This window comes from Lepidochelys kempii, chromosome 19 (genome assembly GCF_965140265.1).
Source record: "Lepidochelys kempii isolate rLepKem1 chromosome 19, rLepKem1.hap2, whole genome shotgun sequence".
Lineage (NCBI taxonomy): Eukaryota > Metazoa > Chordata > Testudines > Cheloniidae > Lepidochelys > Lepidochelys kempii.
The window spans coordinates 15,216,774-15,486,904 of record NC_133274.1 but is presented as its reverse complement, the minus strand read 5'-3'; the positions used below and the strand labels follow the sequence as shown (position 1 = coordinate 15,486,904).

General features: G+C 45.5%; 1 protein-coding gene and 4 non-coding genes across 12 annotated transcripts; all 5 read left to right on the top strand.

The window, feature by feature from the left end:
* Positions 1 to 97,449: 97,449 nt before the first annotated feature.
* PUM1 (pumilio RNA binding family member 1) lies at positions 97,450 to 228,870 on the top strand. 8 transcript variants are annotated; one of them, XM_073317829.1, is made up of 23 exons: positions 97,530 to 97,657; positions 102,125 to 102,191; positions 102,884 to 103,257; positions 131,960 to 132,028; positions 153,897 to 154,005; positions 155,961 to 156,139; positions 161,466 to 161,632; positions 164,630 to 164,900; positions 175,657 to 175,750; positions 177,040 to 177,156; positions 191,734 to 191,885; positions 200,059 to 200,197; positions 201,842 to 201,985; positions 203,185 to 203,481; positions 204,277 to 204,513; positions 214,854 to 215,121; positions 215,637 to 215,766; positions 216,476 to 216,610; positions 218,267 to 218,404; positions 220,535 to 220,660; positions 222,114 to 222,235; positions 223,274 to 223,466; positions 227,116 to 228,870. In XM_073317829.1, the coding sequence occupies exons 3-23, from the start codon at positions 102,895 to 102,897 to the stop codon at positions 227,245 to 227,247; spliced, it is 3,582 nt and encodes a 1,193-aa protein (XP_073173930.1). In that variant the 5' UTR covers positions 97,530 to 97,657; positions 102,125 to 102,191; positions 102,884 to 102,894; the 3' UTR covers positions 227,248 to 228,870. The 8 variants fall into 8 exon arrangements, with proteins under 8 accessions (XP_073173936.1, XP_073173931.1, XP_073173932.1 ...); XM_073317830.1 differs by lacking the exon at positions 102,125 to 102,191 and having other exon boundaries at positions 97,460 to 97,657; positions 153,900 to 154,005; XM_073317831.1 differs by lacking the exon at positions 102,125 to 102,191 and having other exon boundaries at positions 97,464 to 97,657; positions 216,476 to 216,604.
* LOC140900600 (small nucleolar RNA SNORD103/SNORD85) lies at positions 187,186 to 187,272 on the top strand. The gene has a single exon (XR_012155669.1). It is a non-coding gene; the product is annotated as a small nucleolar RNA SNORD103/SNORD85 (small nucleolar RNA).
* On the top strand, positions 198,285 to 198,358 carry LOC140900601 (small nucleolar RNA SNORD103/SNORD85). Its single transcript, XR_012155670.1, has one exon. It is a non-coding gene; the product is annotated as a small nucleolar RNA SNORD103/SNORD85 (small nucleolar RNA).
* Positions 202,086 to 202,175, top strand: LOC140900602 (small nucleolar RNA SNORD103/SNORD85). The gene has a single exon (XR_012155671.1). It is a non-coding gene; the product is annotated as a small nucleolar RNA SNORD103/SNORD85 (small nucleolar RNA).
* On the top strand, positions 224,054 to 224,139 carry LOC140900598 (small nucleolar RNA SNORD103/SNORD85). The gene has a single exon (XR_012155668.1). It is a non-coding gene; the product is annotated as a small nucleolar RNA SNORD103/SNORD85 (small nucleolar RNA).
* Positions 228,871 to 270,131: the final 41,261 nt, after the last annotated feature.

The window sequence follows — 270,131 nt, the reverse complement described above, 5'->3', positions numbered from 1 at the left end:
CACCGGTTCCAAAAGTAATGGGTTAAGGAGTTTGGAGGATATCAGTCAGCTTGAGGGTCCCCAATGTTTCTGGATAGTAATCAGGGAGAATTTGAGCTTATGCTCAAATAAATTGGTTAGTCTCTAAGGTGCCACAAGTCCTCCTTTTCTTTTTGCAAATACAGACTAACACGGCTGCTGCTCTGAAGCAGGGAGAATTCAGTTGCAAGTCACCCTAATTCCCCACTTATCTCTATTGCCTCGTGGAGGTTGTGTCCCACACTGAGGGTTGACTGTGGAACTTTTCGATCATGTCTGCACTGAGTGGGGATCCACCCAGCCCTGACCATACTCCCAAAGTCCTGCCCAGGATGTACTGGGCTCAGCACAAAACCAAAGATGGAATCACTGGAGGCAGCCTCTCCTTTGGTTGTTCCACAGCTGTGGTCCAGAAGGGCTGCCCCCAAAATCTTACACCAGGGGTCCCAAACTGCCCTCTTCATCAGGCAGCCACCTGCCCTTTCCCCCAGGTTCTGCTAGCCCCTCGTCTCTGAGCTACCTGCTTTGGCTGCTGTCTCTCCCATCCCAAATGGAGGCCCAAAGAGGAGGACGAGCAGCCAGCTGATCAGGAGAGGGGTTTGGGGCAGTGTCACAGGGTAGCTGGTCTCTGTGGTCAGACAGCGCAGTGCCCTGCACTGCAGCAGGGGAGCCCAACCCAACTAATGAAAGGGACCGAGCTACCGCTGGGCCTGTGAAGGGCTGCTAGGAGGCAGCTGAGGAGGAAGGGCTGGAATAGGCTGAGCCCTGGGGTGGAGATGCCACACTGGAGTGGAGTCCCTGGAGTGGAGTCCCTGGAGCAAGGGGGGTCAGGGGCTCAGGGAAGCAGCCCGGGGCTGTTGCTCCATGGGGGGAACAGAGCTGTCTGAGGCTAGGAAGCAGCCAGGAGCTGAAGAGCCAGAGACCCCTAGAAGGGGTCCCTGAAGTCTGGGGCCAGGTGTTGACTGAAGACAGGTCTTTGTGTTAACCTTTGTTATACAAGAATAACCCTCCCTGGGTTGGACTGGCATGGCAGCGTGTTCTCGGAGGTGGGGTGCAGCGGCACCCCCCACCCCCCAGTGACAGGGAGGCTGCAGGCCCTCAAGCGACAGGATCCAACCGCACGGTGGGGTGGGAGGCAGGTGAAGGGGGTGGGGCTGTGACCAGCCCTCCAGGTTCCACACTCTCACCGCCTGGCTGTCTGGGCACCCCACCCCCAAATCTCATGCCATTCGCCCTCCTTGTTCTGCTCCGCCTCTCATTGCCCAGGAGACCTGGTCCCCCACAAGGCAGAGAGCGAACCCACAGGCCCCTGTGTGGGAAGCCCTGAGCTAGGGCCTAGCAGGAGCCCTAGGGGAAGCTGCCAGAGTCCCTGGGGCAAGGAGGCGGTGGAGGAAGCCTGCTAAGACAGGCAGTAAGAGAGGGGGAACTTTACATCAGCAGGTTAGGCCCCTGTGGGTGACGCCCTGAAGTAGGGCCAATTAAGAGCACTTCCGCAGAGCCCGAGAGGGGCAGAAGAATTCTTCTGTGGCTGTTTAGTTCGGATTCATAGTTGGACCTTTTTGTTACCCCAGGAGGGGGAGGGATTATACGTGACTTGGCTGGAGGTGAGCCACGGAAGACCCGGTGAGAGGCAGGTGGCCAGCAGGAGGTGCCGGGGACGAGGACCCCTTGCAGCATCACACCCTGACCCAAGGGGGTGCCATGGTTGGTGAGTACACTACAGTACGGTAGCTTTACATCACCTTCGCACCTCCAGGAATCTGAGCTGAACCCGATGTCAAGCGTGGCCCTTTGCGTAAAACAGATCCGCTCCAGGGCTGCTCCCACAGGGCCCACGGACCGTCTGTTCAGTTTGTACAGTGACAATGGGGCCCTACCCCATGACTGGGGCTCTCGGCACTAGGGAAATATAAGGCGTAAATAATAGTAGCCAGACTGCAAAGCCATCCAGCCACTCGCCCTCCCTTAGAAATGTCCCCATTTCCCCCCATCACAACCCCTCCCAGGTATGCTCGCGGGGTGGGGCAGTGGGGTGCTGCCTATCACCCCTGTACTGGGGACATTCCCCGGCAGGGGAGCATTTCACCCCTAGTAGTGAAAAGAGGCCAGAGCCGGGACCCCACCCAGCCTTCTCTCACTGGTGTCCCCATCGCTGCGGTGTGTGAGTCTGGCACGTATCAAAGGGGTCATTTAATTCCCGCAGTGAGCCCTCCCCTGGTAGCGATAAAGAACCTAGCTCTTGTCTCCAGGATTTCTCCCCACCCCCATTTCTGAAAACAAACTCGAGTGGGGTTCTGGGAAGGCACGTCCCACGCTGCCTTTCTGCTCGGCATTGGACTTAGACAAATGGATGGCCGTGCGCCAGGCTGTCGCAGTGCTTCATCACCATTATTTCAGCACCGTTTCGGATTCCGGCACCCCAGGCTTTAAATTAAACGTCAAATGCAATTTATCAGGAATCGAGCGTGTGGAGTTGGGCTGGGCAGGGAGGGAAGAAACACAACAACCGCCCCGCTCCCCCCCAGCTCAGCTACCACAGAAGGAAGCAGCAATCAGAACTTGGGGGAGATTAATCAATCCGCTCTCTAAGACGTGTAGCATTAAGAACTCCGCTGCTGTGGCAAGTCAGGCTGTGGATTTCACCGCGTGCCCTGCCTGAGCGGTTCAGAAGAGAACAAATTAACAGGTGGCTGCCCATCCCACCCCATGTGAATCTCCCAGCCTGCCTCTTTATTCAGCCCATCATGCTTTGGGCCTGATTTTCTGCTTCCCTGCACCTGGCGCTGTCATTTCCACAATCAGATCGGTTGTGGTTTGCACACCCACCTTGCACTGGGGTAAATGGCCACACACTGTGCAGAGCAGCAGCCTCTTGTGTATCACCAGCACTCTACATCCAAGGATCTTAAAGCAAGAAAGCCTCCCGACAGCCTGTCCGGGCAGATATAGTGTGATCCTCCCTTTGTCATTTGAGCCCTTCATGGTGTGTAGTATGGTAACGTGGGAATTATCATTCAGGAAACTGAGGCACAGAGTGGGGAAGGTCACAGTCACACAGGGCCTGTAGCAGAGCTGGAAACAGTCCCCATATCTCTTGGCACCCAGTCCTCTACCTCAACCACTGGGCCTTCCAGGGCTGCCAGGCTCCCCAGCACAGACTGGGGAGAAGCCCTGAGAGTTCTGGCTCAAGCCAGGGTCTCAGCGCTTCCAGGCTCCACCCTGCAGAGCCAGGAGCCAAGCCCTGGCTAAAAAGGGGGTGCCTAGAGCTTCCTGGCTCCCTGCTCTGCAGCAGGAAGCCTGGAAGCCATGAATGCCCTGGCCCTAGCTACATTATATCCTTCTCTCCCCAAGGGGCCACTAAGTTCGAATGAATAGTCTGGCGGCTCCGAGAACGACACACTCTCTTCCCTTCTAGACTGCCAGGGTTCTGCTGTGAAATATGCATCTTCCCCAGTGTTCTGGTGTGCTGAGACAGGTGCCTCTCCGCTGGAGCTAACCATGGGCCAGATCCCACGTGGGGTGTGAGGAAGGGAAAGCAGGAGAATCTCTGTGGGGAGGGGCTGGGGATGCGGAGAGCCCCGGGAAAGGAGCTAGCTCTGCTTGGGAGCCGCAGCAGCACAAGGAATGCAAGGCTGGGGAAGCAGCAGGGAAAAGCCGGAAGGGACCAAATAGCAAAGCAGGTGATGGACTAGCGGGAATCTCTTGTGGAAAGGTACCGGCATGTGCCGAGTCTGACTTGCTGCAATTGCAGAGAACAACCATCCTAGAGCTAAGTGATAATTCCAACGAAGCTTCTGCTTCAGGGCCCCTCTTTGGAGCACCCCCTCACTTAGTCTCCCCCCCCGGCCTGCCCTAATGCACCCCTCTCCACACAGCACATCTGATCATCCCTGGCTCCAAATCCTACAGCTGCCCTCACAGCTCACTGGCTCCAGCCACTCCCCCAAGAGCCGCTCCACATTCTTTGCCCAAAGAGATTTTTAAGAAACAAACATCACTTGTCACCATGGTCGTTGCCTTGTTGACATTTCCCTCCACCCGCCCCTGACATTTCTGATTTACTAAAAATCACATTTTCTCACCAAACCCCAGGCTTTCAATGAATGAAAAACATATAAAAAATCATTTTGATCAAAATGCCAGTGAAGAAATATCATGGACAATTTTGCAAACTCCGGAATATTTCAAAGCGTGCAAAATGGAAAGAACTTTGAAATGCTGCTAGTTTTTGTGACTGTTTCTGCTCCTGGCTCTGGTCCTTTCCCTGGGGCTGCTGGGCTACTGGTAGATACAGCTGGTGAGGAAATGGGAGGCGGGGGGGTTTCTCCATGGAAAATACTGCATCTTCATTGAAAAACTTAAACCCCCAAATGCTTCGTTTTTCAGCAACCAAAAACAAAGGATTTGATTTTTTGCTTTTTTTCCCCCCATTTTTCTGACAAAAGAACAGACTTTTTCGAGGAAAACGCACACATTCTGTGAACATTTCCATTTAGCTGAAAACCCGATTTTCCCATCAAAAAATGGTTTATGCAAATTCCCCCACCCCCCTGCGCTCGTGAGGCGTGTTCCCCCGCCCGCATGGTTCCCCTCCTGGCTCCTCAGCTGAGAGTTGGATCGTGTGTGGGAACCTCTGGGCAGGGCTTAGAGAGATTCCTCAGCAAAGAAGAGGTTGTGTTGGAATTGCTCCCCACCATCCCACTGCTGGGACATGACCCTTCCCCCACCCCTATGGGCCAAGTGTGAATGAGCCTAAGGGAAAGGCCTCAAGATCCTGGGGCATGGCACACGATCCTGGCCCCGGAAGGGAAATCAGTTGAACTTTATTTTCAAAAATCCTGTCAGTGCACCCCCACATCATGGGGGAGCTTGGGTTCATATAATTAACTCTGATTTTAACCCCTTCCTCGTCCCACTGGGCACAGGGTAGGTGCGTCCCTCGCGTCGTGCAGGCAGGCCAGGGAGGCTAACTGCGGGCACGATTCCAGCAGCTGCCATGCGCAAAGGGGTCACGTCCTCCCACAGCATGCCCCATGGCAGAGCCACTCACCCGCTTTCCGTGAACAAGGTGGGGTTGCAAAGCAACCAGGAAGTTGATTTCAGAGCCATGTCACCACCCCTTTGTGAGCAGAGAGGCTTTGGGGGTGTTCCAGCTGTGGGCAGAAATTGGGGCTGGATCTGGGGTTTTCTTTGGTGCTGTTGGGTCTATTTACAAGGGATGCACAGAGTCCCTGCTCCTGCAGGAGGAACAAAACCCAAAAGGAGCAGTTTCTTGCTCCAAACCCCTTTAGCCGGCACCCCCGACATAACTGTCTCTTGCTGCTAGGCTCTCTGTCTCTCTCCCAGTCTCTTATCTGCCCCCTCAACAGACCTTTCCCCACACACAGAGACCCCCACCCCCTCAGTCAGAACAATACCCAGTCAAACCTCCACCCACAGGGTGCTAGTTTCTGGACAGACTCTAGGCCCAAGTCTGTGCTGCAGGATGAAATAATAATACCCAGCTCTGGGCCTTGTTTTAGGGGTGGCTGTTTAAAACAGGGGTAAGAGACAGTTAAGTGAAGGGAGTGTTCACACATCAGTTTCAACCAGGTTTCATCTCAATCCACAACAAGGTTTAATCCAGCTCATAACAAGATTTATTGTTCACGATGGGCCCCATCAGCCACAAATTTTGACCTAAAAGGCCCAAATTTCCCCATAGCAAAGGGGTCTTCAGGGCCATGATTTTGATTCATCTCCATCTCTGTTTATTTTTTTTTAAACCCTCTTTTGTTCAACTTGATGTGGACAAGCCCGCAGTTCTGCTGTGGCGATATAAAGGCCAAGACGCTCCTCCCTCAAAGAATCAATCCTGAAGCACTTGCATGAGAGGGAAGTGATCAGGAACAGCCAGCATGGATTCACCAAGGGAAGGTCATGCCTGACTAATCTAATCGCCTTTTATGATGAGATTACTGGTTCTGTGGATGAAGGGAAAGCAGTGGATGTATTGTTTCTTGACTTTAGCAAAGCTTTTGACACGGTCTCCCACAGTATTCTTGTCAGCAAGTTAAGGAAGTATGGGCTGGATGAATGCACTATAAGGTGGGTAGAAAGCTGGCTAAATTGTCAGGCTCAACGGGGAGTGATCAATGGCTCCATGTCTAGTTGGCAGCCAGTGTCAAGTGGAGTGCCCCAAGGGTCGGTCCTGGGGCCGGTTTTATTCAATATCTTCATAAATGATCTGGAGGATGGTGTGGATTGCACTCTCAGCAAATTTGCGGATGATACTAAACTGGGAGGAGTGGTAGATACGCTGGAGGGGAGGGATAGGATACAGAAGGACCTAGACCAATTGGAAGATTGGGCCAAAAGGAATCTGATGAGGTTCAATAAGGATAAGTGCAGGGTCCTGCACTTAGGACGGAAGAACCCAATGCACAGCTACAGACTAGGGACCGAATGGCTAGGCAGCAGTTCTGCGGAAAAGGACCTAGGGGTGACAGTGGACGAGAAGCTGGATATGAGTCAGCAGTGTGCCCTTGTTGCCAAGAAGGCCAATGGCATTTTGGGATGTATAAGTAGGGGCATAGCGAGCAGATCGAGGGACGTGATCGTTCCCCTCTAGTCGACATTGGTGAGGCCTCATCTGGAGTACTGTGTCCAGTTTTGGGCCCCACACTTCAAGAAGGATGTGGATAAATTGGAGAGAGTCCAGCGAAGGGCAACAAAAATGATTAGGGGACTGGAACACATGAGTTATGAGGAGAGGCTGAGGGAGCTGGGATTGTTTAGCCTGCAGAAGAGAAGAATGAGGGGGGATTTGATAGCTGCTTTCAACTACCTGAAAGGGGGTTCCAAAGAGGATGGCTCTAGACTGTTCTCAATGGTAGCAGATGACAGAACGAGGAGTAATGGTCTCAAGTTGCAGTGGGGGAGGTTTAGACTGGATATTAGGAAAAACTTTTTCACTAAGAGGGTGGTGAAACACTGGAATGCGTTACCTAGGGAGGTGGTAGAATCTCCTTCCTTAGAGGTTTTTAAGGTCAGGCTTGACAAAGCCCTGGCTGGGATGATTTAACTGGGAATTGGTCCTGCTTTGAGCAGGGGGTTGGACTAGATGACCTTCTGGGGTCCCTTCTAACCCTGATATTCTATGATTCTATGATTCCAGAGCTGGCACGGGCTGGGCATTTCGTGAACTGCACCGTTCGGCCTGGGCCCTTTGGACTGAGACAAGGTGCAAGGCGTGACAGCCAGGGAAGCCACTCTCTGCGAGTCTGTTCACATGCAGCCCTGTGTTCCTCCCAGGAATCTGCCGCTGCGTCTGGGCCTGTGCAATTAAGAACATCAAGGGGCAAGTCATGGTGTGCCACTGTCAAGTGATGCCAGATTGTGAGTGAAACAGGCTCTTGTTAGGTATTTGGACTTAGGTATCAGCAGTCCAGGGGAAACTAGGCTCTAAGTGATTCCCTGCAATTGTCTGCTCTTGAAGTGCGTGCTGCAGGATGAAATAATAACACTCAGCTCTCACACAGGGCTTTACACCAGGAAATATCAGCGTGCTGCACAAAGGAGGTGAATAGCAATATCCATATTTTACAGATGGGGGAAACCAAGGCACAGAGCAGTGACCTGCCTGAGGTCATCCAGTGGGCCAGTGGCAGAGATCTCAGGTCTCCTGAGTCGCAGTTCAGTGCTCTGTCCATTAGGCAGCACTAGTCTGCGAGCGAGGATGCAGGAGCAGCTTTGAAGCGTGTGCCCAGCCCTTCTCTTTTTTTTAGAATCCTAGAATCTCAGGGTTGGAAGGGACCTCAGGAGGTCATCTAGTCCAACCCACTGCTCAAAGCAGGACCGATCCCCAACTACATCATCCCAGCCAGGGCTTTGTCAAGCCTGACCTTAAAAACTTCTAAGGAAGGAGATTCTACCACCTCCCTAGGTAACGCATTCCAGTGTTTCACCACCCTCCCCGGGGAAAAAGTTTTTCCTAATATCCAACCTAGACCTCCCCCACTGCAACTTGAGACCATTACTCCTTGTCCTGTCATCTGCTACCACTGAGAACAGTCTAGATCCATCCTCTTTGGAACCACCTCTCAGGTAGTTGAAAGCAGCTATCAAATCCCACATCATTCTTCTCTTCCACAGACTAAACAATCCCAGTTCCCTCAGCCTCTCCTCATAACTCATGTGTTCCAGTCCCCTAATCATTTTTGTTGCCCTCCGCTGGACTCTTTCCAATTTTTCCACATCTTTCTTGTAGTGTGGGGCCCAAAACTGGACACAGTACTGCAGATGAGGCCTCACCAATGTCGAATAGAAGGGAACGATCATGTCCCTCGATCTGCTGGCTATGCCCCTACATATATATCCCAAAATGCCATTGGCCTTCTTGGCAACAAGGGCACACTGTTGACTCATATCCAGCTTCTCGTCCACTGTCACCCCTAGGTCCTTTTCTGCAGAACTGCTGCCTAGCCATTCGGTCCCTAGTCTGTAGCGGTGCATGGGATTCTTCAGTCCTAAGTGCAGGACTCTGCACTTGTCCTTGTTGAACCTCATCAGATTTCTTTTGGCCCAGTCCTCTAATTTGTCTAGGTCCCTCTCTATCCTATCCCTACCCTCCAGCGTATCTACCTCTCCTCCCAGTTTAGTGTCGTCTGCAAACTTGCTGAGGGTGCAAACCACACCATCCTCCAGATCATTTATGAAGATATTGAACAAAACCAGCCAGAGGACCAACCCTTGGGGCACTCCACTTGATACCGACTGCCAGCTAGACATGCAGCCATTGATCACTACCCGTTGAGCCTGACAATCTAGCCAACTTTTTATCCACCTTATAGTCCGTTCATCCAGCCCATACTTCTTTAACTTGCTGGCAAGAATACCGTGGGAGATGGTGTCAAAAGCTTTGCTAAAGTCAAGGAACAACATGTCCACCGCTTTCCCCTCATCCACAGAGCCAGTAATCTCATCATAGAAGGCAATTAGATTAGTCTGGCATGACTTGCCTTTGGTGAAACCATGCTGACTGTTCCTGATCACTTTCCTCTCCTCTAAGTGCTTCAGAATTGATTCCTTGAGGACCTGCTCCATGATTTTTCCAGGGACTGAGGTGAGGCTGACTGGCCTGTAGTTCCCAGGATCCTCCTTCTTCCCTTTTTTAAAGATGGGCACTACATTAGCCTTTTTCCAGTCGTCCGGGACTTCCCCGATCACCATGAGTTTTCAAAGATAATGGCCAATGGCTCTGCAATCACATCCGCCAACTCCTTTAGCACTCTCGGATGCAGCGCATCCGGCCCCATGGACTTGTGCTCGTCCAGCTTTTCTAAATAGTCCCGAACCACTTCTTTCTCCACAGAGGGCTGGTCACCTCCTCCCCATGCTGTGCTGCCCAGTGCAGCAGTCTGGGAGCTGACCTTCTTCGTGAAGACAGAGGCAAAAAAAGCATTGAGTACATTAGCTTTTTCCACATCCTCTGTCACTAGGTTGCCTCCCTCATTCAGTAAGGGGCCCACACTTCCCTTGACTTTCTTCTTGTTGCTAACATACCTGAAGAAACCCTTCTTGTTACACTTAACATCTCTTGCTAGCTGCAACTCCAGGTGTGATTTGGCCTTCCTGATGTCATTCCTGCATGCCCAAGCAATATTTTTATACTCTTCCCTGGTCATTTGTTCAATCTTCCACTTCTTGTAAGCTTCTTTTTTGTGTTTAAGATCAGCAAGGATTTCACTGTGAAGCCAAGCTGGTCGCCTGCCATATTTACTATTCTTTCTACACATTGGGATGGTTTGTCCCTGTAACCTCAATAAGGATTCTTTACAATACAGCCAGTTCTCCTGGACTCCTCTCCCCGTCATGTTATTCTCCCAGGGAATCCTGCCCATCAGTTCCCTGAGGGAGTCAAAGTCTGCTTTTCTGAAGTCCAGGGTCCGTATTCTGCTGCTCTCCTTTCTTCCCTGTGTCAGGATCCTGACTTCGACCATCTCATGGTCACTGCCTCCCAGGTTCCCATCCACTTTTGCTTCCCCTACTAATTCTTCCCGCTTTGTGAGCAGCAGGTCAAGAAGAGCTCGGCCCCTAGTTGGTTCCTCCAGCACTTGCACCAGGAAATTGTCCCCTACACTTTCCAAAAACTTCCTGGATTGTCTGTGCACCGCTGTATTGCTCTCCCAGCAGATATCCGAGTGATTGAAGTCTCCCATAAGAACCAGGGCCTGCGATCTAGTAATTTCCGTTAGTTGCCGGAAGAAAGCCTCGTCCACCTCATCCCCCTGGTCCAGTGGTCTATAGCAGACTCCCACCATGACATCACCCTTGTTGCTCACACTTCTAAACTTAATTCAGAGACTCTCAGGTTTTTCTGCAGTTTCATACCGGAGCTCTGAGCAGTCATACTGCTCTCTTACATACAATGCAACTCCCCCACCTTTTCTGCCCCGCCTGTCCTTCCTGAACAGTTTATATCCATCCATGACAGTACTCCAGTCATGTGAGTTATCCCACCAAGTCTCTGTTATTCCAATCACATCATAATTCCTTGACTGTGCCAGGACTTCCAGTTCTCCCTGCTTGTTTCCCAGGCTTCGTGCATTTGTGTATAGGCACTTGAGATAACTTGCTAATAGTCCCTTTCTCAGTATGAGGAAGGAGCCCTCCCCTCTTGCGCTCTCCTGCTCATGCTTCCTCCCGGTATCCCACTTCCCCACTTACCTCAGGGCTTTGGTCTTCTTCCCCCAGTGAACCTAATTTAAAGCCCTCCTCACTAGGTTAGCCAGCCTGCTTTCGAAGATGCTCTTCCCTTTCTTCGTTAGGTGGAGCCCGTCTCTGCTTAGTACTCCTCCTTCTTGGAACACCATCCCATGGTCAAAGAATCCAAAGCCTTCTCTCCGACACCACCTGCGTAGCCATTCGTTGACTTCCACGATTCAATGGTCTCTACCCAGGACTTTTCCTTCCACGGGGAGGGTGGACGAGAACACCACTTGCGCCTCAAACTCCTTTATCCTCCTTCCCAGAGCCACGTACTCTGCAGTGATCCGCTCAAGGTCATTCTTGGCAGTATCATTGGTGCCCACGTTGAGAAGCAAAAAGGGGTAGTGATCCGAGGATTTGATGAGTCTCAGCAGTCTCTCCGTCACATCGTGAATCCTAGCTCCTGGCAAGCAGCAGATTTCTCGGTTTTCCTGGTCGGGGCGGCAGATAGATGCCTCCCTAAATGGCCCCCTTAAAGATTGAACTCATAACCCTGGGTTTAGCAGGTCAATGCTCAAACCACTAAGCTATCCCTTGCCTAGGTTTGGAGGATGGAGGGGGCAGCATGGTGCCGCCCGTGAATCCCACTGGCTGGGATCACACAGGAAATAGGCTTGAGAGAGAGATAGAGCCAGGCAGAGCTTCGGGTCTTCTCTGAGCCAGATATTGAAACCAGTTTCATCTCCCTTCTTCCACGGCAACACATTAGGGGGTGTGTGAAGAATTCCTCCGTGGAGCAGGAACTGTCTGGAAGCGTTCAGAGAGCACCCTGCATACCATGGGTAACACTGCCAATGAACAGTCACTGCCCAGCAGAGGTGCTGGCTGACAAGGAGATGACCCTGACACCTGCGAAGATAAAGGAAGCATGAGGCCATGTTTAAAGAAAGGAAACGCATTCCCTGGCATACACGTGTGAGCACAGCGCAGAGCCTGTAATGCAGGATACAATGGAGACTGCTTAGAAAAGGAGCTTTGCTGTGATATCTGCAGCAAAGGGGCTGAATTCTCAGTTGAAACGCATTAGCTTTGCTGCAGATACAACCCTAGTGGTGTGTGTGCGTCTGCCGCACTCACCCCAGTGCACATGCGGGTCCTGCCTCCTCCCACCACATCTGTTTGGCTTGGGGGAGGGTTTCCAGTGGTCAGGGGCCCCCATCTCCTCCACACAGGTTAAGCTGGGCCTGGGGTCTCTCCCATCCCAGGTGAGTGCCCCAGTCACTGGGCTAACAGTTAGGAGGTACCACCTTCTCTTCCTGGCTGTTTCGTGTGAACTTGCCTGAGGGGCCTGATCTGGTAGATGGCCTCCGAGCTAGGGTTGCCAACGCTCCGAATGCAGAAAACTGAACACCTGCCCCTGCCCTGCCCCTTCTCCGAGGCCCCGTCCCCGCTCACTCCATCCCCCCTCCTTCCATTGCTCACTCTCCCCCACCCTCACTCACTCGCTCATTTTCACCGGGCTGGGCAGGGGGTTGGGGTGCGGGAGGGGGTGAGGGCTCCGGTTGGGGGTGTGGGCTCTGTGGTGGGGCTGGTGATGAAGGGTGTGGGGTGTGGGCTCAGGGCTGGGGAAGAGGGTTGGGGTGCGGACTACAGGTGGGAGTTTGGGTGTGGGAGAGGGCTCAGGGCTGGAGCAGGGGGTTGGGATGGGGGTTCAGGGTGCGGGCTCTAGGAGGCACTTACCTCAGGCAGCTCCCGGAAGCAGCCGGCATTTCCCTCAGCTCCTAGGCTCTGCGCACTGCCCTCATCCGCAGGTGCCACTGTTAGGATATAGATATTCAGGCCTGTCTGTAAAGGCCTGTACTTTAAGAATTTAGGTGTATTCTTATCACTTGGCTAGTTATAGAGGTATAAAAGAAAGAATCAAAATCACTGTCGGCCGGTGTAAGGGCCTCCTCTTACTGTGACAGTCTGAGGCCCTGTTCTTAGGCTAAGGCCTTTGGCTAAGCAGCAGAGGCAGCCATAAGCTGGGAAGCGACCGGTCACATCCTCACATTCCAAACTAGTCACATTGAAATAAGGTGCTATTGGGCTGTTAGGAATACAATCCTCTCCTGATAATGCCCATCGCCTCCAGAGAAAGGGAAGTGCCTAGAAAATGTAAAAGGAAACTTAGTTTGATAGCATCCTGTCTGGCAAGAACTCACTTATCAATAGCTGGGATGTGAAATCCTCACTTCTGTATTGTTTTGTCATTATAATTCCCACTTTGCTATTGTTTGTCTGTATAATCTCTGTCTGGTTCTGTGATTGTTCCTGTCTGCTGTATAATTAATTTTGCTGGGTGTAAACTAATTAAGGTGGTGGGATATAGTTGGTTACATAATCATGTTAGGATTGGTTAGTTAAATTTCAGTAAAATGATTGGTTAAGGTATAGCCAAGCAGAACTTAAGTTTTACTATATAGTCTGCAGTCAATCAGGAAGTGAGTGGGTAGGTGTGTGGGTGTGTGTAGGGAAAAGTGTGGGGAAAATGGGAACAGGGAATGTGGGTAAGGAAATTGGAATCATGTTTTGCTAAAGGGGGAGATGGGAACAGGGAATGGGGGTAAGGAAATTGGAATCATGTTTTGCTAAAGGGGGAAATGGGAACAGGGAATGGGGGTAAGGAAGTTGGAATCATGTTTGGCTAAGGGCAGGAATGGGAACAAGGACACAGGTGTAAGGCTCTGTGGTGTCAGAGCTGGGAAGGAGGACACTAAGGAAGGAAACATGCTTGCTGGAAGTTCACCCCAATAAACATCAAATTGTTTGCACCTTTGGACTTCGGGTATTGTTGCTCTCTGTTCATGCGAGAAGGACCAGGGAAGGAAGCGGGTGAAAGAATAAGCCCCCTAACAGCCACCCTCGTCTGCAGGTACCACCCTCATCCACAGGTGCCGCCCCTGCAGCTGCCACTGGCTGAGAGCTGCAGAGCTGGTTCTCATGGTGGAGGCAGTGCGCGGAGCCCCTGTGGCTGTCCCTCCGCCTAGGAGTCGGTGGGATGTGCTGATGCTTCCAGGAGCCAAGTGGAGCCAGGGCAGGCAGGAAGCCTGCCTTAGTCCTGCTGCATCACTGACCAGACTTTTAATGGCCCCGTCAGCGGCGCTGCCCAGGCGTTCCTGTCGAAAACCAGATGCATGGCAACCCAACTATGAGCTCCTTCCTGGATTAGCCCCACCCGGATCAGCTCCCATATGTGACTTCGATGGCCAAATTCCATCTGCGCCTGGTTCGTTAGTCACTAGAAGAGCGAGGCACCTCCCTGGAGCCTGGACTTAGGCACCCAATGCGGGGTTTAGCACGCCCCCCTGTCATCAGCATCCCCCATTGGCTAGCTCAGGCGGCTCCCCAGCTAATGTTTGTGGATCGCAGTGTAGGCTCCTGTCTCTCCTCATTCACTGTACAGGAGCCTGGGCACCTAACTTGGGGTTGGGGATCACAGTGATGTTCCTGTGATTTATTGGGCTGACACTTACACCTTGTGTCTGGAAGGTTGTAGGGCTGCTACTGTCAGGTCAGCACAGGTGAAAGTAACTTAAAGGACTTACCAGTATGCTGGAGTGCTGAGCAGGGGGGCGGGGCCTCAACTGGAAGGGGCGTGGCCTCAACCAGAAGAGGTAGGCCTTTAAATCTCCAGGCCCTTTAAATCACTGATGGAGCCCCAGGGGCTCCCAGCTGCCGCCGCTACCCTGGGACTCAGGGCTCTGCGGTAGCGGTGCCTGGAGCCCCTGGCCCTTTAAATCACCACCGAAGCCCCACTGTTGCTACCCCAGGGCTCCAGCCGCCGCTACCGCCTCAGGCCCTTTAAATTGCCTGGAGCCCGCGGCTGCCACAGCTACCCTGGGGCTCCGGCCATGGGGCTCCAGGAGCAATTTAAAAGGCCTGGGACTCCCCACAGCAGCCGGAGCCCCGGGCCCTTTAAATCGCCACCCAAGCCCTGCTGCTGGAGCCCCCAGGGTTGCAGCCGCAGCCTGGGTTCTGGCGGTGATTTAAACGGCCTGGGGCTCCCGGCCAGCTCCGCTACACGGGGGCTCCGGCAGAGGGGCTCTGGCAGCAATTTAAAGGGCCTGGGGCTCTGGCCGCTGCCGGGAGCCCCAGGCCCTTTAAATCGCCAGCCTGGGGAAGCTGGTCTGGTACCGGACTGTACTGGCTTACTTTCACCTCTGCAGGTCAGGGTTCTGTATCAGATGTGGACTGACCACAAAGCAACCTCTGAGAGAGAGCGAGAGCTGTGTCCACTGTGAGATCCTTTAATGGTGTGCCCAGTAGAGCTTAGCTTAGCTTAAATAAGGTACAGTAGAATCTCAAGTTACGAACACCGGAGTTATGAAGTGACCAGTCACCACACACCTTATTTGGAACCAGAAGTGCACAATCAGGCAGCAGCAGAGATAAAAGAAAAAGCAAATACAGTACAGTGCTGCGTTAAACGTAAACTACTAAAAAATAAAGGAAAAGTCTTTAAAAAAAGATTTGACAAGGGAAGGAAACTGTTTCTGTGCTTGTTTCATTTAAATTAAGATGGTTAAAAGCAGCATGTTTCTTCTGCCCAGTAAAGTTTCAAAGCCGTATTTATTCAAAGCCATTCCGGAGGTGTTCATAACTCTGAGGTTCTACTATATGGGACACACAGCACCACCTAGTGACTGAACAGTGTAAGACAGGCTTCGGAGTAGTAGCTGTGTGTAGTCTGTATCAGCAAAAGCAACGAGGAGTCCTTGTGGCACCTTAGAGACTTGTGCCCAAATAAATCTGTTCTCCTCTAAGGTGCCACAAGGACGCCTCATTGCTGTTTTTCCGTACAAGACAGTTTAGCATTCCATTCCGTGGGCACCTAAAAGTTAGGCGCTGTGAGACTCAGTGTTGCAATGCCTGTGTCCCATTGTGGATCTGGACCTTAGCCCCTCTGGGCCTCAGTTCCCTGGTCTGTACCTGGGGGATAATAGCTCTGCCCTGCCCCCTAGGGGAGAGGAGAACTACATTGAAAAGTGTGAGATGCTCCGGTGATGGAGCTAGATAAGCACCAGAGATAGCCATTTAATAAAGGGAAATGTCTGTGGGGAAATGTCTGATCACGACAAAAGATCTGGGGAGATTCAACGGAATTTTTTTTTTTTTGCCTTTTCAGTAGCAGAAAATTGAAAAATTTCACCCCCACAGCAAAAGCTCTTCACCTGTATAAGGCTGACACCTTGCCAGCTCTTCGCAGAAACATAAACAACTTCTAGCGGTGGCTAGGTTGGGTCAGCTGTGAAGGAGGAACGATGGAGATCCCATGCCTCTGGCCAACCCCTCTGCACCTCCTTGCTCTTCTGTATGTACACTTCAACCTGTCACATTTTTGTGACCTATGCCCTTTGCCTATAGCTTCAGAGCACAGTGTATTCTCTCTCTCACACACACACTCTCTTTAATGAAAGACTAAAGTCTCATCATGGGTTCCAGGAGCTCAATCTGCTTAACCAAGGGTATGTCTACACTACGAAATTAGGTCGAATTTATAGAAGTCGGTTTTTTTGAAATCGGTTTTATATATTCGAGTGTGTGTGTCCCCACAGAAAATGCTCTAAGTGCATTAAGTGCATTAACTCGGCGGAGCGCTTCCACAGTACCGAGGCAAGCATCGACTTCCGGAGCGTTGCACTGTGGGTAGCTATCCCACAGTTTCCGCAGTCTCCGCTGCCCATTGGAATTCTGGGTTGATATCCCAATGCCTGATGGGGCTAAAACATTGTCGCGGGTGGTTCTGGGTACATATCGTCAGGACCCCGTTCCCACCCTCCCTCCCCCCGTGAAAGCAAGGGCAGACAATCATTTCGCCCCTTTTTTGTCTGCTGCCAGCCAAAGATGTAAAGGATAGATGGAGTGGGTCAGAACAAGAAATAGACCAGATTTGTTTTGTACTCATTTTCCTCCTCCCCTGTCTAGATCACACTGCAGTCAGTCACAGAGAAGGCGCAGCGAGGTTAATCTAGCCATGTATCAATCAGAGGCCAGGCTAACCTCCTTGTTCCAATAACAACGATAACTTTGGTGCACCATTTCTTATTGGAACCCTCCGTGCAGTCCTGCCTGAAATACTCCTTGATGTACAGGCACACCCTTTGTTGATTTTAGCTCCCTGAAGCCAACCCTGTAAGCCGTGTCGTCAGTCGCCCCTCCCTCTGTCAGAGCAACGGCAGACAATCGTTCCGCGCCTTTTTTCTGTGCGGACGCCATACCAAGGCAAGCATGGAGGCCGCTGAGCTCATTTTGGCAATTAGGAGCACATCAACCACCACACGCATTATCCAGCAGTATATGCAGCACCAGAACATGGCAACGCGATACCGGGCGAGGAGGCGACGTCAGCGCGGTCCCGTGAGTGATCAGGACATGGACACAGATTTCTCTGAAAGCATGGGCCCTGCCAATGCATGCATCATGGTGCTAATGGGGCAGGTTCATGCTGTGGAACGCCGATTCTGGGCTCGGGAAACAAGCACAGACTGGTGGGACCGCATAGTGTTGCAGGTCTGGGACGATTCCCAGTGGCTGCGAAACTTTCGCATGCGTAAGGGCACTTTCATGGAACTTTGTGACTTGCTTTCCCCTGCCCTGAAGCGCATGAATACCAGGATGAGAGCAGCCTTCACAGTTGAGAAGCGAGTGGCGATAGCCCTGTGGAAGCTTGCAACGCCAGACAGCTACCGGTCAGTTGGGAATCAATTTGGAGTGGGCAAATCTACTGTGGGGGCTGCTGTGATGCAAGTAGCCCACGCAATCAAAGATCTGCTGATATCAAGGGTAGTGACCCTGGGAAATGTGCAGGTCATAGTGGATGGTTTTGCTGCAATGGGATTCCCTAACTGTGGTGGGGCTATAGACGGAACCCATATCCCTATCTTGGCACCGGAGCACCAAGCCGGCGAGTACATAAACCGCAAGGGGTACTTTTCGATAGTGCTGCAAGCTCTGGTGGATCACAAGGGACGTTTCACCAACATCAACGTGGGATGGCCGGGAAAGGTGCATGATGCTTGCATCTTCAGGAACTCTGGTCTGTTTCAAAAGCTGCAGGAAGGGACTTTCTTCCCAGACCAGAAAATAACTGTTGGGGATGTTGAAATGCCTATATGTATCCTTGGGGACCCAGCCTACCCCTTAATGCCATGGCTCATGAAGCCGTACACAGGCAGCCTGGACAGTGGTCAGGAGCTGTTCAACTACAGGCTGAGCAAGTGCAGAATGGTGGTAGAATGTGCATTTGGACGTTTAAAGGCGCGCTGGCGCAGTTTACTGACTCGCTTAGACCTCAGCGAAACCAATATTCCCACTGTTATTACTGCTTGCTGTGTGCTCCACAATATCTGTGAGAGTAAGGGGGAGACGTTTATGGCGGGGTGGGAGGCTGAGGCAAATCGCCTGGCTGCTGGTTATGCGCAGCCAGACACCAGGGCGGTTAGAAGAGCTCAGGAGGGCGCGGTACGCATCAGAGAAGCTTTGAAAACCAGTTTCATGACTGGCCAGGCTACAGTGTGAAAGTTCTGTTTGTTTCTCCTTGATGAAACCCCCCGCCCCTTGGTTCACTCTACTTCCCTGTAAGCTAACCACCCTCCCCTCCTCCCTTTAATCACCGCTTGCAGAGGCAATAAAGTCATTGCTGCTTCACAGTCATGCATTCGTTATTCATTCATCACACAAATAGGGAGATGACTACCAAGGTATCCCAGGAGGGGTGGTGGAGGAGGGAAGGAAAATGCCACACAGCACTTTAAGCACAGCACTTTAAAAGTTTACAACTTTAAAATTTATTGAATGACAGCCTTCTTTTTTTTGGGCAATCCTCTGTGGTGGAGTGGCTGGTTGGCCGGAGGCCCCCCCACCGCGTTCTTGGGCGTCTGGGTGTGGAGGCTATGGAACTTGGGGAGGAGGGTGGTTGGTTACAGAGGGGCAGCAGTGGCAGTCTGTGCTCCAGCTGCCTTTGCTGCAGCTCAACCATACACTGGAGCATTCTGGTTTGGTCCTGCAGCAGCCTCAGCATTGAATCCTGCCTCCTCTCATCACGCTGCCGCCACATTTGAGCTTCAGCCCTGTCTTCAGCCCGCCACTTACTCTCTTCAGCCCGCCACTTACTCTCTTCAGCCCTCCACCTCTCCTCCCGGTCATTTTGTGCTTTCCTGCACTCTGACATTATTTGCCTCCACGCATTCGTCTGTGCTCTGTCAGTGTGGGAGGACAGCATGAGCTCAGAGAACATTTCATCGCGAGTGCGTTTTTTTTTCTTTCTAAGCTTCACTAGCCTCTGGGAAGGAGAAGATCCTGTGATCATTGAAACACATGCAGCTGGTGGAGAAAAAAAAAGGGACAGCGGTATTTAAAAAGACACATTTTATAAAACAGTCGCTACACTCTTTCAGGGTAAACCTTGCTGTTAACATTACATACATAGCACATGTGCTTTCGTTACAAGGTCGCATTTTGCCTCCTCCCACCGCGTGACTACCCCCTCAACCTTCCCCCCTCCCTGTGGCTAACAGCGGCGAACATTTCTGTTCAGCCACAGGCAAACAGCCCAGCAGGAATGGGCTATACTGAGTGTCCCTGAAGAAAAGCACCCTATTTCAACCAGGTGACCATGAATTATATCTCACTCTCCTGAGGATAACACAGAGAGAGAAAGAACGGATTTTGGTTGAATGCCAGCAAACATACACTGCAATGCTTTGTTCTACAGTGATTCCCGAGTATGTGTTACTGGCCTGGAGTGATAAAGTGTCCTACCATGAAGGACGAAATAAGGCTGCCCTCCCCAGAAACCTTTTGCAAAGGCTTTAGGACTACATCTAGGAGAACCGCAAATGCCAGGGCAAAGTAATCCTTTCACATGCTTGCTTTTAAACCATGTATAGCATTTTAAAAGGTACACTCACCAGAGGTCCCTTCTCCGCCTGCTGGGTCCAGGAGGCAGCCTTGGGTGGGTTCGGGGGGTACTGGCTCCAGGTCTAGGGTGAGAAACAGTTCCTGGCTGTCGGGAAAACCGGTTTCTCCGCTTGCTTGCTGTGAGCTATCTACAACCTCCTCCTCATCATCATCTTCTTCGTCCCCAAAACCTGCTTCCGTATTGCCTCCATCTCCATTGAAGGAGTCAAACAACACGGCTGGGGTAGTGGTGGCTGAACCCCCTAAAATGGCATGCAGCTCATCATAGAAGCGGCATGTTTGGGGCTCTGACCCAGAGCGGCTGTTCGCCTCTCTGGTTTTCTGGTAGGCTTGCCTCAGCTCCTTCAGTTTCACGCGGCACTGCTTCAGGTCCCTGTTATGGCCTCTGTCCTTCATGCCCTGGGAGATTTTCACAAAGGTTTTGGCATTTCGAAAACTGGAACGGAGTTCTGATAGCACGGATTCCTCTCCCCAAACAGCGATCAGATCCCGTACCTCCCGTTCGGTCCATGCTGGAGCTCTTTTGCGATTCTGGGACTCCATCATGGTCACCTGTGCTGATGAGCTCTGCATGGTCACCTGCAGCTTGCCACGCTGGCCAAACAGGAAATGAGATTCAAAAGTTCGCGGTTCTTTTCCTGTCTACCTGGCCAGTGCATCTGAGTTGAGAGTGCTGTCCAGAGCGGTCAGAATGGAGCACTCTGGGATAGCTCCCGGAGGCCAATACCATCGAATTGTGTCCACAGTACCCCAAATTCGAGCTGGGAACGTCGATTTAAGCGCTAATCCACTTGTCAGGGGTGGAGTAAGGAAATCGATTTTAAGAGCCCTTTAAGTCGAAATAAAGGGCTTCACTGTGTGGACGGGTGCAGGTTTAAATCGATTTAACGTTGCTAAATTCGACCTAAAGTCCTAGTGTAGACCAGGGCCAAGAGAAGGTGAAGTGGTGACTTGTTCACCATCTGTAAGTACCTACATGGGGGGCAAAACTTGGCTAACAGGCTCTTCAATCGAGCCAACAACGATCCAGCCAGGGCCAATGGCTGGAAGTTGAAGACTAGACTCAGATACAGACTAAACTGGAAATAAGGTGTAAATATTTAACAGTGAGGATAATTAACCATTGGAACCACTTACCAAAGGTCACTGTAGATTCTCCATCACTTGCCTTTTAAAAGCAAGATTGGTTGTTTTTCTAACAGATCATCTCTAGTTCAAACAAGAATGAATTCAGGGAAGTCCTATGGCCTGTGTTATTCAGGGGTCAGACCAAATGATCACAATGGACCCTTCTGGAATGATAATCTGTGAATCAACTTAATAGGAAAGGGGTTCTTGCAACAACCCTCCCTCTAGGCCATAGCTGTTACTGGCCTTAATGGAACTGTTTGCAGCTTTTATTCCAATGAGGCTGTTCAAGCTAAAGAACATCTCAAAGCCTAAACATGCACATTTTGAAAGGCCTTTCCCAGCAGGAAGATTAAGTGTGCGTTTTGCTGTGGCGTATTAGCTCCAGTAAACAGCTGTGTGTTTCCCAATGTGTTGTGTGCATTTAAGTTACTGAGTGTGTTTATACAGACTTTTTGGGAGAAATGATTCATACAAGGGCTGGGTTCTGGTTGTTGGTTCTGCAACACAGAAAAGCAGTAAGGCAAGGAATGGAGAAGAGAGCGCTACTCTGTGGATAGTAACCATTCTCCATGTGCTTGCAGGGCTTGGGAAACCAAGCTGCCACACTACTGAGCAAGGGAGAAAGACACAGCCCCCACTGCTTGCCTTGTTCCTACACTTACAACTTTCCATTTGACAGTGTTTGACGGGCCCAGGTTACTAAGCGATCCAGATCACCCTGTCTGATGCCCTGTCCTCGCCATTGCTTCCCACTCAGCCAATCTCTGAAATTTGAAATGTCCTTCCAGACCATTGATGAAAACGTCGACTAGCGTCAGACCTAGCACTGACCCCTGCCAAGCCCCACGGCAGGAGTGCAACCAGCATTTTCCTAAGGAAGGGGGCCAGAGCTCTCCCTCCCCTGCCCTGCAGCCAGCCCTGCCCTCACACCCAGAGCCAAGCTTTCCCCCTGGCCCTGCAGCACCCCCATACCCAGTCCACGCTCTTCCCCCTGTGCCCAGCTCCACACATGCTCCCCTCCTGCTGCCCCCCAACTCCTTCCCTTCCCCCCACATTGCCCCACACACAGCTCAGCTGTCTCCCTGCCCGACACCCAGCCCCTGATCTTCCCCCCACACTGCCCGGCACCCAGCTAAGAGCTCTATCCACCTCACACCCAGCCCCCATGCTCATCCTCCCCACATTACCCCATACCCTGCTCCAAGGTCTCCCTGCCCCACACCCGATCTCATACTTCCCCCCTCCGCCCCCACCATTACCCTGCCTTCAGCTCCAAGCTCTCCTCCCCCCTGCACCTAGTTCTGAGTTCTCCCCAGCTCTGAGCTCTCTCTGCCCCAGATCCTGCCCCACAACCTCCCATCCCCACACCCATCCCCTGATTCTTCCCCAGAAAGGGGGGCTAGGCTGAAAAGCAAAACCAGGCACCAGGGCCAGGAAGTTCTGGGAGCCTCAGACCCCATCCTCCTCCTGTGTCTCCACTTCCCCAGAAAGCCTCAAAAGCCAACCCTCCCACACCCCTAGACACTGGGTGTTCCTGGTGCCCTCTGCTCATTTCTCCCTGGGGCTGGGGGTGCACAGTGCATATGAGCACTGAAAACACTGCAAAGGTGCAGGGGAAGCAGGCACATGGGATCATAACTCCACTCAGATTTGGTCTGGCCATGACAGAGGGGCAGTCAGGACAAATTTCCAGGTCTGGTTGGGGCCAAAGGGGTGGGAGGGCCAGCGTCTCCTGTACCCCTGGTCTTGCACCTCTCTGCCCACTCGAAACACCCCCATTCGGTGGTCATTCCTTATTGTTGACGACTGTTTGAGATCTGTCCATCAGCCAGTTCTTAATCCATGTAACAGATGCTCTGTTGAAATTGTATTGTGCTAATTTTGTAATCAGAATGTCAAAGGCATTACAGAAGGCTAAGTCTAGCACATCTGGGCATTACCCATATCAGCCAAACCTGTGATCTCATCAAAGAAATGAAATCAGGTTTGTTTGACAAGACAATTTTCCATGAAACTGTGTGGACTGGCATTCCTTCCATGTGGACTGGCGATCCTTATATTCCTCTCCTTTCATTCTTGGCTAATTACATCCCATATACACTTTTCCATTATTTTGCCTGGGATTGATGCCAGGCTAACCAGCCTGTAGTTCCCTGGGTCATCCTGCTTGCCCTCTTTGCACACCGACACAACATTAGCACTCTTCCACTCGTCTGGAATTTGGGCAGGTTTCCAGGTTTTTTTATTGAAAATTTGAACTAAACAACTTTCATTCTGTTTCTGGCCACACTTTTCAGGGGGAAAAGTCCCCACTTTCCACCCTGCTGTAGTTCCTCCAGCACCGGTGCTGTAATATCGAGCATTTCACCAGCATTGTGAGCGGGGCTGGGAACTGCCCACAGGGGACTGCGCTCAATTTAATAGAGAGCTTCTCTCTCTGAGAGCACTGCCAGGCTTTGTTCAGCTCTGCTTCTTTGGGGCAGTGGTAAAGAGGGAAGTCTCCTTCTGATGATGGGGCAGTACCTGACTTCCTTTAGGAATGTGTTAAAGGGCATGAGCCCGGTTGTCGAGAAGGGTCTGCCTCCGGCTCCCTTGTGTGTGTATCCACGTACACCTCTGCTACGCTCAGGGGGCCAGAGGATCACGCTGCTGTGATGCACACATGACCTCTGCAATGACCTGGGCCTCTCCCATGAAGGGCTGTGCGAATCAAGCCCAAAGCCTGGAGCTGGAGCAGCAGCGGGTGTTCTCTTCAGCTTGTCCCTGTTCCTAGATGGGCTATCATGTTATGAGCAAACTGTGGCTTCCTTCTGAGCTCCTTAGCTAGCCCTAGGTACCAGAAGCCACAGAACAAATTACAGTAAATGAGTAATATGGAAGTCTGTCATGGTTTGAAGATGCAAGAACAATTTTTAGGGATTTACTTTCTTTGAGAGCTTCTTTAATTAGCTAATCCCTGCAGCATTCTTCTGTCCCTAGTTATCTCCTCACATCTGAGGAATTATCCATGCACTCAGTAAGAGAAATATAGTGAGAGTGGCAGGGTGAGGATTGGAGTTCATTTTGGGTTTTGTCTCTGTGAAGCCCTCTGAATGGGGAGCACTGAACTTCTTAATCAATACTTTACATTTAACTGGGCGTAGAATCCAGTTCTCCTGACTCCTCACTTCTCTCCAAATCCACTATTTAAACCGTGCAGCCTCCCTACTATGTTTCACTACCACATGGATCTAGACTGTTCTCAATGGTAGCTGATGCCAGAACAAGGAGTAATGGTTTCAAGTTGCAGTGGGGGAGGTTTAGGTTGGATATTGGGAAAAACTTTTTCACTAGGAGGGTGGTGAAACACTGGAATGCGTTACCTAGGGAGGAGGTGGAATCTCCTTCCTTAGATATTTTTAAGGTGAGGCTTGACAAAGCCCTGGCTGGGATGATTTAGTTGGGGATTGGTCCTGCTTTGAGCAGGGGGTTGGACTAGATGACCTCCTGAGGTCCCTTCCAACCCTGATATTCTATGATTCTATGAACATCCCTGGAGTGGAGGCCTGGCTCTCACCCCATAAGGATGGATGGAGTCGTCTGGCAGCCAGAGATGAGTCTGGCTAGCCTTGCATGAGTCTGGCTAGCCTTGGATGACTGCAGGGGAGCACTGGAGGCAAAAAGCCGAACCGGTTTTAAGACTGAGCTTGACAAGTTTATGGAGGGGATGGTGTGATGAGACTCCCTACAATGGCATGTGACCCATCTGTGACTGCTAGTAGCAAAATATCTCCAACGGCCGGTGGTGGGACACTAGATGGGGAGGGCTCTGAGTTACTACAGAGAATTTCTTCCCAGGTGTCTGGCTGGTGGATCTTGCCCCCATGCTCAGGATCTAACTGATCACCAGATTTGGGGAAGGGAAGGAATTTTCCCCAGGTCAGATTGGCAAAGACCCTGGGGTTTTTTTCACCTTCCTCTGCAGCATGGAGCATTGGTCACTTGCTGGAGGGGCCGGACAAAATTCTGTGACCTGTGATGTGCAGGAGATCAGACTAGATAATCATGATGGTCCCTTCTGGCCTGAAAATCTATGAGCTATTTGATTGTGTGCAAACCCTATGATGAGTCCAAACTGCAGGAGGAGGACGACAGCTGGTTCTGGAGCTGGTTTGAGCCAATACCCCAAAAATACAAACCAGCACTCACCCCCAGAATCGGGCTTAGATTTTGGAGGCCAGTTTGCATCCATTTGCCTCCTGATCCCTCTGTTGAAATGAAGGAAGCCGCTGGAAGAGGCATGGAGCCAGTAACCAGCCTTGCTCTATTGCTGGCTGATCTTCTGAAGAATAACCTTATGGTTTAAAGATCAAACACTTTTGTTTAAATATTAAAAAGTGCCATTCTTGTTCTCACTGATCTGCCTCTCTGGCTCGGGAAGCCGCACTGGAGCCTGGTGCAGTACAAGCATGTTAAACAGCGGGAGCTCTGGTTCCAAGACGAGGGGCACGGAGGAGGCACTGACAAAGCCTTGGATTTCTGCACAGGATCCGGACTTCGAACTCTGCTTCTGCAAAGGCCTCAGGACCCTGCTGGAGAACTGCTGAGCAGTTGTAGAAAGTGGAGCTTTAACTCACCCAGGTGTAGGGCTGGTGGTATTATTACCATGGTCTTTGGGAGCTCGGTGTGGGTGCGTATAAGGGCCGAACAGAAGGCTTGGCATTAGGAACAGTCAGGGGCTGGGAAAAGAAACATGAAGTCAAAAGGATGTGGGAACGCGCTGTGTTTCCAGACAGATGTGGAAATGTGCAGCAAAAGTTTCCCAGGATGCAGTGCAGATCATGTATTCTAACCCTTTGTCTTCCTTTGGCATTGTCAGCCTAAGTGTCTCAAAGCACCATTGTAACAACGATGCAATTAATCACACTTTGCACTTCTCTAGCACCCTTGTTTTGAGGATCTTACCTTGCTGTACAAACAACAAATTTGGACTCATCCTTCACTGGGAGCAGGTAAGTGTTGTTTATTCCATTTTACAGATGGGCAAGTCACTTCCCTGTCCAGTGACTCAGTTTCCCCAAGGTCAAAAACGGAATCAGTGACAGAATCCAGCTCTCCTGATGGCCAGATGTGTGCTCAGTCCATACTCTACAAAAATCCCCTTAGACTTTCCATCCAGGTTAACTGTTTAGAGTTACACTTGGAAGAGACTCAGAATACTACTGTTATTATTAGGGCTCTCAAGCAATTAATCACACTGTTAAACAATAAGAGAATACCATTTATTTAACTATTTTTGGATGTTTTCTACATTCTCAAATATATTGATTTCAGTTACAACACAGAATACAAAGTGCATAGTGCTCACTTTATATTTATTTTTATTACAAATATTTGCACTGTAAAAAACAAAAGAAATAGTATTTTTCAATTCAACTCATACAAGTGCTGTAGTGAAATCTCTTTATCATGAAAGTTGAACTTACAAATGTAGAATTATGTACAAAAAATAACTGCACTCAAAAAGAAAACAATGTAAAACTTCAGAGCCTACAATACATTCAGTCCTATTTCTTGTTCAGCCAATCGCTCAGACAAACAAGTATTTTTACATTTGCAGGAGATAATGCTGCCCGCTTCTTGTTTACAATTCACCTGAAAGTGAGAATAGGTGTTCGCATGGCACTGTTGCAGCCGGTGTTGCAAGATATTTACGCACCAGATGCGCTAAAGATTCATATGATGCTTCATCCAATGTTCCAGAGGACGTGCGTCCATGCTGATGACAGGTTCTGCTCGATAACAATCCAAAGCAGTGCAGACCGACGCATGTTTATTTTCATCATCTGAGTCAGATGCCACCAACAGAAGGCTGATTTTCTTTTTTGGTAGTTTGGGTTCTGTAGTTTCTGCATCGGAGTGTTGCTCTTTTAAGACTTCTGAAAGCATGCTCCACACGTCATCCCTCTCAGATTTTGGAAGGCACTTCAGATTCTTAAACCTTGGATCGAGACCTGTCGCTATCTTTAGAAATCTCACATTGGTACCTTCTTTGCGTTTTGTCAAATCTGCAGCAAAAGTGTTCTTAAAATGAACAACATGTGCTGAGTCATCATCTGAGACTGCTCAAACATGAAATATAGGGCAGCATGGCGGTAAAACAGAGCAGGGGATATACAATTCTCCCCCAAGGAGTTCAGTCACAAATTTAATTAATGCATTATTTTTTTAACAAGCATCATCAGCATGGAAGCATGTCCTCTGGAATGGTGGCTGAAGCATGAATGGGCATATGAACATTTAGTATATCTGGCACATAAATATCTTGCAATGCCGGCTACAAAAGTCCCATGCGAATGCCTGTTCTCACTTTCTGGTGACATTGTAAATAAGAAGTGGGCAGCATTATCAATGCCCCTCAGCTCCCAGTCCATAACAGGAACTGTCTCCCTGTCCCATGTGAGCAGAGCAGGGGAGGATTTGCTGAGCACTCAGTGTCAGGGATAAAGTACACCGAGCAGAAGTAAGTTTCCAACTGTAGCAACACACACAGGAGGCCAGGGACACACCCTGGTGGGGGCAGAGTGCAGGGTAAGTGACGGGAACCCCTGTGCAGAGCCTGTGGCTTGGCCTAGTAAGGAGGGGGTGCAGAAAGCAAATTTAATGGGATCCCTGTGAAGGGCGAGGAAATCTTCCTCCCTCCCGTCATGGTGACTCAATCCGCCCTCAGCTCCATTGGCCGAGCGGGGAGAATCAGGAGCCGGATGTGTGTCTTGGCGAGGGTTGATGAAACAAGAGCTAGCCAATGCCTTCTTGGTGCCATGGATGGAAGGGGGGGGGGGAGATGGAGCTCGGTCTCTATGGCAACAGCAGGACCAATCAGAGCCTAGAAATAGGACAGAAATAAAGGGTCAGTGGACCAATGAAGAACTAGGTCACACATCATGGTGTGCTCTGGATTCACAAATACTTGGCATGCGGCCAACTGCTTATTAAAGTTGTGGGGGTGAGGAAAGCCTGCTAGTGCCAGCCTGGCATTCCCTAGAGAAAGCAGGCCACCCATGTCATGCACACATCTACTGCTTGGGGGCCTTGCAACCAGCTAGACACAGCTCAGCCTCCAGGAAATGTGCAGGGAAACTTTATTCCCCGGAAGACATACAAGTAAGCTGTAGCTCACGAAAACTTATGCTCAAATAAATTGGTTAGTCTCTAAGGTGTCACAAGTCCTCCTTTTCTTTTTGTGGATACAGACTAACACGGCAGCTACTCTGAAAACTGCTCTTATAGGCCAGCTTTCCCAACACTTCCCATTATAAGAGCCTGTTTTCAGTTGCTTATAACTGCGAATTTTTAAGTGTTTGGGCTGAAATTATACATGCTCAGCGTCTGCCTCCGGCTGCATATTTTGTTAAATTTCCATTTGAATTAAATGTCACTGCATCAGTTACACTTAATTCATGTTTTCAAGCTCTTCTTCCCCATCATAACAGCTAGAGTCTTTGTTGCTGTTGTTGGTAATGAAAGCTAAGAGTCTCATGTAATCACATGGCTGCAGAAGCTAGGGCACTTCACACAGGTCTTTAGGGTGGAATGCTCAAAAGGAACTCGGCTATTTAGGTTCCTAACTTCCACTGAAATCAATGAAACTTAGGAGCCTAAACAGAAGTTAGGAGTTTAACTCCTTTGGAGCATTCTCCTTGCAGTACCTAGGCCTTAATCCGGGCCTGCAAATCCTCGGTGCAGACCCTATTTTCTAATTTGAATTAGAAAGCGCTCTTCTTGGAAACATCCACTTCTGAATTTCCTTCTTAGGGTGCAGAGAGAAAATCTGATGATAATGCTCTTACATTTCTGTTGTGACTTTCACCCTGAAGTAATCCAAAGCAGTATGCAACCTGATACCCACATCCTTCGTTAGAGTAATTTATACACCTCCTTCCTTCTCAGTCTGGGAAGATGAGAAAATCAGAAAACTACAGCAAGAACAATTAACCAAACTTGATTAACTTCAAGGGTTCTGCAAACCAATTCACCCCTCTCTGCTCACAACAAAAGTAATTGGATGAATTACAATCGCTCTCCCAGGACACCAGAAATTACAAGCCTTCTTTCACTGAATTCATTTGTGTGGGCTTTTAAAGATGATTAGGGTATATATCTGGAATGTACATATGCCTGTGTAACCCATGTGCCTAATAGGGAGACATCTCTTTAAGAGACCCACTGGGGGGAGATAGGAGTGAGCAGTGTCTGAGTCATTGCTGCTAGGCAGATTTAGCACTCCACATCCAGAAGCTTCTGGAATTGGGTGTGGTAGTTTTGGGTCCACTAGGTTCCCTGTTGCTGGGGTCAGATGCCCTGAGGGCGAGTGATCAGGGCAGGTGCGTTGCAGGGGGCCATGTGCCCTGGGTGAGTTGGGAGAAGCTGAGCCCAGAAGCAGGAAGCAGGTTGTTGTCCCTAAGTCTGAAGCATTTTGCAGCAGGTTAGTGCTGTTGTTAACCCTTGAACGGGGAGGCCTGGGCAATGCTAATTATCACCAGGGGAAACTGGGAGGGGAAAACCACTTCTTTTATTTTAATTGTACACTTTGACCGTTGTTTTGATTTTAGCCAAACTGTTGTAGTTACATTGTCTCAACTAGTACGATCCACCCACTTTTCTTTAACTGTAGCAATGGGGAAAGAGTCATTTCTGGTTTGCTAGTCTCAGATTTGTATTTTCTTGTAACGGGGTTTTCTTTAAATCTAGACACTGAGCAGTGGGTTAATCCGTCAGCGCGCTGGCTGGCAGTGATGTCAGCAGGGGGAGAGTCTGCCTGGATTCCAGCCGAAGAGCCCTGCAAGCAAGTGGAAGGAAGATGTTGTTTAGACTCAGCAGACTGTCTAGATTTGGTGATCAAAGACTCGAACGGAGACTTAGGTGAACTAACCCTGCGCTTCTGGGAACCTTCTGTTTCTTCTCACGGTGTTTCTGTGGGGACTGAACTGTTCAGATTTTAATTTGTTTCCTTTATTTATGTTTATGTATAACTGTGAAAGTAATGTCTGCGGATTATAAAAATAGCCATGTCACGCTGTAAAAATTAGATTATTTGTTTCTTTATCATAAGATTTTATAAAGTTATTTAATTAAATTCATTTCTTTAGTTCCTTTTGGGACTTGAATGTGCAGAGGTTGACCCTGTGCAATCCTTGCTGAAAATCCTGAGAGACTGAACTCTGGGGGGTTTTTAAGGCACTGGAGACGGGAAATGAAGTGAACTCTAGCCCACTCAAAGGTTACACCTGTACTAGAGAGGGGCTTCAGAGTAGCAGCAGTGTTAGTCTGTATCCGCAGAAAGAACAGGAGGACTTGTGGCACCTTAGAGACTAACAAATTTATTTGAGCATGAGCTTCCGTGAGCTACAGCTCACTTCATCGGATGCATAAGCTCACGAAAGCTTATGCTCAAATAAATTTGTTAGTCTCTAAGGTGCCACAAGTCCTCCTGTTCTTTTTTTAGAGAGGAGCTGAAACCAACACCTTGAATCCAAGCACTCCCAAATCTTAGGAGAGTTCACATTCAGCTGACAAATGGAAAGCTGCTCCCAACTGCACTGAGAAAGTGCGAAGATTGCAAAGTTAAAGCACTGAAAAATCGAGAGGTGAAAGAATTACGGTCACTCTTTCCTCTTCCCTCTGGTGTACATGCATTATGACTGGAGCTGATAGCTGAATTTTTGGTTTGGGGCAATTCTGAAAAATCAGAGTGGAGGGAGGAGAATTGTTTTGAGTCAACTCAAAAATGAAACTTTTGCTGAACCAAAAAGTTGAAAAAAATCATTTTGGGTCAAGGAACATGTTTTGTTTGATCCAAAAACAATACATTTCATTCCAATTTCAGGCATTATTTTAACATTTTTGAATTTTTAAAATAAAATTGAAGGACATTTTTGAAATGAAAAAGGAGTTTTGAATCAAACTTGAAACAATTTGACTTTTGGGGGGTCCCCCCCCCAATGTGAACAATATGGTGAAACCAACCTGTATTCATGAAATGTTTCAGTCGCCAAATCTGCATTTTTCACTGAAATAAAGTTTTGGATGAAAAGTTTCACCCCGCTGTAATCATGACACCATCTTTAATTATACGATCATATTCTGCTTCTTCCCCCGGACCCTTGCCTCATTCAGCCATCTATAGAGGGCCAACAGAAAGCCTATGTAGCACCTAGATCCCATTTAAGATCTAATTTGAAGTCTTGAGTGGGACTTAAGTATAAGTCTTGTGCTGGCTGTATGACACCTCAGTGACAAGGTTGGATGGTTTGTAGTGAAGGAAGCAGGGATCCCCTGCTCGGTGTCCCATTCCAGGTCTAATTCTGTTTAGAATGAGAACAATATGAATCTGGAGCAAACCAATGCAGTAAATGGATTTACTCTGAATATAGATGGGTGCAACGGAGAGCAGAATTGGGCCTGCAGGGGGGTATGTCGTGAATGAGAGGGAGGTGTGGAGTGAAAGAATTGTTTTCTCTCAGATTTTCACAAATCAAAATTCACTCCCGGGTACAGCCAGAGCTGGAGAATTTCAGTCCAAAATGTGAAAGTCTCTGGAGGTCGCAAGCAACTGGAAAAGGCCCTTCGCACTGGGGACACTAGAGCAAATGTGACTGTGGCTGTGTTCTCCCGCTGTAATATGTGATGGGTATAGGTATGGAACAATAACTGTACTAAATATATTACACACACCTCTCAAGGCCCTTGGCTACAAAGTATGTGTCTCACTTCAGACCCAATTTTCCTTTATCATAAACTCCCCTTGATTTCAATGGGCTTTGGATCAGGCTCATAATCCACATCATGGAGACCTCCAGGGAGTCCTCCTGCAAACCTGTGATAGACCAACCTCACTGCTCCTCTTGTGTCTTAAGAAAAAATAAACAAATGGGAGGGAAAATACCCTTTTTAAACAAAAATCAGGGTCTCTTTATACATTAGAAAGAAAACACACACAGGAACAAACTAAACTGTACCTTTTATCCTTTCAGCACAAAGTGCCTGTGAATTACACATTAATAAATCACCAGGATACGATGGGATTCACCCAAGAGTTCTGAAGGAACTCAAATTTGAAATTGCAGAACTACTAACTGTGATATGTAACCGATCACTTAAATCAGCTTCTGTACCAGATGACTAGCAGACAGCTAATGTAACACTGATTTTTATAGAAGGCTTCAGAGGTAATCCTGGCAATAACAGGCCATCTAACTTCAGTACCAGGCAAATTGATTGAAACCATAGTAAAGAACAGAATTATCAGACACATAGATTAACATGATATGTTAGAGAAAAGTCAACATGGCTCTTGTGAAGGGAAATCATGTCTCACCAATCTACGAGAATTCTTTGAGGGGGTTAAAAAGCTTGTGGACAAGGGTGATCCAGTGGATATAGTGTACTTAGATTTTCAGAAAGCCTTTGACAAGGTCCCTCACCAAAGGCTCTTAAGCAAAGTCATGGGATTAGCGGGAAGGTCCTCTCATGGATTGGTAACTGGTTAAAAGATAGGAAACAAAGCGTAAGAATAAATGGTCAGTTTTCAGAATGGAGTGTGGTGTCCCTCAGGGGTCTGTGCTGGGATCAGTCCTATTCAACATATTCATAAAAGATCTGGAAAAGGTGGTAAACAGTGAGGTGGCAAAATTTCCAGATGAAAAAAATTACTCATGATAGTTAAGTCCAAAGCAGATTCTGAAGCATTACAAAGGGATCTCACCAAACTGGGTGACTGGGCAACAAAATGGCAGATGAAATTCAATGTTGATAAATGCAAAGTAATGCCCACTGGAAAACATGATCCTAACTATGCATTCAAAATGAGAAGGTCCAAAGTAGCTGTCACCACTCAAGAACGAGATCTGGGAGTCATCATGGATAGTTCTCTGAAAACCATGGCTCAGAGTGCAGCAGCCATCAAAACAGTTAAAGGAAGTTAGGCGCCATTAGGTAAGGGATGAGACCGAAAATATAAATCCATGGTTCGCCTACACCTTGAATATTGCGTGCAGTTCTGGTTGCCCCATCTCAAAAAAGATGCATTAGAACTGGAAAAAGTAGAGAGAAAGAACAACACAAATGATTAGAGGCATGGAACAGCTTCCCTGTGAGGAGACATTAAAAAAAGGAGACCGTTAAGCTTGGAAAAGAGACGACAAGGGGGGATAGGACAGAGGTCTCTAAAATCATGACTGGGGTGGAGAAAGTGACTAGGGAAGTGTTATTTCCCCCTTCACATAACACAAGAACCAGGGGTCACCCAATGAAATTAATAGGCAGCAGGTTTCAAACAAACATAAGGAAGTATTCTTTCAAACAATGCACAGTCAGCCTGTGGAAATCATTGCCAGGGGACATTGTGAAGGCCAAAACTATTACTGGGTTCAAAAAATGAACTAGATGAGGAGGATAGGCCCATTTCATGGAGGATAGGCCCATCGATGGCCATTACGCATACGCCAGGTGTCCCTAAACCTCTGACTGCTTGAAGTTGAGACTGGATGGCAGGGGATGGATCCCTCTGAACCATCTGGCATTGCCCACTGTTTGAAGCCAGGACGCTGGGCTAGATGGACCATTGGTCTGACTCAGTGTGGCCATTCTTATGTTCTCATGTAAATGAAGGAAGGACTACCATGATTCCAACTCATTGAGACATCTCCGTACAGTGAACTAGGGGGCTAGCTGGAGCTGTGAGGGTTCAAGGCTGTTCCTGCAACAGCAGCAGAAGCAAAAGGGTTAATGATGTCTTACACTGGAGAGGCATGGAGCCTTCTGAATTAATACAGAATGATCATCCCAAGGCCTTGAGATCTAATGTGACATTTATGAGTGAGACACTAATACAGTAAAACATTTCAGTTATTACAGTATTTTTCAGTTAAACTCATTGGGATTTGATTTTCAGGAGTATCTTCCAGTTTATTATGCAGCATTTGTTGCCATAAAGATTCATTGTCCTTTATCTGCTATCTATTTGTGGCATTTGGAATGCATTTTATATTGTGAGACGTGATTAAGGGCCTGGGGTGGATTATAATTCTCTAGGGAATTATCCAGTTAAGGGAAATGAAAACATGTTTCAGGCAAGCATTTGTCTGTTCATTATTATGGTGGCAATTAATTTTTAAATGGCTCAGGAATGCTTGCTGAAGGCAGTCAGAAATGTGATCATTTTCATCGGGTGGGAGCCAAGAAAGGAATATAACCAGGCGAGTGCCAGGGCTGAGCAGTGCCTAATCTTGCCACAGTGCGGCTCCTGGTACAATACTGTACACACGTGTGGGACCATTTCAAATGGCACAGAATTGAACCACTTAGCACAATATGAAATGGCAACTCTAGGAAGCAATGATGTCAGGCTGGAGGCCAATTTGCAAGTCAGGGTGTTTTATTTATTTTTAAAAATAAAAGATTCACACACACACTCACACACACACACAGGGAAAAGTGTCACAAAGGGGTTTGTATTGCTTTTGAGAATTTGCGCACAGCCACCATGTTTTGGATGTTTGGCTATGCAGAATGTTTGGACATTTCTAAACGTTGAAATACAAATCTGGAAAATTTGGACCAGCTCCAGAGCAGACTTTTAAAAATGGCTAGTGGGGTGAGGGAAGGGGAGGGGCTGCAATAAAAAAGTGTTGAAATGTTTCTTGACTTTTTCCCTCCTGAAATGTCAATTTATTTGCTCAGCTCTATCCACACAAGGCAGAGCATTGTGTGTGTATGTCTCCTCATATGTTGCATCTTCTCTGTCTCTCAGAATGCCACCTGGTGTCGCAAACCCCTGGAAATGGAAGGGTAGCACACAGGGTACAAGATAGTCTGGAACAACAGCTAAGTGAGATTTGAATTGCCCCATGCATCTCCATGGGGTGATAATTCCAGAATCCACTGTTCTGACGGGTTCCACTAACAAGAGCCCAGCCCAGAGCTCTGGGTATGTGTTCACAGAAGTGTTTACCAGGTTCCAGGCCCCTGGGGGTGGACACTGGTGAGCGAAGCCTACCTGCGAGTATCCACACGGCAAGCCACACACTTCTCATACCCGCACACCTGTGTCCTCGCTGGCTCCACAGTAACCTGGGTTAGGTGCTAGGATTTCGGGGTGCATGCCCCAAAGTTCTTAGCACCTGGATAACATGAGCTGTGCTGGCAAGTGTTTCCTGGTGCATTGTGGGAGCACTTGGCTGTCCTGCCCAGGCCCCTGTGCAGACGTGTCCTTAGCCCGCCAACACATTAAACGGAAGGCTTTTGGCTCTGCACACTCCTCTCCAGTGGTGCCAGGTGTGGATTCAGCACAGGTGGAGGAGCTACCCCTGCTTTGGCTGCACGGTTATTGCGGCAGGATCCAGGGCGGGGGCGGGGGCATGGTGGAGCCCATTGTAGTGGTAGCTTGTGATCCTCAGAGATTGGCGGCCAGCCTTGGCGTGGAGGCCTGCTGGCTGGGTTCAGGGTGCAGATGGCTGAGGCATGCTGGGTTTGTGTGTAGCAGAAAGAGGTGAGTCCAGTGTGCGCACAACCCCAACCCAGCTGGGATGTTAGTAATGTTGCCGCTGATCTCACAAGCCCACCAAGGCTGGCTGGTTAACAGGGGCAAGGCAGGCGGAGAACAGGCCGTGAGACTGGATCAGTGTGTTGGATTAAAGCCGCAGCATCCTATGCAGGGCAGCTGGGGAGCTGCAGACCTGGAGAGCAGCTGAGGCTATGAACAAGCAGCCAGGGAGGAGCAGCAGGAGGGAGAATCTGGGCTTGGGAGCACCCCAGGAAGTGCCTGGGTCAGGGCTGTGGTCAGACGGGAGGTCCTGCTCGGCAGCCCCAGTTTTACCCAGGCTGGGACCCTTCTTTCTTACCTGCATCCATCACTGAGTATCTAGGTACCAGTGAGGGTCCCATAAGGGCATCGACCCCTTGCTCATCGCCACAGCATCCGAGTGCAGATTAGCTCATTTCCAGGGGTTTGGCTGGGGACTCAAGCTGATGTTTGTTAAGTTTCATAGAATCATAGAATATCAGGGTTGGAAGGGACCTCAGGAGGTCATCTAGTCCAACCCCCTGCTTGAAGCAGGACCAATCCCCAATTAAATCATCCCAGCCAGGGCTTTGTCAAGCCTGACCTTAAAAACTTCTAAGGAAGGAGATTCTACCACCTCCCTAGGTAACGCATTCCAGTGTTTCACCACCGACCTAGTGAAAAAGTTTTTCCTAATATCCAACCTAAACCTCCCCCACTGCGACTTGAGACCATTACTCCTTGTCCTGTCCTCTTCTACCACTGAGAATAGTCTAGAACCATCCTCTCTGGAACCACCCCTCAGGTAGTTGAAAGCAGCTATCAAATCCCCCCTCATTCTTCTCTTCTGCAGACTAAACAATCCCAGTTCCCTCAGCCTCTCCTCATAACTAATGTGTTCCAGACCCCTAATCATTTTTGTTGCCCTTCGCTGGACTCTCTCCAATTTATCCACATCCTTCTTGAAGTGTGGGGCCCAAAACTGGACACAGTACTCCAGATGAGGCCTCACCAATGTCGAATAGAGGGGGACGATCACGTCCCTCGATCTGCTCGCTATGCCCCTACTTATACATCCCAAAATGCCATTGGCCTTCTTGGCAACAAGGGCACACTGCTGACTCATATCCAGCTTCTCGTCCACTGTCACCCCTAGGTCCTTTTCCACAGAACTGCTGCCTAGCCATTTGGTCCCTAGTCTGTAGCGGTGCATTGGGTTCTTCCGTCCTAAGTGCAGGACCCTGCACTTATCCTGATTGAACCTCATCAGATTTCTTTTGGCCCAATCCTCCAATTTGTCTAGGTCCCTCTGTATCCTATCCCTGCCCTCCAGCGTATCTACCACTCCTCCCAGTTTAGTATCATCTGCAAATTTGCTGAGAGTGCAATCCACACCATCCTCCAGATCATTTAGGAAGATATTGAACAAAACCGGCCCCAGGACCGACCCCTGGGGCACTCCACTTGACACCGGCTGCCAACTAGACATGGAGCCATTGATCACTACCCGTTGAGCCTGACAATCTAGCCAACTTTCTACCCACTTTATAGTGCATTCATCCAGCCCATACTTCTTTAACTTGCTGACAAGAATACTGTGGGAGACCGTGTCAAAAGCTTTGCTAAAGTCAAGAAACAATACATCCACTGCTTTCCCTTCATCCACAAAGCCAGTAATCTCATCATAGAAGGTGATTAGATTAGTCAGGCATGACCTTCCCTTGGTGAATCCATGCTGACTGTTCCTGATCACTTTCCTCTCATGTAAGTGCTTCAGGATTGATTCTTTGAGGACCTGCTCCATGATTTTTCTAAGGAAACCCCCCGGACAATTGAACTCTGTCCTTTTTGCTGCTGAGAGTGCCTGGCAGAAGGTTACAGAGATAAGGAAAAGCATGCAGCCTCTGAATGTTTTATTGCCAGCAAAGACCTGACGGGGGCTCTGTTGGGTCTAACTGCTATGTTAAAGCTCCTGAATGGGACCTGAGCCTGCAGACCAAAGGCATGTTCATAATTACTAGTCAGGGTGGCCTCAATTCATCGTTGCCTTGCGCCATCACTAACACCAATGGAGAAGACAACCCTCTGCCATTCTGACACGTAGGGCAGCGAAGAATCAGGCTGTAGAACGGAGATGGATGTGCCATTGCAGGGTTCAAATTCATGCCCAAACCTCCCCTTCAGCTCAGGAGGATTTGCATCTGCAAGGACTTGGGGTCACATTTATTTCTAATCAGACTCTACGCACATCCCGGGACTCAGGTTCTTTCTGATGCAATTGGCCGCTTGTGTGCCCACTGCACCCCAAGGGGGGTTCGCTTTGGCCTCTGCCTGGAAATGTCTTTCCTTTGTCTGAGTCGGCTGCGTCGGTCTGGAACACTTTGTCTCTAGCTCCTTTGCAGTCTCTTTCCTTGTAGGTTACTCCCCCTCCTTGAGCTACAAACTACTCAATTTCTCTTTCCCCAGCGTCGTTCGCTCCCTCGCTAGGCCTGGGCAGACATCGATCAATCTCTGTCTCAGCTGCATATTAATCCATCTGCTCTCCCATCTGCTGACCAGCTCAATAACTTTCCTACCCCAGTGAAGACACACGGACTTGTGGAGTCACATGTGTCCGTCATCCAGCTCCAGGGAAGCCCACAGAGTTGGGCCCTGATGGAAACTGAGCTCTGAGCAGTGGGTCCTGTGGGCTTTGACACCCATAGGGCGTCTCACCGACTCCAGTGAGGATTGTGGTGTTGTCCCTCCCTGTTCCCCATTGCCTGAGGCAGGATCCGGATCTGCCCATGTGTTTGTGCAGCCTCATATGCAGTGGGATCACTGCAGTCTACCCCCCGTGCCTCCTCCCGCCCCTCATGCACCCACCTGTGCTCCACCCCCCCGTCTTCCCCTGCCCCTGAGGCTTTGGCAGCAGCCACACAGAGTTCTGTGTCCAGGGGTTTCCCTCAGGCCCGTGAGGCCCCTTCGCAGCACAGTGAGGAACAACGAAAGGGGCAAGAACAAAAGCGACGTCTGTAGGAAGGGAGCACGGCGTGGTCTCCCCTGTGGCAGTCTGCACTGACCTTGGCACGTAAGGGCTGCCTGGAGCCGCCGACGCCTTAGTGCTTTACGGGTACAGTTCACTGAAAATGAAGGCAAAACCGTTCGCAGAGCAAAATAAACCACAGGGCTTACAACCTGTGTCACTGCAGCATAAGGAAGCCCCATATGTGACTTCAAAAAAAAAATCCCTTACTCTTAACGAGCACTTTTCACCAGTGGATCTCAAAGCACTTTACAAAGGAGGTTGGTATCATTATACCAGTGGTCCACATGTTCAGGGTTGCACCCTTGCCCTTACCCCTGTCTGCACCCTCCATACACAGGGCTAGGAGCGGGACTGCGGCTCCTGGGAGTAAGAAACAGGAGTAAGGGGGCCAAGGCTGGGGCCACAGCTGGGTGTAGGGGCAGGGTCAGGAGTGGAGCCTGGGCTGGGGGCCAAGACTGGCAGACGCTAGCAGACAGGACCCCAGGCGCAGGGCTGGCAGCCGGGGCCAAGAGTGGAGCTGGGTGGCGCTCCCTTCCTGCACCAGGCCCCAGCCATGCCCCCCAAACAAGGGGATGCGCCCCACAGTTTGGGGACCTCTGCATTATACCCAGTTTATAGCTGGGGAAACAGATGCATAGAGCAGTGACGTGACTTGCACAAGGTCACACAACAGGCCATCTGGGAACCAACCCCAGGTTTTCTGAGTCCATGGCTCTAACCGCTACACGATACTACCTCGGAAGAGTCAAGCTGTGTCAAAAGGGCTGGGAGAGCCCTCTTGCGGGATGTTCTAAGCAAAGGAAGAGCTGGCAGAAAAGCTCCCACATCTGCCTAGAGCACGTACCCAAGGGTGTGGCCTCCTGTGAAGCCCTCGTGTTAGGGACAAGCTGGAGCAGGAGGCTCCACTCCGAAGCAAGGAGGCCAGGTGCAGGTGGGTGGGAGGGATGGAGGAGGGTTGGCGCTGGCTAGGCAAAACCTTCTCTGATGCAGATGGGTCCGGCAGCTTGGTGCCAGTGCAGAAACCTGCCCAGGCAGGTCCAGGGAGTGCTGTGGTTACTGTGTGCTCTGTTTGGCTGTGGCTCTGCCCAGGTGTGCCAGGAAAGCAGTCAGGAGATCGGCGCCCTGTTCCTGGCTCGCCTTGTGACCACGGGCAAGTGTCTACACCATGTTTTCCCCATGTGCACAATGAGGGTAACAAGAGCCACCCATCTCTGGGGGGGCTTTGAGGTCGCGTGTGAAGAGTGCTATCTAGGTGCCAGGCGTTATCAGTATTTGTTAATAGAAATGCCTTGGAGGGAGGGATGCACTGGCTGTGCTCAGGAATGAATGAATACCAACCGGAGGCTTGATGTTTGCAAAGCGCTGGGCTGCCAGCGAGCGGGGCCAGCACACCCCACCAGATGGCTAGCAGTTCCTGTCTGCAGGTGAGGCAGCTGAGCCCAGACAAGGGACATGGCTTCCTAAGCACAGGAACTAAGGGTGCGGGGGGTGCTGCAGAACCCCCAGGTTTTACACGGGGGCCTGGCTGCTGGTCCCGCATCCGGGGCTCGGGTCCCAGCCACCATCCCCACTCCCCAGCGCTGGCTCCGTGCCTGGGGCTCTACTCCTGGGGCCCTGGTTGCTGGCCCTGCTCCCCAGGCACTGGCCCCAAGCCCAGGGCCCTGCTCCTGGCCCCGTGCCCACCAGGGCCCCGTGCCCAGCCCCCTGCTCCAGGCCTGGGCCCAGGGCTCAGCTCCTGGCATTCCAGTCGCCAGCCCCGTGACCGGGGCTCTGCTCCTGGCCCCATGCCCACCCCCAGCTTCCCAGCCTCGGCCCCCTTACCCTGTCCGGGTCCCCACATCCTGGAGACATGGCCCTGCTCCTGGCGCCACTCTGGGGAATACGGGGGGGGCGTGGAGGTAAAAAGTAAAAACTGCTTTCAGCACCCCCACTATTAAAAGTGTCCCAGCACCACTGCATGGCTTGTCTGGAGCTGTGATGGGGAAAGGCGAGAGAGCAGGATGAGGATGCAGGAGCTCCTAATCACCGCATGGCACTGGGGCCGTGCAGCCTGCTGCCATTGAGGACAGACTCCCCCGGACCCTCTGCTGACAGACTCCCGTGGAACCTCCCAAAACCACCTGCAGCTGTGCCAGGGCATGACACAGACTTAACTGCCCTCCAGACACCAGTCTGCCCCATGGCTGCAGCTCTGCATGGTCAGCACGGTCCTGAGCCTTTCACTTGTGCCTGCTGCCCCTCAGGCTCCACCCCCTGTTGGCCCTCATCCTTGTCTGGCCCCACTCTGCCCCAGCTGCCTCTCCCCTCCCTCCTCTGCCCCTTCACTATCTCTAGAAAAAATTGATGATTTTGAGCCCACATGTATTAAAGCCACAAGGTCCCATTCTGACCTCCCGGTTCCAGCTCAGACCCCTGAAGACACTGAGCCGGGCTGGACCCAGGCTAAGCAAGCGCAAGTCCTGCTGGCTCTGAATTTGGTCCTTTCTGCAGAGCGCATGCTGAGCAGGGGCTGCCCGGTTTCATGCCACTGTTGGGAAGCTGAACGAGTGTTACTGAGATTCCTGGGCCTTAACCAACCACTCCTAAATAGGAATGAATGTTGGGGTCTTCCAAACCTGGAGCAATGTTTTCCATCTCTAGCTCAATGCAAGAGAATTGGTAAGGCAGGCTGGCTTCAGGTTGGCTAGCGGCGTGGGCTAAAGAGTAGGGTGCTGCCCTGGGAGACAAGGGATGGGGATTCCATTCCCATTTCTGCTAGATTAAACTAGGCAAACTGATTTCCCCCTCTGAAAACTGCGGACAATGGCACAGACCTGAGTAGAAAAGCACTTGGAGCTCGATGGCTGAAAGGGGCTACGTAAGAGCTAAGTATTATTAGTAAAACAACACGAGCCAAAGCAAGAAGCTGGCTAAGAAGTTAGTTCCTTTGAGCCTCTAGTCTGCGTATTAGGGCTGGGTCATCTGGTGAGGTTATTTATAGTAACCCCTTCTATATGAAGCCCACGTTAATTCCAGGGAAATGTCGTTATTGCACGAACACAGGAAGAGCTCTTCTGAGTCACTTGGATGTGACTTTGATGGCATTAGGGGAGACTGGGCTTTCAGTTATTCCTGACGCTCTTGGAAGGCTCTGAAATATCCCCCCTGACATGTAACAATAACATGTTCCACTTGGGCAGTGATTTAAAAAGACGAGGCCAGCTGGTATGTGGGCTGTATTGCTGGCCCTGACTCTTATCCTCAGTAAAGTAAAACTGCAAGAGGTCAGAATAAATCCAGCCACTGGAGAATATAATGCCAGCTTGTGCTGTACATTGCTGGAGAGGCAGCACCTGGATCTCATTGATGTTAAAGCCCTTGGGCAGTTCACAAGGGCTTGAAGCACCCAGGGCTCTAAAAGGAAATGGCTGTCCAGAGCAGTGTGTAAGGGCCTTAGTGTAAATGAGAATCAAGACCTCAGATTTTGGTTCTAGGGCCGCATTCAAAGTGTCTGTCCTTCTGTTAACTCCCCTTTGTCCTCCCGCCCCCAGCTCTAGCCTAAGCTATAAGAAAGCTAGTACATGATAAACCTTTGTGGCGCAGCTGCCAAACTTGCATTCAGCTTGTAAACCGTGTGAAATCCTGAGTACATCACAGACATGCTGGAAATTCTAAATTCAACACACATCATTTTCTGGCAGGCCCCATAACTCTTTGAAATTTCAGTGCACTGGGAAGTGGGTTTTTGAGGGGGAGGGGGTTAGCACTGTGGGGGGAAAACAAGCTAATAAAAAGGGAATACTATTAAACTGATACCTATAGACAAGCAACCAAGCTATATTCAGGCTTTCAGCCATAAAAACAAGTCTGGTTTTGACTCATAACACTGAAGACATTTTTTTAAAAAAACCGCCAGCCAAAAACCACGACTAAAATCTTTTCATGTAAATGAACACTCGGTAAAAATGAATTTTGTGCTGTTTGCTCAGTAGTTTGCTGTCAGCAACATCCTTGAAAAGAAAAAGAGATCTGGATGTGGCTTTGGGGGAAATAAATTGCATTTTTTTAGGTGGCTTGTACTTTGGAGAAAATACGATGGATCTTTTTGCTGATATGTGTAGGACAGAGAGCCTGGAGCACTGGGCCTGGTGCAAGATCTGCGACCTGAACCAGAGGCTGTGAACCAAAGTCAGCCCATGTATTAAAGCAGATGTTTACAATATGCAGCAATGCTGCATTCCAGTGCAGCCTTAACTGATACTGAGCTGCGTTAATATGAAGACAAACGTGGAAACGGGTTTTAGTTAATGCTGATGTTTAAGATCTCTCTTACAGATGAAGGCAATAACAAAATCCATAGCTGCCCTTAATATTTCTGCTGTTTAATCCAAGGTAGGTTAGTTTTGTAGAAGTTCAAATACTTTTCTGAGCTTGTGGACTAGTCTCATTTTGAGCTTAATGGAAACACGAAGCCATCCCACAGTACTCTCAACGTTTCAATGAAGATAGATTCACACTTCAGCAATCTGTCTAAGGTTCAGGTTTCAAAACTAAGCTCTTTGAAAATTAATGAATTTCACTGTGTGCGCTCAGAATACAATTTCCAAAAGGTATAAAATAGATCTCAAGCTAAAGGCATATTTTCCTGACTCAGCATTTTCAAATGCTGTAAATATTGACTTGCTGTCATAAATCAGATAACAAGATACTTTAGAAATCCTGACAAACTTGGCTATTATATCAGGAGCAAATGTCTTCCGTATAGGCTGTCAGAGGTAAGAGTCACTGATATTGCAAAGAGATGGGCTGGTACCAAAACCCAGCTCTGCATCCAAGTTTCTGATCCAAGTTCTCAGCTAAAATTTCTCTCTTTAAGCGGCCAAAGCCCCACACCCTGAAATTTGAGGACATTCTGGATTTCAAACTCCAGACTTCAGGCATGCTTCTATCTCAGGTTGTGATTTGGCCCATTAAGTTTAGATCCACATCGGGAGTTTGGATCTGACGGTTTGTTTCTGGCCTATCTGTAGTTGCAAGATGTAAATAAAATGTACATTTCTGGTTTGTTCTCTGCATTTCCCACCTCTGCCAGCTACAGGAATGAGTTTGCCACTCAAGAGCTGAAACCTTCTCCTGCAGTCCAAATCACACCACATCTCTCTCCTCCTGCATACCCTCTCATTAGCCCCCTTCCCAGTGATTTATGAGGCAAACAACTGTGGTGAGGTTTCTAGGAAGAGAAAAGAAAGTAGATTAAAGCATAACTAGTGTTTGAGAACTGAGTAGTATCCCTTTAAATAGTTTGTGGGTCCTCTGTAAGCCTCACTGTCTTCTATGTTCAAGAAGAAAGATGAGCAAAAATTGGAAGATGAGGAAAAATTGTCCTGCAAGAGGTTCCGATATTTCAATATATTTTTTGTTCCGATTTGGGTTGAAAAGTTGAAATACTGACATTTTTTGTGGAATGAAAAGTTCTACAAAATTTCTGTTTGAAGTGGTGAAGCATTACATTTTGGCATTTCTGATCGAAATGAAACATTTCCACATTACCACATTGAAATGTTCCGTTTTGGTTTGTTGAACTGACCCAAAAAGATTCATTTCGAGTCTGTCTGACATTAGTCTGTGTTTCTCTTTGGTAGTGCATTGCCTGATGCCCTCATTCTCCTCTATGGACTCAGAATACGTCTCCTGAACTGCTGCAGTTTCCTCTTTGGGTGAGGACAGGCAATGCATCCTGGGAGTCACATGGCTGCAGTGATTCATGGGAGATGTAGTCGAGCTGGGGAGCCTGGCCCATAGAGAAGAATGGGGATGTGAAGCACCCAAACTATCATGACGCAACATGGGGGCATATCTGAATTGAAATTTTCAGTTTCCAGGCTTTCTTATTTTTTTTCAACAAAAAATTGCAGTTTTCCCACGGAAAGCAGACACTGTTCGTGAAAAATTTTGTTTGGGAAAAATCCAATTTTCTATTTTTAAAAAAAGTTTTAATGAAATTTTTTGACGAGCCTCAGTTCTAGGTCTGTCTCTGCCTGTGACCTGGGGTAAGTCTGTGCCCTTGTCTGTGCCTGCATTTCCCATTTGACTGTCTGTCTAGTTGATTTAGCCTGTAGGCTTGTCATAACCAAAGAGCTAAGGGTAGCCTAGAATTCCTCCTTACCTGTAAGGAGTTAAGAAGCTCAAATAACCTGGTTGGCACCTGACCAAAAACACCAATGGGGAAAGAAGATATTTTCAAATCGGGGTGGGGGAGGCTTTGTTTGTGCTCTTTGTTTGTGTGTTCTCTGGGGAAGCAGAGAAGCATCAGGTCAGAAAACGCCTTCTCCTAAAATCATCCTGAAATGAGTCTCAATATTGCAAAAAGAGTAAATAAATAAGGCAAGGCACATTAGATTATCTTTTGTTTTTAGCTTGTGAATTTTCCCTGTCTTAAGAGGGAGGTTTATTCCTGTTTCTTTTTTTTTTTTGGTCATTTTAAAGTTTTGCCTAGAGGGGAATCCTCTGTGTTTTGAATCTGATTACCCTGTGAAGTTACCTTCGATCGTGATTTTACAGAGGTGCTTCTTTTACTTTTTTTTTCTTTATAATAAAAGTTCTGTTTTTTAAGAATCTGGTTTACCTATTTGGTTGGTATATTATTCTCAAGCCTCCCCAGGAAAGGCGGTGAAGGGACTTGGGGGGATATTTTAGGGAACAGGAACTCCAAGTGGTCCTTTTCCTGAATCTTTTTCTAACTCACTTGGTGGTGGCAGCAGTACCCATCCAAGGACAAGGAAGGATTTGTGCCTTGGGGAAGTTTTTAACCTAAGCTGGTAGAAATAAGCTTAGGGGGTCTTTCATGCGGGTCCCCACATCAGTACCCTAGAGTTCAGAGTGGGGAGGGAACCCTGACAAGGCTGTTTGGGCCAGGAGCTGTCTCTCACTGTGTGTGTAGTGCTCAGTACAATGGGCCCTGATCTCAGCTGGGGAGTCCAGGAGCTCCTGGAATATTAATAATAATCTCGCTGAACATACAAAGATGGACATTTTTAATACACAAAAGGCCAAATACTGAGCTACTTCCTTCATTTTGATTTGGCCCTCACTTCACCAGGACTTTACCTCTCCCTGGAACATCTGCTGAGCTAAGAGAAGTTCTGGGGACATAATCTAGATTTTTTAGACGTATCAGGCAAGGAGTTCTCTGCCTGCCAGATACAATTAAATGGAAGTTTTCCAAGTCCACAGTCCTTGCACTACATGATACAAATGAGGGCAGCAGGTCAGGCAGGACTCTAGCGTAGTAGATCATATACTTTGGGGCTCATGTCCTACAGAGGGGACTTTATGTTTCTCTTTTCATAGTATATTAAACATAGAGGTGGGCCCAACCCCAAGTCCTTCCTCCCCTTTTAATCCAAACCCTGGGAACGTTCAGCTCCAAGCCAGGATGCCGGAGCCCGCTGGTAGTTAAAAGGAAGGATGAGTGCTGTGAGGTTTGGCTGGCATTTTCAGGTTAACACAGAACAAGGGGGCGGTTAGGTCAAAGCCCGGGCTGGGGGCTGGTCCACTGGCTGGGGCAACATGCAGCATGCTACCAATCAGGGACCTGGTGCAGGTGTGAAGGACTCTCATTCCTGAAGCCTATTTTGTCCTCGACAGGTTGGTTCGGAAACCGTGCAGTTGGAGAGCGTCACAGGCCAAGGGCTGGATTCTGAGCTGGGCCCCACCGCTGTCAAGCCAGAGTCTCGCTGCTGAAGTTGGTGAAGTGACTTCAGGTTTACACTGGGGTGATTCAGATTAAGGGAGTGATTAGAGCCAGTGGTTGGGGCACTGGCCTGGACTGCAGGAGAGCCAGGTTCAAGTCCCTGCTCTGGCCTTCCTGTGTGATCTAGGGCAAGTCATTTCCCTTCTCTGTACCTCAGTTCCCCATCTCTAAAATAGGGGTGATAATGCCCCCTACCTCACCAGGGTCCTGGAGAGGAGATGGATACAAGCACCACCCACTGACACATCATGGCATGATGTCCATATGACTGAGCTGGTCACAGGATATGGAGACTCAGACCAGAATCTGGTGCAAGTGGCTCTGGACAATGGAGAGATGGATTATAAGCACCAGCAGCAACTGGTGCAGGGTCCCAGTGCAGGTTTGTGTTCACAGCTTATAATAATGATAATCACATTTTGCTGTCCCTGGGGTGGGGTGGAGTGTGTGTGTGGGGGTGGGTGGGGGGAGTGAATTTCCTGGTGTAGGCACTGGAAGAGACAGCCATGAAGGCTGCCAGCCAAGGACCCCTTCCCAAGCCCCAGTAGAGAGGGTGACAGGCTTTTCAAAGAAATTTTCAGCCAGGTCTACTGAGCCTGTTTGATCTGGGGTTGCGAGTGCTGAGAACTCCAAAGTCCCATGATGCCATTCTCCTAGAGTCACCTGTCAGGGTAGAACAGCCTTCTAAAGAGGCATTTGTTTCTGTCTAGATTTTATCCCAATCAATGCAGCCAAGTTCTTTTAATCAGAACCTGTATAACAGGCCATTGACATATTCCAAGGTAGATCCTGCTCCTGGGAATTTACATTCAGCTCTGGGTACTGCATCCCCAGAAGGATATTGACAAACTGGAAGGAGTTCAGAAAAGAGCAACCAAAAAACAGTGGCTGGTGGGAACTGATTGATGATGAGAGGTTAAAGGAGCTAAATATGTCTAGCTACAAGTAAGGGGAAGAGAAATCTGCAAGCACTGGAAGCATATAAACACCAAGGATGGAGATATCTGCAATTAACATAAAATAAAGCTGAGATAGTCCAGGAAGTGTTTGTGAGTCCCAGCCAGACGCACAAGGAAACAATATGAAAAAGATGGTTGAAGAGATCAGGACGAGTGCAGGGGCAGAGATCTGAGACCGTCCTCCCTGGCTCAACTTGGGGTTGACTCTCCTGTGCCCAGCACCTCATACGATCACAGATGCCAGTGCAAAGGGGGAGTAAAATTGGAACGGTCGTGTACCATACCCACTTTTGCAACAGGGTAAATGATGCAGGGCAAGGAAAGAGCAGCCTGTATGTACCTGTGTCTGAGGATGTGGCTGTCAAGATGAAAAGCAGTGCAGCGTGAAGCGCTAGTTACTGTTATTTTTATTGTGACCATGCAGCGAGTGGGGAGCCGAAACTAGCTGGAATTTGGTGTATTATCCCTTCCCCCTCTTTCTGTGCTACCACTACACATTATTATTTGTGCCTATGGACCAGGACCCCATTGTGCTAGGCGCTGTACAAATACAGAGCAAAAAGATGGTCCTAAATAATGTCACAGCTCTGCTAAATGGTATAGCAGACATGGGGGGTTTGCAGGCTGACTTCCTGCTGGAAAAAATCAGTGATGTGGAGTCTGTATATTCTTAGTGTAACTTAATTGTTTACACTATGTACGCTAATCCTGGAACAGAGATATCACAAACAGCATGCAGGCAATCCCCTCTCTCAGGGGTTTCAGCCCAACCCCCAGTGCCTGGTTCCCAGGGATCAGCTCTGCCTCAAGAATTGTCTCTAGTTAGAAAGAGAGAGAGGGAGCAAAGTCCCTTGTGCTTGCAACAGCTCCATCCAAAGAATTTACATCGCAAAACAGAAAACAATGCAGCATTTCTTCAACCACTAAAAACTTGCTTTCTGGGATGGATCTACAAATCCCATGCTGTGCAACAAGAGGCTAAGGAGCTGCTGTGGGCTCAGCCAGCCCCGCCCTGCCCCGCCACACCTGCAAGAGATGCACAGGCTGGAGGAGGAGTTAAAAGGGAGCAGAGCAGCTTGTTTGTGGGCAGTCCAGGGAGGAGAAAGGACTCTTAACAGGCAGCGTCTATGAAAGGGGCAGGTAGGATCTTGCCTGTCAACAGCTGCCTGCAGCGCCATCCCTGAGGAAAGGGAGGACCTGCTGCTGCTGTTATACCCAGAGAGGGAAGCATTTCCCTCTCTCAGTCTATTGGTGTTAATTTCTGTTGTTCTGTTTATGGTGAGACCAGCTCTAGGCATCAGCCAAGCAGGCATGTGCTTGGTGTGACATGATTCCAGGGGCAGCATTCTGGCCGCCGCCTTCTTTTTTTTTTTTTATTTGGGCAGTTGCACTCTCAGAGCTTGGGGTGGCAAAAACCCTAGAGCTGGCCCTGGTTTGTGGACTACCCTGGAAGGGGAGAGGCTTGGTCCTGACATGGCTGAAGGGGACAAATTGTCCCCCAAGTGGGATTGAGCTGCCAGGCCACATCAGGCTGTGAAGAGGCACCAAGTGGTTAGCTGACCTCCCTTCACACCTTCTTGCTACAGGCTGCAAACCTTGGACAACAGATGGGTGGTCAGAAATGGCTTGGGGAGGGCAGCCTTAAGGTGCTCTTGAGGATCAGACCCCTTTGGTAGCCCTCACAGGGCCCTGGGCTGGAGCCTGGTGGAGTGGGAGCACCCCTACCAACCCCCCACTCTGGATTTTAAAGGGCCTAACCAGTAGGTGATGCTCCCCACAAGTGCTGGCTGTTACTCTCACATTAAGAGAGAACTTGTAAGATTGGTTTCAGAGCAGCAGCCGTGTTAGTCTATATTCGCAAAAAGAGAAGGAGGACTTGTGGCACCTTAGAGACTAACAAATTTGTTTGCGCATAAGCTTTCGTGGGCTACAGCTCACTTGCATCCAATGAAGTGGGCTGTGGCTCACAAAGGCTTATGCTCAAACAAATTTGTTAGTCTGTAAGGTGCCACAAGTCCTCCTTCTCTTTTTGTAACAAGAGCGATCAGGTAAGGTGCGCTATTACCAGCAGGAGAGTGGGGCCGGGGAGCCTTTTGTAGTGATAATTAAGGTGGGCCATTTCCAGCAGTTGACAAGAACATGTGAGGAACAGTGGGTAGAGGGGGAAATAAACATGGGGAAATAGTTTTACTTTGTGTAATGACCCATCCACTCCCAGTCTTTATTCGAGCCTAAGTTAATTGTATCCAGTTTGCAAATTAATTCCAATTCAGCAGTCTCTCATTGGAGTCTGTTTTTGAAGTTTTTTTTGTTGAAGAATTGCCACTTTTAAGTCCTGTAAGATTATTTTCAACACTGCCATCTGGTGACCCAGGCCCTGACAATACTTAATTCTTTACCCTTCTGTAGTTCCTTTCATCCAAGGGCAAAAAGATCCTTTTGCACCAATTTGTCTGAAAATATTATTTAGCACTGCACAGCTGTGTTTCACCCCAGAATTGGCTGCATTTCATTGATGGACTAAGGTGATCTGAATATATGCAATCTGAAAAGTGCTTTTATGTCTCAATTTTCCTCCTGCTCACATGGGTGTAAATCAGAACCAATTCAAGTCAACAGAGTTACAATGAATTGGGAACCACTGGGAGATGCTGGAAAATCAGGCCTGGAGAGTTTAAGGTATGCAAGGCACAAATTTATGAAAAATAAAACCAAGGTCCTATACTAGGGTGATACCAAGAGTATAAAAACTCAGATCACTGAGGGTGTTAAAGATCCCTTGTCATTTCCCCCAAAAAGTGAGTTAAAGCTAGTCAAAACCTGTTCAGTGATTTTTATTTTTGTCAAAAATGCCCTTTATTTCAGTATTGTAACTTTTCACCAAAAATGGATTTTGTTTTTTTCTGAAGCCTTTTCCTTTTCTTTTCTGGTTTTGAAAGAAGAAATACTTAACTTTTCTTTTTTTTTAATCTCTGAATTTTTTTTTAAATCCCATCATGGGTCTAAACTGCCCACAAAACTCATTTTTTTTTTTGAATGTTTCATGTCTCAGAAATGGAAAACAAGAAACAAAAATGTCAGCGGAAACCATGTGAATAAAAATTCCACCAAAACAGGTGGAAAAAATAAATGCAAATAACTTTGAAGTTTTCAAAATATTCCATGATTAGAAAAAATATAATTGGGATATAAACTGATGTTCCAGTCAATTTGTAATTAATATAATTTCCCTATATTCCCTCTGGAAATTCAAATAGAAAGTGCAGGGGTACTGTATCTGTCTTAAACTGTTACTGCTGCTGTTAAGCAGCTGCCACATTCCAACTAAGAGGTGGCTGCATTGCAACACTGGGTCAAGTAATTCCTCTGCGGAATGTAGTTCATAGTGCATTCTGGGGCCCATGCTATTCTCCTTGGGCCAAATTCTCTGTTGGCACAACTCCATTGAAATCAATGAAACCAGCCAATAATCTGGCCTGTAATTCGTATCCTAGCTGCTGGTTGGATGTTTTTATTGTGTCTGAACTCCCATATGAATCATTGAATGTGGTGCCTGGGTAGACTTCATTATAGGGCCTTTGATGTGCCCATCATTAATGCTAGCCCATTATCTGACTGGTGGGTGTATTGTACTTGCAAACAACCTGTTTCTCTTGTTTCAGAGTAACAGCCGTGTTAGTCTGTATTCGCAAAAAGAAAAGGAGTACTTTATTTGAGCATAAGCTTTCGTGAGCTACAGCTCACTTCATCGGATGCATACTGCTGATGAAGTGAGCTGTAGCTCACAAAAGCTTATGCTCAAATAAATTGGTTAGTCAGTAAGGTGCCACAAGTACTCCTTTTTTCTTTTTGTTTCTCTTGTGACATTTATAACGCTGTTTAGAAGTATGCCTGACTTCCTCTGACGAACCCAGTTCCATGCTTCCTTTGGCTGGAGAAGAGGCATGTGAATGAAGCAAACATTGAGCTCCAGGCTTTATGCAGCATTCGATGGTTATTTCTATGTTGTGCATGTGAGCAGCATTTTGAGTGGCAGCTGACGGTGGTGGGGTGGGAAAACATTTAATAATGCCTTGAGAGGCAGCATGGTCCAGTGTGTTGAGCGCTGGAAAGGGATTTAAGAGTCTCTCAGTCTTAATCCTGACGTTGCCACTGTCCTACTGTATCATCACAGGCAAGTTGCTCTCCCGTTTGCCCTCCCATCCTTGGCTGTCTTGTGTATTCAGACTGGAAACTCTTCAGGGCCAGGGCTGCCTCTTGTTACATGTATTTACAGCGTGAGGGGGTCCCAATGCTAGCTGGGCACTCTAAGCTTCAACTATATCAATGTTCATGAAATGGACCCAGGATCTGAATTTTGGAGCTGTTACATTTCCAGTGAATCCTAGTAGCTGAGGGATTTATTTTCCCCTTCTTACTTCCTGCTGGGGCAAAAATTCCTCTTGTTTTAATAATAGGGAGGAAAAGTCTTTGAAATGAGCATGGAGTAAGAGGAGCACCTCCCGCCCTACAGTGCTACACAGTAATATCTGCTCATAACCAGTCTGCCCTGCAGAAACCCTCAATCTGACTCTCCCCACACAGCTCAGAGCCACTAATGTGCTTTCCCCAGATCTGTGGCAATTAAATCTTTGCAGCACCTGACACCATTGCACATTCTCTCTATAAAGAGCCAAACAGGCCACCACTCTTGGCTTCTTTGCACTCCATGGAGTTCACCCCCGTATCTGCTCTCACAAATCCAGCTTCTTCCTCCGACACCTGCTCCTCCTTCACCTGAGCTGTTACACCCTGGGTCTCTGCCATGCCTGCCTCTGGCCTGCCTGTATCTCCTCTCTTGTCTCTGCAGTCCATCCCAAAGCTGCAGGTTGCAGCATCTTCCTTTCCTACCACATCACTCCGCCTCGCCCATCCTCGGCACGCTTTCCACATGTGACAAACCGCCTCTCTCTGGGGATTGAACTGGGGGTCTCCATAGCTAACTACGAGCCACTACAGCTTCAGTTAAAGGACTGAAGTCAATGGGAGCTCCAGCTGATCACCCCTGACATTCAGGCCAGAAAAAAAGGGGGTGGTCATGGTAGCATCTAGGAAACCCAATCAGGGATTGGCCCCAGTGCTAGGTGCTGTACAGAGAAAAAACAAAGACAGACCCTGTCCAGGAGAGCTCCCAGGCTAGGTGTCAGACAGCAGGGGCCAAACAGTCAGAGTGGGATGAGGTGGGGTTGGGAGGGAGAGGTGACAGTAAAGCCAGTCTACACTAGAGACTTCTGCCAGCATAGCTGTGTCAGTCAGGGTGTTGATGAGATGTGAGCTGTGACCGACGGAGCTGTGCCAGCAGAAGCCCTTTGAGTAAATGCAGTTCTACTGGCTAAGCCATGCTTTTTCTGGCATCTCTTATTTTGCCTGAGGGTGCGTGGTGGAATAAGCTATACCAGTAAAAGTGCAGTTTGGCCAGTCTAAGCTGCATCCATCTGAGGCGTGTTTTGCCTGTATAGTGTACTATTAATAATAGTTTGTTTATTTGTCTTACCTAAGAGCTCTAGTTGCAGACCGGGCCCCATTGTGTTAGGTGCCATATAAACACAGAACAAACAGGTGGTCTCTGCCTGAAGGCGCTTACAATCCGAGTCCTCTGGTATTCGTATATTGGTAAAACACTCCTAGGGAAGACATGGTGTGATGAGTTCTCCAGGGTGCCATCTGAACTGTGCAATGGTTGAGTCCTCCGTCCTGGGCTTCCTCTCACACTGTGGTGCTGTTGCTAAGCCACAAACCTCTGTGAGGTATTGTACTTACACAGACATCCATAGGCAGGGACACACTCAGGTGAGTTACATGAATGCTTCTCTCAGCCACTCATGAACTAACAATAGAGAGGCTCCAGCCAGTTCCCCTGAGCTCCCCAGCCTAGGACCCCAGAGTTGCACTGTCCTGCCCTGGTCAGAAGCCTGACCAGTATACGTTTATAACCCACTCCGCCCCTCCCTCACTGTGGAGTGGATGTGCACCAGTTTTTGTTCCTGAGCAGATTTCCCAAGCATATCAAGCAAAACACTGTTCTAAGTAAAACATAAAACAGGTTGGTTAACTACAGAAAGATAAATTTTGAGCAATTATAAAAGGTAGGCATAAAGGATAGAGATGGTTTATTAAATAAAATAAAACAAGTGCACAATTGAAGTTCTGTAAACTAAACAGGATTTGAATCAAGCAGTGTCTCATGCTGATCAACAGAACAAGCAGGTTACAGCTCTTCCATACACAGGCTGGAATTCTCCTCCAGCCTGGGACCACCTTCCCCTCGTCAGTCTTTGCCCTCCAGATGTGTTTCTAGGTCAAAGAATCATAGAAGATTAGGGTTGGAAGAGACCTCAGGAGACATGAGTGAGAACTGAATTAGGCTCTTAATGTGTAGAATGGGTAACTGGTCATCTTCTAGTCCAATCCCCTGCTCAAAGCAGGACCAACACCAACTAAATCATCCCAGCCAGGGCTTTGTCAAGCCGGGCCTTAAAAACCTCTAAGGATGGAGATTCCACCACCTCCCTAGGTAACCCATTCCAGTGCTTCACCACCTTCCTAGTGAAATAGTATTTCCTAATATCCAACCTAGAGGTCCCTCACTGCAACTTGAGACCATTGCTTCTTGTTCGGTCATCTGTTCTCAGTGGAAGCAGCCGAGCTCCATCATCTTTGGAACCCCCCCTTCAGGTAGTTGAAGGCTGCTATCAAATCCCCCCTTTTCTCTTCTGCAGACTAAATAACCCCAGTTCCCTCAGCCTCTCATCCTAAGTCGTGTGCCCCAACCCCCTAATCATTTTTGTTGCCCTCTGCTGGACTCTCTCCAATTTGTCCACATCCCTTCTGTAGTGGGGGGACCAAAACTGGATGGAATACTCCAGGTGTGGCCTCACCAGTGCCGAATAGAGGGGAATAATCACTTCCCTTGATCTGCTGGCAATGCGCCTACTAATGCAGCCCAATATGCCGTTGGCCTTCCTGACAACAAGGGCACACTGCTGGCTCATAACCAGTTTCTGCAGAACTGCTGCTTAGGTGTTGAGTTGTGTGGGGAGTGAGGCCAAGTGATTATGCCACTTTCCCTCTTTTATAGTTTCTTCCAGCTTGCTGAAAAGATCTTTGCTGGTGACAGGGGGGTCCACCTCGTGGGTCAAGCATTCTCCATTGTCTACACGCTCTCTCTGAGAAATCTCCATTGTACACAGTGCAGAGGATAGTGTTAGGAGTGTGGATTCTCTTTAACGGGCCATCGGTGCATCTGGCTGGTCCATTGTTGTAACTGACAGGCTGGTTGTGGCTGTTCTCAACCTATTTCAGTAACACAGCATAACTTCCCATACAATGACAACACACACAATCCAACAGGACATTAATGTTCAACAGATCAAGACTTTTCAAACGATACCTCACTTGGCAGACCTTGTACAAAACATATCCTAGTTACAGGACAGCGGCCAAGGTGAGGGCTCCAGGGTGCTGCTTTGAGGCACAGGGTGCCGCACATGCCTTACGAGTTCATTTCCTTTTTAAAATCTAAATTTTGCAGAGGCCAGGAATGGCTCTGTGCATTCTGAGCACTGAAAATTGGAAGGACGTCTCTTCTCTAGCCCTGGCTCTGTAGCTAGAGCTAGTCTCTTTACAGCCAGCCAGCTCACCTTGCCCCTCGCTCTGCCATTACTGTTTCTTTTGCCTCCAATGGAATTGAAGAGTCCAGCCATCTCATGCAGCTTTAATGTGAAGAAATCTTCTGCTGTCGTAAACAGGAAGCGCGTGATGAAAAGTGAGTTATTTTATTGAACCCAAGCAAAAGAAATGAAATAGAGGAGCAGCAACAAAGGGCTAATTTATTCAGCAAAGAAATGGCATTCCCCTCCTGCAGCCACAGAATTACCGTGCATCACAGATGTCCAGAAGTAAAAAAGCCACTTTTCACAAAATCAAACAAAGGCCTAGAGATTCTTTTCAGGGCCTCCTGTATGTCTAGAGCCTCTCTGCCTACTTCCTCAGCCAAACGCTTAACCTCCAATTCTTTAGGGAGAAAGAAAATCCAGCCTGACTGACTGCTGTGTAAGAACTCATCAATAAACAAGCAGAAGGGAAGAAGGAAACATCTGTTTTGGGGAACATATAGGAACTATGTGATGTGAACAAAGACCTGCGCATTATGACTGTTGTTTCCCTGGGTGGGTTGGTTTTAAATAGATGCAATTAGAGGAAATGAAAGGATGGAATAGAAACATTTCCAATAGGGTGAAATGACTGAATTGCAAGGAAGGTATTTTTATGCCTTGGGGACAGGTTTCATCGGCACTTGTTAGTGTCCAGTTGTAAATTGCTTTACAGAGACATCTCAGTGGCTCGTTTTTTAATTCCACCTTAGCTAGCTAGATATTTTAGGTACTTACACAGCCCCTATTACTGTTGTATCACAGCCCTGCACAATCTTTATTTACATAACTCCCCTGTGAGGCAGGGCAATGCTGTTATCCCCATTGTACAGATGGGGAACTGAGGCACAGAGAGACTAAGGGACTTGCTCAAGGTCACATAGGACATCTGTAGCAGAACAAACAATGAGGAGTCCTTGTGGCACCTTATCGACTAACAGATTTATTTGGGCATAAGCTTTTGTGGGCTGTAACTCACTTCATCAGATGCATGAAGTGGAAAGTACAGTAAGTAGGTATAAATATACAGCACATGAAAAGATGGTAGTTCCTTTACCAAGTGGGGGGTCAGTGCTAATGAGGCCAATTCAGTTAGGGTGGATGTTGACTAGAAGGTGTGTGTATCAACAGAGGGGAAATTATTTTTTGTAGTGATGCAGCCACTCCCAGTCTTTATTCAGGCCTAAATTGATGGTGTCAAGTTTGCAAATTAATTCCAGTTCTGCAGCTTCTTGCTGAAGTCTGTTTTTGAAGTTTTTTTTGGTTGAAGAATGGCCGCCTTTAAGTCTGTTATTGAGTGCCCAGGGAGATTGAGGTGTTCTCCTGCTGGTTTTTGAATGTTACAATTCTTGATGTCTGATTTGTGTCCATTTAGTCTTTTGCATAGAGACTCTCTGGTTTGGCCAATGTACATGGCAGAGGGGCATTGCTGGCACATGATGGCATATATAACATTGGTAGATGTGCAAGTGAATGAGCCCCTGATGGTATGGCTAATGTAGTTACGTCCTATGATGATGTCCCTTGAACAGAGACTTGCACCCACATCTTCTCAGTTATAGGCTAGTGCCCTGACCACTCTACCATCCTTCCTCTCTAAGCATTGTACCTCACCAATGCCCGGTGCTAGGGTCATGGGGTCAGGTGTTTGAGGATGCAGTGCAAGCTTTACATGTGAGTGACCCAAATCTTGCACTAAGCATGTGGAAACAGCTCCTAATGTGAAATCCCACCATGCTGGCAGAGCCAGATGAAGGTCCCTCAGCCCATCAGAACTTCCCTAGTTCCCTCATCCTGGGGGTAGCAGCTGTGGAGGGGGCATGTAAGAGAAGTCCTCCCCTAGGCCCCGATCCCGCAATCGAAAGTGTGCGAGTGGACAGCTGCTGTCACGCAGATCAGTTTCAGAATCGGAGCCGTTTGGTGTGCATAAGAAAAACAGTCTTTGTTCCAGTCCTATGTGTGTATTGCAAGGAGGTTGGAGGAAGGTGCTGGCCCAAGATCCAGCATGTAAGGAATTTCTACAGACTGTAGTAATGACTACACCAGAAGCTGAGGAGCTCCCTGTGGCAGGTTGGACCCCCCTTCCGGGGTGCCACCTGATCTACTAGGGTCCCACTGAGCCTGTCCGTTCCACCAGCCTGGGCTCCCTCACCCTTTCCTGCTGTACACACGCAGATAGGGACACCCCCAGCTGTAGAATCAGAGTCTGCAATCAGCTCTGTGTGGGAAGACTCATCTGGGGAATTGCCTGGCACTCAAGTGCACACGCCCTCTGGAGTATAAACCCAAAATTGTATGTCTTGCACTGTATAGAGATCTACACAGCTTAAGCTCATGAAATTCGCTCCCTCCCTCAATGTGGAGGAAGATATGCACAGCTTTCTCCCTCCACCCCGCTCCAGTTATGAATTGCACAAACTGGGTTTTAGAATAACCAAAAACTAAGTGTATTTGTTATACCAATAAAATAAAATCCAGCAGGATCTTATTAAAGGGGAAGAGGCAAAATGCCACATTTATTGTGAATACAGAAAGAATCATAGTAAGCAGTTAGTTATAGCTATAACATTCTATTCAATTTCCTATTTATTCACACATTCATTCATACACACACAGGTTCTGCAAGGTTGTTGTTATAGTTACCAGCCTTAGAGTTGCTCATGCCAAGCCACTGGCCAGGTGGCCTGGACATGAGGAGGGAGCAGGGCCTTGTCAGATGCTCATCTGATGCTCCTGGAAGTTGGTTTGCAGAATCAGACCCCCAAAGTTCTCACTTTCTAGAGTCCATTTTTATAGGAATTTCTTCCTTTGCCAGTCTATGGGAATTGCTTCATTGTGCTGTTGCTGAATCAATCAGCAGATGGCACATTCCTGAGGGCTCCGTGCTGCCAGATGTTATCTTGTTCTTTGGTTCTCCCATTCTTGAGGCTGTTGGGTGGATTCCAGTCTGCCCTCCAGGGGTCCTCTGGTTATTTCCACTTGACGCCTTCTTCAGCCAACGGACACTGGATTCTTAGGCTGGCACCTCCCTGATCATTCAGTTATCAACCACACCAAGCATCCATCCACATACATCCTCTATCTCTATTTTAATCACAATTGTTAACAAAGCGAGATGAATACAACAAAAGGGTGGGGAGTCTCTGGGTGCTGTTTCTGTTGTTACAGAGTATTGCTTTGAGTCTCTCTCTGTGTGAGTAGTTGTTGTTGTTACAAAGAATTGCTTTGAGAACAGACTCTGTCTTAGAATGTACTAACACAATTAGCAGCTTGCAAGTTTCACTCATAGAGAGGCAGAGAAACAGCACCAAAAACCAAGAGACCCCTTAATTAGTAATACCCTGGAATTTAAACTATGGGGAATCAAACTCATTTGTGATTTTAATACAGAACTTCTTTAATATGATCCAACATATTAACTACAAAAGGTGGATTTTAAGTGATTATAAGGGATTACAAACAGATCAAAGCAGAGCAAATAAAACAAAACATGCAACTTAAGCTTAATACACTAAATTAACTGGTTAAAAGTAGCAAATTCTCACCCTAAATGTTGTTTCAAGCAGGTTGTAGAGTTTCTTGAAGGTAAACTGCACTGCTAGCAGCTCAGATCTCCAGGGGTTCCTTTTACAGGCTAGATCTTTCTCTCCTGGGCTTATCCCCTGCCTCCCCCCCACACACCCTCACAGCATAGTTCCCTTTCTGTAGGTGTTTTCAGCAGTCTTCCTTCTTAAGTGGGGCGCATGGGTGGTGGGTGGAGCCCTCCTTCAGGGAGGCTAGCCCTGGCTCCAACCCCTGCACCCAGAGAAGCCCCAAGACTCCCTTCCCCCCCACGGCTGGAGGCGGAGCCCAAGCCCCAGCCCCAGCCCCAAGGCTGGTGTAGTGTTAGAAACCGCCATCTGTAGGAGTGTGCTACAGCAGTTTTTTACAATCCCTTTCATATGAGTAACTGCTATAGGTAGCAAATTCCTACATGTAGCAGTTTCTTGTACTACATTTGAGACATCCACCCCAAGATTCCCGTCCCCCCCCCACCCAGAGGAGCCCCAGGCTGTCCAAAGCTCTGAGCCACCCCACCTGCCTGGAAGAGCCCTGAGCCGAGCCAGCCAAAGCCCTGAGCCCCCATGCCCAGAGGAGCCCTGAGCCTCCCTCCCCCATACCTGCCTGGAGGAGCCCCAAGCTAGTTGAAGCCCCGAGCCCCAGCCCGCCCATCCAGAGGAGCCCTGAGCTGAGCCAGCCGAAGCCACCTTGAACCTCCCGTCCCCAGACCCCAAGAGAAAAGTGTCTCTCAGACTTTCCTCCGAAAGAAGCTTTTGGTGTGCCCCAGGCAGATTCCAGGGTGGCTGAGGAGGTGGTATTTGCTACTCAGCTTCCTGGGTTCATCAGGAATCTCCCTGGAGCCTATGAAGCTGAATAGCACACACTGCCTCCTCAGCTACCCTGGAACCTGCATGGGGCATAATAAATCAAAACTTCCTCCCCAAAATCCCACAACCAGAAGTCTGGTTGCCACAGCAGCACCAGCTGCGCCTCCCCTGGCCTATTATACCCACCACCCATGGTGGTGGTGCAGTGCAGAAGAACCTAGATTAACTTACTCCCCAGCCTTAAATAGGATTTACATATGGTGGGAATCCTTTGTTTCCTAGTTTGGCCCCCACCCCTTCCATAGGAAAAATATCAGCATTGCAAGACGGTATCCTGCACCAGGTGACATGATCACATGACCCTCCAGTGTCAAAGCAGCATCCCAGGAAACTTCTCAGGAAGGAGAGAGATTAGTATCTTCAGAGTCATATTGTTCTCCCTAACGGCCCATCCAGGCTGATTGCCTATTGTCTGGTGGGCGTTCCCCAGGTGCAAGCACTTTTGTAATTGATACATAGTCTATACTCCTAACCTCTAATACAGAAATGATACATGCCTACAAATAGGATAATAATATCCAGTAAATCATAACATTTCCAATGACACCTCACATGACCCATCTTGCCTAAAACACACCTTAGTTAGGTCATATTCATATCATAATAATATTTCTATGAAGAATATGGGGTGTAATGTCACACTCCCCCTTGAGGTGGGGGGTAACTCTGGCTGTGAGAGTGTGTGTGTCAATTTCACACTCAGGGCCCAATCTCTCGCCTACTGGAGTCAGTGGCAAAATGCCCATTGACATGAGTGAGAACAGAATTAGGCTCTTAATGTGTAGAATGGGTAGCCTGGATGCTAATTTGGACCCACAAACACACACTTTTTTTGAGGGCCCAGCTGAGTCACGTGACTTTATCTCTCTGGGTCTCAGCATTTATACCCTCTGAAATTGGGAGAGTCTAGGGGGATGTTTTCCAAAGGATAACTGTGTTGGATGATGCCCAGTCTGCACCTGCTGTATGGGTCCTGTTTTCAAGCTTTTCCCTGCAATCATGAGGGCTAGAAACATTCTTTTTTCATATGCAAGCTGGGATTCGGCTCTAATCACATGAATCCAGAAGCTGGGACTTTAAGAAAAGCCCCAGACATTGCAAGACGCACAAGATGTGATAACCCTTCTAGAGGAAGATGCACATGCTGAGGGCCCCAGTAGACGGGGTGTGTTACACAAGCTTAGATTTCCTCTACTTAGACTTATGCCCCCTTACAGTGTGTAACTTACAACCCCTTTACACATCACTTCTGGTTTGGGCTCAGTGACTAACTCAGTCAAAGGGGATGTACGCTGGTGTAACTCACACCCCAAGGGGCCAGAAGGGAGCAAGGAATGTTGCAAGAAAAGCAATTAGCAGGAGGGTCTAAGTTGAAGGAGGCTCCCTTTCTTCTGTCTCCTCAGCATGTCAGGCTACATCAGCTCAGATTCTTTCAGTCACCTACACACTGGGAAGTGGGTGTGAGGGAGCATGATTTGCACCCCACCTGTGAATTGGGCTCTTTGACGCCTCTAATTTAGCTGGGGAATCACACCGAGGTTCTTAGAAGACTGAGGGCCAGATCCTCAAAGGTATTTGGGCACCTAATTCCCATAGGTTTGAGGGTCTGGACCTTAGGATGCTCGGAGAATGTGATCTTCATCCCCTTACCCTGACACCAGATGCATGCAAAACGAGAGCTGTCCAGGACCTCAGTTTTGTGCCTCATCTCGAAGATGGCACTTTCAGCAGCTAGAACCCCCTGACACCACCCAGGGGCCCTGGTTCAGTGCTGATGCAGTGGGAAGAGCGCCACCTACTGAATCACCATTGGAAAGACTGGCACGGTGATGGGCTCTGAAAGCATGTAACAGATCCTTCTGGGATTCGAGGGGGAGTGAACACAGACCCACAAAGACCAGGGCCGCCATGACAGATAGGAGTTGAGTTCAGCCATGCAGTCCTGATCACTGGTTGGGTTCTAATTGCTGACTGACAGACATCTGATTTCTAGATGTGCAGTTATGGACTCACTTAAATGTTCCCCGCTTGCGGGTGTGTTCCCAAGTGATGGCTTGAGATGGGCGCATGCCATGGATCCTAGCTCGTGCACAGACAGATCTGTGTGATGATTTCCATAGAGTCTGCTTGCTTGCCAGGAGAATCAGAATTTTCTGAAACACACAGTAGCTAAATATTCCAGTGCTGCTGTCCTGACCTTAACTGCTCCCCCAGTAGTGTCCCCATGATGCCATTGTCTAAACAAACCACTGTCCTACTCTCGGGTTCCTCATGGAGTCTGTCCAAAGACTCCTAATCCACATCAGGGTCCATGTGGATCTTCTCCTTAGCTCCCAAACTCCCACAACATGCTGACTAGCCAGGGGGATCTGCAAATGGAACAGGCATGAAAAGTCAAGTAGGGTGGGAGTGTGGTTGGAGCAGTGGCCTGGCTATCAGGGCTGCTGAGTTACATTCCCAGCTCACTGGGGTAAGTCTTTCTTGGAGGACATGTTTCCCCTCTGTGGCTCAGTTTCCAAATCCATAGAGAGACTAACATTCCCCCCACTCCGCAGGGAGCTGCATCCATTGTTTGTGTGAGATCCCTGCGCCTTCTCTCCCACTTCACTTTGCCTCTGGGCAATGCACATAGTGGTGATCACTGCAACAGCATATGATGTGTGCTCCTTCTCCCCTACCTGATGCCACCCCAGCGCCACTGCCCGGGGGGGAGGGAAGTGGGGCCTGTGCTCACCCCTCTGTTCCACATGGGACTTCGAGTGCTGTTGCTGGCACCCATGTCCTTTGCTCCCTGGGTGCTGAGAGCACAGAGACTGAGATTGAGAGAGCGCAGCACATATGGCACAGGGAGACTTTGCTTTTGTTCTTTCCTGTTTAGTTGTTTCTGCTTCAACCGTCTCTACACCCCCAAGCTGCACAGCTTTCACTCTACCAGCAATACTGTCCCGTATGGGGATGCTGTGATACTCCTCTGGGCTCAACCCTGTCCCCATTGGAGGCAAGGGCAACAGGAACAGACCCTCTGCGAGCGGGGAACAGGCTGAAGACAGACTCACTTCCGGGTCAGTGAGGGTTGGGCCAGTTGCTTGGCAAAGGGCCATGATGCAGTACAACATGGGAGCTGAAGGCTGGTCCTCTGGCTCCTGCGTACCGGGGTGGCAAGGATGTAGGAAAGCTGTTCTAGATGGCCCCTTCAACACCTTGCACAGGGGTACCCTGCATCCATCACCTTGGATGCGACACTTGGGCTCTGCACACTGACGTGAATCAGGTGTAACTCCATGGAAGTCAATGCAGTCAAGCTGCGGTGAGTGCGGAGAGAATTAGCTGGGGCTACAATCCTGGAAGAGACTTTTAACCTCCTTCCTGGTTCCCCCCACCCCTTACCTTTCTGATCCGTTTCTAGCCTCTCCAGGGCTTTTGTTTTCACTGACAGCTGTTTTACGCCTTTGCCTGTGAGCGAATGTTTATTGTAACATTCCCCATGAAGGTGGACTCAGCAGCGCGCTGCCCACTCCAAGCCATGGGAAATCAGCAGATTTTACACCAGCTCTTGTCGCCTGGGTGCAGATTATCCAGCTGATCCCAGATTTGCAGCTTCCTCCTCCTATTAGGATCATTGTGCATCAGATTCTGAGATAGCGGGGTACAATCCAGACCAATGAGTAGCTGGGTCACCCCTGCCCGTAACCTGGGGGCCCCTTTGCAATGCCTTGCTGGGGCAGCCTCCAATGTGGACTGCTCACAAGCAGCCTCTAGCATGTACATCACTCCCGGCTCCATCTGTGTGTGCTGTAGCCAGCCAGCCACACCTGGGCTCCTACCAGCCTTAAAGAGTCCACAGGGTGACTCCAACACACTCCCAGCCCCAGATTTCCCCCAGAAGCGGATGTCCTGTGCTGCCCAGCCCTCAGCTGCTGGACAGTGCAACTACACGGAGTCCGTTATTCCTTTAAGGGAATAATGCGCACACAACTTTTTACTCCAAAAGGCATTACCCAGACACTAAAACATGAACACACTCGATGAGATAAAACAATCAGACAAGTTCATTAACTACAAAGAGAGATTTTTAAGTGAGTCCGGGTATTGGGGCATAAAAGTCAGAAGTGGTTACAAGACAAAGAAAGATAAAACACTGACTGGTGCCTAACGTAACAAACCATGTTAGATGTAAAGCAAAGTTCTCTCACCACATGCTTTCAGCAGTCTTACTGACCAAACTCTTTAGGTCAGGACCCCTCCCCCAGAGTCCAATGGCTGCTTCCTTTGTCTCTTGTGAATGTGTCTCTGGATTAAGTTTAGAAGTGTGAGCAACAAGAGTGATGTAGTGGTGGGAGTCTGCTGTAGACCACCGGACCAGGGGGATGAGGTGGATGAGACTTTCTTCCGGCAGCTCGCAGAAGCTACTAGATCGCACGCCCTGGTTCTCATGGGTGACTTTAATTTTCCTGATATCTGCTGGGAGAGCAATACAGCAGTGCATAGACAATCCAGGAAGCTTTTGGAAAGCGTAGGAGACAATTTCCTGGTGCAAGTGCTAGAGGAGCCAACTAGGGGGGGCGCTTTTCTTGACTTGCTGCTCACAAACCGGGAAGAATTAGTAGGGGAAGCAAAAGTGGATGGGAATCTGGGAGGCAGTGACCATGAGTTGGTTGAGTTCAGGATCCTGACACAGGGAAGAAAGGTAAGCAGCAGGATACGGACCCTGGACTTCAGGAAAGCAGACTTCAAATCCCTCAGGGAATGGATGGCCAGGATCCCCTGGGGGACTAACATGAAGGGGAAAGGAGTCCAGGAGAGCTGGCTGTATTTCAAGGAATCCCTGTTGAGGTTACAGGGACAAACCATCCCGATGTGTCGAAAGAATAGTAAATATGGCAGGCGACCAGCTTGGCTTAATGGTGAAATCCTAGCGGATCTTAAACATAAAAAAGAAGCTTACAAGAAGTGGAAGGTGGGACATATGACCAGGGAAGAGTATAAAAATATTACTCGGGCATGTAGGAATGAAATCAGGAGAGGCAAATCACACCTGGAGTTGCAGCTAGTGAGAGATGTCAAGAGTAACAAGAAGGGTTTCTTCAGGTATGTTGGCAACAAGAAGAAAGCCAAGGAAAGTGTGGGCCCCTTAATGAATGAGGGAGGCAACCTAGTGACAGAGGATGTGGAAAAAGCTAATGTACTCATAGAATCATAGAATATCAGGGTTGGAAGGGACCCCAGAAGGTCATCTAGTCCAACCCCCTGCTCGAAGCAGGACCAATTCCCAGTTAAATCATCCCAGCCAGGGCTTTGTCAAGCCTGACCTTAAAAACCTCTAAGGAAGGAGATTCTACCACCTCCCTAGGTAACGCATTCCAGTGTTTCACCACCCTCCTAGTGAAAAAGTTTTTCCTAATATCCAATCTAAACCTCCCCCACTGCAACTTGAGACCATTACTCCTCGTTCTGTCATCTGCTACCATTGAGAACAGTCTAGAGCCATCCTCTTTGGAACCCCCTTTCAGGTAGTTGAAAGCAGCTATCAAATCCCCCCTCATTCTTCTCTTCTGCAGGCTAAACAATCCCAGCTCCCTCAGCCTCTCCTCATAACTCATGTGTTCCAGTACCCTAATCATTTTTGTTGCCCTTCGCTGGACTCTCTCCAATTTATCCACATCCTTCTTGAAGTGTGGGGCCCAAAACTGGACACAGTACTCCAGATGAGGCCTCACCAATGTTGAATAGAGGGGAACGATCACGTCCCTCGATCTGCTCACTATGCCCCTACTTATACATCCCAAAATGCCATTGGCCTTCTTGGCAACAAGGGCACACTGCTGACTCATATCCAGCTTCTCGTCCACTGTCACCCCTAGGTCCTTTTCCACAGAACTGCTGCCTAGCCATTCGGTCCCTAGTCTGTAGCTGTGCATTGGGTTCTTCCGTCCTAAGTGCAGGACCCTGCACTTATCCTTATTGAACCTCATCAGATTTCTTTTGGCCCAATCCTCCAATTTGTCTAGGTCCTTCTGTATCCTATCCCTCCCCTCCAGCGTATCTACCACTCCTCCCAGTTTAGTATCATCCGCAAATTTGCTGAGAGTGCAATCCACACCATCTTTCAGATCATTTATGAAGATATTGAACAAAACTGGCCCCAGGACCAACCCCTGGGGCACTCCACTTGACACCGGCTGCCAACTAGACATGGAGCCATTGATCACTACCCGTTGAGCCCGACAATCTAGCCAGCTTTCTACCCACCTTATAGTGCATTCATCCAGCCCATACTTCCTTAACTTACTGTCGGAGACCGTGTCAAAAGCTTTGCTAAAGTCAAGAAACAATACATCCACTGCTTTCCCTTCATCCACAGAACCAGTAATCTCATCATAAAAGGCGATTAGATTAGTCAGGCATGACCTTCCCTTGGTGAATCCATGCTGGCTGTTCCTGATCGCTTTCCTCTCATGCAAGTGCTTCAGGATTGATTCTTTGAGGACCTGCTCCATGATTTTTCCAGGGACTGAGGTGAGGCTGAATGGCCTGTAGTTCCCAGGATCCTCCTTCTTCCCTTTTTTAAAGATTGGCACTACATTAGCCTTTTTCCAGTCATCCGGGACTTCCCCCGTTCGCCACGAGTTTTCAAAGAGAATGGCCAATGGCTCTGCAATCACAGCCGCCAATTCCTTCAGCACTCTCGGATGCAACTCGTCCGGCCCCATGGACTTGTGCACGTCCAGCTTTTCTAAATAGTCCCTAACCACCTCTATCTCCACAGAGGGCAGGCCATCTTTTCCCCATTTTGTGATGCCCAGCGCAGCAGTCTGGGAGCTGACCTTGTTAGTGAAAACAGAGGCAAAAAAAGCATTGAGTACATTAGCTTTTTCCGCATCCTCTGTCACTAGGTTGCCTCCCTCATTCAGTAAGGGGCCCACACATTCCTTGGCTTTCTTCTTGTTGCCAACATACCTGAAAAAACCCTTCTTGTTATTCTTGACATCTCTGGCTAGCTGCAGCTCCAGGTGCGATTTGGCCCTCCTGATATCATTCCTACATGCCCGAGCAATATTTTTATACTCTTCCCTGGTCATAAGTCCAACCTTCCACTTCTTGTAAGCTTCTTTTTTATGTTTAAGATCCGCTAGGATTTCACCATTAAGCCAAGCTGGTCGCCTGCCATATTTACTATTCTTTCGACTCATTGGGATGGTTTGTCCCTGTAACCTCAACAGGGATTCCTTGAAATACAGCCAGCTCTCCTGGACTCCTTTCCCCTTCAAGTTAGTCCCCCAGGGGATCCTGGCCATCCGTTCCCTGAGGCAGTCGAAGTCTGCTTTCCTGAAGTCCAGGGTCCGTATCCTGCTGCTTACCTTTCTTCCCTGTGTCAGGATCCTGAACTCAACCAACTCATGGTCACTGCCTCCCAGATTCCCATCCACTTTTGCTTCCCCTACTAATTCTACCTGGTTTGTGAGCAGCAGGTCAAGAAAAGCGCCCCCCCTAGTTGGCTCCTCTAGCACTTGCGCCAGGAAATTTGTCCCCTACGCTTTCCAAAAACTTCCTGGATTGTCTATGCACCGCTGTATTGCTCTCCCAGCAGATATCAGGAAAATTAAAGTCACCCATGAGAATCAGGGCATGCGATCTAGTAGCTTCCGTGAGCTGCCGGAAGAAAGCCTCATCTACCTCATCCCCCTGGTCCGGTGGTCTATAGCAGACTCCTACCACTACATCACTCTTGTTGCACACACTTCTAAACTTAATCCAGAGACACTCAGGTTTTTCTGCAGTTTCGTATCGGAGCTCTGAGCAGTCATACTGCTCCCTTACATACAGTGCTACTCCCCCACCTTTTCTGCCCTGCCTGTCCTTCCTGAACAGTTTATAACCATCCATGACAGTACTCCAGTCATGTGAGTTATCCCACCAAGTCTCTGTTATTCCGATCACGTCATAGTTCCTTGACATCACCAGGACCTCCAGTTCTCCCTGCTTGTTTCCAAGGCTTTGTGCATTTGTATATAAGCACTTGAGATAACCTGTTGATCGCCCCTCATTCCCAGTATGAGGCAGGAGCCCTCCCCTCACAGACATTCCTGCCTGTGCTTCCTCCTGGTATCCCGCTTTCCCACTTACCTCAGGGCTTTGGTCTCCTTCCCCCGGTGAACCTAGTTTAAAGCCCTCCTCACTAGGTTAGCCAGCCTGCTGGCAAAGATGCTCTTCCCTCTCTTCGTAAGATGGAGCCCGTCTCTGCCCAGCACTCCTCCTTCATGGAACACCATCCCATGGTCAAAGAAACCAAAGCCTTCTCTCCGACACCACCAGCGTAGCCATTCGTTGACTTACACGATTCGACGGTCCCTACCTAGGCCTTTTCCTTCCACGGGGAGGATGGACGAGAACACCACTTGCGCCTCCAACTCCTTTATCCTTCTTCCTAGAGCCACATAGTCCACAGTGATCCGCTCAAGGTCATTCTTGGCAGTATCATTGGTGCCCACGTGGAGAAGCAGGAAGGGGTAGCGATCCGAGGGCTTGATGAGTCTCGGCAGTCTCTCCGTCACATCGCAAATCTTAGCCCCTGGCAAGCAGCAGACTTCTCGGTTTTCCCGGTCAGGGCGGCAGATAGATGACTCAGTCCCCCGGAGGAGAGAGTCCCCGACCACCACCACCCGCCTTCTCCTCTTGGGAGTGGTGGTCGTGGAACCCCCAACCTCAGGACATAGCATCTCATGCCTTCCAACCAGCGGAATCTCCTTCTGCTTTCTCCCCCCAGACATATCATCTGGTCCACTCTCCGCAACGATACCTGTGGAGAGAACATGAAAGCGGTTAGTTACCTGTGTCTGTGTTACTGTAACCCGGACATTCCGCTTACCTCTTCTGGAGGTCACATGTTGCCAAGCTTCTTCACTGGCCTCTTGGCTCCTCTGTGCAACCTGCTCTATATCTTTAGAGCTTTGTGCCCGTAGAAGCCTATCCTGAGTTTTGTCCAGAAAATCCTCAGTTTCTCGTATGCAACGCAGGGTTGTTATCTGTTGCTCCAGACCTTCAATCTTCTCTTCCAATATGGAGACCAGCTTGCACTTTGTACAGACAAAGTCGCTTCTGTCCTGTGGAATGCTTTGTGGAATACTCAAAGCTTTTTTTGCCTCTGTCTTCACTAACAAGATCAGCTCCCAGACTGCTGTGCTGGGCATCACAACATGGGGAAAAGATGGCCAGCCCTCTGTGGAGGAAGAGGTGGTTAGGGACTATTTAGAAAAGCTGGACGTGCACAAGTCCATGGGGCCGGACGAGTTGCATCCGAGAGTGCTAAAGGAATTGGCAGCTGTGATTGCAGAGCCATTGGCCATTATCTTTGAAAGCTCGTGGCGAACGGGGGAAGTCCCGGATGACTGGAAAAAGGCTAATGTAGTGCCAATCTTTAAAAAAGGGAAGAAGGAGGATCCTGGGAACTACAGGCCAGTCAGCCTCACCTCAGTCCCCGGAAAAATCATGGAGCAGGTCCTCAAAGAATCAATCCTGAAGCACTTACATGAGAGGAAAGTGATCAGGAACAGTCAGCATGGATTCACCAAGGGAAGGTCATGCCTGACTAATCTAATCACCTTCTATGATGAGATTACTGGTTCTGTGGATGAAGGGAAAGCAGTGGATGTATTGTTTCTTGACTTTAGCAAAGCTTTTGACACGGTCTCCCACAGTATTCTTGTCAGCAAGTTAAAGAAGTACGGGCTAGATGAATGCACTATAAGGTGGGTAGAAAGTTGGCTAGATTGTCGGGCTCAACGGGCAGTGATCAATGGCTCCATGTCTAGTTGGCAGCCGGTGTCAAGTGGAGTGCCCCAGGGGTCGGTCCTGGGGCCGGTTTTGTTCACTATCTTCATAAATGATCTGGAGGATGGTGTGGATTGCACTCTCAGCAAATTTGCGGATGATACTAAACTGGGAGGAGTGGTAGATACGCTGGAGGGGAGGGATAGGATACAGAGGGACCTAGACAAATTGGAGGATTGGGCCAAAAGAAATCTGTTGAGATTCAATAGTAGGGACCGAATGGCTAGGCAGCAGTTCTGCGGAAAAGGACCTAGGGGTGACAGTGGACGAGAAGCTGGATATGAGTCAACAGTGTGCCCTTGTTTCCAAGAAGGCCAATGGCATTTTGGGATGTATAAGTAGGGGCATAGTGAGCAGATCGAGGGACGTGATCGTCCCCCTCTATTCGACATTGGTGAGGTCTCATGTGGAGTACTGTGTCCAGTTTTCGGCCCCACAGTACAAGAAGGATGTGGATAAATTGGAGAGAGTCCAGCGAAGGGCAACAAAAATGATTAGGGTTCTGGAACACATGACTTATGAGGAGAGGCTGAGGGAACTGAGATTGTTTAGTCTGCAGAAGAGAAGAATGAGGGGTGATTTGATAGCTGCTTTCAACTACCTGAGAGGTGGTTCCAGAGAGGATGGTTCTAGACTATTCTCAGTGGTAGAAGAGGACAGGACAAGGAGTAATGGTCTCAAGTTGCAGTGGGGGAGATTTAGTTTGGATATTAGGAAAAACTTTTTCACTAGGAGGGTGGTGAAACACTGGAATGCATTACCTAGGGAGGTGGTAGAATCTCCTTCCTTAGAAGTTTTTAAGGTCAGGCTTGACAAAGCCTTGGCTGGGATGATTTAATTGGGGTTTGGTCCTGCTTTGAGCAGGGGGTTGGACTAGATGACCTCCTGAGGTCCCTTCCAACCCTGATATTCTATGATGGGCTAGGGGAGAAAGGGGTGTCTTGGGGCATCTGCCCCTTCTTTTTATAGTCCTGTCCCCCCTTTGAGAAGCATCTCCAGCTGGGAACGAGGTGACCGGCTGTCTGTGTGGAAGGAAGCTCCACGCTGTTTCTTTGTTAAGATGTTGATTTTTGTCCTTGCCCCATTTCCTGCCAAAGAATGGCCACTTAGCAGGTAATGGCCCATCCGCCTTGTTTACACCTGGCTGAGGCATCAGCTTGCCCTTTGTCTCTGAGGAACTGCTTTGACCACTCCCCAGACTTATGTGGAAAACTTACTATTAGTCATGATCTCAGGTTATGTTTATAAATTCACATATAATGCAGCTACGTGCATTTTGCCATGACATTATTGATCAGCAAATTGAGTTTTTTACATAACGCCTCACAACAATGATGCCTTGTACAAACATTATTACAATTGTGTGTTGGTTGTGAATGCAGGTACATTCTGTCACAACCATACTTTGGAAATACTCCCATTGACTTCAGTGGGACAACTCAAGGGCTATGGCCATGCAACCTGCTGGTGAGTGTGCATGACAGGTCTTCTTCTGGACCCAATCCACCAAGGATGTGACTCTGTTCCAGCCCCAGTTGTTTCTCATGATGAAAAGGCTGTTTACAAACCATATAGACAGAAGTCACATTGTCCATCTCTTAAGCGTGGTCGTCTCTGGGGTGGGGCACAGCATCTAGTAAATAATGGGATTGCAACCAGTTTAGGATGGAAACCCTGGAATTTGAAGTTGTCTGTTTGTCCTAATTAGTAGAAGGGACCCTGAGGATCATTGATCAGAGGTCTCTACTGAGCTGTCTACAACGTGCAGCAAGTCCAATAGCCAGCGACATGTTGGGATGCACAAGGAACAGGACGGAGCATATTCCAATATCCTGTGTACAGGACTGGTCACGCCTGCTCAGAAAGGACTCTGAAGAGTTATAAGGGGTTCAGAGGAAAAAACAAAAATGATCAATGGCCTGGAAAAACTCGCACTGAAGAGAGACTGAAGAGAAAGGGCTTGTTACCTTACAAAGCAGATGAACAAGTGGGGACATGATAAAAGTCTATAAAATTACACTCCCCCCCCCCAAAACAAACAAACAAACAAAACAAAAGAACGTTGTCAAGGTTGCAAAGTCAAGCACTCCAAAGTTAGGAAATTCTGGATGTTAGTTGCCTTTGCAAGCATGATTCAGCCCCCTTCTGCAGATATAGTCTCTGCTGACATGATCATAGGCTATTTTTTCCACAGGGCCCTCCCGCGCTTGGTGCACAGGAAGGATGTGTTCAACCAACGAACAGCTATTCAATATTTTGTTTTCTCCCTGTTGGTCAGTGTGTGGCCCAGGCCTCATTTCCTGCACACTATTCATACCCTGCTCTGGAGACAATATTCTCCATTTCCTTACGGACTTTTCTGTCACGCCCATCACTAGAGCACCAGAGTGCTGCACAGACACTGGCTTTATGTTCCCATCGAGCCAATGAGGGGATGGAATGGTGTAATCCTCATTTTATAGCTGGGGAACTAAGACCCAGAGACCCAGATCTCAAAGGTATTTAGGCGCCTGACTTCCATTGAAATCAGTGGGAGTTAGGAGCCAAAACACCTTTGAGGATCTGGGCCAGAGAAATCAACATCAAAGGGATCCACTAATTTTGGGTGCCCAGTTGGGGACACCTAGGACCTGACTTTTCGCACTATATGGCACTTTGTGAGCTCAGAGCACAGCTTCCGTAGAGTTCAGGTGCTTAGCACATCGCAGATCAGACCCCTGGGTGCCTCAAACGCCGAAAATGAGCCGCACACAATGAGGTCAGGTCTATACTATGAGCGCTTTGCTAGTGCAACCACAACGCTGTACTACACCGGCAAAGTGCCTCTAACATGGCCACAGCTTAGTTATACCAACGAAACAGCCCCTTTACCAGCACATCTAATTCAATACCCCAGAGTGAAACAAGTTTGCCAGTAAACATGTGGTTTTGCCAGTGTAACTGCATCTACACAAGGGGCTTCTGCCAGGGATCATTCCTCAACACCCACCCGACACAGGTATGCCGGCAAATGTCGGTAGTCTAGACGTGACCTTAGTGGCCACTTGTGAAAAGTTTGGTTTAAGTGACAAACCCAGCATCATGTAGGAACCCTGGGGCAGAGGCAGGGGTAGAATCCCATTCTTCAGGGCAGCATTCAACTGCCTTAGCCATACAGCCATCCTTTCTTTTCCTGCAGTCCCCTGCTTCATTCCTTGCACACCTTCCAACTTCTGCCACAAGTGAGGCAGGATCCCACAGATGTCTTCTTCACTGAACAATGCTGAATCATTCCCAAAGCAGGTCCATCCTGTGCACTGACTGCGGCAGGGGTCCTGTGGAAAAAATAGTCTATGATCATGTAATTGAAGACTGGGTCATAATGCATACACATTAGGGGTTGAATTAAGGTTGCAGACACATCTCCTAACTTCTGAACGCTTGACTTCTCAACCTTAACAATGTTCTTTTAGTGAAGTTTTTTTGCTCTATAATTTCCGAGTTTTTCAAAAAAGCCAACTGAAAAAAAACACAGAAATTCCATCCTGTGGCACTGGCCCAGGGCGGCTGGCCCTTCTAAAGGGAGATAGGTCTCAGCAACACCTTTGCAGCAGCTGATTTGCTTCCTCAGGTGGAAAAAATGAATCGAGTCACGTGACAAGCGCTCATGTGATTGAACCTGGTCTTTGTCGGTATGTATACACAGCACGCAGGATCCCATGACAGCGAGTCGCAGCAAGTTTGCAGATGATACTAAACTGGGAGGAGTGGTAGATACGCTGGAGGGTAGGGATAGGATACAGAGGGCCCTAGACAAATTGGAGGATTGGGCCAAAAGAAATCTGATGAGGTTCAATAAGGATAAGTGCAGAGTCCTGCACTTAGGATGGAAGAATCCCACGCACCGCTACAGACTAGGGGCCGAATGGCTCGGCAGCAGTTCTGCAGAAAAGGACCTAGGGATTACTGTGGACGAGAGGCTGGATATGAGTCAACAGTGTGCCCTTGTTACCAAGAAGGCCAATGGCATTTTGGGCTGTTTTAGAAGGGGCATTGCCAGCAGATCGAGGGACGTGATCGTTACTCTCTATTCAACACTGGTGAGGCCTCATCTGGAGTACTGTGTCCAGTTTTGGGCCCCACACTACAAGAAGGATGTGGAAAAGTTGGAAAGTGTCCAGCAGAGGGCAACAAAAATGATTAGGGGACTGGAACACATGACTTATGAGGAGAGGCTGAGGGAACTGGGATTGTTTAGTCTGCGGAAGAGAAGAATGAGGGGGGATTTGATAGCTGCTTTCAACTACCTGAAAGGGGGTTCCAAAGAGGATGGCTCTAGACTGTTCTCAGTGGTAGCAGATGACAGAACGAGGAGTAATGGTCTCAAGTTGCAGTGGGGGAGATTTAGGTTGGATATTAGGAAAAACTTTTTCACTAGGAGGGTGGTGAAGCACTGGAATGCGTTACCTAGGGAGGTGGTAGAATCTCCTTCCTTAGAAGCTTTTAAGGTCAGGCTTGACAAAGCCCTGGCTGGGATGATTTAGTTGGGGATTGGTCCTGCTTTGAGCAGGGGGTTGGATATTTTATGATTCTATGAATGGACTGGGTCAGAGCTGAGGTCCGTCTAGTCCAGTTTTTTGTCTGTGGCCAGCACCAGATGCTTCAAAAGCATGGCAATGGGCAACTGTGGAATAATCTACCCAGAGAGGAAGAGTCTTCCTGATCCCCTCACTTAGTACTTGGATTGTGTCTTGCAGCTGGAGGGTTTAGAAGCCTTCCAAACATTTTTCATCCCATCTCCTGTCACTGGGGATGTCCGATCCTTCTTTGAATCCTATTCAGCTCTTCGGACCCGATCCTCAGAGACATTTAGGCATTTACATTGATTTCAATGGGAGCTAAGTGCCTAAATTCCTTTGCAAATCTGGGCCTTGACCTCAATAATTTTTTGTGGCAGTGAGTTCCACTGGTTACATATATGTTGTATAAAAGGTATTGCCTTTTATCTGGTTCACATCCATTGTCTGTCAGTTTCACTGACTGACACCTTGGTCTTCTATTGTTCTATTATGAGAAAGGGTAAAACGGACCACAGTAACTGCCAGACCGGATCAGAGCCAGGCTCCATCTAGCCCAGCTTCCTGTCTCAAGCAGTGGCCAGCACTGGGTGCTTCAGAGGAAGGTGCTACGAACCCCAGAGCAGCAGTTAGGTGATAACCTGATCCCAGGGAAAGTTTCCTCTGACTCCCAATAGCTCGAGGCTGGCTGGAGCCCTAGTAAACGGCTTATTATTTTATAGATCTCTTCCATGTCCTCTTATCCACGTTCTCCTGAAACTTAACAGACACAAGTCCTTTAATCTCTCCTAATACAGAGGTTTCTCTGTGCATTTTTGTTGTCTGTCTCTGGACGTGGCTATTTCTGCAGTATCCTTGCTGAGATGTAGCAACCAGAACTGAGCCCAGTACCCCAGGCAAGGACATACCAGTGGTATAAATAATGGCATTTGCATGTATTTATTATTACTTCCTATCCCATTCAATATGCATCTTAATTTTGTTTGGTTTTTTGACCAGTTTTGCACAGAGAGAGGAAATTGTCATGTATTTGGTCACAATGACCCTGAGGTCTTTTTCCAAGGTAGCACTCCCTTATTATTATTACAGAATCCAGAGGCTCCGGTCAGGATCAAGGATCCTTTGCGCTAGGTTCTGTACAAACACCAAGCATGACATGGTCCTTGCCCTCAAGAGTTTGCTCTGAGAGATGGTTGAAATTTTTCATTCAAACTGTTCATTCAACAAAATATGGTGGTTTTTGTTTTTGTTTTTGTTTTTTTGTCAAAATGGGTACTTCAGCGGGAAAGGTTGGATTTTGACTTTTTGTTTTGTTTTCTTTTCATCAAAACTATGACACCTGAAAATGTTTCCCCTTGCAGTAACCAAAACCTGAAAAGTTTCCTCTGGACTTTCTCAATCTGCAGGTACTGAATCCAATTTTTGATGGACAGTTTTTCAATGAAAACCTGAAAACTTCTGAAGAAAAAAATTGATGAAAATGAATTTTTTTGTTGCTGCTGTTTTTTGGGGGTTTTTTTGTTTTGTTTTTTTCAGGGACAATAAGATTTCCTGGCCAACTGTGTTTAAAATCTAGGGCCTGATCCTGAAAATACTTATGCCCATGAGCAGTTGTGCATGTAAGGGTTTGTAGAGGGTGTAGTCCAAGAGCAGTACTTCCAGGAATGATGGAGATTGTTTCACAATGCCGTGAGGTTGCAATTTCCCTCCTGGAAGCAGCATGTATGAAAATGCTTTAAATCCAGAGAAGCTCCTCCTAGTACTGAACACTTACCGCTACCTGTGGAAATCAGGTCTTTGCCGCTGACCAACCCTTAGCTTCCTGGCCTTTCTAATAAACTAGCTGATTGAGCCATCATGCTGCATGGGGTATTGAATAAAGTGGGTGACTTCAGGACTGATATTACTCTTTGTCACGTGACAGCTGAGTTTCATAAAGCAATGTCCAAATAATGCAGCAGTGTTTCTGGTTCTTGAGTCTTTTGGTCAAGCCTGCATATTTGAAAGCCATTTCTTATTCATCTGGGGATATCTCACTGAATCAGTTCCCAGCATTGGTGAACCTCAGTCCTTCCTCTTCTCTGCCAGGGGCACACAACAGTTTAGCCTCTGGAGGGCTGTAATAGTTTGGTCTAATTCTGGTTGTTGCATTTGTGTGGATGCTGGATGGTGTTTAGTGGCCTGTGATATACCGGAGGTCAGACTAGAGCAGGGGTGGGAAACTTTTTGGCCTGAGGGCGACATGAGGGAATAGAAATTGTATGGTGGGCTATGAACGCTCACAAAATTGGGGTTGGGGTGCAGGAGGGGGGTGCGGGCTCTGGGGTGGGGCTGGGGATAAGGAGTTTGGGGTGTAGGAGGGTGCTGTGGGCTGGGACCGAGGGGTTCGGAGGACAGGAGGGAGATCAGGGCTGAGGCAGGGGTGCAGGAAGGGGTGCAGGTTCCGTCTGGGAGTGTGGGCTCTGGGGTGGGGCTGGGGATGAGGAGTTTGGGATTCAGAAGGGTGCTCTGGGCTGGGACCGAGGGGTTTGGAGGGCGGGAGGGGGATCAAGGCTGGGGTGGGGTGTGGGAAGGGGTGCAGGTTCCGGCTGGGGGTGTGGGCTCTGGGGTGAGGCTGGGGATGAGGAGTTTGGGATTCAGAAGGGTGCTCTGGGCTGGGACCGAGGGGTTTGGAGGGTGGGAGGGGGAGCAAGGCTGGGGTGGGGGGTTGGTGCAGGGGGTTGGGGTGTGGGGAGAGGCTCAGGGGATGCAGGCTCCAAGTGGCGCTTACCTCAAGCGGCTCCCAGAAGCAGCGGCATGTCCCCCCTCTGGCTCCTATGTGGATGTGCGGCCAGGCGGCTTTGCACCCTGCCGCATCCACAGGCACTACCCCTGGAGCTCCCATTGGAGCATGTAGGAGCCTGAGCGGGGCCATGCTGTGGCTTCCGGGAGCCATGTGGTGCGGCTCGCAGGCCGGCTTAAAATGGCTTGTGGGCCGAATCCAGCCCGCAGGCCGTAGTTTGCCACCCCTGGACTAGAGGGTCTGGGGTCCCGTCTATCACAGACAAGAGTAGAAAACAACATGTTGCTGCCCCACTCACAAAATTTTGGGGTCATCTAATAATGGTCTCCCCTCTTTGGGTATCTTTTACTGTACTGGCTTTGCGTATAGGATATGTATATGTTGTGTACTACTGCCTGACCACAGGTAGGCTATGGACCTACTATTAGTGGTAGCTTTAAAAGATTCTCCTTTTGCTCAAGTGATTGAAGCCTGTGGTTTTGGAGCTAAAGTACTTGGGTTCTAGTCCAGGCTCCTTACGTGCCTTTGTGTGATTTATATAGTCATGATTTCTGCTGTCTAAACTATCTGGATTCTTTACTCTGTGTGTATTTCTGTATATTTGCTTGAGAAGCAACATTGTAGTAGGAGTCTGGATCACAGCAGTAGCTAGAAGCCCCACCTGAAATCAGGGCCCGATTGTGCTAGGCACTGTACAGACACATAAGATAAGAGAGTCCCTGCTCCAAAGGTCACACAGCAGGTCAGTGGCCAAACAAAGAATAGAATAGGGGTTATCCGCATCCATGCCCTAGCCACTAGACAACACTGCCTCTGATAAGAAACTGGTCTTTATTTCCTGGCCCCAGTTACCTGTCCTGGGTGAGAGTTGCAAAAGTTTAATACTCCTGTCACATAGCAGGGTCAGTATCCACTGGCAGGCAGATGAAGTCTATTGTAACCAAGACTTGTAGATAGTGGGAAGCGGTAGATGTGGTATATCTTGACTTTAGAAAAGCTTTTGATACTTCTCACATGAACTTCTCATATACAAACCAGGGAAATACAACCTAGATGGATTTCAGAGTAGCAGCCACATTAGTCTGTATCCGCAAAAAGAAAAGGAGTACTTGTGGCATCTTAGAGACTAACAAATTTATTTGCGCATAAGCTTTCGTGGGCTAAAACCCACTTCATCGGATGCATACAGTGGAAAATACAGTAGGAAGATATATACACACACAGGGTGTTGCCATACCAACTATAATGGGAGTAATCAGTTAAGGTGAGCTATTATCAGCAGGAGAAAAAAAACTTTTGTAGTGATAATCAGGATGGCCCATTTCCAACAGTTGACAAGAAGGTGTGAGTAACAGTAGGGGGAAAAATAAGCATGGGGAAATAGTTTTTAGTTTGTGTAATGACCCATCCACTCTCAGTCTTTATTCAAGCCTAATTTAATGGTGTCCCGTTTGCAAATTAATTCCAATTCAGCAGTTTCTCATTGGAGTCTGTTTTTGAAGTTTTTTTGTTGTAGTATTGTGACTTTTAGGTCTGTAATCAAGTGAACAGGGAGATTGAAGTGTTCTCCGACTGGTTTTTGAATGTTATAATTCTTGATGTCTGATTTGTGTCCATTTATTCTTTTGCATAGAGACTGTCCAGTTTGACCAATGTAAATGGCAGAGGGGCATTGCTGGCACGTGATGGCATATATCACATTGGTAGATGTGCAGGAGAATGAGTCTGATAGTGTGGCTGATGTGATTAGGCCCTGTGATGGTGTCCCCTGAATAGATATGTGGACAGAGCTGGTAACGGGGTCTGTTGCAAGGATAGGTTCCTGGGTTAGTGTTTTTGTTGTGTGGAGTGTGGTTGCTGGTGAGTATTTGCTTCAGGTTGGGGGACTGTCTGTAAGCAAGGACTGGCCTGTCTCCCAAGGTCTGTGAGAGTGAGGGATCGTCCTTCAGGATAGGTTGTAGATCCTTGATGATGCGCTGGAGAGGTTTTAGTTGGGGGCTGGAGGTAACGGCTTGTGGCATTCTGTTACTTTCTTTGTTGGGCCTGTCCTGTAGTAGGTGACTTCTGGGTACTCTTCTGGCTCTGTCAATCTGTTTCTTCACTTCAGCAGGTGGGTATTGTAGTTGTAAGAACACTTCATAGACATCTTGTAGGTGTTGGTGTTGGAGCAAATGTGGTTGTATTGTAGAACTTGGCTGTAGACAATGGACCATGTGGTGTGGTCTGGATGAAAGCTGGAGGCATGTAGGTAAGTATAGTGGTCAGTAGGTTTCCGGTATAGGGTGGTGTTTATGTGACCATCGCTTATTAGCATTGTAGTGTCCAGGAAGTGGCTCTCTTGTGTGGACTGGTCCAGGCTGAGGTTGATGTTGAAATTATGGTGGAATTCCTCAAGGGCTTCTTTTCACGGCTACCACTCTGAAACCTATTCCCAAGGAGTAATTATCAGTGGTTCACAGTCAAACTGGAAGGACATAACGAGTGGGGTCCTGCAGGGATCAGTTCTGGGTCCGGTTCTGTTCAATATCTTCATCAATGATTTAGATAATGGCATAGAGAGTACACTTATAAAGTTTGCAGATGATACAAAGCTGGGAGGGGTTGCAAGTGCTTTGGAGGATACGATTATAATTCAAAAGGATCTGGACAAACTGGAGAAATGGTCTGAAATAAATAGGATGAAATTCATTAGGGACAAATGCGAAGTACTCCACTTAGGAAGGAACAATCAGTTGTACATGTACAAAATGAGAAATGACTGCCTAGGAAGGAGGAGTGCGGAAAGGGATCTGGGGGTCACTATGGATCACAAGCTAAATGTGAGTCAACAAGGTAACCATTGGCACTACTCTGGCCAGACCAGAGTTCCATGGAGTGGATGTAGTTGGCCAGTCTGGAGGCCCAGCATTGTTCTCGTGCTGCCAGCTTGGCAGAGCCCACTTGCTCCAGAGATGGTTGTCCATGTATATGGTGAAGAAGACAGCTGCCAGGTAGCCCTTAAACTTCTTGGTGATGGTTCAGACCAGGGTCAGGAATTCAAATTCCAAGGAGCTGTAGCATTCATCGTTCCATTCTGACTGTTTCAATTCCCAGCTGGCGATCACCCTCTTCTGATTGTCATAGTCCAGGGGGAGCAGAGCTCCCAGGCCCTGATGGCTTGCTTACATATACAGTTTGAATGGGAGGGTGTAATCCAGGTAGGCCAGTTTCAGTGCCTTCACCAGGGCAGACTTCAAGCATTCAAAAGTCCCAGTTCAGAGGGTCTTTCCGGGCAGCCCCACCCGTGGAGAGCCCCGTAGCAGGGCGTGTAGGAGCAGCCAGCTTGGCAAAGTCTTTTATGAAATGTCTATAGTATCCAACAAACCCCAGTATTTCTGGACAACTCATATTGTGGTGGGCATTGGCCACATCTCAACGACCTGCACCGTCTCTGCTTGCGGGATACCCCCTCCCCCCACTGTCACAACATGGCCCAGATATGCCACTTTCTCCTTCAGAAATTGGCCCTTGGAGGGTTTGATTGTCAGTCCATATCAGGTTAGTTGGGTGAACACCACTGCCGGTGTTTCAGGTGCTTCTCATGTCTCTGAGTATACGATGATGTCGCCCAGGTACAGGAAGATTGTCCTGAAGTTCTTCCTGCCCATGCAATCACTGAAATGTCCCTGGAGCATTGCAGAGGCTGAACAGCATGTGCATTAACTTAGAGAGTTCATGGGTGTGGTGAAGGCCATTTTTTCCCTAGTCCTTCAGCACCATCACTATCCGCCAATACCTCCTAGTCAGGTCAATGGGGGAGAACAGGGAGGCAGACTGAAGGGCGGTCAGTGCTGTGTGCCGGGTGTGAGCATGCACCCTTTTGCATAACTCGGGTACCTTTCTGACAGTCTACACGGAAGTGGAGTTTCCCATCTTTTTTCTTGACCAGGACAATGGAGGCTGCCCAGGCACTATAGCCTGAAAACACCTGCCTGCTTCATTTCATTGAGTATCTCTTTCATTGGTTGGTAGAAAGCAGGTGGGACTGGCAGAACCTCTCTCTAATCAGGGCATGGTTGGTGACCGTCTGGTGCTGGATGTGGGTCATGCACCCGAGGCAGCTGGGTGCTTGGAGAAGGCAGAAGAGTGTTTCCGAATCAGCTCGATTAGACATTCCCTCTGTTCCATGATTACTAGTGCAGTGCCCATGCTTATCTCCTGGAGCCAGGCCTCTCCAGGGCCTTCACTGGCACTGCTCAGCAAGGCAATGCAGACACTCCCAGCCTCTGGTCTCTTTCTGGGGATCACCACATCTTCCCAGTCAACTCTGAGGCAACCCCCCTTTCTTCACAGACACTAGGCTGCGAGCCACCAAAATGGGCTTTGCACCAGTGCCAGGGTATGGCTCCAGCTGGCAGATTAATCCTTGCCCCTTATGCCAGTCTTTGTTTTACACTTGAGAATGGTCTCCTCACAGGGGCACGTGTCCCAGATCTTAGCCTTTCCAATCTCACGGTGCATGTTGGCAAAGTGGGGCAGTTCTGTCTTTCTCTGATGGCGTCTGCCACGCCCTCCTCCCCTGACGGAGTAGCCGGGACTCATGAGCCCGCAGCGCCTCCGGCAGTTCGTAATAGCAAAGCTGCAGCAGGCTCATGCCTAAAACAACAGCGGACGGGACATTGTTTCAGTGTCACTTATAACGATCCCCTGTTGACAAAGCATCCTGGAGTCCAGCTGTATGCCGGCAAGCCCGGACCCATATAAGGGATGCTGAGCCTGTTCCCCGCAAGTAGCTGGATCCAGCTGTTGCGGGGTTCGATAAGTCTTATGGCCACCTGTGCCAGAGTAATATCCTTTTCTGGATCATAAGTGTCAGGGAGCCAGCTGCAGCAGGGTCAGTCTCCTAGCAACACACTGGAGACAGCTGATCTCACAGAGCCTGTCTGATTGGTGGGGGGATGGACACTACAGGAGAACCTCAGAGTTACAAACACCAGAGTTAGAAACTGACTGGTCAACCACACACCTCATTTGGAACCGGAAGTGCACAAGGAGGCAGCAGGAGAGACAAAAGAAAAAGAAAAAGCAAATACAGCACAGTACTGTGTTAAACATAAACAGGGTTGCCAAACCTCCAGGACTGGCCTGGAGTTGCCAGGAATTAAAGATTAATCTTTAATTAAAGATTATGTCATGTGATTAAATCTCCAGGAATACGTCCAACCAAAATTGGCAGCCCTAAACATAAACTACTAAAAAAATAAAGGGAAAGCAGCACTTTTCTTCACAGAATTCTAGAATCTCAGGGTTGGAAGGCACCTGAAGAAATTGCCTAGTCGAACCCCCTGCTCAAAACAGGACCAATCCCCAACTCCCCAGATCCCTAAATGGCCCTCTCAAGGACTGAGCTCACAACCCTGGGTTTAGCAGGCCAATGCTCAAACCACTGAGCTATTGCTCCCCCCCGCGCTCCCTTCTGCATAGTAAAGTTTCAAAGCTGCATTAAGTCAATGTTCCATTGCAAACTTTTTAAAGAACAACCATAACCACAAAAGCTAGAGCTCACTGGCTGCCCAATGCATTCTCTGCCTGCAGCTGCTTTGGCCTTGCCTCCTGCCTGGTCTTGTGCCTACTTCAGCCCCTGCCCTTCTCTATCCTTGACACCCCAGCTCTGACTCCTGGTGCCACTTCCTGACCGCATCTCCCGCTCACCCCCTAGCTCTGGTATTTGGCTGCGGATCCCTGGCTCTGACCCTTAGCAGTGTTCTCCACTACGACCCCAGGTGTCCCATGGTCCTGATCCTTGACTCCAGCTGGGCTCTGCTCTAATCTCCAGGCAAGGCTACCCCCATGGCTCTGACCATTAGATCTGATTACCCATGTCCCAATCATGTCCCTGACAATTTGAACAGCCCCAGAGAGCAAGGAGTAGCTAGGAGGTTCACCCCCATTAAAGGTTCTTTCTTCCTGATGGAGGTGATGGACACCTGGCAGAGGCTACAGACCCAGACTGTGGCCCTGTGGGTACAGGTCTCACTCACCTGGGGCCATGGTCCCTTGGGAAATGAAGATTCTGCTGCTAGCCAAGTTTGACAGTGACTGTGGGAAATTTTATGGCTTCCTGAATCAGCGGCTGCTCCTGTTCATGCTACAACCCTTGTCATTTACCATTGGCTAGGTCGAGTGGGGCTTACTGTCAACCTGCTAACTGGGGAGGCCCTGGCCTGGGCGTCCCCCCTCCTGGAGACTCTCAGCCCCTGGCTAGGCCAGCTGGAGGAATTCATTGACGCCATGGCAATTGGTTTGTGATATCCTGACTCATACCCGCTCCACCAAGAGCGCTCTTCAGAACCTATGCCAGGGGAATAGAGCAGTCACCAGGTTTGGTGCAGAATTCCAGCACCTAGCGGATGACACTAGATGGCACTACCATTTCTGGCATGACTTGAATGAAATTAAGGAAAAACTGGCATGGGTGGAGCCAGCATCTGACCTAGATGCCCTGGTCAAGCTGTGAATCGCCTGGCTAAACGCCAACTAGAAAGGGAGTCCATTTTTTACCCCCATAGGCCAACCAGATTTGACGCTGCCTTACTGATGCAGGAAGGAGCCGGTGACGAGCCTGAGACTTATGCCTATCATGCAGGGAGCCTGCGCACTATATCCAGAGATGCCCCAGTAAGACTCATTTCCTGACCCAGTCGGGAAAGCCCATTTTGTCAACTGGAACCCTGGCCATGGTTAGCCAGCGAGCCACCGTCTTCGAACTTCCTCTTCAGTTCTGACATCCTGCCATGTCTGAAGTTGAGCTGAGGTGGACTCAGGGGCATCCGACAACTTCATGGGCCGAGATTTTGCTCAGACTGATAACTTTCCCACTCAGCATAAGAGCCTCTCCGATTTGGTGGAACGCATTGATGGGTCCCCTCTCTCCTTTCGCTCATCTAACAACACTGCTGATTGTGGCTCATCTAACAACGCTGCTGACAATGGCCACACTCCAGGGCCACTGGGAAGTTCTGCAATTTGGACTGATCTCATCCCTCGTTTCTCCTCTATCCTCTGTATTCCTTGGCTGGTCACCCATGACCTGCGCATCCAGTGGGGATCAGGCACAGTGCACTTTGCATCAAGATTCTGCTCCCATTTATGTCTCCCAGGGTCAGGCGTCAGACCCAAACCCCCTCATGATGCATCTGCTGACAGGGGGACTTGAAGGGATGACAGAGAAGGCAGCATCTACCTTTATCTACTTTGGGTATTCTGGAGAAAATTCAAGACTACACTGATGTCTTTGACTAAAGGAGGGAAGATGTTTTACCATCGCATCACAGTTATGATTGCCTCATGGACCAACAGCCTGGGGCTGACGTTCTGTTCAGCTGTATTTATTCCCTCTCAACTGGAACTCCACACTCTTCCGGGAATACCTCAGTGATCATTTAGATAAGGGGTTTATTCATCCTCCTACCTCTCCAGCTGGAATTCGGATCATTTTCGTGGCAAAAAAAGACAGCTCCGTGCATCCGTGTGTTGATTACTGGGCTCTGAATAGAGTGACAGTTTGAAATCACTGCCTTTTGCCACTTACTAATGAACTTTTGAGAGATTTTGCTGGGCTAGGTTTTGCTATGTACCTTCATGGCGCCTACAACTAGATCCGTATCAAGGAAGGCAACGAGTGGATGACAGTGTTCCATGCTTGATTCGGACATTTTGAGTCTTTAGTTATGCCATTTGGGCTATGTCTGCCAATCATCAGGCCAAGTTCTGCTCTAGGCCCTGGACCAGGGAGGGCTCCTCCTGGTGATGGAACAGAGAGTCACTGGAGGCTATTGGTTAAGTCCCTGAGTGTCTCAGTAGGTTTCTGAGCCCGAGCAAAGAACTCTCTCATCTGTTCGGGGGTGGAGGGGAGGAGGGCCCATAAATCTGATCCAGTTGCTTAAAAATATTTTTGACTGTAACATTCTGGTCATCTGCACCTCCCTGCGGGAGGCTCCCCGCACCTGGCCTACCAGGATCCCCACCATCTTGTACTCAGGGAGGCAGTGCATGTTAAATGTGGACTCCAGCGCTGCCCGGGAAGCTGGTCTGGGGATCCCTTGTAAACGGAGGTAAGCATGCAGCCCGCATGGGGTATGCCACAGTGGAAAGGGCAGGCCACCCAGAGGGGGCTGGGTTGGGGGAGGCTGGCCGAGGGGCTGTGTTATTCAAAAATGCCTCAATCCTCCAACTGCCTGTACAGCAGGCACGTTCCCAAGGGTCCCTGCCTAACTCCCCAAAGCCCGTTCGTGACGCCACTTGTCAGGTGGCAGATTCTCAGGGCTGAGGAAGAGGTCCCAGATCCACAACCGAGAGATGCCTCTGCATGAATACCAGCCCATCCTTCGAGGGGAGTCCGAGTTAACCCCGGAGCAAGTACCACGCTTAACAAGAGAGCAACACGTGCACCAAAGCCAGCACTAAATCCAGGGAAGGACCTTTAGCAGGGGTTAGACAGACTTGCTTTCCCTGATACAGCACCCAGCTCCCCACATGTCTAGTTAGACACTCACACAGACTCTCTGCACAACTCCTTGGGTCAGTCCAACAGCCCGTGCACTCTGGCTGTGGGTGGTGGAGAGTGAGTCCTGCTACGCACTCTCAGCTGTCCCACCAGCTCCTGGCGGTGTCCCAGGAGCCCCCTCTGCAGCAGCTGCCTTAGTCAAACCCCTCATCCTGGCGCTTGGGAGTGCCTCCCCCCATGCAGCGCTGTGGCTTCTTTGTTCTCTCTTCATAGAATCATAGAATATCAGGGTTGGAAGGGACCTCAGGAGGTCATCTAGTCCAACCCCCTGCTCAAAGCAGGACCAATCCCCAATTATATCATCCCAGCCAGGGCTTTGTCAAGCCTGACCTTAAAAACTTCTAAGGAAGGAGATTCTACCACCTCCCTAGGTAACGCATTCCAGTGTTTCACCACCCTCCTAGTGAAAAAGTTTTTCCTAATATCCAACCTAAACCTCCCCCACTGCAACTTGAGACCATTACTCCTTGTCCTGTCCTCTTCTACCACTGAGAATAGTCTAGAACCATCCTCTCTGGAACCACCTCTCAGGTAGTTGAAAGCAGCTATCAAATCCCCCCTCATTCTTCTCTTCTGCAGACTAAACAATCCCAGTTCCCTCAGCCTCTCCTCATAACTCATGTGTTCCAAACCCCTAATCATTTTTGTTGCCCTTCGCTGGACTCTTTCCAATTTATCCACATCCTTCTTGTAGCGTGGGGCCCAAAACTGGACACAGTACTCCAGATGAGGTCTCACCAATGTCGAATAGAGGGGGACGATCACGTCCCTCGATCTGCTCGCTATGCCCCTACTTATACATCCCAAAATGCCATTGGCCTTCTTGGCAACAAAGGCACACTGCTAACTCATATCCAGCTTCTCGTCCACTGTCACCCCTAGGTCCTTTTCCACAGAACTGCTGCCTAGCCATTCGGTCCCTAGTCTGTAGCTGTGCATTGGGTTCTTCCGTCCTAAGTGCAGGACCCTGCACTTATCCTTATTGAACCTCATCAGATTTCTTTTGGCCCAATCCTCCAATTTGTCTAGGTCCCTCTGTATCCTATCCCTGCCCTCCAGTGTACCTACCACTCCTCCCAGTTTAGTATCATCCGCAAATTTGCTGAGAGTGCAATCCACACCATCCTCCAGATCATTTATGAAGATATTGAACAAAACCGGCCCCAGGACCGACCCCTGGGGCACTCCACTTGACACCAGCTGCCAACTAGACATGGAGCCATTGATCACTACCCGTTGAGCCCGACAATCTAGCCAGCTTTCTACCCACTTTATAGTGCATTCATCCAGCCCATACTTCTTTAACTTGCTGACAAGAATACTGTGGGAGACCATGTCTAAAGCTTTGCTAAAGTCAAGAAACAATACATCCACTGCTTTCCCTTCATCCACAGAACCAGTAATATCATCATAGAAGGTGATTAGATTAGTCAGGCATGACCTTCTCTTGGTGAATCCATGCTGACTGTTCCTGATAACTTTCCTCTCATGTAAGTGCTTCATGATTGATTCTTTGAGGACCTGCTCCATGATTTTTCCGGGGACTGAGGTGAGGCTGACTGGCCTGTAGTTCCCAGGATCCTCCTCCTTCCCTTTTTTAAAGATTGGCACTACATTAGCCTTTTTCCAGTCATCCGGGACTTCCCCCGTTCGCCACGAGCTTTCAAAGATAATGGCGAATGGCTCTGCAATCACAGCTGCCAATTCCTTTAGCACTCTCGGATGCAACTCGTCTGGCCCCATGGACTTGTGCACGTCCAGCTTTTCTAAATAGTCCCTAACCACCTCTTTCTCCACAGAGGGCTGGCCATCTATTCCCCATGTTGTGATGCCCAGCGCAGCAGTCTGGGAGCTGATCTTGTTAGTGAAGACAGAGGCAAAAAAAGCATTGAGTACATTAGCTTTTTACACATCCTCTGTCACTAGGTTGCCTCCCTCATTCATTAAGGGGCCCACACTTTCCTTGGCTTTCTTCTTGTTGCCAACATACCTGAAGAAACCCTTCTTGTTACTCTTAACATCCCTCGCTAGCTGCAACTCCAGGTGTGATTTGGCTCTCCTGACTTCATTCCTACATGCCCGAGCAATATTTTTATACTCTTCCCTGGTCATATGTCCAACCTTCCACTTCTTGTAAGCTTCTTTTTTATGTTTAAGATCCACTAGGATTTCACCATTAAGCCAAGCTGGTCGCCTGCCATATTTACTATTCTTTCGACACATCGGGATGGTTTGTCCCTGTAACCTCAACAGGGATTCCTTGAAATACAGCCAGCTCTCCTGGACTCCTTTCCCCTTCATGTTAGTCCCCCAGGGGATCCTACCCATCCGTTCCCTGAGGGATTTGAAGTCTGCTTTCCTGAAGTCCAGGGTCCGTATCCTGCTGCTTACCTTTCTTCCCTGTGTCAGGATCCTGAACTCAACCAACTCATGGTCACTGCCTCCCAGATTCCCATCCACTTTTGCTTCCCCTACTAATTCTTCCCGGTTTGTGAGCAGCAGGTCAAGAAAAGCTCCCCCCTAGTTGGCTCCTCTAGCACTTGCACCAGGAAATTGTCCCCTATGCTTTCCAAAAACTTCCTGGATTGTCTATGCACCGCTGTATTGCTCTCCCAGCAGATATCAGGAAAATTAAAGTCACCCATGAGAACCAGGGCGTGCGATCTAGTAGCTTCTGCGAGCTGCCGGAAGAAAGCCTCATTCAAACTTTGTGGGGCTTGTGTCCTGTCCCATCCTGCCCCCAGCCCATCTGCTCGTTGACTCAAACCCACCCAGTCTGTCGTCCAATCTGTGTCCTTGTTTTGGAGTGACAGCCGAATCTGGCTGGCCTGGAGAAGTGCCATTCCAAAACAAGGACACAGATTGGGCTACAGATTTGGTTGGGGGCAGTGGGAGGAAGAGGAGGGAGGAAAGGCAGGGTAAGGGGGAGAGGGTCTCTACCCAATATCATGAAGTGGCATGGGAACCCCAGTATATTGTCTAGCCCCACTGAGGTTGATGAGAAGGATTGTCTGTGACTGCGATCATCTCTTTGTTTTTAAAAGAGCCTAGTGCCCCTGGAGAGCTACCCAGACAAGAAGTTCAGGTTCAGGTCACTGCCTGTTGAGTTAGTGCTGGGACTGCCAGCCCTGGAAATCAACAGCCTCTATTTATACATGCAACAAGTATTGCACAGGACAATTTTCCCATGCCCCGGTCCATTCCAGTGCCCTGGTCTGCTTCCATAGCACGTGTTCTGGAACACCAAAGCCTTCAGCAAAACTACCTCTATGACCTTCACAGAGGAGGGCAGGAGACCCAATAGCCCATCTACATTGGTGGCTGCTTATATGGAGAATGGCTTTCATTCTGTGCATTTATGTAGCACATTTAGTCTGAGGATCTCAAAGTGCTTGGTAAAGGTAGGTCAGTATCATTACCCCCATTTCACAGATGTGGAAACTGAGGCACAGAGCAGGGAAGTGACTTGCTGAAGGTTACAAGGTAAGTGAGTGGCAGAATCGGCGTCCTGATTTTATGCTCACACGCTGCTGTAAATCAGGAGTAACCCAGGTAAAGACAATGAAGTTTTGTTGGGATAGAGAGAAGTACCTAGGAGAGGAGGCTCAGATCCATAGCAATCCAGACTCCCAGCACAGTACACTAGCTACAATTAACTTGAATTGGCTTTGAACTAGTGTCCTTATGCGTCAGGGCTCTGTGGCCTCATTGTTAATTCCCTGAGCCATGCTGTGCTCCCTGACTACAAGAATGAAGGATGGGATCTGGCTGAAAAAAATAAGGTCAAACACAAATGCCTGGCAACCTTAAATCAAAGTCTGCTGGCCCTCCAGCCAATGAGTGTTAAATAGCCCACATGTGAAGCTCAGCCGTTCTCACTCATTCTCTCCAGATAATATCACCATTGCCTCTGCTCATGTCCCAGAATCATTTCAGCACTCAGCAAGCTGGGGTTGGGTGGGAACAGCCCACCTGGAAACACGAAAGGGCTTGTCTACACTGTGATGTTGTCGACAAAACTTTTGTCTTTAATGGGTACTTTAAAAAGCCCCCCCCTCCCCCCCCGCGAAAGACAAAAGTTTTGCCAACACAAGAGGCAGTGTGAATGTGGCTTTGTCAGCAGGAGCGCTCTTCTACCGACAAAGCTAACGCCGCTTGCGGGGCTGGAAGTATTTTTTCAGCAAAAGTGCCAACAAAATACCGACAGAGAGCGTTTACACTCACTGACTTTTAGCGACAAAGCTGTGTCGATACAGCCTTCTCGCTAAAACTGTGTAGTGTAGACAAGCCCTCAGGTATGCATAGCTGCTCTGCTTCGAGAGAGAACTGGCCAGGAAAAAGAGAAATAGGTACAAGCTGGACTGTCCTTCATACTTGCAAGCTAATAGGGTGCCCGTGTGTCTCCCCAAAACAGGAGCCTTTTCCAGGTGTCCCTGTTGTGCTTTGTCACTCCATGCAGGCTCTGGCTATTTAAAGGAACCATTGGGCAGATGAGCTAGTGAAAAAGCTGGCTCCCTGAGGGCATGTGCACTGCGATTTCTGTCCCTCACCGTTCATCTGTCTTTTCAGACTGTATGCTATGTGGACTATGCTCTCCTCTGTGCTTGGAAAGTGCCTGGCATGTGGTGAGTGATAGATAATAATCATAAAGGATGCACTCCCACCAGGATTGTCACATGGTGATACCCTCCTGGTGAGCCCTGACATGCATGAATCCTTAAACCAGCCCTGCATGTACAGTCAAATCCACATCGTGGCAGGAAAGGAGAGGGAGGGGCTCAATAAACTGAGAAGAGGGATGAGTGAGGCGAGGATCCTATTCTTTCCATGCCCATCTCCCTGATGCACATCCAAACCATGTCCTGGATGCCCACTCGATTCCCCGCCTTACGGCAGCTGTCCTATGGTTTCACTTTGAAAATCTGGTCACCTTGTGCAAGCATCTAAACAGCCAGGACCGGCTCTAGGCACCAGCCAAACAGGCATGTGCTTGGGGTGGCACAATTCCAGGGGCGGCTTTCCAGCCATCCTTGGGCACTTGCGCGCTCGGAGCTTGGGGCAAGAATTTTTTTGCAGGGGCGGCAAAAAGCCTAGAGCCGGCCCTGTAAACAGCTGTGAGCCCTTCCATGCCCAGGGAGATTGTGGAAATCTCTTGGCAAGAGTGGTGGCATTTTCCTTATACCTACTTGCATTTGAAGGGACAAGATGGTTCAGGCATTTGGCAATGACACACAAACCCTTTCATCTTGCTAGGGTTTTGTAGCTGGTGAGAGAGCACAGGAATCCTGCATTTTCCTGTGCCTCTCTCCCCACCAATTCTAGCAACCTCCTGCTCCTGTGCTAATGTTCCTGCATGTGAACTGGTAAAAATAGTACTCCTGGGGGAATTCTGCGCTACTGTGCATGTGCAGAATTCATGTGTCCTGCAGAATTTTTTTCCAGCAGAAAATGTGAGAAAAAATAATTCTTTGTGTGTGCAGTGGCACAGAATTCCCCAGGAGCAGATGTTCATTACAGCACCCCAGCTGCAGAGCCAGGTTAGGACAGACAGAATGGGGCAAATGGGGCTGCTGAGGGGCTCACAGAGTGGGGCAAATGGGGTTCAGAATGGCTAGTGGGGGGGACAGACTGGCTCAGGAGCTAGTGGGATGACAGTGTTGAGCCAGGGGCTGAATGGAAGTGGAGGTGCAAGGCAACCTGGGGACAGGGGAGGGAGGCTGCGGGAACACATGGGGATGGGGGAGGAGGCTGCAGAGACCCACAGGGATGAAGGGTATGGCGACAGGGGCAGATATGCCTTACTGAATGGCAGAGGTTTGGGGTCAGCATGGGGGAGGTTCCTCAACAATCCTGCCCCTCCCCCCAAAAAATCCTGTTCCATACTTCTCCCACCCACACCCAGCAACCCTCCAGGTTCACTCCAGGCTCCTTCCCTGTCCCTTAGCTCCTCCATTACCCCTGATTCCCCCAAGCCTTTGCACTGTTTCTGACAAGTGCAGGAAATACAGTTCTGTATTGCAATTTAAATGAATTACTCAAAGTCCTGTATTAATATGTCTAGTAAGGAATATATTTGTCAAAAAAAAATCTGTTTTTGTGTCTGTATTGTTACAGGTATACTTGCTGACAGATATTTTGAAATAAATTATCAAAATAATTGAAACTGGCATGATTATATTATGGTTATTTTAAAATAAAATGCAGAATTTTGTAGAATTTTAAAATATTGTGTGCAGATTTTTTAATATTTTACCGCAGAATTCCCCCAGGAGTAAAACAGGAGCAAAATGAAACTGACAACCCTCTAGTCAATTCTGCTTTCCACTCCTGCTGCAGGAGCTCTAGGAGCCTGAGCCAAAATCCACTGAAGTCAAGGGAAATCTTTCCATTGTTTTCCGCAGGCTTTGGCTCAGACCCTACATGCAGGCTCAGCAAAGACCCTAGATGCAACCCAGCCAATGCTGTGGGGCTGGGATCTCCCTCATGTCTGGGAGAGGATCATGAAATACCAACAGGAACAGCTCCCTAAGAGGCCGCCTGCCCTTACAAAAATGGAGCTGACAAATCAAATCTCTACAATTGAGGACATTGAAAGGCAAGTTCTGGTCTATGTTCTTCCTTGATGTCCTGGCAAATTCCAACTTAGGCCTTGTCTACACTAGAAAAGTGCACAGGTTTAATTTATAAAATCAGTCTAGTTAAAATGGTGCAAATCCCCAGGATAGATGCAGTTAAAACAGTTTAATGCTTAAATCAGGTTAGCTTGGGTCTGTATGTTACCTGCTTACTTTAGATCCATATAAGCAAGCGATAAAGCACCAGTGCTTTGTTCCTGGCTCTGTCAATGGCCTGCTGTGTGAATTTGGGCAAGTCACCTCATTGCTCTGTTCCTCAGTTTCCCTGTCTTTAAAATGGTGATTGTGAGAGATATGGCAATTTTCTGCATATCCTTGGGAGATCTTATTGAGTTAAGTTTAAGTATTGTTGTATCCGTTATATTAAATGCAAAGATTGTGTTTTATTGTGGGCCAGAATTGTACGTAACCTCTCTAGGGGGAAGATGTGATGTCAGGCCTGGGAGTTCAAAGGACTATCTCGAAAATGTGCCAGACAAGAATGGAATCTTGGAGCCTATAAGTGTGAAGTAGATTTCCTTGGGAATCCCTAGGGAGATGGTAATGCAAATCCCTCACCTCTGGTTATGCAAAAACCCAGTCTTTTGAAGCTAAGCCCTGAGGAGAGTATCACTGTCTGTAGATCACCTGTTCCGAGAGACTGGAAATGAAAGGCCAGAGCTGTGTAATGAAATGGCTAACCTGCTCAGCTGGTGTTCTGGTTCTGAAGCTGAGACAGTTATGAACTTGTAACTATGGGGAAACCCAATTGTGAGTTCTGAAGGACTGACACCTAGCAGAGCCTGAGACTGGAGTAGGAGTAACCTCTGGTAAGATTTTTAGCATGAGTGTAGGTTCTTTTATTGTTTTTAATAATAACAATAATAAGTCTGTAATGCTTTTGCCTTAAGAAGCAATATACTGCTAAGAAAAAGCCTCTGAAGAGAAAGCAAAATGCAGATGCTGGCCTTCTAGGCAGTGTGGCTTGCTGGGGATATCACAGTGTAGGCAGGGAACAGTTCAGCCACAAAGAACCCCTAGTTACGGTGTGAGATGTGAGTCTCTGCCAAAGAGAGGTGACAGCTGGGAACCAGAAGCCTAAAGTGGGTGCCCTTGGTAGACCATGGAAGGGAAATACAAGTGTAGTTACTCTGAAACTATGACCGGGATAATAATGCTGCACTACTTTGTAAAGCACTTGGAGATCTACTGATGAAAAGGGCTATGTAAGAGCTAAGAATTATTATTATGTTAGCACTTTGTACTGGTTTGAGAAAGCTGATTTTTAAATTTCTAGTATATTCTTATCTAGGCCATGTCTACACTAGCACTTATGTCAGCAAAACTTTTGTTACTCAGGGAAGTGAACCCCCGCAGCAATGTAAGTTCTGTCGGCAGAAGCGCTCGTGCGCACAGCACTATGTCGGTGGGAGATGCTGCTCTCTCTTTTAGCTGGTTTTATTTTGTTGATGGGAGAGCTCTCTCCTGTCGACATAACGTGGCTCCACGAGCGCTCTTATAGCGGCACAGCTATATCAGTACAGCTGTGCTGCTGTAAGCTTGCTAATGTAGACATGGCCCTAGTAGAAGAAGGTATCAGGTGTTACCTTCTGCCTCCCTAAATGCCCCCTGCAGTTGTAAATGATCTTCTTTTCCTGTCCTCGGGTGTTGTGCAGCATTGTGTTAAATAGCTGCTGCATCTCACCCCAGATGTGTCTGAATTCCAGTGATGGGTGGAGGAATCCTCATAAACAGCCTGTGTATCACTTCCCAGAGTGCTTTGGGAACTTTCCATGTGAAAGGCAGTGGGGGCAAGGCCTGGTCTACACTAGAAAAGTTATACTGCTATAATTATGTTGGTTAGGGGTGTGATTTTTACTGGTTTACTACAGCTATATGGTATAAATGTGCTGAACTAGAATAAGTTATACTGCTATAAGCACTTTTACACTGGTGTAGCTGTATGCACACTAGGGTTGTTTTTTGTGGTTTTTTGGTCACTTCAACTATACCTGTATAGCTAAAGTGGCAAAACAGTTTAGTGTAGGCAGGCAAGCCTTAGGGGCTTGTCTACACTGGCAACGTTAAAGGGCTGCCATGCCAGCACTTTAACATGGCTTGTGTGGTCGCGGCAGAGCGCTGGGAGAGAGCTCTCCTAGTGCTCTAAAAAACCCACCTCCACGAGGGGCATAGCTACCAGCACGGCTCCTGCTCTGGTACACTGTCCACACTGGTGCTTTACAGCACTGAAACTTGCTGCATTCAGGGGGGTGTTTTTTTCACAGCCCTGAGCGAGAAAGTTGCAGCACTGTAAATTGCCAGTGTAGACAAGCCCTAAGTCTTATAACAGGAGCAACTATTTTCACAATGATACTGTTATCAGTAGCATTTAGGAACCATTAATGAGTACTTCAATAGTGTAGGTTGGAGTCACAGTTATCTTGGCTTGAGAGAGGCAGGTTGTGTCAGAACTGGCTTTAGTCCGGCAGCCATTCTGGTCAACCTTGCTTAAGGGGTCCATACAAGGAAAAATACTAAGAAAATTATAATGATAGTAATAATTTTAACCAAATATTTCATTTTAGAATCATTATAAATGGTTACTAGTGTTCTTTCTCATTCAATCTACACCTGAGTGTCCTAAAATGAGTACTACAGGTCACTGCTTGCCATTGTTGTTTTCAGCTGCAAATGCTGAAGCTGATTTTGTCAGGTCCTTGCAATCCACCACACCTCTCTGGCATGTGAAGAATATATTACATCCACATCTCATACATTTACAAAGTACACATACATCACTCTCTCAGGAGCATTTGATTAACTTCAAAATATTTGGAGGAGGAAGAACAACATTGTCTGGTACAGTTTTGGGGAACATAGATTTGGAACTGTCATTGCATATCCATCCATACTGCAGCGGATCAAGGTATGGTGTATCTGGATCCAAACCACTTTTACACACATGTGCCTGAAGTTGTGCTCATTTTGTGTTTCCCATAAATGCTTCTGTTGTTGGTAGTAGGGAGCTGAGCTTTGGTGTTGATGTGGTACCTTTGCCAATTTTCACTGCCCATGGTTTCTGCTGACTGACATGGTGGTACGGTTTGATTGTCTGTAGCACACAACCATGAATTTGGTTGCCTGTTCAATAACATCAGGCATTGTTGCACTGATGTTATCCAGCAGAGAGTATCCAGCTCACAGAATCTGAGGAGGGATCTGATAGCTGTTTTCAAATATGTCAAGCACCATTATAAAGAGGACGGTGATCAATTGTTCTCCATGTCCACTGAAGGTAGAATAAGAAGTAATGAGCTTAATCTGCAACAAGGGAGATTTAGGTCAGATATTAGAAAATACTTTCTAACTGTATTCAGAGTAATAGCTGTGTTAGTCTGTATTCGCAAAAAGAAAAGGAGTACTTGTGGCACCTTAGAGACTAACCAATTTATTTGAGCATAAACTTTCGTGAGCTGCTCACTTCATCAGCAGTATGCATCCGATGAAGTGAGCTGTAGCTCACGAAAGCTTATGCTCAAATAAATTGGTTAGTCGCTAAGGTGCCACAAGTCCTCCTTTTCTTTTTTCTAAATGTAAGGGTAGTTAAGCTCTGGAATAGGCTTCCAAGGAAGGTTGTGGAATCCCCATCATTGGAGGTTTTTAAGAACTGGTTGGACAAACACCTGTCCTGATGGTTTAGGTTTACTTTTGGTCCTGCCAAAGCGCAGGGGGCTGGACTGGATGACTTTTTTGAGGTCCCTTCCAGCCCAGGATTTCTATGATTCTATGAAATACCATTTTGATCACTTTCACTTTTCCCCCAGTAAAGTTGGTTTCTTCTGTTGATTGTGTGAGCTTTTCATGCACCAGCAGGAGTGGGAAAACATTTTTAATAGGAAAACGAAATTGTAAAGCCTCAAAAAATTGCAGGAGACTCAGCGTAGGAGTAGTATCTGAACTTATGTTTACCTTTCTTTTTGGAAAATTAGACGAATTCAAATTGACTGTCCCCGTTTAATGTGCACATGCAATCACACGAACTACAAGAGCCAGCATGCAGTGATTTATTGTAATAGCAACGACCTAAACCTCGATTCAGGAAGAGCATGGCATGCTGGGATCTGTAGTCCCCACTGGCTTTATCTCTGTATTGACGCTGAGGGACACATTGCAGACGGCTGTGGGTTGTTTGGTTCAGAAGTGATGGGCTTATATCTCACATACTGAGTATGCAGTATTAGTATGCTATACTATATATAATCCTTTATATATTTCCCTATCTTGTTATCAGTGATCTAGATTAAGTCTTTTTCTTTGGCTTTACTAGATGGGCCATTTATGAACTGGATATTTCTCATTCACACCAGAGAAATGAGACACAGGTTGTTTCAAGGGATCAGTCTGTAGGAACTTTGGGACAGGGACTGTAACTTCTCATATAGCACCTAGCACAATGGAGCTCTGATCCTGACTGGGGTTTTGGCTATGTTTAAGAGAGTACAGAGAGAGTTTACAGTAGGAATTGAAGAAAGTTTTCAGGCAGCGTGTGCAAGAAGCTTAGCTCTGTAACTATCCTGTGGATAAATAGAAGATTTTGCCTCTAGGTCAGGACTTAGTTCCAAATTGGTGGGAGACTGGCTAGGAATTTGGTACAACAGCCTCTGCTTTTCCCTATCCTACGTATCCTATTCTGGGAAGAAGCATCATCAAAGCACATGACTGGGAGTTAGGAGATCTGGGATCTATTCCCAGTTTTGCCACACACTTAGGCCCTGACCCTGCAAAAACATACACACATGCTTAACATTGCTCCCATGAGCAGTCTGACTGAAATAAATAGAAATGCTTAATAACAATAATGAATTATTTTGTATTGCAGTAGTAGCACCCCACCCATGGACCGAGACTCCAATGTTCTTGGTGCTGTACAAACACTGAACAAAAATATGGTTCCCAGTCCCAAAAAGCTTACAATCTATGTACTCATGGTGGTAAAGTTAAGTACACGCAAAGTCTTTGTAGGATCAGGGTCTTTGCAACCCTAGTCACTTTGGCCCAGATCTGCAAATGTATTTAGGTGCTAACTTTCATTGATTTCAGTTTGAGGTAGGTGCCTAAATACCTCTGAGGATCTGGCCCTTTCTTTTTCTGTGCCTTATGAAATAGGGATAATAATATTTATCAACAACATGGAGGTATCATGTAGCTTAATTAATTATAATGTAATTAAAATGCTTTGAGATTGCTGAATGTAGGGGACTATAGAAAGGAACTTTATAGTTTGCAGTGGTGCATACTGCAATATCCCTGTTGTTGTTGTGTAACACTTTAGGTTTTTATTAAAATAAGAGCTCAGTCTTAGCTGGAGAGAATTGATACGTGTTTTTTGTGTGATATTCAACACTCTGCAAATATGGATCTCTCAGCTGGAGAGGATCAGTTTGGTTTATACATTGCCAACCCCAAGTGTTCAAAAATTGTGAGTCAGGACCCCAAAAAATCATAAGATTTAAAAAAAAGTGTTCTTTTTATTTATCTTCTGGTTCCTGAGTATTTAGGTTAGGCTCAGGTCATGTTTTCAATCTTTTTTCTACAACTATGAGGAATAGGAACTTAGTTTTTAAATGTTGAAAGCTGAGATGGTCACCTAATAACATCATTCCTGGAGCAGGGGCTTTAAAAATCCCACACCGAAATATCATGGGGTGTTGTGTATTGGGTAGATCAACTTAGTCAGGGTGTGTGTAAAACCCATTTGGGGTGTGTATAAGGCTGGGACGCCCAGTCAGGGTGTACATATGGTGTGCTCGGCGTATCCGTGCAACGCTAGCTCTCTGTCTTGCTTACGGGCATGCGGACGAACTGCCTTGGATCTGGGCTTGTGTTTAACACAGACAGCTGCCCAGGAGAGAAGGCCCAGGGCCCAGTCTAGCTGAGCCCCAGCACAGGAGCTGATGCTGCGCTGGTTGCCACCCAGCCTGGAGCAGGGACAAGGAGGCTCAGCGGCAAGCTGGGCCTGCCTAGCCATCCCATGATGCATCGCGCCGTCCCAGTGCCCAGTGGGCCGCCATGTTGTCGGAGTGAAAGGCAGGGGGAGAGGCAGCCAGCGAGAGGCCTGGGGGGGGCTGAGATCCAGCTTCATCCTACCGCTCCGCCCGTAAGTATCCGGACTGGACCGGGACTAAATTGGGCCCCACACCCCAGGGGACCAGTCGGTGGGGTCATATTGAGGTTAGGGGCTCGAGGTGGGGGTTGATGGGGCCCCGAAAGGCAGCCCCCGCCGGTCGCTGTGCCTGGGTCTCTCCTCTCGCTCTGTTCCTTGTACATGTTTTGGAGTCAGAGCAAGGCCCCTATTGTTACAAAGGAAGGAGGGAGGGGGAGTGGGGAGGTGCAGGGGGCCCCATAATGTGTCCTAAATCCCTCCACTCCCCCCCCCACAAACTCCATTAACCCTTATTCTTGGGTCCCTGTGAAGTTGGGGCAATCCCCTGCCCTGATCCTCCTGGGGGGAGAAGAAATCATCCTTATTTTGGGGGGTGCAGGGGGTGGATTCAAGCTATTTTGGTTTAAAAAAACAATACCCGAGTGGGGTTCTTCTCGGCATGTAATTCATCGTGTGCATTTTAACCTGGCTGTACGGCGCCGCCGGGGGGGGGCGGAAGGGGGGGGATTCAGTAAATGTGATAAATAGCGTCCAAACCTTTCGTAGCTTGTACACAGTTCAGATTCCTATCAACAGGAATTGCTGGGAAACTGTATATGTGTGTATGTGTATTTATATGTGTGTGTGTGTAATGTATATAAGATATACCTGGGATTTCTGGAGGTGCATGCATTTAATTCTCAAAAATAAAAAAGTGATCCATTTTTATTGTCATAAGTGTCCCAGTATTCCTACGGTTTGTGTTTTATCTCTGTAATGGTTGGGATTTTTTTGTGTGTGTAAGCCCTGTTGTTTTTTTGGTGTGTGAGAGTCTGTAAGAGAAGGTCTTTATCATTTCAAGTGGAAGGGAATAAAACACACACAATACTTTCCGATGTGCTATAAGTACATAGTGCTGTTCTCTCTTCGTCCTTACTCCCTCTGTAGTATTTGTGTTGGATCATTTTTAATTAAGCAGTTTTGTTTTGAAGAGAACAACATTGGAACTTGTTCTTTACCCCACACTGAGAGAGACTCCCATTTTCATTTTTTTCTGTTCAGTGCTTAATAACTTGGTTCCAAGTAGAAATTTTATTAAGCAGATCATGAGTAAGGAATTTCCTTTTACTGAGAGGGTGGGTGGTTTAGCATTTGTCTTATGACGTGTTTTAATGCTGGTTTAAGAAGTTTAGTGGGTTATCAATTTACCCACTTCCTGCTGTGTCTCCTTAGGTTTTAATGAAAATGTGAACTTTTACGTTTTTGTACACCAGATGCCTCTTAAACAATGGGTAAGGTGGCTTTGATTCGTAGTCTAACTTTAGGAATCTGTAAAGGCCTCTATTTTTCCATAGTTTAATTTTGCAAAATACATTTCATGTCCATTCCAATTTTTAAAATACTACTGCAAACTTTTTTTTAAATCGGAGCGCTTGGAGATCAGTTATTGAGTTCTGAATTTATTAGTAGTAGTTATGCTACATGCAGAATACAGCTATTTTTTCTAAGGCCATTGCTTCTTGTAGTTAGAATTTGTTTAGCTGTGTCCTCAAAGTTATGTTGCTTACAGACAGGAAATTACATGCAGTCTTATGGTAATGATAACATAAAACATCTTGTTTACCTGTGTGTGTGTGTGTGTAAGGGGAAAGAAACGTATGTTAATAGTAATTTCACTCTGGCAATCCCTTTTTGTAATGTCCTATAGGAGGCTGTTTATTTTGTAAATGAATAACACTCATGGGAAACTCTTTATATGGAAAATACAGAAAGAGTTTGAAAAGTAAAAGAGATTGAGTAGCTATAAGACACTTGCAGTGATATGAGTTGCAGCTGCTGGTTAGTTAACCAGTATGTGTTGTGTAGGTGACTTAACATATTTCTGATGCTCTGTATGCTTTGAATGACAGTATTCAGCTGTGTGCTACATTTATCACAACATTTCTGTTAAAACATATATCTCAGAACTAAACTGGAACTTCCCATCATGCTTTTTTCCCCCTTTGCTCTCTTTCAAAATGTCTCCTGTGCCAAGTTTTCTGTTCTGACTTGAGATTGCCATATCCATGTTAAATGAAAGAGGAGGTTTCTGAGAATACAGACAGTTGTACAGAACGTAATAATGCTCTTGTTAGCTCTTGCCTGGGATTTTCTAGTGTCAAGAGAATAATAATTTTATAACACTTTCTCCTCCCCGGTGAGATTTGAGGGAGCAAGTGACAGCCCCTCAGATGTGGGAAAGATAAAGCTTGATCACCCCTTAACTTCAGGAGTGGTGATGGAACCTCTAAAAGGTATTTTATGTAAATGTAGATATGTAGCATGCTGAGGCTAAAGAAGGAGCAGGTCTCAAACATAGAAAAGGGCAGGTCCCTTCCCCATTAAAAGCTTTGAAAATCAGGATGCTGCATTTCTCCGTATCGTGTGGGGTATCACTTAGGTCATTAAGGGAAATCCCTCAATTGGGCCACAACTGCCAAACCTTTTATTGTTACTTCTCAACTATGTGCTATTATCTATCATGGCCGTAATAGAAAATGATGGCATATTAGTTGGTTAGAGCATTTGGAAAGTTTTGTGTAATATGGACGTTTTTAAAAGAAAAATTAAAAGGGGATCACTGTCTCTGAGTGATTAAATCCCTGCTAATTTGCTCTAACTGGGTGGGGAGGGAATGGGACTGCAGATGACAAAATTTTGTGAATAAGGAAATTAAGTTGGACATTAATGCTGCAAAGATTTATGCACATGCTTAACTTTGTGCTGTGAGTAGTCCCATTGATTTCAGTGGGAATATTCACAGTGCATAAAAAGAAAAGGAGAACTTGTGGCACCTTAGAGACTAACCAATTTATTTGAGCATAAGCTTTCGTGAGCTACAGCTCACTTCATCGGCAGTATGCATCCGATGAAGTGAGCTGTAGCTCACGAAAGCTTATGCTCAAATAAATTGGTTAGTCTCTAAGGTGCCACAAGTACTCCTTTTCTTTTTGCGAATACAGACTAACACGGGTGTTACTCTGAAACCTGTCACAGTGCATAAAGTTATTCACATATGTGAATCTTTGAAGGATTGGGACCATGGGAAGGTTGGGGGGCGGGTTGTGCGTGTGTTTAAGACTGCCTCACAATATATTTTTCCATTTATTTTGACAGGCGTTGGTTCAGTTTTAGTTATCCATAACATTACCCCACAAGTACCTAAGTACTTTGCCATCATCATCATAGTATGAGTCCCTTATAAGAAATTAATGATAGAAATAATCTATCTTTCTTCTTCCTTCTGTAGGAGAGTTTGATTCAGTTAGTTTTTTTTTTTTGTTTGCTTTGTGTGTGAGTAGAACTTACTATAGGAAAGCTAAATAGTGTATGTTGGTAAAAGAGTATCTTGTAAAAATAATAAAGCTTTAGTAGTGAGACCTCACTATAGTGCTATATTTGAGAAGTGGAATGAGACTACCAGGTTTTGTGGTAAGATTTACATCAAAGTTAGAACCAATGAGGTTTTGCTAAATAAATTTATTTGTCTGTACACCTCTTTGAACATGTAAAGTGGTGTGCATAAGTGCAAAGTTACCCGTTTACATTGCTCTAGGAAAAAAAAAAGAAACTTAAGGAGAGGGAAAAATATCCTATTACTGAAGTTTCTATATTCAGATTCCGCTAACAGATGAATAAGAGAAAAAACACTTCATGTTGGTAGGGAAAATCCAGATAATTTTTGAGCAAAATTAAGTTTTCTTTTTGTTGCCATCTTGCACTCCAGTGCAGTTATGAAGTTGTTCCTGAGAGTCACTTGTAGAATTTGATGGTTATTAAAAAGTAGTGTGATGAAAAGAGGAGATAAAGGTTCCCTTCAGAGCCCACAGAACTGTTTGCAGGTTTGGGCCAAAGTTTTCAGTCAAGATATGCTAGGGAGAGCCATATCATGAATGTGGAAGTTGTATGATGGTATGCAGTTGTGATGATAATGAATGAGGGGCAAATTCTGCTGTCAGTCCATCTTTGTTAACTATTCATGATATTTGTGGGTTTGCAGTTGGGTGACCAGGGCAATAATTGACACGAAGTTTAGAAGTCCGAGGTCTGTTTAGCATTTTTAATAGTGCATGCATTTCTTCTGACTTAAATACCTGATTGTATATATATATTTTTTTAATGGGGTAGGAATTACATAAAGAAAAAAAAGCACTTTACCATCAAGGTGTATAGAATCTTCTGTGGTATCACTGTCCGTGTTGGATTATTGATCTTTTTGCTTTCACAAAACAAAAAAGGCTTACCACAGCAGCATGAAATCAGTATTTCATACTGTATCAGAACATTTTGGGGATAGTGATTTATTAACTGATTAGCAATATTATTTACCCACTTATTGTCATAGTATTCTGGTCGCTGTGTGGGATGGATTCTCTTTTTTGCTTTGTTTGCTATGCTAGATAGTTTCTACAGTCAGAGTTTAGTTTTTTTCTCTCCCATCAGTAACTGAATTGAGGCTGTCGGCTGATCTAGCTCTGGAACATTCTGTTGGTGTCCCAGTCACTAAGAGGTTAGCTGCTTTTTTCTTCAGGGAATCTCCCATAAATATGTGCGTATATCTTACTGCCTCATGGCCAAAGCCAGCCTTAGTGTTTGCAACACAGTGCAAGTTATGTTTGGGGCATGACTAATAGCATGTGTACAAATAATATTTTAGGTTTGAATTTGAAAAACTGGCTGCTTTAAGTTTCTTTTTTGGTTTATCTAACTATTGGAAGTAGTAATCTAGTAGTATTTACATGCAAATGACAGATTCTGTAGCAGAACTGCCATTAATATAGAAGTTTATAAACATTGATGTTGTATTTTGAATTCCATTACATGCCCCAGGTTTTTCTCCCCGAGAAGTTTTCAGTGCTCAATTTTAGATTAAACTGAGACAAAATTTTAGTGTGCTGGCCACACAAGAAATTTCAGTTGCACAACTTGGTGGTCTGATTCCAAGAACAGGCAACTGTGAATATCTTAGCTGTATTGGCAGCATCTTGTAGAATTAACTGTTGTTTTGGCTAGTGTGTATTTTTAATATATTTTACTGAAATGAAGTTTGTTAAATTTAGCTTTCTGAGATATGGGTCAGTTGTGACTAACAGGAAAGCATAAACATGTCAAAAGAAGTAAAGATTTTTTTCTTGACGTAGGCAATGTGTGCTTAATCAGTTATTAAAACGATTAACCATGGAAAACCCTGTGTCTCCTTAGGTGTTGGTGGAATGAGCGTTGCGTGTGTTTTGAAGAGAAAAGCAGTGCTCTGGCAGGACTCGTTCAGCCCCCACCTGAAACAGCACACACAAGATACAGCTAATCCCAACATGCCTGTTGTTTTGACATCTGGAACAGGGTCCCAGGCTCAGCAACAGCCAGCTGCAAATCAAGCGCTTGCAGCAGGGACCCACTCCAGTCCTGTCCCTGGATCCATAGGAGTTGCAGGCCGCTCTCAGGACGACGCTATGGTGGATTACTTCTTTCAGAGGCAGCATGGTGAGCAGCTTGGGGGAGGAGGAAGTGGTGGAGGCGGCTATAATAACAGCAAACATCGCTGGCCTACTGGGGATAACATTCATGCAGAACATCAGGTAATAATAAAATTAAAAAAAAAATTCAATATTTCAGACTGAATACATGAACAAATCATGCTAGGGTTGCTGCTTTTAATGAACCTTCTTAAAGCTTAAGCCGGTTATTGTGTGGTTTGGATGGTGTCAGCCAGACTTCTTTCTTTTCAGAATTTGAATGCCTCACTAGTTATAAATGAAATGTTTTCTCACTCTTGATGGTGTTGAACTGGAAATCCCACTGCACTCTGTGACAGTAGTTAAAATGAATCTGTTTGCAAAATTCATCAGTCCTCTTTATTGATTTTTGTATGTGTGAACCAGTTTAGTGTTCTTTGTTGCTTCTTATCAAACCTAATGCTGTGGTTACATTATTTTTTATGTAATGGTATTACAAAACTGTGTTGTCCTTTAAAGCATGTAGGAATGGTGAAAGCTTCACACTCTAATACTGAAATGCACACAGTTCTGGTACTTGTCTGCAGCACAAGGAGAAGTGAGGGAAAGGGGGCAGGGCATGGTTAATGGAATGAGGAAGAAAGCAGTTTATAAAAAACAGTTGTTTCACCATGTGCTAAGGAACAGAACTTTGCTTTCACATGTATTTAATGTCCTAAAGAATAATCGGATACTTCTACTGTGCATATAAATGAAGAAAGAGAAAAGAGAATTTAACCATTAACCAAAGGTATGGTTTAAATCACAGCATTATTTTATACGCTGGGGCTTAAACAAGTGCATGTACCACTCCTTAGCTATCTGACTGTGACATGTAGGGGTAACTCTTCAAGTACAGGGATGAACTAAAAAACCTGCTTTCTCTAATAAGGGAGATACAGCAACAGCATTTAGAGGTAAGCATGTTTTTTGAAGTCAGCGGTTCCCAGAAATCTCTTAAAAGCAGCAGGAACAAAGCTTCTGTAACCTCATTAAAACCTCAGCATTGCTTACATAGCTTTTTGGTTTTCTGTCAAAATAGAAAAAAAGATTGTTTAAATTCACTATTTAAAGGAGCATGGCCAAAATTTGACTTAATATTCAACTTGTTAGAACTTGGTGTGACACCACCTCCATTCTCAAAGAGCTAATTTATTTAAAAGTGAATCACCCTATCACAAAGTTTGAAAAATAAACCAGAAATTAACCCCACGTCCCTCTAGAAAAGTGTTCTGCTTTCTCCGCAGGGCTGTCTAACAAGTAAACACTATGGTGAAAATTGTGCAATTTGAGTAATATCAGCACATGCATAAGCAAAGAAGTAAACAAAGAACTGCATTAATTTCAGTTCCCTAAGAAGCATAGGATGAAATCCAGAATATGAAATAGAGCTAGGAAAAAAGTTGGCAGTGTCTTTTAAACTTATTTTTCAGAAATATTATGCCTAATTATTTCCTCCATGCAAATACAAGTATTTAGCTAAAATGTGCGTGAAGAAAAATGATGGGTTGGACTCCAGTCTGGAATGACTGCCATTAGTTTGTTTAAAAAAAATCATCTAACTGAAGATTTGAGTAATGATAAAAGTTGTATTCCAGCTTTATCTGTTAACTAAATCTTTTGACGTAGTTAATGTAGGTCAGAGGATGATTCTTATCTACTTCTTAAATATTTTATGGTCTCTCAAATTTGCTGCTATTAAGTGATAATCAGTAGGCACCAAACACTGGTTACACATTGGTTGGAGTAGCATTGGGATATTTTGTGTGAGGATGGCTTTGTCATGCTGAAATGCACAAATGAGCAAAATTCTCAATCCCTGCCCCCCAAAAGGTAGCAACGCCACCAAAAATGGTAGAAAATTGCAGCTATAAAAAATTATATCCTGCGGTTTCTAGGTGTCTGCAATCTTCACTGCATTCTGTAGTAGTCTGTAAACTTTTAAGCTTTAATTAAAAAAAAACAAAACTAATTTGACCTGTTTCAACTGTTTCAAAGACTTATTACGCTGCCACAAATGTACTGCTGCTGTTCTTTTGCAGAAAGCTCTCGAGTTAAATAACAGCACAAGTAACGGCTTATTGAAAAACATGTTGTTTGAAAATCTAGTTGGGGCTGTTTAGTTTTTTTTTTGTTTTATTTTTTTAAAGCATTTATGTGTAGGATTTTTGTTTGGTTTTGTTTTAAATCCCAAACATGAAGATATTAACTGCAAATATAATCTAACATTAAGGCTGCCATTTAGTATCACAAAGTCAGGAAATATATAGCAGTATCAATATAGCGGTTTTGCAAGTATATAGCATTTTTTTCTGTTTTTTCATGGTAGCTTCAAATATTACTGTTGTGATATATATGCTTTACAATACTCCACCTTAACACGCTTAATTTCGTTACGACCATAAGTGTTTAGTTTCCTAATATTGTGGTTTCAACTGTGCAGACTTAACTTTACGTTAACCAGTTTTTGCATTCAGCATATCCTTTTTTAATTAAATGAAATTAAAGGTCAATTTAAGGTCATCGGTATGGTATGGGACAGTGACCTGTGTTGACTTGTTTTGCACCTTATCCCGCAGTGATTTCCCAAATGTTCTAAGTTGTATGACTTTTGTCATTTCTTTCCCTCCTGGGCCCTGATCTTGTAAGATGTTCCATGTGTGTACAGGTGTCTGCCAACATACGCTCGCAGAATCAGTGCCTTAGTCCTGTATATATCATCTTGGGTCATGTGTCACTCACTTTTAAGGAGGTGGAAGGAGAATATCTGGGGTCCAGGTTGGAGGTATTAAGTTCTCATAAGATGACTTGAAAAATCGGAACAGGTTGATAATGAACAGTAAAGGATTAAAAATTAGGACACAATTTAAAAACCAAATTTTTAATGAACAAATAAAACTCCCGCCTTGTGTAGTATCTTTTCACTCCTCTTTTGTTGGTATGGTATCTGTTTAGGGCCTGATCCACACCCTTTAATCTCACTGCAGTCAATCGGAATTGAAGGGTGCTGAGCACCCTATGGGTCAGGTTTTCAGATTTGTAAAGTCTTTGAAGCGGGGACCATCTGGCTGTGTTTGGACTGTGTATCCATATCTGCAAGTGGTATAGGGCTTGTGCTGCAGACAGTAAAATGGAGGGCGGTGCTGGGCATCAAGTGAGAAAATCAGTGGTAGCGGAAGGTTGTGCAGGTTAATTATGCGTTAATACAGTTTAGCGTGAAATGTGCAGGGTTTAGGAGATTGTAGCAAACGGTGGGAAGATTTTGATATTTTTTTAAATGGCTGCTTCCTAATCCCTTTTCCTGTGTCTTTGTGTCAACTGTTCAGACGTAACCTGTTGTCAGCACTTTGGGGCTGGGAGCTCTCTCTCTCTGTGGCACAGAAGACACTTATGCAAATTCAGTAAATAACATTTCAGCAATGGTTATATAACACGTGTGTTAAAGTACATGTACAATATGCTTGCTTTTCATTGTTTACCATGTTTTTATTTTTTCACCTGTCTGCTGCTGCTGTTTCCTCCTTGGAATGACAGCTGTAAAGAATTCAAATGGTGGATGGCTTTGACAGGTGTAACCAAAGAACACATTTCTCAGTGCTCCAAAAGAAGTAGACAATGTCATCCTATTCCAAACAATAACCTTCAAAATGGAAGAAAAAAATGTGTCTTCGCTCAATTGCTATTTTATGTGTAGTTTTTCTAACCTTTCCTCTCTCCCCTTCAGGAAAAAATCTGTTTTTCTGGTTAGTAAAAATGTTATCAACCAAGACTCCGTTCTCATCTTGGTTAATCTGGTGCATGTGGTGTATTTTATAAATCCAGTATTGCTGTTGTGTACAGATACTGATGTCACTGCTTTTGAAAGGTTCCTGATCTCAGACACACTATAGCAGAGGTCGGCAACCTTTCAGAAGTGGTGTGCCAAGTTTTCATTTATTCACTTTAATTTAAGGTTTTGCGTGCCAATAATACATTTTAACGTTTTTTAGAAGGTCTCTCTCTATGTCTGTATATTATATAACTAAACTGTTGTCATATGTAAACAAGGTTTTCAAAATGTTTAAGAATTAATTAAAATGCTGATCTTACGCCGTGGGCCCACTCAGCCTGCTGCCAGCCTGGGGTTCCGTTCACCTAGGCCGGCAGCAGGCTGAGTGGGGCCTACGGCCGGGACCCCTGCTGGCAAGGGGCAGGCAGCCAGAACGCCAGACCGGCAGTGGGCTGAGCGGGGCTGGTGGCCAGGACCCCAGACTGGCAGTGGGCTCAGCCTGCTGTCGGTCTGGGGTTCTGCCAGCCAGGGTCCCGGCTTCCGGCCCCGCTCAGCCCGCTGCCAGTCTGGAGTTCTGGCCCTGTCCACATAGAATAGGTGCTTACTTTCTCCCTGGTTCTAGCCATTCTCTTCCTCTCTCTGCACTGAGATGAGGGTGGGAGTGTGCTGAGAACAGGGCTGAGGGTGAAGGAGCAGGCTGGGGGTTGGGGTGCAGGTCTGGCCAGGAGCTAGAATGAGGGCGAGGTCTCAGGGTTGGGGCAGGAGGTTTGGGTGTGGAATGCTTACCTGGGCAGCTCCCATTTGGTGCGAGGGGTGCAGGTGGGAATGTGGGTATGTGTGTACAGGAGCTCCCGTTTGGTGCGAGGGGTGGGAGTGGAGATTTGGGGGGTGCAGGAGTCAGGGCAGGGGGCTGGGGGTGTGTGTGAGGGGGGTGCAGGAGTCAGGGCAGGGGGCTGGGGGGTGCGTGGAGGGGGGTGCAGGGGTCAGGGCAGAGGGCTGGGGGTGTGGGGGTGCTCCCAGCCCCCTGCCCTGAGTGGCTCATGGCAGGGGGCTGGAGGGGATATGCCCGGATTCCACCCCCTTCCCCAAGGTCCCCGGAGCAGAGAGCATGCTGCGGCTCCACTCTTACCTCTCCCCCTCCTTCACTTTTACCTCTCCCCCTCCGTAGCAAGGGCCCTCAGCTGATCAGCCGCAGGGAGGGAGAGGAGGAGGGGCAGGAACCCAGCACCCTCGCTCGGGGAAGAGGTGGTGGGAGGGGGAAGCTTGCCTGCCCTGCAAGGAGAGAGCGGTGGGTGGAGGCCTGAAAAGAGCGGGCCGGGCCGGGCTGGGCAGGATTTTTAGTGGCACGCTGCTGTCTGGCCGGAGCCGGGCAGACAGCAGCGTGCCATTAAAAATTGGCTCGCGTGCTGGGTTTGGCACGCGTGCCATAGGTTGCCAACTCCTGCCCTATAGCAATGGTGCTCAAACCCCATTCCCAAGTAATGGAATGTGGCCGCGCTCCCCACCCCGATTAATAGCCAAGGCTTCATCAGCAGCAGAGATTTGCTGAAGGTGGACCTGGGGATGGGACTGGGCATGGGGGAGGAGCTGGGGTTTGAGATGGAGTTGGTCTGGGGGCAGAGAGGGAGTGAGGGTGGAGCTGGGCCTGGAGGCAGAGCAGGACTGAGGGCTGAACAGGTTTGGGGGAGGAGTGAGGCTGGTAGTGGAGCTTCCCCCCCCTCCCCCCAGGGAGGGCTGGCTTCAGCCCTGCTGTGCCCCCTTCTCCCCCCCGTTCCTCCATGCCCCCATAGGGGGACTCACCCCCACAGTTTGGGGACCAGTGCACTATAGGTTGATTTCCTAAAAACCCGAAGGGTCTAGAAGTAACTACAAAACAAGTATCTTTTTGTCTTTAAAATTTCTTGGCAACAAGGTCTGCTCTGCCAATATATTTAACCTCTAAACAGGAAAAGGATGAAAGTTCAATGCGTATTTTATGTCTGTTGACTCTTTAGACTATCTGCCCAGGTTGCTGTTGTGATGGTGTTTTTTGTTGTGGCACTTATCCAGAAAAATTTGAATTGAGACCAGTAACTCATTTCACATAAGTCACTAAACAGATATCACATAGGAGTTCTGATGACTACCAGTCTAGGCTTTATTTGGTCTGATGCTGAAAGACCACGTATCTTATTACAGATCCCTGGGGCCACCAAGTCCCAGTACAAAAAAGGCACTTGGCTTAGAGATCTTAGAAGAGTTACCTTTAGCACTTAACGAAAACTAAGAAAAGCTACTTTTTCCCCCTTGCACACAGATGTTACAGGGAAATGAAGACATTGACCATGATCTTTCAACATTTCAGTCAAGTGTCGCTGTTCCTTAATATTCAGTGATATCCCCTTCTAAATTACAGTAAATGCAGGGCTTTATGTCCAAATTACAGTAAATGAGTAATATGGAAGTCTGTCATGGTTTGAAGATGCAAGAACAATTTTTAGGGATTTACTTTCTTTGAGAGCTTCTTTAATTAGCTAATCCCTGCAGCATTCTTCTGTCCCTAGTTATCTCCTCACATCTGAGGAATTATCCATGCACTCAGTAAGAGAAATATAGTGAGAGTGGCAGGGTGAGGATTGGAGTTCATTTTGGGTTTTGTCTCTGTGAAGCCCTCTGAATGGGGAGCACTGAACTTCTTAATCAATACTTTACATTTAACTGGGCGTAGAATCCAGTTCTCCTGACTCCTCACTTCTCTCCAAATCCACTATTTAAACCGTGCAGCCTCCCTACTATGTTTCACTACCACATGGATCTAGACTGTTCTCAATGGTAGCTGATGCCAGAACAAGGAGTAATGGTCTCAAGTTGCAGTGGGGGAGGTTTAGGTTGGATATTGGGAAAAACTTTTTCACTAGGAGGGTGGTGAAACACTGGAATGCGTTACCTAGGGAGGTGGTGGAATCCCCTTCCTTAGATATTTTTAAGGTGAGGCTTGACAAAGCCCTGGCTGGGATGATTTAGTTGGGGATTGGTCCTGCTTTGAGGAGGGGGTTGGACTAGATGACCTCCTGAGGTCCCTTCCAACCCTGATATTCTATGAAGGGCTAGGTTTGGTTCTTGGGATGGCAAACAACATGGTCAAGGCTTGCTTAAGGAGGGGATCACCTCCTCTTTCTCTCAAACGATCTGGGAAGCCAAGCAGAGACAGGCTCCAGTGTTGCTCCAAAGGAAGTGCTGTTTAATTGTAAGCTTTTTCGTCCAGAGACATTTTTGGAAAGCGCCTAGCAGAGTTTAGGTGCTACTGCAATCTGGCCCACATTGCCAAGGAGAGTCACTGCAGCTTGAGGCAAGAAAGAAATCCTGTGACCGCACATTCAGTTTTCAGTTGTTTGCATATTTAATATCTGTAGTCTTATACCATGAAACAGCCTTTCAAATTAATGGAATTTCCATTGGAATTTCCATGTACTTTCATGGTAAGCACAATAGCTGGGTGTTATGGTAGCAGTGAAATAGTTGACAGTGTTACCATTTAAATTATTTGGCTGCGAAGTTAACACTGTGTTGAAATGAATGCTTGAAATTAGAATATATCATCTTCTGTAGAAAACCTTAATCTACAGGGACTGGCTAGTTCTTCAGGATTTGTTGATATTTTTGTTTTTGAGTCTGTAAATTTATATTGGCCCTGCTAACAATTAAATCCATTACAAGGTACCTAGCTTTAATTCACAGAGCACACCTGATCACTTGTGCAGTCTTTGTGATTTCATTATATGGTACCATATCCTTTTAATCTACTTGACTCCTCCTTGCCTAGGAAGAACAAAAATACGCTTTTTCTTCAACTGATCTTGAAGTTAAATACTGTGCACAGATTTAATATGTGGGGGTTTTGCTTATTTTAATTTGTGGGGTGTGTGAAGGGGTATGTTCTAGTCGTTCTATAAAATCAAAGTAAAAAACTATTATTAACGAACCAAAAACAGCAGTTTAACAAGACTGTCTGTCTTAAGTATTTCCATAACTATTAACCATCTTGGCTAAATGCCATGTAAAATGTTAGCCCGTCTGTAATTTTAATAGCATTTTGCTTCAAATGCTAATGGTAGTAGCAGTTCTAATTATGAATTCTTTACTACAAAAATAGTAGTTAAAGCTTCTAATCCTGTCTGATACTTGCGACTTCACATTCTTTCTCTCCTGACTATTGTTATAGAAGAGGACTAAAAATAGTACAGTAATCAGTTGATGGAACAACATATTTTAACCCTGGCACCTAATTGCCATTGACAAGCCTGTATGGGGCTTTTTTGTCATGAATTGGTAAATGTTGTCTCTGGTATTGTGTATAGCATCGCATGTATGTTACAGGCAAGACAAAAAGAGATGCGAGTCAAAATCTCCTCTAGACTAACTAATAAGAGCAGTTGGCTGCTGCTGCCTATGTATTATAAACCTTCACAAAGGGTTAGCTTAAAATTTTTTTTGTTTCAAAAGGTTTGTAAACCAACCTTCTTTATATCCTAAAACAGTTACCTTGAACAATTCAGACATCTCCACTGTATGAAGTTACCTTTCATTCCTGGGGATTAAAAAAGAGATTTAGTTGCATAGTGCTACAATCAGGCTCAACATTTTCATATTACTTGTCCTTGCTCTCATAATACTGATAACTTTAAATGTTCAGTATATGCTACAATTTGAGAATTGTGTATTACTAGAATACATAAGTTTTTTTCTACTTTAAAAATTCAGCAAATTTTTAAAAAATGTAATGGAAGACTATTAACATTCGAGATAGCCCATATGTAAATTTCACAAGATACTTGGGTAGTGCAGTGATTGTCATACAAATGCATATAGGTCAAAAGTAAGCAGTATTAGGGATACTATTTCTTGGGGTGAGCATCTGCTTGTGTGATTACACCACAGAGGTAAGTGAGAAGGCCAGACTCAGGTGCCTCAATCTTAAAATAAACTATTAATCATAAAAACAGAAATCAAATACTTTATCCATCCAGACAGATAACAAAAGAAACTCTTTACTCTTTATTACTTTCCAGGAATAAAAAATAGAAAACTGATGCTACAGTTAGACTGTTTATATAGCACCAAGAAGTGTACTTTAGACACAAGGGAGGTATTTCTGGCTGCCCTTACTTCAGTGGGAATTTTGCCTTTGATAGCTGTTGGGTCAAGATTTCACCTGAGGTTATTGACCTGATGAATGTACTGTGTCTGGTCTTGAACCTGCCAAGCAATCTGTATAAGTGGACTACCAAGCTTGTGCAAAGTCTCGCTGAAATTAGTGCAGCTCTCTCCATCTCTTCAAGATTGGGGCCAATATCCTCAATGATTCAAGAAAGAACATATCAATTGGAGTTGTAATTCAGATTGATTGCTTTGAGCGGCCAAGCGATGCAAGGCCTTATGCTCAACGCCATGGCATTTCTCTGTTGGATGTAATGAAGAACTGGTTGATGGTAGTCATTAATGACTTCCAGCATAACAGTATCCCTATCTCAGTTCTGCTCATCCCCCCCATGCAGTTTAAAATCATAGACATGTAGGGCTGGAAGGGATCTCGAGAGGACATCCAGGCCAACCTCCTGCACTCAGTCAAGACCAAGTCAACCTCCTAGACTATTCCTGACTGGTGTTTGTCCAGCCTATTCTTAAAAACCTCCAGTGATGGGGATTCTGCAGCCTCCCTTGGAAGTATATTCTGGAGCTTAACTACCCCTATAGTTAGATATTAATATTGAACCTAAATCTCCCTTGCTGCAGGTTAAGTCCATTGCTGTTTGGCCTACCTTCAGTGGACATGGAGAACAATTGATCACCGTCCAGTTTACCCTACTCCAGTGGTTCCCAAACTTGTTCTGCCACTAGTGCAGAGAAAGCCCCTGGCGGGCCAGGCCAGTTCGTTTACCTGCCGCGTCCGCAGGTTTGGCTGATCGCGGCTCCCAGTGGCCGCGGTTCGCTGCTCCAGGCCAATGGGAGCTGCTGGAAGTGGTGGCCAGTACGTCCCTTGGCCCGCGCTGCTTCCAGCAGCTCCCATTGGCCTGGAGCAGCGAATCGCAGCTACTGGGAGCCGCGAACGGCCGAACCTGTGGATGCGGCAGGTAAACAAACCGGCCCAGCCCACCAGGGGCTTTCCCTGCACAAGCGGCGGAACAAGTTAAAGAACCACTGCCCTACTCTATTTGAAGATTGTTATCAGGTGCCCGTTCAGTTTTCTTCTCTCAAGGTTAAACATGCTCAGTTTCTTAACCTAGCCTTACAGATCATTTTAGGTGCCCAGTATTGGACACAATACTGCAGCTGAGGCCTCACCAGTGCTGAGTAAAGCGGGATAAATACCTCCCATGTCTTGCATACAACACACCTGTTAATACACCCCAGAATAAGATTAGTCTTTTTTGGAACTGCATTAGATTGGTTTTTTTTTTTCTTCCTAAGTGAACTATTTTGCACTTCATTGAATTTCATCTTGTTGATTTAAGACCAATTCTCTAATATGTCAAGGTCACTTTGGATTCTGATCCTGTCCTTCAAAGTGCTTGCAACCCCTCCCAGCTTGGTGTCATCTGCAGATTTTATAAGCATATTCTTCACTCCGTTATCCAAGATGTTTGTGAAAATACTAATATCAGATCCAGGACCGACACCTTAGGGGCTACACTAGATACGCCCTCCCAGTGAACCATTGGTAACTGCTCTTTGAGTATAGTCTTTCAACCTTTACGCACCCACCTTATAGTAATTCACCTGGACCACATTTCCCTAGTTTGCTTATGACACTGTTATGTGGGTTTGTGTCAAAAGCCTTAATGCAATTGAAATATTACATCTATTGTTCCCACCCATCCACTAGGCCAGTTATCCTGTCAAAGAAGGAAATTAGATTGGTTTGTCATGATTTGTTCTTGGCAAATCTATGCTGGCTGTTCCTTAACCCTATTATCCTCTAAGTGCTTATTCAGTAATTTGTTCCAGTAGCTTTCCAGGTACTGAAGTTAGGCTGATTGTTCTAGAATTCCCTGGTCCTCTTAGTTTCCCTTGTTAAAGATAGATACGATGTCCTTCTCCAGTCTTCTTATACTTCGCCTGCCCTGCATGAGTTCTCAAAGATAATAGCTGACAGTTCTGAGATAGGCAGTTTCCACGATATGCATCTGAAGAAGTGAGCTGTAGCTCACGAAAGCTTATGCTCTAATAAATTGGTTAGTCTCTAAGGTGCCACAAGTCCTCCTTTTCTTTTTGCGAATACAGACTAACACGGCTGTTACTCTGAGTTCTGAGATTGCTTCAACTAGTTCCTTAATTACTCTAAGACAAATTTCATCAGGCCCTGCAGACTTGAATAAATCGAATTTAAATATTTTTTAACCTGTCCTTTCCCTATTTTTGGCTTGTGTTCCTTCCCTCTTGTTAATATTAATTGTGTGGTGTATCTGGTCACTTTTAACTTTTTTAGTGGAGACTGAAGCAAAATAGGTGTTAAAGATCTCAGCCTTCTTGATGTCATCAGTTATTAGCTCTCCTTCCCTGCTAAGTAGAGGACCTATGCTTTCCTCAGTCTGTCTTTTGCACCTAATGTATTTAAAGAATCTCGTCTTACTGCTTTTTTTTATGTCCCTTGCTAGGTATAACTCATTTTTTCCCTTACACTTTCTGATGTTTGTTTCTACATATTTGTGCTATTCTTTTGTACTCTTCCTTAGCAATTCATCCATGTTTACACTTTTTTGCAGGATTCTGTTTTGATTTTCAGGTCATTAGAGAGCTCCTGAGGCAGTTATATTGGCCTCTTCCTATCTTTCCTTCGCATTGTTATCGTTTGCATTTATTCCTTTTGTACTGTCTTGAGATACTGCAAATTGACACCCCAAATGACTTCTCACTCTAGCAGAAAGAAGATAAATAAGAATAGTGGGGAGGAAGGGGAAATGAGGGCAAAAAAAAAGGGAATGGGGTGCATACAAAGTACCATGGAGGGGGATTCAGAGAGTACCCCTATTGGGGAGTTTGCAGGAAGTCCCTGAAATAGAGGGGGATAGGAGGTGGGGTGGTGGTGGGAATGAAACAGTCCCATGTGTGTGCAATGAACTTTGCTTACAGCAATTACACAGTGAGACCCTCTATTTTAGTTTAGATTATCCTTGGATGCTCTATTTAATGCAGCATCAGTGGAAATAGATGACAGTTTAAGTCCCGTTCAGACATCCTTACCACTAATAAATGCAGAAATTCAATCTCTCATTTAATATTCTCCACTACCAAAGAAAAAACAAACCCTGAAGCTCCCCCAGCCCTAATAGGGAAAGAATACATAAAATTCTTCAAGAAGATCTAATATTTATTTATGAAGCAAAAAGTCTGTACTAAGACTTCCAGGAAAGAAGAAAATTATTTGACTCTCAAGGTGTGTGTGTGTGTGTGTGTTTTTTTTTTTTTTTGTTTTGTTTTACTCTTCTTCCTGTCACCCCCGCCCCAAAAAAAAAAAAAGTTCAAGGTCCACTCCTGGTCATTTGTAAAAGTGGCTAGCAGTGTGTCTGGCATGATGGAAGCATTCCTGTTATGAAGGGAGAAGTCCATCAAATGTGGCCTAAGGGATTTTGGATGAAGTTAGACTTTCTGGGTGGTTTTACTACTTGTTTGTCTGGGAGAAAATAAATCTTACATAAATTACATTTCTTTAAGGTTATTACGGTCTTTTAATATCTTAAGACACTTAAGGATCACATGTTAAATGAGACTTGGTATCATACTGCAGTACTTTTAAATGAAATTCATACGAAGAGACTGTAGCATCCAAATTTTCTCAATGCAACATGCAAAGTTTACATCAAGTGGCTAGCCATAAACATTAAAATTTATTTTAAATTAGCATTCAAGTTCCTTGCTAATGGTTGTCATTTTGATGAAAACTGACTTATTCTGAGACACCAGAAATATGGGAGCTTAACTAAACTAAACACTAAGAAACTAAAAAGTAGATCTGATGCTGCTTTCACATTGGTTTAACAAGAAGTTATGTGAAGCCACTGTTGAGAGTGGTCAAAAAGACAGCTTGTGGCACTGTTTACCTATGTATTTAACCTTCTGGCTTTTGATTTACTGACAACAGTGTCATTTAGCACCATGGTCCTCGTCTTCGCTAGAGAATTTTTCTGTGGGACTGCACAGGTTGGAGTATTGACAGTACTAGTGCACATTAATCATGATGTTTCAGGTGCACTTTGTTTGCATTTTTTGTCTCTATGTGCGCTAGTGCCCTTGCTACAGTATTGTAGAATGACTGTGCTCTGAGTGCCTTTCCCACAGTTCCTAGCACAACTCCATGAAACAGTGGCTTGTGGTAGATTTCAAAAGGTTTTATGTGATCCATCACGGGTACAGGAGAACTGTGGGAGAAGAGGCCATATTCCTCAGGGAAACGTCCCCAAGTCCCCCATTGCCAGCTCCGTTTTTAGTCCTTTTCCCAAAATGGAGTTCAGGATGCCTGGTTCTTGTTCCTTGCTTAACAGGAAAGGCTTCTGGAATGTTTCAAAAAGTTGTCATGAGTTGGCTAATGAAGGAGGTATGCTGAGACTGCCGCCTAGCCTGCTGACCAGTATAATCTCATTGTTTCCTTGTACTCCTCGTGTGTGTACATCTGTTTTCTGCTGTCTAGCAGAGCAGCTATTGGGGGGCAGGGACTGTCTCTTTTTGTTCTGTTTGTACAGCACAGATTGGTCCTGGTCCATGACAGGCTCCTAGATGTTATAGTAGTGTAAATTATATTTCTGCATTAAGTGCAAAGAGCCAGAGACTGGAAAGAGTGGTTCATGTGAGTTTGTGATGCGGTAGTTGTGCACCCACCATCCGGCTAGATGGCAATGTGCTGTTTTTACAAACAATCATTAGTGGGTGGATCTTGCTTTTGGGTCCTACCACAATTCCATACAGGTACATTAAAGTTATGCTCAAGACCAGTAATGGCTGTATAACTTCAGGCTAAGAAAGGCTCTGTGTCTCTGGTATGCTGCCACTGAAGTTCCAGACCATCATGATGAACTTCCTTCAACTTGAAAAAGCAAGTTGCAATTACCCTCTGTAAACTGGCTACCTTAGATAATTACTGGTTAGTAGGTGACTGGTTTGGGATTGGGAAGTCCACCAGTGATTGCTCTTGTTGTGGAAGTCTGCAGGGCAATATATAGTATTACATAGGCATGGGTTCATGGTGGCCAATGAACCAGAGATGATTAGGAAATTTAAGTACTTGAGTTTCCTGAATTCTGCAGTAATTATTTATAGAACCCATTTGCCTGTTCTGTCATCTTCATCCCCCAACAAAACAAAACAAAACAAAAAAGGGTTAGGGTATGTTGCGGAAACTTGCAAAGACACAAGTTCAGGGGGTACAGAATAATGTTATTCATTCTGGAGACTGAAAATAAGATGGAGATGTTTGATCCACAGTGATTTTCTTCAGGGACTAATATGTCTTTTATCTGCCTTAATTTTTATGACATGAAAGTTGACTTAACATTTTCAATTAACAGTGGACTTTCAAGACAGCTGGGCTGGTGTCAACCTATGAAAAGCTGGACAAGCAAGTAGCTATACTTGAAGCTCTTAGAACAGTCAGCAGAGCTTTGAGCAAATAAATGCTCTGGGCACATGCTTTCAAAATGATGGCCAGGAACTTTGTGTGGAGCAGTGAAGTGACTGGAATTCGTAGAATATGGTGTGACGTAGCTTGGTTCATTTTTATGTATAAAAAATATTCTTAATTCATAATGATACTTAGCCTTAGTGGACGTTTGTAGATAATTATATAATTCAGGTATTGTGTTTTTTGGGCAGGGTTATGTATTGGATGGTGTTAAGAAAGATTAATATTAAAGGAACAGTTCTTGGAGGAGTGAATGATGTGCAAAATACTCAGCCCTTGTTTTCAAGAATAAACTTTATTATACACAAACACGTGCAGGCCTGTTTGCATTATCAGAAGGAATGTATCATGTAGAAGAGGGTGTAAGCGATATATTGTCTTGCAAGTGCACTCATTAGGAGACGCATTTTCCTCTTGCGAAGGGGTGGAGTGCCTGAGGAAAAGTTGTGAAGGAGCTGAAGATGTGGGGCAACTGTAATACCTTCAGCCACTATAATAATAAAGGGGCCAGTTGCAAGGTCAAAGCAGCAGTCAGTTTTTCTTTGTCTTTAATTGCTCATTAAAAACTTCCGCTGCAACTGTCACATGTTCTCCTAACATATCTCTGCACTATCTGTATTTCCAGCTACAGCAGAACCTCAGAATTATGAACACCTCAGGAATAGAGGTTGTTCGTAACTCTGAAATGTTCATATCTCCGAAAAAAAGTTATGGTTGTTCTTTCAGAAGTTTACAACTGAATATTGACTTAATGAAGTTTCAAAGTGTATTGTGCAGAAGAAAAATGCTACTTTTTAACCATCTTAATTTAAATGAAACAAGCACAGAAACAGTTTCCTTACCATGCCAGTTTTTTTAAACTTTCCCTTTTTTGGGTAGTTTACATTTAACACAGTAATGTATTGTGTTTGCTTTTTCTTTTGTCTCTGCTGCTGCCTGATTGTGTACTTCCAGTTCCAAATGAGGTGCGATTGACCGGTCAGTTCGTAACCCTTTTGTTCATAACTCTGAGGTTCTACTGTAGTTAGAAGGCCCTCATCACTGTAGTATCTGAATGCTGCAGAATCACTTCTTTGTCCGCCTGTCTGTGCTGGTCTTGCCTTTCTGCATTTTTCAGCATTCTTGTTCTGCCTTTCAGTGATGATCCTTTTATTTTATGCACCTCAGACTCCTAATTCAATCCCTCTCTCTTCATTTCTGGGTGCAGTTCCATGAATAGACCTCCTCTGCTCTTCCTCTTCCTGGATATCCTTCTTTATCAGGTGTTCCATCTCTATGGGTTTGATCCACCTGCCCCCTTCTGAGATATCGATTGTGGAGTAGATATTTTTTGGGAATAGGGAAAGGTACACAACCTGTGTTTATTAACTATTATTTTAATACCCCACCCATCTGAATTTTAATTCCTCACTCAAGTTGCAACTTCAGTTTCAGATTCCAGTGCCTTAGGAGCTGCTTTCTTTTTGGGATGGAAATGTAAAGGACCTATGACTAGCCTTCATGCACAGCTCTTACAAATATGAGGGGTGGTGGTGGTGGTGCTGATTTAATGCCAGAAAAGTGGGGAAGACTCATGGAGAGTCCTCTGGTGATAGTCTTGGCACATGGAGTAATACAGGCTACTTCATTATAGGCTGCCTGGAAAACGTCTCTGGAGGGAACTGTTTGAGAGAGCAAGAGGAAGGACTGATAATCTGTACTAGATATTTGCATAATGATATTGGAGGACTGGTTGTGTGAGCTTCTGTGGGTGTAATTTGACTTGCCCAAAAACTTAACTGTAAGGCAGGAGGACTTGCTTTATGAAATATTTTCAGACATAACCGTTCAGGATTGGGGAAAAATAGGGGTTAGAATTAGGGATTGTAAAATATGAAACGGTTAACTGGTAAATATTAGTCTTACCGTTAACCCATCTTAACCGTTAAACACTTGCACGTTGGCTGGAGCAGCCCCGGTGCTGAGCCAACTAGCTGGAGTGGCCCCTCTCTCTTTAACTGGTTAAATGATATGATTTTAGTAGTTTAAACAGTTGTCTTTTAAAATATTTACATCCCTAGTTAGTTCTGTCAGTCATTTTCACCCTCAACTCGTGCCCTGTGATAGCAGAAAGATAATAGCAACATGCTACTGAAGTGCCATGGTCCAGCATATGGACTGACTCAGTCATGAAAGGAAAGTGTGTGTGCCATACTGAATAGTGTATATTTTTATTGCAGAACGTTATCCTGTTTTTAGATTTGCAGTTTGTTACTTTTTTGCATTCCTCCTCCCCTTTTCCTCCATTAAGTGCAAGTCCAGCCACATTGTGTGGGCCAGCTAGCCACGGTAAATGCCAAGTCAGGCACTTCTGCCTTGACTGGGAATAACAGCCCTTGTAACCAAGATAGGGGAATGTCAAGATTTTGAAATTATGGAGTAACTGTCCTGGAAGTGCTGACGATGAGCCGTTACAGCTGCTGCTTGTGCCTTGGAGGCAGGGACTTTGGGGAATGTTGGAGATCAGTGGAATAGGAACTTGTGGGGTAGAGGGAGAGGTGAAGATTTACACCCTCATGAGGTTCCATCTGCCATTTTATAAACACTAATGGAATTCGTAAGAACTCTAAAATTTCTTTGCTGTGCTCCTGACCCTGCAAATTCTGCCCTGGTTGGTAAATATTAAAATCAAAGGCTACAAATAGGTGGGCTTGTCAGAATTCAGTTTAAATTGATTGCTGTCAGTAAACTGACACACTGAAATTGATGAAAAAATACCCCTTGGTGCCTGCCTGCATCTTGCGTCTGCAGGGATTGGGTGTCACTGTCCCTGCTGCTGTGCAGGGAGTCCTGTGCAGCTCTGCTGTCACGGCCCTGCTCACTCACCAGTCAGGATTGCGGGGACTGACCCTGGACAGGGACTGTTCCGCATCAGGGTGGCTTCCCCCATGACCAGGGGCTTGTCCTCTTCCTTGTAGCCTGGACTGGGGGTCTCTGGTTTGCCAGCCCAGGACCGCAGCCTCCCCCAGACCTGACTCTCAGGTGTCTTGGGCCCTTGCAGTCCCACTGTCAGTGCTGTCCTACCTCTAACCCCAACCCTTCTCCCCTTAATTTCCCACAGCTGTAAAAATAGTTAAAACATTTTTTAAAAAAATTAAAAATCAAATTCTGCCAAGACTCATATAGACTATAGAAAAGGGCTCCTTTGCTCTCCGTTTCTTCTGAACTCCTCAGCTTGGCTGCTGTCTCCACTGCCCTGGTCCCTGCCACACCTGCAATAAGACATCTTGCACATTTTATTGGGAATCTAGTCCAGCTTGTTGGTTCCCTGGCCTGCATGGCTTCTGCAATCAATTTTTCCTTCTGCCTCAGGATTAAGTCAAGAGGCGCTTCCATGCTATCTAATAGCACCTCAGGCTTGTGGAAGGGTGAGTCCAAGGGATTTGGTCCATTTCCTCATGTAATCAGGAAGTTTTTTAGATTTGGAACTGCATCTTGAGTCATGTATCTTTATGTGAAATATGTTTGCTACCTGTGGAGATGCCACTCCAGTTGCTTAACATAGACTGAGTGAAATGGCTATGACCCAGTTTAGCTGGCCCTGGACCATCATCTCTCCCCAGAGCTATACCAGTCATGCCTAAATGTCTGCCTCTGACCAGCTGGCAATTTGATTATATAATGGTCTCCATTGAGATGTGGTGGTATGACAAATTTATTGACCAGAGGTGGTAGGTAAAAGATGATAGTCACGGTGAAAATAACTCTCAACTGAGCTCCATGGCACAAGTAATGCTGTTTTTACAGGTATGCCTTCTGGCCAGTTTGAACCCTGTGCAGTGGAATTGTGAAAATAGATCAGAAAGACACCTAAGCAGTGAGTGACCTATGCACTGAGAGACATTCATGGCAGAACTGTATTGCACGTGATCTCAGCTTACACTGAGACTGCATACTTGGAGATTGGCATGGTTCTCTTGGACCACTTGGTGGTTAATCATGTTTGAAGCAAATGTAATTCAGATGGTGGCTGTAGTACCGGTGCACCATTATGAGCACTTTTCTGTGTACACACAAATTGTTACTGGCTTAAGTATATGGTGGCAAACTTGTCAAATGTCTCTAATCTAGACAAGGCTATGATGGGTTCCATCATGGTGCTCAAAGTTAGTTAACCTAGTTAAACTTTGTAAACTTCTCCACAGATATCCCTCCCTCCAACCTTTCTGCCTTGAAAGTTTTGTGACCATAAAAACAGGTAGAAGCATTTTAGGGCCTTTGCTAAGTAAACAGACGTCTTTATTTTGTTTGCATTTGTCTATAGTGTACTTCTGATGCCTTCCAGTTAATTCACAGAATAAACCTGAGGATACCTTTTTGTTAAAATTGAAAAGGTAGCTGAATGTACTTCAGAGTAGCTGACATTTTCTGCTGCTGTTGGAAGTGAGAAGGCACAGCTTTGAAGAGAAATGAGGTGGCATGGGTTTTAGACCTCTGCAGACATTTGCAGGCCATTTGACTCGTCTTCCATTCGGTGGAGGAGGTGTCTTTGCCACAGAACAGCATGATGGGGCAGCCTTTTTTCCTCAGAGGAGAGAGATTAGTACACAGTTAGAAAGCAATACAGCTAAGCCAGTTCTAAGACAACATCATGGAGTGTGTTCGGCTGTTACGATTATTGTGCTGTTGTTTGTGTGTTAAGTCAAGAGGAAACGAGTTCTTTCTGTTTCAACATCAACAGTAATGCGTGACACAGTTCCTGTTCTACCTTGGTGGGTCTTGCGATTATTGGCAGATTTGCTGGCCTTGGAGCTTCATGGCAGCCCTTAGCTTGGCCGCTTTTCTGAATTCACAGACCAGGTCGACTCCTCCTGTGTCTGACCAGGATTTGGGGGGAACCCAGGCCTGCCCTCTACTCCGGGTTCCAGCCCAGGGCCCTGTGGAATGTAGCTGTCTAGAGTGCCTCCTGGAACAGCTGTGTGACAGCTACAATTCCCTGGGCTACTTACCCATGGCCTCCTCCCAACACCTTCTTTATCCTCGCCATAGGACCTTCCTCCTGGTGTCCGACAATGCTTGTACACCTCAGTCCTCCAACAGTCCGCGTTCTCACACTCAGCTCCTAGTGCCTCTTCCTCCCAGCTCCTCACACTCACACCAACAAACTGAAGTGAGCTCCTTTTTTAAAACGCAGGTGCCCTGATTAGCGTGCCTGAATTGATTCTAGCAGCTTCTTGACTGGCTGCAGGTGTTCTAATCAGCTTGTTTTAATTGTCTCCAGAAGGTTCGTGTTTGTTCTGGAACCTTCCCTGTTACCTTACCCAGGGAAAAGGGACCTCCTTAGCCTGGGGCTTATATGTGTGCCTTCTATTACTCTCCTATAGCCATCTGGCCCGACCCTGTCACAAATGTTAAACTATTGTAGCATGATTTGGGTGAGGACAAACAGTACTTGTTGAATTAGAAAACAGATTTGCATTGTTTTAGCATTGGGGGAAGCTACCTCTAATTCCCAGGAAATAGCACTTAACTGGTAAATTGCAGTGACTTCCAGTGGAAGTTGACAAGTCTTAAATTTTTAGGCCCTGATGACATTTTGAAAAATTTTGTCCTGGTTTTGTATCCTAGATAATTGCACCTGTGCAAAGCTGAATTTACACTGGTGCGGCTTATTACTGAAGTATGTCATGTGGGTGTATGCTTGGGGTTTGTAGTGCTCTAACTACATTGATACAGTCAAATCAGTGCATGTTTTTTGTATTATCACCAAGGCTGTTGACGGTAGTTTGTTAGCATTTTTCTAGTAAAAATTAAATAAATCATTTACCAATATTAACGTTTTACTTGAAAGGTGACCTACATTAGAAATTAAGGTCTTTCCTACCCTGGAAGACTGTGGAAGATTAATAGGATTATGAAATTACAATCACTAAGGAAGTGAGACTTGATTGAGAAGGGTTTTTCTTTTTGAGTGCTAGTCTCTATGTGTGTTCCTCTGTGGAGTACCTATGTACTCCTTGCCCCCAGAGCTGAGGAATTTTGCAAGCAATGTCCATTGGTCCACATGTGTCCTCTGGCTCACTTAGTGCCTCTGACCATGGAGATAGAGGGTGGGGTGGACTGACGGCCTCTCCAGTTTCTTATCACTGCCACATCGTCTGGATTGGAACCTCTAGTCTGAAGCTTCAGCTTTCTTCTGTAATAGTGAAAATATATTTAGATATCTGTAAATAGATTTTACATTCTTGAGTTTTAAAATTTTTATATGACAGTTTGTGTTATGTAGTCTCCCCAACCCTCGTACTCTATTGAAGTTCTGGGCTTCAAAATTTGTACTTCCTGCCTGCAATCCTTCTTGGTCATCAGTGACTACCAATGCTGCTTGTACTACTTTGGGGTAGCCCACATCACAGCAAGATCCAGTATATGCTCTTCATTCCCTATCTGTACCTGGGAAGGGCAAGAACTTCACCTTACAAAGCACCTAATGGAAAAGGTCATGAGGCCATGGTCGGACCCAGGCTCGGGGACCCCACCATACATCAACCTGACTCAGGAGTGAAAGAGTCTACCCCCAGAGGTCCCTGTGTGGGGTCTTATCAGGAGTGCAAGTTATGTCTTTCTCCAAATCCACTTTGAAGAACCTAGGTCTACAGAGGCAACATGCACTAAGCTTCCACCTCTCCCCCCACAAAAAGAGAATACAGCTGCTCTCTCCCCTTATGGAGTGGGCCCAGAAGAGGCGGAGGAAGCAAGGTCTCTGTGTCCCCATGCTGCTTCCTCCAGCATCTCTCTTCCAGAGTGGGGAACCAGGCCCAGGGGGTTACCCTGGGGACCACCCAGGTTACCAAGCCACCATCTCCTTCTGAGGGAACCTTCAGAGCCCAAAACTGGCCTTCTCCTTCCAGAGCAGGGAGCTGGGTTCAGTACTACTTCTTTTAGGACTCGAGCACTGACATAACCCCGTACATGCATGTCTGCGCATATGTGTATCTTCTGCGTTGCCTTACTTCAATATGCAGCCTGGTATTTACACTCAGACTAACTTATTAGCATAAACAGATCGACCCAATGTAGTGTATTGGTTTTTGTTAACATAATCAGTATTTTAATGTGTTTGAGTGGTCTAGATTTTGGTGAAAATCAGTGTAACAAAACCAACTAATAGCTTTTGTAAAACCCAGGATTTTTTTGTAAAAATTGAAAACTAAGTCCTTGGGAATGCTGGAATATTGCTTGTGTGCCATCCAAATATCGGGAACCATTTTACTAATTGCCCCTTTAATATGCAATTGTGAACTGGAGAGGCTGATCTGTCTAGTTCAAATCCTGTCCGCTTTCTTGGATTCATGCATGCATACACCTCTGTGGCCTCTGTCCTCTATCCCCTCCCACTCTGCTTGCTTTGCTCTTACACAAGCTCTCCGTGCCTAAAGTTTGCAGCTGGTTGCCTAAGGGTATGTCTACGCTACGAAATTAGGTCGAATTTATAGAAGTCGATTTTTTAGAAAGTGATTTTATACAGTCGATTTTATGTGTCCCCACAGTAATGCACTAAGCGCATTAAGTCAGCGGAGTGCGTCCACAGTACCGAGGCTAGCATCAGCTTTTGGAGCGTTGCACTGTGGACACAGCTATATCATAGTTCCTACAGTCTCCGCCGCCCATTGGAATTCTGGGTTAAGCTCCCAATGCCTGATGGGGCAAAAACATTGTCGTGGATGGTTTTGGGTACGTGTCGTCAGTCGCCCCTCCCTCCATGAAAGCAATGGCAGACAATCGTTTCGCTCCTTTTTTCAGTGCGGGTGCCATACTGCTTTCAGCAGACGGTGTAGTAGGACTGCTACCCGTCATTGTCATCCACCGCTTCCACTGCCACTCTGCTCTCTTGATGCTATGAATCCACCTCGCAGGTCCTCTGAACATGACCATCGTCATCCACTGCTTCCGCTGGCACTCTGCTCTCCTGGTGATCTCTCAGGGTTGCTTCCGCTGCAACTCTGCTCAGCTGCTCTTGTCTCGCCATACCCCGGCAAGTGTGCAGCCCGTTTAGCTGTTGTGTCCTGGCAGCAGACTGTGCAGTAGGTCTGCAAAACTGGTCATCCAGCCACTGCTTCCCCTGCAACTCTTCTGTCCTGCAAACGCCATACCACGGCAAGCATGGAGGCCGCTCAGGTCACCGCAGCAGTTATGAGCATTGTAAACACCTCGTGCATTATCACGCAGTATATGAAGAACCTGCAAAAGCAGGCAAGGAGATGACTGCAGCATGGTGATGAGGTCATGGACATAGACTTCTCTCAAAGCACGGCCCGGCAATTTGGCCATCCTGGTGGCAATGGGACAGGCTCATACCATGGAATGCCGATTCTGGGCCTGTGAAGCAAGCACAGACTGGTGGGACCTCATAGTGTTGCAGGTGTGGGATGATTCCCAATGGCTGCAAAACTTTCACATGCCTAAGGGCACTTTCATGGAACTTTGTGACCTTGCTTTCCCCTGCCCTGAAGCGCAAGAATACCAAGATGAGAGCAGCCCTCACAGTTCACAAGAGAGTGGTGATAGCCCTGTGGAAGCTTGCAATGCCAGACTGCTACTGGTCAGTCGGGAATCAATTTGGAGTGGGCAAATCTACTGTTGGGGCTGCTGTGATCCAAGTAGCCAACACAATCACTGAGCTGCTTCTATCAAGGGTAGTGACTCTGGGAAATGTGCAGGTCATAGTGGATGGCTTTGCTGCAATGGGATTCCCTAACTGTGGTGGGGCAATAGATGGAACGCATATCCCTATCTTGGGACCGGACCACCAAGGCAGCCGGTACATAAACCGCAAAGGGTACTTTTAGTGGTGTTGCAAGCACTGGTGGATCACAAGGGACATTTCTCCGACATCAACGTGGGATGGCCAGGAGAGGTACATGACACTCGCATTTTCAGGAACTCTGGTCTGTATGAACAGCTGCAGCAAGAGACTTACTTCCCAGACCAGAAAATAACTGTTGGGGATGTTGAAATGCCTATAGTTATCCTTGGGGACCCAGCCTACCCCTTAATGCCATGGCTCATGAAACTGTACACAGACACTTTGGACAGTAGTCAGGAGCTGTTCAACTATAGGCTGAGCAAGTGCAGAATGGCAGTATAATGTGCATTTGGACATTTAAAAGCGCGCTGGCGCAGTTTACTGACTCGCTCAGACCTCAGCAAAACCAATATTCCCATTGTTATTACTGCTTGCTGTGTGCTCCACAATATCTGTGAAAGTAAGGGGGAGATGTTTATGGCGGGGCGGGAAATTGAGGCAAATCGCCTGGCTGCTGATTATGCACAGCCAGACACCAGGGTGGTTAGAAGAGCACAGCAGGGCGTGCTCCACATCAGAGAAGCTTTGAAAACCAGTTTCATGGCTGAACAGCCTACGGTGTGACAGTTCTGTTTGTTTCTCCTAGATGAAAACCCGCCTCCTTGGTTTGCTCTACTTCCCTGTAAGCCAACCGCCCTCCCCTCTCCCCTTCGATCACCACTTGCAGAGGCAATAAAGTCATTGTTGTTTCAAATTCATGCATTCTTTATTAATTTGTCACACAAATAGGGGGATAACTGCCAAGGTAGCCCGGGAGGGGTGAGGGAGGAGGGAAGCACCAGGTGGGGTAGCGGAGGAGGGAAGACAAGGCCACACTGCACTTCAAAACTTATTAAATGTCGGCCTTCTGTTGCTTGGGCAGTCCTCTGGGGTGGAGTGGTTGGGTGCCTGGAGCTGCCATGCCCCTCTCTCCCCAGCGTTCTTGGGCTTCTGGGTGAGGAGGGCAGTTACACAGGAGCTGCAGTGGCAGTCTGTGCCTTTCCTGCATCTCAACCATATGCCGGAGCAGATCAGTTTGATCCTCCAGTAGCCTCAGCATTGCATCCTCTCATCATGCTGTCGCCATCTGTCCTCTTGATCCCGCCATCTGTCCTCAACCAGGTGACCATGGATGATATCACTCTCCTGAGGATAACACAGAGAGATAAAGAATGAATGTTTCTTGAATGCCAGCAAACACCTGGACCACACTCTGCCATGTTTTCTTATGGAGCGATTTGCCAACAGATTGAGGGACGTGATCGTTCCCCTCTATTCGACATTGGTGAGGCCTCATCTGGAGTACTGTGTCCAGTTTTGGGCCCCACACTACAAGAAGGATGTGGATAAATTGGAGAGAGTCCAGCGAAGGGCAACAAAAATGATAAGGGGTCTGGAACACATGAGTTATGAGGAGAGGCTGAGGGAACTGGGATTGTTTAGTCTGTGGAAGAGAAGAATGAGGGGGGATTTGATAGCTGCTTTCAACTGTCTGAAAGGTGGATCTAAAGAGGATGGTTCTAGACTATTCTCAGAGGTGGCAGATGACAGGACAAGGAGTAATGGTCTCAAGTTGCAGTGGGGGAGATTTAGGTTGGATATTAGGAAAAGCTTTTTCACTAGGAGGGTGGTGAAACACTGGAATGCGTTACCTAGGGAGGTGGTGGAATCCCCTTCCTTCGAAGTTTTTAAGGTCAGGCTTGACAAAGCCCTGGCTGGGATGATTTAGTTGGGGATTGGTCCTGCTCTGGGCAGGGGGTTGGACTAGATGACCTCCAGAGGTCCCTTCCAACTCTGATATTCTATGATTCCAGACTATGTGCTACTGGCCTGCGGTGGTAAAGTGTCCTATCATGGAGGACGTAATAAGGCTGCGCTCCCCAGAAATCTTTTGCAAAGTTTTTGGGAGTACCTCCAGGAGAGCTTCATTGAGATGTCCCTGGAGGATTTCTGCTCCATCCCCAGACATGCTAACAGACTTTTTCAGTAGCTGCACTGGCTGCGAATGGATCCCAAGTCTTCAGGGCAAATTAATCTTTAAACACGCTTGCTTTTAAACCATATATTTATATTTACAAAGGTACACTCACCAGAGGTGCCTTCTCTACCTTCATGGTCCGGGAGCCCGGCTTGGGAGGGTACTGTCTCCAGGCTGATAAACAGTTCCTGGCTGTCGGGGAGAACAGTTTCTCCGCTTGCCTAGTGTGCGCTATCTTCAACCTCCCCCTCCTCATCATCTTCCTCGTCCCCAAAATCCTCATCCCTGTTGCGTGAGACTCCCTTAGAGGAGTCCACGTACAGGTGTGGGGTAGTTGTAGGGGCATGCCCTAGAATTGCATGCAGCTCATCATAGAAGCGGCATGTCTGGGGCTCTGACCTTGAGTGGGCGTTTGCCTCTTGGGTTTTTTGGTAGGCTTGCCTGAGCTCCTTAAGTTTCACACAGCACTGCTGTGGGTCCCTGTGATAGCCTCTGTCCTTCATGCCCTTGGAGATTTTTTCAAATATTTTGGCATTTTGTATTTTGGAACGGAGTTCTGATAGCACAGATTCTTCTCTCCATACAGCGATCAGATCCAGTAACTCCCGTTCGGTCTATGCTGGAGCTCCTTTGCGATTCTGGGACTCCTTGGTCACCTCTGCTGATGAGATCTGCACGGTCATCTGTGCTGATCAGCTTGCCACGCTGGCCAAACAGGAAATGAAATTCAAAAGTTTGCAGGGCTTTTCCTGTCTACCTGGCCAGTACATCCAAGTTGAGAGCGCTGTCCAGAGCGGTCACAATGGAGCACTGTGGGATAGCTCTCGGAGGCCAATACTGTCGAATTGCATCCACGCTAACCCAAATTCAATCCAGCGATGTTGATTTCAACGCTAATCCCCTCCATGGGGAGGAGTACAGAAACAGATTTTAAGAGCCTCTTAAGTTGACAAAAATGGCTTTGTTGTGTGGATGGGTTCAGGGTTAAATTGATCTAATACTGCTAAATTCGACCTAAACTCTTAGTGTAGACCAGGGCTAAGTGGGAGTGGAGGATTGATGTGATGCAGCCCTTGTTTTGATATTCCACCTTTCTCTCCTAAATCTAGATTAAATTTTAAAACAGTACTGTGTCTTTTGGGTCATTAAAAGATGGTTGAATTTTTAGGCCTGACAACTTTGAAAGATTAGCACTGCAGCACATAAGAACATGTTAACTGCCGTGCATTACACTTGGTAATCATTAAGGAAATTGCTAGTTTCTTGTACCTGGGTGTCTGGAATGTCTGATTAGATTATTGAGCCCTGTAGCAAACATACACCAGTCACTTTTTCAAGTAGTCCCATTAAACTCAATGGAACTGCTTATATTAGTTAAGTTACATGTACCTTTGCAACATTGGACCTCTAGTCTGTTGTTATAGTTGGATTGTTTGAAGTAAACTGTGTTTATAGGGGAGATTTACCTGTAGTTTAAATGTAAGTTTCTATGATGACACTTCCTGGAGTTCAGTCATTACATATTGAATTTTGTATTTTGGAACCAGAGTTAGTGTTAAGTGTATCGGTGCCATAAGCAAATAATAATTTTGGCAGGTGATCGTGAGCCAAAAGAAAAGTCAATATTTTGTTCTCAAAATATAATTTGAAAAGATTTGGTAAATTTTGTATTGCTGATAACTGCCCATAGAAAGACATTGAAATATAGGAACATCCCTAATATAGACTTAAATTTAAGCTGCGTACATGTTGTCTTGCTTTCTTCCTTTACCTCACTTTTTCATTTTTAAAATGTTTCATTCTATATTTTGTTTGCAGTTCTTTTTTTCTGCCATTATCCCCTCACCACCTCTTTCCTTTAACTCCTTGGGTCTTCCTGCTATGACTTTTATCTGTTTGTCTCCCCCTCCCCAGCTTTTTGAGATTGATAGATTGAGTCAAGGGAAAACAGTATCTGTCTCCCACTCCCCTAGATTCTTCCCTCAGTCTCCTCCCATTGTAGTTCCAGGGATGTTGCGGTTGGCTCTAAGGGTTGGCTTCTTCATCTTTAGACAGGCTTCCAAGGATGGAGTTCCTTAAGGTTGCTGCTGCTACCACGTTTTTTCTTTCTTGAAGTTAAGTGTGGAAGAAAGGAAGGTGATTCACAGAGTCAGAGATGATTCTTTTCAGAGTAGGAGCCGTGTTCGTCTGTATTCGCAAAAGGAGAAGGAGGACTTGTGGCACCTTAGAGACTAACCAATTTATTTGAGCATAAGCTTTCGTGAGCTACAGCTCACTTCATCGGAGTGTAGCTCACAAAAGCTTATGCCCAAATAAATTGGTTAGTCTCTAAGGTGCCACAAGTCCTCCTGTTTTTTTTAGAGATGATTCTGCTGCTTGTAAGGAGTTGGGCGTGAGAAGAGTCTAGAGTAGAAGTCATGGAGCAAAAGTTGGGCAACATTGTTGACACCTTACATGAGTGCCTACCAGGCCTGTGCTGCCAATGTTTCAGTTCACATTTTCCTACTTTTAGGGAGACATTTTATATGCTGGAAGTCGTGAGACCTCTCTTTGAATCTAGGTTTTGTCACTTACACACTGTGACTTTGGGCAGGTTGCTTCCCTCCTGGATCTAGCGTGTCTATCTGCAATATGAAGAGTGATTCTTACTCACCTTTGTAAAGCACTTTGAATTGTATAGATGAAAAATGCTGTGTAACCGCTGAGAAATATTAGAACACTACAAACAGTGCTTTCTCTCAGAATAGTCCTTATGTTGAAAGCCTTTATTAATGTTTCACTATGCAAAACCATTTTTAAACAGTTTGTTTTGGGAGAGGAGTTTTTATTTATAGTGTGATTTCCGACTTCAGAAGACCTGCTAAGTTGCTGAAGAAACAGTTGTAACCTGTTTCTTAAGGCTTATTGTAAACTTGGAGTAGTATAAAGATGTTCAGAGAATCTGGTGTTGTTTTAAAACTAACGTGCATCTGAATTTGCACTTCCTATCCCTCGCAGGCAGAATGTGTGATATCAATCTATGTGGATCAGGTAAACTTTAGTAAAGAGCCATTGTAAGCTCAGATGGTGAGGTGTTGTTTAAGGTTGATGATTTTATGCTATATACTCTGCCAACCTGTTGATTTTAAATGTTAGTGTGCTACTTCAAAATTTTTTTTATTTTTCATTATTTAATATTGTGAATGTTGATTCTATCCTGTCTTTTAATGGAGATCATATTAACCTCTGCATTTTTTTCATTTGCTTGTGCACAGAGATATTAATGCAGCTCTTTTTTCAATATTAATCTTTACTGTAGCAAGGGAAATCACTCTTATCTGTCTTAAAGTTGCTTATATTTACTTTTGAATATATTTGTAGAATTGGTAGAAAATATACTCCAGATTTTAAGAGTTGTAAAGGTAAGTCATATTTTGCACCTAAACAGTCTTGTGGTGTACTTTATTAAAGAGTAAGGTTCACTGGCATTTTATGTCTGAAAAAAAATTATAAATTATGATTACCTTTTTATTTGTAATAGGAATGAAATAGTCAGTTCCTCATATTTTTCTCCTCTATTTATAATAGGTGCGTTCAATGGATGAACTGAACCATGATTTTCAAGCACTAGCTCTGGAGGGAAGGGCTATGGGAGAGGTAAGTGAAACATCTTTAGAACAGGGGGTGTGTGTGTGTGTGTGTGTGTGTGTGATGGAACGAAGGGAGAAGAGCTCTTTCTTCAGAAATGAGAGGTGGATTCTCTTCTCAAAACTACATCCACTACTCCTCCCTTGAGGAAGTCCTGCATCATGGCTGTTGCAAAGAGTCTGTTAGGAGGCACTCCAACCTAGGAAGAGAAACATCTGAGCCCTCCAGGTATTCTACCATCAGCAAGTAATAAAATGGTGCTTGTGCTGAATGGTGGAAACATTAGAATGGAACTTGCTTAGTTTATGTGAAGGGGTTTATATGATGGGCTTGTCTGCAATAGCAGGGAACTGGAGTTGATGACCCAAGAGATCCCTTCCAGTTGTATGGCCTGTGTTCCTATGTCTTGCTACGAGGTATCATACACTTGTCCCATGTTCCTTTTAGGTATACAGGTAATTAATAGACAACATAACCAAGGCTGCTGCTTTTTTTTTTTTCTCTATAAGTGATTGTTCTCCATTTCTATAGGCAGTTTCAGCTATTGTGATGAAGTTTAAAAAGCTATACATGGAGATCTTGCAGCTTTAAACTTGTTAGACATCTTAACCTCATGCTTCAAAACTGATGGGTGTCTATTTCTGTGTAAGTTAATAAGAACACGGCGAAGGGGCAACATCAAGGGTGGTAACTGGGGCAAAAAGCAAGATTCCCCCCTCCACTAAAATGATCCTCAGTCCATGAAGTTGTGTGGGTAAAAAGTTCTCTTGTGAGTTTACCAATGCCAGCAGAAGAGTTAGAAAGAAGGTTATCAGGTCTTAAATGAAAAAAAGTAATAATAATTTACTTGATTCTTGTATCCTAAGAGGAAATGTAGAATTACTAGCTTCAGACATGGTGTGAAATGTAACAACGCAAATGACCAGCCCAACTTTAAATGTCCATGTTAGTTGCAAAACATGTTTTGCTCTCCCGGTCTCTTCTGGCTCACTTTAATATTCCTTCTGTTGTTCAAAGACCAGTTTATTTTCTCTTCTGTCTTGTGAGTTGGCTGGCTGGCTCCTCAAGCCAGTGTTCTTGTCAGAGTGGATGAAAATCGATGATTCTTAAAAAACCCCAAAATACAGGTTTATTTAGAATTAAATTTGAAATAGACAACCTATGTTAAGGCCTGAACTTATTATAATCCTATTAAAATAATTTAAATTCAGTTCAGTTATTCAAGTAGTAAATGTTTGCTGCCAGAGTTTTAAAGAGAGTCAAGTTATTGAACAGGTGTAAATGTCTGTCTAAGCACCTGGAACCAGAGTTTGAAGAGCCAAACCAGTTTTTTTATAGCTGTAGGTGCAGAGAGAATATTTATTTTCAGTTCAGTCGCTATTTCAATTCAGTCACTACTTCATTCAAAGTTGAGTGACCTATTGGAGTTGGAAAAAGCAGGAAAGTCTGTTTTCCTCTTCAAATATCTGAATAAAAATGGAGGGGTGAGGATGAGATCTGCTAATTCTTAAATCTTGAAGGACATGGTTGTTGGGGATAATTTCAGTTTGCTAAATATAAATATTTTGTTTTAATAAATCAGTTTTAAACGTAAAATGTAGAATCATAGAATCTAGAGTTGGAAGGGGTCATCAGTTCCAGTGCTGAGGCAGGACCAAATAAACCTAGGTGTTTTGATAAATATTACATATCTAGCACATTTAACATCATTTAAAAATGGGTTGTGCATTTTAATTGAATTCCAGTTTCCATCTAAATGATCTTGGCACTAATCATTTAATAAATACCGCATCATTCACTGTTCTCTATCATAATGTAAATATTAAGAATCAGAATAAATGTATATTAAGCTATGAAGTTACTTAAAAGAACATGTACAGAGATATCCTCCTAATTAGGGGAAAAATTAGTTTAAAGTCTGTATTTAGTTGAAAATCAACATGTTTTAATGATTACCAGCCAATGAAACTTGACCTTTCTTTATGAAAATAATGAAGTACAGAAGCAAAAAGAGATTAAAATAGATAGATATAAATCAAGGCTTCCTGCTTGCTGATTCTGATCTCTCTTAATTTTTGTAAAGAGAGTGATACTGCTGTTTACAAAACAACTTTGCACAGTGTGCTATTGTTCTTTATCCATGCCAGCTACATGGGATTAGCAGTTTAGGTGTAATGTATATTTAATTTCTAAAAAAAAATCCACGTTGCTTATTCCTCAGATTGTAATGCCTTTGATGTCTCTGTTCCCTGGCTGAACAGCTCAGCTATCTGCAGTGATCTTCCACACTCTTGTTGGTTTTCAGTAGGGGAGCATTGCTAGGGAAAGCTTTAACATGTACACTTGTCTCGTTGTTGGTCATAATGTTCTGTTTGGTATTGACTGTGTGAGGGTCCACAGTCTACATAGATGTACTGTATCACATATTATAGATTGAAAGTTGATTTCCATTTAGTCCCTCTCCAGCCAGGGCAAGACTTTTTTTTTTTCTTCAGCACATTTTCTAGAGCTATGTCCAGTCAGGTTTTAAATACCCCAAGCAGTTGGGCTTCTGCTACATCCCTTAGATCAAGGGTGGGCAAACTACGGCTCGTGGGCCGGATCCTGCCCATCATGGCTTTGGATCCGGCCCGTGGGATTGCTCCCCATGGTGCCGCAGGCCCCGTGTCGCTCTCAGAAGCAGCTGGCACCATAAGGGGGGCAGAGGGCTCTGTGTGTTGCCCTTGCCTCCAGGCACCCCCCAGCTCCCATTGGCTGGGAACGGGGAACTGTGGCCAATGGGAGCTTCGGGGGAGGTACCTGAAGGCGTGGCAAGGGCAGCGTGTCCTTGCTCCCCCCTCTCCTCTCTTCCCCGGGGCCCTGCATGGACATGGTTCCAGCTGCTTCCCTGAGTGGCGCAACATGGGGCCAGGACAGGCAGGCAGGGAGCCTGCCCTGTCCCCGGTGTGCGCCCCTTCCACCCAGAGCTGCTTTAGGTAAGCAGTGCCGGGCTGGAGCCCGAACTCCTGCCCTAAGCCCCCTGCCTGCACCTCGCACCCCGCCTGCACCCCAACTCCCTGCCCTGAGCCCCCTGTCGCACCCCTCCTGCACCCCAACCCCCTGCTGCAGTCTGCACCCCTCCTGCACCCTTGCCCTGAGCCCCCTTCTGCACTCCACACCCCTCCTCTGCCCCAATCCCTTGCCCTGAGCCCATTCCTGCACACCGCACTCCCTCCCGCGCCCCGGCCCTGCATACAATTTCCCCACCCAGATGTGGCATTCGGCCCAAAAAGTTTGCCCACCCTTGCCTTAGACTCTTATAGCACAGTACATCCCTAGAAGCTTTCCTAACATTCATTGGGAATTCTTCTATCCTGAAGTTTTGTTCTCTTGTGACATCTTTAAATAATTCCTTTGCATCCTTAATGTTTGCACCTTTAATATATTTGTAGACCATTCTCTGTCCCCTCCCTCCTACGTAGGTGCTGCTTAACCAAACAGTGCATGTTTAGTTTTAACTATTCCTCATAAGTCGAACACTCCTCTCCATATCATTTTAGTTATGTGATAAATAAGAACAGTTCATCAAGCTTCCCAACTAGTCCCAGCATTCAATTGCTGGTCAAATACCAGAGTGAGGTTGATACCCAGTATGAAAGTAGATAGACCTATTCAAAAATAAAACTGCAAAATAGCAAATGATTCAACAGGCTTATGCTCAGTATAGTACTCAAAGAACAGAGCTACACACCAAGATAGCTGTTCCAAGGTATTTTCAGTGTTTGAATCATTGCAAGAGGCAAGTAACAAAGCTCTTAAGTGGAAATAAGATAAATCATAAAGTCTGATCCTGTCCTCAGAGGATCTTAAAATATGTTCCAGTGCAAAAAGTCCCCCTGGCAAAGTTCCTTGGATTACAAACATCATCCAGTCCTTATGTGCAGCTAATATGCTGAAATCTGCTGTATGGAACTACAAAAATCCTGCCATTCCACCTTGAACTATTGTCAGTATACAGGTTTCAGAGTAACAGCCGTGTTAGTCTGTATTCGCAAAAAGAAAAGGAGTACTTGTGGCACCTTAGAGCTGTAGCTCACGAAAGCTTATGCTCAAATAAATTGGTTAGTCTCTAAGGTGCCACAAGTCCTCCTTTTCTTTTTGTCAGTATACAGACATCAAAAAAGAAAAGTACTTACTTTCCTCAAGCTAAGCAGAAATACTTTGGATGATATACACAATATTACCAATTCTACTCTGTAGTATAGCTCTACTACATATACATTCCAGAAGAGAAGGAGTACTTGTGGCACCTTACGAAAGCTTATGTTTAAATAAATTGGTTAGTGTCTAAGGTGCCACAAGTCCTCCTTTTCTTTTTGTGGATACAGACTAACTCGGCTGCTACTCTGATTCCAGAAGAGGCAGCTTTAGTGTGTAGTGGCTTCTTTTTTCATTAAATTTTATTCTTTCACTAACACAAGGAAGTTTTAAAAATCATTCTGCTTGTCCACCCCCATTCTAGTCTGTTGTGGAGACCAGTCCCATGGAGGCTGTAGATTCCATTGGTGACCCTTTAGTGACAATTCCGTTTTGCTTTGACAAATGCTACTCTTCAAAATACCTTTCTTCTTACATTTGGTATGTTGTGAAAAGTGCAGAATTGCAGCTCTGTACCCATAGAAGGGGGACAGCACCAGCCCAAGCTTCTCTTGCACAGCTCCATCAGTGTAGCTGCAGGGACTACCTTGGACTGTGAGAAGTATACTTCAGTCTGTACAGCCCATTCAGTCCTTGGCCTTTGCTGAGAATCTTGGAGTGTTGATACTGGTTGTTCTTTCCAGCCGGTTCCCAATAGGCTACCAAACTTACTTGACATACTGGTTAAAAGCTGTTTAGCAGCCTGTTGTAGCTCTTAGTCACTATCAAGTTGGGGTGGATTTAAACCAACCAATTTGAATTGCAGAAGCTTAATAGCTCATTACAGATTCACTGACCCAGCCCCTAAAATGCTTGTTTTAAAGTCATGTGATTGGATGTTGTTTTCTCAGTTGCTAAATTCAATCTTCCCAGGAATTGTGATCCCTCTTTGGGAGGCTGTAAATGGCTGCTCTTCCCCATCCCTTTGCAGATGTTGAATGACATAGGGTAAAAATGCATGTTTGTAGTTCCATACAGTAGTAGTTCAGAACAAAATATTGCTGCTTCCCGAATTACACCATCTCTGTGTTTTTTAAACGTGCTGTGTTAGTGACTTTCACATGACTAGTTTGAGATCTGGTCCCTCCATCCACTATTCATAAAGATCAGGAAACAGTGTTGTGTGGGTGCTCTCTGAGTAGAGTTCTTATCCGTTTTGCAAGACCCATCTGACCAAATTGTGCCATTTGGTCATAGGCCCACGATGGCTCTGTGTAGAACCTCTCTGCCCAATGAGGAGTGCAGGGAAGTAGTGCTTAAGAAGGCACAATCCCACCCAAGCAGACTGGCATGCCAGAGGCTGATCCAGTCTCTCAAGGAAAGAGGTTCATGGTCCCAGCTCGTTCCCAGAATCTTTGGGGCATCATGTATCCCTTAGGCACACACCAGTGGGCTGCACAAGAGGGCGTGAGGAAGGCTCCTTGCAGGCTCCTCTCTCCACCTGCGAAACTATCTGACCCTTTAACAGGAGGGTAAGTTTAAGTCCTGAGCTTCCATACCTTTAGGAATCTAGATATTTGACTTTTGCTGCAGGAATGAATCTCTGTCACTTAACTCCTTCATCTACTCAATTTAAGAGCAGTTTGCTCACTTTACAACCACATTATTACCAAAGCAAATGATGCAGTGTTCGATGTTGGTGATTCTTGCGTCTAGCTTATCTGTAACTTGTTTTTAGCACAGTCGATGCTTTTGCTTGCTGGGTTTTTTTTTCTTGTGCTGATCTAGTTCTGATTATAAATTTCCTGCCTTGACAGAAAAGCTGGAACTGAATGCAAATTCGATCTGTGTCTCTGTTTTCTCCCATCCTTTCTGTAGTCAGATTCTTTGGAATCTAGAGAATATCAATTCGCTTGATTACAGTGAGTGTTGAGAGAGGAGTCCAGGAGGTGTGGTTTGGCTTTAAAGCACGCTAGATGTGTTCCCAGTTGGATTCCTTCTCCTTATTCTACAAAACGTTTTCATCTGTGCATGTTATTCAGCTGTTAAACTTTTCTCGATTGTAACCATGCTGAAAAGTGGCAAACTTTAAAACAACATAAGGATACTTCTATGCTAGTGATTCCAACAATGCATTGAAAAAAAACGAGGAGTACTTGTGGCACCTTAGAGACCAACAAATGTATTTGGGCACAAGCTTTCATGGGCTAAAACCCACTTCTGGGTTTTTTTGCTAATACAGACTAACACGGCTACCACTCTGAAACCGTACATTGGTTTATCAAAAGGCCAAAAACACACTCACTGTCTTACAAAACAATGTTTGAAGATTCTTAGAAGACCAACAAAAAAATTATGCTAGCTGGAGACAGTTGTGGCAGTGAATGATTAACTAGAACAGATAAATATTTGCATGTAAATAAAGATTAAACAACTTGAATTTGAGATGTTAGAACTTCTTCCTTTAAATTTAGAATTTAAAAAAATCTAGCAAACTCTCCCAGCCCTGGAAAAAGAGCCTCCCTCCTCCTCCAACAACCAAAAGCAGTTCTGATCTTCTAAAATCTTTCAGAGTAGCAGCTGTGTTAGTCTGTATCTGCAGAAAGAAAAAGAGAGTACTTGTGGCACCTTAGAGACTTAACAAATTTATTTGAGCATAAGCTTTCGTGGGTTATAGCCCACTTCATCGGATGCATCTAACTCACGAAAGCTTATGCTCAAATAAATTTGTTAGTCTCTAAGGTGCCACAAGTCCTCCTGTTCTTTTTTCTAAAAATCTTTGCAACTTGGATTTAAAAAGTAGCTGCTCAGGATATTATGGATGAATCCACTGGATTTAAAAGAGCATTCTGAATGCTCCAGAGAAAATCCATCAAAAGCTATAAGTGAGGAATCCACCTTAAAATTACATGATCAGCGAAAGAACCACCATGTTTGAGAGCCTCCCTTTTTCTGTGCCGATCTGTAAAGATCATGCTTATTTATATTCGTCCTCCTGATCCCCAACATCAAATTTGTGACCCAAGTGAAAAGGCATCCCCCAGTTCCATTAAAAGGATCACCTTGGAGAAAACACTTCTCTTCTGTTTAGCAAGGTCCTGATCCTGCAGTATGATCTGTGTGAGGAAGCCCTTGCTCAAGTATGAAAGCTCATTGAAGCCACTGGGGCAGCACTCCCACGGGTCAGATGGTAGGGTTAAGGCCTTAGTTTGTAGTACTATTGGCTCAAGACAGTGGAAGAAGGAATGATAAGAGATCTATGTTACTAAGTGCTCTGAAGACTGGACTTGGAACTGCTAATATCCATTGCATGTGGTATGAAAAATCTCAAAGATGAATTACTAGAAGTGAGGACATACGTAGATTTATTTTAGTACATCACTTGATTAAGATGTTTGTCTTTAGTGAAGTGCACAGACATTTTGAGGATATCTGCTAAGACCAAGGAAACACCTGTGCTACACCTCTATTTGATATCTGACCATATTAGTCAGTTGACTAAAAATCTAAGGACATTCCTGTATATATGGTCATGTTACATAATTTGGGGCTTAACAGTATTTTTGAGGAAATAGGTTGTCAGAGGTTGGTGTTTTCATCTTAACCCTCCAAATGGTGGTTCTCTTGTTTTTTTTCCTCCAAGTGCTAAGGTCTCTATATAATAACAGTTTGTATTCTTACAACGTCTTATGTTAGTAAGGACATTTGTAGAAATTTCACAGAGTGCACTGTTCAGGCATTGAGCTAGTCCACAAATTGAAGTGTGAGGTTTGGGAGAGGGAGGTCACTTCAATTTGCTTTCTAGTCAAAGCAAAGACTAATGTTTGATAACACTGCTCTTGTTTACCTAGTCAGATTTGGCCACAAGATTCCCTCTCCACTATGTATATGTTTGTGCTTCCTTTTCTCATACTCTGGCTTTGGTGCAGCAGTTTACCAGCTCAGTTCTTAGCGGTATTTCAGTATCCCTGATGAAGCTAGTGCACATCCACCGCTTCTTGAGTCAGCCCTATTGGGTTAGTTGCGATCAATGCAGGGCTGCATGCACTGACTTTATAGACGAGTGTGTTTTTAATATAAAGGCTTTAGAGCTATGCAGAAAACTGCACTTCTCTTTTTCTTAGACACTGCACTAGCTTGATGCTGTTAGTTTGCGTTGTGTTTCTATTGAATGTGAAGGAGAGAACACTGACAAAAATATCTAAACAAATAATAGTAAAAAAAGAAAAGAAACTAATGTTTGGGATATGTGTGAGGAAAAGAAGGAATGTTCAGATTATAAGTTCCTGATTTTTGAATGTCATCTGCAGGAAATGCAAGCTCATTAACACTTGTTTGCACACTGAGCTAAGACTGGCAAGTTCACAGAAAGAGAAGGATGAGTAAGAGACAGCCCCTTTTTCTTCTGTTGGGAAAGAAGGCATTGAATGCTTCTTCCTTCCTCCTGCCTCTATTCCTGCTCCCCTCTATATGGATTTTGTAGCAATATTCATCAGCACCTTGTGTTAATTCGTTTGAGGAGTTTTCTGAAGCCAGTATACCGGGGTGGGCAAATTTTTTTTCCCCCGAGGGCCACATCAGGGTTGCGTAACTGTATGGAGGGCCAGGTAGGGAAGGCTGTACCTCCCCAAACAGCCTGGCCCCCGCCCCCTCCCACTTCCCGCCCCTTGACTGCCCCCCTCAACCTCCAAACCCCTCCCCCCCCCGGCTCCTTGTCCCCTGACTGCCCCCTCCTGGGACAACCGCCCCTTCCTTATCCAACACCCCTGACTGTCCTGACCCCTATCCACACTCCCGCCCCCTGACAGCCCCCCGGGACTCCCACCCCCTATCCAACCGCCCTCTGCTCCTCTCGTCCCCTGACTGCCCCCTCTTGGGACCCCCCGCCCCAACTGCCCCCCAGGGTCCCACCCCCTTATCCAACCCTCCCTGTCCCCTGAGAGGCGCCCTCCCTCCAGTCTCGCACTCCCAACCCTCCCTGTGCCCCATCCAACCGCTCCCTGACTGCCCCCCACTCCCTGACTGCCCCCCAGGACCCTCTGCTCCCTTACCCAAACCTCCTGCCCCCTTACCAGCAGCAGGAGCTCACAGCCGCGCCATCTGGCCAGAGCCAGCCACGCTGCCCAGTAGGAGCGGCGGGCCAGAGTGCTGCCCGTGTGGCTGCAGGGGAGGGGCCAGGGACTAGCCTCCCCGGCTGGGAGCTCAAGGGTTGGGTAGGACGGTCCCATGGGCTGTAGTTTGCCCACATCTGCTGTATACAAACCAAGACATCATAATGAGATTGAGAGAGTTTAATGTCTTGTCATAATTTTTAAAACAACAAAACCTGACAATACATAGTTTTTGAATTCATAACATGCATTGCTGCTTCATTGGGATAGAGGTGCAGGATATTTTAAAAACACGCTTCTCTTCTACATTGTAACCTTACCCATCTTCAAAACCCACCTACTGAAACCAACTTCATTCCACCCCTCCCCTACCCCATAAACAAAATTATCATCCTTAACACTTCCCCTTCGGTCACATACCTGTGGAAAAAGTGAGCCTTGCACTCTGTCTGAAAGCTAGAGATTTGGATTCTTTGGTTAGTGGGAGTGATCATCATTGTGGAGGGCCATCTTCTGAGAGCACTATGGCACCTCTTTCCTCCCCCCTAATATCTACATCTGTTCTGTTTTTATTTAGATTTGTCAGGGTGCTTTGTCTTACACTGTGCTGTTATGTTTTAATAAAAACAAGGACATTTAGGAAGCATACCGAGAACCATTGACATGTAAAGGAAGTCTGCACCCATTTTGATATACCTTCTTTCCCCATATCTGTTGGGCCGAAGAGTCACTTAAAGGAGATCTTGAAGGAGCAGTTGGTAAGGGAGAAGAACTAAGAGTGTGCAAAGACACAGAAGCCCAGAGCAGTCAAAAAACTAAAACAACATCACTTGGAAAGAATAAAATTACAGAGAATATACGTGCATTATGGGAATTACGAAGAAGTAACAACAATAATACAAGTATGTGTTGGGAGGTGAGTGTGAGAGAGACTGTGTATCCGTGCTGGCTGCTGGGGAAATTTGAGAGACTGTGCGCTGTCTCTTTTAGCACAGCGGCACTCACCAGAAGGGTAGTTCAGGCTGTGACAGCTGCCAGTAGCTCTGTCCTGCCCCTGACATCAGCGCCCCCCACCTCTCCCTGTTCTGCACAGCAAGCAGGAGGGACCCAGGAGCAGCTGGCCAGGGGCTCCAAGACAGAGGGCCGGAGCAGTACAGCTGCAGAGCAGCGTGGGGAGGGGCACCTGAACACATGTCGCCAGATGTGCGCTTCACTTGATTGACTCTTGGGCCGCTGCGCAGCTTAGAGGAAACACCGCTCTTACTTCTCATTTTGAATATTTGGAATGGTTTAGAGGAAGTGTGAGATGTCATGGTCTCCTGTGCCACCAGTATGTATGAAGACTATGTTCAGCTGCATGCAGCTTCCTCGATTTATGCAGTTTCTGCCAGCAGTAAGATAACCCAATGCCAAAAAGAAACACACAGGTAAGCACCCGACTTTAACTTAATCCAAGGAAGACAAGGATAATGGGAACAAAGAAGCATTTAGAGGACCTTACCAATACTCTAACCTCACCAACAATTTGAAAGTATCAGCTCACAAATTGTCAAAGTAGTGCGAAGACTTGGGATCATGCTGGGCCCCTCCGTAATGTTGGAGACACAAGTGGGTGAGGAATGTCTTCCCAGGTTTGGACTTTTTCCTGACAAGGGTTTAGCTACTGTGATCTGTGTTTTTGCCACCTCCAGGTTGCTGTACTGCAACTCATTGTATTTGGCATTAAAGGTTATACTACATGATAGCTGTAACTGGAACAGCACACAGCCGCAAACCTGTTAAGCAACAATGGCTGTGAGATATTGAAGACTACTTCCCCGTTTGTGACCCACTCATCTGGAGAGGCCTCAAACAAGATGCTGCATTTCCATTAATGAAGAGCATTCTCAGTAGTGGGGGCACCAAAAATAAACTCGTTGCCAAAATGTGCCCAAGCCTGTCTGTATTCGTACCAGAATGCAAAACTCCCCTTTTTTGCTAAAGCTTCTCCAGTAATGACTTTCCTGTACTCTCCAAAATTAATTATCCTTTAGGAGACGGACGCAAATGCTGGTTTTAGTTTAGTTGTGACCGGCACTTAGGTACCATGATGATGGACACCTTAAAAATAAGAAGTTTGGCTAGTTTGTAAAGCATGTTGTACTCCCCTCACTAAAGTGCTGTGTAGACTGCAGCCTCTTCAGGGCAGGTGATATCTGACTCTATTTGTAAAACAGTAAATTTGCAATGCTATGTATGAGTTTTCTAACCATGATCAAGATACTATAAAAGGACAGAGCGTCTATTTGTGGGATTTTCCATGGTGTTCTCACCCTGCTACTATAGTCTCTCAAATGGCATCACCATCTTGTGTCACAATATGAGCCTACTTGCTTAATATCTAAATCAGCCACTTACTTAATTTGCCCAGTTTATAATCGTGTATCAGTGGGAATCCTTACGTCATCATACCCCTTAAGTGTGGAATTATACTTCATTTTAACCTTTTTAAATGCTCCATGTTGCCATTTTAAAAAACTAAGTTAAAAGAAATGCGTTTGCCCCTTAACTGTGCCCAACTATTGGTGTTAGCCTAATTGTGCAATGACCTTTGATTCGCTGAAAGAATACAATAGAAGTATAAGTTATGTTTTTTCAGCAAGTTGGCTGGCTCCCATGCTCAACTCAGGCCCATTTTAATTTAAAACTTCAAATATTTTCTGTTCATAGATTTGCTTCTTACCTGTTGAACTTTCGTACTGCAGGGCTGATCAGAAATGGATGATTTTCCTTGAGAGAATTCTTTATCACAACTGAAAGCACTTACATGAAAAAATTCTTATGGTCAAAGCCTATTCCTTAATTTTACACTTTGCTAATAGCTGTGTCTGTTGCCAAGCCATTTTTAAGTTTGGGTACAGCAGCTCTTGATAGCTTGGAGGCTGGAGGAGTTGTTTAACATCATCCATCAAATTGTTAAATGCTGTATTCTAATGATTTTACACACGTTGAACAAAAACAGATACTGTAATCTCCATGTGAAGGCAGGACTGTTCTTCAGTGTTCTGATGTTTTGGTATGCTCTGTTAATACTAGGCAACTTTGTGCAGATAACCACTACAAAGGCAGAGAGAAGGTTGTTTGAGTGATAGTCAGTGAAAATGTTTGTATCAGTATTTTGTACAGGCCAAGCTTGTGATTCACTTCAAAATTATAAAAAAAAAACACTTTGGGATGTAAAGTTCTTGAAGAAAAAAGGTGGATTGATTTCAATCATTGATTTTAAGCAACTTTTCTTTTGTACCTCAGTTCTTTTCTAAACACAAATGCATTCTCATTTGTAGATGTAACCATTAAAACATGTTGATTTACAACTAAATAGTACCTTTATGCTCGATTTGGTATATCTTTTTACTGCTTAGGAGGGCACACTATAAGTATATACATTTATTTTAAGCAAATATATAGCTTAATATTTTCAGACTCTTACTAATTGTGCTTCTTTAGTATGTTAGAAAATGGTGAATGAATATTCACAATTTTGAGAACTGAGCCAGTCAGCTCAGAAAGGGAGAGGCTATAAAATAGGAGCATGAGATCACCCGGGTGTGCTCAGTGGATGATCTTAATCAGTACATGATGGTGTCTCCTGAAGTCAGAGGCCAAATCCCTAGTCTGTGATGATACTCTTGCACCCAGTAGGACAGCCCTTGGGCCCCCCAGAGGATCAAGCCCTTACTACAGTATATGACCTATTGTGTCCTATTTATAAAACTTGACCTCAAAATTTAGATGTTTTCCCCCCAATTCTTTTCCTGTTTCTTGAAAAACAGTCTATAATTAATTTTTTTTTTGATAGAGGCTCATGGATTTAGCATATTTTATTTTTTATTTAAATGTTTTAAGAGATTATAATTTTAGGCCTTAACAGATTTTGTATTAAATTCAGATGTTGTTCTAAAAAGGTTTATTTTTTAAAAGAAAAAAAAAGTATTATAATTTAAATGGTAAAATGAAATTAAATAAATAATGAGATTAAACAATCTAGGGACAAATAAAGAGTAAAAAAGGAGACATTTTACAAATAAGTTAGAAGCAAGAGGAAGATCAGGGACAGGGTAGGCCCATTACCCAGTGAATCAACAATATAATATTGTTGCCAAAAACAAACAAACAAAAAACCGAACATAATTCTGGACTGTATTAGAGGAGTGTTGTAAGCAAGACACAAGAAGTAATTCTTCCGTTCTGCTCAGTACTGATAGGGCCTCAACTGAAGTTTTGTTTGTGGTTCTGGGAACCACACTTTGGGAAGGATATGGACAAATTGAAGAAAGTTCAGAGAAGAGCAACGAAAATTATTAAAGATCTACAAAATATACCTAGGAGGAAAGATTGAAAAACTTGTGTTAGTTTTGATTGGAGAAGAGAAGACTGAGTGTGGACATAAGCTTCAATCAAGTACATGAAAGGTTGTTATAAAGAGGAGGGCAATAAATTGTTCTCCTTATCCACTAAAGGCAGGACAGGAAGTAATTGGCTTAAGTTGCAACAAGGGAGATTTAGTTTAGACATTAGGAAAAACTTCCTAACCATAAGGGTAGTTAATCACTGGAACAAATTGCCCAGGGCAGTTTTAGAGTCTACATTGTTGGAGATTTTTAAGGACAGGCTTGACAAACACTTCTCAGGAATGGTCCAGATCAGGGGTTCTCAACCCTTGTATTTCTGAGGCTCCCCCCAATATGGTATAAAAACTCTGGGGTCCATCTGTGCCACAACAAGTGGGTTTTTTTCAGCCCCACCACAGCTTCAGACCCGCTGCCACAGGGACTCGAGCTTCGGCTTTCTGCCCTGGGCCCTAGCCAGTCTAATGCCTGCCCTGTGTGGTGGCTTCCTTGAAACCTGCTCGTGGCCCCAAGGGGGCTGCGGACCTCTGCTTGAGAATAGCTGGTCTAGATAATTCTTAGTTTTGCCTCAGAGCAGGGTACTGGACTAGGTGACTTATCAAAGTCCCTTCCAGACCTACATTTCTGTGATTCTGTGACTAAAGATGGCTTGCTATGGTGTTTAAGAACCTGTTGTTTTGGACTGCATAAGGGTATTCCCCTACTCCTAACCTTTAACTGGACAGGCATGCCGAGATGTTTATATGCAATTGTATTTGAGAAAAATTAAACACATAATGATTCATAGTGTAAAAATCTCCCTCCCCACTTGTTTCATTGCATGGCTTGGTGTAATTGCGATTTGTAAGTTGTTTGCAAAATATATTAAATTTGATATAAAAAAAAAGACTAGAGGTTTTCATTAATCCACAGCGTTTAAAAGATCAGTTGAAAGTTCAAAATATCAAACATTAAAATTAAGAATCTAATTTTTGATCCTAAAACTAATTTATCTTCCATTAAAAAGACAAAATGACATTGACCTCTTAAAAATTCAACAAAGGTTGAACCTAGTCATTTACAATACTTCTCTCTGGGGGTAAAAAAAAGCCAGCTCTTAAGGCTACAGTCCCATTTGTTCCGGAGGATGCGATTGTTTTTAGGAGTATTGGTATTTAAAGTGACCTGAAAAATTATGACTCCAACAACTAACTGGCAATTTTCTTAAACACAAGTGCTTCTCTTTTGACTCTTAAGTCAGTATTTTAAACTGATTATTTTTTAAAGCAGATTTTCCTGAAGGTGTAAATAGAGAATTTGCTGAACCAAACACTACATTTTATGTAACCTCCATGGTGGAAAAAATCTGGCAACTGGAAGCTCCTGAAGGGTGTTCAATTTCATTGTAAACCAACAAAGAGTATTTTATTGAAAGAGCATAGCCTATGTGATTCTCCTTTGTCTCCTTAGTTCATGCGTGTGCACGCCCACACTCTGCCTTATTTAGCTTCCGTTGGCGTCACAGGGGGTGTGGTTTATTCAGAACACTGCATCATATTACATTTACAGTTACCATCCTATTAAATGAGTGGCTCATTGCAGCTGAATTTTAATTTAGCAACTCTGTTTCACTTCATCTGAGAAATTCTGATTCTCAGTGTGGCTGGGTAATAGTCTTTTTCTGTACTGGAAATTCTGATGAGGTGGTGGTGGAAGCAGAAGGAGAGACACAGCCGATAAATTCCTTCAGATCTGTGGCTAGTAGATACTTAATGACTATTTTAACACACAACACTACTGGAAGGCTTGGAAAATCTTGCCCTGTTTGTAAATGCTTCACCCCCCTAACACTATCTTTATCTGTGCTGGAATTACTACTACTTGTACACAGAGAAGATGGTGAAGCAGCTGCAAGTTGTACTCTGTTAATTCTCCTCCCGCCCACACACCACCTTGTTTCTGTGCCTGTTGCCTAATTATGTTTAGATTGGTTTCAGAGTAGCAGCCGTGTTAGTCTGTATTCGCAAAAAGAAAAGGAGTACTTGTGGCACCTTGGAGACTAACCAATTTATTTGAGCATAAGCTTTCGTGAGCTACAGCTCACTTCATCGGATGCATTCAGTGGAAAATACAGCGGGGAGATTTATATACATAGAGAACATGAAACAATGGGTGTCACCATACACAGTGTAAGGAGAGTGATCACTTAAGATGAGCTATTACCAGCAGGAGAGCGGGGCGGGGCGGAGTTTTGTAGTGATCATCACTACAAAAGGATCCCCTCCCCCCTCCTGCTGGTAATAGCTCATCTTAAGTGATCACTCTCCTTACACTGTGTATGGTGACACCCATTGTTTCATGTTCTCTATGTATATAAATCTTCCCGCTGTATTTTCCACTGAATGCATCCGATGAAGTGAGCTGTAGCTCACGAAAGCTTATGCTCAAATAAATTTGTTAGTCTCTAAGGTGACACAAGTACTCCTTCTTATGTTTAGATTGTAAGCTCTTGGGGCTGGGGACTTCTTTAAAAAAAATACAGATGTGTACAGTACGTATCACTATAGGGGATCCGTGTTAGGGGCTTCAGGGCACTACTGCAATACAAGTAATATTCCAGAGATTAGAGAATTGCTTTGACTATGTTATTGGGAACTAAATATCTCAAGGGATTTGTAAGAGAGCCATTCAGTCTCCATAAAGACATTTAAAAAATGGATAAAGAACCATTTTGCTTCTAGGTTGCTGGTTGGTATACTATAATGATCAGAAGTTTCTACCCTCCTGCTTCTTGTTGTCTGTCTGAAATGACCTAGGCTTAGTCCAGTTCCAGAGGACAAATTATCCATTTAACAAAAACCAAATGACCCAGTTGTTTGACTCTCTCTTAGCAGAAAGATGAACGATGATTGCATGGGCCGTGGAGAGTGAACTGTCTTCTCCTCCCTAGAGTTGATTCTCCAGATTAGTTTTGGAGCACGTTGGAGGGCAGTATGGGGTCTGCTCGCACTTTTGCTTCCTGTTCCTCACCTGTAGTTTGAATAACTAAGACTAGTCTGTAAGGCTGTCAATCCAGCACCTTTTTGAGACCTAGATTCACCCACAAACTCATTTGTTCGGTTTTTTTTAAAAAGTTTGATACTGTCCCCCTAATACTGTTCTTGGATAGATATTTCCCTTGCCGCTTACCAACTGTAATAGTCACTGGTTGTATTAGGGGTTAAACCAGAGTATAAAGGACCAGAAAGGGAAAACCTAGGGTATGTTCTTCCCATGGAGCTACGGGTGCAAACAGAGCAAGGTGTGTCTGCCTTCTACAGTTGCACTGTATTTAAAGGAAGGAGATGAAAAAGGGAGCTAGTGCCACCAAATAGAATGCTAATTTTGAGATCATTAAATTTTTGGCAAGGGGGAATGCCTTGTATCTGAAAATGGGAGAGAGTAAATTGGAAAATTCAGAGGAGGCTATTAAATGGATAAGTGGTCTTGGCCAGACAATGACATGCAAGATAGAAACCATATTGAAGTGAGTGGGGCTTCATACATTGAACTGAAGGAGAATCCAATTAAAAGTATGGTTCTTGAGAACTGGAACTTTCGAATTTCTGGTGCAGAAAGCCAATATCCGATAGTGTTATACCATCTTGGTTTTGAATCTAGGAAAGGAAATAATCCTCCTCTTGTGCTAAAAGGAGCCTTTCAGAGTCTGATTTCATAGTACGTACAGTACTACAAAGCACTTCAAATGTATCTTTATTTCACTATTGATAGAGATAGTTAACCTGTTTTAAAGAGTAGTGGAGATACTGCAGGATTTTTAATATCTAATAATGACTGAAGTGGTAAGTGTTTCAAGAACTGTGGGGTATAGCTTATCTTCTTTCAAATTCAGAAGCATGACTTCTTACATAACTGAATTTGTTTGTGGCAAGACAGTGGCAAAAAGGAAAGCTTTGGCTGCATGATGAGGTAGAAGGAGAAGCTGGGCTATGGCAGAACTTACCGAAGTGCATGCCTTCAGTAAAAGAGGAAATGCAATACCATTGAGTAGTCTCAGCTTCCTAGATTTATCTATATTTATGTCCTGTTTGGGTGCCATTCTGATGCATGGCCTTTCATTACTCAAGATAGAGAAATTGAGGTTTTGTCTGTGTTCCTGTGTGGTACACTAATCTTCCTGTAGGAAAATCACATCCCTTTTAAAGGCTCTTGGAGCCAACAGGACTCTGTGCTGGGACCCAAAGCACTCCATGCCATCTGGCATTGCCACCAATTGGTGCACATCATCATATAACTGGACACTTCATATTTTGGACCTTGAGGCTCCTTGCAAGTTAGTTCATGACCATTACTGACCATGATCTCTTTTTTGTATCCTCTGATTTGCGTGTGTGATCTGTTTGATGTATTTTCCACCTCCAGCATGATGGTGCTTTTGTTTCCTCCTCTCTCTGCACCACCTCTTTGGAGCATTTGTTCAGTGGTAATGCTACGTGGGGAGTGAATCATGTACAATAATTCCTGTTGCCCCCTGAGTTTTCCCCATTGAAGTATATAGATTAAGACTTGTGATTATAAACAGCAGTGCTGCTAATTTCCATTTTCTTCATTAGTTTATTTAAATTTGTTCTGTGCCTGCTACTTGTGCAGGCTTTCCCCTAGCAAAGCTTTTGACACGGTCTCCCACTATATTCTTGCCAGCAAGTTAAAGAAGTATGGGCTGGATGAATGGATTATACGGTGGATAGAAAGTTGGCTAGATTGTTGGGCTCAACGGGTAGTGATCAATGGCTCCATGTCTAGTTGGCAGCTAGTATCAAATGGAGTGCCCCAAGGGTCGGTTCTGGGTCCGGTTTTGTTCAATATCTTCATAAACGATCTGGAGGATGGTGTGGATTGCACCCTCAGCAAGTTTGCAGATGACACTAAACTGGGAGGAGAGGTAGGTACGCTGGAGGGTAGGGATAGAATACAGAGAGCCCTAGACAAATTAGAGGATTGGGCCAAAAGAAATCTGATGAGGTTCAACAAGGACAAGTGCAGAGTCCTGCACTTGGGACGGAAGAATCCCATGCACCGCTACAGACTAGGGACCGAATGGCTCGGCAGCAGGTCTGTGGAAAAGGACCTAGGGGTTCCAGTGGACGAGAAGCTGGATATGAGTCAACAATGTGCCCTTGTTGCCAAGAAGGCCAATGGCATTTTAGGCTGTATATGTAGGGGCATTGCCAGCAGATCGAGGGATGTGATTGTTCCCCTCTATTCGACATTGGTGAGGCCTCATCTGGAGTACTGTGTCCACTTTTGGGCCTCACACTACAAGAAGGATGTGGAAAAATTGGAGAGAGTCCAGCGGAGGGCAACAAAAATGACTAGGGGACTGGAATACGTGATTTATGAGGAGAGGCTGAGAGAACTGGGATTGTTTAGTCTGCGGAAGAGAAGAATGAGAGGGGATTTGATAGCTGCTTTCAGCTACCTGAAAGGGGGTTCCAAAGAGGATGGCTCTAGACTGTTCTCAATGGTAGCAGATGACAGAACGAGGAGTAATGGTCTCAAGTTACAGTGGGGGAGGTTTAGGTTGGATATTAGGAAAAACTTTTTCACTCGGAGGGTGGTGAAACACTGGAATGCGTTACCTAGGGAGGTGGTGGAATCTCCTTCCTTAGAAGTTTTTAAGGTCAGGCTTGACAAAGCCCTGGCTGGGATGATTTAGTTGGGGATTGGTCCTGCTTTGAAGAGGGGGTTGGAGTAGATGACCTCCTGAGGTCCCTTCCAACCCTGATATTCTATGATTCTGTGATTCTAAAGGGTTCAGTTTTGCTTGGCCAGTGCCCTTCCATCTGTTTTCTTACTTTCAGAAATCATTCTTTTTGGTTGCAGATCCTGTAATGGTCTCTTTCATTCAGTTGCTTCCCAGTGTAGCTTCTATAATAGGCTTGCCATGGCACCAAGACAGTAAAAAGAAAAGGAGTACTTGTGGCACCTTAGAGACTAACCAATTTATTTGAGCATAAGCTTTCGTGAGCTACAGCTCACTTCATGCATCCGATGAAGTGAGCTGTAGCTCACGAAAGCTTATGCTCTCTAAGGAGAGTGATCAGGTAAGGTGAGCTATTAGCAGCGGGGGAGGGGGGAACCTTTTCTAGTGATAATCAATGTGGGCCATTTCCAGCAGTTGACAAGAACATCTGGGGAGGAGGGGAATAAACATGGGGAAATAAGTTTTACTTTCTGTAATGACCCATCCACTCCCAGTCTTTATTCAAGCCTAAGTTAATTGTATCCAGTTTGCAAATTAATTCCAATTCAGCAGTGTTTCATTGGAGTCTGTATTTAAAGTTTTTGTGTTGTAATATTGCGACTTTTAGGTCTGTAATCGAGTGACCAAAGAGATTGAAGTGTTCTCCGACTGGTTTATGAATGTTATAATTCTTGACATCTGATTTGTGTCCATTTATTCGTTTACGTAGAGACTGTCCAGTTTGGCCAATGTACGTGGCAGAGGGGCATTCTTGGCACATGATGGCATATATCACATTGGTAGATGTGCAGGTGAACGAGCCTCTGATAGTGTGGCTGATGTGATTAGGTCCTATGATGGTGTCCCCTGAATAGATATGTGGCCAGAGTTGGCAGTGGGCTTTGTTGCAAGTGTAGGTTCCTGGGTTAGTGGTTCTGTTGTGTGGAGTGTGGTTGCTGGTGAGTATTTGCTTCGGGTTGGGGGGGGCTGTCTGTAAGCAAGGACTTACAGTAGTGTTGTTTGGTGTTAGATACTCCACAGTATCATTGATTGTTGATTATGTATCTGAATATAACCTACCTTTTTATCTTTTGTAACTTTTAAAGCGGTGCAGTATAGGGAATTCTGCTTTTCATAGGTGAGGTAGCAGTTTTATTATAGTACCTGTTTTGCTGTCCTTTGTGCAACCTATTACTCTTGATATCCAAATCCATGTACCTTCAAGTATCCGTTGTCATGGAGAGATTGTTTTAAAATGTGTATCTGAATCAGATAAGACTTTAAGTTAAAAATACATACTAAACAAAAGTTGTATAGCTGCTTCTTCCTTCCCCCCAAATATAGATTTAAAAGCTGCTTATGCATATTTAAGCTTGCTTCATCAAATGTATCTCTTTGTCTTGGAGTGAATATTGGCTCTGTTATCCTGTAACACCCTGAGTTTACACAAACCTTCTGCTAAATTATATAGACTTGAGCTGCTTAGCATTTCTAATATATAGGACACTTTGACTCGTCCTTCTAGTTCGTACTGTGCGGTAATCTAAATGAGAGATTCTCAGGTGTTTGTTAATCTTCCAGCTCCTTCCATTCTGTCCCGAATTCAGCAGATAGTCTTATTTATTGAAGTCCTTGCTGTGACTGTGCTACTTTTCTCTCTCTCTGAATCACACCACTCCCATTGAGACAGAGGATTTAATTTAAAGATTGTACTGTTACTATCTAAGGCACGTAAGCAGCACTTGGAATTCGTCTTGCCATATGTAGTTGCCATAAGGCAGATGTTTGCCGTATGGAACTGCTATTTTTAAAAAGCATCTGTTATGCCTGGTATATGTTTGTGAAGTTTGTCCTTTTTGCTGTCACTACACTTTCCTGGAATTGATTTAACCTGAGGGTAGTTTTCTGTCCTGCTGCCCCTGAATTAGAAGAAAAGTTAAGCACCTTTTCAGAATAACATAAGCTGTGCAGAAGCAGTGGCTTAGAACTGTTCACTCTCATCACTGTTTACAAATATTGCCAAAGCATTAAGTACCCTTAACTCCCATGGAATGCACTGGGAGTTGAGGGCGCTGAGCACCTTATGAGATCAGACCCACAATATTTGCATGCGAGAGATGGAAATTCCCAGTCCCCCATATTGGAGTGAAGATTCTATAGGTAACTATAATCAATTCAGATGCAATTCTGATTCATTAAAACATGCACTTCTGATGAGAGCATATCTTTCTTACTAACATTTGTTACAAATGGCTTTCATGCATAGAAATGTGAGAGTGCTGATGGGGTGTGTGTGTTAGGCATAAAGGGCTGATGCATATAGGATCCCTCCTATTTTTCTGAGTTACTCTATGCTTCCACAGGGTGTCACAATCGCTTCATCGCTCTCACCTTGGGAAAGCATAAGCACTCTGATTGTAAAGTGTCTATTAGCTTGTTTTAACATGACTGATTTTTTTGGTTCCACAAGGAAAATGTTTATGGTTTACACTTGCACTTTTATGCTAACATTAAACATGTTTGTTCCTTTTTATTTGCAGCAGCTGTTGCCAGGTAAAAAGTTTTGGGAAACTGATGATTCAAGCAAAGATGGACCAAAAGGGATATTTCTAGGAGATCAGTGGAGAGACAGTGCTTGGGGAACATCAGGTAACTTCCTCAGCAAGCTGGCTAATTCTGAATTTCACAGCTACCAAATATGTCAAAAACCTGGTTGTCTCTGATTATTGCTATTCATATACCAGTCCTGTGTAAAACTGAAGTTAACAAAAAGATGAAAAAAATCACAAAAGGATCAGTAGAAATAGATAGGTTTTAAATAATTCTGAATATAAGAAAATCCACATTCTTGTTCAGTTTTCACCAAACAGTGGGTCCCAACTCACCAATGTGTTGCAGGAACATTTTAGATCTGTCATCAGGGCCAGATTAACCCATCAGTTCTGCACTCTGGACATTACAACCTAGTCCATAGGATCACACAACCACTCAGGTTTGGCCTTTCTGATGTGATGGAGGGGTGGCTGGGCCAAACCTGAGTGACACTGTGACTTTGTGCACCAGGTTGCAATGTCCAGAGCGGGGAATTGAGCTGAGCCCTGTGGGACAGGAGCCACTGCGGTGGAGTGAGTGTGAGATGGGTTCGCTCTCCACCTCACTTGACTCTCCTCCTCCCTCTCCTCCCATTCTGCTACAGGATATCCCCTCTTCACTGGGTCAGGATTAGGATTACAGTGCATATATGTAATGGTGGGTCTCAAAAAAAAAAAAAAAGACACAGTATGGTGTGTTGCCTTAGTAAAACATTTGGGAACTCCTGTTCTAATGTGTATCGTGGGAAGCATTCTTAAACCATTGTTTACCACTTTATTTTGGGTTGTGTGCACCATGTGATAGTTTAAAAGAAAATTTTAGCAATCGTCACTCAGATATTTAGTCTACTAAATCATACATGTGTACATGTATAATATAGGTGGAACAGTTGCAATTATTATGGATGCCTAAAAATCAATTATAAATCCTCCAGTGCAGCCATTTCAGAGATTGAGGGTAGCGCAAAATGTGTTGTGAACATTTAAAAAAAAAAATCAACTTTTTAAAATCAATAGCTCCAGTGCCTCTGTGGTTTGAAGTAGGCAGACTGAAGCTGTTTGTTAGGGGCATGATCCAGTGATCAGAAAGGTGCCTTGACCAAATCTGAATACCTTTTCCACAAAGATAAGTTCTAAGTCACAGAAGTAGTCATTTGCACATGCTCTACAGAACATGTTAAGCCCTTTCTCAATTTTCTGTAAGTTCCATCTATACTGAACATGCTCCCAGGCCCCACTGAGCCTCATGCATGTTTCCAAACAACTGGACAGATCTCTAGCTCCAGAAAGGACACCAGTAAAATTTACCCCAGTCTGCCTCTTTCCCCCATCAAAACGTTGCATGGCCTACGGGAGGGTGTGCTGAGCCAAGAGACCATGAGTTCTAGGATAAAGTTTTCAGGGTCTATACTACAGAGTTTGGTCAATATAAAGCATCTTACGTCAACCTAATTCTGTAAATGTCAACACTACAGCCTTGCTCCCACCGATGTAAGTCCCCTCACTACACCGACCTAATAACTCCGCCTGCGGGAGAGGCGTAGCGCTCTAGGTTGATGTAGTTAGACTGATGCAGTGTCTGTATAAACACTGTTACTTACTTCACCTGTCCGCTCTGTGCCCTTCCAGCTGGGAGCTTCTTACTGAGCTGAGAGCCTGGGCTCTCATCCCCCAACACTGCTGCTCTTAAGTTGGTGCAAGTGCTCCTGGTAAGGACGCACACCACTGGCAGAAGGAGGATAGTGTGGACATGAAAAAACGCAGTAATTACAGCAGTGGCTGTAAGTCGACCTAACATAGGTCGACTTAATTGTGTAGTATAGAGAAGGCATAAGTCACTTTTGAAAATAGGATGTAGGCTGCAACATCCCATCGACTTTTAATGAAATGTAGTCATTTGGTCAGGGACTGTTTCTGTTCTGTTTGTACCATGGTCTGTGAATGGGGCCACGACGTTGTAAGGTAGTACTACTAATAATGAATCTTAAAGATATGTGTATGTGTGTGTTGTAGATCATTCTGTTTCTCAACCAATAATGGTTCAGAGAAGACCTGGTCAAGGCTTTCATGTGAACAGTGATGTCAACTCGGTGCTGTCGCCACGGTCAGAGAGCGGAGGACTTGGAGTTAGCATGGTGGAATACGTGTTGAGCTCATCTCCTGGGGATTCCTGTCTCAGAAAAGGAGGATTTGTAAGTGTGCCTGATTCTGAAATTTGGGTTTCTGTGATTTTTTTCCCCCTCCATTTGTTGCTGTTTTTTACTTCCTTCCTAAAGACAGATATTCTACCTCTTGTGGGTGTTATGGTTGTATCCACCAGCATGTCAAAAAGGGTAAGCCACCGTTTTAGTTGTTGTTCATGCTTACGTAATGGGATATAGAAGAAAGAAATACAGCAGGAGTGAGATGGCCAGCCATCTCTGATCCTGTTGGTGAACACACCTGCCATATTGAGACACTAGAAATATGATGTGCAAAAATACTTGGCTAAATGCTGGTGTTCTTGAATATTCTGTAAAGCATGCTTTGCTATGAGACTTGTTCTCTGTTTTCAAAAGTGTTGCAAAAATCACTGCACATTAGTGAGCTGTAGCTCACGAAAGCTTATGCTCAAATAAATTGGTTAGTCTCTGAGGTGCCACAAGTCCTCCTTTTCTTTTTGCGAATACAGACTAACACGGCTGTTACTCTGAAGCCTGACATTACATAGCGGGAATTTATTAAAGGACTGTTCTCTTTTCTGCGACCAGTGTGCTGCTCCCCACAATGCACTTCTGGCAAAGAAGGGAACAGAGCAGCCAGCTCATACTACCTGTTAACTAGCCGCCGCCCCCCCACTCCCGCTTGTGTGGAGGGAGAAAGGTATATTCAAGTCCCATCCCACTGCAGTGGGAAGAAATCTTACACCCTCAAACTGCCAAGAGGGAATAGCTCTAAAACTCCCAGACATCTACTAGTTAGGGTTGATACAGGAGGGGTATGGTGGAGCACAGGTGCCTCATCTATCATATCAGGTGTTGTACTCACTCCTACTAGTTGTTCTGAGTTTCCCATCAGAACATAGCTTCTGCATCCTTCTGGAGAACCTCATTCCAAAGAATCATAGGACTGGAAGGGACCTTGAGAGGTCATCTAGTCCAGTCCCCTGCACTCAAGACTTGACTAAGTATTATCTAGAACCATCCGTGAGAGCTGTTTGTCTAACCTGCTTTCAAAAACCTCTAATGAGAGATTCTACAACCTCCCTAGACATTTATTCCAGAGTTTAACTATCCTGATAGGAAGTTTTTCCTAATTTCCAACCTAAACCACCCTGCTGCAATTTAAGCCCGTTGTTTCTTGTCCTACCCTCAGAGGTTAACTAGAACAATTTTTCTCCTTCCTTCTTGTAACAACCTTTTATGTACCCCCTCACTCTTCCCTTCTCCAGACTAAATAAACCCAGTTTTTTTCAATCTACCCTCATAGATCATGTTTGCTATCATTTTTGTTGCTCTTCTCTGGACCTTTTCCAATTTGTCCACATCTTTCCTGAAATATGGTACCCAGAATGGGGGACAATACTCCAGTTGAGTCTGTATCCGCGTGGAGTAGAGCAGAAGAATTACTTCTTGTGTCTTGCTTACAACTCTCCTGCTAGTACATCCCAGAATGATGTTTGCTTTTTTTTGCACCAGTGTTACACTGTTGACTCATATTTAGTTTGTGATCCATTATGATCCCCAGATCCCTTTCCACAGTACTCCTTCCTAGGCAGTCTTTTCCCGTTTTGTATGTGTGCAACTGATTGTTCCTTCCTAAATGGAGTACTTTGTATTTATCTTCATTGAACTTTATCCTATTTACTTCAGATCATTTCTCCAGTTTGTCCAGATTATTTTGAATATTAATCCTATCCTCCAAAGCACTTGTGACCCCTCCCAGCTTGGTATCGTCCACAAACGTTGTCAGTTTCTTTTTTTTGTCAGCCCCTAATTAGTAGGTGCCTGGTAAATTTGTTGAGCCCTGGCTGTTAATAAGAAAGAAGTGGGGCTTGGATGCTGACAGGTACTTAGAAATCTGAAAAATTTGAAGGAAGCGGGGAAACTGTTAACTAATCTAATGTTGGAGAATGGTCTAAGTGGTGTTTTATGATGAAAACAGAGGATTCTTCATACATGTCCTTACAATTCCAAACTCATAGAATGTAATTTACTATCTTTAAAGGAAAACTGTCCCAATATGATTGAAAGATAAGGTGGCTAAGGTAATAAGAACATAAGAGCAGCCACACTGGGTCAGACCAAAGGTTCATCTAGCCCACTATCCTATCTTCTGAAAGTGTCCAATGCCAGGTGCCCCAAAGGGAATGAACAGAACAGGTAATCATCAAGTGATCCATCCCCTGTCGCTGATTCCCAGCTTCTGGGAAAAAGACGCTAAGGACACCATCCCTGCCCGTCCTGGTTAATAGCCATTGATGGACCTATCCTCAATGAACTTATCTAGTTCTTTTTTGAACTCTGTTATAGTCTTGGCCTTCCAAACATTCTCTGGCAAAGAGTTCCACAGACTGACTGTGCATTGTGTGTAAAAATACTTCCTTTTGTTTAAAACAAACATGCTGCCTATTTATTTCATTTGGTGACCCCTAGTTCTTGTGTTATGAGAAGGAGTAAATAACACTTCCTTCTTTACTTTCTCCACATCAGTCATGATTTTACAGACCTCAGTCATATCATGCCTTAGTCATCTTTTCCAAGCTGAAAAGTTCCAGACTTATTAATCTCTCCTCATATGGCAGTTGTTCCATACCCCTAATCATTTTTGTTGCCCTTTTTCTGAACATTTTCCAAGTCCAATATATGTTGTTTGAGATGGAGCGACCAGATCTACACACAGTATTCAAGATGTTGGTGTACCATGGATTTATATAGAGGCAATATGATATTTTCTGTCTTATCTATCCCTTTCTTAAGGATTCCAAACATTCTGTTCGCTTTTTTGACTGCCGCTGCACATTGAGTGGATGTTTTCAGAGAACTCTCCACAATGACTCCAAGGTTTCTTTCTTGAGTGGTAACAGCTACTTTAGACCCCATCATTTTATATGTATAGTTGGGATCATGTTTTCTAATGTGCATTACTTTGCATTTATCAACATTGAATTTCATCTGCCATTTTGTTGCCTATGTATCCAGTTTTGAGAGATCCTTTTGTAGCTCTTCGCAGTTTGCCTGGGACTTAACTGTCTTGAGTAGTTTTGTGTCATCTGCAAATTTTTCCACCTCACTGTTTACCCCTTTTTCCAGATCATTTATGAATATGTTAAATAGGACTAGGCCCAGTACAAACCCCTGAGGGACACCACTATTTACCTCTCTCCATTCTGAAAACTGACCATTTATTCCTACCCTTTGTTTCCTGTCTTTTAACCAGTTACCAATCCATAAGAGGACCTTCCCTCTTATCCCAAGACAACTTACTTTGCTTAAGAGCCTTTGGTGAGGGACCTTGTCAAAGGCTTTCTGAAAATCTACGTACACTATATCCACTGGATCCCCCTTGTCAACATGCTTGTTGACCCCCCTCAAATAATTCTAGTAGATTGGTGAGGCATGATTTTCCCTTTACTAAAACCATGTTGACTCTTCCCCAACAAATTCTGTTCATCTATGTGTCTGACCATTTTGTTCTTTACTATAGTTTCAACCAGTTTGCCAGGTACTGAATTCAGCCTTACCAGCCTATAATTGCTGGAGCCCTTTTTAAAAATTGGCGTCACATTTAGCTATCCTCCACTCATTTGGTACAGAAGCTGATTTAAATGATCAGTTACAGACTACAGTTGTTAGTTCTGCAATTTCACATTTGAGTTCCTTCAGAACTCTTGGGTGAATACCATCTGGTCCTGGTAACTTATTACTGTTCAATTGTTTCAGAAGTCCTCTGATGACAGCTCAATCTGGGACAGTTTCTCAGATTTGCCACCTAAAAAGAATGGCTCAGGTTTGGAAATCTCCCTCACATCCTGAGCCATGTAGACAGATGCAAATATCCTTTGTTGGACCAACTTCTGTTAGTGAGCGCTTGTCTCTCTCTCCAACAGAAAGTTGGTCCAATAAAGGGTATTACCTCACCCACCTTCTCTCTAAAATCTTAGCACTGATGCTGCTACAACAACACTGCATACACCAAGAAGCTCAATGCACTATTATTAATGTGCGGAATAACTATCTATTATTGCCATATTTAAACTGTGAAATGAAGTTGAGAATGAGGGTCACTCCTGAAACCAATAGGCTTGTTTGACGGTCCTGTTTGGGTGAGTAAAGGTTGCAGGATTGGTCCCAATTCATATCCATAACTGAACTGGCATTTCCTAGTTCTACTGGTGATGCTAATTAATAAAAATGCTGTTTTGCTGACTGGTGGCATCAGAAGAACTTTACTTTCTAAACACAAAATGTCTAGTTCAAATATGAAACAAGGTTCTCCCAATAGATAATCCTGTAGTAAGGCAGGATGGAAACTTACTATCGTTTTCATGGGGTTCAGGCACCACTGGTGTCATGTGTGAACTACTTTTCCCTTATTTGTAGTAGTAGACTGTTAATGAATGCAGCTTTCTTTAGTGGAAAATATTTTCTCTGTGTGCAGTTTGAAGACATCGCCCCCCTCCCCACACACAAATATGTGAAACTGTAGTATGGCCCATTGCAAACACATAAGCATGAGAGTAATTTTAATTATGTCCGTAGTCCCGTTGGGCAAAATTTTAAAAAGAATGAGTCCCATTTTTCAAAAGTGACTGTAGGTTCTTAGAAGCCTAAGTCTTATTGAAAGTCACTTTAGATAAGCTATTACCAACAGGAGAGTGGGTTTGTGTGTTTGTGGGGGGGTGAGGGGGGAAGAAAGAACCTGGATTTGTGCTGGAAATGGCCCAACTTGATTATCATACACATTGTAAGGAGAGTGATCACTTTAGATAAGCTATTACCAGCAGGAGAGTGGGGTGGGAGGAGGTATTTTTTTCATGCTTTGTGTGTATAAAAAGGTCTTCTACACTTTCCACAGTATGCATCCGATGAAGTGAGCTGTAGCTCAAGAAAGCTTATGCTCAAATAAATTGGTTAGTCTCTAAGGTGCCACAAGTACTCCTTTTCTTTAAACTGCTAAATGCCTAGTCACTTTTGAAAATAGAATGTGAGTGCTCTTGAAAATGTTACTCATTAAAGTAAATGTTTAATGTGTTAACAGAATCAGGCCCTGACTTACTACATAGAGAAAACTGTTAAATTGATTGTATGTAATGTTGTAAAATACACAAAGTAGACTTAGAAAGAAAAAAATACTCATTCCCTAATTGCTTCCAGTTATGATAATGTTAAATGTTACCTATTATTGTTACAAGTAAAAATGACTTTTTAAGGGGACATGTCCCTTTAACTTTGTAATTTATTAAGGTAGAAATCCCCGGGGGAAAAAAGTAAACTTGATCTCAAAATGAATACATTAAAATGCTATATTTTTTTCCAGGGTCCAAGGGATGCAGAGAATGATGAAAATGATAAAGGTGATAAGAAAAATAAGGGCACATTTGATGGCGATAAATTAGGAGATCTAAAGGAGGAGGGAGATGTGATGGATAAGACCAATGGTTTGCCTGTACAAAATGGGATTGATGCAGATGTCAAAGATTTCAGGTATATGCTTTGTTACCTGTGAATTAGTTTGTGTTGCATTTAATTTTGTTGGAAATCCTGCAAGAGTGCTGTCTTCTGTTCTGTCTGTACAGCACCTAACATAATGGAGTCCTGATCCAATAATAAGCCTTGTGGTGGCAATGCCAAAAAGACTGTTTTTTGGCTCAGGAATGTGTGTGTTGAGACAGCGAGTTGACATGGCATCTTAGGCATTTTTTCCTGTGCGGAGGGAATCATTACAGAAGTTAGAGATGGAGAACACCTATTAGTTTTAGTCCGTCCATTGACCTGTGCAGGACTGGTTCCATACTATATATTTGTTTTTAAACATTTCATGCAATGGCATGAAAAGGTCAGCTATTTCCCTGCGGGAGACTGTCCCTAGATATTGTCCTTGCTTGTGGACCATCGTCTAACTTTTAAAAAATTACATTTGTAGATTTGTAGAATCTCCTGGAATTTGGGCCGTTAAACTGTGTGTGTGTTACTGTATAATTACCTACTTGCTATGCCGTGTTCTCTCTCAAAACTAATGAAAACTGCTATAGAATAAAATAAAATATTAGGTGCTGTGAGAAATGCATCCATTTTAACAATTGATCAAAAACCATTGGCCTTAGGATTACTATGAACCATTCCACATTTCAGTCCAGTCCTTGCATAATGCAATTCAGATATTATGAGAGGAGCTTTAGGAATGTTTTAAGAGGTGATTTGTAGACCAGCAGCATTAACTGGTTGGAATAATTACCTAGCAGCTCTGCAAAGATGACACACCTTTTGAAAAAATTCTAATTCTATCAGTTTTTAGAACTGTTGTCATGACTGGCTTCTCCTGACCTAGAAACCAACCATAGGAAGGGACATAATGATAGTTGACTTCAGAAGGGAGAACAACTGAAATGGTTTAAGTTGGCACCAAAATAATCTTTCTTTTTTTTCTTTTCTTTTTTTTAATGAAGTGTTCAGGAAGGAGGGTCCATTGAAGTAAGTCAAGTCAAGTGGTGGAGTTAGGGATCTCCTTTTCTTGGATTCCTTATAACTACAAATGCAAGTTGCAAAATGAGGAGAAGCTTATTTTGTAGGTCAAACATTTATGAATTATAAATTGAATATCAGCAAAAGCATTTTAAAACAGGAGTGGAATTGCATACACATTTCACAGAAAATTGCTTTTTATAAATGGGGTGGGGGAACACTTCAGAGTATATCAGTGGACCTTTCATGAACCCATTTCTATACAGGTGTGAGCAAATGTGTCCGCTGATTGGATCTGCCAGGAGACTACCATCTCGCTGTCTGTTCTGATAATGTGGGGAATCTCCAATTCCCATGTTAGCTCTCTGTTTTAGAGGGGTGATGTGTCATCACAGGAGAGCAGTCTTGTCCAAAAGCTTTTCAACCAGTCACAGCTCCTTTTGTTTTTCTTGCTACCCAGTGAATTACTACAAACCTTTTCCAAATCTGATTTGCTCAGCATACAGCTAGAGTAGTTACAGTTTGAGAGGCTCGAGGCTTTATAGAGGCTATCTCCAGTTCTCTCTAAGTCAGTATTTCAGTTCTGTGGTGTACAGCACCTATTTATAACATATCTTTGTGGTGTTAATAGCTCGGAGTATCTAAAAATTGATAATTGAGTGGGCTAGGCTCTGTGTTCTGCTTAGGTGGCATAGCACATGAGTTACACCTTCAGGATTCTAGTCTGGTCTGGGGTTTGGCATGATTCTGGAACTGCTCTATCTTATGCACGCTGCGGCATCTCTTTCTAGAGCTGTTTGGCAGCCCAGAATAGTCAGATTTCGCAGTGCCCGTGCACAACCCTCAAAGGGCATGACAGGGCCATTATGCCAGGCCTGCACTTGATGGTTTTCAGGTGGGCTGCTTATGTTGCTTTGGCACTCTAAAAGAACCACATTGGAGCCCAGAATCAGAGCCAACGTTTGCTTTTGTTTTTCTTACTGTATGTGATTGTGATTTTTGCTTTATGCTCAAAATAGAATGGCCAGTTTCACTTTGCAGAATTGTAATGCTTATTGTGTTTGAGATCCTAATCTGAAGGAAGATGTTTTTATTATTTTGGAGGGTTGGCGGGGGGGGCGGGGGCTTCCTGTAGAAATGATAGGAGATGTTAGAGACAAATGCCTGTAATATTATACAGGCTTTGAACAACCATTTTCTCTTTTTCACTTCCCCATTTCTAAATCTTGATTAAACTCAGTGTAAGGGTTCATTAAATTTATATTCTAAATTCTCATAATGTGACAAATTGGTTGCTTGGTAAAGAGATCATGGGTTTTGTTTCCCAAATTGGGCCTATTTAAAGTGTCCTGGAGTTTAAATGTGGGGATGTTTTTTTTAAATTTTTCTCTTGCTGACAATTGTTTATAGGCTATATTTTGATGGGGCTCACCAAAATCAGTGGCTGTGCAGTAAACATAATTAGCTAACAAATATTCATTAAATTATATGATCAACATGTACCAAGATACTTAGATATCAAATGGTTCTATATAAAATTATTTAAATACAACTATGCTCATTTCAGTTCTGTTTGAAATGCATGCTGTTTGCCAAGTGCAAAAATGACAACATTGTTAGGAGGAAGGATAAGCATCTAGGAAAGCATCCGAAATGTTGGAGAATGTTTTTTTTAAAATGGCTTAATTCATTGCAGTCAGATGTCTTCATCTGTACAGACCTTTAGATAAAATAAATATTAATATGACCTCATTTGTTTAACTATCTGTAGGAAAGAAACTGTTTCAGAGGAAATATGTTGGTAGCATACTTGGATTGTATGCTTAACTTGACCACATCTAGCTGTTTCTTTTCAGAGCATTTGAGTTAAAAAGTACCTGCCAATAATTCTGGTTGGCACTAGGGTCGGCTGTTAGTGATGCTAACTGATATGACGTTAACATTGCCAATAAGGTGTTGCCAGTTTATCTTTTTGAGCAGATACATTTTAGTGACACTTAACTTTTTGTTTTTGTGTAGCCGTACGCCTGGTAACTGCCAGAACTCTGCTAACGAAGTGGATCTTCTGGGTCCAAACCAGAACGGATCTGAGGGCTTAGCACAGCTGACTAGCACTAATGGTGCCAAGCCCGTGGAGGATTTCTCCAACATGGAATCCCAGAGTGTTCCCCTGGATCCCATGGAGCATGTTGGCATGGAGCCGCTTCAGTTTGATTACTCCGGCACTCAAGTACCTGTGGACTCAGCAGCAGCAACTGTGGGACTCTTTGACTACAATTCTCAACAACAGGTAAACTATTCACACAGATAATCCACCTCTTTCCTTCCCCAGCCCTTCCAGTGGTCACATCTAACTCACTGGTTTGAGTCGCCCCAGAGGTAGCATGTTACTTCATTACTTGATTGGAGGCGCTGACTCACTTAGCCTAACAGGAACATTGTTCAATAATGAGTGAGATTACATGTTCAGGACTCTGCTAAAGTGAGCCAGGTACAGGAGACTTATCTGATCAGTGGCAAACAGAAAATGCCAAAATAACACATCTCAGGTAGCATTAAGCACATTTAATATCAGTAATTATAAAGTTGCATTGAGTTAAAATAGAAACCTACACGTTTGTTTTATTAGAGAAGGAAACAAACTGCTGCTGAATTATTGTGACTTCATACAGTTGATATTTGAAAAAGCTGCTTTCAAATAACAGACCAACAAAGGCAAAGAAACTGACTTAAGCCTTTGGGTACATTTGTGCCTAGATGTTGCAACACTGGTTGGGGACCTCTGGAATACCAAATCACTGTAGGGTAATTGAAGAAAAGTGTGAACTACATTGCTTTTGCTTGATCATGGGTTAAGACAAAACGAGATCCGGATCCAGTGTAATTTCTGAGGACCTTCCCCCTTACTTTTTTTCCTCAGCCCAAAAGGGTTCCTTCACCTTTCCTCCTACCTAGGCAGCCCAGTCTCATGCTTCCTGGACAGAGTAGTGCAGGGGTCGGCAACCTTTCAGAAGTGGTGTGCCGAGTCTTCATTTATTCACTATAATTTAAGGTTTTGTGTGCCAGTAATACATTTTAATGTTTTTAGAAGGCCTCTTTCTATAAGTCTATAATATATCACTAAACTATTGTTGTATGTAAAGTAAATACGGTTTTTAAAATGAGTAAGAAGCTTCATTTAAAATTAAATTAAAATTCAGAGTCCCCTGGACCGGTGGCCAGGACCCGGGCAGAGTAAGCGCCACTGAAAATCATGCCTTTGGCATGCGTGCCATAGGTTGCCTACCCCTGGACTAGTCCTTGATCTACGTTCTGGCCCCTTTTGAACGCTAGGCCTAGATTCAAGGATCCACTCTAAATCTGCTCCTGTTCGTGCTGGTTTGTGTAACAACCGTAAACTTTTGTTCCTTTTCTTTTGTTGGTATTAAAGCCTTCAAAAAAAATGTTACTGCTTAAAACAAAAACGTTGTAATGGCAGGCTGAAGAGCATGCATCTAGTCGCCAATTCATAAACCCTGTGTTGGTGGTGTGCCTCGCAAACAGTCAATGAAAGACTGCACTTCTCGGTAGCCCATATGCTGTGTAATCTAGTGGCCCATAATGTTCTCTTGTTGTTCGAAATTTCTTTATACAAGATGTTTTTAGGGTTCACGAGTACAAATTGGTATTAGTAAAGCATATATTTAGTTCATAATTTAATGACTTGGAAATGATCAAACCAGTTTTATTTTTTAAATGTGGTATTAATCTCTTGAGTAAAAGCTTTGATGCAAAGAATCACCTCAGAAAACATTTTTATAATGAAACCTACACACTTGAAAACCAGTGTTTGTAGTGGAAATATTCACACAGTCCTAACTGTGGGCCTGTGTTGGAGCTTATTAAGATTAATTTTAGGTTTCAGAGTAACAGCCGTGTTAGTCTGAATTTACAAAAAGAAAAGGAGTACTTGTGGCACCTTAGAGACTAACCAATTTATTTGAGCATAAGCTTTCGTGAGCTACAGCTCACTTCATCGGATGCATCCGATGAAGTGAGCTGTAGCTCTCGAAAGCTTATGCTCAAATAAATTGGTTAGTCTCTAAGGTGCCACAAGTACTCCTTTTCTTTTTATTAAGATTAATTGTTTTTTAAGGTATGGTTATGGTCAGAAAGGACACTGCAGAAATTTGACACCTGTGTAATTAGCTTTATATTCTCCTTCAATGTCTTGCATATAAAATGGGACTCACTGACCAGTCAAATCAAGTTTTATTTTTTCTGCAATTCTGCAAGTTCTGTTATGTCCAAATCAGATATCTGTTTCTGTTTTGTACCTAACCACTGACAATAAAATTCTGGAAGCAGAGCCTCATTGGAAAGCTTGCTACTACGTGAAGCAAATAAGAGTAGTTTTCTTTTCTGTGGCTCCATTAGATCTGCATAGATGGCAGTAAGGGTTTTTTTGTTTTTTGTTTTAAATGTAAACTAAGCAGATAACACCTGAAGCAGATTTGCCAGTACAGAGAGCCTTTTTCAGAACGTATGCACTTTAACTATTTCACTGCTGAACTCTTTACCTCTCTTGCCATCACACCTTGACACACGCCACAGTTCTATACTGCCTTTTCAAACTACTTGGATTTCACTGGAACATGAGGATGCACAAGCAAGCTAGACAACAGGTAGTATATGTCCATTGAACATATCTGGTGCACTCAGTTCAGCTACTCAGATCAAGGTAATGATATTGTGAATAACCAGATCCGAAACTGTCTGATGGGAACTAGTACTTCGATATGTCAACCTTATTTTTATGTTTTGATAGCAGCCTCATCTATTTACTTACACTTGTAGCAACCTTATATTATACTATTTGAAAACATGCGCTATATTTAATGTAGGGCTTTCACTATTGTGGCTCTTAACTCCTAATTGTAACTTCCCACTTCTTAACATATGTCAGTATAAAATGCAATATCCTTGGCTCAGAAGACCAGAGGAGGATTTACTTAATGTGTCCAGCAGCCAATGTTTCCAGGGGTCTGTTCAAAAATAGTTTCTGGTGCCATTGTCTGCCAATTACACATTGTACTTTGGAGTAGAATATATTGCTAAGTAAAATTGGAAGCTATACCAAATGGAGTTTGTGATTGTGTTTAGACCTGTAGTAAAATCTGGCTTACATTTAACTCTTTCCAAAAGGAAATATATCTTAATCAAAAGGACCTCATTTGTATAGCACCTTTTATGAGGCATCGAAAAAGATGCCATATACTTTGAAGGGATTATAAATCTGTGCGGCTAAAAGCAATATTAAGAAGGGGGAGTCTTAACTGTGCATAATCTGATTAGAAATGTCAGATGTTTGTTGCAGAAGAAACTAGACTACGCAAATCTGAACTTTATAACATTGACATAATATAAGCTTATGATGCCTCAGTTTGTTCCAAGTGTTTCTCCTATGACCTCTTGACAAGGTGTGTTATGACACTAGCTTTATGTGTAGGTGAAACTCTCTGAGAGTTTTAGGACTTAAAACAGTATCTCAGACATATCAACAAACCTCGTCCAAACATGTCTGCGCCATGAGCTGTGGCCTAGTATATGAATATGACTTACATGAGGCTAAAATGTTATACGCTCAAATATTTTTGTAACTGAAGCACTATTTCTTAGATTCTCACTATTTTAATTGAAAAGGTGAAAATAAATCTCTTGTGGAAGGGGAAGGACACCCAAACTAATATCCGTGTCAGAGCCAAAACCAGCAGTAGATCAGGAGTATAAAAATACAGTTTAATTTAAGGTCAAGACTTGGTTATAATAAAGCTTTTTGTTTGGGTTTTTCTCTTCGATCTTCTCTACCAATCCAGGTGTCTGGAGGTTCCTCACTGCCAACAGATGGAGACAATGCATTGAGACTTTATTAATATCTTCTGAATATATGGGGTTTGCTGGCTCTCAGCGCTCAATTGTTTTTGCCTCAGCAGGTGGAGTATCAGCTGGTTAAGAGAGACCTTAACAAAGCAAAGAATAGAGCAGGCCTTGGACGCCTACAGGGATTTCTAGTCACACAGCAGCATGCAGCAGCCTCTGCAGCACTTTGTGGGGGACCACAAACTGTAGTTAGGATAGAAACAGCCTTCCTCAGGATATCCACAGTGAGTGGAGTGAAGAGCCTGTAACCTATGCAGAACAGGGTGGATTCTCTCCTCCAGAGACTGTTCTTGTTGCCTTCACCAGGGACTGCTAAAGAGCCTTAATCTGCTTTCTTTAGGCATGTCTCCTGGTGTCCCAGCTGCTCCAAGGCCTCAAGCCCATCACCCTTCATCCCTTCCAGAGTCTGCAGTTGGACTCTCTTAGGTAGCCGTTGACATCCTTGCCTCCCCTAGTTGGACCCCTCTTTTAGGAACAGTACCTCTAGGTCTGAATCCCAGAGTGATGTTTGCTACTGCTGCTGTCTTTCACACTTGTGCTTCCGTAAACACGCACGCATAGTGACAATAGAAATATTTCAGGTTTCAGAGTAATGGATACAGAGAAATATGTATCCATAGCTACCTGAAAATGTCTTCTCCCTGATTAATAAGATCCATAGAGCCAGTACCATGCATATTTCCACCTGCTTGCAGTTCAGTGGCAGGATCAGACCTGTCAGTCACTGGCAGGGAAGGTTTCAGAGTATTCTTTAAATATGGACATCCAAACCAAGATTCTTTATAAATAATCTATCTCCTCCATCTTTCCCTGGGCACTAAAACTTCTGCCAAAAAGAAAGGAAATGGCAGAACTTGGTGAACTTAAATATTGATGGTCATCTGGCTCTCTCTCCAGTCTCAGTACAGGAGATGTGGCTTTTTTGCCCTGTGATTATCAGTGTTGTTAAGGACTGGAATTGGATGCTTAACTGAAAAGAGAATATTTCTTGATTTTACTTAAGGAGTGATTTGCTATGCCAGTTGAGGACTATCTGTCTGAATTAAAAGTATAATACTGGGTCTCATTAGAGAAAGCTTGCAATGTCAAATAAAAAAAACCTCGTGATTGGAAATAGTAGTCTTTGGGAGGCCTACTCTAATGGATAGGAAGTACAACACCTCCTATGGGGTATCTGTCTGGGTAGTGCCATAAGGAGCAGAAAGAGTTTCCAATGTTATGCTCTCTGATCTTATGGAGTTGGAATAAAGTTGATGCCCTAAGGAAGCATTTGATGTTGCGATTTGTACAAACTTCCTTTTCCTGGACATGCTGAGAACATGATACTACAGAGATATGACCTTTATGCTTGGACACTCTTGTTCACCCACAGTGAAACCTTCCTGAAGGATATCAAGGCTGTTTCTTTGGTTTAACCTGGCAGTTAAATTATGGACTTTGCACCAGCCACTGGAATAAGTTTTTGTTGTTGACATCTCTTTTGGGGTCCATGCCAGCAATAATCACTTCCTCCAAGTATTCATTTTAAACGTGTCTGGTCCTGGGTGGAGAATTAACTTTACAATAACAGACCTCTGTGGGAGACGTCCAAAGATCCAGTGCTAGGGTCTTCAGACCTGAGAGCATAGGGTCTTCAGACCTGAGAGCATAGCCTCTTCTGCCAGAAAGGAATAAACAGTGTCACCACTCTCTCCCTCCTGTCTTTTGTATTGTCCTGGGGAGCAGTGGAAAAGGTTGGAATGCATACATTAGGGACCTTGCCCAGCTTTGTAAGATATTATTCAGCTCACCTCCTTGGTCCTGATAGAGGCTGAAGAGCTCTTAATTTGCTGTTTCCAGATGAAAAGAGCTCAGTCACCGGCCAACCAAATTGACTTACGATGAGAGAGAGATTTCTGGGTGTAGGAGCTGCTCTATTAGTCTAACTTCTGCCATGTAAGTGTTCATCCCCTCCTAGGTGGGCAGTACCCAAGAGAGGCGAATCTCTCTATTAGGGCCGATGGTGTTCTTCCCAGTTTTTATGAAAACCGTGTCAGATTCATTGACTCTTGCAACCAGGACAGGTCTGTTATCCATGGAAGGAACCATTCTCTGAAACGTTAATGAACTGTGTTCCAGCTAGTGGGTGCTGTGCATTCTCCTTCTGGAATCCATTCTCTGGACTGAATCAGAAAGCTTTCTTGAAAACCCCTTGAAATTTTGGAATCTTCTTAAGACAAGCTCTGCAACAGACAAGGTTTGAACCTGTCTGCAGCTGTGGGGGATGGAAAATAACTAAGGAAATTCAGGAGACAGCACGTTCCCCTGCTCTCAGTGACGGATGGGTCAGATTCTGTCCCCAAGCAGCAAACAGGCTGGAGTTGCTCATTGTAACTGATCTGTGGACTGTAGCACGAAGAATATATGTCACTATAAATTACTTTATTTCTGATAAGGCAAACAGACAACCAAAGTCACATCTCCACTTGAGAGCTCTGTGAGTTTGACTCACTCGATGCCAGGCTAGAAGCAAGTCTGAGAACAGCATGACTGATGTGCTGTGCAAATGGAGAGGGCCAGGAATATCTTGTTCCTTTCCTGCCACCCTTGGAAACACCCACTCAAACTCCTTCCACCAGACACTATCTCCACCTCCCTTCACAGGGCAAGAGCTGAGAATCTGTAGAATTAGCCAGCTGTTCTCTGAGATTTCAGCTGCATTTAAGTCCAAGCCCTGCTATTCTGCATGTTTGTGAAAAGTGTTTTTTAAGATATTTGAAGAGGAGGTCACTGAGTACAATGATGGCCTTTCAAAAGGAAGCTCATTGTAGTTAAAGCTGTAGAAAGCAGACAAAAACTTCAGCCTTCTGCAGGGTACAACATATATATGGCAGTTTCTGTCTCAGTTACACTAAGCACAGTTTTAAGAAACCAGATCATATTCCCTGGTAAAGCAGCTACAGTTCATCTGGAAGGGGTGCTTCAAGTGCACCTCCTTCATTCAGAAAAGAGGACATAGGTACCTGGACACTGCTACCCACCTCCTTATAGCAGTAATGAAGGTACACTTACCAGGCATCCCTGGACTTCATAGGAGGAAGGCTATTCTATTCCTTTCATGCATGGGAACATATAACATCAGATCAATGCCTATTAGGCATCATCATCCATAGTTAGAGTTCAGTTTCAAAACTTTCAGCAGCCTTGTTCAATCTAATTGTACCAACTAAAGTAAAGTAGTTTCCTTGAGGGAGTTTCCAAATGAATGGGGGGGAGGGATAGCTCAGTGGTTTGAGCATTGGCCTGCTAAAACCTGGGTTGTGAGTTCAGTCCTTGAGGGGGCCATTTAGGGATCTGGGGCAAAAATTGGGGATTGGTCCTGCTTTGAGCTGGGGGTTGGACTAGATGACCTCCTGAGGTCCCTTCCAACCCTGAGATTCTATGATTCTCTGAAGTGTCTGCTCAGATGAGTCTACAGATACTTATGCCCAATGCTGCTCTGGCACTTGTGTCCATGTTCCCAGCATTTCACAGCCCTGGAACTATTTTCAGTATTACATAGTATTCAACCTGTATGCATCATCTTGAAGCTGTCACTCACCTCTACATGGATGACTTTGGGTCAAATTATAATGGACAGCGAGGACAGCCATTTCCAGATTGTGCTAGTTTCAGGAACTAGATGCCTAAATACTGATTCGAGAGAAGTATGCAAACCTTGATGTAGATGTTAATACATCTGGGAGTGCAGCTAAGCACCCAGCAAGAATGTTCTTAAATGGGAGACCGACAACACAAAGTATAACAGCAGATCCTTTCCATGTTGTCTTCAGCTGAAATGGGCTCAATCTTCTCCAGATGTAAGAGCAGTCAGGCTTGCTCTTCTGTGCTTTCACCATGCGTTCAAAAATAGCTCCAGTGAGATGCAGTTTGAGAACTTGACTGCCATCACGTAGGTAAACTGATGAGGAAAAAGGATATGGCCGAGGCAAACTAGCTGCTGATTGTACGAACAGGAAAAACACCCATCTAACTTATCTGTTGTTCACCTAGCCAGAATACAACACAGTGACCTGGCTAAACTGATCCCAAATATGTAAAGGAGAGTGAAAAATTGAGAGAGCTTTGGGTGGATTTGTTGTAGTGAAGGGGACCACAAGTAGATGCGATGACCACAGGAAGGTAGAGACACAAGGTATGTGCGGTAATACCTTTTATTGGACCAACTTTGTGTTTGGTGAAGGAGACAACAGAATGGTAGACAGCATGATTATGAATGTGAGTTCTAGAGGTAAATACACCCAGCACGCTGTCATACATTTTTTCACATTGGTCCATAAGGAGGGTGCTGCAGAGAGTTGGCAGATCCTTGGGAACCCTCATTCCTGCACACCTTTCTGAGTCTCAGATTAATCAAGATGTCCTGTCTGTCTTGAAATGTCCATGCATGTCAATACAAAACTGATCCACCTGCTTACTACAGATGACTTATTGGCACAAAGACCCTACTTGTTATGAAGATCCAGATTTCTTTAGGCTTAGGTCATCACAGTTGAGAGGATGCTTCTTGGAAGAAAGGGCTTTTGAGTAAAGGTTATCATAGGCATATGTTCCATATCAACCCGTGATTGTAAGATCTGGAGAACATTGTGTCCCTGGTGTGATTGATGAACCATGGATTCGATGTGCTTCTCCATAGCCAACATCCTGGAGTTGCTTCGGAATGGTCTAGACTTAGGAATGAGCACCAGCATCTTACGGGTGCATTCATCAGCCTTCAGGGAACACAGATGTACTTAAACCGAGATGTAGCTAGATTTTGATATAGTGGTTGCCAAAAGCCAAAACTTGTATTCAGACAACTTCTTCCTTTTTGGATCTAAAATACTGTACTAAATTTACATCCTGTTCCTTAGTTTGGACCTACAGAAGGAGGAGGAGGCGGCAGAAGAAGAATATCCCGTAGGCTATTGCTCTCTTGTTCGTATTTGCCATCTCCTGACCAAGGAGGATAAGAGTTGAAAGCCGTGCTCTGTGAAGAACTATACCTGACTTTTCTATCAAGATAGTCCATTCTTTAAACAGTTCTGTGTTTCATGCTGAAGTTAACTACATCCTGCCTGAATCAGGCTGAATTATTATTGTCCATCTACCCCAGTCTTAACATTTTATAAAGAAGCTAGGCCTCTCTGTCTGAGGCCTGGTCTACACTAAAAAGTTAGGTTGACCCTGCTCTGTTGCTCAGGGGTGTGAAAAATCCACATACCGAAGTAGCATAGTTAAACTGACCTAACCCCCAACATAGACAGATCTAAGTCTAGAAGAATTCTTCTGTTGACCTGGCTACTGCCTTTCAGGGAGGTGGATTACCTACGCCGATGGGTGAACCCCTCCCATCAGCATGGGTAGTGTCTATACCAGGGGTTCCGAAACTTGGTTCACCGCTTGTTCAGGGAAAGCCCCTGGTAGGCCATGAGACGCCTTGGTTTACCTGAGCATCCGCAGGTACGGCCGCTCACAGCTCCCAATGGCCGCAGTTCGCTGTTCCCGGCTAATGGGAGCTGCGGGAAGTGGCCCCATAACAAGCAGCGAACCAAGTTTGGGAACCCTTGGTCTATACTGAAGCGCTGCAGTGGCGCAGCTGCAATGTTTTACGTGTAGACAAGCCCACAGTCCTACAAGGATGGAAGTGGAGGAAGGCGGCAGAAAACAGCATAGCATCCAAATCCATCTTTTCAAGTGGATAAAGCTTCTAGTCAGGAAAGCTTGCTTCAGTACAACAAAGGCAGCTCCCTCTGTTTTCACAGTATATTTCGCTAGGAAGTTAGGTGGAAGCATTGCTACTAGAGTTATTCAAGGCAGCTACCTGGCATGTGTGTTCTCCAGTGTTCATATTCACAAGCTGATGTTCAGGCATCAGCCAGTTGTTGTGCTGCAGGCAGCCAAGAGGCATTAGGCTGTCCCCTCTATATGGCACTTCACTCCTTTGGCAGGCCCCAAGAATCTGGACTGGCATTGGAAGCTGGAGAGAAACGTTTTGTCCCTTTTTTTGCTTCAAGACTTTCTATGCCAGCCCTTATCCCTTCCTTCAAGATTGGTGCTCTCTTCAGCATTTCCAGTGGTTTTGCAAATGGCAGTTTTCAGTGTCTCAAGGTGTGCGATTTTTATATTACACTTAAATAATACTGTGAACTGCTTTCAAAGATTCAGCTGAGCTGTGAGAGCTGGCAACCCTTATGCAGGGGATAATATCACCAGAAAGTCCCAGTGTCTGCTTTCTGTCTACTGTCAGCGAAGAACTATGTGCACCAAGTGTCTGGACTGATTTAGAAGATCTTAGAGAGAAAATTAACAGGTAAGGAAAGCTTTCCCCCTCGTGTTATATTAGGGTTCTTTAACTTCTCAGCATGGATCACGTTTTACAGAGATTCTCGTGCGTATCTGCCATCCCATTCCCAGTCCTGCAGCCCATCTCTACTGCCATTTGCAGTCTCATAACATCTCTGTGGCAACAGAAATTGCCTGCATGGGAAAGTAATAAAGTATTTAGTATATCTAATATAGTATTAGAGCTGGAAACAGCCTGGTGAGCTGCTAGCTTGCCGTGACCCACAGGCCACATTTACGAAGTTTGTCTTAGTCTCTTTAAAGAGTAGTTGATGAGTGAAGCTTTCAGGGAGTGTGGAGGTAGAAAACCTTCACGATAAGTTAATAATGCTGGAATGAAAATATTTTTAGATGATTGTGGTAGATTATGAATTTAAAACTCCTGTGAACCTCTCTTTTTAAACAGGTTTCAGAGTAGCAGCCGTGTTAGTCTGTATTTGCAAAAAGAACAGGAGGACTTGTGGCACCTTAGAGACTAACCCATTTATTTGAGCAGAAGCTTTCGTGAGCTACAACTCACTTCATCGGCTGCATGCCATGCATTTCCACTGAACGCATCCGATGCAGTGAGCTGTAGTTCACAAAAGCTTATGCTCAAATAAATGTGTTAGTCTCTCTTTTAGACATGTTTCCGTATCATGAAGAGTGTCTGTACTCTTACGATAGTAAATCTAACATGTCAGGGTTGCGTCGGGAGGGAATCAGAGAGAACTTTTCTCGTGCACAAATAAAGAACCAAGCCTGTTCTTTTGTCCCTGCAGTTATTTCAGAGACCAAATGCACTTGCTGTTCAGCAGCTGACGGCAGCACAGCAGCAGCAGTACGCATTGGCCGCTGCCCATCAGCCGCACATAGGTAAGTCCTTCATTTAACGCCTCTATTAGATGGCTGGCGGTGGCTGCTGCTACTTGCTAATGGCTGCCTTCAGAATAGCCTCTGGCAGTGAAAACAGGTCCTTAGGCTTTAGAGGGGTTTTAAAAGTACAGTCCCAGTTATGGATAATTGGCACGCAGATTTCAGAAGCAGACCACGTTTGAAGATTATCTTGCAAAATTCTGGTAACATCTTGCTATACGTTTAAAAAGCATCCAAAAATTCCTCTCTACCTGTGATGACCCTTGCTTTGCCCGCATTGAGAATGCTATTCAGTAACGAGAGTATTTTCTAAGTATTCATTTACTCTGAGCCAGACATGAATTGGGGTAAATGGGACAGTGAAATGAAGAAGAATGCACATTTTAGTACAGACCACAGAAACTCGAGTCCATATTTTATGTATTACTATGGTTTAGTCTTGATTAACTCTCCCACAGAATGGAATTTCAGGCTATTCTGGGTGAGACTTAGAAGTTTAAGATGCAGTTATTTAAATGTTACCATTCATAGTATTAAAGAAATACTGACTCGGGGAAAACTGTACATAATCTTGTTTATAGAAAAATAGGTGAACCGCTCACAAGGGCTCACTCATTAATGGTGGGAGTAAATTTCCTAGCATCAAAGAGTTTAACTGTAGGTTTTCCTAATTGAATTGAACTTAGTTTTAAAGTGCTAGAAAGAATTATGAAGACACTGTTTCTCGTGTACCATGTATGTTGCACTCCATATTTGTTCAGTTTTGGTGTAGACCCCTGTCATCTTCTCCCCTAATTTAGTAGATTGAACAAAATTTTTATGAAAATGCTTTTATATCTCTAAAGTGCTTTGAGCTCCTATGACAAAAATGAACTTCAAGGGAAAACATATTTTATGGGTATGTATTAATACCCACCAGTATAAATTAATTGGGAGTTACTCTTTATTTTCCCGTTGTTTTTTTTCTAGTTGACTAGTTTCCCAGCCCTTTAAGGGATGTTGCATCTTCGGAGTCAAATCCCATATACGTATGGACAGTAACATTGCTATGAATTTCACATTTGATTGTTTCAATAAGACTCCTGGATACTTACTGTCTGCTGTCTACAAAGAACTACATGTGAAAATGCATAATTTGTCTTCTCAAAGTAGCTGCCAGCTTTTCTTACTCTTAAATCATAGCTACACAAGCCTGTTTATCCTCTTCAGTTGCAGCCAGGGTAAATAGCCAAAACATGTAGGTATTCTGGTAGGGCTGCAGTTCTAGTTAAGTTTGTTTTTACTGACAGGTATGTTTTCAGCAGGTTTAGCTCCCGCTGCCTTTGTCCCCAATCCATACATCATCAGTGCTGCTCCACCAGGAACAGATCCATATGCAGCAGGACTTGCAGCAGCTGCAACTTTAGGTGAGCAACTTAGAGTTGTTTGTGTATTAGATGAAATTTTCTATGCCTAAAATGTTTTAACTGTCGCTATCAGAGCAGTCTTAATGTAATCTGTTAGCACGTTTTGAGCTCTACTGAAAAAATAAGTGGATGTCGGTGTGGTATATAAGGGTATTATAAAACTTAAAGTAGAATTTTGTTTTTGTTTTGAAAGTCTTGTCCCTATAGATTAACGCCTAAATTAGAGGATCAAAACCGGTAACGCTCAGTATGGATTCTGTTTTACAGTTTAAGATTAAGAACAAAAATCCTGAAAGAGAGGTGACATTTCATTTATAGTGACAAATATGCACTTATAGTGACAAATATGTGATTGGTGTTGGGTTGTTATGAGTTTTTTATTTGACATCTGAAAGCCAAATACTTTTGAAGCCTGCGTTACAGGGTATAGAGTAAAGTTTTCCTGCCAAGAAGTGTTAAGTAAAATTTGTTACTGTTATTAATTTGAGATTTGCTATGATAAATTTGGTAAATTATGCTTTTTTCTTCACTGGAGGATCCTTTCTGAACTTTATACTTTCCAGTCCCTTAATTACCTTGTTCCAGATCTTATATGTCAAAAGATCTCTCACCTGTGCAGAGGCTGAATATAAAGTGCTCTAGATAGCAGTTCTAATGTGGGTCATTCTTGCCTTCATACTGGACCTCTTTCTTCCAACCTTGTCTAGTCTCTGAACCCTTTCCCAACTTCAAGAGCCAAAATTGCTGTGTCTTGAAACGGTAGCTCCAGTAAGCAATTATTAGAAAGTGTAAAAAATACATTGCATGTTGAATTTTTATTCCAAAAGTCATGAAGTTCTGGCCCAAGTAGTGAGAGTCCTGCGGGTTCTTTCAAAACCAGATTAGTTCTGTACAACCACATTTAATTCTTTCACTGAGCCATCTGGAGAGAGGAAGTCCAGGAGATTCTAAATAAAATGTGCAGAGTTAGATTAGAACATTACTCAGTGAAGGTTGCACAACCTCATAACATTTAATTCTTATGCAGTCGGTTTACCTAAATAACACCCCCGTCGCTTCTTTCCACTCCAAGATACAGTTAAAACAAAGCTAGATTGTATTTACTATAAGCAAGTTTTACAGTATTCTGGTTTGCGCAATGTGGGATAGTAAGTTTGATATGTGACTCTTTGTAATATTTACCAGCTGTTACATAACTGTTAGTTAGCTTTTAAGCTTTGGGGCCAACATAAAGTCAAGCTATGATGAAATGGGATTACAAGTATGACCATATCACATGGTGTTTTTGGTAGAGTATATAAAACAGTATGAAGAATCAAGATTATAGAGTGTCCTTTCAGGATTATAATTTTTTTTAAGTAATTTTGAAGAGCTGAACGTTAGGTGTGGTCGGGGCATAATAAAAATGAAAGATGAGGTGTTAGGGTAAAGCCTATTGTTGGCACACAGGTAAGGCTGAGATGAAATGGAAGAAAGCCAAGAAGTAGAGCCCTATGGAAGCTGCATCAACGAGAACATGGACGGAATTGCGGAATCAAAACCGTAACACTGAATCCAGCTGTGTGGTTTTGTTTCGTTTTTTTTAAATCCAGCACAATACAAAATAATAATGATGCCTTCCTGCTGTGGCCCCAGAGCTGAAGGAGCTCTCTGTGCCCCCAACACGGCCCCAGGGCTGGAGAAACTGTGTGTGCCGCTGCTCATTCAAGGTGGGATCCAGGGTTGGCTACAGCCCAAGGTTTGCTATTGTGAAGGGCATTTATAACAAGGGTGTACTGTATATTCGTTTTTGACAGTTGCTTAGACACATGGCCTGCTACTACTAGTGCAGTTTCCCCCCTCCCCATGGTTCAGTACACAATTAAACATGTCTAAAAAGCATTCTACAACTGGAAAATGCTCATCCAAAAAAGCTAAGAAACCATGCACTGACACCAAAGTTCAGAGCTAGTCTGTTGCCTAATGATATCTATGAATCGGGTGGTATGATGTTCTGCAAATGCTGTCAACATACAGTAGACTGGACCCGAAAAGATAACTGCAACGATCATCTAATATCAAAACCCTATCTGAAGAATCACGCCACATATGATGAGAATCATCGAGGTTCTCACTCTCTACAGAGAACAGTTGCAGGCAGTATGAAATCTGCAGATGCCAGATGGGAGTTTGCAGTTTTTCTTGTGGTCTTTGCTGAGACTGTCATCTCAGGGGGAAAAATGAAGACGCTTCGACCTTTCCTCTTAAAACACTGCAGTCATGGTGGGAAGCATTGCCTGAAAATAAAGCAGAACTTTGGCAGATTCTGCCTTGTGTTTATCAGGAGCACATGTGGCAGTGCTGGCCTAAATCCATGGTGGAAAAGATTCCAGTGGTCGACAAGACAACAGATATCGGAGACTGCAGTGTGCTAAATATTCTCATAGGTAAGTTTATTTTTCTTTTACTATGATGACAGGTTCTTAAGTAGGTGCTTTTTTATAATGTATGCATTGGTCTTTAGGAAAACATTTGTTATACTTAGAAAATACTAAACACTTATACAATTTAAAGTACAGATAATTTAAGAAAAAGCATTTAAGATGCTATAACCCCTTAAAATAGCCTTAACCCTTCTCCCCCAAAAAGCACCAAATTGGGATTTTGGAGCTATTCTATAAAATGCTTGTTAGTAATTTTATCAAACATTTTATATTTAATTTGCATTAGGAAATTTAATTGTTTATTGCAGTGCAGCTGTAATATTATGCTTGTATAATATTAAAAAAAAACTTCAACATTAAATGATTTAATAGTGGATATGAAGCTGGATTTTTTTTTCCATTACAGATTTTTGAGTTTGTTTAGTAACAAACAAGTAGAAAAATTTTGACATCAGAATATGTGTATTTTTAGGTGTTACAGATTAGTACTATTTGACGATGTCATATTCATGGAGAGCTGCAACCACTCCACATTCTCACACTGTGTTCTGGAGTCTATGAATAGGAACCAGCTCAGTCTCAGTGATGTTTGTGCAGTTGTAACCGACAATGCTGCATATAGCATCAAAGCATACAAAGAAACACTGAAATGAGTCATGCCCCAACAGTGTACATGTGACATATCTGTGTCATATAATCAATCTGATAGGTGAGACATGGCAGCATTTTCACTTCTTTAGCAATGTGGCATCTTTCATTACTTGGATGAAATCTGCCTTCTTCAAAAAGCCAGTCAAAAAAGCAAAGATGGGTTGCTTTTCTTAAGTCCGAAGAAGTGCACACCATGAAGGTCCCTCCTGAAGCAGTACGCACAAGATGGAATAGCTGGTTTCAGGCAGTAAAATATCATGCACAGCACACTGATCTCGACTGGGACTTTTTTGAAAAAGCACAGGCTGAGACAAACCTTTTGACATAACTTAGCAGTCAGGAGAAATCAGACTTGCTGAAACTTAAGACAGCTTTCATATCTGAAGCTTGCCCCAAAATAATAACGGCCCTTACCATCTGTCAGCATCTGACCACCACCCTACAGCTGTCTCAGCTTTCAGTATTCTGGAAGACCTGGGATCTTGATTTCTGGAACAGCCAAAACTTTTGGTTTGGTGAAGAAACTGACAGACTCCTGGATGACTTCTCCATAGGTAAGGAGAGAGAGATCCTGGACAATCCACATGAAGCCTGTCAGCTTGCTTTTACCAAATTCTCCAAACACTGGGATGTCCATCCAGTAAAAGATGTGTTGCAACTGATCTGTTTGTTTGATCCCAGGCAGACTCCACCCATGCAACAAAACATCAATCAGTACAGCAAGCTACCACCTCTCACCCACCCCTGACCAGAACTGTATGAACAATGGCTGGTGTTTCTGCACAGCACTCAGAATGAGCCCATTCCAGATCCACTGGACCTTTGCACTTACTGGAAAGTTATGAAGGGATGAGTGCCTAAAGTAACAGAGGTTGCCCTACCTTACATCATCTTCCCTGTCAGCTCTGTAGACAGAGAGAGAAGCTTTAGTAAATATAAAAATCTACTTACAGACAATAGGGAATCACTTTCTGAGGAAAACACAAAAAGACTGACTAACCATAATGTACCACAATGGAGAAGTCTGCTGGAGATGGGAAAAATAATGACATTTAAGTTTGTCAGTTTGTAATGCTATTCAGCAGTAAACTGTTGACTTGATAGTGTGAAATTATTTAATCAAATTTGAAATTAATTTAAGCATTCCTTCAGAATATAGGAAGCTTGAAAGTACTGAGTTTAATTTAAAATGGCAACAGTGACTACTGCAGAGATGAATTATTTTATGTTTAGTGCATTTATTTTTTATTTTTTAATTATTCAAATATAAATTCAGTTAAATCGACTCTTCTGTGGACTTCTGTGTTATTGTTCAGCAATGTCAGTTTGATCATATTACCGGGTTCTACTTTAAAGAGTGATTTGAAACACATTACTTTTACTGTATATCTACAGGATGTTTCATTTAAATTGTAGGATTTTTTTTCTGTAAAATCTGTTTTTCCTGTTGCAATCCAATTCTAAACATTTTTATGCATTTATAGTAAGGCTACTTAATTTTTAATGTGTCAAACAATTTTGATAAAACGATAAAGACAGAATTAATTTTTTAAAAATGGCGGGGGTCAGAAAATAATAAATCTGAAAATTCGCAATAATAAAATAGAGTTCATAGGCCCCTAAACAAGGATGTTTGTAATAGTCTAGGAGTCAATGAACTACCATGTGATGGCTGTGTAGCTGTGAATGAATGAATGACTAATACTCTCCATGGGAAGGAAACGTGTTAAGCTTTAGTAACAAATAGACCAAAGCTTACTGGTAGGAACGCACCATCATACATTACTTTTACCAGAAAGACCATCTGTAACTTCACTTACAAGTCTAGAAAGTAGTAAACCTATTCAGGACCACACTTCTTAGAGCAGTGTCAAAGCTGCAATAGAAGTGTTTTGGCCTTGGCCAGAATTTGTCACCGCATACACACCCCTGCCCCAGGATTATGCTCCAGAATCTAAGCTTTCATTTCCAAAAAAAAAAAAAAAAAAAAATCTACCTCTCCTGAGTGAGAGGAGAACCTTTAAAAAAACAAGGAGTGTAACTCTATGCAGCATAGCCTGGAACCATAGCTCTAAGATGTCTGAATTGACCTGTTAATCTCATTGGAGTGTTAACTCTGAAATCTAAAGACGGCAGTACAAATATAAACATTAGCTATTAAATAGCTGCCCCGTCAACAATTTCTGTGGTGCAGTCGTGTATTTTTTGTACACGGGTATGTAGCACACTGACGATGCTACTTTGAACCCTTTAAAGATGTACCCCAAATCTACTGAGAAGAGGCCTTCCTATTTTCCTGGGGCAGTGCTAGACTGGAAGGAAACTGAAGGGCGTGGATGTTGGTGAAATGGCAGAAATTAAGTTATAGGTTTTATTCCTTTTAGTTGCTCCTTAAAAAGAAGGGACGTTTTATGGTGGTGTTTGGCTAATTTACTGCCAACTGAGGAGACATTGTGTCATCTCTCCAGGACTGTCAATCCAGTGAAGTTTTTCCCCCCCACAAGCATCAAATTAACTATTTTTAAGGAATATTGATTTGAATGGAGATATAGGCTGAAAAGTCTTACAAAGAAGTTATTTATGGGTTTAGTGTTGACGTACTTTTGGGGATACCACTATCTGTGCAGAGAAATGAGAATTTGTGTGGTACATTTAAAAAGTTTTTGGTGTCAAGTGTCTGGAAATTGGGTTTCCCTGGCAGTTATCACCATTCTGTTTGCAATTACTCCTCAGCCCATTGAATAAACTAGTTGCTAATATTTAGGCTTATAGATTCATAGATACTAAGGTCAGAAGGGACCTTTATGATCATCTAGTCTGACCTCCTGCACAACGCAGGCCACAGAATCTCACCCACCCACTCCTGCGAAAAACCTCTCACCTATGTCTGAGCTATTGAAGTCCTCAAATCGTGGTTTAAAGACTTCAAGGAGCAGAGAATCCTCCAGCAAGTGACCTGTGCCCCATGCTACAGAGGAAGGCGAAAAACCTCCAGGGCCTCTTCCAATCTGCCCTGGAGGAAAATTCCTTCCCGGCCCCGAATATGGCGATCAGCTAAACCCTGAGCATATGGGCAAGATTCACCAGCCAGATACTACAGAAAATTCTTTCCTGGGTAACTCAGATCCCACCCCATCTAACATCCCATCACAGGCCATTAGGCCTATTTACCATGAATATTTAAAGATCAATTAATTACCAAAATCATGTTATCCCATCATACCATCTCCTCCATAAACTTATTGAGTTTAATCTTGAAGCCAGATAGATCTTTTGCCCCCACTGCTTCCCTTGGAAGGCTATTCCAAAACTTCACTCCTCTGATGGTTAGAAACCTTCGTCTAATTTCAAGTCTAAACTTCCCGGTGGCCAGTTTATATCCATTTGTTCTTGTGTCCACATTGGTACTGAGCTTAAATAATTCCTCTCCCTCTCCAGTATTTATCCCTCTGATATATTTATAAGAGCAATCATATCTCCCCTCAACCTTCTTTTAGTTAGGCTAAACAAGCCAAGCTCCGTGAGTCTCCTTTCATAAGACAAGTTTTCCATTCCTCGGATCATCGTAGTAGCCCTTCTCTGTACCTGTTCCAGTTTGAATTCATCCTTCTTAAACATGGGAGATCAGAACTGCACACAGTATTCCAGGTGAGGTCTCACCAGTGCCTTGTATAACGGTACTAAAACCCCCTTATCCCAACTGGAAATACCTCTCCTGGTGCATCCCAAGACCGCATTAGCTTTTTTCACAGCCATATCACATTGGCGGCTCATAGTCATCCTATGATCAACCAATACATGGCAGAGTAAGAATTTTTTTATAATTTTGGCTGATATCTATGCTTATTTTTAAGCATTTTTTAGATTTTTTTATTTTAAGTTTTCACAGCTGCGCAAGATTATTGGAGGCGTGTCAAACAATTATTTTATGATAAAATTCAAAAAGTTAAAGCTTTAAACTGTTAAAACACAAATTATCAACATATGTCAAAATATACAAATTAAATATCCTTAAATCAACAGATCATACCTGTTTTTACTGTTAATTTGCTAGCACATATATAATAAGTCTACTTCAGAAGTCTTACTCACTGGATTTTGTTTCCAATATGTTCTCAAACAGGATTTTTTTTTACTTTGCCACCCTATAAATTTTGATTGTTGTTGATGGAAATATATTGGTCTGTTTTTGTGTGCATGGTGAAATCTGTTTAGATTTTTCTTTTTTAAATGGTGGTGGTACTGCCAAGCCTGCTAATATACTGTTGCCAACCTCACTGATGTTTTGAGTCATCGAATCATAGAATCCTAGGACTGGAAAGAATCTTGAGAGGTCTTCTAGTCCAGTCCTCTGCACTCACAACAGGACTAAGTATTATCTAGACCATGCCTGACAGGTGTTCAGAGGTTTTTGAAAGCAGCTTAGACAATGACAGAGATTCCACATCCTCTCTAGGCAATCTATTCCAGTGCTTTTAACCACCCTGACAGGAAGATTTTCCTCATGTCCAACCTAAACTTCCCTTGCTGCAATTAAAGCCTGTTGTTTCTTGTCCTATCCCCAGAGGTTAGCTAGAACAATTTTTCTTCTTCCTCCTTGAAACAACCTTTTATGTACTTGAAAACTGTTATCATGTCCCCCCTCAGTCTTCTCTTCTCCAGGCTAAACAAACTCAGTTCTTTGTCTTTTCTCATAGGCCATGTTTTCTAGATCTTTAATCCTTTTTCTTACTCTCCTCTGAACTTTCTCCAATTTGTCCACATCTTTCCTGAAATGTGGCGCTCAGAACTGGACACAATACTCCACTTGAGGCTTAATTAGCACTGAGTAGAGCAGAAGAATTACTTCTTGTGTCTTGCTTACATCACACCTGTACTACATTCCAGAATATTTGCACTTTTGTTTGTTTGCAATAGTGTTACACTGTTGACTCATATTTATCTTGTGATCCACTCTGATCCCGAAATTCCCTTCCGTAGTACCTCTTTCTAGGTAGTCATTTCCATTTTGTATGTATGCAACTGATTGTTCCTTCCTAAGTGGAGTATTTTGCATTTGTCCTTATTGAATTTCATCCTGTTTACTTTGAACCATTTCTCTAATTTGTCCAGATCATTTTGAATTTTAATGCTATCCTTCAAATAGCTTGATATCATCCTCAAACTTTATAAGTGTACTCTCTATGCTATTATCTAAATCATTGCTGAAGATATTGAACAGAACCGATCCGTGCGGGACCCTAGGTGATATGCCCTTCCAGTTTGACCCTGATAACTATTCTCTGGCACCCACCTTATAATAGCTCCATCTAGGCTGCATTTCCCTAGTTTGTTTATGAAAAGGTCATGTGAGACAGTATCAGAAGCCTTCCTAAAGTCAAGATATACCACATCTTCGACAACCCCAATCCCTGTCAAAGAAAGCTATTGGATTGGTTTGACAGGATTTGTTCATGACAAATCCGTGCTGACTTTTACTTATCTTTTTATCTACTAGGTGTTTGTAAATTGATTGCTTAATTATTCGCTCCAGTATTTTTTGGGGTACTGAAGTTAAGCTGACTGGTCAGTAATTCCCCGGGTTGTCCTTATTCCCCTTTTTATAGATTGGCACTATATTTGCCCTTTTCCAGTCCTCTGGAATCTCTCATCTTCCATGATTTTTTTTAAGATAATTGCTAATGTCTCAGATATCTTCTTACTCAACTCCTTGAGTTATTCTAGGATGTATTTCATCCGGCCCTGGAGACTTGAAGAAATCTAACTTGTCTAAGTAATTTTTAACTAGTTCTTTCCCTATTTTAGCCTCAGATCCTACCTCATTTTCACTGGAGTTCACTGTGTTAGACATCCAATCGCTACTAAACTTTTTGGTGAAAACTGAAACAAAGAAGTTGTTCAGCACTTCTGCCATTTCCACGTTTTCTGTTATTGTTTTTTCCCACCTCATTGAGTAACGGGCCTACCCTGTTCTGGGTCTTCCTCTTGCTTCTAATGTATTGTCAAAATGTTTTCTTGTTACCGTTTGTCTCTAGCTAGTTTAATCTTGTTTTGCATCTTGGCCTTTCTAATTTATCCCTACATGCTTGTGTTTGTTTATATTCATCCTCCGTAATTTGATCTAGTTTCTACTGTTTGTAGGACTCTTTTTTGAGTTTCAGATCAGTGAAGATCTCCTGGTTAAGCAAATACTGGCCTCTTGCCATCCTTCCTAACTTTCCTATGGAGTGGGATAGTTTGCTCTTGTGCCGTTAATAATGTTGCCTTGAAAAATTGCCAACTCTCTTGAACTGTTTCCTCCCGGTAGTCTTGCTTTGCATGGGTTCTTATCTACCAACTCCCTGAGATGCTAAAGTCTGCCTTCTTGAAATCCGTTATCTTTATTGTGCTCTTTTCCCTCCTACCATTCCTTAGAATCTTGATCACTTTCACTCAAGCTGTCTTCCACTTTCAAATTCTCAACCAGTTCCTCCCTATTGGTCAAAATCAAATCTAGAACAGCCTCTCCCCTAATAGCTTTCTCCACCTTGTGCAATAAAAAATGGTCTCCAATACATTCCAAAAACTTGGTGGATAATCTGTCCCCTGCTGTGTTATTTTCCCAACAGGTGTCTTCGTAGTTGAAGTTCCTCACTGAGTATGAGTCGTCATACTCTGATTCACATGAATGGCATGATTACAAATATCTGTATAGATATGATGGTAACACTGATATTGAAAGGAATTATTTTTACTGTGACCACGTTTGCTGTTCAGTTTACTGGTATTTCTTAAACTCACTTTAACATGTACACACTTTTTGAGTGCATAAACTCTTCAGTGTGTGTGGTGCACAGCACAGTAGAAGTACTTGACTTCAAATGCACTAGGATGTTCTTCCTTTTCTGTGGGATCTTTCATAAGTATAAAGCTAGGTTAGTCTCTTGAAGTGAAGAATAACTGCAAGTTTTACAGGTCTGGCAGTGATGACACACTTGCCCTCACTGAGAGAGCCACTCAGTAATGAGAACCTCACCATGTGCTCAGATGAGTTTAAGCCAGACTTGCAAAAATGCTCAGAATGCTTTGTTTCAAAGAGTTTACTGCAGTTTTCAGTAATTTTTCTCTTTTTTTTACACTTAAAGCTGTAGCTGTTCAAATGAGCAATCTGTAGCCGAGGAAGAGTCCAGACTATGTGTGTATGGTAGTTAGAGCTCAGATTAATAACTTCTTTTGGTTTGGAATAGAGATGCCTGATCTTTGTCCAAATGAAGGTTGCCATGCATTTGCCAGGAGCCTGACAGCTACCCTGTTTGCATAAAATGAAGCAGATTGTAGCTGCCTCTCGTCAGTACAGAATTGTGGCTTGCAGAAACTACAGGTCCCAGTTTGTGACCTGCTTTGATTAGATACCAGCAGGCACTGATGCATTTTGATCTAAGCACCCTTGGTTGCTTAGATGAAGATGGGCAACAGCATGCTGGGACTGTTCAATGGGCTGTGCTTCGGTATTCGTGTGCAATGGTAACAGGGCTAAAAGGTATTTTAACATGTAAAATAAGCTGTTGCTACCTCGGAGCAGATCTGTTGAGTGGGATCTATAGTCGCTTTTCTCACCATCAATGGAGTTCTCTCACAGAGCACCAGACCACTGGAATGCATTTTAATGTGCAAAATGAACTGATATTGCCTGGAAATAGATCTTTGCTCTCACCCTGATTTACCTTGTGGCATTGGAGCCCAGGCTACTCATAAGGTGATTTTGCTGTGCAAAAGAGCTTTTGGGGCTGTGATGACACTGTTTACATAGTACAGTGATTGGTCCTATACAAAATCCTATGTAGACAGACAAATGTAAAATGATTTGATAAGGACAGCACAGTAAGATTAACCAATGTCACCCTCAGAGTAACAGTGTTGCTTAACTTCACCATCTTGCAGCATAATGCTGATTCTGAACCGGCAACGCACCAATTTGTACAGATTGAGTCCAGAATGCTGTTTTGCTTTCAAAAGTTACATTATATATTTTTTTTGAGCAAGTATATGTAATTGCAAGGCCCAAGCCTGCTACTTAAAAGCCTCTTTTCTATCCTTTTCTTTGTCTTCCAAGCATAAGTGTAGTGTAGAAAGGGGAAGGAATATTTTCCCTGTTCTCTGATCCAAATACCCACTATGAAAGACAAAATTTGTTCTTGATTGCAGCATTTTGCAATTGAACTTTTATCAGATGCGCTAATACATTTTGTCTGAATGCATTGCTTGTCTGTCTTACAATCTAAGCTGGGGTAGACAGCAGACCGTGGGCCAAATCCAGACTGCCAAATGCTTTTGAACAAACTGTGAAATTTACTTATCGCTATTGTTATTATTTTTGTATTATTTTCTCTGGAATCTGGACTTTGACTATACCTTTGGACCTTGACAGAAAATAATAGATTACCCCTGGTCTAAGCTGTATATTCCTCTGTTAAAAGAAAAGGAGTACTAGTGGGACCTTAAAGACTAACCAATTTATTTGAGCATAAGCTTTCGTGAGCTACAGCTCACTTCATCGGATGCATTCAGTGGAAAATAAAGTGAGGAGATTTGTATACACCCAACATGAAAAAATGGGTGTTATCATACACACTGTAAGGATTGTGATCACTTAAGATGAGCTATTACCAGCAGGGGGTGGGGAGGGAAGAAAACCTTTTGTAGTGATAATCAAGGTGGGCCATTTCCAGGAATGTCTGAGGAACAGTCGGGGGGGGGGGGGAATAAACATGGGGAAATAAGTTTTACTTTCTGTAATGACCCATCCACTCCCAGTCTCTATTCAAGCCTAAGTTAATTGTATCCAGTTTGCAAATTAATTCCAATTCAGCAGTCTCTCATTAGAGTCTGTTTTTGAAGTTTTTTTGTTGTAATATTGCGACTTTTAGGTCTGTAATCGAGTGACCAGAGAGATTGAAGTGTTCTCCGACTGGTTTATAAATGTTATAATTCTTGACATCTGATTTGTGTCCATTTATTCTTTTATGTAGAGACTGTCCAGTTTGGCCAATGTACATGGCAGAGGGGCATTCTTGGCACATGATGGCATATATCACATTGGTAGATGTGCAGGTGAACGAGCCTCTGATAGTATGGCTGATGTGATTAGGTCCTATGATGGTGTCCCCTGAATAGATATGTGGCCAGAGTTGGCAGTGGGCTTTGTTGCAAGGATAGGTTCCTGGGTTAGTGGTTCTGTTGTGTGGCGTGTGGTTGCTGGTGACTATTTGCTTCAGGTTGGGGGGCTGTCTGTAGGCAAGGACTGGCCTGTCTCCCAAGATTTGTGAGAATGATGGGTCATCCTTCGTAATAAGTTGTAAGTCCTTGATCATGCGTTGGAGAGGTTTTAGTTGGGGGCTGAAGGTGATGGCTAGTGGCGTTCTGTTATTTTCTTTGTTAGGCCTGTCCTGTAGTAGGTGACTTCTGGGTAGTCTTCTGGCTCTGTCAATTTGTTTCTTCGCTTCAGACAGTGGGTACTGTAGTTGTAAGAATGCTTGATAGAGATCTTGTAGGTGTTTGTCTCTGTCTGAGGGGTTGGAGCACATGCAGTTGTATCGTAGAGCTTGGCTGTAGACAATGGATCGTGTGGTGTGCTCTGGGTGAAAGCTGGAGACATGTAGGTAGGAATAGCGGTCAGTAGGTTTCCGATATATGGTGGTGTTTATGTGACCATCGCTTATTAGCATCATAGTGTCCAGGAAGTGACTCTCTTGTGTGGGCTGGTCCAGGCTGAAGTTGATGGTGGGATGGAAATTGTTGAAATCATGGAGGAATTCCTCAAGGGCTTCTTTTCCTTGGGTCCAGATGATGAAGATGTCATCAATATAGTGCAAGTAGAGTAGGGGCATTAGGGGATGAGAGCTGAGGAAGCGTTGTTCTAAGTCAGCCATAAAAATGTTGGTATACTGTGGGGCCATGCGGGTACCCATAGCAGTGCCGCTGGTTTGAAAGTATACATTGTCTCCAAATGTGAAATAGTTATGGGTGAGGACAAAGTTCAGCCACCAGGTTTGCCGTGACATTATCGGGGATAGTGTTCCTGACGGCTTGTAGTCGATCTTTGTGTAGTCCATCATACAGTGTGTATGATAACAACCATTTTTTCATGTTGTGTGTGTATATAAATCTCCTCACTGTATTTTCCACTGAATGCATCTGATGAAGTGAGCTGTAGCTCATGAAAGCTTATGCTCAAATAAATTGGTTAGTCTCTAAGGTGCCACTAGTCCTCCTTTTCTTTTTGCAAATACAGACTAACACAGCTGCTACTCTGATTCCTCTGTTAGAAGGCGAGCGTTCTGTCTGAGCATAGTAAATACACATCTCTGCTACAGTGGAGAGCGGATCTGATGTAAAATTTAGTCTTGTATTTCATTCAGACAAGCACATTCCAATTTAAAGTCATTTTCACTGCAACAGTGAGTAATTTAGCCCTCAGGCTTTGCATTGGTTTTGAAAAAGGTAGAAATTAGAAGATTTTAACCTTCAGCTGATCTCTCCAAAAGACACGAAGCAGACATAAAATATTCTATTGCTTCCAAACGCTATTGTACTGGATGGGATGCATTCTACCGGGAAGTGCAGCGTACAGATTTCTCATCTGATTGATTGTACACCAGTCTTCTTTGGGTAAACTTTTAAGGAAAGAGGCTAAGCCAGGCCAGAATTAAAATAACCGAGAGTCCTGGAAATTGACACAACCCACATGAAAATTCACAATTCTATTGATCATTCATTCGCTCTTAAATGTGACATACAAAATGTTAAAAGTGGGACCTGTGCCCTTTAATCCTTTTTTATTACAGGTTTATGTGTTGTATAAAAAAGGCCTGAAAGGGGTTTTGGTTTTGTTTTGTTTTTTGATTCTGCTTGTTTTTGCATGGGAAATCCGGGGGTTCTCTAGGTTGGAAAACTCTCCCTGGTGACTGGAGAGCTCAATGACAGACACCACAGGAGTCTTGAGAGCAGAAGTGACTTTTTGATAACTATGTTGTAAAACAGTGTTCACACCTATAGCTTAACCGTTCTGTTTTGGAGAAAAGATGCCTTTGTTAAAGGTTCATCAGCAGCACCTTCAGTTACTGCGTTGGAGCTCACAATAAAAATCACTTGAGATTCCTGCTAAATGTTGACATGCCTGGTATATAAAAAGCAAAGAACAAGCCAAAGAAAAAACATCCAGCCCTATTTTTATGTTGTGATAAAGGAATAAAAATAGGCACTAGCCCAATCTGTGGTGTAGTAGTTAAAAAGCAAGAACTGGGTAAAGTAACCTCAACTAAACTCCATATGAGAAGTGAGTAAATTCCATTTATCCTGGACTACACCCCTGAGCATCAGTGCTTTTGAAATCCTTTACAGGTCATCTTTAAAATAGGCTTTGTTGAATCAAGTGTGATGTGTGCAGGTGTTTTTGGTCATGGCTTACTGTTGAGCAGGTCTTGTTTACTATAGAAGTTGACTGAATCCTCCTTTGGCATTTTAGGGCCTGCAGTAGTCCCTCATCAGTACTATGGAGTTACTCCCTGGGGAGTTTATCCTGCCAGTCTTTTCCAACAGCAAGCTGCAGCAGCTGCCGCTGCAACTAACTCAGCAAATCAGCAAACCACTCAACAGACCCAACAGGGACAACAACAGGTAAGTGGCAGTGTCTTGCAGGTACAGTTGGTACCTGGGATTTACATAAGTATGCTCATATATGTTAAAGAATTGCTATTTCCAGTGACAACACGTGAACATATGTGAGACTCAGTTGATTCAAAAGACCTTGTCTCTGTAGAATAGAGGAGAAAGTATTACCTGTAAAGTCACCATTTGGGATCATACCGTTCTTTCTGTGTTTTGGAGTTTCCTGTATGCGGTCTGGCAGTGATGGTCTCTTTTGCACAACATTATTTGCTGCCAAATCAAAACCAGTTAGCAGTGAAAGAAGGAAATTTAAAAATAGCTTCTTGCTGCTTCAGATATCTGGCTGAACCCCTGTTGGAAGTTGTAACTAGCAGAACAGTAGAATAGAAGTGTTAGAACTTATTTCAATTCCAACACATAAAGGAGATAGGGGACAGCTGTTGGCAAGTTTAAGCAAAGTAGTTTTAAAAAAGTGAATATATTGCAGCAAAAAGAAATCCATGAATGAGAATTAAAATTATGCAAAGCAGGTTTAATGGGGAAAAGGCATTTGTGTGAAAAAATTGCATTAGGAATAAGATGTTTCCATCACATAGCAATAGCCATAGCTCTCTTGCTATTGACTATCTACAGCTCTGAAGCTATAACAGTTTTAATATGATGGAAGCAGCTTAATCTCAGTACATTTTTTTCATACTGATGCATTTCCCACCTCATACTCAACCCATTTTCCATCTGAGAAGGAGGGATGAGATTTCTTTCTGTGCAAATATGGGTTGCTTCAACATTTGCCCAGTTTAAAAAAATACGAATATTCTTAGACTTGTGTATTATCTGTCCTCCCCTCTCCCCTTCATTCACTGTAATGTTTAAAAAACAAAATAAACCTACTAACATTCCCATTTCCCAGTATCTGAAGCAAAAGAACCTTGAAGTTTGCTGCTCTTCCTTCTTCCTTGTTCACATTTTCAGATGGCAGCAGCACTGCGCAAATCAAGGTGGATCTTGCATGTCTGTTTGCAGAAACTCTAGCCGTGACATAGAGGCAGATATGTTCTGAAAATGTAGGATCCCAAAGAACCCAAACATGGAGCAAATTTTAAGATCTTTCACAACACTATTAGCGCCAAGTTTGGTTATTTAGATTGTAATCTCTGTGGGGCAGGCACTATCTCTGGTTATATGTCTGTGTCGCGTCTAACACAAAGGACCTTGAGATGCTACTGTAATGCAACACATGTAAATGTATCTTCACCAAATGTGTGTCACGATTAAAAAGTGCTTTTGCTGCCAATGGCAAAGTTGCCGTGCTTGTAAATCCTCAAGCTCAGATGCCTGCAATACCTAGGCACAAAGGGAGAGCTCCGTTGCCTTGGCTTTAACTTTTCTTATGACTAAGGTTAAGATTTTGTCAGTTATTTTTAGAAAAAGTCACAGACAGGTTGCAGGCAATATACAAAAATTCATGGAAGCCTGTGACCTGTCAGTGACTTTTACTTAAAATAATGGTTGGGTTGGCCAGCAGATGATTGAAGCCCAGGGATTGGGGTAGGAACAGAGCCCAGTCCCTGCTGCTGGCTAAGGGGTTTCCAGCACCCGCTGCTGCAGCAGGCAGCTCCACGGGCCTCCACTGCAGCCTCAGCGGCTGGAGCTCTGGGGTCCCCCCGTCCCAGCAGTGCCCGGAGGCTCTGGAGCCTCCTCTCGGGGTGGCTGGGGCTGAAGTGGAAAATGTCACGGAGGTCTCTGAAGATCACGGAATTCGTGACATCTTATCTTTACTTATGACTTACATTGATCTGTATCACAAATTTGGTATTTCCTAAACATTACTTTTTGTGTGTTTCATTCCTCTCTTACGAGGGTTTTTAAGAGCTGAAAATCCCTTATAGAAGTGTATGAGAGTTCAGATGATAGGCCATAACAGTCTGGATCCCTTAGGTCTTTTAGTAAGTATTTATGGAGACTCTAAGGGCTTGTCTACACAGGGACACTCAGAAAAATTATTCCAGGTTACCTAAAGGTATTAAAGTAGATTAGTTAAACCACATTGAACCCCTTTGTGAACTCTGTTAATTAAAGTTAAAATGACCTTAATTTAATTTAGTTTAATTCACTTTGGAAATGAGTTAATTCAAACCAAATTAAGGCCACTTAGGGGAAAAAAACTAGATGGAAAGGAGGAATGTGAGAGGCGATGCAATATGGAAAAGGCCAGCCAGGTTGTTTGGGTTTTTTTTTTTTTTTTGGTTTTTTTGTCCTTTATCTGCACTACAACAAGGAGTATAAAGCATTTAAGAAGTAGAAGTTCAAAATGAATAAAATGAAATCATTTTTACATCAGCATAAAATTAGCCTCTGAAACTCTACTGCAGGACAATATGGAGGCAAATACTTTTGTGATTTAACCAATGCTTATAGAAATAAGTGTGTGCAACAGTAATGAGGACCAACTACTGAGCGGATCACCAGCTGGAATCAGAAGAAATTTCCCCATGATAATATTGCAAATAAGATATATAATGCGGCTTATATCTTCTCTGAAGCCACTATATTTGGTCGTTGTCAGAGAGATGGACCATTGTTCTGTTCCAGTATTACAAGTCATTTGTCATAAAAATGCATATTAATATCCATTTTTAATGCAGCAAGACTTGAACTATAAAGAGAGTTAGAACATTTTGAAAACTCTTACTAACTTAGCTAAGCTATTAATATTAGTTAAGTACATATTAGCTCTTTAAAATGCATATTTTATTAATAGTAACAACCCTTATTAGATGTAGATCAGGTGAGTGCTAAATTAGTCCCTACAAGCATGTGAGAGTGGAAAATGAAAATGACTCTGAAAGTACTAATATAATGTGATGTGGAACGATAGTTAAATTGTGTTACTTAAGGTGGTTTTTCATTATAGCAAAGTAAAAATGCATCATAAATAGTCTGCATCTGTATGGAAATCCAGAAAGTTAACTTAATATTCAACTCAGTATTTTCTGTTTCAAAAATAACTTCCAGATTAATGTTATAATAAATTATTCCATTGTTGCTAAACTCTCCCAGCTCAAGATGGATGATAAAAGGGCTGCTGGTGGCACCAGTTCCTTTGTTTATAGTCCTCCTCCTTACCATCATGACATGAGTAAGAATAGTCTCTGCCCCTCTCATTTTATACCTCAGAAATGCATGCTAATCTGAATTTCAAGCTCTGCATCGACCCTCTCAGATGTATTTACCTAAAACTTGTGCACATATCCAGAGATTGCAAGTTAGATGTCTTTGAGGCTTGAACCTGCTATATTTAGTTCAGAACTAATGCTGAAAACATTAGTCAGGGAGAACATAGTCAGGGAGAACATAGTTTAACAACTAGTATCTAATGGTTCTTCAGGGCTAGAAACAAAATAAATCTGTTATACTGCTGGAAATCAGAGAGGTACCATCTTTGCAGTGATATAAAGCATTTGCTTTTTAGCTCTTGCATGTTGAGAGTTACTGGACCTTACGTGCTCTTTCTACAGGCTAAAAGTCAAGTAGAGTTGGACCTTGCAAAGGGAATTAAAACCAATAAGTAAAAGGTTCTATAGTCATATAAATAGGAAGAAAACAAAGAAAGAAGAAGTGGGACCGCTAAAAACTGAGGATGGAGTGGAGGTCAAGGATAATCTAGGCATGGCCCAATATCTAAACAAATACTTTGCCTCAGTCTTTAATAAGACTAAAGAGGATCTTAGGGATAATGGTAGCATGATAAATGGGAATGAGGATATGGAGGTAGACATCACCATATCTGAGGTAGAAGCGAAACTCAAACAGCTTAATGGGACTAAATCGGGGGGCCCAGATAATCTTCATCCAAGAATATTAAAAGAATTGGCACAAGAAATTGCAAGCCCATTAGCAAGAATTTTTAATGAATCTGTAAACTCAGGGGTTGTACCGTATGACTGGAGAATTGCTAACATAGTTCCTATTTTTAAGAAAGGGAAAAAAAGTGATCCAAGTAATTATAGGCCTGTTAGTTTGACATCTGTAGTATGCAAGGTCTTGGAAAAAATTTTGAAGGAGAAGGTAGTTAAGGACATTGAAGTCAATGGTAAATGGGACAAAATACAACATGGTTTTACAAAAGGTAGATCGTGCCAAACCAACCTGATCTCCTTCTTTGAGAGAGTAACAGATTTTTTAGATAAAGGAAACGCAGTGGATCTAATTTACTTAGATTTTAGTAAGGCGTTTGATACTGTGCCACATGGGGAATTATTAGTTAAATTGGATAAGATGGGCATCAATAGGAAAATTGAAAGGTGGATAGGGAATTGGTTAAAGGAGAGACTACAACGGGTCCTACTGAAAGGTGAACTGTCAAGTTGGAGGGAGGTTACCAGTGGAGTTCCTCAAGGATCAGTTTTGGGACCAATCTTATTTAATCTTTTTATTACTGACCTGGGCACAAAAAGTGGGAGTGTGCTAATAAAGTTTGCAGATGATACAAAGCTGGGAGGTATTGCTAATTTAGAGAAGGACAGGGATACCCTACAGGAGGATCTGGATGACCTTGTAAACTGGAGTAATAGGAATAGGATGAAATTTAATAGTGAGAAGTGTAAGGTCATGCATTTAGGGATTAATAACAAGAATTTTAGTTATAAGCTAGGGACGCATCAACTAGAAGTAACGGAGGAGGAAAAGGACCTTGGAGTATTGGTTGATCATAGGATGACTATGAGCTGCCAATGTGATATGGCTGTGAAAAAAGCTAATGTCGTCTTGGGATGCATCAGGAGAGGTATTTCCAGTAGGGATAAGGAGGTTTTAGTACCGTTATATAAGGCACTGGTGAGACCTCACCTGGAATACTGTGTGCAGTTCTGGTCTCCCATGTTTAAGAAGGATGAATTCAAACTGGAACAGGTACAGAGAAGGGCTACCAGGATGATCCGAGGAATGGAAAACTTGTCTTATGAAAGGAGACTCAGGGAGCTTGGCTTGTTTAGCCTAACTAAAAGAAGGTTGAGGGGAGATATGATTGCTCTCTATAAATATATCAGAGGGATAAATACCAGAGAGGGAGAGGAATTATTTAAACTCAGTACCAATGTGGACACAAGAACAAATGGATATAAACTGGCCACTAGGAAATTTAGATTAGAAATTAGACGAAGGTTTCTAACCATCAGAGGAGTGAAGTTTTGGAATAGCCTTCCGAGGGAAGTAGTGGGGGCAAAAGATCTATCTTGCTTTAAGATTAAACTCGATAAGTTTATGGAGGAGATGGTATGATGGGATAACATGGTTTTGGTAATTAAATATTCATGGTAAATAGGCCCAATGGCCTGTGATGGGTTTTTAAATGGGGTAAGATCCAAGTTACCTGGGAAAGAATTTTCTGTAGTATCTGGCTGATGAATCTTGCCCATATGCACAGGGTTTAGCTGATCGCCATATTTGGGGTCGGGAAGGAATTTTCCTCCAGGGCAGATTGGAAGGCCCTGGGGGTTTTTCGCCTTCCTCTGTAGCATGGGGCACGGGTCACTTGCTGGAGGATTCTCTGCTCCTTGAGGTCTTCAAACTACAATTTGAGGACTTCAATAGCATAGATATAGGTGTGAGGTCTTTTTTAGGAGTGGTGGGTGAAATTCTGTGGCCTGCATTGTGCAGGAGGTCAGACTAGATGATCATAATGGTCCCTTCTGGCCTAAATATCTATGAATCTACATGCCATCTTCTCCACTATATAGCTAGCATCTGGACTTAGCAGCTGCTGTCTTTAGAACTGCTAGAACCAGAAACAAATGCTTTGTACCATCTTAAAGCCCTTCCAGATAAAATAAAGCAATACTCTTTCACTCCATTGATTCTGGACCAGTTATGAGAAGGGCAATTTTTGCTTCCTGACGACAAAGTCAATCTTCAAACGTCTGCACCTGGCAAGTCACCAACATGCGCGGTTGAATTGAGCTTCCACGCTTACACCAAGAAATGCAGGCACTGGTAAAGCAGAAGAAACGAAGTGTGACAGACTTGCCACTTTAGGCTTGGCATTCAGAGTAGGGTCCTGCACCCTGTAAATCAGGTATATGTGAAATGGCTTTTGGAGTGGTTATTGTCTGGTTCAAAAACCATGTATCATAGATATAACCTGTAGTATCTGTCATTATTTTTACAGCCCCAAAAGTGGCCAAAGTGCTTTAGACTTAAAAATGTGTGTATATATTTTAAACGCAAACCTTTCTTCCCCCATGAGACACACCCTGCATTTCTGAGGGAAATCCTCCCAGATGCGCACTTTGAAGAAGTGCTGCTCACGTGTTGCTGTGATTTTTTCAGAACTCGTTTGGGAAACCTAGCTTTTCATTTAAAAATACCAGTTTTGCCCTGATTCCCCTGTGCTTTAGTGGTTTCCAAAAGTGTGGCGATGATGATCCACTTGCCCTCACTGAGAACGCTGTTTGGTAATGAGAACGTCAGAGAGCTGAGCCAGCACTTTTGGAAACCTGCTAGAATGATGTATATGGATACTTTCTCTTTCTTGCTTGGGACATCCCAAAGAGGATGGCAGATTCATAAAAACACCAATATTTCACTTGCTGTGACATGTCCTTCATTATGAATGTTCAGTATATTGCACCAGCATTGTGTGTGCTCATCAGTTCACTGCAGCTGTTGAAACCACTTAGACTGGAGGTGAGTTGAGTGTTTGTGAAAATCTGTTAACTACACTCTTCTCTCTTTTGGTGCGCCAAATAAATATTTGCTTCTAATAACTTTGAGGGAGGCGGGCAGGAGACACCTTTCTGTGTGATCTGTTGTTGTAAAATGTCTAACGTGCGTGGCACCACGTGACAGCTTTTAATAGGCTGAACTCACAAGTGGGTGCACACCTTTTCATAATCACTGGAAGTAGCAGGCTTTCCTGGATAAACCGCAGAGCAGTTAGTGCATCACACACTTTAACTGCAAGGGCTACATGTAAAAGTCATTGTGTGATCTTGTTATTGAAGGGGTCACTGTTTCACAGATGGGTCTACAGCTTGGAAAAACTCAAGCCAAGCCACCATGTCTCACTAGCCTATGAGAACTAAACTGAGTGTTTCTTCATTTCTGCTCAAGTTGGTAAGCTTTAAGTGTCGTCTCTGTGCACATCAGTAGCCAGATGTGTTATTTTCAAAGGGCAAATACCAATAACCATCTTTTTCCAGGAGCAGTGACTGTTTCTTAAAGATTTGTTTACAATGGTGTAAGTTAGAGATGTATGGAAACAGGAATGAAAAGGTTAGTGGGTGAAATTTTCCCAGGTCAGGTCCAGTAAACTTGACAGGGGCATCTTTAGGTATCATGAAAGCATTTGTACCCATTTTGACATCAGGTCTTCTGAGTTTAATACTTCAGTGTGTATAAGACTTTGTAACTGAGAGCATAGTCCACTAAGAATAGAGAGAAGAAAAACTACGCTAATTGTCACACATTTGTCATAGCACAGCGGTTCTCAAACTGTGGGTCAGGACCCCAAAGTGGATCGCGACACCATTTTAGTGGGGTCACCAGGGCTGGCTTAGACTTGTTGGGGCCCAGAGCTGAAGCCCGAGCCCCACCACCTGGGGCTGAAAGGGTTACAGGCCTCCTGCCTGGGGCTGAAGCCCTTTGGCTTCTCCTCCCCACCCACTTCCCCCGCACGGGGTGATGGGGCTCGGACTTTGGCCCCCCGTCCTGGGCCGTGAGGCTCAGCGGGTTCAGGCTTCAGTCCACCATCCTGGGGTTGTGAAGTAATTTTTGTTGTCGGAAAGGGGTCGTGGTACAATTAAGTTTGAGAATCCCTGTCATAGTGCATAGGAAGCTGTACACTTAACTAGAGAGACAAGGTGGGTGAGATAATCTTTTATGGAACCAACTTCTGTTGGTGAGAGAGGCAAGCTTTTCAGTTTACACAGGACTCTTCTTCAGGTGACCTGAAAGCTTCATTGAAAGCTTGTCTCTCTCACCAACAGAAGTTGGTCCAATAAAAGACATTACCTCACCCACCTTGCTTCTCTAATATCCTGGGCTGTATTCATGGCCAAAACAACACTGCATAAACTTCTTAAATAGATTGTTCATGAAAGTTGTAGAAATGTTTTCAGTTATTTTGACTTATACACTAGTTTCAAAGCAGACAGACTAGTTAACGATCCTGTTTTTCACTCAGGTTCTCCGTGGAGGAGCCAGTCAGCGTCCTTTGACTCCAAATCAGAACCAGCAGGGACAGCAGACTGATCCACTCGTGGCAGCTGCAGCAGTAAACTCTGCTCTTGCTTTTGGACAAGGTCTGGCAGCAGGGATGCCAGGTATGGACTCTGTCAATGCCCATTAAACAAAGGAGCACACTAGATAAACTATTACTAATATTCTTTGAACCAGCCATGCTTTCTGATGGTTTAAATCCCTTTGTCAAAGGTGAAAAGAAATGTTATCTCCTGTCCTGCTTCACTTACTCTTAGGATACAGGTTAAATACTCTTACTCTTAGGATAAAGTCAGAAGAGAATACGTTCGGTAGCTTGGCTGTTTGAAGGAATTAATGACTTCTGTTGAAATTTCAAGTTTTGGGTATCTATTGTATCTTTATGGATCTTTGCATTGGGTGAAATCCTGGCCACAATAAAGTGAGTAGCAAAACCCCCATCGACTGTAATGGAGCTAGGATTTCACCCTCATATAATACGCCCACGATTTTATGTAGACGCTAGAGGTTTTAAATATAATAATTACAATGAATTAAGTTGTCTAATGTGGTTTGTCACAACTGTTTCTGTTTGTACCATGGAAGCCAATGAGGAAGATGGTCACGATCAGCTGAGAATTTAGTCTTCCACTGTATTGGGTCTTTTGTGGAGCCTGGGTAGGCTGACATCTTTCTTCCTCAGCAACCTACATCATCACTTCCCAATAGTTGTTCCTGTGGGGGCACATGCAGGCAGCCTCGCTGTCCAGAACACCAAGGTCTGCAGAAGATGAGCTCCCATAACATTAGCTGTGACCCACAAGACTGTTACAAACTCTCTTGTCCTATAAACTGCAGTATTGTAAAGTATACAGGCCATTATTGGCATGCTAAAGGGATATAAGTATGTCTGGTTGGTCAGAGTTAGGTTAAGTGAATGTTCTATAACTTGTCAGCCTGAAGTCTCTTGCTTGGGAATTCCATATGGGTATAGGCCTTCATATGACTTTGAGTGTAACTGTAGAAGGCTTTATTTTGATTATAGAGTGAAAGGGAACATGCATGTTGCAAGGTGTGTTTGATTTATAGGTAGCCTCAAATTGGGCATTATTAATACTACTTGGGCCAAATTTTCAAAAGGGCTCAGCCTCCATTGAGAAATGTTAAGCACTTCTGAAAATCTAGTTACTTGGGTGAGGCATCTAAATGGGAGTTGCCCTTTCTTGACAATCTGGCCCTTGACTTTGGGAGGGCAGTGATTGACAATGTGTATCAGCAGCCCCTCTTCGTGATCAGATGTTGGGATGTTCTGCGTCAGCCAAGCTTTATAATGGCGTGTTCGTGTGTGTGCACAAATGGTGTAGTAAAGTGGTATAGCTGCCCCCGCCCTCACCAGTATGGACACCGGTGGTGTGGTATCAAAGGCACCTTACACGTGTATAGCTTATTCCTGTAAGGGAAGGGAAATAAGTTGTGCTGGTAGGACTCCTTTAGTGTGAACTCAGCACGTTTGAGTTTGCACGTGCAGCATCCACATGGAGGAGTTACAGCTCAGCACTTCAGTGCACACAGCTATTTACGCCCCCTTAGTCTGAACTGTGGAACAGTGTACACATGCAGAAGCAGAATTTATGCAATTTTTCACCTATTTACATTTGAAAATGTCCTGTAGCTGTAATCAGAGCTTCTCTTGAAATAATCTGAAATGTCAGTAGCTCCTGGTGGTAGATGGCTTAGTTGCATATGTTAATTTGTCTCTGTATTCTTAGGTTATCCTATGCTGGCTCCTGCAGCATACTATGACCAAACAGGTGCCCTGGTGGTGAATGCAGGGGCTAGGAATGGCTTGGGGGCCCCTGTGCGTTTGGTAGCCCCTGCTCCTGTCATCATCAGTTCCTCAGCAGCGCAAGCAGGTAAGTTCCAGATAGCTAGAAACATGTGAAAATCTGTCCCGTCCATGTGGAAGACGGGGACAATTCTGTGAATGATGATTGTGCACTCTGCTGAAGATGTTCTGGCAATGATGACACACTTGCCCTCACTGAGATCCATTACAGGGATTGCTGCTGAGAACTTTCTCTGTACTCTGTGGGCTGAGCCTCAAAATACGTAACTGAAGAGTGAGCATAGAATAGCCTTTGGCACCACTTTGCAAAATTCTGATATTATCAGCAGTACCTGGGGGCACCTACTAAAATGAAGATTTTGAAACAGTTTCCATTATAATAATTTACCATGCTCAGTCACCTTTTTTAACTGAAATTTCCCAGGGTTATTTTTTGGATTACTGTGTTTGGGGGTTTTTTATTAGGATATTTTGGGAGGTGTTATGGGGAGGTTTGAGCCAGATCTCTTCATACAGCTTTAAATGATCGAAGAGTGGAAGGAAACGTTCCCTAATCATAAAATAACTCATTTCTAAAGGAAACTCTCAGCATTAATGTTGTGTTAACAACGTTGGCTAATGTTACTTAATACCTTAGATTATTAAAAATCAAAATCATTTTGATTGTCAGATCCTTAGTACTACATGTTTGGGGTTTCACGCATGTCAGGGGAATATTATTTGTTTTTATTGGATGTTTTTAATTAGGTGGACATATGTCTATTGGCCTTCAGTTTTTACAGAATTTAAATTTAATTCAAGCTACAGTTGTCCCTTTAAAATTTAGCTTGGAAGCAGATTGGGTTTGCTTTGGCTACCGTTTGCTTAATCCTCCACAAATGGTGATTATCTTGAAAAAGAGACACACCCAAATACAGTGACCAGGTGTCACAGAGCTATGAGGGGATACTGTTGCAGGCCAGCAAATGAGCAAGACACTGACAAACTATCTGGAAAAAAGAAACATTCAGTGTTCGTAGCACAACTGAAGTGATCTCAAACCATAGCTGTGTAACAAGAGACAGAAGATCAACACAAGGCCTGTGCAGCACTGCGTGCTGCTTAAGTGGAAAATGTGTATGTTTTATGACAACTCCCTGCATAGGAGAGAGTATCACCCAGAGGGAAGAGTAGTAAATAAAATCAGTAGTAAATAAATGATACCTGCTAGTTCTAAGTCCCAACATGGATTGTTTTAGACTATATTGTTTAATTGCTTTTCTACAGCGGTTGCAGCAGCTGCAGCTTCAGCCAATGGTGCAGCTGGTGGTCTGGCAGGAACAACAAATGGACCATTTCGCCCTCTAGGAACTCAGCAGCCTCAACCCCAACCCCAGCAGCAGCCCACCAACAACCTGGCATCCAGCTCATTTTATGGCAACAACTCTCTGAGCAGCAATTCCCAGAGCAGCTCACTCTTTTCTCAGGGCTCCGCCCAGGCTGCCAACACTTCCCTTGGCTTTGGAAGCAGCAGCTCTCTCGGTGCCACGCTGGGATCTGCTCTGGGAGGTTTTGGAACTGCAGGTAGGCATGTTAGCTGGTCTGTTGGAGATGGAACAGCTCGGAACAAGCTGAATGTGCTTGTTGAGTATCAATTAGAGAAGGCCCAGGCTGATACAACCCTTCTTTTTTAGGGCTTATGCCAACTGACTGCCATGGGCTAGATAGAAATTTCCCTTATTAGACAGGTTCTAATTGTGTCTTTACGGGGTTCTTTTACCTTCCTCCAAAGCATCTGGTATTGTTCGCTCTGAGAAAGGAATTTGAGCTAGATGGAGGCTTGATCTGATGCAATCTGGCAATTCCTGTGTTAATACTGTAATGCTCTTTCGGGGAAGTTCTTCATCATCCTGTTGCCCATGAGGCTGACCTCTCCCGTGGCTGAACAATGTTTCCATCCACAGCCCATCCATGCCTGATGGTCCGAATAGACTCAGTCAAGGGTGACACAAACCCTCATCACCTGAGGCTGAACAAGCTACATTGTTGGGCCCCTACTAATTCCAAGAGCTGTCAGTGTTTTTCTGTAAAATCCTTTTTCATGGGTAGTGTATTAGAGATATTAGATCAACAAATTCTATTAAACAAACTTGGCATTGGGCCAAGCAGCCTCTTTGCATTGATGGAAACAGTTCTAGGGACTGATTGTGCCAGGAGGTGCATATACACAATTCCCATTAACTTATGAAAAGAGGAGTCCTGTGCCAAGCAGTTAAAGTGGACACAGGTGCATTTTTCTGTTTATTACATACTTCTCAACACTCCCATCACCCTGAATGGTTTGTAAATTTAATTTAGTTTTATTCTCTCCCATTTCAGTTGCAAACTCTAACACTGGCAGTGGCTCCCGCCGAGACTCCCTTACAGGGAGCAGTGACCTGTACAAGAGGACATCCAGCAGTTTGACGCCTATTGGACACAGTTTTTATAATGGCCTTGGATTTTCCTCCTCTCCTGGGCCTGTTGGTATGCCTCTTCCTAGTCAAGGACCTGGCCATTCGCAGACTCCACCACCTTCCTTATCTTCACATGGATCCTCTTCAAGCTTAAACCTGGGTAAGGAATATTATCCCAACATGGAAATAATTACTGGTGAGCTCTTTCTCCATGCTGAGAATTAAACTACTGTTTAATTATTTAGGTAAGATAAGCACACTCTGGGAATCGTCCACACCTGGTATTTTTATGGCAGACCTGCTACTTTCACACACCAGACAGAACTCTGAACGGAGAGTTGAAAGAGCTGGGTTCTAATCCTGGCTTTTCCAGTGATTCACTCTCATTTTATGCAAGTTTCGGTGTCCCAGTTTCCTGTCTCTAAACTGTGGGTAATACTCAACTCCCTTCCTAAAGCATTTTGAGTGCATGGAAGAAAAGCACAATAAAAGTGTCCAGCATTATTTATTTAAAAAAAAAAAAAAAAGAGCAGGTAGGCTTGACCCATAACCTTTTTAGATGTTTTAAGCTATCCTTTAACCTGTAGGTTAAAGATTTTTGAATAAGGAATTAGTAGGTTAAGGCAATCTGATAGTTTATACCAAACGTAGCAATTTCCAGAGCAGCATTAGTTTTATGCTGTGTTAGGTGTAGCTGTTCAGTTGATGAAAATTTCACATTGATGTGGCCTATCAAAAGAAAATTCATAGTTGGACGTTGAGTTTAGTATATTGCTATATGAAGACATCCCTGGCCAACCAGGACTTAAATAATTTGTAAGAAATGTCATTAAAAACAACTAGCCTTTTTAAATTGTTCTTAGAAAAGATTGAAATGAAATGAGTTGTAGACATTGAATGTACAAAAATATATAGAAAATTGTTGGACTAAAATTCATAATAATATACTAAACTAATGCATGTGTTCATATGTGAATGATGGGCTTGTAAGCACTGCCTTCCCACATGAGAGAATTCACTCCTCTAGAGTGATTCAGGGGGACTGGTAACTAACTGGTTTTTCATTATAATGTGTTGTACAAAATAGGAAATTATTCAATATTCAGGTTATTACCTTGTTTTTGACTCTTCATATGAACACACATCCAGATTGGCAAATCTCCTAAATATTTAGAACAGATCTCCCATTACAGGCACCTTTCAACACCAGGGTGTTGAAATTAAGTGACCACCTTCCACGAGTCTATCATGCATATCTCCTACTTGTAATTTAGTTTGTGTGTATCAGCGTGTAGCACATTCCTGGTCTACATGAGCATTGTATTCAGTATTTAATGGCATATCAGTGTAGAATGTAAGATTTTGGGTGCAGTGGGGTTATGATACAGTAGCCCTGAAGGTGAGTTTTGATGTGAGAGAGAGGAGTTGGTGTAACCTGGAGCTTTTCAGGGGTTGAATATATTTGGAAAGTTTGTAGATTTTATTTTGTATAGTTGGGTGCTCATCAGACTGAAGCTAAATGTCCCACAGTAAAATCAGTACAAAACATTAAAATAGGAGCTAAAGATCGACTGTCTAGAAACAGAGTCTGACGCAAGGGCAGATTTAAGAGCAGTTCCCTTGCAGATAATTGCTCTCCCTGCCTATGGCTGTTCTCAATAACGTTTGTTTGTTAGCCATTTAGATTTTTTTAATTTGGTTTGATTTTTTTTTTTAATGCAAACTCAATTTGGGTGTTAATTAAGTGAGCTTCTTCCACAAGTCTATCATGCAATGAGTGCAGAATGGGGCTTTGGGATTTCACGCTATAGTGAAAGCTCTCGTCATGTTCGTGAATGCCCAGTTCACTTTGAGTTTGGGGATGTTTTAATCATCATCTGATAACACTAGATTCATCATCTTGACTTAGTGCAGAGTCTGGTCTCATCCCCTTTAGAGCTTAATATTGGAACTAGTTTCTGATGGGGAGAGGAAGGAACTCTCACTCAGTGAAGATTTAAAAGACAGCTGGGCCAGTTATAAGGGATTATTAAACCACCTGTTCCTAATCAGTTTGCAAAAGAGGGATCGAAGAAACCTGGTGTAGAATAAAGTTCTACCAATGTATCAACTTGAAGAAAAGTCAAGTTCTTGCAAGCAACTTTGTTTCAGGACCACAATGAGATGGTGGTAGATAAGGTTGAGGTTTGATTTTATTTAGAATCAGCAGTCCTATTGGTTAAATGGTGTACAAGTTGTTCCAGATTTGTCCTTTATTTAGCCCTGGTCTTCAGTACAGAGTTGGGTCGAAGTAAGGTAGGTCGACCTAATTATGTCAGTGTCTACACTATAGCCTGACTCCTGCTGATGTAAGTGTCCTACTACACCAACCTAGTAACTCCACCTCCTCAAGAGGTATGGAGCCATGAAATTGACAAGAAAGCCACTCACAGTTTGGGCTGTCACCCTGGAGCAGGTGGAGGGCTCCAGTGAGAGCCCAGCTGCTCGCTGCTGGCCAGGGTCCCAGCTCCTGGCCAGTAGCCCAGGTGCACCGAAGCTCCCAGCTCCCTACTGGGAGCCCAGCTGCTGCCTGGGCTCCTGGCATAGAGCTCCCAGCTCGGAGCCCAGACAGCTGCTGTGTTCCCAGCAGGGAGCCAAGAGCCACAGGGGCTGCCGAGTTCCCAGTGGGGAGCTTCACAGAGCTAAGAGCCTTGGCTCTCAGCCCCCCGCACTGCCTCTCTTAAGTCAGCGGAAGCGCTCGTGGTGAGGACATGCACCACCAAAAGAAGAAAGTTAAGTAATTGCTGCGGTGGCTGTACGTGGACCTAACATGGGTCGACTTAAGTTTGTAGTGTAGACATGCCCTTAGCCATTTCATGGCTATGGTCTTTTAACTGGGAAGTGATGTATTCTCTATTACTGAGTGCTGTACAAACCAGGAAGATTCATCCCAGTTCTTTCAGTTGTCTGATTATATCATAGCTGTGAAATATGGTTTATATTTAACCAAGTTGGTTCTTTCTGGCATTGTAATCCTGAGAGTTATTTGGGCAGTACCAAGTACCGTGAACTGCAGATAAGCAGTTCTTGAAATAGCCTACAAAGAGAGACTGCAAGAGGGAGACCCTGAGGGAGATGATTATATCACAACTCGAAAGTACAAAATTTGCATAGGCAAGATAAATATATTATTGTAACGCTACCCTCCATGGATTTTAGTTCAGTATACATACAGTCTCTCTCCAGTAGTGTTTCTGCTGTTGCCTTAGGTTGCACAAAATATTTTTTTTCTTCTAACCTCTCAAATTCCATTGCAGAACATATTGATTCTTGCAGATATGTAGGAGAGACGGGGGTCAAATTTTGAAGTCTTAAATGTTGTGGCTCTTGGTGGAAACTTTGCTATTTAAATTCTTGTAGCACATAATGAGAGGCTATAATGTAGACATGTAATGCATGGGTGATCTCTCCTTTGCAGGGTTGGGGAAAACAGGTGCTTAGAAAGTTGTTGAATCCTTAGGGTTTTTCTTCATTTAGAGTTATTCCTGATAAACTACCCAGATTAAATCCCTGTTTGGATGCTTTTATTCCAGAATAAGGGTATCTACACAGAGAGTTAGTCAGGAGTAGATATTTTGCTTGAAATTCACACCCTACCTTAATCTGAGTTAATGGGTTTTAATGCCATGTGTTCTGCTGCAGTTAGTGGCACGCTTCAGGGCTCTGCAATAGATTGTACAAAAAGATCACCAATGAGAAGTGTTAATCAGCTGGTATGGCGTTACTGCTGGGTAATCCTGCCCTTCCTTGCAGTTTGCAAGGCATTTTGGTTTGAAAACTCCTTTTCTTTTTAAACAGGATGTAGGTGCCCTCTAGTGGACAACCACTGTATATCACCCACTAGCCCAAGTTCAGTGTCTCCCTTGGTAAGAGTCATAGCTGGCTGTTTCTCAGAGAGTTTTCTTTTCATCGCCCTTCTGCTGGGAATAGCTTTCATTCCAGCAGTTCCCCCATTCCGAGCAGCCTGGAGACCCTGCAGATGACGCAATCCCCAAGTGCTGCTTCCAGGAACAGTTAGAGCAGCATGGCTGCAACTGTCACTTTGCTGCTCCAGAGGCCTGTGCCCTCCCTTGCACAGCTCTGGAGCACCTTGAATTCACCATCTCAGTACCTCTCTGGCTGGCTCTTGAATAAAACAGTGCCATCAGATTAACACCTGAGGCCCCTCACCATGCACTGAGGAGAAACCCAGCAAAAAGTTTCCTGCCTGAAGTGGGAAGTGACTTGACTGGTTCAGCAAAGTCAGTGTTGGGATAGCTGCTTCTGTCTCAGATCTCCCCACTACCCAAAACCAGGATACAGAAGCTGTTGTCTTGCACTCCCTGTCTGTTGATTCCCTCTTACCCAAGCCAGGCATTCTGAATGAGCCATCTCTTCTCACTCCAACCCCAAATTGAGCAAGCCTCAGCCAGGCCCTCTGCCTTGCTCAAGGAGATAAAACCATCCTAAACCTGTCATTTATACGACAAGCCTGGACTCAATGCAGGCTCCGGCCCAAGCTACACCAGGGCTCAGACTAGAGAATTATAATGGGCCCCTCTGGCCCTAAAAGTCTGTCCAACTTAGGGATATGGTTAGGGACTATTTAGAAAAGCTGGACGTGCACAAGTCAGTGGGGCCGGATGCGTTGCATCCGAGGGTGCTAAAGGAGTTGGCAGATGTGATTGCAGAGCCATTGGCCATTATCTTTGAAAACTCATTGTGATCGCGGGAGGTCCCGGACGACTGGAAAAAGGCTAAGGTAGTGGCCATCTTTAAAAAAAGGAAGGAGGATGATCCTGGGAACTACAGGCCAGTCAGCCTCACCTCAGTCCCTGGAAAAATCATGGAGCAGGTCCTCAAGGAATCAATTCTGAAACACTTAGAGGAGAGGAAAGTGATCAGGAACAGTCAGCATGGATTCACCAAGGGCAAGTCATGCCTGACTAATCTAATTGCCTTCTATGACGAGATAACTGGCTCTGTGGATGATATGGGGAAAGCAGTGGACGTGTTGTTCCTTGACTTTAGCAAAGCTTTTGACACTGTCTCCCACAGTATTCTTGCCAGCAAGTTAAAGAAGTATGGGCTGGATGAATGGACTATAAGGTGGATAGAAAGTTGGCTAGATTGTCGGGCTCAACAGGTAGTGATCAAAGGCTCCATGTCTAGTTGGCAGCCGGTATCAAGTGGAGTGCCCCAGGGGTCGGTCCTGGGGCCGGTTTTGTTCAATATCTTCATAAATGATCTGGAGGATGGTGAGGATTGCACCCTCAGCAAGTTTGCAGATGACACTAAACTAGGAGGAGTGGTAGATACGCTGGAGGGTAGGGATAGGATAGAGAGGGCCCTAGACAAATTAGAGGATTGGGCCAAAAGAAATCTGATGAGGTTCAACAAGGACAAGTGCAGAGTCCTGCACTTGGGACGGAAGAATCCCATGCACCGCTACAGACTAGGGACCGAATGGCTCGGCAGCAGTTCTTCAGAAAAGGACCTAGGGGTTCCAATGGACGAGAAGCTGGATATGAGTCAACGATGTGCCCTTGTTGCCAAGAAGGCCAATGGCATTTTGGGCTGTATAAGTAGGGGCATTGCCAGCAGATCGAGAGACATGATCGTTACCCTCTATTCAACATTGGTGAGGCCTCATCTGGAGTACTGTGTCCAGTTTTGGGCCCCACTCTACAAGAAGGATGTGGAAAAGTTGGAAAAAGTCCGGCGGAGGGCAACAAAAATGATTAGGGGACTGGAACACATGACTTATGAGGAGAAGCTGAGAGAACTGGGATTGTTTAGTCTGCGGAAGAGAAGAATGAGAGGGGATTTGATAGCTGCTTTCAACTACCTGAAAGGGGGTTTGAAAGAGGATGTATCTAGACTGTTCTCAGTGGTAGCTGATGACAGAACAAGGAGTAATGGTCTCAAGTTGCAGTGGGGGAGATTTAGGTTGGATATTAGGAAAAAACTTTTTCACTAAGAGGGTGGTGAAACACTGGAATGCGTTACCTAGGGAGGTGGTGGAATCTCCTTCCTTAGATATTTTTAAGGTCAGGCTTGACAAAGCCCTGGCTGGGATGATTTAGTTGGGGATTGGTCCTGCTTTGAGCAGGGGGTTGCACTAGAGGACCTCCTGAGGTCCCTTCCAACCCTGAGATTCTAGGATTCTAAGTAGCTATCAGACCTTCCCATCATATGTATTCATCAGATGCCACTTCAGATGAAAAATGACCTTCATAGGAACTGGTTTGGGAGGGAGTACTATTAAAGCATAAATTTCCTAGATTTACCAGTAGTCAAGAAAGCCATTGGCTCACTTTCTCCCAGAATTCCTGCTCAGCTAGCCACTGTGCACATAGAAAATGAGAGCCACACCACTGGCAGAGAGATCTTCTCTCTCCTGGGGTGTGCAGGATGGGGAATTTTCATATATGCCCCTTGTATCCAGAAGAAGCTGAACAATCAAGGAGATTCTTCCCAGGGGAGTGGGAACTCAGTGAGACCATTTTCAGTTACTTGACTCCCATGGGATGTCTCTCTCAGGGAACCTCTTCACTAATTACCATGGGAAAGTGCAGTTAATTTTGTTCCCAGCACTGGCAGCTGCAAGCTTGGCTAAAGGAGGCATGCTCTTCAGGTGGGCAGCCCTACAGATGTATGCATCACTCAACCTCTTTCTCTTCCACCTCCTTGTCAGAGATGCCTTATTGGATTTTCGGGCACTGTGCTCCTCTCTGCCCCCATACTGGCTTTGCAGACTGGGTTCCACTTGGATAAGAATGTCTTTCTCTGAACCACATAGTAAAATCTTTCAGTGGTAGCCATGTTAGTCTGTATCAGCAAAAAAACTCCTAGGATTTCTTGTGGCACCTTAGAGACTAACAAATTTATTTGGGCATAAGATTTCGTGGGCTAGAACCCACTTCATCAGATGTATGAAGTAAAAGATACAGGAGCAGGTATAAATACATGAAATGATGTGGGTTGCTTTACCAAGTGTTAGGTCAGTCTAACAAGATAAATCAATTAACAGCAGGATACCAAGGGAGGAGAAATAACTTTTGAAGTGGTAAGAGAGTGGCCCATTACAGACAGTTGACAAGAAGGTGTGAGTAACAGTAGGGAGAAATTAGTATTGGGGAAATTAAGTTTAGGTTTTGTAATGACCCAACCACTCCAGTCTTTATTCAGGCCTAATCAGATGGTATCTAGTTTGCAAATTAATTCTAGTTCTGCAGCTTCACGTTGGAGTCTGTTTTTTAAGTTTTTTTGTTGAAGAATTACCACTTTGAGGTCTGTTACTGAGTGACCAGAGAGATTGAAGTGTTCTCCGACTGGTTTTTGAATGTTATGATTCCTGATGTCAGATTCGTGTCCATTTATTCTTTTGCGTAGAGACTGTCCGGTTTGGCCAATGTACATGGCAGAGGGGCAGTGTTGGCATATATCACATTTGTAGATGTGCAGGTGAACGAGCCCCGGATGTTGTGGCTGATGTCGTTAGTTCCTATGATGGTGTCCCTTGAATAGATATGTGGACAGAGTTGGCACCAGGGTTTGTAGCAAGGTTTGGTCCCTGGGCTGGTGTTTTTGTTGAGTAGTGTGTAGTTTCTGGTGAGTATTTCCTTCAGGTTGGGGGGCTGTTTGTAAGCAAGGACTGGCCTGTCTCCCAAGGTCTGTGAGAGTGAAGGGTCATCCTTCAGGATAGGTTGTAGATCTTGATGATGCGCTGGAAAGGTTTTAGTTGGGGGCTGGAGGTAATAGCTAGTGGCTTTCTGTTACTTTCTTTGTGGGTCCTGTCTTGTAGTAGGTGATTTCTGGGTACCCTTCTTGCTCTGTCAATCTGTTTCTTCACTTTACCAGGTGGGTATTGCAGTTTTAAGAACACTTGATAGAGATTCTGTAGGTGTTTGTCTGAGGGATCGGAGCAAATGTGGTTGTATCTTAAAGCTTGGCTGTAGACAATGGATCGTGTGATGTGGTCTAGATGAAAGCTGGAGGCATGTAGGTAAGTATAGCAGTCAGTAGGTTTCCGGTATAGGGTGGTGGTGATGTGACCATCGCTTATTAGCACTGTAGTGTCTAGGAAGTAAAAAGAAAAGGAGTACTTGTGGCACCTTAGAGACTAACTGGTTACAGAGAATACAGACTAACACGGCTGTTACTCTGAAACCTGTCTAGGAAGTGGATCTCTTGTGTGGACTGGTCCAGGCTGAGGTTGATGGTAGGGTGGAAATCATTGAAATCTTGGTGGAATTCCTCAAGGGCCTCCTTCCCATGGGTCCAGATGATGAAGATGTCGTCAATGTAGCGCAAGTAGAGTAGGGGCATAAGGGGACGAGAGTTGAGGAAGCGTTGTTCTAAGTCAGCCATAAAAATGTTGGCATATTGAGGGGCCATGCGGGTACCCATAGCAGTGCTGCTGACTTAAATGTATAAATTGTCCCCAAATCTGAAATAGTTGTGGGTGAGGTCAAAGTCACAAAGTGCAGCCACCAGGTTTGCCGTGATGCTATCGGGGATGCTATTCTTGACGGCTTGTAGTCCATCTTTGTGTGGGATGTTGGTGTAGAGGGCATCTACATCCATAGTGGCCAGGATGGTGTTACAGGAAAATCACCGATGGATTGAAGTTTCCTCAGGAAGTCAGTGGTGTCTCGAAGATAGCTGGGAGTGCTGGTAGCATAGGGCCTGAGGAGAGGGTCCACATAGCCAGACAATCCTGCTGTCAGAGAGCCAATGCCTGAGATGATGGGGCGTCCAGGATTTCCAGGTTTATGGATCTTGGATAGCAGGTAGAATACCCCAGGTCGGGGCTCTAGGGGTGTGTCTGTGCAGATTTGTTCCTGTGCTTCTTTAGGGAGTTTCTTGAGCAGATGGTGTAGTTTCAGCTGTCTGTAATGGGCCACTCCCTCACCACTTCAAAAGTTATTGGTACCCTGCTGTTAATTGATTTATCTCGTTAGACTGACCTAACACTTGGTAAAGTAACCCACATCCTTTCATATATTTATACCTGCTCCTGTATCTTTTACTCCATGCATCCGGTGAAGTGGGCTCTAGCCCACGAACGCTTCTGCCCAACTACATTCGTTCCTCTCCAAGGTGCCACAAGGACTCCTTTTTTTTTTTTTTTCTTAATAGTAAAATCTTGTTCCTCAAGATGAGTTGCAACAGCTGTCCACTAGAGGGAGCCTGGGTCCTGTATATCAGTGTTTCTCAACGACTGGTCCGTGAGCTCTCCCTGACTCAGTTTAGGAAGCTGGTCCCTAGTATCAAAAGGGTTGAGAAACACTACTGTATGTAAAGGGGAAAAGTCTTCAGCGAAGCTGAGTGGGTGGCAGGACCGGGCGAGTTTGTAACAGTTGATGGAACTTTGTGAGAAATTACAGTTATGGATAAAGAAACGGTGTTTGGGTTTTTTAAGTGACTTTCCATCCACCTGTGCATCCCCTAAATGTAGTATGAATCCTAAACTCTTCCCCACTTCTCCTAACAGGAAGATGATCATTTGGGGCTACTTTTGAAAGCTTTTCAATAATTATATTTGCTCACCGAGGTTTCCCAGCGAAACATATATTGAAGGGACAGTAGGACTCCCTTTAACCAATAAGAGGTAAAATTGCTAACTGAAAGACTGTAGTGGAAAATAAATAATTCTGTTTCTTTTGTGCATTTGGCAGCTCATTGTGTTGAATTTCACTGTTTTCTTGTGTTTATTTTGAGTGAGTCGTTTCACGCGACGACAGAGGAAAGAAAAACATTGGAAAATTAGGAAAATATGATTGAAAAACCACACAAGTTGACAGGGAGACTTGGCGCAGATGTATCTGAAACACTTCTAATGCACCTGAGGATCCCTTTAAAGTTGTAAAAGTAGCTTTGGGAGCCTGTCTTGTCCTGGGGGAGACAGTCCAAGATGGGCCAGCCACACTGTTGCAACTTTAAAAGCTGCTAAATTCCTATTGCATTAGCAAGGACTGCCACTTGTGGAAATACAGATGTTACCCTTTCACACTTGTACATATTACTACACTACATCCTTAAAAGGGACTTTAAAGTACAGGGTGGGCCCTGGATGGGCTAGGAGAGTCAGAAAGGGATGCGGACAGTTGCTGTATTGTGATAGGAAAGACTTGAAACTGACAGCATGCCAGATTTTTAGACTCCTTTAAACAGTCTCAGGAACTAAAGGCCTTACCAGTTTTAAACCAAACTCCCCAGTGAAATCTTTAGGCAGTTCTGCTTAAATGCAATAGTGCCGAATTAAAGAACCATGCTTAAACACAGTCCTAGCTAAACTGTTTCCTGGGACAGTTTGTCCAGTCTGTCTTCAAGAACAGGTTGCCAGCAAAACCAGTTTAGCTGGACTAAGAATAGCATAGAAAGAGTCTTACAAAGAGCTCCTGTCTCTGTCTGGAGCCCAGTCATTCAGCTGCTCACCTTTAGCTTTTGAAACATCCTCATTTTTGTGACCCACAGGAGGGCTCACAAATGGTAGCGGCCGCTACATCTCCGCTGCCCCTGGAGCTGAAGCCAAGTACCGCAGTGCAAGCAGTGCCTCTAGCCTCTTCAGCCCCAGCAGCACACTGTTCCCCTCCTCTCGCCTGCGCTACGGGATGTCTGATGTCATGCCCTCTGGCCGAAGCAGGCTGCTCGAAGACTTCCGCAATAACCGGTACCCTAACCTGCAGCTCAGGGAGATTGCCGGGCACATCATGGAGTTTTCCCAGGATCAGCATGGATCCAGGTGGGATTAAAAACAATACACAATATGACACTTTTAGGACACTCCCTTCTTGTTCAGCTCAGTGTGCAGTGAACATCAGAAGCAAGGAGGCTCTACACAGGAGCGGAAACTGTGCAACCAAATTGCTTCACTCTCATGCTCCTTTTTGTAGATATTCTGCCACCAGTGTTTGTCCCCAAGTGCTTTGTGTGTAAATAGGAGCAGTCTCATTACCTAGTTAACCTGCTCGCTGTGCCAGCATCACTTCATGCTCCCAGTGTTCAAAGGGCTGTCCAAGCAGGAAGTAACCAATAACCCTGCGTCAGGATGTGCTTTGCTGTGCAACAGGGAGATTCTTGGGATATTTGTACTTGTGCCATCACCTAGAGTTTCAAATAGGCACTGTATGTAACTCGGTTTATTTTGAGCCAGAAAACATGGGGCTTTGGAATGGGTTTTTAGTAGAATGAATACAGTGAGGGAGCATGTGCCAGTAGCCCTTCGAATTATAACATCACACCAATCCTGTTCCTCAGGTTTATTCAGCTGAAACTGGAGCGTGCCACCCCTGCTGAGCGCCAGCTTGTGTTCAATGAAATCCTACAGGCAGCTTACCAGCTGATGGTCGATGTGTTTGGCAATTACGTCATACAGAAGTTCTTTGAAGTGAGTTTTCATTCCCTTGTTTGCTAGTTCCTGTCCGACAGGAACTAATCCTGGGGTGCTGGAGGGTAGCTATGTAAAGACCCTGCCACCAAATAAGGGTAGGAGATTGTTCAGCACTGACAGGGTAGTCACTCCATCTCCAGATGCTGCTAAATTCTCCCTGCTGGGATGACTCAGGCCTGAGGCTCTTAAACGCTTCGGAAGAGTACTTGTTTTGCCTTTAGGATGCACCAGGTGTCAGATAGCTCTTTAAAAATTCTCCCCTCGGGAGGTGCCTAGATCCTCTACAACAGGGGTGGGCAAACTTTTTGGCCTGAGGGCCACATCCTGTTTGTATGGAAATTGTACGAAGGGCTGATTAGGGGGGGCTTGCTTGGAGTGCATGGTCTTTCCAGGAACTTTTTCAGTGTCACTGTGTTAATCAGCTGGTATGTGTGTCTGAATGTGGTGAGTTCAGTACCTTTGTCACTTGACTTCTGTTGAATGTATCGGGCATGTCTGACACACAGTCACCTCCTCATTTTGTTGATACACACCCAGAGAGCATGCAGTTCTTTCAGGGACTCCACATGCTCTTCTGGGCTTTGAAATGCGAAACCAGAGACTTTAACATTATAACCTGCTTACTGCCCCTCCTTTCCCAGTCTATTCCTGGGCTTCACAAAGGTTTGGTGCATGTTAGAACAACAGTGTCTGTCCTCCTTTCTAGTTTGGCAGTCTTGATCAGAAGTTGGCCTTGGCAGAACGTATCCGTGGGCACGTTCTGTCCCTGGCTTTGCAGATGTACGGCTGCAGAGTTATTCAGAAGGCTCTTGAGTTTATCCCCCCAGACCAGCAGGTAATTGTAAGTTTCCATTTTAACTTTCTTCTTGATGTTGAATGTTTCTTGCTGTTTGGTACTTGAATTATTATACACTTGTTGCATTGTTTTTGTCTGTCAGTGGTTTTCCTTAGATTTGGTTTGTGGTATATATGTTATGTTTCATGTGCATGATAAGTGTGTGACATTCTGTGAATCCATTACAGACAAGGAGTGCCATCAGACTGTGCCATCTCACAGTTAAACAATTTCCAGTGTTTCCTGTAATCACATTGTAATGTGGCACGTGGGGACGTTGATAGTGAATTGGCAGACGTCTATTTAAATCCCTCCAAGTAAACAGTTCCCAAATTGTTGCTTTTTGTTCCCAAATTGTTCCCACTCAGTAGGACTTTGCTGCATTAATGTAGGAGGTCAAAATCCTGCCTTTCAACATCAACTATATACTTAATGCACTCTTGCGTACTTGGGAGGAATTCTTTATTCCTTCCAAGATATTAGCCAGAGAGACCAAGTATTAGACACACATGGGAAATCACCTAGCTTCTGCTGCGAACAGACTGGCAAAGATCCCATTCCCTCATCCAGGATTTCATTAACAACGTAGATATTTAAAATGAGAAATGCAGTGCATGAGCTGTAGCTCACGAAAGCTTATGCTCTAATAAATTGGTTAGTCTCTAAGGTGCCACAAGTACTCCTTTTCTTTTTGCGAATACAGACTAACACGGCTGTTACTCTGAAACCAAAGATTTTTGGGAATCACAATTTAAGGATCTCTCATTGGCTTATTAAAGCCCATTTCAGTTGTTAATTTAGAAGTATATTTACTTTGGGCTATTTCTTCAGCACAGCAATAGGGAGGGGTGTTTGTGCTGCAAGAAATCGTGGTGTGGGGGCCCAAGAGAAGTTCCTATCAGTCTAAGTCTTTGCTGAATTAATGTCCCAGTATGGTGTGGAGCAGTTCTCTGATCCTGAAAGTGGCATGGTGTGGATCAGTTGTAAAAGTGAAATCCTGACCGTTGGTTGTTTTTATAGATTCCACACCATGTTTTATAAGAGTGGAGCTGTTAGCTCCACTGTCGCCTAAACTCCTATTATAATTAGATTAATCTTACCTAAGTTCCACTTACTTTGTCCTGTACTATTGTATGGCATTGCTGTGCTCTGAATAATTATCACCATCTACTCCAGCAATGGCTGCATTTCACTGATGACTAAAGTATTTCTCATGTAGTTTCACTTCAAATTTTTTTAATGTAAGTTCTCTGCGTTCTGTATTATTCATATGAATGCTAACTGCAATGCATATGGATGTTTGAGACAGGATGCTTGTCGGTTGTTCCTTAACTAGACAACTGCTTCACCTAACTTTGTAATCATAAATGGCTTTTTATTAGTTATCTGTGTAGCACAGTAAGCTTAGTGCATAGCATCACTGCATCATCAACTGTTGGAAAACTTTCATTACGGTAGTGATGAGACACAACCAAGTTCTTCATGGAGGACTTTTAAACTTTAGATTTAGCGTGGATGTCCTTTGTTTTTTGTTTGTTTAGTTGGTTTTTTTGGTTGGGTTTTTTTTTTGGTGGGGGTTATTAATGAAGATTCTGCATGGATATTTGTAAGCTATGAACTCCGGGGGTGCTTTCTGTTTGTATCTGTCTTTCTTTCCAATAGAACGAGATGGTACGGGAGCTAGATGGCCATGTACTGAAGTGTGTGAAAGACCAGAATGGTAATCACGTGGTGCAGAAGTGTATTGAGTGTGTACAGCCTCAGTCCCTGCAGTTTATCATTGATGCATTTAAGGGGCAGGTAAGTTCTTGAGAAGATAGAAATAAAATGTTGAGCCCTCATTATTTGTGGTGTTTAGTATCACTTTGAACAGAAGCTTAGTTGCTATAACTCACTCAGACCGTTGGGTTTTCAGCTGTAACGGCTTGTTTCCTGCAAACACCCCTGGGAAGAATTTAGCAATAAAATATGGGTGGACACCTCTTCAGTCACAAGCATTGTCCTTTTGCCTGCCGAGATATCTCACAGAGCAGCCTTGCAAAAATCTATTTCACTGGAACAAGTAATATTTTTTTTTTTTGGTGGGTGAACAATTAGGTTTTTTCCACCAGTCTTCATAGTAAGGATGATGAGTATGCTTTGCTTTGTGGCTGGACTAGTAAATTTTCATCGTGACATTTGTTTTGAAAAGCTTTCCCAAGGGTCCAGTTGTGGGCCAGAAAGTTTAATTTAATTTACCTCCAGAGATGTAGAGCCATTTCTGTCCCATTCCGTTCCTGGAACTCCTAGTATGCTTATGAATAGCCATTTAATTATGTAGCAGCCTTTATCTGTGCTATTGTAGTTCAGTTATCCTGACCTTTTCATTATAAAATCCCTATTTTAAGTGTCTCCAGCTCTGCTGCCATAATTGGCTTTGAATTGAAGCTGAAAGATGAAATCCCAGCCTGAAAGTGAGTTTTCGTTTTGATGCTAGGACTCTTTCAGTCCTCATTTCGCTTACCTTTTAAAGCACACTTATGGTCAGAAAAGTAACAGTTAAAAAAACCACCTTCTTATACATTGAGTCTTCTCTATGGTTGTTTTCAAGTTGCTTCTTTCTTTACTAACACACCCAGTTCGTTTATTACCATTAGCATTGCAAAACCTGTCAGCTATAGGACAGCAAGCAAGATTCTAGCCTGCCATGTTCCTTAACAAGCTAGGCAGTTACGTTCTAACTCTTCCAGTGGAGTATCAATGCAGGAGGCAATCTAAAAGGCAGAAAGAGTATCGCTAGAAACTTAGATCCCAGACACTGGCGATTAGAAAAATCTTCTCTCATCTTGTGAAATGAGCCAGTTCCATCTGGACTTTATACTGAAAGCGTAAACATGGCACCTCAAGATCATGTCAGAATTTAACTGCCTTTGAAGAGGCTTTTGTGTGCTTGTTCAATTCAGAAGAAGCTTTTTATTATAATTTTTATAGCCTATCCGGCTGAGATAGAGTAGCGGCTTTGTGTTAATTGGTTTTAAACAGCTGAAGAGAATATTTTGCTTTAAATAACAAGTTGAGCAAGAGTGCTTGACTGAGTAGGGAGGTGAGTTCTTCTCAACCTATTCTCATGCTTTTGGAAGGGGGAAGATTCTTTGACACCTGGTACCCCTACAATGAAATGGTAAGGTCGTAAAATAAACCCAGAGAGTTGAGGAAATTCAGTTATTAGTGTATTTTATCATGTGTCCTCAGTACTGATTGAAGGACAGAATGTACTTCACCCTCCACTAAGCTTTTTTACCTGTCACCTCTTTAAGCCACTTCTTACATAATTTTTGGCATGTAACTATAGTTGATAACCAGCATAAAGTATCCATACAGCCAAAGCAGAAAGTTGTAAATCAGTCTTTATAATAACAACATCCAGCTCTTGTAAAGCACTTTACAAGGAAGGTTAATATCATTATCCTCATTTTACAAATGGGGAAACTGAGGCAGAGATGTGGCTTGTCCAAGGACACCCAGCAGGCCAGTGGTGCAATGCTGTCCCACGGGAGGGGCCCCTCAGAGGCTGTCGCCTGTTGCTGGAACCCTGTAAGGAGTGGGGGGAGCCTCAGGAGGCTGTTGCCCCTCGCAGGAATCCTAAGGTTGAAGCGCAAAGTGTCATGGAGGTCTCTGGAAGTCACAGATTCTGTAACTTCCATGACATAAACGTAGCCTTACTACTCATAGTGTGGCCTGGTAGGTAGAGCAATAAATTGGGACTCAGAAGACCTGAGCACTAGCAATCATTCAGTCATAATTTTGGTTACATATGTGGAACAGATTCAGTGAATAAGATGCTGCTATTTTTACGATCACTTTTCTATTCAATTATAAAGAATGCTTAAGCTTCAAAAAGTGGGACTAAAAGAAGTGTTTCCTATACTGACTTGTATCTGTTGAATGCAGGTATTCGCATTGTCTACGCATCCATACGGCTGTCGTGTGATTCAGCGGATCCTAGAGCATTGTCTGCCTGAGCAGACTCTTCCCATCTTGGAGGAGCTTCATCAACACACCGAGCAGCTTGTGCAGGTAGTGGGCAGGAATTAGGAGGGAGATTGCTGTACAGCCTGTTTTCGTTATTGCTCTGGATTGCTGAAGTTTTGGGGCTCTGGTATTGCCGGCGCTGTACAGACATACAGTCCCTTCCTCGGGGAGCTTACAGTCTCTGACGAGGGACAAGATGTAGTGGGGTGTAGCCCACAACCAGGGGAGGAGGGAGAAGACAAGGGTGGCAGCATAAAAGGAACCCAAGGTTGCAAGTATTATAATATAAGGGTATGTCTGGACCAGTGGTTCTCAATCAGGGCTACACGTCCCCCTGGGGGTACCCAGAGGTCTTCCAGGGAGTACAGCAAGTCATCTAGAGATTTGCCTAGTTTTACAACAGGCTACATAAAGAGCACTAGTGAAGTCAGTACAAACTAAAATTTCACACGGACAATGACTTATTTATACTGCTCTATATGCTATACTTACATTGCAGTGTATAATATTTATATTGAAATTGATTTATTTTATAATTCTATGGCAAAAATGAGAAAGTCAGCGATTTCTCAGTAATAGTGTGGCTGTGACACTTCTGTATCTTGTCTGATTTTGTAAGCAAGTAGTTTTTAAGTGAGGTGAAACTTGGGGGTACGCAAGACAAATCAGACTCCTGGAAGGTTGCAGTAGTCTGGAAAGGCTGAGAGCTGCTGGTCTAGACAGTATGTAGAAGAGGCTTCTTGGCATGCGTAGATAGACATGCACTAGTTGTGCTCAAGCTAGCATGCTAAAAATAGCAGTGTACCCGTGGCAGCATGGACAGGGGTTCAGGCTAGCCACCTGAGGACGTACTGGGGGGTCAGGCGCATTTGTACTCAGGGGACTAGTCTGAGCCACCATTCATGCTGCCTGCCAAAGCCACATGCAGAGCTAGCGCATGTTTCGCAACCCATGCTGGGGAGCACCCTCCCAGCTGTTGTATAAATATACCTTCTGGGTACAAGTTGAAAGCATCAAAGCTTTTTAGCCTTTTGAAAAGTGAAGAAAAGAAATTACTGGCTCACTGGCAGGCTACACACCTAGCCATTCTCATTGGGTGTTACAGTGCAGGGCGGGGCAGGTGGGGTGTCTCGAAGGTATGTGAGGGGAGGACAGGGGATTGGCTCTGTGAACTGTGTTAGTATTCTAGTGTAGGTGTTTCAGTATTCTAGAACTTGGAGGTTGAGGACATTTGAAATGGTTTCTTTGCTTAAGCAGTTAGTATAATCAACATGCTTCATGCTCAAGAACCAATTATTCTGGATTATAATTGGCACAGAGTTAGTCTTTTATGTCATATTAAAATTTTAGAATGTGACCTTCTCTAGCAGTAGAAATATTGATTATATCATTTCAGCTAATTTTAGACTAATTAGTGTGTAGTTAAACTAAAGTTTACAAAACTTACTAGCACAGGGAGCTGGTTTAGCGTTAATGGTTTCCATACGCTTTGTTACAGGATCAATATGGGAACTATGTTATCCAACATGTACTAGAACATGGTCGGCCTGAGGACAAAAGCAAGATCGTAGCAGAAATTAGAGGCAACGTGCTCGTGTTGAGTCAACATAAATTTGCCAGGTTTGCATTTGCTTCGTAAAGTCCAAATCCTATAAAAACACTGTTTCTCCTACATGTGCTAGCATGCCAGGGAAGTATCTTAACACAGTTATTCCAAATTGCTTCCTCCCTGGCTTGCTTTACTGAGATGTACTGTCCATCTCCCATGCAGAGTGTTAATCAGTTCATTGTCTCCCCTGTGCAGCACACAACAGTTGTAGCAAATCACTTGGTGACTCTGTGCTATAAACCCAGGTCCTCTAGAACAGAAGTTGAGACCAGCAAACCCTTTTCCCTTTTCGTATGTCACATTTTACACTTGGACCTCCAGAGATGACAGGCAATAGCAGTCATTTGCCTTCCTGTCAAACAGAGTAATTATGGAAGGTGTTCACCGAAACTAAGATATCACATCCCTCTTTTAATTGTCCTGCATTTCCCTGTTCTAACCCAGGATCTCCTTTCAAGTTGAAATACAATGCTAAGAGGGACATGCTAAGGACAACTCAGATAGCATGGATGGGATATAAACTTAAAATTTTACACTATAGGCTTTCAAACTAGGGAAGCACAAGTTAATTTGGATGAAATAAGACCTGAGCTGATCCTTTGCTCAAATTGCTTATCAAATCCAAGGTTTGAAATAGTGCAGTAAACGTCTTTTTTTGCATGTGCTTCTATGCTTCCTAGTTTTGCTCAGGATGTGAAACAGCGGTTCTAGAAAGACTGCTCTTGGATGTATGCATCTCAGCCCAAACCATGAAATCCTGTAAATCTTGCCCCACTCCTTGTTCTTGTGAGTTTTCCAGATGAAAGGGATGTGGATGAACTTTTAAATATTAGTCCATGTGAGCCTTTTGAGCTTTGTCGTTAATAGAAACCAAAAGTTCTTTGGTCAAGATTCCAAAATATCATGCTGCTGAGTTTCCATACCAGCACTTCCTGGCTTTCCTAATGGCCATTCTCAGTTAGAGACCTCAAGATCATCACTCTGGGGTTGACTGGAAAGCTAAATCGGGATATTGTGGGGTGACATACTACCACCTTCTTGTGTTGCAGCAATGTTGTGGAGAAATGTGTTACTCACGCCTCCCGCACGGAGCGTGCCATGTTGATTGATGAGGTGTGCACTATGAATGACGGCCCTCACAGTGCCTTATACACCATGATGAAAGATCAGTATGCCAACTACGTGGTACAGAAAATGATTGATGTGGCAGAACCAGCTCAACGGAAGATTGTCATGCACAAGGTAAGCAGCTGCCACCAGTTACTAACAGTAGGGTTTGTGCTTGGGAATCATCATAGATTTTGGAGTTTGTAGCACAAAGATCTAAGTGGCTGGAACCTAAACCTCTTCAGAGTGCAACCTATCAGTCAGGTTCTCAACTCATTGAACTGCTTAGTGCCAAGCATTGCGTGTTACATTCTAAGACAAATTCATTAATCTCTAGCAGTAAGAATGAGGAATTCCTCCTGATAAAGCTCATATTTAGTGAGCTGTGCGTGGCTCTAATCCTGGCACTTTCAAAAATCATGAGAGTTGAGAGGCAGTCCTGAGATCCTAAAAATATTCCCTGAAAGCTGGCATTTCAAGCATATATCTCTCTCTGTAGAGTGACTCATACTTGTCTCATCACGAGGACTGCCATTGGTTTATCCCTCCTACCAGGTATACCATTTACACACTTGGAGGTAAAACTCATCTAGGGTCTTTACCAGTCTTTTCTGGCCTACTTACATGCATGTGAACATGGGGTTTTATAACAAAAGTGCTGATACAATTTGGGCTGTAACAAAGCCAGCTAGACATGTTGAAATTCAGGTACGTTTCAGAGGTCTGGCGATGATGACACACTTGCCCTCACTGAGAACGCTGTTCAATAATGAGAACCTCACCATGTACTCAGAGGAGCTGAGTCAGACTTCTAGAAACAGCTGAATCCAGAGCTGTTAACAGGAATTCTAAGGACAGTCACCATGTTTGTCATTTCATGCTGAAACATTACAACAGCACTTTAAATAGACTTTCTTTAAAAACTTGATGTAACTTCTATGCTATGGAATGCTTCATCCATTTGGAATATGCAGCATACACTGCATTTAAAAAGCTAGTGTCAGATTAAAAATTACTTTTAAACAAATTTCCTTGTTAGCAAGAACACCTTAGATTAATCAAATTGAAAACTCAATTTTGCTTTCTGTCTTTAGTTGCACTGTTTGCTTTCTGCATTTTTGGTGAGTTAATACATTAGTCAGCTTGGTGAGTTAATACATTAGTCAGTTTTACTTTTGTTAGTTTATTCGTATACTGTTGCAGTGTTTGAGTTTACAAAGGTTGCAAGATTAGATTTGTTTGTTTTTTAAATAAGGAAACAAATTTGTCTTAAATATTGCAATACTACCAACCCTGGATTCAAAATAATGAGATTTTTAAAATAATAATTTTGGGCTTTTTATTTGCTTTCTGTTTTTTGAACCTTTAGCAATTGTGTTTTCAAGTTTTTCTCTACAACCACAAGGGACAGAAACTTGTTTAAAAAAACTCCCCCTAAATCTGAGATTTTCATACAATCACACAACTGCAGGGATTGGGGCTGTATGAAAAGCACCAATTATAGCTAGACTAATAATACAATTATGAGAGTTGCCAACATGGGAATGTAAAATCTAAATGCTGGGATTTTCAGTGGAACCCAAGGAGTCAGGTACCAAATCCTAATGAAATTGAATTCCTTTAGACTCCTTTGAGAATTGAAGCTAGACATTAAGTCATTTGACCAGACAGTGTTCCTTTAAAATAAAAGGAGCATGTATGTAATTTGTACACCACAGTGTGTGTGGGCTTGTCTGCTTGGGGAAGTTAACTGGTATAGTTTTGGTGGAATAATTATCATTAAAACAATCTACAAGCAAAGACTAAAATTCTGAACAGGGTTTAATTATCTGCTGCCAAGATGGAGGGCGTAATCTGAAATAATGTAATTTTATTCTGGAGGTGGGTATTTATACCAGCATATAATTCTGCAATAGCTATACTGTCACTTGGGGGGAGGGGTGTTAGTACCTTGTGCTTCCTTCTGTCAAGCCAGTTCCTTTCCTTTGATCAGAATAAGCAGCTAATTAGGTTTCTGTGTAACTATGTCATGGGCGTAATAACATGGCTTTTTAAAATGTAGTCTGTCTTCTACAGGGCTCATCCAAAATAATGGACTTTGCTTGCAGATTGTTTTAATGGCCGTTTTCTACAGCCAGTTTATTGATGCAATGCCATTATACTGTAAAAACGATACATTTATTTTAACACACAAGAATATGACCAAACCATTAAACTGTATACAATCACCAAACTGGACAGTGAAAACTCAGAAAAGAATCACAGATGCAGGCTGTTGAGGGATAAGACAAAGAAACACCGTTGCGGAGTTAGCGTGTTTTCTACAGCCAGTTTCCAAATTATCCAGTTGAACCTGCTTTGGAAATATTAGGGTGAGGAAGGGAAAGGCAAAAAGGTTTGTGACGTTTACAAGACCGATAATTGGGTTCTTGAGGTTAAATGGGCTCAAATCAACTCGTGCCTGAATTAAAGGAAGAGGGGGTGGATTTAGGATTTCCTACCTTAGGGAAATGGAACAATAATGTATTTTTCTTTCCTAGGGAGGAGAGGAGAAGGAGAAAATATTTATGCATCAATTTTCAATGTATTTACTCACCATTCCTATAGTTTCAACCTTGAAATTAAAATATGCCTTCTAGTTACGTCATTGAAGAAATACACAAGCAGTGTGGATCTTTCTCATGTATCGCTGTCATGACTCATCCTTTTCTTAGGACTTGTCTACCTAGAGAAATTGAGTGGCAGAACTACAGTGGTATAATTACATGTACTCCATGTACTAGGCCCCTGTGTGGATGCTCTATTTCAGAATAAAAGTGACTTTTACCCCAGAATAGTGTCCTCATGGGTACTTATACTGTTATAGTTCTGCCAGTTAATTTCCCCAAGAAGACAAGTCCCTTGTAAACATTGGGGTTAGAAATCTGATCAGAACTGTTCAGGAATTGTCCATCAGAATGATATTCTGGTGGAAAATGTCCTTTCCACAACATTGAAATTTTCCATCTGAAAATTCCAGCAACTCCCAGTAGGCAGGAAGTGAAATTGATGAGAGCCTTCCAGGTGAGGCTGAATGCCCCAACTCTCTACCTCCCTGGCTGTCAGCCTCCTCCCAGCTTTGGCAGCCAGCTGTCCACCTGGAAGGCTCTTGTTGGTTTCACTTTGTCTGTAGAAAAGCTGCAAAATTCCAATCTTTTTCAATGGGATTTTCCTGGAAATCCCTTCCCACGGAAAACTTCACATTTTTGTCCCAAAGCAGGATGAAAAGACAAACTTTTTCAAAAATACAATGTTTTTCGTGGGATGGGATTTCCATTTTCCAGTCACCTCTAAATCAAACTGCTCTTAAACTGAGGACGCTGCCCACCTAAAAATAACCCAAACTGCTTTTAGTTTTCCTTTGCTAAAGTCACTGCTGCACTTACGTTACTGAACTATAAATTAAAATTAAACCACTAAGGTATTAGAATAGGGTTTTAAAGTGTAGTCCATAGATCAGATGTTCCAAAGAAGGCTGGCTGAGCACATGGTGCTGGCTCTCTTCCTTGTTTCCAACTGCTAAAGTTTTTATTAAAAGGCCACTAAAATACATTACTTTCCTAATATTACTTTTCCATGTTAGCAATTGATCAGTGGGAGGGGAGTTGTGGCTGGGTGATGGGGAATGGGAGAGGAGGTGACTATTATGGTATAAGACTGTCCTTGAAGGAGTCTGAGTACAGAAATCCCTCAGGGCGTATGTGGTTCTGGTTTCTAAACTTCCATAAACCTTTTTGTCTCCTAGATCCGGCCTCACATTGCAACCCTGCGCAAGTACACCTATGGCAAGCACATTTTGGCCAAGCTGGAGAAATATTACATGAAAAATGGGGTTGACTTAGGGCCAATTTGTGGACCACCAAATGGTATCATTTGAGACAATGAATTTCAGAGAAACTCACTGGCCATCAGGCATTTAAAAACCAGCAACCGACAATATTCCAGTATACAGTTAGAAAATGTTTTATGGTTGCTAAACTACTAAAAATACAAACAAAAAATAAGCCTTTGTAAATTTCTTTAATTTTATTATGCATAACATGTACTAATTATTTTTTTTAATTAACTAATTGCCCTGCTGTTTTACTGGTGTATAGAATACTTGTACATAGGTATCAGATGTACATGGGAGGCCACATTTTTGTTCACTGTTGTATCTATATTCCAAATGTGGAAACTTTCAGGGTGGTTGGTTTGAAGAAAAAAAAATGTTTTTAATTCATCCGCCTCGCAGGTGACTTTTTTGCAAATACCTGTTTTTCTCCTTTTATTCAAAACTCAGCAAGAAGTTTGAATTTTAGTTAAATGGCAAAAAACCCGCATTTAACGCTGTTTATAAATATTAAAAAAAAATTCAACTTGCTAAAGCTTCAGTTTAAAAAATTTTTTAAGTTTTTGAAACTTTTTAATTGCTTTTTCTGTTTTGTTTTTGGAGCATAACATGCTAAAGAAGGTAGCTTAGCAGTCAGTTTTGAAAGAAAACGTAAGCACCCAGAAAGTTTTTAAATCAAGAAGGGCGGGTGTATTTGTTTACTGCCTACTCAGTTTGTTCTGTTAACACTGAAAGACAAAATTTGATTATTTAGCATGAGGGGAAAAAAATCCAACTCGGCTTTGGTCTTGCTTCTATAAATATATAGTGTATACTTGGTGTAGACTTTACATATATAAAAATTTGTAGTATTTTCTTGTTTTGATGTCTAATCTGTATCTATAATGTACCCTAGTAGTGGAACATACTTTTGATTGTACAATTGTACATTTGTAAACCTCTGTAATGTAAATGTGGAGAAGTTTGAATCAACATAAACCCGTTTTTTGGTAAGAAAAAAATTAGCAAAACCTGTGCATTTCAGTGTATATTCACACCTTTTATGGTCGTAGCATATAGTGTTGTATATTGTAAATTGTAATTTCAACCAGAAGTAAATTTTTTTTCTTTTGAAGGAAATGTTCTCTTTATACAGCCTAGTTAATGTTTAAAAAAAAAAAAGCTTGGTTTTATTTGTCACCTAGTCGAACAGTAGCGATCCTTTCTAAATGTTATACAGAATGATTCAGTTCAAAATAGTGTTCTTTTGAATCTTAAAAAAGTAATGTTTTGCTTATTTTGTGACAGTAAAAAAAAGTGCAAAAGTACAGAATCCCCTAGTTTTCCTTACAATCAGAGTCCCCTTTCACCTTGTAAAGTGTGAATCACCTTCCCTTTTTGTACAGAAGATGAACTGTATTTTGCATTTTGTCTACTTGTAAGTGAATGTAACATACTGTCAATTTTCCTTGTTTGAATATAGAATTGTAACACTACACGGTGTACATTTACAGAGCCTTGTGTATATTTCCAATGAACTTTTTTGCAAGCACACTTGTAACCATATGTGTATAATTAACAAACCTGTGTATGCTTATGCCTGGGCGACTATTTTTTGTAACTCTTGTGTAGATTGTCTCTAAACAACGTGTGATCTTTATTTTGAAAAATACAGAACTTTGGAATCTGGGTTTGTGCTTTATTTGAACATTTTCAGTATAGTGCCACCAGGACAAATTTTCTTATTCCCTTTGCCTCTTTCTTTCTGGCCTTAAGGATCTCTCTCAAAACAATTCTAAAAGGATGATGCACTGGGTAAGGAATCTATGGATAGTAATTCCATGCTTGAATAATAAGAATATAGCAGTAGGGATATATCACAGACCACCTGACCAGGATGGCGATAGTGACTGTGAAATGCTCAGGGAGATTAGAGAGGCTATTAAAATAAAACTCAATAATAATAATAATGGGGGATTTCAGCTATCCCCATATTGACTGGGTCCATATCACCTCAGGACGGGATGCAGAGAGAGAGTTTCTTGACACCTTAAATGACGGCTTCTTGGAGCAGCTAGTCCTGGAACTCACAAGAGGAGAGGTAATTCTTGATTTAGTCCTGAGTGGAGCCCAGGATCAGGTCCAAGAGCTGAATATAGCTGGACCGCTTATTAATAGGGACATAATATAATTAAATTTAACATCCCTGTGACAGGGAAAATTGCCCAACACTGTAGTATTTAATTTCAGAAGGGGGAACTACACAAAAATGAGGAGGTTAGTTAAACAGAAACTAAAAGGTTCAGCACCAAAAGTAAAATCCCTGCAAGCTGCATGGAAATTTTTTCAAGACACCATAACGGAGGCTCAACTTAAATGTATACCCCAAGTCAAAAAACAGAGAGAACCAAAAAACAGCCACCGTGACTAAACAACAAAGTAAAAGAAGCAGTGAGAGGCAAAAAAGCATCCTTTAAAAAGTGGAAGTTAAATCCTAGTGAGGAAAATAGAAAGTAGCATAAACTGGCAAATGAAGTGTAAAAATATAATTAGGAAGGCCAAAAAAGAATTTGAAGAACAGCTAGCCAAAGACTCAAAAAGTAATAACAATAAAAATTCTAAGTACATCAGAAGCAGGAAGCCTGCTAAACAACCAGTGGGGCCACTGGACGATCAAGATGCTAAAGGAGCACTCAAGGACAATAAGGGCATTGCGGAGAAACTAAATTCATTCTTTGCATCGGTCTTCGCAGCTGAGGATGTGAGGGAAATTCCCAAACCTGAGCCATTCTTTTTAGGTGACAAATCTGAGGAACTCTCCCAGATTGAGGAGTCATTAGAGGAGATTTTGGAACAAATTGATAAACTAAACTAAGAAGTCACCAGGATCCGATGGTATTCACCCAAGAGTTCTGCTGTCTGTAACGTATCATTTAAATCAGCTTCTGTACCAAAATGACTGGAGGATAGCTAATGTGATGCCAATTTTTAAAAAGGGCTCCAGAGGAGACCCTGGCAATTATAGGCCAGTAAGCCTGACTTTAGTACCGGGCAAACTGGTTGAAACTATAGTAAAGAACAAAATTGTCAGATGAGCATAATTTGTTGGGGAAGAGTCAACATGCTTTTAGTAAAGGGAAATCATGCCTCACCAATCTACTAGAATTCTGGAGGGGGTCAACAAGCATGTGGACAAGGGGGATCCAGTGGATACAGGCGTTTAGATTTTCAGAAAGCCTCAGACAAGATCCCTCACCAAAGGCTTTTAAGCAAAGTAAGCTGTCATGGGGTAAGAGGGAAGGTTCTCTCATGGATTGGTAACTGGTTAAAGGATAGGAAACAAAGGGTAGGAATAAATGGTCAGTTTTCAGAATGGAGAGAGGTAAATAGTGGTGTCCCCTAGGGGTCTGTCCTGGGCCCAGTCCTATTTAACATATTCATAAATGATCTGGAAAAAGGGATAAACAGTAAGGTGGGAAAATTTTCAGATACAAAACTAGTCAAGATAGTTAAGTCCCAGGCAGATTGCAAAAAGCTACAAAAGGATTTTGTGACTGGGTAACAAAATGGCAGATGAAATTCAGTGTCGATAAATGCAAAGTAATGCACGCTGGGAAATATAAACCCAACTATACATGTACAATGATGAGTCTAAATTGGCTGTTTCCAGTCAAGAAAGATCTTGGAGTCATTGTGTAGAGTTCTCTGAAAACATCCACTCAATGTGCAGCTGCAGTCAAAAAAGCAAACAATGCTGCGAATCCTTAAGAAAGGGAGAGATAAGACAGAAAATATCATATTGCCTCTGTATAAATCCATAGTACACCCACAGCTTGAACACTGCGTGTAGATCTGATCGCCCCATCTCAAAAAAGATATATTGGAAAAGGTTCAGAAAAGGGCAACAAAAATGATTGGGGCATGGAACAGGTTCCATATGTGGAGATTAATAAGACTGGGACTTTTCAGCTTGGAAAAGATGACCGGGGTTGGGGTGGGGGGGATATGATTGAGGTCTATAAAATCATGACCGGTGTAGAGCAAGTAAATCAGGAAGTGCTATTTACACACAAACTAAGGGCCACCAAATGAAATGAATAGGCAGTAGGTTTAAAACAAAAGGAAGTATTGTTTCACACAATGTACAGTCAGTCTGTGGAACTCCTTGTCAGAGGATGTTGGGAAGGCCAAGACTAACAGGGTTCAAAAAAGAACTAGATAAATTCATGGAGGCTAGGTCCATCAATGGCTATTAGCCAGGATGGGCAGGGATGGTGTCCCTAGCCTCTGTTTGCCAGAAGCTGAGAATGGATGACAGGGGATGGCTCATTTGATGATTCCCTGTTCTGTTCATTCCCTGTGGGACACCTGCTATTGGCCTCTGTCGGAAGACAGGATACTGGGCTAGATGGACATTTGGTCTGACCCCGTCTGGCCGTTCTTATGTTCTAAAGCATAGCCTTACTAAACTGAGCGCTTGGTTTTAACATGTATTGGAATGAACAATATGATTAACAAGTTTCAGAGTAACAGCCGTGTTAGTCTGTATCCACAAAAAGAACAGGAGTACTTGTGGCACCTTAGAGACTAACCAATTTATTTGAGCATGAGCTTTCGTGAGCTACAGCTCACTTCATCGGATGCATACCGTGGAAACTGTGGCAGACTTTATATACACACAGAGAACATGGAACAATACCTCCTCCCACCCCACTGTCCTGCTGGTAATAGCTTATCTAAAGTGATCATCAAGTTGGGCCATTTCCAGCACAAATCCAGGTTTTCTCACCCTCCACCCCCCCCCACATACAAACTCACTCTCCTGCTGGTTGTCACTTTGGATGGGCTATTACCAGCAGGAGAGTGAGTTTGTGGGGGGGGGGGAGGGTGAGAAAACCTGGATTTGTGCTGCCATTTGCTTCCACATCCCAGCCTTCACCCTCAAGATCTTAGACAGAGCTGTGCATGCGAAGGAGGCAGCTATTCAGCAGGAGCTCAGGCAGACCTTCATAGAATATCAGGGTTGGAAGGGACCTCAGGACGTCATCTAGTCCAACCCCCTGCTCAAAGCAGGACCAATCCCCAACTAAATCATCCCAGTCAGGGCTTTGTCAAGCCTCACCTTAAAAACTTCTAAGGAAGGAGATTCTACCACCTCCCTAGGTAACGCATTCCAGTGTTTCAGCACCCTCCTAGTGAAAAAGTTGTTCCTAATATCCAACCTAAACCTCCCCCACTGCAACTTGAGACCATTACTCCTTGTTCTGTCATCAACTACCACTGAGAACAGTCTAGATCTATCCTCTTTGGAACCCCCTTTCAGGTAGTTGAAAGCAGCTATCAAATCCCCCCTCATTCTTCTCTTCCGTAGATTAAACAATCCCAGTTCCCTCAGCTTCTCCTCGTAAGTCATGTGTTCCAGTCCCCTAATAATTTTTGTTGCCCTCTGCTGGACTTTTTCCAATTTTTCCACATCCTTTTTGTAGTGTGGGGCCCAAAACTGGACACAGTACTCTAGATGAGTATGGTCTCAAGTTGCAGTGGGGGAGGTTTAGATTGGATATTAGGAAAAACTTTTTCACTAAGAGGGTGGTGAAACACTGGAATGCGTTACCTAGGGAGGTGGTAGAATCTCCTTCCTTAGAGGTTTTTAAGGTCAGGCTTGACAAAGCCCTGGCTGGGATGATTTAACTGGGAATTGGTCCTGCTTTGAGCAGGGGGTTGGACTAGATGACCTTCTGGGGTCCCTTCCAACCCTGATATTCTATGATTCTATGAGGCCTCACCAATGTCGAATAGAGGGGAACGATCACGTCCCTCGATCTGCTGGCAATGCCCCTACTAAAACAGCCCAAAATGCCATTGGCCTTCTTGGCAACAAGGGCACACTGTTGACTCATATCCAGCTTCTTGTCCACTGTAATCCCTAGGTCCTTTTCCGCAGAACTGCTGCCTAGCCATTCGGTCCCTAGTCTGTAGCTGTGCATTGGGTTCTTCTGTCCTAAGTGCAGGACCCTGCACTTGTCCTTGTTGAACCTCATCAGATTTCTTTTGGACCAATCCTCTAATTTGTCTAGGGCCCTCTCTATCCTAGCCCTACCCTCCAGCGTATCTACCACTCCTCCCAGTTTAGTGTCATCTGCAAACTTGCTGAGAGTGCAATCCACACCATCCTCCAGATCATTTATGAAGATACTGAAAAAAACCGGCCCCAGGACCGACCCCTGGGGCACTCCACTTGATACTGGCTGCCAACTAGACATGGAGCCTTTGATCACTACCCGTTGAGCCTGACAATCTAGCCAGCTTTTTATCCACCTTATAGTCCATTCATCCAGCCCATACTTCTTTAACTTGCTGGCAAGAATACTGTGGGAGACCGTGTCAAAAGCTTTGCTAAAGTCAAGGAACAACACGTCCACTGCTTTCTCCTCATCCACAGAGCCAGTTATCTCGTCATAGAAGGCAATTAGATTAGTCAGGCATGACTTGCCCTTGGTGAATCCATGCTGACTGTTCCTGATCACTTTCCTCTCCTCTAAGTTCTTCAGAATTGATTCCTTGAGGACCGTTCCATGATTTTTCCAGGGACTGAGGTGAGGCTGACTGGCCTGTAGTTCCCAGGATCCTCCTGTGAGTGGGAACGCAGCGTGCTCAGGGGAAGAGGCAGGGCCGGGGCGGGGATTTGGGGCAGAGGTCCAATAGGGGCAGGGAGGGGGCGGAGTTGGGGCAGGGACTTTGGGGAAGGGGTTGGAATGGGGGCAGGGCAGGGCAGAGGGGTCAAGCACCCACAGGCACCAGGAGAAGTTGGTGCCTATGCCCTTAGTCCCTACTTCTCAAGAGTTAGCTGAAAGGTGCTTCTCTTCTGATCCGATTGTAGTGCTGTCTCTAGAGAATACGCGAGCTGGGGCGTCAGAGCAGAGTGGTGCCGTGTTAGCCATCTTCCCAATGGGGCACACGCCTTTGTACTGTGTGGCATTGGGCAGCTGGCCGAATGTACCAGGAGTCCTCTTGCCTTCTTTTTAAATCTCATTTTAGAGGCCCCAGTGCTCTGCTGTATTAGTGCAGTATCATGTGTTCATAACTGTTTCGGTTAGTTTCCTAAATCAGTGCATCCGAAAACCCCATGAAAGACTAAATGCAATATGAGAATCCAGAGATGCTATCCTTAACTATATGGCATGGGCCATTACCACCCAACAGACTTAGAAGCACTGAAGAGTTTTACGCAGCTTAACTTCTCCCTCGTCCTGCAGCTTTGAAGGGGGAGAGAACCTGAGCACCTCCCGTTGTAGTGAATTCAGATTCAAATTAGGGACAGATTTCTAACAGTAAAGTTGATTAACCACTGGGACAAACTACCAAGGGAAGAGATAAATTCTCCATCTCTTGACGGCTTCAAAGCAAGACAGGTTGCCTTGCTGGAAGATATACTTTAGTCAAACGTACAAGTTATTGAGCTCAATGCAGGGGTAACTGAGTGAAATGTAATGGCCTGTGGTAAACAGTAGGTCAGACTAGATGGTCCTTCTTGGCTTTAAAAATCTATGAAAGCGAAGTGCTGAGATGTGTAGTTACAAATGTGCCACATCCCACTGATGCGACATTTCCCGTGTGTGACCTAAAGTGACCTTAATAATTGGCTTGTCCATGACAGTGCTATTGGAAATACCCCAGATTGGGGACTGATAATGGACGGCACCTGGAATTGTCTCACTCCTTGCTGCATGTGTCCCGTGGGCTTCAAACCACAAAGGCCTGCAGCATCTGTCAATACAGGAGTTAATAAATCGAAGATCAGCAAAGCTGCATGTCTTAGCTTCGTCGTCTGCAAAGCAAGGGCAGGGCACGTGGGACATACAAGGATTTTTCTATGGTTGTGAAACCATTTTGTCCCCTTCTGAAAACAATGGCTTGGAGAGGCTTTTTCGGGAACAAAATGGTCGGAGTTCCACTAAAGATAACTCCAAAGCCCCAGATCCAGGCTCAGTTTTGAGGAAGTTCAGACTGAGATTTAAGCTTTACAGTGTCTCTAGATACCCCATCACTAGACTGTCTGAGCACCTCACAGACATCTGTGAAATAGGGCAGATTAAGTGACATGCCCAAGGCCTCACAGGAAATCTGTATCAGAATCACAGATCTGTTTTGTCTCATAGACTCATACACTTTAAGGTCAGAAGGGACCGTTCTGATCATCTAATCTGACCTCCTGCACAATGCAGGCCACCAAATCTCACCCACCCACTCCTGCAATAAACCTCTCACCTATGTCTGAGCTATTGAAGTCCTCAAAACATGGTTTAAAGACTTCAAGGTGCAGAGAATCCTCCAGCAAGTGACCCATGCCCCATGCTGCAGGGGAAGGCGAAAACCTCCCAGGGCCTCTGCCAATCTGCCCTGGAGGAAAATTCATTCCCAACCCCAAATATGGCGATCAGCTGAACCCTGAGCATATGGGCAAGATTCACCAGCCAGACACCCAGGAAAGAATTCTCTGTAGTAACTCAGATCCCATCCCATCTAACATCCCATCACAGGCCATTGGGCCTATTTACCACTAATAGTCAAAGATCAATTAATTGCCAAAATCATGTTATCCCATCATACCATCTCCTCCATAAACTTATCGAGATTAATCTTGAGGCCAGATAGGTCTTTTGCCCCTACTGCTTCCCTTAGAAGGCTGTTCCAGAACTTCACTCCTCTGATGGTTAGAAACCTTCGTCTAATTTCAAGTCAAGTCGGTCCAGTGCCCCAAGTACAGGCTCATCCTTGGTGTGGAGAAAGTGAATAGGGAAATGTTATTTACCCCTTCCCATAACACAAAAACCAGGGGTCACCCAATGAAATTAATAGGCTGCAGGTTTAAAACAAACATAAGGAAATACTTCACACAAAGCCCAGTCAACCTGTGGAACTCGTTCCCAGGGGATGTTGTGACGGCCAAAAGTATAACTGGGTTCAAAAGGTTTCAGAGTAACAGCCGTGTTAGTCTGTATTCGCAAAAAGAAAAGGAGGACTTGTGGCACCTTAGAGACTAACCAATTTATTTGAGCATAAGCTTTCGTGAGCTACAGCTCATGAAAGCTCATGCTCAAATAAATAGGTTAGTCTCTAAGGTGCCACAAGTCCTCCTTTTCTTTTTGGGTTCAAAAAGAATTAGATAAGTTAATGGAGGATAGATCAATCAATCACTATTGGCCAAGATGGTCAGGGATGCAATCCCTGCTCTGGGTATCCCAAAACCTCTGACTGCCAGAAGCTGGGACTAGATGATGGGATGGATCACTCGATAGTTGCCCTGTTTGGTTCATTCCCTCTGAGGCATCTGGCACCAGCTACTGTCAGATGACAGGATAGCACTGGTCTGACCCAGGATAGCTGTTCTTATATTCTTCCTCCATTTGCATTTAGCTGAATCGGACACCAACAGGATTTCAAGACTCTGGTGCCCAGGCCTGGGGAGTCTCAGCACAATATTTGGCCGCTTTTAGTGTTGTGCTGATCTGGTGGAGAGGTTGTACTTGAGAACCAGAACCTCCCATGCAGGGAGCGGAGACCTCACAAGCCCAGCACTGTCAGCTGGCTACAACCTTGTCTCTCTGTTCAGGACTACAAGGCTGCTGCTTCGCAGGTTTCGGTTTCGGAGTTCAGCCCTCTCTGGCTGCTGGGCCGGGCCGGTCAGCTCTTCAGGGTGACCCAGGAAAGCAGCTGCACAGTGACAGGCACATGGGCTGCTCCTCTCATTGGGCTATTCATGAATGGGCTTCCCCATTTTATTGACGGGGGAAACCACAGGCCGGCGAGATTTTCCCCCGGTCACCCAGCAAGCCAGTCAGCCCAGGCCTGCAGCATAGCCCATGGTGCCAGTGCTCCACCAATATTCAGGAATGTGGGCCCGACTCCACCAATGTTTGGGCTTGTATTTTCAGAGCCGGCCCATCCATTGGATGGACCAAGGCAACTGCCCCCGGTCCCATGCTTCAGGGGGTCCCGTGCTTCGGGGGGATGCAGGGTCCAGGGCGGCCTCGGGGCTTAGCGAGGGGCCTGGCACCAGCAGCAGCGAGCGACTCGGCCCCAGCCCGCTCCACCCCCCCGAACCTCCTGCCCTGTCTCTTTCCGGCTACCGCCCCCTCCCACAAGCGGCACTGGGAGCTGGTGTGGCGGAGGGGGGCGTGCTGGGGCTGGGTCACTCGCTGCTGCCAGTGCCAGGCCCCCCGCTAGCACCCCAGGCCACGCTGGACCCTGCATCCTCCTGAAGTGCGGGGCCCCCCAAAGCGTGGGGCCTGGGGCGGTTGCCCCGGTCCATCCTATGGATGAGACGTCTCTGCTTGGACCTGTTCTGGCACCACCAAAAATTATACAAACCTGGCACCCATGGGCCTCCTCACTCCCACACTCATGTTCTAGGCACAGACATCCCAGTGTACGCCTCCTGGGCTGGCATAGGGGGGCTGGCCCCTGTAAGTGGAGCAAGTCCTGTGCCAGAAAGCATGCTCCCAGTTTGGCCACATAAGAGGGTGGGGCAGCAGCTGGGGCTATAAAGGGTGAGGGAACATGGGAGAGGGAGGAGGCCCCTGGTGAAAGGCTGAAGGGTAGCAGAGGGGATGGCCAGCTAACCAGCTGATCTCCCTGAGCTAGAGCATGGGGGCTGAAGGGAGCTGCTGTCTGAGCATTGAACCAGAGCAGTAGGCTTCCCTGCTGATGTCTCTCCGTCCTGGAGCGAGAGGGCTGAGGACCGGGGAAGAGTGGCAGGGAAGACTGGCTGGCCTGCCTGAGATGAGAGGTTAATGGAATAAAGAATTTTCTGTAGTATCTGGCTGATGAATCTTGCCCATATGCTCAGGGTTTAGCTGATCGCCATATTTGGGGTCGGGAAGGAATTTTCCTCCAGGGCAGATTGGAAGGCCCTGGAGGTTTTTCGCCTTCCTCTGTAGCATGGGGCACGGGTCACTTGCTGGAGGATTCTCTGCTCCTTGAGGTCTTCAAACTACAATTTGAGGACTTCAATAGCACAGATATAGGTGTGAGGTCTTTTTTAGGAGTGGTGGGTGAAATTCTGTGGCCTGCGATGTGCAGGAGGTCGGACTAGATGATCATAATGGTCCCTTCTGGCTTAAATATCTATGAATCTATGAATGGGGGGATTGATGATCGGATGAACTCCCAGCAGAGAGGCCGGGGGCTCTGGCTGGGAAAGACAGGGCTGCACTCTGGCAGGACAGGAGAGGAGTGAAGAAGAGCCTAGGCGCGATGGTAGACGCAGTAGTGTGGCATGTGCTACGTTGAAGGGCTAGATGTGGTGGGATTTGAAGGACCCTCTGCACTGGGGTGGCAAACAGACTCTTGGGACTCTTCTTATGGCTCATTTGCACTGTGTGCTTGTAGCATACCAGCCCTGAGGAGGGCGTTAAGGAGGCAAGACAGCCTGTTGTGGAGTACTGGGGGGTCCGAGATGGAAAGTGGGATGGTGGCATCCATCTTAGGACACCCAGTTGCAACGTGGCGGGGCTTGGGGATGACGGGGAATCAGTCATAGGCTGGAAAGCAATAGCAAAGCATGCTCCTGAGCATGGCTGTGAGATCCAAACATGCTCCTCCACTCCAGGGCTGGAAGTGTCTGGGGTGAGCACCCTGGTGTATGGGAGAGGTCCAGCTTGCTACCTGGGTGCCTCCCACCCTCCTTGTCTGCTTGGCGCGCCTTGGCTGGAGCAATGGCCATTGTGACAGGAGAGCTTAGGGAGTAGATGTGGAGTGGGTGGGCATCATAGACCCTGGAGAAGACTCAGTGCGTGAAACAATAACAGGATCTGCCAACAGTATTAGGTGTGTCCCCTGCTTCCCAGGGAGTAATTTGAATCCAGGCCTCTTGCTTCGGCCACACGGGGCTGCTGCAGCATAAAGAACACGTTGCTGTGGTCCCAATGTGCGATTTCCATAGACAATCCCTCACCTTGAGACGCAGATAAACACACTGATGGCTCAGCGAGAGGCACATTGTTCAGAGACGCTGCCTTTTGCTTGGTAAGAAGATGCACGAGTCTCATTTGGGCCCTGCAAAGCTGCCAGAGGAAGAGAAACAAAATCGCCTTTTGTAATCAGACACCTTTATGGCCCCTGGAAATTGCTTTTAGCAGCTTGCCAGGCTGTGGCCTTTCATCTCCTCCTGGCACATAGCTCTAATCTCTGCTCAGGCATCCTCACATGCCACGCTAAGCCGGGATCGCCAGTGCATTGCTGGGGATCTGGCCATTCTCACAGCAGAAAGCAAATACACAAAAACATCTTTCCCCCCGGTGTTTTCTGCCTCTACAGCATGTTAATATTCACTCACTTCCGGCAGGGATTTGGCTTGTTTATTGTCCAATGTTGCCCTAGTAGCATGTTCTTGGACCCCAGGGGTTCATTTGATTGTTTCTTCCAATTAAAACCCACCTGCATTAGAGTTGAAGGCGAGAAGGGACCATGAGATCATCCAGTCTGATCTGCTGGATATCAAAGGCCATTCAATTTCACCCAGTTACCCCTGCTTTGAGCCCAATCATTTGTGATTTGGCTGGAGCATGTTCTGGAAAGAGCCAGTCTGGATTCGAAGAAATCAAGAAATGCTGAATCCCAGCACGTCCCGTGGGAGTTTGTTCCCTTGCTTAAGCGCCCTCACTGGTAAAGAGCCTAGGTGCCGTGTTTCTAATCTGCGTGTGTGGCGTCAGCTTCCAGGCACTGGGCCTTGTTCTTTCTCTGCTAGATGAAGGCGCCCTTGCACCAGTGCTTTCTCCCCAGGACGGTGTTTGAGAGGTGATCAACTAAACAGACTGAGCTCTTTAAGTCTCTCTCTGTGAGACGTTTCCAGCCTGCAAGTCATTTTTGTGGTTCTTCTCTGCACCCTCTCCAATGTTTCAGCATCCTCTTTAAAATGGGAAGAGCAAATTGGGACACCGTATTCCCGTCTGTCTCAGCAGTGCCGAATACAGGGGTAAAATCACCTGCATCCTTCTGCTCTCTGCTCCCATTTATACAGCCCAGGATTGCAGCGTTCCCTTTTTATCACAGCGTTGCATTGGCAGCTCAAGTTGAGGTGCTGTGTCCTGGGACTCCTAAATCCTCGCCGGAGTCGCTACTTTCCAGGGTACAGTTCCCCCCTTCAGTAGCTGTGCCCTGCACCCCGTGTTTCTTGGCATACAACTTTGCATTTGACTCTATAAAAATGCCTTTATTTTGAATGGGCCTCAGTTACTAAGTGATCCAGATGGCTCTGTATGGCGCCCTGTCCTCGCCATTGTTTATCACGCCATCAATCTTTGGGTCATCCAGACATTTGAACAGCAGCATTTTGATATTTACTTCCAGATCGCTGATGAAAATATTGAGTAGCATCAAGACCTAGTCTCGATCCCACATGTCCATTCAATGGCTATTCCCCATTGACAAGTGCTGGCTGAGATCTGGCAGTTAGCCAGCTCTGCCATCTGTTTAACCTGTGCCCTATTGATATGGTGTTGTGCATTACCGAATCAACCCCCTTATAAAAGTCCAAGTATATAATATAGACATATATTTATACCAGGTATAAGTAGACTTGTCACGAAGAAATCATGTCAAATCATAGAATCATAGAATAACAGAGTTGGAAGGGACCTCAGGGGGTCATCTAGTCCAACCCCCTGCCCAGAGCAGGACCAATCCCCAACTAAATCATCCCAGCCAGGGCTTTGTCAAGCCTCACCTTAAAAAATTCTAAGGAAGGGGATTCCACCACCTCCCTAGGTAACACATTCCAGTGTTTCACCACCCTCCTAGTGAAAAAGTTTTTCCTAATATCCAACCTAAACCTCCCCCATTGCAACTTGAGACCATTACTCCTTGTCCTGTCATCTGCTATCATCCAATCTACTCTCCCACTTAGCCCAGTTAACAAGCCACGTGGATGTGGGGAAGCAGTAGATGTGAAATATCTTGACTTTAGGAAGGCTTTTGATATGGTCTCACATGACCTTCTCATAAGCAAATTAAGGAAATATGGCCTAGATGAGCCTACTCTAAGGTGGGTGCACAACTGGCTGGAAACCTGTACTTTGAGAGTAGTTACCAATGGTTCACAATCAAGTTGGAATGGCAGACTGAGTGCCCCCCTCTCCCCCAGAGATCTGTCCTGGGTCTGATTCTATTCAATATCTTCATCAGTGATGTAGGTAACGGCACAGAGAGTGCAAATATAAAGTTTGCAGCCGATACCAAGCTGGGAAAGGTTGCAGGTGCATCGGAGGACAGGATTAGAATTCAAAATGTTTTTGACAAACTGCAGAAATGGTCTGAAGTAAATAGGATGAAATTCAACAAGGACGAATGCAAAGTACTCCATTTAGGAAGGAACAATCAGTTGCACACATACAAAATTGGAAATGACTGCCTGGGAAGGAGTCCTGTGGAAAGGGATCTGGGGGTCAGAGTGGATCACAAGCTAAATTTAAGGTTTCAGAGGAGCAGCCGTGTTAGTCTCTATTCGCAAAAAGAAAAGGAGGACTTGTGGCACCTTAGAGACTAACCAATTTATTTGAGCATAAGCTTTCATGAGCTACAGCTCACTTCATCGGATGCATTCAGTGGAAAATACAGTGAGGATATTTATATACACAGAAAACATGAAACAATGGTTGTTACCATACACACTGTAAGGAAAGTAAAGGAGTACTTGTGGCACCTTAGAGACTAACCAATTTATTTGAGCATGAGCTTTCGTGAGCTACAGCTCACTTCATCAGATGTTTACCGTGGAAACTGCAGCAGACTTTATATACACACAGAAATCATGAAACAATACCTCCTCCCACCCCACTGTCCTGCTGGGGTGGAGGGTGAGAAAACCTGGATTTGTGCTGGAAATGGCCCACCTGTTGATCACTTTAGATAAGCTATTACCAGCAGGACAGTGGGGTGGGAGGAGGTATTGTTTCATGATTTCTGTGTGTATATAAAGTCTGCTGCAGTTTCCACGGTAAACATCCGATGAAGTGAGCTGTAGCTCACGAAAGCTCATGCTCAAATAAATTGGTTAGTCTCTAAGGTGCCACAAGTACTCCTTTTCTTTTTGCGAATACAGACTAACACGGCTGTTCCTCTGAAACCTGTAAGGAAAGTGATCACTTAAGGTGAGCTATTACCACCAGGAGAGCCGGGGTGGGGGGGAACCTTTTGTAGTGATAATCAAGGTGGGCCATTTCCAGCAGTTGACAAGAATGTCTGAGGAACAGGCGGGGGTGGGTGGGGGTGGGGGTGGGGGGAGGAAGTAGTGCAAGTAGAGTGTCACGGCAAACCTGGTGGCTGAACTTTGTGACTTTGTCCTCACCCATAACTATTACACATTTGGGGACAATGTATACCTTCAGATCAGCGGCACTGCTATGGGTACCCGCATGGCCCCACAGTATGCCAACATTTTTATGGCTGACTTAGAACAACGCTTCCTCAGCTCTCGTCCCCTAACACCCCTATTCTACTTGCGCTACATTGATGACATCTTCATCATCTGGACCCATGGAAAAGAAGCCCTTGAGGAATTCCACCATGATTTCAACAATTTCCATCCCACCATCAACCTCAGCTTGGACCAGTCCACACAAGAGATCCACTTCCTGGACACTACAGTACTAATAAGCGATGGTCACATAAACACCACCCTATGCCGGAAACCTACTGACCGCTATTCCTACCTACATGTCTCCAGCTTTCATCCAGACCACACCACACGATCCATTGTCTACAGCCAAGCTCTGCGATACAACTGCATTTGCTCCAACCCCTCAGACAGAGACAAACACCTACAAGATCTCTATCAAGCGTTCTTACAACTACAATACCCACCTGCAGAAGTGAAGAAACAGATTGACAGAGCCAGAAGAGTTCCCAGAAGTCACCTACTACAGGACAGGCCCAACAAAGAAAATAACAGAACGCCACTAGCCGTCACCTTCAGCCCCCAACTAAAACCCCTCCAACGCATCATCAAGGATCTACAGCCTATCCTGAAGGACGACCATCACTCTCACAGATCTTGGGAGACAGGCCAGTCCTTGCCTACAGACAGCCCCCCAACCTGAAGCAAATACTCACCAGCAACCACACTCCACACAGCAGAACCACTAACCCAGGAACTTATCCTTGCAACAAAGCCCGTTGCCAACTGTGTCCACATATCTATTCAGGGGACACCATCACAGGGCCTAATAACATCAGCCACACTATCAGAGGCTCGTTCACCTGCACATCCACCAATGTGATATATGCCATCATGTGCCAGCAATGCCCCTCTGCCATGTACATTGGCCAAACTGGACAGTCTCTACGTAAAAGAATAAATGGACACAAATCAGATGTCAAGAATTATAACATTCATAAACCAGTCGGAGAACACTTCAATCTCTCTGGTCACTCGATTACAGACCTAAAAGTCGCAATATCACAACCAAAAAACTTTAAAAACAGACTCCAATGAGAGACTGCTGAACTGGAATTAATTTGCAAACTGGATACAATTAACTTAGGCTTGAATAGAGACTGGGAGTGGGTGGGTCATTACAGAAAGTAAAACTATTTCCCCATGTTCCCCCCCCCCCGCCACTGTTCCTCGGATGTTCCTGTTAACTGTTTGAAATGGCCCACCTTGATTATCACTAGAAAAGGTTTTCTCCCCCCAGCTCTCCTGCTGGTAATAGCTCATCTTAAGTGATCACTCTCCTTACAGTGTGTATGATAACACCCATTTTTTCATGTTCTGGTGTGTATATAAATCTCCTCACTGTATTTTTCACTGAATGCATCCAATGAAGTGAGCTGTAGCTCCTGAGAGCTTATGCTCAAATAAATTGGTTAGTCTCTAAGGTGCCACAAGCTAAATTTAAGTGAACAGTGTAATGCTGTTGCAAAAAAAGCGAACATCATTGTGGGCTGTATCAGCAGGAGTGTTGTAAACAAGACACAAGCAGTGAAATCTTCCTGCTCAGCACTGATAGGGCCTCAGCTGGAATGTTGTGTCTGGTGCTGGGCACCACGCTTTGGAATGACGAGGACAATTGGAGAAGGTCCAGAGGAGAAAAGAAGACGGGCTGGGGGACGTAAAGGTTTGTTACAAAGAGGAGGGTAATAAACTGTTCTCCTTATCCACGAAGGACAGGAGAAGAAGTAAGGGACAAAACTGCACCAAAGGGAGGGTCAGGTTGGACACTAGGTCACACAGCAGCTTAGTGGCATAGCCAGACTAGACCACTCCTGCTTCTATTGTGTTAGGATCACGAGAAGCAGTATCACCGTGGCCACTATACCTGTCTGCTGTGCCCCTTTGACTGTGTTTCAGGCTGATTCCCAGCCAGCCAGTTGCACAGGAGGATCTCCCTTCCCTCCCTCGCTCCCTGCTGGTCCCTTTCGAGGACTGGGATGGCAACAGCGGGGAAGAGAAGGCAGGAGACTCCAGCCTGATGTGCAATGCCTGTGTGTGTGGTGAGGAGACGGATGTGATATAAGGGGACTGTTAGGGAAAGGGAGCATGTCCCATTGGTTAGAGCAGGTGCTTGGGAGGCAGGACTCCTGGGTTCTGTTGTGATGCCAATTTCTCAGCGTGGGAGCATCTCATTGAGCTCAGACTCTCTGTCACGCCTGGCTCAGGTTCTGCTCAGCGTCTCCCTGCTGCGAGCTCTCCCCACCCTGCTAACGGCGCTCAGCCAGGGCCCCTAACCCTCAGTCATTCTGTGTTCAGCACAGCCCGTCACTCCTCCCTGCACTGGACCTGGCAGCAATTTGGACTCGCTGCTCCTAGTGTAGGGCTGGGCGTCACCCCCAAGGAATCCCAGGGCTGGAGCCACAGCCAGAGAGAGAGAATTGTGCTGGGCTTGGCAAGCCAAGGCAGCCAGTCGCTCCACCCCAGCCAGGCCCAGTTTGCAGTAGGCTAGGCTCAGGCCTGGGCTCCCACAGGCTAGACAGCCAATTAACTTCTCTTAAAAAAATGAATTCCTTCACTAATTAAAGATCAGGAGGCACTTTGGGCCCGTCTAGCTGGATGAGAGCTGCTGTTCTATGAGGCAGCATGGCCTAGTGGCTAGTGCACTGGACTGGGAATCAGCAGAGCTGGGCTCTATTTCTGGCTCTGCCACTAGCCTGCTGGGTGACCGCGGGCAAATTGTTTCCTCTCCATGCCTCAGTTTCCCCAGCTGTAAAATGGGGTTCATGAGACTGACCTCCTTTGGAAAGTGCTTAGAGGACGGAGCTGGGGGGATCATCCCCCGGCAGATAGCAACTCAGTGCCTATGTCCCGGGCCCCGCACTCCCTCCCCGGGACAGCCCTGGATGGAAGTTACAGCCACCGACTTCCTGGGGAGCTGGTCAGAAGCTGTCAGTTCCTGAGCACCTCCTGCAAGGGGCTGAGAGCCCCCAACGCCTTTCTCAGCCAACCATTAACGGGCCTGGGGCTGCATCACTGAAGTCAATGGGAGTCACAGCAGTTCAGCGTCGAGCCACCAGCGTGATCTCTGCACCAACGGACCTGGAGTGTGTCTCAGAGACAACAGTCTGAGGGCCACAGCATGCAGGGAGCCACCAGGGATCTCATCTCCCACATGCCTCACCCTGAGAATGAGCTCCCTCAGTTCCTGTAGAAGGGGAACCCGCAGAGGAACTGGGAGCCCATGGAGGCGTTGCTCTGAAATGCAGCCACTGCACAGGCCAACCCCAAGTGTTTGAACATCATGAGCCAGGCCTCAAAAAATCGGCAGCATGGCTTAGAATCATTTTCTTTTTCAATAGCAAATGTTGAGTCTGTGTTTTGCCATCTGGGTTCTGAGCCTTTAGTGGGGCGTTTTCCAGCTTCTTCCTTGAACCTCAAGGGCTAGTGACCACATTTTTGGCCTTAAAATGATAGCTGAGAGTCTCACCTGACTTGAAGGAAACCCTCCGGTACTGCGAGAGTTGGCAGTGCTGGCTTCCTGGACAACTGCCCTGGAATAAGGGCCCAAAGAGAAACAGGGAACTTCAGGAAGCCTCTGACTCAGCATCGCCCTCGTATTGCCTCAGGACACAACACATTTTGCAACCGTGAAGCAATTCATACTTTACATTGAAATGCAACCACTTCTGGGCTGCTGCGGAATGAGTTTAACTCTGCCCAGCCCTCGAGAACCAGCGGGGAAGGACGTTATCTCATTGACACTGCTGCAGGAATTCTGAGCTGGAGAAAATGGAGAGTGAGCAGGAAACTGAGGACGCAAGAAGCCCCAGGGAGTTGTTTGTGCCAACAAGTGGTCGGGACCTTGGTTTTGTGGCTTATCAGCAAACCAGCACCTCCGACCACTCCGCGTAGCTGGGTTGGTTTGGCGATGACTGAAAGGGCAGAGTGCCACCTATTAACCCAAACCCAAAGGCCTACAAGCAAGGCTCCCCTCCCTCTCTTGTTCCTATAACTGTGATAAAATGCATTCATAGTGCACCTCTGCACTCATAGTGTACCTCACCTACGCTCTGCCCAAGGAACCCAGCTCCCTCCCCACCTGAGCTGTGCAAAAAACACGGCAAAGTGGCTTTTGTTCTCAATAGACTTGTTATTGGTTGTATTTATTATTTTAATTTCCCAGCACATTCTTTAATTCAAAAGAGCCTGGCGCTGGTGGGAGTGGAATGATCTGCCCCCACCTCCCCAGTGGGACTCTGATAGCTAGAGAGCTGCTTAAGCCCTGATGAACGAGGTTTCATATCCCTGCCAACGCTTCGCTCTCGTGAATTGTAACAACTCGGCGCACTCCTGCTCCCCCAGGCCCTGCTGGAATCTCGCTATGTTCCTGGCCTCAGCAGCTCCCTCTGCCACCCTCTGGCCTCGCTGTTAGAGGGCTTATTCCTTCACCCACTTACTTCCCTGGTCCTTCTCGCATGAACAGAGAGCAACAATACCCGAAGTCCAAAGGTGCAAACAATTCGATGTTTATTGGGGTGAACTTCCAGCAAGCATGATTCCATTTTCCTTCCTTAGTATCCTCCTTCCCAGCTCTGACACCACAGAGCCTTACACCTGTGTCCCTGTTCCCATTCCTGCCCTTAGCCAAACATGATTCCAATTTCCTTACCCCCATTCCCTGGTCCCATTTCCCCCTTTAGCAAAACATGATTCCAATTTTCTTACCCCCATTCCCTGTTCCCATCTCCCTCACCCACATGCCCACCCCCACCCACACCCCCTCACTTCCTCATTGACTACAGATTATATAGTAAAACTTGAGTTCTGCTTAGCTATACCTTAACCAATCATTTTCCTGAAATTTAACTAACCAATCCTAACATATTGTAACATGATTATGTAACCAGTTATATCCCACCACCTTAATTAGTTTACACCCAGCAAAATTAATTATACAGCAGACAGGAACAATCACAGAACCAGACAGAGATTATACAGACAAACAATAGGGAAATGGGGACTACAATGATAGAACAACACAGAAGTGAGGATTTCACATCCCAGCTATTGATAAGTGAGTTCTTGCCAGACAGGATGCTATCAAACTAAGTTTCCTTTTACATTTTCTAGGCACTTCCCTTTCTCTGGAGGTGATAGGAACACAATCCTGTCCTGATAGTGCCTCAGAGCCCAATAGCACCTTATTTCAATGTGACTAGGTTGGAATGTGAGGATGTGACCAGTCGCTTCCCAGCTTATGGCTGCCTCTGCTGCTTAGCCAAAGGCCTTAGCCTAAGAACAGGGCTTCAGACTGTCACAGTAAGAGAAGGCCCTTACACCAGCAGACAGTGATTTTGATTCTTCTTTTATACCTCTAGAACTAGCCAAGTGATAAGAATACACCTAAATTCTTAAAGTACAGGCCTTTGCAGACAGGCCTGAATATCTTTATCCTAACACTTGCGTCTAGCCCTGGAATAGTTCAAGTGACCCGGCATTATTGACCTGGGGTTTGACTCCAGCCGGTTCTATAGCACTGCTCCGTACTTGCAGCGGGGTAAGAAGAGGGAAGTCAGCTCCATCAGGGCTTGTCTGCACAAGTTACAGCCCAGCAAGCCGGGGTGAGAATCTGTGCCACGCCACACCGTCAAGTAGTACCACCGTACGCCACGCCACGCTCCAGGACTTCCGCTGCGCTGCAGCAGTGTCCGGACGGGCAGGCTAGCTGGGGTGCTGTAGCTTCACATCCTGGCTCGCTGCACAGTAACTTGCCATGGAGACAAGCCCTAACCCCCCCATTTCAGGCCTCATTTTTCATGGTTTCTAACATGCATTGGTTATAATTTTCTACTGCCTCAAGGGCCTGTCTAATTGGACTTTGGGCAAGCGAGGTATTTGCTGTTCCATACAAAGAGATCTATTTAAGAAAAAAAGTCCCAATAAAACTTTTTTTATAAACCCTGGACAACATTCCTGAAAGATTTGTTCTCAGAACGACATGTCAGCTGCAGTGCATTCCGCCTCCCACCGCAGCTCTGGGGACACTGCAGTATTTATCTTTGCCTGCTTTACTTGGCTTGGAGTTGTAATATGCCGCAAAGGTGCCTAGAGCGCTGGGTAGCAGGGGGTTTATTGCTTTTTCTGAACTGCTGTAAAATAAACATGTCGAATGCAGGATTGGGTGGGGCAGGTATAAAAATCTGTGCCTCGGTTTCCCCAGTCTGTAAAATGGGATTTAATAATACTTAACCAGAGACGAGAAATAACTTGCCCAAGGTTACCCAGCGGGGAGAGCTGGGACTAGAGATCTGGTTGCTCTGAGTCCCAATCTCATGCGCTATCCCATAGCCCACATAGCTTCCCTTAAACCTGCCCTTCTCTCTCCTGATGTCTTGCCTCCAGAGACTCTGTAAGCTGTCTGGCATGAGGGCTGCCTCTCCCTTTGGGTCTGTACGGTGCCCGGCACAGGGAGTCCTGCTCTGTTGTGATACAGTTAAGAATAAGCAAAGCTGAATGTAAGAGCTGGGGACACAAGCCTCTCTTCTCACTTATGAACAATGCCTTTCTGCTTCACTGCAGGTGGGAATGGCTGCAGTGCACAGCGCTGGGCATGCTGGGGAAACTCTCAAATTAGGGGCCAGGTGGGTGGGTAGGTGGGAAGTTTTCCTCTTCCCTTTAATGCTGCTCCAAGAACCTTTTTCCATTTCCTTTCAAACTGCTCAGTGGTTGAGGCGGCGGACGCAAAGTTCCAGTTCAATTTACAAGGGTCTCTTTTGGCTCGGCGAGTTTTTCCACCCTTTTAGCATGCACGGCTGAGCTGATGGCAGCCCCGCCTGGCAAAGCAGAACACTGCAGCATCTGTTCTACATCAGCAAGGCCAGTGTCTGCAGAGTAACTTGGATGGATCAGAGGGTTTGGCCACGCAGGTAGGAGTCAAGGTAACGTCTTCCTCCTCTGGGACCCTGAAAACCACATCGCAGAGGATCCCGTTATATGGGGGGAAGTGCGCTGTGCTCTCTAAGTGGTCACTAAACAAGTACTAAGGACCATGCATAAGCCATCAACATGAGATAAACTGTAGACCTACTTTGCTGTAGTACAGCCCTCTATTGTTTGAGCTAAAGGAGCAAGTATATGAGCTGTTAGAAGTAATAGGCTATTATCCTCTGGTGGGATCACCTTTTGAGGGAGGTGTGACAGCTGGCCATTGTGTTGTGCATAAATACCTTTATTATGGCTGACAGTGATGCTCCAACTCAGGATCCAAAAGCACAGGGCCCTAGCTCTTGAGCATCTGCTGCTGGCAGCCGTGATAGGGCAGCTTTTTTCTCCTTAAGACCTTAGCCACTGCAGGGCAACAAAGTTATGCACCGGAGTGTGTCATCTGCCCCATAGAGGGCAGCAACGCGCAGAACGCACTGGGCCAGATGGGTGGTCAAAGGAATGTGCCACACTTGCCTGTTCCCTCCGAAGACCAGCACCGACCAGGGGTATGCACCTGCCTGGGCAGAGCCACTCCAGGGCCGGCGGCCGAATTGATGGAAACCTGGAATTCCCATTCTGTGGGACATGTTCACATTAAACACAAACAACAGTTCTGAATTGTGACAAGGCCACATTTCCCACCGACCACATTGCTTGAAAAAAAATTGCTTTGGGGCGATCAAAACGTTTTGTTTTGATTGTGACTTTTTGTACTTTCTGTTTATCTTCTATTTTCTAATAGATTTTGGTCTAATTGGTTATGAGATGAGTATTACTACAACTGACAATAAACCCAGTAGATTTCAAAACACAAAGTTGTTTTAAAATGAAAGTTCAAAATGTTCCATTCCCACCCCCCAGGACATTTTGTCTAAATCAACAGGCGATGTTTCAGTTACAACGAACCGACGTTGTCCGAGGGACAGACATTCCACTAGACAATTTTTCACCCATCGCTGCGAGAAACACCTTGGGTGCTGAGCCCCTGGCTTTCCAGGGGGTTCCTGTTCATCGAGCGCTAAGCAGAGGTAGGTGCCTACCTCGAAGAGAGGATCAGGCTTCACCCCCCACCCCACTCCTCAGCATCTCCGATGGGCTGGCTTAGGTGGCTCCTTGCCTTGTAACCTGGCTTTTGGACACCCCGCTCTCCCCTCATTCATTGCTTAGGAGCCAGGGCCCCACACGCAAGTGTTGTGGATCACAGTGTTGGGCCAGTCATTTTCTAGGCACCTGAAAGTCAGGAACTGCCAGTCTCCGGCGCCAGGCTTGCAACGTCTAAGCGTCTCTGTGGATCCCACCCAAGAGTCTGTTCATGCCAATATCCCTGATCTAGAATCACTCAGGGGAAACCATCAAGGAAACACCACCCATCAAAGTTACCTTCAACCTCATTGCTTTCCTTTGTGCACCATCAACCTCTCTAGGGTCTGAAATGAACATTATGAGAAGCTGCTTCATCCACAAGAGCTGCCTAAACAAAGGGACCATTGGGCATAAGAAGACTGTGCTACAAAACCCACCCTGAGAGTTGCGATACCTATACTCACCAGGAGGGGGCGCCACGCCACTTATTTTAGCTGGCGGGGAAAAAAGCAGAAAACTGGAAGCTGTGTGTGTGAGTGCGTGTTCATGGGGGGAGAGCACAGTGTGTGCATCTCCTCTGTAGCAGGCTCTGAGAACAGCTCTGAGAACGCTGCATGCAGGGGGAGTGCTTCGAAAACTAAAGGTGCAGTATGCAGAAAACAAAGGTGTTGCGTTTTCAGAGCCCCTGGCACGCTGGGGCTAGGTCAGGCCCATGGCCCTAAACCCAGCACCAGGCTGTTTCCGCTTTAACTGGTCATTGGTCTGTTTCACCCCTTTGCTCTTAAGGGACTTGAGCCCCACAGTTTGATCCAGATCTGCCTGTACGCCCAGTTTAGGGACGGTTGGAGCGGAGGGTTCATGTCAGCCCCGTCTCCCGTTGGCATGTGTCTCAGCACTGCCCACAGTGAGGTCTTTCTGAGAGGCCACTCATTAGCTGCCTCCTCTGCTCGAAGCGCTAACCCTCTTGGCTGATAAACTCACAGCGCACTCATTATCCGGGCAGAGGTTTGCAAAATGAACTGGGGTGGGAGAGGGGGGAAAATCATTTCTACAGCCCAGGGGAGATGAGCAACACAACCTATTAAGGCTCTGGCTCTGAAAACTTCATTAATGCTTATTACATAATGAGACACTTCAGTTCATAGCAAGCTTGCAATAACTGGAAATCCTGTGTTAAGCTACCCACAGATACCGCATCCCCTGCATCTACCTGAGCCCTTAGCCCGGCTTTTCTAAGCAGGAGAACCACTTCTGACGTGCGATGCAACGTGTAGCTCTGTGAGGCTTTACTTCAGTTAATTTGTCTGGATTAACCACACACGCTCCTGTCTGTACTAAAGGGTTTTAGGAAAAGCCCCTGCTGGAAATTGGATTGTTCAGCTTATTTTATAAGAGGAAAAATCTTGGTCCTGATTCCTCATTGCCCTGCACCTTGCCCGGGTCTATACACCAGCCGCTCTGAGCAGTTTTCCACCCCACAACTGCCTGGGTGCAGATGACCAGACACAGCTCAGGGCATTGGACCGTTGCTCTCTTGGTCCATGGCCTTGACTGCTAAACTCTCTCCAGTGGAGCAATAACTTTGGTGCAAGCACAGGATAAATGCACATCTCAGGCTGCTTGTCACTCCCTCGTGCGCTGCACGCTGGGATTTCTCAGTTCCTTCCCTTCCCTGGGGGCTAGCGTTGTTTCAGGATTGTTCTGTTACAACCAGAGGGCATGAGCAAACCGTCTCTCCTTCAACCTTCTCTCCAACAACAGGGGCCTGCAAAGGCCGTGAATGTGGCAGGCCTGCTTCTGCTGCCAGACATGGTAACACTGGCTCGTGCGTGGAGCCCATGGAAAGAGCGAGTCTCGTGACTGCCGCACGGAGACGAACCGGGACTGCTGGGTCCCAGTCGTAGCACTCTTGCTGCTTGTACTAGGTTGGGGGTAAATACACCTCTCTTTGTGGGGGGATGGGGGGGGGTTGCATGACTTAACCCGTGGCTGTTTATAAAGTGCTTTGAGAGCCTGCTCCCTTTGTAGGGTGGCTGGATGCCACAAGGTCTAATTTTTCAGCCTTGTTGTGCCGGCGGATGAGCTTTTAAGAAAATCTGGCTCCTTACTCTGTAGCCTTTGGAAAATTCTGTCCCAAATGCTCATGTGTGAATGAGAAACCTCCAGCTGCGATCTGCCACCCTCACAGACTTTCTTAGAGGAAGAGAAAACCCTTCGCAGGGTGTGCATGTGTACATGGGGGGTGGGAGGGCAGGGGTGTGTGTGTCCCACACATCCCCTCTAGGTAGCATCATGTCACGTGCATGAACCCAAACCTCTGCCCCTACCACCCCCATGTCAATGTGTCTCAGGCCTGTCTGATCATGCACCTTGAGCGGATCACTGCAGACTACGTGGCTCTGGGAAGAAGGATAAAGGAGTTTGAGGTGCAAGTGGTGTTCTCGTCCATCCTCCCCGTGGAAGGAAAAGGCCTGGGTAGGGACCGTCGGATTGTGGAAGTCAACGAATGGCTATGCGGGTGGTGTCAGAGAGAAGGCTTTGGATTCTTTGACCATGGGATGGTGTTCCAAGAAGGAGGAGTGCTAGGCAGAGACGGGCTCCACCTAACAAAGAGAGGGAAGAGCATCTTCTCAAGCAGGCTGGCTAACCTAGTGAGGAGGGCTTTAAACTAGGTTCACCGGGGGAAGGAGACCAAAGCCCTGAGGTAAGTGGGGATGTGGGATACTGGGGGGAAGTGGGATAGTGGGAGGAAGCACGAGCAGGAGCGTGCGAGAGGGGAGGGCTCCTGCCTCATACTGAGAAAGAGGGACCATCAAGTGCCTATACACAAATGCAAGAAGCCTGGGAAACAAACAGGGAGAACTGGAAGTCCTGGCACAGTCAAGGAATTATGACGTGATTGGAATAACAGAGACTTGGAATAACTCGCATGACTGGAGTACTTTTTTCAGAGTAACAGCCGTGTTAGTCTGTATTCGCAAAAAGAAAAGGAGTACTTGTGGCACCTTAGAGACTAACCAATTTATTTGAGCATAAGCTTTCGTGAGCTACAGCTCACTTCATCGGATGCATACTGTGGAAACTGCAGAAGACATTATATACACAGAGACCATGAAACAATACCTGCTCCCACCCCACTCTCCTGCTGGTAATAGCTTATCTAAAGTGATCACTCTCCTTACAATGTGTATGATAATCAAGTTGGGCCATTTCCAGCAGTACTGTCATGGATGGATATAAACTGTTCAGGAAGGACAGGCAGGGCAGAAAAGGTGGGGGAGTTGCATTGTATGTAAGAGAACAGTATGACTGCTCAGAGCTCCGGTATTAAACTGTAGAAAAACCTGAGTGTCTTTTGATTAAGTTTAGAAGTGTGAGCAACAAGGGTGATGTCGTGGTGGGAGTCTGCTATAGATCACCGAACCAGGGGGATGAGGTGGACGAGGCTTTCTTCTGGCAACTAACGGAAGTTACTAGTTCGCAGGCCCTGGTTCTCATGGGAGACTTCAATCACCCTGATATCTGCTGGGAGAGCAATACAGCAGTGCACAGACAATCCAGGAAGTTTTTGGAAAGTGTAGGGGACAATTTCCTGGTGCAAGTGCTGGGGGAACCAATTAGGGGCAGAGCTCTTCTTGACCTACTGCTCACAGACCGGGAAGAATTAGTAGGGGAAGCAAAAGTAGATGGGAACCTGGGAGGCAGTGACCATGAGATGGTTGAGTTCAGGATCCTGACACAGGGAAGAAAGGAGAGCAGCAGAATACAGACCTTGGACTTCAGAAAAGCAGATTTCGACAACCTCAGGGAATTGGAGGAGAGACCTGCCATTTGCTTCCACATCCCAGCCGTCACCCTCAAGATCTTAGACAGAGCTGTGCATGCGAAGGAGGCAGCTATTCAGCAGGAGCTCAGGAAGCCCTTCATAGAATCATAGAATATCAGGGTTGGAAGGGACCTCAGGAGGTCATCTAGTCCAACCCCCTGCTCAAAGCAGGACCAATCCCCAACTAAATCATCCCAGCCAGGGCTTTGTCAAGCCTGACCTTAAAAACTTCTAAGGAAGGAGATTCTACCACCTCCCTAGGTAACGCATTCCAGTGCTTCACCACCCTTCTAGTGAAAAAGTTTTTCCTAATATCCAACCTAAACCTCTCCCACTGCAACTTGAGACCATTACTCCTTGTCCTGTCATCTTCTACCACTGAGAATAGTCTAGAACCATCCTCTTTGGAACCCCCTCTCAGGTAGTTGAAAGCAGCTATCAAATCCCCCCTCATTCTTCTCTTCTGCAGACCAAACAATCCCAGTTCCCTCAGCCTCTCCACATAAGTCATGTGTTCCAGACCCCTTATCATTTTTGTTGTCCTTCGCTGGACTCTCTCCAATTTTTCCACATCCTTCTTGTAGTGTGGGGCCCAAAACTGGACACAGTACTCCAGATGAGGCCTCACTAATGTCGAATAGAGGGGAACGATCACATCCCTCGATCTGCTGGCTATGCCCCTACTTATACATCCCAAAATGCCATTGGCCTTCTTGGCAACAAGGGCACACTGTTGACTCATATCCAGCTTCTCGTCCACTGTCACCCCTAGGTCCTTTTCCGCAGAACTGCTGCCTAGCCATTCGGTCCCTAGTCTGTAGCGGTGCATTGGATTCTTCCGTCCTAAGTGCAGAACCCTGCACTTATCCTTGTTGAACCTCATCAGATTTCTTTTGGCCCAATCCTCCAATTTGTCTAGGGCCCTCTCTATCCTATCCCTACCCTCCAGCATATCTACCACTTCTCCTAGTTTAGTATCATCTGCAAATTTGCTGAGAGTGTAATCCACACCATCCTCCAGATCATTTATGAAGATATTGAACAAAACCGGCCCCAGGACCGACCCTTGGGGCACTCCACTTGATACCGGCTGCCAACGAGACATGGAGCCATTGATCACTCCCCGTTGAGCCCGACAATCTAGCCAGCTTTCTACCCACCTTATAGTGCACTCATCCAGCCCATACTTCTTTAACTTGCTGGCAAGAATACTGTGGGAGGCCGTGCCAAAAGCTTTGCTAAAGTCAAGGAACAACACGTCCACTGCTTTCCCCTCATTCACAGAGCCAGTTATCTCGTCATAGAAGGCAATTAGATTAGTCAGGCATGACTTGCCCTTGGTGAATCCATGCTGACTGTTCCTGATCACGTTCCTCTCCTCTAAGTGTTTCAGAATTGATTCCTTGAGGACCTGCTCCATGATTTTTCCAGGGACTGAGGTGAGGCTGACTGGCCTGTAGTTCCCAGGATCCTCCTTCTTCCCTTTTTTAAAAATGGGCACTACCTTAGCCTTTTTCCAGTCGTCCGGGACCTCCCCCGATCACAATGAGTTTTCAAAGATAATGGCCAATGGCTCTGCAATCACATCTGCCAACTCCTTTAGCACCCTCGGATGCAACGCATCCAGCCCCATTGACTTGTGCACGTCCAGCTTTTCTAAATAGTCCCTAACCATATCCCTAAGTTGGATAGGCTTTTAGGGCCAGAGGGGCCCATTATAATTCTCTAGTCTGACCGCTGGTGTAGCATGGGCCGGAGCCTGCATTGAGTCCATAGGTTCTCATTGAGCTAGAGTGAAGCTTCTAGAAAGACACCCTGGCTTGATTTAAAGATGTCAGGAGATGGAGAATCTACCAAGTCCCGAGGGAAGCTGTTCCCGTGGTTAATTACTCTCACTGTTAAATTTGTGCCTTATCTCTAGTTGGAATTTGTCTAGCGTCCACTTACTAAGGTAAAGAGCCTTCAAGTTCTCACATACCTTCTCCACAGGTAGGTACTTATCAACTGATCACTCACTGCTTTTGGGTAGTTTATTTAGCAAAGCTTTGTGTTCAGATACCATTTTTCTTTTTTATGGTAATTGAAGGATATTTTTAGGCTTTTCCTAATGTGAAATCCATTAGAAGGAATTAGCTGTTTCTTTTATAAATATCATTTATATCCCTTGCCTTATGTTGCCAATTTACCACAGATTGTCACCTCCCTCCTGGACCCATAGAAGGCAAATCAGTTTTTCTTCCCTTTAAACAGAAAACTATTGCAGGCCACCTGACAATGATAAGACTTGGCACTCATTATCCAAGGCACACCAAGGGCTTTGCACAGAGGAGTAGGGTGACCAGATGTCCCTATTTTATAGGGACAGTCCCAATTTTGGGGTCTTTTTCTTATATAGGCTCCTATTACTCCCCACCCCCATCCTGATTTTTCACACTTGCTGTCTGGTCACCCTACAGAGAAGTGAATGTGTTCTCACAGCTCTCACATCCATTTTACAGATGGGGAAAGAAAGGGGCCGGGACACCTTTGATCTTGTAGTTAAAACACTGAACTGGGAGTTGGGTTCAATTCTTGGCTCTTCCACAGATGCCCTGTGTGACCTGGGGCAAGTTATGTGATTGCTCTGTGCCTCAGTTTCCTCATCTATAAAATAGGGATAATAATACTTCTTTTCCCCCCATTTTTCTCTTGGGGGTGGAGACTGTCACACTGCAAGTATGTGCAGTGACTAATAACTTTCACACAAAGTTAATTTAGCATCCCACTAGAAACTTTTCTTTTAATTGGATTTAAAAAAGGAGGTGGAGGGGAATTCTGGTGGGAAGATTCCAGGCAGGAGGGAAAATGAACAGTTACAGCAGTTAAGCTTCTGTCTGTGGAAGATGTAGGACCCCTGGTGGGTTTGTGCCTATCTTTTAACTGAGAGCCCCTGGGTTTGCACAGCATCTCTTGTACTGCTGCCTTCCAGTCCAGGGACTGTCGGGACACACCTCTGAGGTAAGGTGGGTGAGGTAATAGCTTTTATTGGCCCAACTTCTGTTGGTGAGAGAGACAAGCTTTTGGACTCCACGGTGGCAAAAGAAGACCCGCTCCTCGCTGCAGTGTAGATGTACCTTTTGTGCCCAGAACCAGTAGAGACTGCATGGACGGGAAGGGATCTGTAATGTAGAGAGAACCTTTTCCTGAACAGCGGGTGTGAGCCCTTAGACACCACAGTGATGGGCCCTGGAGAAAGCCCTCAAGCCAATAGCTGGGGCCAGAATCCCTCAGCTAGGCTGCTGGGGGTGAAGGCCATACTGGTAGGCTCAGGGGGTTGGGAACTGGGGTCTCTGGGTTCTAGTCCCAGCACTGGCAGTGACTCAGTGCCTCACCTTCCAACAGTCATGTGTGGTAAGCAGGGGCTTGAAGGAGGCAGCTGTAGCTAGGGAGCTTGTATAAGGGACATATCTGGCGAAACAGGAAAAGTGAGCTGTAGCTCACGAAAGCTCATGCTCAAATAAATTGGTTAGTCTCTAAGGTGCCACAAGTACTCCTTTTCTTTTTGCAAATACAGACTAACACGGCTGTTACTCTGAAACAAGCCCAGACAGCTGCTTGTAGAGGAAAACACCTTGCTGGACAGGGTGAGGAGGGCTGCCTTGTGGGAAGAGGGATCTCCCCAGGCACTACTGCAGAGTGTAGCAAGGAGAAAAGGGCGGGGGGGGCTTTTTTTCTTTTTATAGTGAATGAAAAGGCCTGGAAACTTTTTTTTTTTTTTTTTTTTTTTTTTGAGTTCTGGTGACCTGGTTTCTCCCAGAAGAGTCTTGGGAAGGCTGAAGAACCTGCAGGTGTCAGTGAATGCTGCAGAGGGGAAGCTATTTTTATTTTGACCCATGAATGTTCTTTGCATTCCCATTTAACTCAACCCCCTGGAATACACTGGGGAGAAAGATCTTTGTTACAGATTTCACACCATGGTCCCTTCAATTAAGAGGAGAGAATCCTCATGAGGCCTCCCAAGACCTCCAGCAAAAGCAGGCTTGATATTACTAATGTACAAAGCAAATGCACCTGTACAGGCTCACCCAGCCCTGTCTCTCCTCTTGCCAGACTGCCCATGAACCTCACTTGTGTGGCCTCCACTTACATGTGTGCTGGAATCTGACGGCCACATGCACCCTACTAATGAACCTTCCCCTTTCCTCACCGGCACAATGACCTAGCCCCACCCCCCGTCTCCTGTTTGATTATCGGACAGAACCCAGGCTCCAACACAACCCTGCCAGCCTAGTGGGCACTGCATACTGGGGCATGGCCTAGTGATTCGAGGCCCAGCAGCAGCAACTCCACCTCAGGACACAGACTCAGATCCATGCCATTTACTGTGCAAGGCCCTGATTGTGCAGTGAGGTCTGTGTGGGTTGGACCATCCATGTAGAGCCTGTAGCTGGAGCAGGGCCCATGCATCTTTCCGCCCAGGTAGGTACTTGCAGATCGTGTTCAGGTCACTCGTTGATAAGCCCTATTCATAGAATTAAAGACCAGTCTAACACAGACCAGAGAATTCCACCTCCTTATCCTGCCCCATAGCGAGCCCCACAATCTGGGGTTGGCATAGCTCCCAGAAAGGCAGCCAGCCTGAGCCTGGGCTTGCCAATGGCAAGAGATGAAGAACCCATTTCCAGTGGGAGTTGGCTCCGATGGTTAATCACCCTCACTGTTAACAGTCGGTGCATCCTTCTCATTGGACTTTGTCTGGCTTCAGCTCCCGGTTCTTCGCTAGATTAAACAGCCAAAGAGAGAGAGAATGCCTTAAACCAGTGCTGCTCAACCAGGGCCCTGGGGCCCCCTGGGAAGCTGCAAGCAGGTTTCAAGGGGTTCACCACCCAGGGCTGGCGTTAGAATCGCTGGGGCCCAGGGCAGAAAGCCAAAGCCCCACTGCAGGGCCCTAAGCCCCGCCACCTGGGGCTGAAGCAGAAGCCTGAGCAACTTGGCTTCGTAGTGCCCCCTGTGGCGGGAGACCCCGGACTGGGCAATTGCCCTGCTTCTACCCCCTAACGCCAGCTCCCGCTTTTATATGCAGAAAACCAGTTGTTGTGGCACAGGTGGGCAGTGGACTTTGTATAGCATGTGGGGTGGGGTGGGGTGGGGTGGGGGACTCAGAAAGAAGAAGGTTGAGAACTGGCTAGCTCAGTCGGTAGCGCATGGGATTCTTAATCCCAGGGTCGTGGGTTCGTGCCCCACGTTGGGCGTGAGCTTTTGGGGGGGAGGGATAGCTCAGTGGTTTGAGCTTTGGCCTGCGAAACCCAGGGTTGTGAGTTCAATCCTTGAGGGGGCCATTTAGGGATCTGGGGCAAAAATTGGGGATTGGTCCTGCTTTGAGCAGGGGGTTGGATTAGACGACCTCCTGAGGTCCCTTCGAACCCTAGTATTCTATGATCTATGAACCCCTGTCCTTAAACCTCTTGCTGTCAAGAGGTTTCCAGACCTCAGATCATTCTTGTAGCTCCACTCTGAACCCTCTCTTGTTGTCCACAGGAGCACCGTAGGACCATGTGGCAGCATCGGCAGGTCTGATTGGAGGACCCTGTCCCGAATGGCCAATGAGCTGAAGGCTGGGGAAAGGGGTGGGATCATAAACAGAGCCAGTAGAGGGCGGTGCAGAGTATGGGGCTTTTGAGGTTGTGTATCTGCCCCTGCTCTGCTGCCATGGGTCTATTTTTCACACCCAGTCTCCCAGGGGTGGGGAGGAGATTAGGGCCCCTCCCTAGGCCTTGGCAGTAGCACAAACCTAGCAGGGGCTGATGGGAATCCATCTCAATGGGGAAGATGTGTGTGTTTGCCCAGGGGTTGATGAACTGCATGCTTGTGTGTGTGTGTGGTGTGTGTTGGGGGGGCGCTGAATTGGGTGTGTGTGTGTAGGGGGGTGCTGAGTTGTTCATGTGTGTGTTGGGGGAGTGAGGCATTGTGTGTGGGGTGTGTGTGTGTGTTGGGGGAGTGAGGCATTGTGTGTGGGGTGTGTGTGTGTGTTGGGGGAGTGAGGCATTGTGTGTGTGGGGTGTGTGTGTGTTGGGGGAGTGAGGCATTGTGTGTGGGGTGTGTGTGTGTGTTGGGGGAGTGAGGCATTGTGTGTGGGGTGTGTGTGTGTGTGGGGGGGAGTGAGGCATTGTGTGTGTGGGGTGTGTGTGTGTGTTGGGGGAGTGAGGCATTGTGTGTGTGGGGTGTGTGTGTGTTGGGGGAGTGAGGCATTGTGTGTGGGGTGTGTGTGTGTGTTGGGGGAGTGAGGCATTGTGTGTGGGGTGTGTGTGTGTGTTGGGGGAGTGAGGCATTGTGTGTGGGGTGTGTGTGTGTGTTGGGGGAGTGAGGCATTGTGTGTGTGGGGTGTGTGTGTTGGGGGGAGTGAGGCATTGTGTGTGGGGTGTGTGTGTGTGTTGGGGGAGTGAGGCATTGTGTGTGGGGTGTGTGTGTTGGGGGGAGTGAGGCATTGTGTGTGGGGTGTGTGTGTGTTGGGGGAGTGAGGCATTGTGTGTGTGGGGTGTGTGTGTGTGTTGGGGGGAGTGAGGCATTGTGTGTGTGGGGTGTGTGTGTGTGTTGGGGGAGTGAGGCATTGTGTGTGGGGTGTGTGTTGGGGGAGTGAGGCATTGTGTGTGGGGTGTGTGTGTGTGTTGGGGGGAGTGAGGCATTGTGTGTGGGGTGTGTGTGTGTTGGGGGGAGTGAGGCATTGTGTGTGGGGTGTGTGTGTGTGTTGGGGGAGTGAGGCATTGTGTGTGGGGTGTGTGTGTGTGTTGGGGGGAGTGAGGCATTGTGTGTGGGGTGTGTGTGTGTTGGGGGAGTGAGGCATTGTGTGTGTGGTGTGTGTGTGTGTTGGGGGGAGTGAGGCATTGTGTGTGGGGTGTGTGTGTGTGTTGGGGGAGTGAGGCATTGTGTGTGGGGTGTGTGTGTTGGGGGAGTGAGGCATTGTGTGTGGGGTGTGTGTGTGTTGGGGGAGTGAGGCATTGTGTGTGGGGTGTGTGTGTGTGTTGGGGGAGTGAGGCATTGTGTGTGGGGTGTGTGTGTGTGTTGGGGGGAGTGAGGCATTGTGTGTGTGGGGTGTGTGTGTGTTGGGGGAGTGAGGCATTGTGTGTGGGGTGTGTGTGTGTGTTGGGGGAGTGAGGCATTGTGTGTGTGGGGTGTGTGTGTGTTGGGGGAGTGAGGCATTGTGTGTGGGGTGTGTGTGTGTGTTGGGGGAGTGAGGCATTGTGTGTGGGGTGTGTGTGTGTGTTGGGGGGAGTGAGGCATTGTGTGTGTGGGGTGTGTGTGTGTTGGGGGAGTGAGGCATTGTGTGTGGGGTGTGTGTGTGTTGGGGGAGTGAGGCATTGTGTGTGGGGTGTGTGTGTGTGTTGGGGGAGTGAGGCATTGTGTGTGTGGGGTGTGTGTGTTGGGGGGAGTGAGGCATTGTGTGTGGGGTGTGTGTGTGTGTTGGGGGAGTGAGGCATTGTGTGTGGGGTGTGTGTGTTGGGGGGAGTGAGGCATTGTGTGTGGGGTGTGTGTGTGTGTTGGGGGAGTGAGGCATTGTGTGTGGGGTGTGTGTGTGTTGGGGGAGTGAGGCATTGTGTGTGTGGGGTGTGTGTGTGTGTTGGGGGGAGTGAGGCATTGTGTGTGTGGGGTGTGTGTGTGTGTTGGGGGAGTGAGGCATTGTGTGTGGGGTGTGTGTGTGTTGGGGGAGTGAGGCATTGTGTGTGGTGTGTGTGTGTGTTGGGGGAGTGAGGCATTGTGTGTGTGGGGTGTGTGTGTGTGTTGGGGGGAGTGAGGCATTGTGTGGGGTGTGTGTGTGTGTGTTGGGGGGAGTGAGGCATTGTGTGTGGGGTGTGTGTGTGTTGGGGGGAGTGAGGCATTGTGTGTGGGGTGTGTGTTGGGGGAGTGAGGCATTGTGTGTGGGGTGTGTGTGTGTGTTGGGGGGAGTGAGGCATTGTGTGTGGGGTGTGTGTGTGTTGGGGGGAGTGAGGCATTGTGTGTGGTGTGTGTGTGTGTTGGGGGAGTGAGGCATTGTGTGTGTGGTGTGTGTGTGTGTTGGGGGGAGTGAGGCATTGTGTGTGGGGTGTGTGTGTGTTGGGGGGAGTGAGGCATTGTGTGTGGGGTGTGTGTTGGGGGAGTGAGGCATTGTGTGTGGGGTGTGTGTGTGTGTTGGGGGGAGTGAGGCATTGTGTGTGGGGTGTGTGTGTGTTGGGGGGAGTGAGGCATTGTGTGTGGTGTGTGTGTGTGTTGGGGGAGTGAGGCATTGTGTGTGGGGTGTGTGTGTGTGTTGGGGGAGTGAGGCATTGTGTGTGGGGTGTGTGTGTGTGTTGGGGGAGTGAGGCATTGTGTGTGTGGGGTGTGTGTGTTGGGGGAGTGAGGCATTGTGTGTGGGGTGTGTGTGTGTTGGGGGAGTGAGGCATTGTGTGTGGGGTGTGTGTGTGTGTTGGGGGAGTGAGGCATTGTGTGTGGGGTGTGTGTGTGTGTTGGGGGAGTGAGGCATTGTGTGTGGGGTGTGTGTGTGTGTTGGGGGGAGTGAGGCATTGTGTGTGTGGGGTGTGTGTGTGTTGGGGGAGTGAGGCATTGTGTGTGTGGGGTGTGTGTGTGTGTTGGGGGAGTGAGGCATTGTGTGTGGGGTGTGTGTGTGTGTTGGGGGAGTGAGGCATTGTGTGTGGGGTGTGTGTGTGTTGGGGGGAGTGAGGCATTGTGTGTGTGGTGTGTGTGTGTGTTGGGGGAGTGAGGCATTGTGTGTGGGGTGTGTGTGTGTGTTGGGGGAGTGAGGCATTGTGTGTGTGGGGTGTGTGCGTTGGGGGGAGTGAGGCATTGTGTGTGGGGTGTGTGTGTTGGGGGAGTGAGGCATTGTGTGTGGGGTGTGTGTGTGTGTTGGGGGAGTGAGGCATTGTGTGTGGGGTGTGTGTGTGTGTTGGGGGAGTGAGGCATTGTGTGTGTGGGGTGTGTGTGTTGGGGGGAGTGAGGCATTGTGTGTGGGGTGTGTGTGTGTGTTGGGGGAGTGAGGCATTGTGTGTGGGGTGTGTGTGTGTGTTGGGGGAGTGAGGCATTGTGTGTGGGGTGTGTGTGTGTGTTGGGGGAGTGAGGCATTGTGTGTGGGTGTGTGTGTGTGTTGGGGGGAGTGAGGCATTGTGTGTGGGGTGTGTGTGTGTGTTGGGGGAGTGAGGCATTGTGTGTGTGGGGTGTGTGTGTGTTGGGGGAGTGAGGCATTGTGTGTGGGGTGTGTGTGTGTGTTGGGGGAGTGAGGCATTGTGTGTGTGGGGTGTGTGTGTGTTGGGGGAGTGAGGCATTGTGTGTGGGGTGTGTGTGTGTTGGGGGAGTGAGGCATTGTGTGTGGGGTGTGTGTGTGTTGGGGGGAGTGAGGCATTGTGTGTGGGGTGTGTGTGTGTGTTGGGGGAGTGAGGCATTGTGTGTGGGGTGTGTGTGTGTTGGGGGAGTGAGGCATTGTGTGTGGGGTGTGTGTGTGTTGGGGGAGTGAGGCATTGTGTGTGGGGTGTGTGTGTGTTGGGGGAGTGAGGCATTGTGTGTGGGGTGTGTGTGTGTGTTGGGGGGAGTGAGGCATTGTGTGTGGGGTGTGTGTGTGTGTTGGGGGGAGTGAGGCATTGTGTGTGGGGGTGTGTGTGTGTTGGGGGGAGTGAGGCATTGTGTGTGGGGTGTGTGTGTGTTGGGGGGAGTGAGGCATTGTGTGTGGGGGGTGTGTGTGTGTTGGGGGAGTGAGGCATTGTGTGTGGGGTGTGTGTGTGTTGGGGGGAGTGAGGCATTGTGTGTGGGGTGTGTGTGTGTGTTGGGGGAGTGAGGCATTGTGTGTGGGGTGTGTGTGTGTGTTGGGGGAGTGAGGCATTGTGTGTGGGTGTGTGTGTTGGGGGGAGTGAGGCATTGTGTGTGGGGTGTGTGTGTTGGGGGGAGTGAGGCATTGTGTGTGGGGTGTGTGTGTGTGTTGGGGGGAGTGAGGCATTGTGTGTGGGGTGTGTGTGTGTGTTGGGGGAGTGAGGCATTGTGTGTGGGGTGTGTGTGTTGGGGGAGTGAGGCATTGTGTGTGGGGGGTGTGTGTGTGTTGGGGGGAGTGAGGCATTGTGTGTGGGGTGTGTGTGTGTTGGGGGGAGTGAGGCATTGTGTGTGGGGGTGTGTGTGTGTTGGGGGAGTGAGGCATTGTGTGTGGGGTGTGTGTGTGTGTTGGGGGAGTGAGGCATTGTGTGTGGGGTGTGTGTGTGTGTTGGGGGGAGTGAGGCATTGTGTGTGGGGTGTGTGTGTGTGTTGGGGGAGTGAGGCATTGTGTGTGTGGTGTGTGTGTGTGTTGGGGGAGTGAGGCATTGTGTGTGTGGGGTGTGTGTGTGTGTTGGGGGAGTGAGGCATTGTGTGTGGGGGGTGTGTGTGTGTTGGGGGAGTGAGGCATTGTGTGTGGGGTGTGTGTGTGTGTTGGGGGGAGTGAGGCATTGTGTGTGGGGTGTGTGTGTGTTGGGGGAGTGAGGCATTGTGTGTGTGGGGTGTGTGTGTGTTGGGGGAGTGAGGCATTGTGTGTGGGGTGTGTGTGTGTTGGGGGAGTGAGGCATTGTGTGGGGTGTGTGTGTGTGTTGGGGGGAGTGAGGCATTGTGTGTGGGTGTGTGTGTGTGTTGGGGGAGTGAGGCATTGTGTGTGGGGTGTGTGTGTGTGTTGGGGGAGTGAGGCATTGTGTGTGTGGTGTGTGTGTGTGTTGGGGGAGTGAGGCATTGTGTGTGGGGTGTGTGTGTGTGTTGGGGGAGTGAGGCATTGTGTGTGGGGTGTGTGTGTTGGGGGGAGTGAGGCATTGTGTGTGGGGTGTGTGTGTGTTGGGGGAGTGAGGCATTGTGTGTGTGGGGTGTGTGTGTGTTGGGGGAGTGAGGCATTGTGTGTGTGGGGTGTGTGTGTGTGTTGGGGGGAGTGAGGCATTGTGTGTGTGGGGTGTGTGTGTGTTGGGGGAGTGAGGCATTGTGTGTGTGGGGTGTGTGTGTGTGTTGGGGGGAGTGAGGCATTGTGTGTGGGGGGTGTGTGTGTTGGGGGAGTGAGGCATTGTGTGTGGGGTGTGTGTGTGTGTTGGGGGAGTGAGGCATTGTGTGTGGGGTGTGTGTGTGTTGGGGGGAGTGAGGCATTGTGTGTGGGGTGTGTGTGTGTTGGGGGAGTGAGGCATTGTGTGTGGGGTGTGTGTGTGTGTTGGGGGGAGTGAGGCATTGTGTGTGGGGTGTGTGTGTGTTGGGGGGAGTGAGGCATTGTGTGTGTGGGTGTGTGTGTGTGTTGGGGGAGTGAGGCATTGTGTGTGGGTGTGTGTGTGTTGGGGGGAGTGAGGCATTGTGTGTGGGGTGTGTGTGTGTTGGGGGAGTGAGGCATTGTGTGTGGGGTGTGTGTGTGTGTGGGGGAGTGAGGCATTGTGTGTGGGGGTGTGTGTGTGTGTTGGGGGGAGTGAGGCATTGTGTGTGGGGTGTGTGTGTGTGTTGGGGGAGTGAGGCATTGTGTGTGTGGGGTGTGTGTGTGTGTTGGGGGAGTGAGGCATTGTGTGTGGGTGTGTGTGTGTGTTGGGGGGAGTGAGGCATTGTGTGTGGGGGTGTGTGTGTGTTGGGGGAGTGAGGCATTGTGTGTGGGGTGTGTGTGTGTTGGGGGGAGTGAGGCATTGTGTGTGGGGGTGTGTGTGTGTGTTGGGGGAGTGAGGCATTGTGTGTGGGGTGTGTGTGTGTGTTGGGGGGAGTGAGGCATTGTGTGTGTGGGGTGTGTGTGTGTTGGGGGAGTGAGGCATTGTGTGTGGGGTGTGTGTGTGTTGGGGGAGTGAGGCATTGTGTGTGGGGGTGTGTGTGTGTTGGGGGAGTGAGGCATTGTGTGTGGGTGTGTGTGTGTGTTGGGGGAGTGAGGCATTGTGTGTGTGGGGTGTGTGTGTGTGTTGGGGGAGTGAGGCATTGTGTGTGGGGTGTGTGTGTGTTGGGGAGTGAGGCATTGTGTGTGGGGGGTGTGTGTGTGTTGGGGGAGTGAGGCATTGTGTGTGGGGTGTGTGTGTGTGTTGGGGGAGTGAGGCATTGTGTGTGGGGGTGTGTGTGTGTGTTGGGGGGAGTGAGGCATTGTGTGTGGGGGTGTGTGTGTGTTGGGGGAGTGAGGCATTGTGTGTGTGGGGTGTGTGTGTGTGTTGGGGGGAGTGAGGCATTGTGTGTGGGGTGTGTGTGTGTGTTGGGGGAGTGAGGCATTGTGTGTGTGGTGTGTGTGTGTGTTGGGGGAGTGAGGCATTGTGTGTGTGGGGTGTGTGTGTGTGTGGGGGGAGTGAGGCATTGTGTGTGGGGGGTGTGTGTGTGTTGGGGGAGTGAGGCATTGTGTGGGGTGTGTGTGTGTGTTGGGGGGAGTGAGGCATTGTGTGTGGGGTGTGTGTGTGTTGGGGGAGTGAGGCATTGTGTGTGGGGTGTGTGTGTTGGGGGGAGTGAGGCATTGTGTGTGGGGTGTGTGTGTGTGTTGGGGGAGTGAGGCATTGTGTGTGGGGTGTGTGTGTGTGTTGGGGGAGTGAGGCATTGTGTGTGGGTGTGTGTGTGTGTTGGGGGAGTGAGGCATTGTGTGTGTGGGGTGTGTGTGTGTGTTGGGGGGAGTGAGGCATTGTGTGTGTGGGGTGTGTGTGTGTTGGGGGAGTGAGGCATTGTGTGGGGGGTGTGTGTGTGTTGGGGGAGTGAGGCATTGTGTGTGTGGTGTGTGTGTGTGTTGGGGGAGTGAGGCATTGTGTGTGTGGGGTGTGTGTGTGTGTTGGGGGAGTGAGGCATTGTGTGGGGTGTGTGTGTGTGTTGGGGGAGTGAGGCATTGTGTGTGGGGTGTGTGTGTGTGTTGGGGGAGTGAGGCATTGTGTGTGTGGGTGTGTGTGTGTTGGGGGAGTGAGGCATTGTGTGTGGGGTGTGTGTGTGTGTTGGGGAGTGAGGCATTGTGTGTGTGGGGTTGTGTGTGTGTTGGGGGAGTGAGGCATTGTGTGTGGGGTGTGTGTGTGTGTTGGGGGAGTGAGGCATTGTGTGTGGGGTGTGTGTGTGTGTTGGGGGAGTGAGGCATTGTGTGTGGGGGTGTGTGTGTGTTGGGGGGAGTGAGGCATTGTGTGTGGGTGTGTGTGTGTGTTGGGGGAGTGAGGCATTGTGTGTGGGGTGTGTGTGTGTGTTGGGGAGTGAGGCATTGTGTGTGGGGTGTGTGTGTGTTGGGGGAGTGAGGCATTGTGTGTGTGGGGTGTGTGTGTGTTGGGGGAGTGAGGCATTGTGTGTGGGGTGTGTGTGTGTTGGGGGAGTGAGGCATTGTGTGTGGGGTGTGTGTGTGTTGGGGGGAGTGAGGCATTGTGTGTGTGGGGTGTGTGTGTGTGTTGGGGGGAGTGAGGCATTGTGTGTGTGGGGTGTGTGTGTGTTGGGGGGAGTGAGGCATTGTGTGTGGGGTGTGTGTGTGTGTTGGGGGAGTGAGGCATTGTGTGTGTGGGTGTGTGTGTGTTGGGGGAGTGAGGCATTGTGTGTGGGGTGTGTGTGTGTTGGGGGAGTGAGGCATTGTGTGTGTGGGGGTGTGTGTGTGTTGGGGGGAGTGAGGCATTGTGTGTGGGGGTGTGTGTGTGTGTTGGGGGAGTGAGGCATTGTGTGTGGGGTGTGTGTGTGTGTTGGGGAGTGAGGCATTGTGTGTGGGGTGTGTGTGTGTTGGGGGAGTGAGGCATTGTGTGTGGGGTGTGTGTGTGTTGGGGGAGTGAGGCATTGTGTGTGGGTGTGTGTGTGTGTTGGGGGAGTGAGGCATTGTGTGTGGGTGTGTGTGTGTTGGGGGAGTGAGGCATTGTGTGTGTGGGGTGTGTGTGTGTTGGGGGAGTGAGGCATTGTGTGTGGGGTGTGTGTGTGTTGGGGGGAGTGAGGCATTGTGTGTGGGGGTGTGTGTGTGTTGGGGGAGTGAGGCATTGTGTGTGGGGTGTGTGTGTGTTGGGGGAGTGAGGGCATTGTGTGTGTGGGGTGTGTGTGTGTTGGGGGAGTGAGGCATTGTGTGTGTGGGGTGTGTGTGTGTGTTGGGGGAGTGAGGCATTGTGTGTGGGGGTGTGTGTGTGTTGGGGGAGTGAGGCATTGTGTGTGGGGTGTGTGTGTGTGTTGGGGGAGTGAGGCATTGTGTGTGTGGGGTGTGTGTGTGTGTTGGGGAGTGAGGCATTGTGTGTGGGGTGTGTGTGTGTGTTGGGGGAGTGAGGCATTGTGTGTGGGGTGTGTGTGTGTGTTGGGGGGAGTGAGGCATTGTGTGTGGGGGTGTGTGTGTGTTGGGGGAGTGAGGCATTGTGTGTGTGGGGTGTGTGTGTGTGTTGGGGGAGTGAGGCATTGTGTGTGGGGTGTGTGTGTGTGTGTTGGGGGGAGTGAGGCATTGTGTGTGGGGGTGTGTGTGTGTTGGGGGAGTGAGGCATTGTGTGTGTGGGGTGTGTGTGTGTTGGGGGAGTGAGGCATTGTGTGTGGGGGTGTGTGTGTGTGTTGGGGGGAGTGAGGCATTGTGTGTGGGGTGTGTGTGTGTTGGGGGAGTGAGGCATTGTGTGTGGGGTGTGTGTGTGTTGGGGGGAGTGAGGCATTGTGTGTGTGGGGGTGTGTGTGTGTTGGGGGGAGTGAGGCATTGTGTGTGGGGTGTGTGTGTGTTGGGGGAGTGAGGCATTGTGTGTGTGGGGTGTGTGTGTGTTGGGGGAGTGAGGCATTGTGTGTGGGGTGTGTGTGTGTGTTGGGGGAGTGAGGCATTGTGTGTGGGGTGTGTGTGTGTTGGGGGGAGTGAGGCATTGTGTGTGGGGTGTGTGTGTGTTGGGGGAGTGAGGCATTGTGTGTGGGGTGTGTGTGTGTTGGGGGAGTGAGGCATTGTGTGTGGGGTGTGTGTGTGTTGGGGGAGTGAGGCATTGGTGTGGTGTGGGGGTGTGTGTGTGTTGGGGGGAGTGAGGCATTGTGTGTGGGGTGTGTGTGTGTTGGGGGGAGTGAGGCATTGTGTGTGGGGTGTGTGTGTGTGTTGGGGGAGTGAGGCATTGTGTGTGGGGTGTGTGTGTGTGTTGGGGGGAGTGAGGCATTGTGTGTGGGGTGTGTGGTGTGTTGGGGGGAGTGAGGCATTGTGTGTGGGTGTGTGTGTGTGTTGGGGGGAGTGAGGCATTGTGTGTGGGGTGTGTGTGTGTGTTGGGGGGAGTGAGGCATTGTGTGTGGGTGTGTGTGTGTGTTGGGGGAGTGAGGCATTGTGTGTGGGGTGTGTGTGTGTTGGGGGAGTGAGGCATTGTGTGTGGGGTGTGTGTGTGTTGGGGGAGTGAGGCATTGTGTGTGGGGGTGTGTGTGTGTTGGGGGGAGTGAGGCATTGTGTGTGGGGTGTGTGTGTGTGTTGGGGGAGTGAGGCATTGTGTGTGGGGGTGTGTGTGTGTGTTGGGGGAGTGAGGCATTGTGTGTGGGGTGTGTGTGTGTGTTGGGGGAGTGAGGCATTGTGTGTGGGGTGTGTGTGTGTGTTGGGGGGAGTGAGGCATTGTGTGTGGGGTGTGTGTGTGTTGGGGGAGTGAGGCATTGTGTGTGGGGTGTGTGTGTGTGTGGGGGAGTGAGGCATTGTGTGTGGGGGGGTGTGTGGGTGTGTGGTTGGGGGAGTGAGGCATTGTGTGTGGGGTGTGTGTGTGGTTGGGGGGGAGTGAGGCATTGTGTGTGGTGGGTGTGTGTGTGTGTTGGGGGGAGTGA

Excerpts from the sequence above, each read along its gene's own strand:
- PUM1 (XM_073317828.1), top strand. The coding sequence starts at position 102,895 with ATGAGCGTTGCGTGTGTTTTGAAGAGAAAAGCAGTGCTCTGGCAGGAC. Across the intron at positions 103,258-131,959 it reads ACATTCATGCAGAACATCAG|GTGCGTTCAATGGATGAACT; the intron begins GTAATAATAAAA and ends TATTTATAATAG. Across the intron at positions 161,633-164,629 it reads GCAGATGTCAAAGATTTCAG|CCGTACGCCTGGTAACTGCC; the intron begins GTATATGCTTTG and ends GTTTTTGTGTAG.